Here is a 232,561-nt window from a genome sequence, read left to right as displayed (position 1 = left end):
TGTGATGTGGCTGTCAGACAGGTCTCGGGACAGGTTGTGCTGTGGCACGTTGAAGGGTGGGCGGTAACACTGGAGGAGTTGTCACCAACCTTTCAGGGTCATGACATCTTAAAACGAAGCTTGCAAACCGTTTGCTCCATATATGTAAGAGTTAGGAGAAATTTCACAAAAAAATCTCAACTGATTGTTTCATTTTAGTAGGCCAATTGGTGAAAGGCCTGAAAATGTCAAACTATTTGGTAGTACAAAAGAAAAAAAGAAAAAATAGAAAAAGTGAATATAATGCAGTGGAACTGAGGACATTTTTATTTTGATAGTCATCTCTCAACCTCTCCAACTTATCTTTTAACCGATTGCAACCCCTGATGTGATAAACGTGGGGAGGAAGAAGCAGATAAAGGAGAGTGAAAAGGGAGAGGGCTAAGGTCTTGTTCTTAGTATTTTTTCTGAAAATATCTGGATTTTGGTAACCTTTAACTAAAGTAGGCTTAATTTAAATACAAGATTTCTGATTAATTATGTCTGATTTAATATGCCATCCTGAAGACGTGCTTTGTTCCTACAGTTCATAGTATGACCGAATGAGACATTTAAAGTGGTCTTTCAGTGTTTGACATGTGTGTTCTCAGCTCTTCGTGCTCTAAAAGTCATGACACTGTAACAGCAGTGTTGTGAAGCCACAGAGGCTAAAGGGGAGTGACTCATGCAACAAGAATGTTTTCAGCTTTTCTCATGGCTACTGCACGTATCTCTTCTCCCTCATACTGTAACATCACAAGGTTTTGAGGTGAGTTCGTGTGTTGCATATTCAAGCCTTCCTGTCTGCCGCTGAGCTGCCCTGAAAAAGCTCTCTGGCTGCAGCTCAGTGAATCTTTTTTTTAAAGTTTGAACCTTTACGGTTTCCTTGGGATTAATCTGTCATGGGCAGTACATTAGAGCAGATCTATTACCTGTCTTTGCCAATTACCAAATCGTCACATTGTCCCAAGTAAGCATTTAATAATACACCAGGGCCATTTTGGTGCTTAATGAATGTGCAGGAAATTACGGTGCCAGAGATTCTTTTCAATGTGTCCCGTTTGAGTCGTTGACACCACTCTCTCTGAGTGAGTGTACTGCATTTATTTTCAGTGTGAGTCCACCACCAGCTCTATTTAAAACCAAATCATGAGCCTATTGTGTTTAACTTCACGACTTCAACAAAGACTCTGAAGATGTGGTTAGCCTTACATTCAAGTGATTATCCAACCGACGTGACAGCTGCCTCCCACGTACTGGATGGCACTGTGTGTTCATATGTGTATGTTTGTGTGTTGGCGTGACACCTCCTCCATGATTTATATCCTCTGACAGTGCCTTATTTCTGCAGGCCATCACAGTACACTGGGAATCACATGTGTGGGTTTCATTGTCTTCAGCAGAGTCTCACACGCATACAGGGCTCATCAAAGAATCTTATCTCTGGAGTTCTGATGGTGTTCAAGGTTTATCGGTGGCTGCACATGTACAGGAAGCGCCTTCAGCTTCAATGCTCTTTCGGGTGGCGTCATACAAGTGATGAACTCTATGCATATGGATATTCTTTAAGAATAGAAAGCCTCCAGTGGTTTGATGGCGATTGGTTCCCATAAAGAGGAAGGGCACAATTGGTTGTGTTTCTCCATGCGTTAGCAATAGTGTGTATGGAGAATAGTTCCTGACTGGCAGCCTTGCAGATATTTTCTTTCTCAACAGGTCTTTATTTATTTACAATGTGCTTTCAGACAGTGAGCGGTTGTTGCTAAGTCTTTTCAATGAAAGTCAGCAACCAATCATGATGTCACCCATTGGTTTGTCAACTGGCTCTTTGGGTGAGCTGGGGAGGAGCAACAGGTGGATCTGAGCGAGATCAATCAATCATGTAAATCAAACCAGGCACACCCCCAAACATGCCTGTCTTTAAGGCGTAATGTGTAATTAATGATGGAATTATTTTCTGAAGGATAACCAGAACTCTGCAAAGAGGGAGTGCATTTAGTTTATGACACCATAACGACTCGTGGTAAAAATGTACTAACTTTGCATTTCTTGAGAGAAGTTAGCACTTTTTAAATAAGAGTCTATTAGATCCTGTGGGTTTTTAGAGCATTTTTGGTGGCCCTCAGTGGTATTGCACTTTAGGTCATTTCCCCACAGGCTTCTCTTTTCAGACCAAGAGACTTCGTCTATTCTTATAGCCAGTCTATGGTTCTCTGTTTTGGCACAATGCTGCCATAACTCACAGCTACCTCCAATTATACCTGCTATCTACTGTCCACCTTGTACAATGTCATCTTGGAGCCAAATAGAGTCCATTGTAGTTTAAAATAGAGGAAATGGTCAGCAATATGACCAAATTAATATAGAAAGTTTTAGCAAACTAGTATCATAAACACTGATGCTCTAATACAGATACTCTTGCTGGTGAAGAGGTGTGTCAGTACCTGTACAATCACCTTCTGTATCATCTCTCCCTGCAGTTTCTGTGGTTGAAATGGTCACACAGCGAGCCCAAAAGATGAACCATCACCATCAACCTGCACGGGGCTCCTGGCACTGCACACAGACTCCTTGCAGGGCAAAACTCAGATTCTTTACACAAACAACAAAAGACATAACACATACTGTAAGAGATAGATTAATAACACTTTGGTCATAAAGTCATATCGACATCATGTTTATACTTTCTGTTTTTTCATTCATAGATGTGTTTTTGCCGTTGTTTTGTGCACAGCATATGATGTGCCTGGATAAAACAGGTTTTTAAGTGCCATACGTGTCATTATAAATGTTAAAGCCACAGAGCGTACTTGTATTTATTGTTACTATTATTAACAGCAGTAGCAATAATAGTAGTGAACTCTTTCAAGTGAAATGTTCAAAAAGTTTTCCTTGAAATATGATGTAATTATAAGATAAGATAATAGAATGAGGAAACGTATAAAAACGTTTGACTAAACTTAAAAGTTATTTTTATCATCAACATTCCCTAGAGACAGTTTTGGTTCATAAAACACAGTTGCAACAATCATCTGACCCATGCAATTCCTCAGTGAACTACCAAGTTCAGTGTTCTAATATATTTTAAGGATTAGTTGTTTTTTTTGTCAACAAATCCCACCGTAACTAACAACAAATGAATGCTTCTAACCACTGTTGTGTGTATGGCTAATATCTGACATTAAAAACACACAGATAAGCCAAATCAGTGCCCTGATTACAATGAATATGTGCACTGTAGTTCGTTTATTCCAAATATAAAGTCCTAATGCTCTAAAGAGTGCTAGTGTGCTAATTACTCCTGCTTCAGTAATGTTTGCTTAAAAACTAGTTCCTTGCTGTTTTAGTCAATTATTTAGTCTTTTTTTTAATTATTTAAATGCAACTATATATATTCATAATTGTGACCCTTATTTAACATTTATATCTTCAGTAGGAGACAACGGTCTCGGAGCTGAGAGTCACAGACAGGGGGAGGGAAGTCAGAATGAATTTGTCAACAGTAATAAAATGCAGAGTATATCCAGCCTTATCCTTTATTCTTACTATAACGAGTTTTATGTATGCAGTGAGGCTTTTTCATGAAACAAGACTTTTTAATCTGATCTATAAGCACATCAGACACGACAGCCCCCTGCAGCCTCCAAGGAACTCTCCCTTCCCTCCTCCACTCGTTTTATTTCACTGAATGCCACAGAGCTCTGAGCAAAGCACGGCTAATACTTCTAACTCGATCTTCCAAATGCGTACCAATAAGTGAGTAGGATGAGGCGCAAAATGAAAAAGAAAGACAAAGGGGGTGGTTTGCAGAGGGAATGAGCAAAGAGCTGAGGGATAAAAGGAAGAGGGAGGGCGACAGAGGAAGGGAGGAGGAGGAGGCGGCAAGTGCGAGGGTTGACTGGAGGGGGAAGAGACGGTGGAGGACAAGGACAGTTGAATATTCATTATTAGGGCCGCTGGGGAGAAATCTACAGCCCTGTTGCTGCTGTGTGTGGGATTGCTGCTGACACTCACACCCAGAAACACTTCTACATCCACACACACACACACACACACACACACACACACACACACACTCTCTGTTTAAGACACACACCTGAAGGCTGGGGTCAAGGAGTGAGCTACAGCGCACTAAACAATGTTGGAGCTGTTTACGGTGGTTTGAGAGCAACAGTACCACCCCTGATCTGCTCCTATCACCGCACAGCAGTGGCCTCACCAGCAGGCACACCGAATCAGACAGCAGGGGCTGAAGCTGTGACTTCCCCACTCCAGTATCCAGACAAATTATGTCAATATTACATGATGCTGCTCCTCAAAAGACATTGCCAATTGCTCCATATGTAGTGAGATGGAATTTTGTGAAAGTGCCCAATCACCAAACTATTTTTTACCATTACTGGTTGTGTTTTCTGTTCAGTGCTTTTCTTTTTTTTACATGAGTCCTTGAAAATGTTGTTGGACTCAAAAATGATCAAGATCAATGCAGCAGAATCAGAGAAATCCTGTTTTTTGTTTTGTTTTGTTTTTTACTTCAGCCAGTCTTTGTCCTTGTCGTTCTATGTTACCCATGATGCAATTTGACCGCCAACAGTTGGGTCACTGATTCATGTGCTGAGAGCTGCTAATGTAGCGGCAAGCTGCGAGACTCAAACAGGCACGAGGACGGAGCTGCAAAGGTCTGGTCCGCTCCCCTCAAGTCTTTTTTCATTTTCAAACTTTCTGCAGAGCTTGTGTGTATCAATAATTCGCTAACATCGATTTTTTTTTTTTCCATTCATGATTTTATTTAGATCCATGAAATCAGTTAGTCAGCATTTTATTAAACACAGCAGACGAGTTACGTAACATTTAGAGGTCATTTAGAGTATCAGCTACTGAATCTTAGTTGGATAATCACTGCTGCAGGGACTGGACATTTTGTCCGAGGTCTTTCAAAGACAAAGGAGTGTTTTTGAGCAGAAGTGAATCTGTATAACCCCGAAGAACCGAAGAACAAGGTGACATTTGGCAAAAACAACCCTGTGGGTGTCGTTGTGTGATCCTTAAAGGGCCTTCTCCGATGAATAAGAGATGAGACAAGGAGAGGTCACCGTAGGCCTGCACTTCCACATGTACGCACTCGATCTCTATCTGTATTAATCACATTATTCACGAATACAGGCATACATGCGGAGTGACACACACGCTGCTCCCTGCACAGTCCAGCAACGGCCCACAGACGCCCTGCTGCCGTTTGGCCGCAGGACAGCGAGTGAGTCAGCTTGCTCAGCCAGCCGCGCAGCCTCGTCTGCTTTGTCTATCAGGCTGCCTGTCTATCTGACGGCCTTCAGGATTTGATTGTGGATCTATCTTGACTATCTGACCGGCGTGGTTTCCTGCAGATCTGTATTTTTTGTTTGTTTTCATTTCTCTTGCCTGCTCATTTCCTCCTGGTTAAGGTGTCAGTATGCTCTAAATGAAGCCCTCGTCAGATCATCGCACAGCATCTGAGACTCTGTACGCAAACGAATGTCTGATGTTGGAACTTGCTGTCTCCGCTAATTTGTGCAACTTCCTAAAACTGGCGATATAACAAGAGTGTCGATGTCCTGCAGGGAATGTTAAGGTGAACGTATGCAGGGTGTAAACTGCTCTCTAAAGCTCTAGATCCTCACTATTCACACAACTGTTTCACCTCCTGCATGTATCCATATATATTTGCATATGAAACCAATTGTAGCATCATGACTACCGTTTGTAAAGATACTATCTCCTGACTGAGTGACATTATATGATTTGATCAAATCTCTGTTTTCAATGGCAAGCTTTTGGTCAACCTTTGAGTGTGGTCATTCATAAGAGCTATTAAAATGTAGACAACACTCCCGAGATCATCTGAAGCATCCTGAGCCTTTCAGTCCAATCATTGTTGCTAGAAGGGACATTTAGAATAAGGTGGTCCTCTGCAGGCGTGACCCCACCTTCTTGAAGAGGGCTTTTAATTTACATAATTTGCAGTGCTTAACCTTCATCCTTCCTTTCCTGCCAGCATCCTCTCCACCAGCGCCCTCCTGCCCATCCAGGCCCAGCCAGGGGCTCCACACGCCTCCATGAAGCTCCGGGTCAGCCATGGGATCATCTGCTGGATTTTTAGCCATCACAGCTGTCTGATTGTACTCTGCCAGCCGTCTCAGCAGATGTTTCACGACCTCTGGACGAGCTTCTGCCAGGTCGAACCTCTCGTAGGGGTCCAAGCTGATATTAAACAGCCACACCGACTTCCCCAGCTCGTTGCGTCGCTTCTCCAGTTTCTGCCACCGCTCTGGACGGTCGGGAAGAGCCTGCGGTGGTATCCAGTCTCCGTCACCCACATTTCCTGTCAATAGCTTCCAGTCACCGGCCCTTAACGCTGCCCTAACGGCTGTGTCCCAGATCCCAAAGCCGTTGACTACCAACGCCTTGTCATATGGCTCCCCAGGTTTCCTGGAGACTGGGTCAATGTTGAAAAGGATTTCAGTGCGAGGACAGGGTTGGCCCTCGCTGATGCTCCCCCACACATCGTGACCATCAAGGCCACGGAGGGAGTGTAGGGCCCCGGCAAGCCCCAGTAATGTGGGATACCAATCGGAGACATGGATCAGTGATCTGCTTACTACACCCTTCCTCTTCAGGAGGGGACTATGCACAAAACCCACAGCCCGAACACCCCCTTCCCAGTAGGTGCCTTTGCCGCCTCTCAGAGGCCAGTTGCTCCCCCCAGAGAGCGGCTGCCCTCCGTTATCAGATGAGTAGACCAGCACTGAGTTTTGATAGAGCCCACTAGTCTTCAGCTCCTGGACTACTTGTGCCACCCCGTCGTCCAGGCAGCTCAGCATTGCTGCATAGTGACGCCTGACACGATTGCTCTGGGAATTATAGTGGTGCAGGAAATGGTCTGGTACCTGTAAGGGAGTATGGGCGGCCTGAAGGGACAGGTAGAGGAAGAGTGGTGTATGGGAGTCGTGGCTTCTCAGGATCTGCTTCACTCTGGTTGGACAAATAGAAGATTGTAAGTTTTAAAGGTATTTTAATTCAGTGTCTCTGTATGTATGTATTTGTTGGATTTGATGCTCACCTCTCTATGTAGAGCAGAGTGGAGTAGTTTCCGGTCATCTCCCAGGCAGGTCTGTCTCCGTCATGCAGGTCAAATCCACAAGCTTCAGCCCCATCACAGCTCTGATAGGTGAAGTGGTCTCCACTGCCGGTCAATGTGCCCAGGAAACTCTGAAAGCCACGACCTGTGGGGAGGCAGCTCGGCCTGCAGAAGCCCAGGTGCCATTTACCCACCATGTGTGTCACGTATCCAGCTCCAGCCAGCCGCTCTGGTAGGGTGGGAAGGTCTGGGGGCAGGCAGAGGGGCTGACGGGGTCGGATGATGGAATGCTGGAGTCCAGTGTGAATTTGGTAGCTGGGATGGGAAAGTTCACAGACAGTTGAACATTGTATTATTGAATATTATTAAATTCTTACACACTATGAAGTCAAGGTTTTCATGTATTTTAAAGGTTTTTGTTTTTTTTGTCATATGGAGCTGTAATTGTACATTTTTATTGTACACAGTTTGTGTCAACCAGCAAGAGTTCAAACAGATAACAGTTTCATATGCACTGGGAATATGTCAGTGTCAGGTCACTTTGTCTCCATTTGGAGTTATAGCTAGCTATAGTTATCCACAGTGGTAGTAAATAGTCAGCTTCAAACTATAGAATAGACTCAGAATTTTTTTTTTACAGTTTTTTGGGGAATTTACCCTTTTGACATTTGTAGATGATCAGTTTTGATATTGTTGTGATGTGAGACTGTCTGTGGCACAGTACCATACAGTACACACTGAAGACAGAAAGCCATTCAACAAATCATTTCCGCTTTTGTCGCCAATATCATGAACAATCAAATGTTCTTTTTTCAAACTAGGATTTTATTCCAGTGAAATGGGATTTAGAGGAAAAATTATATTTTCTCTTCTTTATATACTGTATATGCAGGTGGTACTACGTCCTAATTTTCTTCTTCTCGTCTTGTACTCTATGTATTGTAACTTGCCCCATAAATATACCACAAGATAAAAAGCCTAATAGTGCTATACTTAATTACATCAGATTAGAAGAGATGCTGTAACTGAATAATTATACCATTTCAATAATGACGTACTGAGGAAACTCACCTCCCTGTCATGAGTTGACTGCGAGAGGGTGAGCAGATAGGCTGGACATAATAATTTTCAAGTTTGACCCCCTCTGCTGCGAGTTGGTCCAACACAGGAGTGCGGATGTCTGAGCCATGGTAGCCAATGTCTCCGTAACCCTGGTCGTCCACCATGATGAAGATAAGGTGAGGCTGCCTGGGCTTTTCCACCTCCACCGTGCCCACGCTGCCATTCATAGACTTGTTTTCACCCAGGCAGCCAGGGCCACTGAGCAAGGTCACACCAGTCACCAGGAAAAACACGGAGCAGATTGCTCCCCTCATGTCCAGCAATGCTCTGTAACTAATATCCACTAAAGTTTGATTTTGTCTGTATTTTCTGTTCTACTGAGTCAGCAGTCAATAAATCTCAAGCCGGATCGCGGTTTGCAGGAAAATGGGCAGATCTGTGGGTCCGAAGAGCTCGTCCAAAAGTCTTATCAGTCCATTAGGTATGAGTTGTCGTCTTTTTCTGAGGCTTATGTTTGGTTTTGTGAGATGGAGCTGAGTTGGTGCCAGTTGCTGCGGTGGGAGGAGAAAAACTGCTGTCTCTAAGAGGGGCAAGAAGTTGTGTTGGAAAAAGAGAGGTTTTCCTTTTTGCAGTACCTTGCTACATTCCTCTGAACTTTCAGGCGCCTCATGGCTGGAAAGACCTGGGAAACTGAAGGAGTTGGCGAAAGCATGTACTGTATACTGTGCTATTGACGGATATTGTGATCAAATCTTCTGCAAATCATGTTATGAACAGGACAAATGTAAGATCATAAAGGTAGAAAACACAAACTTGAGCTGTTTTCATTGAAAACATCACAGTGAACTCACTGGGGTAAAAATCAACAACTTTAAATTAAATAAAAAGAACAAGAGTTTTGGAAAATGTTGTGCATAAAAGAATAAACATACAAAACAATGCCTTAGAGGAACAGTACAACATTTGGGCTCGACCCCTTTCTTGCTGAGTGTGTGTCATTGCTGCTATTCTCTACAGACTGCCACTCCTATTAAAGTGCTACTACAACTGCAACAGTTAGTTTTTCCACTGTAATGCAGCCAGTATTTCAAATTATATTATAAATCTGTAATAAAAAATAATCAAATAATCCCTGACATTTTTCTTTCTTTCTTGATGCTTCTCAATTAATAGAGTCACCCGATGACAATTACCGCCCGTGCCGGGGCTTTGAAACCAATCCCGACAACGGAGAAACATCCGGCGTTTTGATGAGAATGTGTATCGACCGCGGGGGCTCTTAGCGTTCACCGCACTGCCATCTCCTACCCACAGTGCCGAGAGGAAATCAATGCCTCAGATACAAGTCCATTTCCTACGTCGTAGAAGCAAACTCATGTTGCCTCACCCAGTGGGAAATTTGACAGGCTTTTTGCCCACGGTGGGAGCGAAGCGCATGCTGGAGAGATTTGGGGAAAAGATGATGCTGAGGTAAGAACGAGGCTGGCGAAGATGAAAGAATTGGTGGGAGATGTGAACATAAGAAAAGGAATACAGAACATTAAATTAAATAACAAGAGGGCTGCTGGAAAGAGGAGAAAAAGGGATAATGGGTAACGGAGCTTCTCTAAGATGAGAGAGGAGAACATAAACAAAGTGGCATAGAAGGAGCAGTCACTTTGTCTTGTTGTGTATGTACATCTGGGTCTCTGGGTGTAGCCATCAGTTTGCCTCAGGGAAATGCAGAGCGACATGAACTCTGCTTTACCGCTGCGAAGGGAGGACAGGGAGGCTGGCTGTAAAAATGGAAAGTGACAAATGTCTTCTTGAGGAGTAGAGAGAGCAAGGGATTGTGCTCTTTCCTTAACTGTCTGAGGGGATACAAACGGACGGTGCGAGCAATAACTCATGTTACAGATTCTCTTTTATGTACTGTGTGGTCTGCAGAGGTGAGTTTTAAAGGCCCACAATGAAGTAAGCGTATGGCCAAAAATAAACTAAACATTAAAAAATAACCTAAAGAGGACTCCGTCCTTAAGTTCAACTTTTTTTTTTGCAACATTTTCGGGGCATAAAGTGCAGTGCTACACACTCAATAATAATGCCAAACTGTGGAAAATACACTTTCTGCGTGACAACAAAAGGGATATTGGTGTAAAAGGGACACAGAATGTAACCCCATACTGTGTGTGTGTGTGTGTGTGTGTGTGTGTGTGTGTGTGTGTGTGTGTGTGTGTGTGTGCGTGTGTGTGTGTGTGTGCGTGTGCGTGTTTGGAAAAGCCAGTGGTGCAGAGTCAAAAGGAGTAGCAGTGGGTGTGATTTATTTATGACGACGAATAAATGACTCACTCGATGTAGAGCCACTCTGTTGAGCTGGAGCTAAGGTAGGGGAGTGTGTGTGTGTGTGTGTGTGTGTGTGTGTGTGTGTGTGTGTGTGTGTGTGTGTGTGTGTGTGTGTGTGTGTGTGAAACTGCATCTGAAAGTTACTTTCACTTTTTAGACATCATTTAACATTAAGAGCCCTAATAAAAGTTTCCCACCTGAGACTTTTTTTTTTAGCATTGCAAATCCAAAATTCATTTTACAGTATGCATTGATTTATGGTACAGTATGTGTGGGTCAGTCCTACCAAAGGGAATATGACTGTTACAGAGAACTGGCTTTCCAAAATCTTCTGAAAAAAGATGCATTTAAAGCTACACATGTCAACGTTGTATTTTGACAGCTCTGAATGAAAGCGACAGGTTTTTTTTAATTTATAAAACATTAAACTCAGAAATCAACCAGCAAGGGTGCAGCATAACATGGAAGTGAAAATGTCCATGCCATTAAGTTGTATTGTGGACCAACACTGTGGTTCCAGTAAGTATCATCCCACTGTCCTCTATAGTACAAACGAGAGGAAGGACCATGACCTATATGAAAGTATTACTACTGCACTGCACTGTGTATGAGTAGTACAATCTGTACAATCACGACTAAGACTTGGAATACTTGACAGCCTATGTTGAATTTAACATTATTTTGTTACAGATGAACATATTATCATTGGTAGACTGCAGAAAACTGAAATTGCACCTTAAAAGATGCAGCTTTCTGCAGGAGAAATGAAATTAAGAAACAAAACATCAAGAGCTGCAACCAGGCTCAATCAAGCTGTGAAATTATCACAGGAATGTGGCGCATCCAGATAGCATCAAAATTCCATTTTACTTGCTCACACGCGCTCTTGCTCTTTCACAACTGCTGAAATTGTGCCCACAATTATACTAATATCTGAAACAAAGTAGGTTTTAGCCAGTAGTAAGCTATGAGTTAACATTGGCTAGCTCCATGTTAGCAAGATAACACATTTCTAATGCATAAGTTAGCATTGCAAAATAATGCTAATTTGGCTTTAATTTGGCAAATAATCTTTGTCTTTTTGATATTTACTTACTCAGGAGTTAGTCGAGACAAATCTAGAGTTCAAAGATGGGTGAATATTGGACTAAAATAGACCACGTGGCCAGACACGACATGAAACACGTTACCATTGTTGTTTTCGTAAACTGGTAACTGTTCTCTTGATCATCATATCAAATTTAAGATGATGATATATCAGCATTATGTTTGCAACTTTTTTGTATGCTGCTGTAGCGAAAAAAATTTCCCCTCGGGGATTAATAAAGTAAATACCTACCTACCTAAATGGGAGAGCGATTTGCAGGGTTGTAAATTGGATTCCCATTTTCTCCTGGTCGTTGGCCAACACATTGAACCCGATGGCCCGGCCAGCCCTTCGCGTGGTAGCTCGCTGCCATCGGTGAATGTGTTGGTCATAAAGCAAAGTGCTGAACAGTTACAAATTTATCCCAGATGATTAAACTTGAATAAGTCAGCTGCATCAAAGTTTTTTCAATTTATCCTGATGGAAAAACGGATGTCTGTAATGAAATTCATGTTGACTTCATGTAATTATAAATAACTTTCTATCAAAACAAAAACCACCAATAAAGACAAGAATCCGGCATTCATTCAAAGCATATTTAGAACACAGCGTCATACATATTTATGCTTGTTAATTTTGATTGTTAATTTGACTCTACAAATTACTGAAACTATACACTACAGACACACACATATTTACACAATATAAGCCTAGGCTGTCCAGAGTTACATTTGTCTGGCAGACGTGGGCTCGGAGACGTCACATAAACATCGTCACTTTGACCGGCCCTGAAGGTGACACTGACGGAGCCCCCCTGGTCTGCAGCTCCTGAAATACTCGAGGATCATCTTCCAGCCGGCAGAAACTCAATCCACTCTCTATTCTCCTCACCTCGCTCGGTGATGGATTGACAAGATGAGGCTGAGGGGGTGGCGGACCACTCAGTCTCATCACGTCAAACAAACCACCCACACAGAGAGCGCTGGTGGCCTTATGGCAAATTCACAAACTTTGGGTCAACTTTTCTCTCCGCCTCCCCCTCCTCCTAACAGCACCTCCTCGGCCGGGCCCTTCCATCCTATCAGATATTTCCCCCGAGGTGAGTGAGTGCTGGCTTTGACTCATCAAAAATGACAGGGATTACGCAAGCTCAAAGTGTGTATACCGTGCGTGTGTGAACTGTTGTGATACAGTCAGTGGAGAGTGCCACCGTGAGGATTAAAGGAATAATGCAGGCAGACTGACAGCAAAGACGACAGAAGAAGAAGAAGAATAAAGGACCCCAAAAATGCCACGCAGACCAACAAGTATGCAGATTTTCTTTCAATCCAAACACCAGATATGTACAGGTTTTGGTTATGTATTTAAGTTTTCAATTAGGTAAAAAATAACTCACATTTTTTGTAATTTTGTAAGGGAAACCAACAAATCAAGGTCTTAGCCAGGAAAAAAATCCATGTGAAAAAAGAGCAGGCTATATAACTCATCATCAGTAAACTGTTTGTATTATGTGATCTCAATGTTTGTAGCCAAAATGTTTTCTTATACAAAAATGTAGAGCTTCAGGACTACATCTAATTTTCCCTTTCAGTACTTGAACCCCACTATCAGCAGGGCTCCATGGACAACAGTGTCAGTCCACCACTTTGGTCCAGACCTTCCTGCAGGGTCAACATTTTGTACATGCTAAACGAAGATGTTGAACCCGGCAAACATCAGCATGCTGGCATTGCCATTGTAAGCACTTTACATGTAGCAGACTGACATTAGCCTTTAGTTCAGCATCCCACAGCTACTAAAGCAGTGGGTTGTCAGCTTTGTTTAACCTTCACTTAACCATCCACCGCAGCTAAAACCATCAGGTCACTGAAGCGGCCCAGAACAACCGCAGTCTGATTTGTTGGCCGCCGTACAGTGCAAGCGAAGCAGGAAAAATGGTGCCAAAAAAAGACACAATCTATCCCAGAAAAGACTTTCAGGAAAATGCATTGCACATTATTAATGTACTAGTGAGTGACGGAATCTCAAATACCCAAAATGGCATTTGTTATCATGAATATGGGGCTACCAACTGAAACCCAGTCAAGGACCATGTTATGAACAGCATAGCAACCATTGAAGAGCTCTATCAGTCTGGTTTTGTCTTTGACCAATCAGGTAAGAGATACCTGTTGTATAACATATTTTTTAGACAGATGGTCTGCACCATTGTTTTGTGTGAGTTTAGAGGTGTGTGTGTGTGTGTGTGTGTGTGTGTGTGTGTGTGTGTGTGTGTGTGTGTGTGTGTGTGTGTGTGTGTGTGCGCGCGCGGGTGACTCACTGGTGACAGCAGGTTATGAGGTGCCACCTGCTGCAACGACGCATCTGTGTCATGAAGCAGATGACACAGGACTCATCTTTCCCCGGACAGCGGGAGTCCTGAGAGAGGTGCAGCGCAGTCTGTCCCAAACTGGGGTCAGGAGTTCAGCATCTGAAGGGGAAACAGGCTGGAGGCACAGAACGAAAGAGTCCGTCAGTGGGAAGGTAAGAAATAAGAGCTGTTAGTTTTTATTGACACATATCCATTAGATTAAAATATGTCCACTAACTTGGATGTGACATAAAGAACATAAATCATGTAATCACAAGCAGAATACTATTTAAATATTCCATAAGTATATAAATATATCCAAAAATGTAAAAAAAATTAATAATTATATATATATATATATATATATGCAATTTTTTTCATATATATATATATTTATAAGACATAACGATAAATCACAATTAACATAAAATAAACACATTTAATTAGTCTCACATCCTTAAGCATGACGTTAGCCCTGTTTCTACAGACAGAAGTTGCATCATGGGACCGAAATCTGAGCAAAAGTCTGCTTAAAGAATCTAATAAATTCCAAGAAAATAAGATAAATTACGAAAAAGGTTTTACAATATATTACAAAATGTCAGAACTCCACCTCCTTCAAAGGGAGAACCAACCTTTTTAACTTGACATTTTAAAAATGTGAGGCTCTCCGGGGTCAGAAGAAACGTGTTTCCCAAAAGGGTACGGCATTATGTAGAGTACAATCTGCTCTTCTAAGCCACTCTGTGAAAACTAACTTCTTCCGCAAATAGATTTTTTTTTTATATGCACATTATATGAGTATATATACTATTTCTAAAAGTAAAAGGTTTGATAAGTTTATAGATTCCTTTTGTTTTTCATTCACTTCTATAAAACACACACTATCTCCTTCAATGTTTCATGTGCAGAGTGTAAATATATGAAAAGAGACTGATGTCAAATCACCAATCTCAATCTCTGAATGTGTTTTCATTTTGATTAAATAAATAATAGTATTCACTTTGCCTTTACTGAAGGCTCAGTTTACATCTTGTTTATTAGTATGGCAGTCTCATTTTCATCTCATCTGAGGGGGGGGGGGGGGGGGGGGGGGGGGCAGGGCTGGCAGGGCTGGTTGGCAGTGTCTGCCATCCTGGCACAGATGCCACAATTAAAGGGCACCAAGTCTGTGCCTGCTGCCACTCAACAAATCTGTATGTCAAAGTCTTCCCGGGGAAGCGAGTTGGCCAACCGACAAGTCATTAAGTATAAGAACGATAGCAAGAGAACAGAGAAAATGTCTAAAGCTCCTTCACATTAAAATGTCTGAAAAAGGAGGAGAAAATAAGACAAACCATGGAACAGTGGAAGAGAAAACCTTGAAAGGAGAGATGGGCACACACAAACTAATTAAGAAGGGGAACATGAGAGGGACAAAGCTTTTGCTTCACTTAACAGTTCTCCCATGTCCACAGGAAAAAACACTGCGCTTCCTCTGTTTCCTGAGTTAAAGCAACAACACCCATATGTTTGCTGCACTGCTACGCACCACTTTAATTCATTCTGCTGCCACGCCACAATGTAAAGCATACAGAATAAAAAACATATGGAGCATATGGATTCTGACCTTTTTACTGTTCTTGAAAGACAACCACCTTCTGTCCTGTCCAGAGTGACTGAGCAGACCTCTTCATGACTTGTTGTGGGCCTTTCTGGCTGAAGCTGCAACTATCTGCATTGCAGTTTTTGTTTAGTGTGACAGGGACACAGTCAGCAAACAGCATATTTTATTGGTTCAACTGAAAACAATCTGTTAAAGAACATGACTAATTTATTTTTCTACTCATGTATTTATTACTCGTATTACTGAGATGAGTTCACAAAGTTATATTGGGAAAATCTTCAGGTTTTTGTTTTTTTAGACTCGTATGGGTGTGAGAATTTGCCAACAAGGGTAAAAGAAATATCTCTGTAACAAACTTGACTAGTGATTTTTTTTTTTTAAGTATAGCTAAAAGCAGTTGCAGATTGTTTTTAATATCCTAAAATATTTTAGGCAAATATGAACTGTACATGACTAGTATAGGTGCACCTGAAAACTGTTTGTAATATATCATAAAATGTAGTGTGAAGGGATCTAATTTTTTTAAATTTTTAACCACAAAAGAGACAGAAACCACTAAAATAATAAAATTACTGAGAATTAAATAGATAAGTTCCAGGAGACCAACAGCCGACCTGGTTTTAACCACTAGGGGGAGTAAACAGCACAACTGAACTCCAACTCTTAAACTTCATGTTTGTTCAGATATCCATCCAAGACCTCACTTTCCCTGTGTGAATACACATTGTATAAAAACCGGCTCTGTTGTATCTGTGTGTTGTTGAGGACTTGCTTATACTGTGGTGTTCTGTTAGATGTGAAACAGCCCACAAGAAGAGAGGATGACATTTTTTCTGAGCGTCTGACCCAGGACTGATCTTGGTTTCTATCCTGAGGTCTGGAGACAGCTGCAGAGCAGAACTGCCAAAGGGAGCAGCTATCATTGGTAACCTCCCGCAGCACTGATAGTAGCAGCGTTGCCTTTCTACCAAGGGAATCATTCAGCCTCTATCAACAGGTTTAAAGGTCTGTCGATGCCCCAAAGGAAAATACAACATTATCTAAGCAAGTTCAGATCCACTGAGACTTTCCTTGTGTTTCTCAGATAGTTTATTTTCAGTAGTTTAATTACATTCAGATTAGAAGGAATTTTATGAGTTTAACTTGAGACCAGGAGGGAAGAAGAGACGAGAAATGAAAAATGGAAACGGTGAAAATTGAATCAAAATCACATTGGACCTAAAATACCTAAGAATGCCTAAAAATGTATAACCCTTCCAAAAATAACAACAGTCCCATCAGCCTCAGTTGTATTTTGCAGTCTTTGCTCATTTACAGATGTATGCTCACGCACTAAACTAAGATGGTGAACAAGATGGACATTGCACCTGCCTAACGTCAGTTAGCATACCAACAGTAGCATTTAGCACAAAGCATCACTGTGCTCAAGTGCAGCTTCACGGAGCTGTTAGCACAGCTGCAGACTCTTAGTTTGGTTAAATGTCTTTGTTCAGACTCTGCATAGCTGTCAACACATCCAGTTTGGTTGGGTGTGAGAATGTGGGGATCCGCTTGTGACAGATGTCTTTGCAAAAATGTAAAAGTATGGTGGGCTTCATGTCTGTCTACAAAAAAAGATATTCCGTTATCTCTGTAATTTTTTTCAACAAAATGAAAGTGTCCCCCCCTCAAAAGGTCAAGTAAAGACTTGGTTTTGAGTATTTGTCCTTTCAATGTCAAACGTTTAATGTAGTTATGCAGACTATTCATCCAGAGCTTGCATTAGTATTTATCCCTAAAGACTTCATGATGACAGCCAGGAATGTCTCCAGATCCAGAGGAGATGGCAGGATACACAGAAGCCTCAGCAGTTACCGACTATCAAGCACCAAAGTTGGTCTGCTCATTGTCTACGTTGCTGATTTTCATCAGCTCCTCTCCGTGAAAATTAAAGGCTGTCTGAATTTAATTAATGAGGAGTAATGTGTCTTATAATGGCACGTCTCATCCATGAGATTTGAGAGTCTGGCTGTGACTCACTAAAGGTTACTGATGACCTCAGTACCAGATCTGAAATGCTGCCATTTGGATGTTCTGAATGTTAACTTTGCCTCGGTCTGCAGAGGAGCGGGCAGAGGAGCGGGCAGAGGAGCGGGCAAAGCAGCGATGGTGGTGGTGGTGTCCTATTTTTGGAGGGGCTATCAGCACCCTGGTGGCATAGGTCTGAGTGACAGGACAAGTGTTGAGCTGGACCCTCCCCTTGCTCATTTGGGGCAGGCATTCCTCAGTGTAAGCAGACACAGACCCCCCCCCCCCCCCTCCCGTCATATTTCTCTCTCCCTCTCTCTTTCCTTTGGCTATGATGGTTGGCCCTGGATATGGGTGGGCACATGGAAGTGTGTGTGTGTGTGTGTGTGTGTGTGTGTGTGTGTGTGTGTGTGTGTGTGTTCAGGTGTGAGTGTCGGCCTTGGAGCTCAGAGAGAAGTCGGCGTCCGGACAGTGTGGCAGGCGAAGAGCAGGTCAGAGCTCTATGAGGGGGCCCTGACTGCTGACCATGGGGCCAATGCACTGAGGGGGGCCCCCAGATGAAACATAAAGAGGAACGGAAAATAACCGATAAAAAGAAGAAAAGCTAAAACAAAGACAGAGAACAGAACAGAACAATGGTTGCAGAGGAAGTGATAATTACATTGTCCGGTGGAGCACCGTGGGGGTTTCGTCTCCAGGGAGGCGTGGAACATCAGAGACCGCTCCAGGTGGCTAAGGTAAGGCCGGATGGCCAGAAGCCAGCATTTCACAGTGTGCTGAGTGAACTGTGAAAAGAAGAAAACTGCGTTAGATTCAACAGCCTCACTAAACAGAAGTGAAACATCAGCTGAGATCTATCAGACGATAAAATGGAATATTAGCTGCCATGCAGGTTGGCTTGGGTCCTGAATATGAGTCATAATCATGCAGAGGTGTACTGAACTTTAAACTTCAAATAGAGCTAGCTGGGAATGTAACCCTGCTGCATATCTTCCACTGAGCAATATACTAAAACTAGAGTGATACTGAACCAAAAATTGGAATTTGTCTCCGTTGGGTTCTGGTTACTGACCCTGTTTTTTTAGAGGTTTTTTGAGCATTGAAATGTGCACATTGTACTCGATGTTTTTTGTACACTAAGGTTGTTGTTTTCTAAGCTGTTAATTTGTTTATTGTGAAGAGTTTATGGGTACAACACACCATTCACCCGTGACCACAGTTTGATTTGCACCATTGAACTACATTATCAGTTTGGACCCTGCTTGGTCAGTTTACCTGTGATTTAGGTGTAAACATTGTGACACTGAAAACCACACAGGTAAGAAACAAATCTCTTTTAGAGTTTTAGTTCGGCAAGTGTCAAGTCACATTGGTATCTGTGATATAAAACAAAAACGTTATATGGCACTATGATATTAATATCTATATCTTCTTGAGATGTTCACTGAAAGTAAAGGAAATGTTTAACCTTAGGATTACCACATGGAGCTACTCAGCTCATTTTACTCCCCAAGAGCCAATTCTTTATAAGCAAGAATTTGGAGCCCACATTTGGCACAACTGAAGCAGTCCATATTTCAGTCTTGATTTTCATTTGAGAAAGCAAAGTTTGACACGATACCTGAAGTGGAATCTATACTGGATATAAGGATTAATTAGGTTTCAAGCAGAAAAAGATAGTTGCTCAAAAAGATCAGGCTTAAAACTGTTACTGACCTCCTGATGAATGTTGTTTGCTGTTTGTAGTAAATCAGTTCATGTCATCTTGATCTGAGTCATACAATCATGAGACACAGTCGTAGCTCTTTTATGTGCTTCTTCTGGTTAAAGAAACGTGAGCTAACTTTTTTGTTCCTCTGACATTTTTAAATAGAGAAATCTTATTTCTGAATATATTTGTTCATGTCATAGTACACTTAAACAGACATGATGCATGCATACATTTACACAGATATCACACACGCATTCACACAAACTTTTAATATATTGTTGACTGAGCAAAGTACTTTTCCAAGAGGCTATTTATAGTCGAGAAGCAGCAGGTCTTGGGGTCAGCCAAGGTGTGCGTTTCAGCTCAGTACTAAAAAATTAGCCTCATACACTATTTTGGAACAAGCGTCAATCAGTTTCTTGCTGCCGAAGGGAAAAACGTACAACTCTTTCATGCACGTTCACATGGAAAGGAAATCCTGATTGTTAGCACTCTTTTGTACTCCATATTGTTTCTAATCAGGTACTGAATGAGCTCTGTATTAATGATAAGGGGAGAGAAACCAACTCATAAATCCTCCATGGCATGATTTAAAAAGTTAGTATTTTACTTTTATCCACACGGCATGACAAACTCACATGCAGTATATTTTTATTTTTATGTATTTAAAGTGTCTTAAAATGTTCTCTTCAATAAAATAAAAATGTTTGCGGGTTTGTCCAAATTACAGTTTGACAATGTCACTCCAGTTGGCCAATGGGATTAAAGATGCTTGTTCAACAGAGAACTATGCACTGGATCATGCACCTTTATTCATATACAGTAGCTTGTCATCTCCCTTATCATACATATCATAAACATGTAAGACGAACAATGTATTTTCCATAATTTCCCTCGTTATCATACACAAATATGTTCAAATAATTGCATTGGGACAACAGTTTTCATTGGGTAAAGAAAATGTTTCTGTTTGAAGACCGCATAAATCCCTCATGGATTTCCTTTTGTCGAACAAAGGAAAACCTTTATTAGTTTTTATGAAAAGAAATGTGCTATGTACATCCAGATTATTTTACTGAGACATTTGTCATATGAATAAATAAATTAATAAAACAACCACTTCTTCGAGACGGTAGACAGCATCTAAAGATAGTTAACCGTATCAACAACAATCCTACACTGTTGGCTCATGCAGACTTATATGTGCACAAGTGGGCCAAAGCACACTAAGTCACCTTTACAGTGGAGGACAGCTGTGTCTGTCTGAACATCCAAAACAGCGTGTTCCTTCACCCCTGAGAGCAGGAAGGTGTAAGTTTGTCAGGTCTCGTGCTATATTGTCTGTAACAGGTGGAGCAGTGTGGGTCTTCACTGAAAGAGCCGCTGTGTCAGTGCTGGGTTTGTGCCTGTGTGTGCGTGTTTGTGTGTTTATTTATATGACTTTAGGTGTATTTTTGTTCCAATCTATGTGGTTTATGTGTGCGGGCATGTAAGGGAATTATAACTGTTATGACTTGCAACCACGAGGTGACTGACTGAATGAATAACTGACATCCTGTGCCACCGGCAGGCACAGACCACTTTGAAAGGCTTAGCTAAATGGGGACATGGGATTTCGTTACATGCAAACCAGAATAGCGGGAAAGCAAACTAATTAGGGCAATCAAAGCCACACTTCCTTATCTCTGAACTCTAACATACAATACTCATTCAACACATGCCTTCATGGGGTACAATCAACACTCAGTCACTGTCTTTGGAAATTAAAACATTTACAAACATCTGCTTTGAATTTACGTGTTGACATGGCTTGCACAGAACTGAGGCTATTTAGTCTGGGCAAAACGCCACGGTCCTGACAGACCTCGGGCACAAATAGCAAAGCACCAAATGAAGATGGCTGCTGGCTGGCATTTCCCTGTTAAAGTGTGTATGAGTGCTCCACTTGAGCTGTAATATGTGGCATAGGTCCGCAGCAAGATCGAGCTGTCAGGACAAAATCTGCTCACTGTCTGTGTCCGTCACTATCACAAGCCAAGACAAGACAGAAGCACAGCACTGACATTTTTTTAAATTTTCTATTCCCGTCATTACAAAAGCTGAACAGGCAACAGGAAACTACTTTTACTTGAGCAAGGAAAGAAAGACAGAAATGTTGCACTGCATTCAGAACATCACAGCTCTTCAAACCCAAGCTGAGACTTGTCCTTAAGTTAGAAGCCTATATTTGACGTGATGAAACCCTGGAACAATAAATGGGACATTAGCATGCAGGCTATGCACAGGATTGTACAGTGAAGGGATTTTGTCTTGGCAGCATGAAACACAAAACAAAGAAATGCACATATGACCTTTCATTTCACTGTCAGCACTGAGAGATGAAAGACCTCCTGGACTTACCCACACAGCCTTGAGACAGAGATAGAGACCTGTCTTGGAAGCACTTTTTGATATAACTCATCAAAGGTCAACATCTGTGTAACTTTTTGTTGTCTGTGTGTGTCTGAAATTGTACTTTTCTTTTCTTGTGCAGGTGCGTAAACGCAGCAAGGCATGCAGGGCTGGGCTGCAGGAGGCTGATGAGCTCGTGACCATCAACGAACAGCCATGTGGCACGCTCTCCCATGCCCAGGCCATGAACCTCATCGACAGCTCCCCTGGGATATTACATATCCGGGTCAAAAGGTCAGAGGAACAAAAAAATTACACTCTTGCATATGAAGCACCTTCAATCCATTGTAAGAAATCATACACAGGTTACACCCTTGATAATGCTGCGTATTATAATAATCCAAAAAACATCAGGACAAACAAACGGTTCTGCTGCTTGGGCAAAGGACAGTTCGAATGTAGATTTAGGAGATTAAACTCTAATATCACATTCAATGATGATTTAAAACTCTTAACTTGTTTGCAGGGCACCTGCTGGTTTTCAGTCTGTGGTGCTGGTGACCCGTGCCCCATCTCCACGTATAGACAAAGAATACCGCGCTGCTCTGCGAGCCATGTCCCCCACCAACCCCCACCACGCACCTGTCCGTGAGGTCCACCGCAGCCGCTCTTCTCTAGCCAGTGGCTTAACATCTCCACCTGGCAGTGAGGCTTATTACGGTGAGACTGACAGTGATGCAGACGTGGCGGGCTACGAGAGGCAGCGCCGGCAGAAACGGCGCAGCCCCAGCAACTCCAACCCTGGGAAACCAACAGGACGAACCTCTCCTGAGGGTGGGGAGACATCGGAGATGAGTGGCTACGACAGCGCTCCGGATGCACATGTTTACCCCCGTTTGTTGGATGGATGTGGGGGAAGTGGAGATGGAGGAGGGGGCCTAACGGGGGTGGCGAGAAGGGAGGTGATTTACCAGCCTCCAGGTCCAGGAATGTGGTCCTCCCAGACATCCACTGAGACTTCCTCCATCATCTCCTCAGCAGACGATCAGGGGCTACGGGATGGCGGGCAAGAGGAGGATAGTGGCTTTCTGGAGACAACCAAAGTGCCACTGGTGTCCCCTGAGAGGGCAAAGGAGGCTCTGATGCTGGGCTCCCGCAGCCAGCTTGTGCCCATGGTGGGTCCTCTGAATAAACCCATTGATGAGGAGCTTACAACAACCTACATGGAAAAGGCCAAACAAGCCAGTAAGTACATCTGAGGCAGACCACTGGCATGGGCTGCGCTTCACAGTTCTATACACATTCCTGATCAAGGCCACTGGTTGGTTAAAGAGTCAAATAAATATAAGCTAAGTTGTCTCAGTAGATAGAGATTCCTCATATTTTTTCTGAAGGATGCTCTTTTTGCTACTGTTCTTTGCATCATGTTTACTTATTTCATGATGTCATTATTCATAATATTTTCAATACATCATTTGTATGTGCCATCTGTGTTGCAGCACAGAAATAATCACTGAAGCAAAGATGAGCTGATCTACTCCGTTCCTGTACCCAGAAAGATATATGATCATTGTAAAAAATATGGCTTTATAAGCCAGTGTGGAAAGTCTAGATATTTGCAGAAGGTTTATTTGTAAGTTTAAGTCTTATAATACCGCCATCTACACTCGGTTCTTTCTTCAAATTTCATCTCTAAAAAAAACCTCCACAAGAGTCAGCTGTTAGTTTAAAACAGCACTTAAGGCAGTTTAAACAGATCGATAGTCAGAGTCAAGTTTTAAAGCTGTTCATTTCCTTTTTTTGCCCACTGATGCCTAAGACATTAAACTGATACCAATATTTATGATACAGTAAAGTACCAGCAGTAATAATGTTTGAGTATTGTGTCTTAATCTTGATAAAAATCTTAATCAAGAACTCCACTGTGTCCAAATCATGTAATCTGACATTCAACCACCAAGACTAACCAGATATCTGTAGGTTTTCATTAAGGTTAGTAGATCAGTGTGAGTAGGTTTCAACCTAAGTCTGTTAAACAGAGCATGCCAGTATGGTTTACTATATTTACCTCGAGTTATGAGTGTAAAAACCTCAGCAATCAATCTGTGAGCACTGAAAAGCATCTGCAGCTGCTTTTAGGTATCAAGTAGCAAAGCAGGGACACTAATTTTCCCTCCTCCTCTATCTCAGTCGTTCCACTCTAAATATTTCTCTAGCATTTAGAGCTTTATGACAAGTGTGGTGTATTTTGTAACACTTTCTCTGGCATATGTTTTTTTTGCGAAAATAACAGATGCGCTTTCACAGTGTTTGTTATAATGAAAAAAGGTTAAAAAAATGTATAATAGCGACTTAACAAATGATAGAGTGCACGGACACTGACCAAGCATTCTTTCCTACAACTTGTCCTCCTGTCCATCAGCCATAATAAGCCCAGGAAAAGGACAGAGTTGAGCTATTTAAGATCATTGAGCTGTTTAAAGAACTTAAATAAATGTACTCTTAGATATCCCCTTGCCACCACCCAGTGCAGGTTTAACATTCTAATGTCCTACTTAGGAACCCTGTCCTAGACAAATTAAGAACTCTCTTCACATGGCACTTCATATTAGGGTAACAGAATTAGGTTGCCTATGATAATCTGCTTAATACCATAACAAGTTAAAGGATATGTTATGGCTGCCCTTTGAAGTTCTTCTTCCAGTCACCTACAACAAGCAACTTTCCAACAGCTTGCAAATATTTTCATGCAAGTCAAATGTCAGAGTACATAAGCCTAATAATGTGCAAATGTATCCTTCACCCCAGCTAATGTGGGAAGCTGAAGGTTTGCCTGGAATTTTCCCGGAAGTGCTCCGTTGGCAAGTTAGGAGATGGATGTCTGCGGAAGGCATGGCGGTCAGGACAGGTTTAGACACTCATGTCAGAGTCACTTCTTGGGTTAAAGGTTCTTTTAATTTGGAAATCTCTGACCATAGGACTTATGTTACAGTACTGTCCAATAATTCCTAATCGCTACGACTTTCATATCCTGCAGAACTGAACCGAGGGGATACACTGCAAGACAAGCATGTAAAGGAAGCCAAAACCAAGTGTCGAACAATTGCATCCCTACTGACAGATGCTCCCAACCCTCACTCTAAGGGGGTGTTGATGTTCAAGAAGAGAAGACAGCGCTCCAAGAAGTACACTCTCACAAGCTTTGGTAGCGTTGATGAAGACAGATGTCACGATTCACAAGAGGAGGATGGGGTTTTCCCAGGTAGTGAATCTGAATTTGATGAGGATGGTTTCTCTGCAGTTCCTGACCCAACTTGGGATAGTGACTACCTGGATATGCTGGAGAAGAGAGCAACTGCAGGCACTGAAGGTCGTGGGGATGGAGCAGAGGATGGTCCAAGTCCAGGTTTGAGTAACACGGCAGGAAAAGGCGCCCAGTTGTTTGAGCAGCAGAGGAAGAGGGCTGCTGAGCATGCCAAGAAGGTAGAGGCAGCACAACCCCAGGCTCCACTTCAATCTCAAGTCCAGGATCAGTCTCAGATGTATCAGTACCATCCGGAAGTACAGCCACAAATGCAACCAAACCTCCAGCCACAGCAGATGATACCACCTGGCCCTACGTCAACACAGCCATTACTATCTCAAGCTCCAGGCTCAGTAGCTGTTGCAGCCCATGGAATGTCTAACGGGAACCTATCCTACTCTGCAGTTAGCTCAGCTAGCATTGTGATGTCACCTCCACCTGTGGCACCCAAACCAGCTACTGCCTCAGTGACTGTTCTGACCAGTCCTGCACCACCAGCTGAAACACCATTACCAGAACTACCTGCAAGTAACGTTCTCAACAGAACGGCGCGCCCTTTCACCCCTGGCTTCATCAGTGTTAGATCTGCGACTGTCCCTGTAGCGTTTCGACCAGCTGTTACAAAGACGGCCCAACGTCCTGCCTCAGCGGCTGTTGTGCCACCTCCATTTTCCACTGCCACTGATCTAGCCATGAATTCTTCATTAATAAGTTCCCAGCAACCCCCTGGTCCCCCATCAATGCTCTTCCCACCATCCTCCATACCGCAAGTTCCCATGGCCCTGACACCAGAAGCTCCTGCTACCTTTCACCCTCCAGCCCTGTCTACCTCTGCACAGACAATGCAGTTTTCACCACCAATAACTACTGTTCATCAGGCACCATTTGCAACTGTGAATTCAATGACTTTGCCTTCAATCCCGCCAGCCCCACAAGCACCAGTGGTTCCAGCCCCTGTTCCTCCTGTATGCCAAATTCCTGCCACGGTTGACTCAGTTGCCATAGTGCATCCACATCAAAGGCCAGTTGCTCAGCCACCACCGCCGCAATTTTCCATGGCGCCTGTAGCTCAAGTGTCAGTGGTCTCACAGCCCGAAGCTGTAGCTCCAACCCCTGTTCCTGGTCCAGGAGGTCGCACAGGAATCCTACTCGAAGCTCGACGACGTAGTGGAAAACCAAAACCTATGTTCAATGTGCCAGATGTCAAAAAGAACTCCCCCAATCCTGATCTGTTGTGTATGGTGCAGAACCTGGATGACAGGTCCACCCGATACAATTATGGCCAACAACCAGCTGAAGTTATCTATGATGGTGACGAGGAAGAGAGAAGTGCTGAGGCTGGTATGGAGAGGGTGCCACCCCCTGTGGCACCCAAGCCTCGGGTCATCCATGAGGTCCCACAGATTCTTCAAGCAGGGGGTAAAGGGGCCCAACTGTTTGCTCGAAGACAGAGCCGCATGGGTATGTATGTAGTGGACACCCCACCCGAGACCCCTTACCAGCAGGAAGTGGCCTTGCATGGTGCAGCCCAACCCCTTGACTCTTCCAACCCTTCCCTTTCCTCTCAATGGAAATACTCCCCAAATGTGCGTGCACCTCCACCTATTGGATACAACCCACTCTTGGCACCCTCTATCCCTACAGGGCCTCAGAGGGATACAAACAGGGTTAGAGGAGGTCCCCAAAAAGAAGGCATCAAGGCTTTGGATTTCATTAGAAGGCAGCCCTATCAGCTCAACTCTGCCATGTTCAACTATGGGGGAAGTGCTGCTAATGTATCAGCTATGCCTTCCTACCAGGCCCAGCAGGGTAACTATACAGCAACAATGGTGGGCAGCTCATTGACCTCACCTCGGCAGATCCCCCTCAAAACAGCTCGTGTCTATGAGATCAAGCGATTCTCCACACCCACACCCATGTCAGCTCCTACTCTTGCTCCAAAGGTCATCGCACCTCGTTCAGCCACTACCCTTGGAGAACGATTGACTCATGCTGGCATGACCTCCCCACTTCCTGCTCCTTTCACTCTAACTCCAGCCCCAGTCAGTGCACCTCCCTTCCAACCAGCCGGACTGCCCACCCTCCCAAGATTCTCCGCTACCCCTTTTCCAAACCCTGTGCCACCTTCAGTCCCAACACCATACACTCCAGTATCGTACACCACTGGGCTCCAGACGGCCAAGCAGTTCCAGAGTGCTCCTGAGCTCAGTATCCTTGCCTCTTTGCCTCCACTCAAGTCCAACCCAGTTCAGGCTCCCAAACCACGTTTTGTTGCCACCAAGGGAGGCGTCCAGCCCCGTGTCTGGAGGCCTGGGGCAATCTGAACACCAATTAGTCAGTCAATACCACACTGGGACATCTTCATGCACTATTGACTTCGCGCTGAATCACTGGTCGAGTATGGACAGAAAATTTATCAATGACAATTTGGTTAATTGGTTCATTGTTTAAGTCAAGCAAAACTGCCAATAGTTTCAGTTCTTCATATTTAATGATTTTATGCTTCTCTCGTTACATCATTTCAATGGGAATATATTGTGGTTTTAGACGGTTGATTAAAAAAAAGCATTGATATGATATTATCTTGAGCTGAGATGTCAACTCAGTTGAAATCCTGAAACCATGTTTTCTAATATGTTAGAACTTGAATATGGGTAATGTATCATAAAACACATACTTATTAATTAAATATCATAAACACCTTCTTACCTGCATATTTATTTAGCTGCCAACTCATTTCACTGAGGGACAATAATAATAGAGTATATTACAGTATACTGTATGCTGTATAGTCCACATTAGGCCTGTCCTGGGGGAGGTTTGTGTAAGGCTTCTGGAGATCTCTTCTACTAACTTAGCAGAAAAAAAAAACATCAAAACAGAGCCTGTACTGAATTATTCTTTGAAACTTGAAATGTCTAAAAAATTAATCGCTGCAGTTCTGTCCATAGGAATAAATCACTGAAGATGTATGTTGTGTGATGTTGACAGGAGGAAGTGGATAAAGGCTTTTATCTTTGAACATGTAACTCTCAGTGCCCGCCCTACGTAATGATGTGCACAGTGTTTTTTTTTTTACCCACTCTGTCTGTAGCATTATCAAGGAGAAACCATGGTGATCTAGTCTTCTTGTCCAGAGGTTCGAATGATGCATGACCAGTTGAAAAATGTAAACTGTTTTTAGACACCTCAGCTCACTGTAGAGCTGTATTTGAAGACAAGGTTTTCTCTTGCAAAGTATTAGTGAGGTTGTGCCAAATATCTCTGCTCACTATAGCCAGAGAGAAACGCTATCTTTTTTAGCACAGGTCACATTCAACAAGTGCCCCGGCTGTCACTGGATGTACACTTGTCACTGGATATCACAGCTTCCTATTGCCACTTTGGCACACCAAAGTCTCCTTAGTATTCAGTGTGATCTTTGCAGATATATGTACATTTTTAACTTTTATTAAACAAATAACGCAGATGAAGGAATGTGTATTTTGTTTTGCTTAATTGTGATTTAATCTGAAGGCATGCAAAGGGAAGTTGATGGAGGGAGATGGAGAGGCACCAGCATTTGTAAAAGGGTTCAAGGAATGAGAGTGGCTGTGGAGGGAGGATATGGGTAATATGCATGTAAAACAGATTACCAAAAAGGGGTCTGAGTTAAGTCGCTATTTCCCAGAAATGGTCATGATCAAATGTAATAAAACTGTGACTTCCGATTTGTTATATATGGTTTGAAGTCCAACAGCCTCTAGAAATTGAAGGATGGGGAGGTTTGAGCCATGATGGGAAAGTTAAAGAAGCTCATGGAAAAAAGTACAGAAGTTTCGCTGGTGTCTTTCAGTTCACATTGTTTGCTATTTAAAAGTAAGGATAAATATATTTAATGGCTTCTTGGCTATGTACTTTGAAAGATTGGTTACGTTAATGGGAAGAAGAAACAAAACAATGACTGTTGTGTTTAGTTGTGGAATTCTTAGGAGCTACTTTTGTTATTTTTTATTCTTTATTTATTTAAGCATTTATTTTTCTTGTTTTCATAAAATTATGGTGACAAAAAAAAAACTAGGTTGTTGGTATATTTATGTTGAGGTTTCAAATATGATATGTATGTTTCTGAATGTAGTTGGATCAAATAATAAGTGTGAAAATGTTTGTTATTAATGCTGAGTAGAAGTTTATACTAACAAGGGGACAAGACATTTTGAGAGGAATAAAATTAGAATTGAAAGATCTCCAGGTGTGTGACATGTCTGATTTTACACTGCCCCCTGTTGTCCAGTGTGTGATCCTGCTCTTTTCTTTTCAGGCACCTTACACACATGCATGCTAGTAATAATGATAATAAAGTGCTGTAACGGTAACTAAATATTAATAATAATTTTTAAAAAAAATACAAGTTTAACTGTACAGATCAGGTTTCAAATAGAATAAAACACAAAATGTAACAGAATGATTAAACACTATTTAATCATAAGGATGTTTTTTTTGTCAAATAACAAAGACAGGTCGGATTCTTCACTCACTGTTGTTTTACACCAGAGGAAGTCCATCTACAGACATCTTCTTCACATTAGCACCCCATCTGCTTCTTTGTGAACATATTTTGTTGAGTTGAGTTGAGAAAAGGCAGTTTCAGGAGTTTTACACACAGCTAATTTAAGAGTTTCAGCACATCAGAAAGATCACCAATTAAACTTGGTTTTATCCACACAGTCACAGGGTGGTGACGTAGTTAGTGACTCTTCTGTTAACTGACAGAGCTCATTATTTATCCATGGCCTAATGAGAATAAGCAACAACACTAAATGTTTGCATTTTCATCTTTTGGAAATGTTTCTGCATAACACCTACAGCAAAGTACTTAAAGAATGAGGTAATGCATAAGTAAAATACCATTTATTAATATCTTGTATCCTGTATAGCCAGTAGGCCTTCAGTTGTATGTAAAAGCACCTTGGCAAATTGCATATTTTGTTGATATTTGAAGTGAAAAGAGGTGAATAAAAGCCATGCAGGAAATGTACAATAAAAATGTGTCTACACATGTTAATTTACAGTTACTTCTAAAGCATAGAAAAAGTACTTGTGGCATGTTCAAAAGTGTGGGCACCCTACTGAGTCAGCACTAAGTAGCCCAGATTGTCAGTCTCCCCACAGATTTTGAGTGGTTCAAATCAAGAGTCTGTGAGGGCCAATCCAAAACCTTCAGCTCACCTCTACAGGACGCAAGTAAGATGAATTATACGAATTTTACAAGTGCAGTAGTACCTAAACTTTTGCACATGCCTTGATTACTGTTTATTTTTTTCAGTTGTTAAATTAAAAGTAAAAGTGCATATGTAAAGTAACATCCGAGGGAAGGCTAATTGTTTAATTTCGTAATCTTTAAAGTCTTGTGAATCAAAGTACGTTTGGCTTTATGTTGAAATAAAGTGTAAAAAGTCACATTTCAATTCTCTAAATTTTGTGGGCTTAAAGCAAGAATTATTTAGTTAATCTTCCTGTCAACGTGAACATTTGCCACTGCATGGTGCTGTGGTGTGCTGGACTTTTCTTTGAGCAGTCAGAAGGGCATTTTGTTGTCTCCAACCTCCACACTCACAGGAAGCCTATATATAGGGTTGTTAATATAACAGAGACTATTTATGTATCATGAAAGTGACATTTTCCCAGGTCACGACTGTAATTAAGAATTAGTTCTTAATTTAACTGCTAAAAAAAGATCACATGAAAAAAAAAAAATTGGCTTCTAGTTTATGGAAAGTTTCTATTTCAAGATGTAATCTTTCAAGACTGCAATCATCATGTACAGTAGTTTCCATGGGACGGATGTTCAAGTAACAGAAACAGAACAGTAGTGTGTCTTCATGTCTTCTCTTTACTCTAATATTTGCTCGGCAAGCCATTTAACGTCAAAATAATTGCACTAGAGATCTTTTAGAGGACGGTTTCCAACTAAACTTCAGTAAAACTTGCCAAGCTGCTCTGATCAAGTAAATATGCTTGCACAGCTTTGCATAGTCTACAGTTATGTTATTCTATATTTTCACATCTACTTGCACTACAAGATGTTATTTATGTTTAAAACTGTGAATTATAATAAAATGTACAAATCCAGATGCTGCAATATGACATTTGAGCAGTATACAGTAAGATATGAGATGATTTTTAAGCCCTGATGAAAGACTACTTATGCATACGTTTTTGATCGTTATTTTGCATTTATTTATATTTAACAATAAAGATACATACACAGAAAGTTGCAGTTACTTCAGTATGGCAGAAAACAGAGCTAACGCTGAGGAAACTAAGGACATGTTCTTGGTCTTGTTTGGGGGCTTTACTGACCAGAAGAGCTCACATTCAACAGCTGCAGTAAATGTAAATTACCTGTGGGGAGTTCTTAGTCAAGGTCACACTGGCAATGTTGGTTTGCGTGTCTGTCCGTCGGTGGGTCCACCACTTCCATCACTTAAATATCTTGACAAGTATGGTATGAATTGTAATGGAAAGGAATGCATGAACCCCAGAGTATGAATTCTAAAGAGTTCCTGTGACATTCCCTCTCAAGCTACCGGCAGGTCAAAGGTTTTAGTTTTCTGGGTTGGCCAAATATTTGCCGCAGAAATTCACAGTGTGGTGATCCCGACTGTTTCTCTAGCAATACTACAAGCCCTGCATTTGAGGAGGGATAGGTTTCGACTGGGTTTGGTGTGGACTCATGGAATCAGTATTTCCAGACTTTGTCCTATGGGTGTGCATCTCAGAGAAAATCTCTTTCAAATAATTCCACTTTAAAGTCACTGTTATGACCCTGAGTCACAGGTTTCTTTAATAATGTGTGATATTTGTGTGATTTTTTTTTTTGGAGCACTGTTCTCCCTTCATACCTGAGAGTGGTGCTGTCCACTTTGTTTTGTGTCACCAGTGTGTTCAGCAACAGATTGGACATGCGATGATGGCGCTGCCTTTTAAAGGATACCTACACTGATGCTGGTTACTCGTCTTTTTCATGGATTCCAGTCCGATCGACCGTGCATCTAGTCAAACTCTGAGATGTCCTTGTCTCCATGTTGTAAACATTGTAAATAGTATAAAAAGATCAGTCCAGATAACTCTTTAATGGTGAGAAAACGTTTTTGTTGAATTGTTTATTTTGATTTAACTTTAAATAAGTTGCCAGTATTTTATTTTACTTTTCTTTCATCACAGGTAAGTCAGTGTAAACTTATTGAGCTGGTTTTGTTCGTTTTTTTGGGGTGTTTGCATCCTCTCCACTACTTTTAGATGTGTTTACTTGAGTATCTGACAGCTTTGTTACCACGTGTTAATCATGTCTAGTCACGTGTTGCTTGAGAGAAACTGAAAATGTGACAATCTAGTGTCAGGTTAGAGTACAGCGGGGAGTAACCGAGCCGACCGTCGCACTGAAACACAAACACACATATACTTAACCTTCAACTTGCACTGAGCACTTGTGCGTACTCTACTTTCCCAGCCTCTCTGCGTACCCCAAACACACCTCTGAGTCCTCTGAGGTTATCTTATAGCTGACTTCTGTTCCCCTCATTCTGTGCTACTAAATATAGGCTTCTGAGCCATCTGCGAGAATGATTTTGTTCCCTTAATATCACCATCAGCACATTTAGCTGGCCAACAGAGACTTGTCCCCCACATCTTAACGCCCCCCTCCCCAATCACTATTCATATTCCTAACCTGAACCTCCTCCTCCTCCCGTCTTCACACCAACACTGCTGCCACCCACACCCCCAGCCCTCTGGAAGATCTGCCATCTGAGTGTTGGGTGGGTTTTGCACTTCCCACGACTGGGGTCCAGCCATACCTGGGGTCGGAGTCACTGAGGGATTTGTAAACTTGTGATCAGGATCACCAACTGTGAGCCCTGGGTCTCTTCTTCACTGATTGGTATTTATAGGTTTGTCTCCCCTCCCAGGATTACAACAAAAACGCGGTGAGTGGACCTACATCCCATCACTATGCTTTGTTCTGCTCATTGAACAGCTTCTGGATAAAACAAAACTGGGAAGATGTGCATTTTGTTCCCAAACATCATGTCTGCTGGTCACGCAGCTGATCTTAGGGGAAAATAATGGAAGACGACCTCAACAGTTCTGCAAATATTACCTTGAAGTTTGATTTCATGAAAGAATTTAAAAAGATTTAGAGAAGTAAACTGACTCTGGAAGTTGCTTTGCTGCTTAAAATGTTTTCCGTACGTCATAAAATGCCTAAAGGAATGGGTGAATGTGCTGACCATCCCTCTCTGAGAGTGTTGCAGAGATTTTATATGGTGTTACCAAATCCTCAGAGGGGGGTGGTAAATCTGGACGCAGACTTCCCTGCTTGTAATTATTTAAGGGAATTGAAAGGGTGTCAAAAATCCTCCTCGTTAACATCCATTACTGACTCCAGTTCTCGCTCCTTTTATAAGAGAAGGCGAAACGCACAGAGAATTGTTTTCTGGAGGTGTGTATTGTGTTCTTAAGAGCTGCGTCGAGCTCATTTGATAGTCGAATGACGTCATTACACGTCGGTAAAATGTCTTGGCCTGACATGGCTTTTAAAAATAGCTGCAGCGGCTTGAGTTACAGCCCGTAGATGCGATGCGATGTTTTGCCACTTGACTGGGCCTTGAAGAAACTGTTGAGAGCTGAAGGTGCAGATATCTGTGCAGGAGCACAAAACAACTGTGTAACAGAAACACATAACTTCATGTAAGAGCCAGATGCATAGGTTGTAAAAATGTTGTTTGTTAATGTTAATATATTTCAACAGTAAGTGATATTTCAACACAAGAAAGAGAGAGAAGTGTCACTCCCACTTTGCCCACCTACATGTTACCATGGAGAAGATTGGGGAATATGATATGAATAATGCCGACGCGGCTTTATGATTCCGAGGCCTTCACCGCAACTGCAGCAGACCATCACCGAAAGGAATTCAACTTCTGCCTAAACAACAGCATGCTTCTGTTTATGTTGACTCACTCTGTGTACAGATCTCGTGTCCCCAAACAAACCTTGAAAAATGAGAGGCCCCGTGGTGACAGGCTGTCTGAAATGCTCAGGGCCTGTGAGTTCCCTGTCAGGGGTTGTTGGTGGCTGTAGGTGTTGATGGTGAAGGGTGAGCTTGAGAAGTTAGTGTGAATCAATTTGAAAATTGAAATGCAAACACGTCCTCGGTGTAGTTGAACATTTAGAGTCAAATTACTGTCAGATCATTTCTTTGAATGATGCATTTTCACACTATTTCACACTTCAGTGTGAAATATAATATCATAACTCGTGAAATTAAACATCCTTTTATTTTTCTTTTGACTTCTCTTTTTGCTTTCAGTTTTATTTTATAGCAAACATTCAACAATGTGCAATGTTTTTAATGTTGAATTTGACTTTGTGCTTTTGTCTCATGGGAGAAAGACCTTCACTTTTATGACCGCTTTGTTTCTTCAAAAGATTTTCAAATGAAGGGATTTTATTTAGTTTTTCTGTAATCAGGATTAATGTTCTATGTTCTTTCCTGGCACCTCCAGTCATGCCTCTGGGAACACCTGCCCCCTTAAACAAGCGGAAAAAACCCTCCAAGATCATAACCGACCTATCACATATCGCTCAGAATGGTAAGGCTGACATGAAATGACATGGATATGAAACCACACTACCATTTCTCTGTATGACTCTTCCATATAAACACTATACAGAAATAGAAGGATGTTAGGTTGTCAGTACTGTGGGTGGAGTACTAATCTTTAAGATAAGCATGGATATTACATGCCAAACAATTACATAATAAGCATAAAATAGTAACTCAGAACAGATTGAAAAACTTCCCTAAACATAAGTCTAACAACAATATATATAACTCTAGGTTGAGTTTTTTAGTTCATGTAATCAGTGTTTTTTTCTCTGAACAGGTTTCAAAGGAAACGTGTCTCTCTGGCACAAGAATTTCGTTTGGGATTAATTAAGTTCTATTTTATCCCATACGTAGAAATGCATAGGGAGAAGAATGAGGAAATGTTATAGGCATACTTAAACAAGCAGTTTTAAATGTATTTTATTCTTGAATGCATGTTGTGATTGTGTCGATGTCGTAACAAACTGTAATCAGATAGGACTGATGGCTGACTGTTTTAAGTTTTTTGTGATTTTTCTTCTAGTTTTTCACATTGGCACGTTACTACAGGTTATCATAAGTGCTACAAGTTACCTTTCTTAAATTTTCAAATGCTGTGGCCACTGATGGGATGTCCCTTACCTAGAGTATGAATCGGAGCCGGAGGCATCTGAGTTTGACCTGGGAACAAAGATTCGGACTCCCAGAGACATCATGCTGGAGGAGCTTTCCCTGATGAAGAACCGGGGCTCCAAGATGTTCAAGATGAGACAGAAGAGGGTGGAGAAGTTCATCTACGAGAACAGCCCTGACGTCTTCAGCAATGAGTCCATGGTGAGAACCTAGACTACAGTGAAAACAAAACCCAGTTACTTTTCTGTCATTTCAAAGGAAATTATCTCAGACATTATTGATACCGGGTGAAGAGTACAATGATAAACACCACGGAGGAAACTTGATATACCTCCGAATTTAATGGAGAATTTTGGTCATGTTTGAAGAAATGTAATTATTCCTATACAATCTTGTTTTACTTATTATGACCATTTGAAAGAAACCTAATATTATTATGGCTCGATCATTTAAACCTTAAACCTTTTATCCTTCGCTCATTACTAACCAATCACACCAGCTACTTAGCAGTTTTTTGAATTGTCTGGAAGCAAGTAAGGACTCCTGGAGGACAATCACAGCTCTAAGCGCTCAGTAATGTTTTTTTCAGGTGGAACTTCTTATTTCAGAGGTAATACAAATCGATGTGCTGTGTCGCATTTTGTTGATAATATTGATCATATTTCTTTCAGGACAACCTCCAGAAGTTTGTTCCCGGTCTAGGAGGTCATATCAGGGTTCAGAAGATAAACATTGGTGGGCATCGTGTGAGCAACGAGTCTGGACATCTGTATCTAGGAGGGGTACATGGAGCAGGAGGGGCCCCAGTGCCTCCCCCGAAGCCCGGAAGCAGAGGTGCAGGAGCAGGAGGAGCAGGAGGAGCAGGAGGAGCAGGAGGAGCAGGAGGACTGGGTGGGGACGATAAAGGTGGAGATGGAACCAGCGAGTGGTCTCCACTAAAAGGTTGGTATGATGAAAACGCAATCACGAAAAAACACATCTCCTGAGATGGATTTAAAAACAAAAGAGAGGTAACTTTATCATGCAAAGTGCATAGGTAGATAATAAAATAAACAAACACGCATAAGATATAAATATATAATGTACACCGTCTTATCCAACCATTCTTAGACTTAACTATTCCATATATTAATGCAGAGTGTTTGTTGAAGTATCAGTTTCATGTTTGTACAGTAAACATGAACCAAGTCATCAGCAGCTGGTTAGTTTGGCTTAAATACCAGAAACAGAGGAAACATCTCTGTCTGAGAGTAACAAAATCTGACAACCACCACCACATCTATCACTCATTGAAATAATATATTTTTTTAAACCAGGGGGTCACTGCGTCTGATTAAAAAGCCTATATAGGCCCAAAAGCCCCAGAATTCATATAAAAACACCAGAATATGTAGTTTTTACATTTTGGTCTTTGTATGAATTACGCTTAGCTAAACTAAGCTAAGCTAAGCTAACTATCTTTATTTAGAGTACAAACATGAGAGTGGCATCGATCTGTTTAATTAACTCTACGCAAACGTTCAAGGTATATTTCCCAAACTATGAAACATTTTTATCTGCATAAATGACCCACAAACATCACATGCTGTCACGCTGGATGTTTTTCCTCACAGGAGGTGGAAAAGATGGCACAACTAAGAAGATGATGTTTGGGAAGACGTACATGTCGCCATGGGAGAAGGCCATGAAGGGTGATGAGGTTCTGGTAGCCACTCTGAAAACCACAATGGCTGCTCCCATTGACCGAAAGGAACTGCGCTTTTACAAGTGTTTCAACAGGTAGGTTCCTCGAAGGTCCGACTTTGTGGTTTCTTTGCAACAAACGGGAGCTTTAATTCACCTCTCTCCCTGCTTGGCTAGGAGCGCCATGCCCTTCGGTGGCTTTGAAAAGGCCAACCAGTTCATGAAATTCCAGCTGCCAGAAGCTGAGGCGACCAAACAGGAGCAAGAGCCTGTAGTGGTGTACCAACAAGACATTGGCTGCCGGCCGTCCTTCAACCGCACTCCTATTGGCTGGATGAGCAGCAACGAGCCCGGCAGCATTCACATGGAGGCCGACGCTGTGCCTTTCGACGGAGAGACCGACGAGCTGTGAAAACACATTCATACTGCGATTACACTCATTGTGCACATACACACAGCATGAATGCATGCATACACAATAGCATGCGCACGCACGCACGCGCACACACACACACACACACACACACACACACACACTAGATGAGCTTACAATTAACTGTTATCCCGATGAGTTTAATATCTCATTGTGAATAACTGAAAGCGTATATCTGTAATGTGGTCAGTGTTCATATCTTGCGCTGTATTTGGTTGTAAAGTCAAAGAAACAGGCAGCGGATGTTATGGGAAATGAAACATCAAACGTTTATTTGTTAAGATCATAAGGTTGGTATAAAAACTCCTTTAATTTGTCAGAAAAGTTGCAGAGTTTGTCAAAAAGGAAAGAATGAATAACGTATGAAGGATATATTTATGCTATGTTACTGTTGTGCATGCTGTGTTAATGTCCACTTGTTACCATATGTGTTATTTCCCATTGCCTTTTTTGCTCTTAAGATTCTCTGATTATTTGTTGAGCTATAAAAGACCCTGTCTGATTCAGGATGCATGCATAGAGTCTGCTGCTGATCCCTTAACCTACTGATCCAACACAGTTTCTCCATAACAAACTGTAACTCTCCTATTGTCGAGTGATTAAAATGTGAAGAAAAAACATTTTGTGTATCTAATAATTCTTCAATTAAATTTCCAATGAAATCCATATAAATATCTACCACGTATAATACAAATGTCTGCAACATTGCTTTGAGGTTGCCTGAGAGGAAAGCCTCAGTTGAAATCTGAAACTATTTTAGTGCACTATCAATTACTCATCAGCTATTTGCAGCTCAGCATGTGGCATAATAACTGACCTTTTAAATGATAGAGATGTCTTGCTAGTAATTGTAGATTCTGAAAGGAATCAGCTCAAAATGAAAAAAAAGTATAAGTATCAATGATTACATATCATTTTTCATTTATTAGGGTATCAAATTATCCAGCAGCAGTAGATGTTTATTACGTAAAAGTAATACTACCATACTAAAGAGTATTCATAATGTTTTCATTATAGTATATGGAAGACTTAAATGCACACGTTTGGTGAGGGCTTTAGGGATCCTTCCCCCCCCCCCCCCCAAAAAAAAAAATGTCTCATAAAAAAAAAATATGAACAACAAAAAGACAGACACAAAAACTAATTTACAATATGCACCTGATATTGATAAAAGTATGCAGAAACAGGTACAATTCTCAATATTAAGTTTAACCAATGAATGCCACATATATTATTATATATATAATATATATAGATATACACTGTACTGTATATACTGTGCATTTTATATTTATTTATTTATTTATTTTTTTACTGCTATTTTATTGCTTTTTATTATTCTATTATTATCTTATTGCTTCCTGTATGCTGCTGTAGCGAAGAAAAAAAAAATTCCCCTTGGGGATTAATAAAGTAACTACCTAACCTAACCTATCCCATAATTCAAGCATGTTTTGTTCAAGAGATCTTGATCTTCATAACACCAGAGCTACACGACTTTCATTACAGCGCTATCCACATCTGGCTGAGCCATTCCCGCACAGCTGGCGGCGATCATGCTCTAAAAAGTTTGTTTGCTACACTGGAAAAAAAAAAAAAAAAAAAGAAAAACGAAGAAGAAGAAATCCGTACCTTTGAATTTTGGATGCCGGGATGTACGGTCCAAGCCCGGTCACACAGTGCAGTTCTGCAGTTTAAAGCAACGCAATGGACACCAGCCAAGAAGTATGAGGTAACGCTGCAACCTGCTCGAATCCTTAGCTGGCTCGGCTAACGTTAGCCGACGGTCATTTTGAGTAGGGACAGCTGGAGGGAGTTTCTTGTTTACTTTAGCAATGGGGGAAATAAACAAAAACAACTGGTTAAATTCAGCACGAAAACCCGAACACGGGCACCGAGATGGTTTCGTCATACTTTTAAGATACGAAGACGATGCCGTCTTAAGCCTGTTTGGTCACGGGAGACGGGATACTTTACTCCTGGTTCAAATGGACGCGTTGCGTCATATCCAGCTACCTGAGGGCAGCGTTACCTAGCAACGGCAGTGCCTGGCAACGTTTTGACATCTCGTCAAGCGTTATTTCAATCAGTAAGATAAAAAAAAATAATAATAATAATACGTGATGTTAAGCTTCAAGAGATTTCTATCTTGTTTCAGATGAGGTAAAAGATGCATTAAAACTTTTTTTTTCTTTTTTTTTTCCTATAAATGTGAATACGTTTTTAAAAGTTGTTTGCTGAGGGGGGGGGGAGATGACATACACTGACGTCACAGAGCTGTTTGTTCTAAAAGTAAATTAGTTATTTAGTTCTGATTTTACGCTAATATATGAGAAGCACAAACTTCAAGTCACCAAACTATGTGAGGATTTGGGGTAATCACGGTCAGTATCTCCACTTGCTGGTATCTGTTTCTGTAACAGTTTACAGCTTCTTTTATGTGCAGTATAATAATATGCGTAAATTTGGAGTATGAGAAACTGAACAGCCCACCAGCAGGTTGGAGCCCACATCCCGCGTGCTGTAAAGCGACAAAAAGCTAGAAATCCTTTTTTGTTGTTTCTTAATTTATTTGTGGAATTGCATGATTTGCTTTTTTCACATCAATGTGACACCTTCTATGCTGCGCATAATATTAGTGCTTATGGATCAGGTTAATTGATTAAGCCCGTGTGTGTGTGTGTGTGTGTGTGTGTGTGTGTGTGTGTGTGTGTGTGTGTGTGTGTGTGTGTGACTTATTCTGTTTTAGGTGCACTACAGCGCAGTGATTTTGCCTGATGACATCTAAATCAAAGGCCCAGTTGGCAACTCTGCCACAGACAGAGATCCTTGCGTACTGGGTGCTGTCCTTTGGCTCTCATCTGTACTCTTTCTACCAGCTGCACAGGTTCTCCAAAGGTAAGGTAGATAGACCAATATCAGTGTGTTAGATGGATGAAACGAGAGGAACGGGTCAATAAAAATGAAGCTGCCATTTCCTGCTTTGTCCCACAGAGCATGAATCAGGATTAGAGAGAGAGTCGCAGTTGGAAAATGGCCTTCTTCAGGGTTTTAAAAGGGTAAGTTCAATGCTGAATATGCTGATTTAAAGCCCAGTCTAAACCAACATTAGGGTACGTCTCACTGAGTTTCTTTTAAGCCTGTAGAGTAGTCTTAATTCTTGTTTTTGTCAGGATCCATCAGACTTTGAGTGGAATTTCTGGACTGAATGGGCCAAGAAGTCTTTACTGTGGACTCTTATTGGTCATGGAGTAATATCAAGATTGACTAGCATCTTTTACCCCAAGGTAGGAAGCAGCTGCTACAGTACTGGTAAATAGCTATTAGGTGGAAGACATTTTAATCCAACGTAGTGTTTGTTTTTTGTTTTTTATATTTCTCCTACAGTTTAGAATACCTGCACTTGCTCTATACGGCCTCTTAGCAGCCTGCAGTGTGCTGGGGGTTAAAGGTGTGAGCGTGCTGCTGGTACATCTGGGCCTGTCCTTTTCAGTGGCCCAGCTGCGAAAGCCCGCCCTGTCATGGGCATGTAACCTGCTGCTCCTCTCCACACTTCACATCCAGACACTTCAAGACATCCAGGTGGGTTGTATTGCCTGGATTTTACTATAGCATGTTTTTATATTGCATTCAAATCACAAAACCTTTTACTTCTTAAAAAAAAAAAAAAAAGCAAGTACAGAGTTACCAAACCTTATTAAGATTTAGAGTGAAAGAGGGTCTATATGTTGGCTTAAAATCTTGTCTGAGGTCAATGTGATCAATAAGGGTGCACCTTTCCTTTACACCAGGTGAATATGTGAATGTGGTTCTAAAACTGATCAATTCACTGCATCAATCAGGCAAATTTCTGTAACAACTTATTGTATTTATACACTGATAAAATCATCTTGAGTTAGAGGGAAGGACCATACAGCACATGAACAGAAAAACACTTAATACTTCATTACGATATTTGCCATAATTCTGATTTGTTCAACATCTGTATCGCTCACACAGTTAATAGAAAAACTCTTAAAATGATAAAAACAGCACTTTAAACTATAACAAAACTGGACTTATATTTAGCTGTACATGCAATTTGTACAAGAACAAAGACCCTTAATCTCCCACAGAAAGCAAAAACATGAAAGAAAAGTACTCGTCTCTCCCCATTAACGGAGCACAGCCATTTGGTTTCCTCACCTGCTTCCTAACAAGCTAAATAGGATTAAGTAAACTATACTACTCAAAAACATTGTTTGTGTTTATACCAACACTGTAGGAATTTAACATTTCTTATATGTTCTAAAGAATTTCTTTCAGTGTTTCACAAATTGTGATTGTTACCAAATGTCGTATTTGAAAAGAACACAAGAGGGCGCAAGATACTAAGGAGATGTACGGCCATGTGACCGTTCAGCTCCCTTATTCTGTATCCATACCACTCGATACAAGCAGAGTGAATTCATAGGAAAGTATGTGTTTCAAGCAGGTTAGTTACGGTATTTCCTGAGGATTAGTCGAAGGGGAAAACAATCTCGGTTTCCACCTACATGTATTTGAAAAAAGCTATGAAACGCAATTAACACCGTGATGAACATAACAAAAATACAGACCAAAGAATATTTCAAATCAGTTCTTAATGCGATTTTAGGATCTCAATTACATTTAACGATTCAGATATTTAACTTCTAACTTTCTCTGCTTATAAAACAATCTCTAAAAACACTTTGAACTGCACAATATCTGAGGTACCAAGCCCTTAAACTGTGAGGCAACTAAGCTTCAGTTATAATAGTTATAATATTTGTATTAAGTAAAGTGAAACTGACTTAAATCTGCCTCAAATCTTCCTACATGTAATGATATTTCAGTTGCTGCTAAGCAGATCACTTCAAAAATAGTCCTTTTTTTTTTTTTTTTTTTTTATCAATATCTGGTAAGAATATTGCCAGATTTTCTTGTGTAAATATGATGTAACATTACTATGAATACCAGGATTCCCCAGGAAGGTGTTGGAAATAATTGGCCTTCCCTCTGTATTACACAGAGAGGCTGGTATAAGACTGAGGAGGAGTACTATCTGCTGCTCTTCAGCATTGCTGTCTGCGGTCTGCGCTTCATCAGCTTCAGCCTTGATCATTGCTGGAGCCCTTCAGACCTTGGCCGAGTTGTGCACCTCTATTGGTTGTTTTCATACACCTTCTATCATCCTTTTTTCTACAATGGACCCATTATCACGTACAAAGACTACACCGAGCAGGTAAGACCCAGCACGGGCGACTCCTGAATTCAACTGCGATTTCATGTCTCTCTCCTGTTTTTATCTGGAGGAGGCTGAGACTGATTGCTGCTTCTAAATACAGGTCTCTTTAAAAAAAAAAAAAGTAAAAAAAAAAAAAGTAAACAAGACATCAGTAGTGAGGTATTTACAGTACATGGGGGCTGAGGCTGGAATTAAAACCATTTATTTGGTCTGACATCGTCTTCAACATCACCTCTGTCAAATTTATACTTGTTTATTTTCATTGTAGATTTATAAATATTTAAACGGCATGTTATTTGATTTTTTTTTTGGTTGTAAAGATTCAACCAGTAACTCTTAACAAAGTGCCCTCTGCTCGGCTCACAGATGCGGAGGCCTGCTGAGGAGAGCGACGGGAAAGAATCTGCTCTCAGTTACTTGGTGCTCAGATCAGGACGGATCATACTGTGGTGGTGCATCGCAGAATACATGATCCACGTTATGTACATGCACTCCATCCAGTCTAATGAGACCTACATTGAAATTCTCCCTCCTTGGGCTTTGGGTAAGTCTTCAAACTGTCTCTATTTTGGGAGTCTCAGCTTTAATGTCTCCCTGACACTTCAGACAGGCGCCGAACATGTTTTTGAGATGAAGAACTTAAAAACAAGTTTCCCCCACAGGATTTTGTGATTTCTTAAACTCCATCAGATATGTTGATTCCTGACTTACTCATACATAAATCACACTTGATCTACATGCACAGAACCTCTTAAACAAGTCCAATGTAGTTCAAAGTTATTGAAAAGCAATTGACCAAGTGAAGGATGTTAAACATGCACTAAAGACGAATGCAGACCAAAACAATCAAAACCTTGAATGATCAACAACAAAGTATAGATACTAAAACCATAGAATACTACATAAAAAGCCGGATATTATTATTAAAGATATCAATATTTTCAGGCTGTTTCAGCGGCTTGGAGCATAATCCATAACTCATACTCTGATCAGTGTTGTGTTTTTGTTTGTAGTTGATGTATTAATTTATTTGCTTTTGCATTTATTTTCACAAGTTAAATGTGAGATAAATTTAAGTTAGCCAGGCCCTCTGCCCTCTGACAGCCCCTTTACGTCTTTGTAAGACACATGGAGGTGTATTTATCTACACAGGTAAGCTACTGTGTTGCGTACTGCACATTCTCTGCATACCCAGCTTCATGCTGCTAAATCTTTAAACATAAAGCACCTCTGGGATCATGAAGTCATTCATTCTAACTCTTGGATGTCCTGCCTGCCCCCCTAGTTACCATAAACAGGTGGGAAAATGTCCATAGATCATAAAAAGGCAGATTTATAACCATTTATTCAGCATTTCTTTAATAGCAGCAGTGAATCGTGTTGGCCAAGTTCTAACAGCATCTATTGATCCCTCCTCTGTTGCTCCTCTGAACTTTGGCCATCAAAATAAAATTACATCGACTTAACTGAGGAAGATCGCCTTTTAAATTTATAGAACCTTTCTTAATCATTACAATAAGAATGATTAGTTATAAGATGTCCTCTCCCCCCTCTCACAGGCGGTCTGGCCCTGGCCCTCGTCCAGTTCTTCTACGTGAAGTATCTGGTACTTTTTGGCCTTCCATCCATGCTCGCTACTTTGGATAAACTGGTCCCCCCAAATCTTCCTCGCTGCGTCAGCATCATGTACAGTTTCACGGGGATGTGGAGGTAAGAGCAGACAGTGGAAACAACTTCACTGATATAAATACAGTATAACACTGGTCTCACAGCATTCCTGAACACTTCCATGACTGGAAAAGCTAGCATCCCTGGTTACCTTGAGGAAAAGGTCAATTTAATGTGTAGTGCTTTAAAGTACTCACTGTGCTTTAGCAATCAGATTCAGACTGAGCACAGAAAATTGTTTCTTCTTGTGTCATTACTGGCAATCAGAACAATTGGTCACCGCCACACCAAGAGCATTATATAATTCTTTAAACGGTTTGTGCACTGCGACCGATTCTGTATTTTCTGGCCAAAGATGAGTTTGCTTTTCTCTCTGTAAACTTGACGCAACAAATTAAATCATGACACAAAATCTGATAAAGTCAAAAAGTTATAGATGGTTAATCACAACTATGTGTCCGTTTTATTTCCAGTATGAGTATTATACATGTTCCAAGATGCTTTCATCTTTCAGGTTCATTTCAGATTTCAGGTTCGGTGATGGTTTATTAAGGGTTTGTATGCACACAAACACCTCATGTTGAGTTATTTCTGTCACACCCACCTCCACAAAACAGTGGAATCAAGCTTGTTTACGACACAAAGTACTGTCTCCAAAAAGATTATGCCCATTTTTTGCTGAAGGGGTCACAATTGCTCAAGTTAATGAACGCTCAGTGCAGTGCTGGCTACACAGGCATACAAATACATATTCAAATATAAAAAGGAAAAAAGTTTTTAGTGCTTTGGAACATTCAGGTAAACATTTTGTGTCACTCTGCTATTCATTTTTGATCACTTACCACCTCATAAAAAGACTTGAAGTGTTGTTGATATACTGCAAAATATAGACACTCATTTAATTCCATTAAATAATAAAGAAAATCGAGTTAATGTAAAGGTGCAACTGTTTGTATGAAATGTATTACACTGACAGGTGTTTCTACCGTTCTGTCCATCACATTTATATGAGTGAGGGCGGGCTAAATAATAGAAACACCTCTATATAATGCACTGCAGTTCAAAAGCATCACAAACTACATCCTCCAAAGTACTAATAATCATCATAAAGTTGAATAACACCTCACTAAAACCTTCATGAAAGGACTCTTTACTGCACGGCTGTTTTAGCTTAGTGCACCTAATAAATTAACAACTGAGTGTACAGACATTCAAACAGAAAACACCTGCAATTAAATGCAAATCTTTGTAATATACAATTTAAAAAAAAAACGTGTTGGGATCTGGCAGAAAAGGAGCGTAATACTGTAAATTTACCAGGCGGCGCATAGTATCCCGGCTGTTTATTTCACTTTTTAATAGCACAATTATTCCTGTTTCCAAATGTATTTAGCAATGAGAAATGCACCCTTAATTTAGACCACATAAAGTTTCAAATGGAGAGCTACATGTTTGGTTTTGCAGCAAAAAAAATAAATAAATAACAACAGAAAAAAACATTTCTTCAGCTGTGGGCTCAACCAACCAATATGCTGACATTGATGCACTCCAATCCCGGCCTGCGTGTGCTGAGCTGGCCAATGTTGACAACATTGATGGATTGCATAAAGCTGTCCACTGACATCACTGGAAAAACAGCTCCAGTTTATAGACAGTGCCAAATCTAATCTTCTTAATGACAAAGAGACATACACACACATGCATCATGGGTGCTGCTCAGTTTATACCAGAGGCCCAGTGCTCAGGTGTTTCTTACTCAATGCTATATTATTATGTAAATTTGTCATTCAAATGTCAATTTTGTCACTCTCAGGCACTTTGATGAGGGGCTGTACCGATGGCTCATCAGGTAAGAGGCCCTTCATGAGCAGTGGACTGACTAATTCAGATGTTGGTGCTTACAAAAAAAAATGTGTAATGTCATCTAAATCAAATCAATCACTGTCCTATCTATCTATCTGTCTGTCTGTCTGTCTGTCTGTCTGTCTGTCTGTCTGTCCATTCTATTATTCTATCTATTCCCTCATACTTGGAATAATTGCATACTCTATTTGTTATTTATTGCCCACTTAAAGGACTCATTTCCTGTGGGGCACTGAACTTGCCAACTGAATAACCTTAAAAAAAAAAAAAAAAAAAAAAAAGGTGCCATTCTCTGGCTGCCGGTCCACATGTTTCATCATAATGGACGAGGATGCCGCATTTGCATGGAGGCTTTCTTATGATTATGAGGTTGCATGTTGTAGCTGAATAGTTCCTCTGTTGCGTTACTGCTCGTGTACCCTGGAGAAATGCCTCCTTGTTTAATATGTGCATATGTAATGGGAGCATTATGTGTTCGCTCACTTGTACTTTGGACAACGCACATTATTAGTTTGTTTGCTTTTTAATGATGCACACTCGGCTGAATGCGGCCTGTCGGGAGTTTATGGTCTGCTTGGTAGACGCAGGTTGCTACATCACGGCAACACTACAGTCGCACGGTTGTCAGAGAACACACTGTGGTATTCTGAGAAAGTGTTCCCTGTCTTCGTTATTATTTTGCTAATTAGTGTTTGGGTTGGCAGGTTTTATTTCTCCACTACTCTGACACGTACAATATGACGTGTACGTGTGCATCTGCTTCTTTTTTTTTTTATCTCGTGAAACAAATGCATATCAAAGAGTTAAAGTGGCTCCAATTTATTTGCTAAAGATCCCAGAATTTAAATTGCAAATGCAGGTTTCCATTTTAATCCGTGTCCATTGGAAATGGTTTTTCTGCTGCTTAATGGCATCACTTGCAATTATCCTGCTGCACATGCAAAATGATACCCGTGACACAATGCCCCTACGTTCCTTCTTTCAAAAGTGCTTTTAAAGAGGTTTTAATGCAGTTCTGAAATTCTGTGGAAATTGTCTGAAGAGCGCTAGATGAGAGCGTAGGTGTTAAATGATGTGCTCCACATGACTCACTGACACCCCGTCTCCCTGGGCAGCTAAGTGGCTCATTCTTCGCCATTCCATTACGCCTTGCTTGCCTGTGTGCCGCCGCGTCTCAGGTTCTGTTTCACTCGCATTCAGTTATCGGCCAACAAAAGAGCTCTTACTGGGCGATTGATTGAGTTATTGCCGCTACATATGAGAAGGAGAGTTTGATCCCATGTCTGGGGGAATATTAGCTGTAAATGTTTAAGTTGGGGCATAGGTTGGGATTGTTGGGAGGTCAGCATTTAACTTTGGCTTCGATTGCATTTAAAGCAAAACAGATACTCTGTGTGTCGCTATGAGCACACAGGAAACAAAATATTTCCTATTGACAGTTTTTAAAGCCTGTCAGCATGTTGGTTGCACCATCTGCTTGAAGAAATCGGGTGTTACATAATTCATTGATTATTCAGGTATTAATGTATATCTCAAAATGATCATATCTTGATTAACATCTGTTTCAAATACATCTACATCTAAATAAATTAAATGGAAGAAGAGATGCTCGGTAAGTTCAGGTGCTCACTTTGCTTTGGCTCTAAAGCTCTGGTATCTCTCCATCTGTTCTCGCACCCACTTTCATCCGCCAATACGGCTGAGCCGGCCACTCTATTTAAGGCTCAGAAAATGCTGGCTCATCTTTCAGGAACATTGATTAGCCACAGGGTGGCTGAAATAATTAGTTCCCAGCTCAGCAACACAACACACAATGAGATGTTTGTTAAGTGTGTTAGACTGATGTAGCATGTTCAGACGCTTTCGGTGCCTCTGGGACAGGCGAGGTTCTCACAGTATCTGGGGCCATTTCTCTTCGCGACAGGCGCCACATTTGTTAGTGATTTGGGGGACATTATTCACATCAAGTGGGCCATCACGTGCAGCTTCTATTTGTGTACCGCAAACAATGCAATCTCATTTATACCACTGCACAATGACATATACTGCATATTTACTGTTTGATAAATTACCTCATGACAGATATGTCTACTTCATGTAACTGTGTGTTAGGTTCGGTTAGGTTAGGTAGTTACTTTATTAATCCCCGAGGGGACATTTTTTTGCAGTTTTTATCAGTTTATTAACCAAAATGCCGAAATCAGACCGAAACAAAATAACAAGGGCGAGCCTGCTGAAAAGTTAAGGGTGTCAAGGGTTTGGTGGGAATCATAGAAAACACTTTGGAGCGATTAACCCAGTTGCAGTTGTTAAAAACTTGGCACGATTGACATTCCCTGGAGTGCCTCTATTTTCTAAAGTGGACAGCTGAGCCATGTTTATTTGATTTAAAACGATTCAATGAACATGATCATTTCTGTGTCAGGTGGTCTTTGCAATTCACCGGTGCATTGTGGTGCCATTTTTAACCATCTTTTGTGTTACATGTACACCATTTCCTGTCCTGTCCTATGACTGTTGTTCAGTTTTAACACTGTATTCATCCTACTGGATTGTTGAATTGAATTGCTTATTGTTTCCATGTTATGTACTCGTGTTTCAGATACATCTACGTGCCGCTGGGAGGTTCACAGCACGGTCTTCTTTACAAAATGTTCTCCACTGGCCTTGCGTTCGGATTCGTCTGCCTCTGGCACGGTGGTCACGATTACTTACAGTACTGGGCCCTGATGAACTGGGCTGGAGTTCTGGTGGAAAACGGACTGAAGTCTCTCTTGGCTTCTTCTGTTGTTCGCTCCATAGTCGTAAGTTTCCGGCCTCTGGTAGTCTAAAAACATTAGAATACAAAATATTCCCTGGTTAGATTGGATGTTCAGTCAGACATAATTAAATCTTTCCTGTAGCAAGAAAAAAAAAAAGGGTCATAGAATCTGATTTAATAAGAGATAACACCTAAAGAGGCTACGGTAACTACAGTCAGGCAAAAACTGGTTGGATCCTGTCATATCTAATAGCCACATACAGATAATATCCATGTGAGTGAAAGTCTGTTTGCAATACTTTACCACAACAGAGATGCTCAGGCTGCTTCTTGGGCCTGTAGCCTTGGGAGACGGTTCATGTTCTCAAAATAGTACAAGACTCTGATGGCACACTGTGTAATCCTCTGAGTTTATGGTCACACAGTTCATTAGCGCCAGGTGCTCCTGTGTTCTTTCTAACATTTACAAGGGAAATTTCTTGTGCTTCTCCTTTTGCCTATTTATTTATTGATTTCCCAGGAGCGGAGTTTCTCCACGGGGATGAAAAGGCGTTGCATTGCCCTTCTCTCTGCCTTCTCCACTTCCATGCTCATCCTCTCTAATCTGGTGTTCCTTGGGGGCATACATGTGGGGAGAATCTTCTGGAAGCGTGTCTTCTTTCAAGGTAAAAATTGCTTTCCACAAAACTCACTCGACGGGGATGTGCACGTGTGCCTTTATTTTAGAGGATTGTTAGTATCCGACTTTTAATATGGCAGTTTAGTTGTATAGTACATCACTTTTTCCCTTTAGGTAGTGGCAGCAGCTAAGGTTAGTATGTTTAAAGTGTGTTAGAGGGAGGCCAGCTTACATCGAGAAGAAAATAAAATCATAGATAAGATATAATAAATGATTAAAATTATTCTGTTCAGTTGGTCTGTATATCAAGCAGTATTAGATAACAAGGCTATTTTATGCATCTGCACGGGCAAACTCTCCCAAATAGAGAGACATCTGCTTCATGGTTGTGCCAGTCTCTGTTTTGCTCTCTGTGTCTTTATTTGGCTCATTTGGTACCTAAAGCAAGATGGCAGGCCCTCCTGAAGCCTGCCTACTTATGATAAGCAGTCTGAGCTGCACTCGCCGCTGGGCTGACTGCAGAGTCAGGGCTGGCAGCTCACTGGCAATACATCGTCATATAATCTATTAACTAAAACTGTTTATTAATGCTGAATTGAAATACATAGTTTACACATATTTTAAAGTGGCATTAACATATTTGTTTGGGGCAGTGGAAGAAGCTGGAAACAAATAATGACATGTTATTACCTTGTTGAGTTGATACAAGTGATACACATTAGGAAACAGTCACCTATTTATCTCTCTCATCGTTGCTCTCTTTGTCTCCACCACCTCCTGAGGGAAATATGTAGCTCTTTAGCTGCTACTGTGTTCCACAGTTAATCGCTAACAGTGTCAGTCTGCTGGAAATAAGGTTCATGAAGATCATTAGAGTGAACCCAAACATTAAATTCTGGGGCCCTAAAACTCAAACAATGAGCTAAAAGATGCTACAATGTTACACAGAGCATTATACAAGCTTGTTTTTTTTGACCCATTGTTAATATAAAGATATTGATGTGCACCTTTAGTTTAGAATAACAGTATATAGCTGGTATTGATGTGAAGGGTTTGCTGTGATCAGGGTTAAAGGTCAAGTAATGTGAACTGTTACCGCTTTTTGAGGCCTAATATCTAATTAATGTTGAGATTATTTTCAGATGAACTGCCAGAAAACTCAAAAGAACAAATGACTTTAGCAAATGACACCAGCTACAGAGACAAAAACAGTTTTTTGTACCAGGCTGTAAAGATGTTTATATCTGCTGTAATTGGGCATTTTAACATGGCGGTCAATGGGGATTGACTCACTTTTAGAGGCAGCCTCAAGTGACCATTTGAGGAACTGCGGTTTTTGGCTCTTCCGCACTGACTTAATTTTTCAGCCCCGGAGGTTGCCCTTTGTGTAAAACCTGAATGATGTGCGACACTAAAGGCAGCTCTGTGATGACTTCCTCTGCAGCGGAAAACAACGGGCTCAGATTTCGCAACATTTACAAAACTTTGGACTCCTGCACAATCTTTGTTTTCCCTCTTCTTTATTGCCATCTATTACTTCATCACCTCTAATTATGTCACACAGTCTGCGGGCCTCTTAAAGTTGAGCCGAAGCAGCCTCACAAAGGTCATATTCCAGTCAATTGTTAAGCTTTATTGTGACAGTAAAAATTTGTTGGAAGCCTGGCATGCCCAAAGCAAATGATGCGTAACATTATGCTTCTTTCAGTCCACCCTTCTCTTTCACACACACACACACACACACACACACACACACACACACACACACACACACACACACACACACACACACACACACACACACACACACACACACACACACACACAAACAATGGGCTCAGATTTCGCAACATTTACAAAACTTTGGACTCCTGCACAATCTTTGTTTTCCCTCTTCTTTATTGCCATTTATTACTTCATCACCTCCAATTATGTCAAGCAGTCTGCAGGCACACACACACACACACACACACACACACACACACACACACACACACACACACACACACACACACAAAAAATACTGTAGACTCAGTGTAAATAAGTGAAGAGAAACCTAAAAATAAGAGCAGGCCGTTTGGAAAAAACTATTCTTTCGTGAATTATTCAGAGCAAGAGCTGGAAACCAAACTAAGAATCTCAGTTTGCTTTTATGGTGATTTAGTAAGATTTTTTTTAAATAGTAAAAATAAAGACTAAAAAAATTTGGAATAGATGATTTAAAAACAATATTTATCAATCGTTCTGCATTTGCTGATTTCACTGTGTTTGTTGTACTCTAAATTGAGATATAATGAATCCAGCAGAAATGCCTGAGCCAGTTTCTTGTGTCTGAATAACAAATCATCGAGGGTGAGCTGTGCTTTCATTTACATGAGATCAATGCTTTTAAATCAGCCTGTCTGAGATTTTTAGTGGTGCAGGCAGTAGCATAATTGCTCTCTGACCTCTCTGGTGACATGCACAGAACACAAATTCCTAATCCCGCTCTTATCTTGTTCTACTTCAATTCTGAATGGAAATGACAGTTTCCACTACAAAAGGTCTCAGGTTAAGGTGAGTGTGACAACAACAGCCAATTTGCTGTTCACACCTTGTCAACTGAGGAGCAGCTTTGTTTGTGTTTATACCTGCAGATGGGCCTCCTTGATGATTCATTCACAACCATCGGTCATCACATAATGTACTGGTTAATTGAAAGTGTCTTTTTAGTCTTTGAAATATTACGTCCTAAAACGTTTCCTGTGAAGTAAATCACTAATTCAGAGCTTCACTGTGTTGGGCTTGGGAGGATGTATTGGCAGAAAAACAATACTATTTTTATAATTATATTTTCATTCGCATGTAATTTACATAGGGAGCTGGTCCTCCTTCACGGAGCCCGCCATGCCATGTTTCTACAGTAGCCCAGAAGGGACAAACCAAACACTGGCTCTCGAGAGGGCCCTTCGCTTTTTCTTTTTTCTCGTTTACCGGCCTTACTGTACGTTTAGTTTGTTAGTTGCCTCTAAGTGGCTTCTTCCTCCTCAGTTAAACTCAAAGCACGTTGTTAATCAAGTGGTAAATGAAACTACGGTGTAATCACAGCATTGGTTGATTGAAGCTATAGTAACATGCAGCTGAAGGAAAACCAGTTATTCATTTATTTTTGTTTCCTCTCTCTGTCTCCTTGCCAGTAAGTCGGCTACGCTCCAAAATTGCAAGGAGAGCCAACTAATTTCTGAGTTTTGGCCAAATGTTTCTCATATTTGGCTCGTGGTGTTTGCCTCCTTTATCTTTGACTTTTCACTCTGAGAGTTTTAGTTTCAGTAACAGCAAAGGTTGGACGCCTGGCTGGAGAATGGATTTCACACTGAGGGCGTTAATGAAATGTACATACCTGCGAAGACTGAACACTGGGATGTCTTGGCTCATGATGCATGCAGGGCCCCGGGCTTAAAGGCTTTGGATGATAAATATATATGTCAGAAATGAATAATATCATAATACTTTCAATGAAAATGGTTCAAATTGTGTCTAATGTGATTAAACCTACATTAATAATTGGCTGGCATTTACATAAGAGCCCTTAAGGGGAAATTTTCAGAATTACATAAAATGTAATTACCAAAATATGGCTTTGCTAACCGTAGCTCATGTAACCTTTCTCTTCTGCTGACAGGAAACTGACAATACAGCTGTGCATAAAGCAGCCAGTGCGTACGTGAATTAGATTTTGACATGAATAGAAAAGAATAGAGCAGTGAAAAGCATTGTGGGTGCAGGTGCAGGCTCCTGAGATGATCTGGAGGCAGGCCAGTCGAGGAGGAGGTGCAGACAGCTGTCCTTACCTGCCTGCTTGACCCTCGAAGAAGCTGCTATGAATAGAAAAAAGAGAAAAACTGTAACACAACACAGTACGGCAGTGAAATGACCAAAACAGTTTAAATCAATTTTATCACTATTTGTAAAGGAATCCAGATTATTATTTTTTTTTTTTTTTTTTGTCGAAATATTTCCCACAGATTAAAACTGATGAGTATGTCGGTTTTCTTTTCATTTCAGGCTGGTGCACCATGTTCCCACCGATGCTAGCTTTCCTCTACTGCTTTGCTCAGATTGGACTTGAGCGGACTTCTAACCCACCACGAGTCACCTTGACTTTGTCTCGGAGTGAGAATCCCTGCCACCGGACAACCAGAACAACCTGCTGACTCCAGCGCCTCGTCCCTCACCAGCTCAGAGCCTCTGTGGTGAACCTGGCCGACGGCCACGGAAGCTGTCCGAACCTGGCTGAGGTGCAGCTGAGCAGCCACTTTCCTCAGCCTGCAGGACCACACAAAACCTCTCTATAAGCCAACGGAGAGAAATGTCTGTACTTTGTTTAAAATACAAGTTCACACAAGCTTTAATAAAATGTTGTACATTCAGGAAGTCTCTAATGGAAGTCTTGAGGTGTGTTTTCTACCCAGTAAGCTACACCAAATCACTGTTATTCTAAGAAACTGTAAAAGAAAATGTGGACCCGGAATCTGTCGTGGTTATACGACTCTGATAAGGTATTGCTCAGTGGTGCGGTAAACTGGACACATTTTATATTTACTGTCCTCCTCTAGCCAGCCACAAAAAGCAGTTTGTTCATTCAGAGGTAAACCAAAGGCAAAGAAGACTGAACAGAGCAGCTGGGACCTGATCAATGGCTTTGTTTTATCCTACGGAAATATTTTGGGTGAAGCCGAATGACCCTAATATCAGTGGAAGTAGTGCTAAAAAGCTTTAGAGTGCCTACGCACCAACTTTGAATTCAAAACAGAATAAAATGTTTGACATTTAACTGCTGTGATGGAGCGGAAAAAAGTTTTTGGGCAAATGTGTAACAGAGCCCATCAGCTTGTAGCTCTAAAAAGTTTAATTTTTCAGTGCCACAACCAAACAGCTGCATTGCTTATTCTACTGAACACTGAAAGGGCCTAGACATGGCATCAAAATTGGAAACGCCTACGAAAACAAACATTTACTTACCCAAAAAAATGGATATCAGAATCCTTTGAGGACACGTTAAATGAACGTCTGTTACATTCAAGCTCTCGCCAAATGAGTTCTGCCAATGCTGATTAACTGCTTGATATAGCTCTGTATTTCACAGTATACAGAGTTTTTAAATCTGGTGTCTGGTGAGACATTCCCGCTCTGGATGAATGCGAACTATCACACGTGAGTGGCATCGATCCTCTCATAAGACGTCCGTCGGGTGACCCGCCTAACCTCCGGTTTAGCCCTTAAAGATATTTGTCAAAAGTATTGGAAAGCATCAAGTGACAATCACCAAACTATGGAGAGTTTAATGGGAAGGTTCAATCAAGGTCAATGATGTCTTCACATGACTATAGGTTCATTATTATGCAATCATTTTGATAACTGATTCATCTTTTCACTACTTTATATTATTATAAATAATACGAAGGGTTAATTTTTTTGTATTCTCGTTTGCCAGACAGGTGATGGATTAACCTGGAAAATAATCTGCAGATTAGTCTGTAATGAATCATGTGCGGCTGTCTATTGAAGCGGGTTTAGATGACCTGTTAAAAGCTTTTACCTTTAAAAACCAACAAGCAGACATGTGACCCATCTTGAAAGCATGCGGCTCGTTACTTCTAAACTGTGTTTAATAGAAAACTGCTGCCATACACTTATCTATGCTTTTTTTTGTACCTTGGGAGTTTAGTAGTTTAGCAAAGTAGCAAAAACAATCTGATCCTCTTGCTATTCATGGCACACAATAAGTGAAGCAAACAGCTTCAGGGTGTGTATTCAGGAAGATTAGCTTGAGAATTAGTGAATTTTAAAACAGAGGTGTCATCGCTGAAGTTCCTCATTAAAATAAAACTATCGCTTCGCCTCTGGTCTGCCGTTTTTTTTGTTTTTTTTGTTTTTTCATTATCATACCTCAGCGTTCAGTTTTTCACCTGCATAAGTTTGCAATTTATTGAATAAACAGTTTTAAAAATGAGCTTTTCTCTCAGTGAGTATAATGATCTGGACTCTGTTGTTCTGGTGAGCCTCCAGTGTTCCCATTAGTTTGATTCTGTCTTTGGGATTATCACATCTGTGGCACTAAGTAGGATCAGTGTGAGCGGGGGGAAAGGGGGGGTGTTGTCAGCGAGGAAGCCTCTTAAATGAGCACAAAACTGTGAGGTTTATCTGACATAAGAAGATCAGCGGGAGAATAAACCTGCTGAGTTACACCTTCTTAGAGATGCGTCCTCACCGCCGGCAGAGAACGACATGCGTTCCCAGAAGAGAACAGACAGGGTCCTGCAAGTATAAAATATTTATTATGAATAGCACAGTATGTCACAGTTCATAACAAAGAGTTTGTGCTTGAAATAGTTACATTTCTCATTATATGACGTGTGAACATAGAGGCATGTGCATATTACATAAACCATACACCGAATTCAAACTTGGGTCTTTTCAGGAATCTAAACATTGCAGTATAACTTGTGCATATATATATATATATATATATATATATTTGTATCCATGTGTGGGGTTTTATAACGAGGCAGCTTTCTAGGGCTGACCACAAAAATAGATCTGTGCTCGAAACGTTTCAAAGGAGCAACAGGAGTTTGGATATTTAACACTGCCTTTCTCCCTGCAGGGCTGGAAACAGAGCATATAGGGCAAAATCACAAAGGCACAGTGTTTGCATGCTTTTTAGTAGCAATCAAAGGTAATGACTTTATTAATATCGGGGTTAATGTGATCAAGTGGTAGTGCAGTAATCTAATAACCTGGTCGCTTAAGGTTTTCCATATTTCTGTCCCTGTTTGGTTTGTTTATAAATGTCACTGCGCAGAACTAGATATTGCTTTCGAGGATTCTGTCTCTGAGTTTTAGAGTGCGCCTACATCCCATTTTAGTAACGTATATTTCTGGCTTCACACAGGCGTAGGTGAAAGTACCCTCCGCATGCTATATCTTTGTTGTTCAAATAGCGACACAAAACCAGATTTTTCTCCGGAACTGATTTGTTCTTTTCACAGATTTTATTTTAAAATTAAGCAGATCTGGATCTCTTCCTGTTGGACACTGACATATAAAGAAACTTGAAAAGAAAATAGTAAATTTACAGTGTAAATATAACCAATCACATCACGAGAGAATAAAGACTGAGCTCATTAAAGTCATCGGTTGGGTTCAAAATAGAAGCTTTAAATATGATTAAAAAATTGTGTGAGTTCTGTCATTCATCTGTGTCATTGGTGAAGTGAAACAGCAGCTTATTGTGGCTTCAATGGAAATATTCCACCTTAAGTAACTTCAAAGAAAACAATTTACATTTTTCATAAAAATGTGAAGAAAAAAATAATATATATATGACAGTCAGCACCTTAAAGTCCATTTGGGGGGGAGGTTCATTTGTTTTCATTCAATTTAAAACTGCTGCCTGACATTCAAAGATTTACAGTAAGTTTAAAAGCCTCAACTGGCTTTCTACAATTTATTCTCTGAGAAAATTATTTTTAAACTCACTTACTTGTTAAAGAAAGTCTTAACATAATCATTTAAGGGAAGAGTTTTTGAGAGTTCAATGAAAAGATCCATGGCACTCTCTTGGATGAATTATACAGACATAATGCTGGAAGTCAACTAGCTTAATTTAGCATCATGACTGGAAGCTGGCGGAAACAACTAGCCTTGCTGTATCCAGGGTCCTCCCTAGTGAGTGTTGCATTATGGGTTGCTTTTAACATTTTGTAAGATGTTTTATTGAAAGTACTAAAAAAAAAAAAAAAAAAAAAAAAAAAAAAAAAAAGTCCCGGCCCGGGACTGTCTTGTAATACCACTTTGTGCCACAAGATGGTGCAGTGAATAACCGCAGCGTAAAGTCAGCACCTAAAAGGCTTTCGCAATGTGTTTTGCTGAAGCGTTGGAAATAAATTAATGACTAGTGAAAACAAGCTCATCGAGTCTCCCGACGTCTTTACTGCTAAAATGAATCGAGGAGAAAATTTAAATAGAACAAACAGCCATGAATGACAGCCATCACAAACGATGAGCTAAAAAGAGAAAGTCTGGAGAACGCTGTCAGATTAGAGCGACTCAGAATGGACCCGGTGGAGTAACTCAGTCAGCTGGCTGATGGTTACACCTGCTGAGAAAGCGAGCTGCCTGCAGACGTCCAACCGAGCAGAAAATTTAGTAACCAGCAAAATGCTGTCTCTGTCAAACGGCTGCAGGAGACTGAGAACAGCTTCCAGTTAAAAAAAAAAACAAAAAAAACATCCCTGTAAAACTTAAAGTTGTTGGTTTTACATTTCAGATTTGGTACAAATAAAACAAGCAATATGTTGTGCTAACTGGTGGACTTTGGATTGGCTGCTGCAGATTTCAAGCTTTTGAGAAGAGCCAAGCCAGTTGTTTCCCCGCTGCGAAGCTTAAGAACCACACGGTTAGGGATAGGGAAAGGTTGATTAATATAAAACCATATCGTTTTCTCCCAAAAAAGTTCTTGGTTTGATAGAACTTAAGACCGTTTACTTTGTCACTTCATTTTTTGTATCATCTCATAATGGACTGGCCGGTGTATTACACACTTAGGTGTGATGCCGGTCCGAACAGACACAAAGTAGTAATCCTCTCATAAACCTGCAGCTCTGTGTGTTTTGTATTTTTTACATACAGTTGTTTTCTGACGCTGCTACACAGCGCACTTCAGTTACCGTTTCGCAGTTTTTAACACGTTGTGGGAAATATTTTTGCACGACAATGACGAGACTGATCGACATTTCAGTCCTGCATCTGCACTTGGAGCGACCTTGTGGAGCAGAGTAGTGAACGACTTGGCTTCGTTTTTTATAGGCATTAAAATAAGCCTAACCTCGGCTCTCGCCTGGTTGTTGTTGGATCATTTACATAAAGCTGAGCTTGAATCTTTGTAGCTCAGCAGTCGGCACCGGGGAGCCCGTCGCTTCTGCAGCTTTTAGAGTCTGTTTGAACGAGCCATAAATCTGCAGTTAATGTGGAGAGATGAGAGGTATCAATCTTCCCTGGAAAGAAACAAATAAACCTACTTTCCAAATATGTCAAACTATTCCTTGAAATTGTTCTAAAAACTGATGCCAACTGGTACTTAAAATGTAACAGATTCAGGCTTGACTGATTTGACCAATAGAAGTTGTTTTTTTTGTCCAGACAATAATATACAGTTTACTGCAATACTATAACTTATTTTTATTTGATAAAGGACAGCACCTCCTGTTTTGTGGTTATCCAAGGCTTTTGGATACGTTATAAGTCATCATTTTAACATCTGTGACTTTTAGACAGATGAATAATTTGAAGAAGTTGCAGGTTAATGAACTGAAAGTCGGTAGTTATCCCTCACTTTGTACTGAACTCTGCCAGTTTCAGTTATTATAACTCGGGAAGAGGTCATGCAATAATAATGTGTAATAACTTTTCACCGAATTTGTAGTCTTAAAACTTTCAAAACATTTGAAGATTGATTTTTACTGCTAAGATAACTTTGTGACATTACATTATTTTTTTTAGATCCTTTCTTTCAGAGGAGTGACTAAATTCCTCCGCGACGCCGTCTGACCTCTTTTTCTCTCCCTTTGATTTGTGAACTCTTTTCGCTCAGGAGCAGCAACTTTGTGAATTATCTGCAGTGATGAGGCACAGCAAGGCGATTTTTAGTGCTTTCTCTGTTCTGAACTCAAAATTCTTTGCGAATGCAGACCCATAAAGACACAAACACTGGCTCTAAACCAAATGAGTTCTCACTTCTGTGATGACATGCCCATTTATTTTTAGCAAGTTGAATTTTTGATGGAAATGGAGGCCACGGAGAGTGTTAAGAGTAAAAACCCCAGCGTCTATTTTTCCTCTCAACTGCGTCCGTCTCCGCTTGTCTTTTGCCTTGATCAGAGAGAAGGCATGCAGGAAACATAAATTATCCATATGAATAATAAATAATATAGAGTAATGTTGTTGTTTTTTTGTCCCGTAAAGGAATACTGTGACTGTATACTGTAAAGCTCCAGCTTCTACCAGAGGTAAACCCAACATCACTTTTGAGCTCTGGTCTATTATCACGTTTTAAAAATACACTTCATTATTAGTGCTATAAATACAATATTTTTGCTGATTGCAATCAATCTATTCTGGACTTCTTCACCTGCAATCTGCAAAAACAGACAGATTTTTTTTAAAAATTAGTCACATTCACTGAATATTATTAAACTCGCCTGCATTATTTGTGGTGTATTGAAATGCGTCATTCAATGTTTTAGAAAGTTGTACTTAAACAGTTAAAAGTGCCTTTATATTGCTTTATACCAGAAGTCATTGCTCTGCTTTACTTGATGTTCAATGCATATTTTTCTGTGGACCTCCATAAAGAATGAATGAGCAATTGCAAGTGCCTGTCCTCCACACTGATGTCTATTTTCTTATATATTTCCAGCACAATACAAATAAAGTGCATCTATTTACACAGATTTACTTTGGATAACAGTAGTTTTATTTGGAGATAATTTTTAGTGTGACAGCTGAAACAATCCTCATTACAATGAAGAGAATTTAAATGAGTTTGTTTTTGCTGAAACTGAAATTGCGTTAAAATGCACAACAAAATTTAAAGTCATAATATTTTAAAACACTTTGCTCGTTCTTGAACAATGTTATTTATTTTGTATGACTTACTCTGCCTGACGCTGCTGTTCAATTCCTTTTTAGAACAAATTCATAATATTTTGCGAACTTAAAAATACAACAAATTTGATTAACCCCTTTCTGCAGCGCCCCCTGGTGTGTGGAGGCCGGTATGTACCATTTGTGTACATGACTGTAAAACAAGTTGGTAATTAACATAAATTAAAGGCCTGTATCATATAAATGCAGGTGTTAAATTGTTTAGCCCCTGCAAGTTACAAATATGTCAAATTATGTTTCTGAATGCAAATGCCATTTTTATTATTTTATAGACATTAGAAAATGTTCCCCCAAAAAATGCTTTAGTAGTGATGGATTAGTTCACTGTAAAAACATTTTTTTTTTAAGAATTAAGTGTGACTTTTTCTGCCAAGAATTTTTTTTTATTTAATGTCCTATAGTTTCATATAAACTAAATAATGCTTTTGCATTCACTGGTGCAAGGGTCTACTTCAGCCATGTCCTATGGTTCTGTGATGAGAAATTTAAGCATTAAACAGAAGTATGTAAATAAATGTAATGTAATGTAAAAATGCAACATCAGTGGAAGGAGGTTCAAAACGGGCACCGCTGAAAGGGGTTCATTTTGTGTATTAAATATAATAGAAGTACATGTAAATGTCTAACTCAGAGGGTTTTTACTTTTTTCTGATAATAATTTCATTCATAATTTCAAACATTTTGATCATCTACTGTGTCCGCAGTCAATGTCTCCCGGTCGTCTCCCAGTTTGAACGTGTGTTTAAGGATCATGTGTGTGTCAGAAGCAGTTTGATATTTTCTCCAAATATTGACCTAAAATAAAAGTAATAATCCCTGGAAGAGATCATCTGCATTTCAAACACTCAACCTGACTATGTGCACCAAAAGGATGTTCACATTTGTGATCTTTGCCTCTTTTATAGTAAACTCATGTCTGATGTCACGGGGTGATCTTTTTTTTTTTTCTTTTTTTTTTTAGAGTGAAAGTGAAGACAGACAGAGACATTAAATCATGCAGGGTTAAAATTGTAAACATGTATGTCAGGGACTGTTAAAGGCAAAAACCATCACTATAAACAGTTCCATGACTCAGTCCACTTTGCGAAAGCCTGTTTTATTTTACATAAATAAATTTGATTTCAGAAATATTATGTAAAAGGTCATTCCTTACTATGTTCATGACAGTTTCAAAATAAAGTAAGGGGCACAGCCATAATCCATACTATCTATAACGTCATTAATGTATGCATGATTGAAGCTAAAACTGTATCGTGTGTGGCTGTAGTCTTCATATGAGAATAGCGAATACTAGACGTTAGGAAAGATGGATAACTTGCTCGCTGCTACCTCACTATTTTGCATTTTATTCAATTTTTCATCAAGCACATCTATCTATGGTTTATGGAAATTAGAAGATCTGCTCAAACGTGTTTTTGAAAGTTAGATTGCCTGGCCGCAGTTATCTATTGTATAATTCATAATGATCCTGGCGGCTGATATAATAAGAGAATTGTTTGAGGAAATTACTCAAGAGATTGTTTCAACATCTGCAAAGATGGTCCTCTTTCACTGTCACCGTGGAATAATGCAAATGACTCCCCGTGCAGCCTCAATTAATCAAATATCTGCAATTTGAGGCACACGTCTAGTTTATGTGACATGCAAAGAATCGCATACAAATGATTCAGGAACAAACCAGAAGGTCATGCTGGTTCCATTGGAGCCTCCCAACACAGATACATACACTGTAAGTTCTTCTGCTGAGACTCGAAATCGGAACAGATTTTGGATAAAATCGAAGCGCTCAAACTATTTTTCCATCATAGTGCAGTGGAAAAATAAATCAAACCTATGTACAAACGTAGAGCTGTCAGTTTCTATGTAACCTTGGAACGTTCAGTGTTAAAACTGCAAAAATCTGAGCTACGACCTCGGCACGCCAACACGACGTTCCCTTCTTAAGCAGCAGGTACACCCCCTCGATGAAGGCCAGTGCGTCTCACAAACCACACTGAAGGCGAGTCTAAATGGTGCGCCCAGTGCGGCCTCACCTATCCGAGTAAATCTGGATATTACTGGATTTCAGCCGAATTTGCGGTTCACTGATTCTTCCATCCTTCAAGAGAAGATGTCCTCTTTGTCCACTTCTGGCGAAGCAGGTCTAGAAATGTCAAAAAGAGGAGAGCCAGCGCTGGATTTCCTGGCTTTGAGGAGCTGAAGCGCTTCTGTTAGCTGCTCCTCCAGGCCGGACATTCGAACGCTCAGGTTCTTAAGGTCGTCCTTCAGCTCCAGCTTGAGCTCCTGAAGCGAGGCCTGAAGCGTTTGCTCTGGGATGGGGTAGAAGGCGTGCCTGGCATCTGGAGGCTGGGCGGGACTGCGGTCCTGAGGTGTCATGCGGAAATCGCCCACTTTGTCCAGGCGCAGGTCACTTTTGGTGATACCGCTGTCACACGAGTCCGTCTTCTTTAGAGACGTCTGTGATTCGTGCGCCTTCGTCCGTTCAGCTAAAGTCTCCATGGACTCAGCTTTAGACACTTTGTTCCAGTTGTCGGGTTTGGTCATGGACTCCTTGAAACGACCCCAGCCTTTGACTTTGACCGGTTCAGCCGCCCGGCCTCCGACCAAAGAAATAGGCGTCGGCACCTGCAGCTTCGCCTTGTCTGTCGGGGTGCAGTTGGGAGATGTTGAAGACGATGGCGTTGAGGACGAAGGCGTTGCTGGGCTTTCTGTTACCGTGACGACGCTGGTAGCTGTGATGGCCGCTTTGGCCGATGGGACGTCCACATAGACCGGACCCTTTTCGATATCTAGCTCATCCAGTTCCGGTTTATCGGGCACCAAGCGGGCTTCCTTCTGCTGCCGAAAGCGCTGGAAGAGCTTTCGCACCGGGTGATCCGGTGGTAAGTTTAGAGGGGCTTCATTTTTACGTCTCTGTCGCTCCTCCTCCTCCCGTTTGACATCACTGATCTTTCGGAAGACAATCTACAAGAGAATTTAAAGTTCTTATGACTAACAACACCATCATAACAACCATCAGGTAGATTTTAAAGATCAGAAATATCAGTGTTTGACAGCACACAAGCAAAATGATACCGCGAGGCGTCTTCTCGAAGTCAGTTCAGACTCTTAAAGTGAAGAAATACTAGTTTAAACCCAGATCAATATCATTTTGTGTCTCTGTGTCTTACAGATGGTACAGTTTGTGCGAAGAGGAGTGTCAATTTCAGAAAGTGTGTTCTTTGTAAATGTCACCTTAAAGAGGCTATTCCCACGACACAGAGGGAAAGTTCATATGGAGCTTCTGGCTTCAGTGGGTGAAGACATACTGTTAGCTTACCACCCGGCTGCTGCTAATGGGCAACTGTTTTCGGCAGATTGTAGTTTATGTCTTTTACCGTGTTCGTAAGAAGAGTAGAAAGTCCAGGTGTTGTGTTTATTTTGGGAGTTTTTATCATTTACTCTCTCCCTCATCGCTGGTCCTGACGGTGAATCTCACTTTTGAAAAGGTAAGACAACGTCAGTATTTCTTCTGTTTCGTAGCAACACTGTGCTCATAACGTCAAGCACTTAAACGCACATCATCTGCAGTCAAAAACACAATATCACGCGGTCCATTCGAAGGCAGCGTTTCCTCCCTTATTCATCTCTGGATTTCCCTGCTGCATACGTTCAGGAAGTACGGGACCCTGGTAATAGTGACTTTAATGCAGCGGATGAGATTGCCTCTTCATATGCAGGCAATTCAATCCTACTTGCACTCTCCTGGGCCGGCTAACCTTATTATGAATGAGGTAATGATCGGTAGCTACACTTGTGTTGTTGATCACAGCTGCTCATTTCTGAATGGAGGATGTGAGAGTGGTTTCAATATGTGGTGACTGGTTGATAGAACTGTGTTTTTTTTGTTGTTGTATGAAGTGGGCTACATGTTATTTAGCATGTAACATGGATGATCTCTGGCTGCACAGGTTCCCGCCTGGCCTTTATTTTGTAAAGGAATTCTGGGTGTGAAGTTTCTGGGAGTATTAACAGCAGCTGGGAATGAAAAGAAGGGTAATAAAAGGGCATTTTGGAAAATGTGTTTATTGGCCTTCCTACTGAGAGTTACTGGTGAAGATTGACACCCCTCTCATATCCGCTTGGTAGATATGAAACTACAAACAGGATTTAGCTTGTTTTATCAGTTTATTTATAGATTTTGGGGGATATTTATCCACAATTAATAAGGGAACAAGAATTAAAACAAAACAGATATATACTGTATATACACATAACGAAATATTAAGAGAAAAAACGTCATGAGTTCACACACATTTAATTTCCTTTGGCAGAAAGTACCGAGATGGTTCAGTAGCCTGGTTTTCAAGTAATGCCAAAAGCCTTCTATTTTTCTAAACATATTTTCTGCTTTTGCCTGTTTTCAGTCGTTGTGCTGTGCTAACCTGACTTGTATTTTCATATTTAGCTGACAGTGGTTATCAATCGTCTCCCGTGACTCTCAGCACAGACGCATCTAAATGTCAAACGATTCCCTTTAATATGATGAACAACAGCCTGAGTAACCGGGTTGATCTCTGGGAGGTGCAGCCTTTATTAACATCTCTGGGATGTTCAAACTCTCACCCAGTCTTACCCATATTTCAAGATGCAGACAAACAATGTGGAAAAACTTCTGTTTCATTTTTTTTATTCAAAGTCTTTGGTTTTGTTGATGTAAAATGAGCCCAAATCCTGCTTAAATTATTAATGGTGTAACGTTTTTTTTTTCACCAGTAGTGACATCCCATTGTATTTACATTCAGTTGTAAGTGTTCATTGTTAGCAGTGGAGTTTCCCATTTACCCGTTAAATTCAAATTACCTTAACACATGAGGGATTTAAAAGAAAACGATGCCTGCACGTAATCCAGGGTCACAGTCTGTAGCCCATTCTCATTGATTATCACTCTGCTAATTAAGTTACAGCTAATGTAAAATCAACATTTAATGCTGCTGCTTGAAAGTAAAATCTTTCAGCTGGTGATGATTGTGAAGAAGCTACAGGACATAGCGATGGCAATTTGTAAATAATTACATATATTTTTGTATTTAGTGTTAAATACCAAATGAGAGTTAAAACGGTTTCAAAAAAACTTTGATTTAAAGAGCTTTTTATACATGTACACAGCTGTTATGTGAAGTCTTTGGACATAAAAACTACTGTGTGAAGCCGAGAGTTGAATGTATGTTGTTCTTTTTCGGTGCTTTCCGACGAGTCACTCACCCTCTTTCGCAGGTTGTAGGTGAGCAGCAGGTTTCTGGAGAAGTGGTTGGAGAACGCTGTGTAGAACTCCAGCACCTTCTGCAGAGCGTCACGCTTAATGACGTGGAGGTCGCAGTAGGTCAGGGCTCGGACGTTGGCGCAGGCCTGAGCCAAAGTCACCTCTTTCCAGAAAACATCCCCGAACACGTCTCCCTTACCTGCAGAGAGAGGACACAGCTTAAGCCGCTCACTCCTCCACAACATCTGCTCTTCAAGGTAAACAAACAGACAAATAAACAACTCTTCAATTCTGCATCACCTTCAAATAAAGCATCTCTAATAAAACACATTTTGGGTTGCCAGGTTGGGAAGGTCTCTTTCTGAGATGGGGTCAGAGGGTATTCTTGGGAGTTAGTATTTTCTGCATCTTTTTTGCAAGTAGTGTGTTTTTAGGGCTTTTTTTTTATTATTTAAAAAGTCCCATATTTGACCCTTTTGTGATCAACGTACTTGCATTAACATTTTAATTAAATATTTTTAAGTAGCCTTTTGAGATGATTTAAAGCTATAAAAGACAAAGAAGGTGTCACACTGGAAGAGGATTTCCCCCACAACCTGAAAGTTGTTCCAGTTAACAACTAATCACTAAAGCATCAGTACGTCAGTCGTTTATTAAAAATGAATAAATCTATGCATTACAGCTTTGAAAGGTTCAATCTAATGTCTGAGTATAGTCCTCAGCACATTTGATCAACATCAGGTATTTATAAACGCTCAATATAATGTCATTAGTGACTCGTGCAGCAGTATTTAAAGTTTGAAATGCTTGATGTGGCCATAAAAAAAACTGCTAATCATGAGGCAGCATGACTCAGTGTAACTAACATTTAAATCAACAACTTCTCACAAAGACTGACAACAGAAAAGATTCACAGATGTGGTTTTACATGACTTAAAACACCAGATGACATCTTGAACAGCGAGCTGTCTGGTAGGAAAAAATAAACCCTTCATGCTGCTAGAGCACTAATCAAACCATCACTGGTATCAAGATGAGCCACTGTACAGCAGCTATTTGTGGAGTGGAAGTAGATAAGACAAGATGCTCTGCCTTGTTTGCAGACGTACTTCATATGTTGTTTCTGCTCTACAGTGCCATTAAGCTAATGAGAATCTGATTCATAGCAGCAACTTATTTTTCACTTCAGGCTCCATTACAGTCTCCGTCCTGGTCAATGGAATCACCCGGACAGTGTATTGATTTACGCAAAGAGGAACCGATACCAGGTTATCGACACAAAAAAAAACCCAGCCAAGATGTTGTCTCCAGACCTGACAGTCCAGCCCATCCATTATTTATTCACTGAATCCATCATTCGGCCAAGTAAAGCACAAACTTTTAAAAAGACAGCACCGTGCTGGGATTTAACCAGGCAAACAGAGCCAAAGCAAAAGGTTTGTCTTTCTACATTTGCATAAATAAGAACATGTGTAACTGCAATGGAAGAAGAACCGAGTTCACAAACACTAAAAGTGTCAAAGTAGTTGGTGATTGCTTCAGTCATCAATATTCATTAGGCATGGATCACTACAGTTGGCTGGACAGGGTCCATACTGCGCTTATTAGGCTGAGTAGGGTCTCAGTTACTGTCACAGGTCTGCAGTCAATTTATCTACATATCTGAATGGATCTACGTCATAACCACCGAGGGAGGAAATATTTTAGGAAATCAGTACAAACCAAAAAATACATATAACTAAAGGATGATCACTTTTTGTAATTTGAGTGAGAGTCTGCACTGAGAGGTCAGTTTAAATAAACTATGAAATTAACATTGACATACTGTCAAGTTGATAGATTGAGCTTGTTAACCAACAGTTTCCTATTTACACACTCAGCAATTACAGGGCAACATAATAATGTATTTTATGGCCAACTGAATATATGTTAAGTCCAATATTCACCCTCTTTTAGCTCTGGTTTTCGTCTCCTCCTCAAAATATGAAGCTCTTTCACAGCTAAACGCTCCACTATGTTCACCTGATAGTTAGTAGCGGTGTTCTTCTGCGGTTTGGTGCCAAAACAAAACGGTAAAGTCATTGCCAGACTGCAAAACATTGAGCTGAAACATTGGCTGTGACGCTCTGTGAAGCGAAGCGGGGCCGCACATTCAGGTGATCAATTCACCACAGGCCCATCACAACAATCAAACCATTTCACACTGTTGCACTGATAATACAGCTGATGTAAAGTAGGCTACACATCAACCTCAGTCAATATCAGGGCATCAAATGTATGAGGTCACATTTTCAATGGCTTTTCCACATTAACCACCATTTAATTTATCATTCACTGTTTCTACATTCATTTGTGTTTTACACTAGCTTAACCATGCTTTTTTTAAATAGTTTTTTATTGCTTATTTCCTCTTATGATTAAGTATATCAGGCTGTTTTAATTATATTTAATTGTGTGCAGCACATTGATCAAGCTCTGTTGTGTTTAAATGTGCTTCTTAAATAAATCTGTCTGGACTTGACTTGACAAAAATAAAGAATTTTGCCACCTAAAATTTTTAAGAATCTAAAAAGAGAAGATCACCATGGCCTGTTTCTAGCCTGGTTAGCTACAGAATGTTTTATTTTTGGTCTTAAATATATTAACATAAAAGCCTTATTACAAATATTTGTTTTTCAAATTAGTTTCCATAACTTAATCCTGGGTACATTATCATCATATTACAAGTCATTTGAACCGCAGATGGTTGGTTTTTCTTTATTAGAATCCGCTCAGAGCCTCAAAGATCCTCTATTTGACAGATTTTAGTTAACCAACAGCAAATAGGTGAGGAAAACAAAATAAAAATCTATGAAAACTGGACCAGAGCCACAGTCATATGTTCTGAACATGTCCCTGTCAACTGTGCGTGGCACAGATATTGATCTTAACTCTTTGAGGACTTAGAGATCACAGCTGTGGTTGTGGCTTCTGCTCACTCACATGGAAAATTGAATGTCATAAGTTGATGTACTTGATATTAATACATCGACCACAGCTCCAAAATAAGTGAGCTTACTGAAAAGGATTCAGATAAGGCTGAAAATATCAGACTCTATTCACATTGTCACTGAGGGGATTGTGTATCTGTGACAAATATATTCTTGTCCAAATCCTGAATCCATCGCTCAGCAGAAAATGATCCCCAAACAGCTCAGCTTTCACTGCAGTCAAAAACAGTTTGTAAAGTGCTGCTACACAGAAAGACAAAAAGGAGGATTTTAAGTAAGTCTTCCAAAAGAAAAAGAAAAAAATGATGCTGTTGCTGTGATGCAAAAACCTTTCATTTTTTAACCTTTCTTCTGTTGTCAATGCCTGTGTTTTGGTGTTGATCTGCCTCGAGGATAATAAACTCGTAGCTGAGCATCAGCATCTTAAAACCTTTGTTTCTGTGTCACAGCTCAAGGCATCCAGAACTTTAAATTATGAGACACTTGAGCAGATCTGGGGCAGGTCCTTGGACATTTGGGTGAGCAGGAAGCCTTGACTGCATATTTCATTAAATAAACATACTGTAAGTGGTGAATTCTGTCATTAACTATGTATTATACCCAGAATCATTTGGAGACAAAACAAATCAGTAATTTTCAAATATCTTTAAAACGTCTGAAAAGTTTGTATTTGTCTGTATTCATCAATTTGCTAAACAGTGAACGTTTGAATTTAGGTGAAAGTAAAACTCCTTCATTAATGTATTTCAAAATGAAATCTCTTTATCAAGAGATACTAAGAATCATATGAAAGAAATTAACTGTAAGTAGAGGATAAATGTGTCTTATTCTTCAGAGTCAGTAAAGAACTTGTTTGCCTTTGAGCTCAGTCTTTAAAGCAAAAACTCAATTCTCATGAATTGATAAATACTGTGCCCAGTTTCATAAAAATAACTAAAACTATATAAAGAAAAAAATTGATTACTGTTTAAACTAGCGCAGAAATTTGTTTGGGTCAAAATGATTTGAAAAAGAACAATAATTAAATTAAGTTCTAATCAAAGCATACTTTCTGAGTTCCACATTTAAACAATACTGTTTTCACCTTTCAGGATATTTAAATAAAACTCACCTAAAATGGCCACCACCTCGTCATCCTGAATGACCTCCAGCGATCCCGACACCACGAAACAGAGGCTGTCCACGCTTTCACCAGCGTGGTAGATCAGGTCGCCGGGGGCGCAGTGGATGGTCTGAAACTCCATGGCCAGCGCTCGGAGACACCCATCGCTGGCCAGCCGAAAAGCTGGGTGCTCTTTAAAAACCTTGCGGTTGAGATGAACACAAATATCTGCTCTCATGTCCTTCGGACAAATCTGCAACACCTGGAAAAAAGCCAGAGAAGAGCTGGGTATTAAAGAAGGCTGAAGGATTTTAGATGTTAGACAGTGAACAGCCTCTACAGTACTTCGATTTTTGAAGATGGTTATTCTGTCACATTATGAGGTCACAAGGAACCCGTTTTCCACTACTGGTAACGGCTCGACTGGACTTCTTTTTGTTTTTTTATTGGGCAAAAGTTGTGGATAGTACTGGGAACTTTTTTTTTTTGGTATCACCTGTATCAAGGTTCCAAACGAGCTGAGTTGACACCAAAAACACTCCAGACCACTGATTGGTCACAAACCCGCCATTGTGGCAATGACGCCACATTGAGAGGGTACAATCTGCAGTGGAAAAATAAATCCAGAAAAGATTCTTTGCTTCTGTAATGAGGTAAAGAAGAGAGAAACTTACTGAGAGTTTAAAAAATATGCTTAAGTTGGCACAAAATAAATATACAAAAATGTTTGTAATCTTCACTGAACATTTTTACAGTGATAAAGAGGAAATCAGTAAATATATTGAAGCTGTTATGCGTGCAAATAATGTTAACACGTTTTTTTTTTTTAAAACAACTTAATACTTTTTAAAATTATCAGTATCTTTTCAAGGTGAAATCCAGCCCGAACGTAAACACTCAGCAGGTAGTTGTTATGACGTGTATGACTGTGAAAGTTAATTTAACAATTCCACTGTAAAGTCTCCGGTTCATTTCTGAAGTATTCACTTCAAAGTTTTTCAGAAGTTCATGTTTTTGTTCAGAAAATATTAATTAACTGTTCCTGAAAAAAAATCAACTTATTTTTTTACAAAGCAGATAAAAAAAAGTACTTCTTTCTTTGAGAATTACATCACAGAGTCAAATTATCAGTCGAACAGGACTGAAATTGTCCAACATGATTGAAGCCTGTTTTATTTTCACAAGAGGACAACATGGAAGGTGCAACCAGCTGAGTCCAGCAGGGTCTCTGTTGAGTGTCACTGAGTGACAGCATGTTGTTCGAGTAGACCTAATCAACAGGATGCCAGGCCGTCACAGGGCCCTTCCTTTAAAACAAATCTCTTTGAAGATGAATGTCAAGCGGAGAGGGATTATGTGCCATTTTTAGACCCTTTAGTGTTGCCAAGAGCCAGACAAATAAATGATACATAAATGCGGTGCAAGCTCAACATAGAAAGAGGACACAGTAAACATGAACTTATGTTTTGGTTATAGATTAACCATTAACATTTTCCTGGTAATAATTATGCTTCTAATTTGAAGAGAAATAATACAAGTTTTTCAGTGACTGGGTTTTGGACAGGTGGATGTAAATGGGATGCAGTGATAGGAATGTTTCCTGGCTTCAAATCAGTCATAGTGGCACCAGTTCAGTATCTGCTTCCAGGTTTAAATGGTTATTTTCCACACACTCAGATCATTTTAGAGTCATCTGAATTCAGGGGGATGACTGGTGGTGACTGTTGATAACTGGGCCATGAACACCACCCACCACTTTCTCTTTTTGATAGCGAGCTGCTAAATTAGAGTAGACTGACCGTTTTTAGTAAAACTATATTTTATGCATAATGTTGTTTAGGTAGCATCAACAGCATCCATGGTTTATATGTTCTTCTAAAAATAACCCCAAACAAATTATGCAAATGCAGTTGTAAAACTGACACAGTTTTATGAGTTGTTCTTTTCCCCACTCTAAATGATCGCATCAACTCAGAGCTCATCTCCTGTAGCTTGTGGTAGTTTAACAGTAAGAGGAAGCTGTTTATAGAGATTAGTGTAATTATAGCGAATTTCTATTGGAAATGACAAAAAAGACCAAGACAGCAAGGAAACAGCCAGTAATCACAAGCTGATGTACCTTTTCAGTGTCTATACCCCGCGACATGGACCAGGTGGAGGCGATGTAGTCCATTACTCTTTCACTCAAGCCTTTGGGCACCTGGTAGAGCTTGAGGAAGTCCCGGACGCTGTTCAGCATCTCATGGTAACGATTCGTGTTTGCGTACATTTGCTGGAAGATCGTTGTCACGTTACCAAAGATGGTGGCGTAAAGCAGAGCTGGAGAAATGAAGAAAAGATGTGAAAAGAGAAGTTAAGAGAAAATCTGAGGCATAGTTGACGATTATTTATGGGACTTGAAAATGATTCAGAAAATGTTCTTGCTGTTTGCTGCTGAAGCTGATATTACATATACTGTAAATATTACGTTTTCTGGTGCTTATATTGGTTATGACCTTATCAGAAAAGGCAAACTATACGATGAAAGAGTTAACATCTGTGAACTGTGTGATCTGTGATCAAACCCTGGTTTACAAGGACATGAACATCTCCAAACCCTGGTTTACATAAAAATGTAAACTGGTTTCAGGAGGGTATTAAGATCTCCAAAGCTTGACTCTTGGTGAGTCTTAAAAAGCTGGTGCCTTCACAAGGACAAAACAATCTCGTAAACCTGGTTAATAAGGACTTAAAAAGAGGGTTTAAAAAGATATAACATAAATGTCCAAGATGTGCATTCAAAAGGACAGACTGTAAATCCGCAAATAAGGTTCACAAGGACACAAAATGTTCCCCTACTGGACATAGAAGGTTTCCTACTGACACTGTTGGTTTCAATATTAATACACTACATCACATGATGCATCAGAGAAACTGTGCCTTAAGACCTAACATTGTTTGGTGTTTTGAACAGTTTTAATCAATCACGTGGGAAATGAACAATTACTACCCGTCATTGCCTCCAAATATAATCAACAAAACTCGCGCCAAAAGGGGAAAACTATAATTACAGCATTATTTTGAGCGTGTGTAACCATCCATCTGCATGCAGCTACATCCAACTAAATGAGGATGTTTCTCTCTGAACGTGTCTTGTAATAGAAGAATTAAAGAAAAGGGATAGGAAGAGAAGAGCAGAGCATCTCTGAGGTGGTTGAACTGGTGCAACAGCTGGCGTGTGTGTGTGGATCAAAGCCATCAGATGTCTGCTCTGTGTGTGCAGTGTTCTCCTGGCAATGGAGCCCTAATTAGCCCTGCTAGAAGGGACAGAGAGGAAACATGCCAGCCACACATTTCAATTATCCTCAGATGATGACAGTAACCTGTGCATGCGTTTGTGTGTGTTTGTTTATTTCGCGGCGCACAATCAAAGTGTTGAAAAACTGCACAGGGAATAATACTAATTAAGAAGCACTCAAAACTCCTCAAGGGCGAGGATAACCGCAATTTTCATCCTTTCATCACCATCGCTCAGTTGTTCAGCTATGTTTTCAAGCGTTGCAGTGTAGTAAGAGATTCCTTATCGCCTTAGCACAAAGAAAAGGTTTTTCTTCGTCACATATTCTCGGTGTCGTAACATTTGAAGCATCAAAATCAGCAGAGTTAACGGATAAACCAAAAAGACGTCTGAGCCTATTAAATCTGCAAAAAAGATGATTTGACAACCGTCTCCATTTGAAGTTGCCAAAGTTTTGGGATGACTGCTACCTCGAGGTTGGGTGCAGATGGCAATGCTCACTCCTCTGATAAGCAGAAAATGCTGTAACAAAGGAAACTCAATCGGTCCCTGCAGAGCCGAGCTTCCTCCAGTCCACAACGCCGCTCTTTACATGCTGACGTACGCAACTTCATCGCACGTTGCTCGCCATCCAACAGCTGGCTTGTTTGAAGGTAGTTAAAAGACAGTTCTCAGAAACTCAAGCCCCAGGCCAGCAGTTGCTATAGAAACAGGACATATGTATAATGCCCCCCCCCCCCCCCACCTGCTTCCCCATGCCACCCCGCAATCCCTCGTCACACTGTGATCTTCTACTGCCAGCACTGATCCAGTGCTGCTGGTAAAAATAGAACAGTATCAGGGCATCCATATTTCATAGAGAACAGCCATGAACACTAGATTGCATCTACAACCAAATCCTCCCGAGGCTGTCTGGTTTTTAGATATTTACGCTTTAAAGATGATTTGTATCTCACAATGAACATTTTTTACAAAGACAAGTCTGCAGATGAGTTTTTTGCCAGTTCCCCCGAGACTGTATTCATATATCTGAACAGCCAAAAGGTAAAAAGAGAGAGCGAGCGAGGAGGGCACGATTGCCCTCTCGTATCAGGGTTTGAGATTGTGGCTGAAAAAAGTACAACAGAGGTGAGCAGTGATTGCAGAGGGATCGGAGGGAGCGCTGTGCTAAATTGATCTGGCAGTGTCAGTTATTGCTGCAAGGTGTTGCTCCCCACGTGCAGTCACACATAATGGCATCATGCTGTTTGCCGTTTTCATGAGCAACACAAGCAGGAGTTACCTTATAAATATTGAAATGCGGAAAGAAGGGCATTCTGTAAAAATCTGCCTCCTTCCTCTGCAGATTAAATGCTTTATTAAATGATTCTACTAAATTTTAATCCAGTCATTGTTACTTGTTTGGAAAAAAAACTGGCTGAGTAAACCATAAAAGGTGACATAAACAGTCATTGTTGAAACTGTTACTATTAATGTGTTTTCAGTGTAACAACATATATTTATTTATAGGTCTAAAAATCACCAGTAAGACACAAAATACACCCCAGAAGATCTCTATAATCAGCACAATATCACACAGCAGACCGAAGTGAAGAGTCTAGTGTGGACAAAAATAACACTGTACTGTATATGTCACTGTATTGAATTGCACTGACTGGAGCTGACAGCAGTGCTGATGAGTTCTAAAAATAACAATTTGAAACTCATTGGAGCTTTCTTATTTTACATAATAATGGACTGTATCAATGCATTTTTTTTTCAGTTTTACTTCCACAAGAAGCTGTTATGTAACACCAGTTACAACAGGGATGCAGTAGCCTGTTTCAAACCTGCCCACATCTCTGATTTTATTTCCCAGCAATTCACTGCGACAGAGTTTTGAAGGATTGAGGAAAAGCCCCAGGGAGCAGTGCTGAAGTGTGCGCCGAGTTTGGTGTCGTGGACAAACCTTGTTAGTACAACTTTCATTTTCGTAACGCGTTGCACACCACACACACACACACACACACACACACACACACACACACACAGTGGTAGGAAAAGAGGCTGTAAAATGGTGAGTACATTTTTTTGTGAGTGGCAAAATGGCTCTTTATATAATCGTAATTTGATCCATTCAGCTAAATAATGGGTGAAAATGTGTCTAAAAGGGTTTCTATAATCATCGTATTTTATCCCATTTATGTGTGCAGACAGCCAACATGACGTCAGCCACCTCAAACAGCTCTCTACCGGCTGGACGGAGAATGCGCCATGTGCATACAGTATGTACATTCGTTTCAGTCTGTAGACATAAAATTTTGAAATGAAATAATACGTTCATACTGTATATCATTACAGGAGAAATTTCTACTCCTAAATGGAAGTTTAAAAGTACCTAAAACAGTAAAAGTGGCTGTGGTTTGAGAATGACTCCAGGTTTTTAGATGTTAAACCAATATACTGCACAGTAGGGATCAGACAGTAAAAGCACCACTGAGGACACAGGTTTATGTTAATGTAAATTCAAAAAAAGATTACAGTCGGGAGTTCTGGAAGTAAAAAATATTCAACCTGAGCAGCATACTCTCGGTTACGGTTACAGGAGAGTTAGAAATATTGCTCAGCTAATCATCTGTAAAGTTCTATTTTCGGAACTTCGATGGCTTTATTCAAAATTCATTTATTCACCTAACTCAGTGGATTGTAGTTTAAAGAGCATAGCTGAACATCTCATGTATCATGTATCCGTGACATTAAAGAGAAGATAAATCGCCCCCACTCACATCCAATCATCATCATGGCCACGGCAAAGATTTTCTCCCCGTCTGTCGTCGGGGCGATGTTCCCGAAGCCGATGCTCGTCAGGCTGGTCATGGTGAAGTACAAGGAAGTGATGTAGACGGAGTCCTTGTTGGGCCCTCCCTCCCACTTCCCTGAGCCGCTGGCGTTGAAGCGGTACGGCCTGCCCACCGTCTCGGCCAGGATGTAAAGCCAGCTGTCCATTCGCACGATGTTGGTTTCCTCGTCGATAACCTCATAATCACCGATGCTGTACCTGAGGTGAAAATAATCAGGCACCGATTAAACATTGCGTTTCACACTTTATGATTGATTATTAGACTGCAGGGGTGAACAGTTGCAGTGAAGAACTGAAAATTAAATCAAGTCGAAATCAACATTAAATCCAATTGACATAAAAAGCCTCTTTTTGACATTCAGTGGTGAAATCTGTTCCTGAGAAGGCAGCGACCTCTGAATGTGACATATATCTACATTGAATTGACACAGCAGCTCAAGTTCATGTCATACATGGAGAGAGTTCTCGGTGTCAGCACATTATGTCCTTATAAACAGACTCTACTGGTCTTTAAAACCTGTCAGCTATCGCTACATGTAACAAGCCAGCCGGTTAGGTCAGTCATCATCCGGTGATTATCACCACACTCGAGCTGGGAAGGACGCGACCCGCAGCGAGAAGGAGTGGATAATATGTGCCGTGGTAGATTGTAGAGCTGAAGCAGGGTTGTTCTCTGCCTCACTGGTGACCGTTTAACACGGTAAGAGAAATGGCTGCACCTGAACTATTTTATGGGCAAGCTGAGGCAAGAGGAGCGAACAATACTTTTAAACCTGACTAGTTTTACTGGAATATGTGTAACGCCTAGTCCATTCATGAACAATGACTATTATAAATGAATAGAAGTCATACATTTATGATTATTGAACATGAATAATTGACATAGACACAACTATCATGTTATATCAACATTTCTTTTTAGCTTTGATGAGGCTCTGCCAACTCTGAGCACACATCACTGGATTTCTATCAAACATATCAGTCCGCTTTGGGCCTATTTTTTGATTCTCTGGTGTACAAGTGAAGAGAAATCCCCACTGACAGCTGCTTAAAGTTCACAGAACTCCTGCTGTTTACATGTTGTGAACTATTTAATGGTGTCTGTAATGATTCATCAGGCTCCCTTGTGTCACTGAGCGGTTTCTGGCTCCAAAAATCCACACAAAAAAAAATAAAATCATTGAATCCATATATAAAAAATATCGCAGATATATTCCCGCTGAGCCAACATGAAAACTATTTTCATCCAGTAAGATATCCAGCTGTTTGACTTTCCCAATGACAATGCTAACATGATGAAGGCCGTCTCAATTCGAGTACTTACACTTTGCTTTTTTGAGTGTACAAGTGCGTTCATACCGATAAGTAGGGAAACATGTCATGCACTACATGAGTACCTGGACAACAGAAAAAAAAAAATGTTGTTTGAAGCACTGCTAAATGGTCTCTATGTTGGCTACGCAGCAGGAGGGGAGGACGACCGGCCGATTCAAACTGCTGAACTTGGCGGCAGACGAAGCTTCAGCTGCACCGCACTATAACTACAAGTGTTTATTTTGAAACCAAGTATGTGAATGTTTACTGTGTACGTGTGCGACTGTCGAAGTTCACGCAATACACAAGTAAGTGTACCGACATGTGAGTGTACTGGAAATCTGTGAATTGAGACGCAGCCGACGTCGAGCGGGTATAATGTTCACCATGTTAACTTACCAGGCGAGGTTGATAAGAATGTCGAGTGTGTAGGGTCCACGGATCACCAAATATATTACAATTCATGATAGATTTTACATTTTTAAATTTAATTTGTTCTGTCCAATTGTTTAGCAATTTTCTCTTAAACTCAAAATTGACAACTTCATGGCGCAACAAGAAAACTCAAAAGAACAATGACAGTAATTGTCGAGACATTTTACAGGATAAGTGGAGAAAAAGTCACCTGACTGAGTTTGGTATTTACATGTAAAACCTTTGAGATACCTGGATGCTTGCAGAAAGCCTCAAAGATGAAACAAAATCTTCAGAATATAAATTAGATGAATCTGGTGATGCAACAAAAACTGTTTACTTTCCTTGTTGTTTTCAATCCTCATTTCTGTTTTGGCTTTCCTTCATTACAGGATGCATGTCTCTAAGCTGTAAGCATGTTTTCCCTCACCCCACTGTATCATTTGAATAATTCATATACAGCCCAGAGGACGTTAAACTCACCAACATTTTGATTGTACACCAGGTTGATGATTTTCTGCGGTTCATACGGTGCTGCAACCTCCTCTGTTTGTTTTTGTGTGAAAAAAAAAACAACCAAAAAACCAGACAGCTGCAAGGAGAAAGGGAGGCTGCTGCTGCTGTTGCTGCTGTTGCTGCTGCTGCTGCCATCCGAGTTGATGATGGTTTAACTTTTGTCAAGCCAACGACGCGGCTCGACGTGTGACCATGGCAACCACAGAAACCACACTGAGGGGAACGATACAGGAGCTATTTTTACTGGTATCGCAGTCTGGTTTTTGGAGCAACACCAGTTTCTTTCATTCAAGTTTGACCGCTGTCCAGACCAGTAGACAATATTTATGACGTTTGTTAGTCTCCCTTTAAAATCTTGTACATTAATATATGTAATTATAAATCCTGTAGTTGGACATAATAATAAAGTTTATGTTTTCTTTTAATTATGGATATCGGAAAAAGACTGAACTGGGTGTGTGCATGGAAATGTATAAATATTTATATACTGTAAGTGATAATTTTGGATTGCTGAAAAAATACTATAAACATAAAAGGAAACCTGCACATGAAAAATTTGTGTTCATCATCAACTATCAACCTTAATCTCTCTGTTTTTATATGTATGAAGGACTTCCAACTTGTCATGCCATCAGCATCAGTATCTCTGTGTGTGTGTGTGTGTGTGTGTGTGTGTGTGTGTGTGTGTGTGTGTGTGTGCGTGTGCGTGTGTGTGTGCGTGTGCGTGTGTAGGCAGTCTCATAAACATGATAAATCAAGCACAACACATGATGGAAACTTAATGCTTCCACCACACTTGCCCCCTGTAGAGTAGATGATCTGATTCGACTTTGGAGGCCCTTTGCTCCATAAATTTGCATATTAATGAGAGAAAAACTAATTCTCTCATTAATACTATAACTCTTTCTGGCTTTAAGATACGAAAAACATACCGATTTAATGCATGAAAACAAGCGTGTTGACAAAAAAAAAAGAAACTACTAATTAACACACTAATTAGCTTAATCAATGACCTCATTTATATTAATTGACTGTGCTATTAATGCATCACACTGATGGCTGAATATAGCAGTCGATCAGAGTGTGTTATGTAATTTATATGCGCAAGTACAGTAACTCCGGGTCTATCTAATTTTATTCCCTGCTTGTCATTTGCATGGATGTTAATTAAATCCTGATTGGAGTGCAGAGTACTCTGTGGAAGAGAAAAGTTTGGGGAATAGGTGGAGACTGTTCAGTGCTATCTGGTGACGTGAACGTACCAAATACAGGCCAGCCAGTGAGCGGCCAGCCCAAAAACACACACCAGCAGCACCAGCACAGCCGCCCCGTACTCGATGTAGTGATCCAGTTTACGGGCGACCCGACCCAGACGGAGGAGCCGGACCACCTTCAGAGAGCTGAACAGACTGCTGATCCCCTAAAACCGGATGAAAGAGGAGAGACGTAGAAGGAGAGGCAAGAGATTAGAAACATTATTTAATGGGGGTAAAAAGTAGCACTCATAAAGTTGAAATTAAGTTTCGCTTTTGTGAATGCTACACCGAACACCTGAAAGTGTATTTATAACACCAAAAAATGTGCTGCTCTAATACATAGTCTACCTTTTTTAACATTTAATACACATTATTACATTACATTGTACTTGTGTGCAGCTATAAGGACATTTAGGTGTTTATGAATGTGCAGTATTTGTCCGCAATAATAACTACCAATGTTTTAAGAGCTAATTTATATCATCATACCGACAATATTGTCATTCATTTTGTGTTAATAATGCAGTTATAGTTTCTGAAAAATAAATGAATAATCACTTATATCGGCTAACAACTGCATATTGTACTACAATCCATTCATTACATGTTTATATATTGCTTATAAATGCTGTTTATACATATTACTGTGCTATTGTTATATATATGTATATATATATATATATATATATATGTATATATATATATATATATATATATATATATATATATATATATATATATATATATATATATATATATATATATATATATATTTAAAGTATGATTCTAGTTTTTTGTTTTAGTTCAGTTGCTGGTAAAAAAAATTATTTTATTATTTTATTTTCCTATCCACCTCTGTGTGTTTTTACACTTTGTGATTCATGAGTGATGTGGCGTCAGTAAAGCTGCAGTTTGGGAGTAACAAAGTGCTCGCTGGGTAAAATAGCTTTTCATGTCAGAAAACAAACCTCAGTAACAATAATCTTCCCCTAAAAAAATCTTTAACTCTTTACTTATCTTACCTAATATATAAAAGTAGCAGTGAAATTTACTGTGAACATAATACTAATAAATAAACTCGGACATCCAGATAAGACATTAAAAAAAACTGTGAAACATTATTTCAGAGCACTGGGAGAAAAAAAAGCATTTTAAAGAATCAATATGAACGTGTACGAACCACAACATAACAGCAAACACAGAATACAGAAAGACGACGAGAAAAATGTATAGATTCTTAAACACGATCCTGAACAGCCTGATGAAAGTTTACAACTTTTATCAGTTGCATAACCAGCAGCTAAATGTCTACTCAGCTCAATTGTACACTGAAACACCCACTCTGATTCAAACAGACAACTGCAATCCCATCAGTCTGCTTTGCAGTTGCAATGCTGGTGGTATTCTGTGTGTGTGCGCTTGTGTGAGTGTGTGCGTGCGAGTGTGTGCTGGCAGGGGTATTGATTTTGCTAATGTGCTGTGGTCTGCAATGCGAGTACAACTGCAGCGCTCGCTGCCACTTGATCTGATCTAGCTGCCTGCCAGACACCTCAGATTCAGCTTCTCTGAAATCCCTTTACAGCTCTCTGAGCTCCGACACAATTCAATTATCAGGGCAATCTTGCTGTTGAGGTCTGCAGCAAACTCTGCAAACACAAGTTTGAAGAAAAGTTCACCAGTGAATGGGTGTAAAAGAGGTTTAAATAAAAGAATGGTTGGGAGTTGACAGTATGGTGCTTTTACCTTTTTGCCAAGATGCCGTTATGGGACTCACGTTTGTGCACTAAATTAGCTTAGCTCAGCATAAAGAAAGGTGGAAACAGTTACAGAATATACGTAGCAGCTCTTTAAAAGTTCATCAATTAAAACAGCGTGTCTTGTTTGTTGTTGGGGGCTGTACTGTTAATGAAGATGAGACAGCTGCTTGTGTTTTTGATGGAGCTGACTTTTATTGAGACTGAAGACAACATGATGGAATAACTCTCAGCAGTCGTCTCCTTTTCACTAACAAAGGCTCAGTGAATAAAGAAGATAGAGCTCATACTTGTTAAATATTTTACAAAGGAATATGTTAAAGATATCGTTTTTAAAGTTCCTCTTCTGGCGTTGATTAAAACCCTAAAACTCATCTCAGTTCATCAACATTATATATTTAAAAGATCTTTCCAAGAAAAAAAAAAATCCCTTAATGCCTTGAAGTGGCCGAGTTGTGACTGTACATCTTTGCCTTCATTAAATATGCACAACTCTATGAATATGCCATCTCCACCCGCCCCTCCACTACTCACCTGCGGTTTGAGCTGCCTGCTCGATGATATGGAAAGCCCAGATTTGTAACATCTAAAACCCTGACTGTCTGAATCTGTGTTTTGAGGCTGTCAGTGGTACACTGCAGATGCAAAGTGGATGTGGACAGACTGCTTTTTTTGAACAGGAGCAATGACCGTGTTAAAATTTTTATTTATATTAGACAGTGGTCTTTAAAACTTCCTGAAAAATAAATTCTATCTCTCCTGGGAAGCAAAGTTTGAACAGCAGTTGCTCTATTATGTATTACTAGCAACCATTTATCATTTATGGTTTCATTTTTTATTATCCCTTTGCGCTGTATTTACAAAGTTTAGGTCATCAGACCTTCATCAGGTAGGTCACTAATGAATTCTGCCCAACGAGGGTCTGTATTTGAATCAAAAACACTGTAAATAAAATCAATGCAAGATATCAAAGGTGTTCACAGTAAGATGCAGCTGGCAGCAATGATTACAACTCCAAAATTATGATGAAAATCTCAGCCTGTGACACCCAAAAAGGTTCAATTAGCTAAATAAGAAAACCAAGAATACATGGTTAAAGATGGCCAATAAAAAGAAGAGATTCTTACAATACACGGCACATTATGTTCAAAACTCCCATATTAGAGCACATTTTCAAAGCCAGGACGACTTATATTTGGAAATTTCAGCTGTAATCAGTCCTAAATGTCACATTAGTTCTGATGTGAGGACTGAATCCTCTCTCATGATGCTTTAAAGATGCTGATGTTCATTTCCAAAATATTGTAGGAGGCGATCCCGGCGATAAAAAGCTGTGGCAGGAAAAACAACAAGCAACTCATATCTCAGCTTGTTTTCTCTGACATCTATTTCATGCGTTGATGCGCCTGCTGTCGTACTCTCATCGAGCACTACAGCTGAAATGTTTGTGTGAGGGGTGAATGTCACGGGAAATGTGGAGAGCGAGCGACTGTTATTATTGTTGAAGCCTGATGTAGTTTATGTAACGTGTTTGTCAAGTGTGCATGTGCGTCTACAGGTAAAATAAATAAAACACAAATTCATTATCATATTCTAATCAAACTGAAGCCTACTTGAGTGACAGCTCGGTGGTTCCAATTCTTCCCATCGCGTCCCATGCATGAATACAGGCAGAAGAGGAAGAAGGGCGTGAGGGGGGGAGGAGGGCCATGCAAACAGAATGGAGGGATGGAAAAAAAACAAAAACAAAAATGAAGCACAAGTAAGAGAAAAGACACTTGATCATTAGTAAGCGATGGAAAAAAAAACAACACATGGCAAAATCAATATTCAATAATCAAACAAAATGAAACATAAAAGAACATCTCGTCTTTGTTGTAAAGTGAGTGCGTAGTGGCTAAAGCGTGCACTGAAAGCTTTATCACTCTGAAGCACGACGGGCTTCATGTATTGTGGGTTATCAGTCATTGAAATCATCAGACTCAAGGTGACATACGGCGCTTTTAGGCTGCCAAGAATAACTTTGACAGCCGCTCCCTGTTAATGATCCTCCCTTCCCTATTTGGAAATCTGTTTGGGAAAACAGCCATCAAAGTTATTCATGTCAGTCGTTAAGGTCTGTAGCAGCGGCAAGACGTTTCGGCGCCGGCTTAATAACGCAGGCAATTGTTTACTCGCTCTCATTTACCCCTGCAACGGATGGCCTCAAAGCAATCTGGAACAAATTGGAGTCGCTGAATTGTTGCAGAGGCACGGCGGAAGACGATCCTGGAAGTGTGGTCACAGCTCTGATGTCCATTTACAGCCTCCATAACCATATCACATTCGATCCTCACTGTACATGAAGCCAAAGCATAATGCTGCACCATCAAGCAAACAGCTGCAACTAAAAATTACTGTCATGAGTGTAGAGGCGTTTTGCTTTTTTGTTTTTTCAGTGAACTGATCACTGTTAAGTCTGTAACAGAGAAGAGGAAAGCACACCAGTGTTGAAGAGGTGCTGACTACGACGAAAACAGTTATGACGGGACAGTCCTCTTCAGAGTACGCAGTGATAAAAACACAGAAGACGACTCATTGTGAAACGTCAGTTTTTGAATATTTTTGCGACATGGCTGCAAGTGTACAGTGATATTTCCTTCAATTCTTTGTTGTTAAATTCATAAAATATGTGTAGAAAATTGTGAGAAATGTTCATCACAATTTCCCAAAAGACCAAAGGGACACCTGTCCTGGCTCCACCCGACTATTGCACACAGCCAGCTACTCTAAATGACGGACCAATCAGTGACTAGTGGGTGTGGCTAAGTGTGTGATGACCTTAATGTAGTTCCACAGCAGCGTTTCAGGGCAGAAAAAAGTGATATATGGTGGTCAATGCTGATTGGTTAAAGGCTCCAATAGTTTTAAAATTAAGCCAAGGTCTAGGCCCATTAGGATGCAACAAGAGGAAACAGTCCCCACTGAAGCTTGGCCAGACCCACTGATTCACGCAGTGAATTTGGGTATGGTAACAACAGGCTGGATGATAAGCTGCAAAAGGACAAAACTATGATATCGTTTTTATGTCACATGTCCTGAGTGCAACAAACTAACATGGTGATACCAGACCCAAATTGACTGCACAAATAAATGACCAAAACCTCGAGTTAAGTTTGAAACGATGGGCGCAGCCGGTCAGCACTAAACACCATATGTGCCGAAACTCTACTGCAAATACATTTAGAAAAAGACGCTTGACTATAATGTCATCACACTAAACCACCGACACTGGTGGCTGATTGGTCCTCCCCTAAGAGTGGCTGAGGGAACATTAATGCAAACAAGTGTTCCAGACTATAATCACGTAATCAGGTTACAACAAATTATATTGTTTCAGGTGCAGAGATATTACCTGCCACTTGCGCAACACGAGTCTTTACACACATGTTCAACAACCGAGAGTTGTACAGGCAGCTGCTCGAAAGAAACAAAACAAAGGAAGAGGCACAGAATGGCACCTGCAAGTACGCAGCCAAGCAGCGAGCGCACAAAGCAGCCACCACGTGACCAGAGAGAAAGTTTCTGCTTGGTGAGCGCTGGACGGGAAACACACTCTCTCAGGTTAACTCTGATCTCAAAGTTGAGTTCTGCTCGTACAAATCGACCTGACTTTTGACAAATTGGGGGCGGAAACTGATAGTGTAGGAGGCATAGCACATATTTCTGCTAATGTTGTACCTCAAGGAAACACATAATGTGCGAATGAATGTAAACATAATGTAAACATAACCTGGCTGTTTACAAAAATCTCCAACGCGCACCTGTAATCAACAAATCAACGGGGGACTCTGCTGAAGATCGTGTAGCAGGTGCCCTAACCACTCAGGTATGGGGACGCGCATCGTGAGGTCCGATGGACATCTTTAAATTTATCATTTTGTCCATCTAACAGTCCAAAATGCAAAAGATTTTCAGTTTACTATCAAACATTAGAAAGGAAACCAGCAAAAATTAACATTTTGAAGGTGGAACCAGAGAACTGGCGACATAATTGCTTAAAAAATGAGAGTCAATTATGGAAATTGTTGCCAATTTGATGACTAATTTCAGATTTCAAACAGCCTGTGTTCATCATAGTGAAAAAAAAAAAGGTCTCCAAAAGGGAACAGTGCTGCTCTTTAATGTGTTTTTAACAGGTTTTCTCAGACAACAAACACAAGCTATTCAGAGAGTTTGGTTCTGTTTTGTTTTTCTTCCTGATACTGCTCACAAGTTCGACACGAGCTCCACCCTTTAAACCACATAAGGCTGTTGTTTTTCCCTCCTGCTGACCTCTGACTGCTTCTGCTCTGGCCTCTTGAACTTGTCAGCGTTTAGGATGCTGAAGCATTGAAAGACTAGAAAGGGCCAAAACGCTGGACCTGCAAATACGACTCCGAGCTCGCTGTCCACCGACGAGCTTTACCACTGCATTTCATATTACTGTGTACTGCGTGTGCTGCCCGACGGTTCCCTAGAGCCGACATGCACTGGGCTGCTCGCTGCGTGACACGCTGCGCTGTTAAGTGCTATCACAGCATTTTACACACCAACGTTGCCGCATACACACACACACACACACACACACACACACACACACACACACACACAGACACACACACACACACACACACACACATCATGAGACATGACACATTAAACCACGCGCAGCCACACACAATGATGCATTGACATAATGAAAACCGGCAAATGCAGAAGCCCGTGGCTCCATTTAATCAATGTGTATGACTGTGTCTGCTGGAAAAAAACAACAGTGATCTCCAGGAACTGGACCAGATTCAGAAGCTGTGGTCACGACCATGAAGATAATTTAAATCACAGCCAGAGGACTGACCAAAGACAGACAGACTATCAGGAAACCTTCATTCACCACCATATACCCGAATTTATTCACATACATACCACATGAAAAGATGTTAAATCTGCAATACATCCAGTTACATCTCTAAACACTTGTCTGGTAAAATATTAAGTAAGCCTTTGTTCAAACCACATGTTTCCCCTGATTCAGGCCCTTTTGTCAGCTGTCATAAGGTGTTAATGGTTTTAGGGCATCATTCGCACAGCAGAGCACTGGAGAAGTGCCCCAGTTTAACAACATAACGCTCTTTCCCCAATTAAAATGTGCCAATTATCTCAAGATCCTGTGATGGCTCTCCAGCAAACACTCATCACACTGGAAGAACATTTATAAATTCACAAACAAGCATGTTATTATGCCATTCGTTCAAACTTGTTTTTTCACTGTTGCTGCCCAAAATAACAACCAATGACAACTTGATCAACAGCGGTTATTAAATGTGGTGCCTGGAAACCTAACAACCTGTCAGTCACCTTAGAAAACATAATTTTTATAACTTTGCTCCAATTTAGAGGCAAAAAACAGCCACTATTTGCTATTGACTTCCTGCTGATTGATTTGTTTGTACAGTTTCCATTTTATGTCCGGCTGTTATTGTTCACACCAGTGAATGTGGCTGTCTGATTATCCTGAATATAATTTGGAATAATGAGCTTGTTGTGTCAAGTGAACAACTTCACAATGCACTTACCACCTCTACTTGCCAAATTTAACTTGCCTGTGACTTCTTTCTGTTTCTTAACAATTTGACACAAAACTTGATGTGTGCTCTCTGCCCAGGTTTCCGGTCCAGTCATCACAAAACCTTTTCCTCATTAAAGACAAACAGCAACTGGTCACATTTGAGCAGCGGGAACGAGCAGACGTTTTTGCATTTTGGCATTGAAGTTTGAAGATTACCAAAACCAAATCTGAAGAATTTCCTTTTGCTCAACTGTCTTATTAATCAACTAATCATTTCAGCTCTATTTACAATGTCACACTTACCTCATCGACATTCTCGAAGGCGTTGATGACGTCGTATGGCAGGCAGGACAGCAGGTCGATAACAAACCAGGTCTTCAGGTAGTTCATTCGAATGAGTTTGGGATCCGAGATGACCTCGCCAGCGGGTCCCACGAACGTGGTGTGGAAGTTCAAAACGATGTCCACCAGGAAGATGACGTCCACGATGCTGTCCACCACCAGCCACGTCACGTTGTTCTGCTTCATCTTGAAGGAGACGTTGTAGGGCACCATGATGGCGGTGTAGAAGGTGAGGATGAGGATGACCCAGTCCCACGTGGTCTTGAAGAGGCAGTAGTGCAGGATGATGTGAGGAGGGGTTTTGGGGGTCTCCTGCTTGTACTGAGGTAAGATATCTGAGCCGAGCTGCAGTACCTGCCAAAACAAAGTGTGTCATGACAAAACACAAAGATACAGCTGGAGGCCAAAAATACTGCAGCTTGGGATTTAAATTACGTCATCCTGATGGTGACTAGAGCTCAGCCTCTCATAAAAAGTGGTGTAAGTCTTTTTTGTTGGCCTGAAATAAAAAAAAAATTCCCCTGTTCACAATTTCTCTGTGTCTAAACTTTGTACACAGCATTCAAGTTTTTTATTAAACTTCAGCTTTCCCAACGTTTAACGTTTAACGTTGCACCCTAAGCAAAGTATAGCAAAGCAAAGTGATAGTTTCTATAATTAACATGATAATTTCTTCCGAATGTACCACTGTTTAATCTATTTTAGCTGAACAAAATCCGATATGAAAATCACATGAATAACCATTACCTCAGCCAGGCGGGAGTGCTTGTGGACATTCTCTCCTTTGTGAACCGTGGGCTGCAGCTGTTGTAAGACTCCTCTGCTGCTTGTTAGAGCTCGAGTGAGTCGAGCAAACTTTCCCCAGCCTGAGGATTACGTACACATACAGTATGCGCAATCTTTAAAATGATCATGTTTCCTGGTACTGTATAATTCCTGGGGCTACAGCAAGTTTTCCCAGCATGTAAGTATCAGGGTCTAAAAATGCCTTTTTCAGGATTAAATAATTGCTAATTATGCTCATCAAACCTCGATTATTGTAGATCATGCAGGGTATCATCGGCCTAAACAAGCCCCAGGTTTGTATTTTGATGTGTTTGCAATATCTGACTGATTTTATCTGGAAGATTTGGTCATGTAGAGCTGAAAAAGATCAATTTCAGAAACACATTTTCAAGGTCTCTGACACAAATTGGCCAGCAGATTCGTGTGAGCCAAATAAGCCTTTAGCAAGGACGTGTTTTGTCTGGGTTTAAAAAAATAATAATAATTTTGTCTTTTTAACTAAAGCAAACTGAAGAACTTTTAACTGTCTGGTACTGATTCACAAACAGCTGTAAAATATATTATCTAACCACGAAATAAAAAATTACTGAATCAATTTGGCATTGTGCTCCTAAAAAAAACTGTCCGAATCATGATAGACAGGATCAAAAGCAGATATCATCAAAACCTGGGACACACATCAAAACTTAATCACAGACAGTTCGGTTACAGATGTGTGTGTGCTGAACTAGTAGTAATTTTTACCAGGAACCAGACATCATTTGAGTTGGAGGAGACCAAAAACAGAGCTGCAAGGAGAGTCAGCATTGGACTTATGTTCACCCGGTGGATAAAAAAACATGACTCCAAAAGAATGACAATGCTGTTCTGTCTTTGCTGGAAGTGCAAACAGGCAAGTATTTGCTAATAATTGTTTAAAAAGGTGGTAATAGGTCAATGTTGTGTTAACAGCCTGTTTCTGCTGACCCCATGTGGTCAAAAAATCATGTAAATTTAAACTATTGTCAAGATTAAACAGTGATTGTGGTGATGGTTGAAATAAACAAAACTGTTGCTGGTGTGCATTGAGGTGCATCGATCCATCACGACCTCCTCCTTAACTGCTGTAGTAGTCCATCGTATCACTTTTAATTTGCCACTGAATACTGTACAAATGTGCCCTATGGTCTAGTGCATTTTTTGTGAAAGTCCAGTCTACACTCTACTCAGACAGCAGAAACCTCTGCTTGTTACTGTTGCCTGTCTCAAGTCTTCATTAAAGTCCTACTTGTTGCTGCTCATGCCTGGAGTAAAATCTGTTTCATTATAATTGAACATCCCTGTTTTTATCTCTATTGCTCGTATGTAGTTGCCCTCCTGCACTAATTCATGCTCTATTTTGGCTGTCTTCAACAGTTATACAGTCCAATTTTTTTCATTTTTGTGTTGTGTGCAGATAACCATCATGACGGGGTGCGTATTTGACTGACTGGGTGCTGTCCGGAGCAAATGCACAATGGATAGGGTTGAATGGTGATGGCTGGCAGACTAATTTTACCTCTATCTCGGGGTGAAAAGTTGTAGATCACACATGCCTGTCACGCATTGTGAAAAAAACAAATTAACGTGGTTTTACTGGGCCATTTGACACCCAAGTACGGATGTAAATTAATTTTTCTTCTTCTAGTATCTCTGATGTAGGCATCCTGTTTGATAAAAGGCATGAAGTTGAACAAATCAAATTTGTGGACTCTAACCTTTTGAAGAGTCATCTTCAATGGGCTGTTTAAAGGCTGTGATGTCGCTGAATGTGCAAAGAAACAGGACCACTTTCTCTTGTTCGTTTCGAATGGGAGCAATCTTCACAAAAAACCAAACGGGCGTCCCTGGAAGTACAAAAAGAACAACACATATTTAGCTGCTTCACCTTATTTTTAGAGGAAATGACTCAGAGTGTGCATACTGTATGGCAGGAATTTCGATTGCATAATGTAAACTGAGATGTTCTGGACTTTGTTTTCCTGCACAGGTGCAAGCACAGCAAGGTTACACCTGCAAGTCCAAACAAACACAACACCACATTTTCTTTTTAGGAGGATTTTTCTGGTCTGTCTCTCAACCAATTAGCACATTTGTAGAGAGGTAGAAATGTTCTGCCTTTGAACTATGCTGTATGTTACACTGGCTCTGAATACATTTGCATGACAAGAGAAGAGAAGTTCACTTTTTTCTCTTTCCTCACATGTGGCGCCGCGACTTACTGTTCTTCTTGTACATCAGTATTTCAAACGAATTCATCTCATAATTTTCGAATGTTAGTCGCACTTTTTCCATCGTGTCCTTGACCGTGAGCTCCCCGTACATGAAGCTGGAAAACACAAAGGGAAATGACAATTTGAATATTTAATGGACAGCACTACATTGAGCAAGCATGCTCATTCTTGCACTAAAGAGAGGTGAGGGAAGGCTTGAATGTGTGAGTATCTTAATGTGTATTCCCTGGCGAAAATAGATTATAGGATTTCGTGCTGTTTGTTCAGTCAGACATTAATTTGGCACCTTTTTAATACCATTGCACTCGTCAGTGTTTTCCAGTAATGCAACTGTATAATATTAAAACTTAAGAGTAAAAAACATTTATCAAGAGTTACACCTAAATTGTGCAGACCAGGGTGTATCAAATATAGAGTACAAGTTGATTAAAACGATGATGAGCCCGAAAGCATAAACAAAGACAGGTCTCTAATTGGCCAAATGTAAAGTACCTCTCAAAAACAAATTATACCTGAAGATGGGTCAAGCAACCATGAACACTTTTAACGACGCTGCAGAGACATTCATCTCACTTTACTTATTACTGCCACCCTCAGTAGCAGCCTACTCCAGCATGATCTAAATATAACTCCGTTTGTTATGAAATACAAAAGGAAGGCTAAATTTAATGAGACTACATTCTGATGCTGCAGAGACTTTTCAGACCAGTGCTTGATGAAATATCACTGATTAATGTCCTCTCTTAGCCGAGAGGAGTCTGACTTGCTTCAAAGAACAATATCTCAAATTACTTTCTCGTCATGCATGAAAATTCCCACAGGTTTGCCGCTGTATGTTTATCCAGTGTGGAAAAATATCATATGCATAATTGAAGGTACACAGAAAGAACAGTTAGGATGTAAATAACATCTTTGAACGGCACACGTCTATGGCAAACAAATGTATTAGGACTGTGAGGAAGTGAGTATGCATTTTATGTCTGAGTCATCCTCAAAAAGATCAAACATCCACTCTGTGTGAATGTTTTATGGCCTCATTAAGATGTTTTTTGTTAGAACATTTTTTTAAAAGCTGAAAGACCATGATGGTTGAAGGTATAACTAAATGTCTAAAGAGTAACGAAATTGGTAGTGACACTTAACGGAAAACTAGAATCAACAAATGCAATTTTTTTTAAATGGCACATTAAAAAAAAAAAAATCTTTATCTGAAAAGGGATTTCAAAATAGAGAAGGTCAATATGATGCGAGAGAAATGTGCAAGATTAAATAACGAAGAGTGAGGACTAAAAGATGCTGTATTTAAAAGGGTTGATACTGATAGTGAAGCGTATTTTGTTGATGTTTCAGAAGAGCAACATCAAATTTATATCATGTTGGGAAAACATAATGTGACAGTGATGGATATTAATCAGCCAAAACGCTGTAACATGGAATTCTATTTCGGTTATTTTGTCACATTTTTTTTTTTAGCCTAATTTAGAGGCAAAACTAAAACACCATTTCAATTTTAGTATTAAAACTGTTTGAAATTATTCTGAGTTTCTGTCTTTCTTTCCATTTAATTTTTTATAGTATCACTGTTCGCCCACTGGCAAAGATAGACAGTATAAAAAAGTGGACGTAGCTTACGGGTCTGAAAAATGGGGCCATTGCAGAAGTGCCATGAACTGCAATACCACAGATAGCCACTAGGGGATGGCTTCAAATAGGCTCTGGCTCCATAGACTCCCATTTAACTTCTCTCATGAAATACAAAGTCAATAAATATTTTCTACATGTGATTATGGTGTTGTGAGCTAAAGCCCCTCCTTCTTATTAGGGGGCGTGTCTGTTTGATTGACAGGCCTGTGGTGCAGTCAGGTTTCCACTATAGGTGGGGGTGTGTGGCATCATCGGAGATCGAGTCAGATCCAACATTTGCTCCTCCCCAGCTCGTCCAAATAGACTACATAGCAAGATGGTGAGCCTCAAGTTCAGATTTTGGTCGTTGCCATCTTGCTATAGTTCGGAGTGGTTTTGAGCCACGAATGACCATATTTGGACGATCTGGGGAGGAGCAAGCAGTAGATCAGACTCAGTCTGATTGGAAACCCAAGCGCAGTACGCTCAGCCCACCAATAATGGAAACCTGACTACATCACAGGCCTGTCAATCAAACAGGAAGCCCAGCAAACCATGACCTTTTGAGGCATATTTTCAAATGAATGATACAAGTAATTTCGGATGGACTGCCAGAAAAGTAATATGGAGAGACTTTGGCTAACAACACCGTGATAACTTGTGGAGAAATGTATTGACTTAGTATTTCATGATAGAATTTGAATGGGAGTCTATGGAGCCGGGGAATTTTTGGAGCCAACTTCAAGTGGCACTTTGTGGTACTGCAGTCTAAGGTACTTCCACATCTGCCTCATTTTACAGGCCCGGAAGCTATCCACTTTTATATAGGCTACAGTCTATGGTTGCCGCTTGGCAGAGAGACAAGGGGAAGTGTCCACCAATGGTTGACCCATTTGGTCCATAGACTGGAGAAGTGCACCTATGAGATGGCACTCAAGTTTATTTTTGCAGGGCCATTATGCACCAAGTGTTTATTTTTGGCCCAAAACATTGAAGTTGTTCTAAATACAGCAAGTGTTGCTAGAGTTTTAACCGCTTATTGATTCCTTTTCTTCTCCGTGCAGCTTGGCAGGAGGTGAAGTTGTGCCAGGACTCCCTATCTTGCTTCTACAGAAACTTGTTAGTACTTATCATGATGTGTCACTTTACACTAAAAGAGCAGCTAATGATGAAGTAATTATAATGAAAACAGTATCTCCCAGTCTGTTCTCTAGTCCCTCAATCGTTTTGTGTGCTGTATCATAAAGTGTTAGCAAAGTGCTTTCTGTCGGCTCTCAAATACAGTCGGGAGGTTTTAGGTTTGTTTTCCTTCCACTTACAGACAAGATTTCATTCTGTCTAGCAACCTGTAAATAAACCTAAAACAAATCATCACACTCTCTCTTCAGTATTTGTATTGGCAAGAGTTGTGAAGCTTATGTTTGGGGACCCAAGGGTCTAAATCAGTAATACCCGGAGTGCTGGCTGTGTCAAACACCATCTCCCACAACAGATGAAATCTCCCACAGTTTTCAAATCTGGCAGCACTAACTGTTTCACAGTGATCCTATTATTATGGTGGTTACTGACATGCCTATAACGGGCACAATAAACACAAGCCCACAAAGTGTTCACTCAAATAGGCATCCTATTCATTTGAACAACTTTTTATTCCTCTATGAGTACAGTTTTGGAGAAAGCATCCAGAGGACACCACACTCACAGTGATGTGGAAGCAGTTTCAGCTCTTACAACCTGATTACATCACAGATTTGTTTACTCAGTTATCTGGTTTCTGGCTCTGTAAGAGAAAGACAATGTCTTTAACTATGGGAATATCATATCAAATTCTAACTAAGCAGTATTCTTATTCACTTCAGTACAGCAGAATATATAGTGATTTTTACTTCCTATGCAGAAATGCTCTGCCGGAGGGAATATGGAGTTGTCGATCCAGGTTCCCCTCCCAGATCTAGTATAAGAGCATATCCAAACTTTCATCTTTGAGTTCATGACCCCGAGCTAACGATTGTATTTGGGGTATTGAAATAACGACCTGTACATTAAAAGCTTCCTCATACATATCTCAGCCTTTTAGCCATTGCTATCGGCTTGGCTCAACGGATGGCAGTGTCGTTCAGTTGTTCTAGTCCACCACTACTGGAAGTTTAAATTTGGCATAGACCTTCATGCTCCCCAGAGGATGAATCATGATAACTTTTGTGATCCCATTACTTTTCCTCTTCTGGAACAACCTGAAAAACCCTTTTGTTTTTGAGCAAAATGTCTTCACAACCATCGGATCACCCTGGTAATCCCTTAACTTTTCGTCGAGCATGCTAACTAAACTGGTTAACATCAACTGCTTCCATTAGCATTTAGCTCAAAGCACCACTGTGTCTAAATACAGCTTCACAAAGCCGCTAGCGTTGCTGTAAATTCGTAGTCTTTTTCTTAACCTCAACAGACCCCGTTAGACCAGTCATCGCACCAACTCAGAAGCAAAACTCACAATCTGAACAAACAGTGGCAGCTAAACTGTTTTTGTTGTACTGCTAATGCCTTAAATCCTCCTCTCATCCTGCTAATTAATAAAAAAAACTATGCCAAGAAATCAAACCTGAAAACACTGCCTATAGGCAGTTGTGACATGTAGGAACTATAATCAGCATAATATATTGTTCTCTTTTCACTTAAAACAAGTCCAAATCTTCATAGAAGGTATAAAACCACATACGAACATCTCCGTCAAAATGCCTGAATACATTACTCATCTTAAATATGTTTTAAAGTTGACAACAGAAGCATGCTCTGCTTGGTGGTAGGAGGTGCAAATACAGATGTACAGATTCATAGATCAAAAAATAGCTCCTAGTGCAACACAACTACAAAGTAAATTGATTGTATTTTCAGATAAAACAAGGCCAGCTCATTACAAACCTTCTGCCATAGTCACTGTGAGAAATGCCGTATATGATGCAAACATCTAAGCGAGAGCGCCACACAACGTTTTACTCCATTTAAACTGGCTTGATTAAAACAAATCTTGCAGATAAATGCATTCTTTCTATTTTAGTGGTACAACAGCAGCAGTGTGATTATTTTAGCATAGTTTAAAATGGAGCTCATCCAGATTAGTGAAACAGCTGCAGTCTTAATAGTTTTTTTTTACACTGGCTAATCTTGTTTATCTAAAACTGCAAAATACGTCAAAAACTTTAAAGTGGGCAGACGATAAAATAACTACTAATTATATACAGTTATATCTTCTAAACTACTTTGTAATCTGGTGGAGGTAAACAAAAAAAACGTTAGCATTTGATACATTCTTGAACTTCTATTGATAAATTTCAATTGGTGAAGTTTCCGCCTTTTGCATTTTAACATTGTAACACAGCTCTTCTTGCCTACCTGCAGGTGCTGCTTTTCTGCATCACCTCTGCTCTGTGGTACCCCGACAGCTTGCAGAAACCATCGTTGCTGTAGACGATGGGCCAGTCGACTATCTGAGCGTTTCCCAGGACGAAGTTGGTATCTGTTTCAGAGGAAATAAAAGGACATAAAAGGGGCAAATAATTTGCAGGGGACACTATTTTGTGAAAACAGCATATGTACATGTACTTAAACTATAGCTTGGGTTGGGAAAAGGTTGATGCCTATCAGTCAGACGAACTGCTGAAATATTTTCAGAAGAAGTAAGAGTTACTGAAAGAAAGACACAACTGCAAACAATACAGCAAAAGCATCTGTAGAATGTAACTTTTAAGCATCTAACTATGAACAAGTATTTGCATTCAGAGATATAAACGCAAAAACGTCATAAATTATCACCTCTAATTTGACAAGTTTAACTGTTTTGGGCAGGCTATCTAAATATCAGGTAGCAATCTGACTACTTTAGGGATAAAATTATGTAATTTATCCCCTCACATTGCATTATTAAAATGTCCTTTGAAACTAATTTCTCATTTGAAATTTGTGTTTATCTTGTAATGTTACCCCTATCATTAAGAAGATGGAGTATTTCTGCCTTTAAGGGCTAGAACGAGCTCTTCATTAGTGTCCATGATGGTCTACGGCCCATTACACACTCCACACAGGGCAGCCCAAACACACTCTCTAATTACACAAAAAACATCCACATATTTGTTTCCTAGACTTTTTTCTTTTTAGTTGCTTGTTAGTAGAAACAGCTTCTGTTGCCTTTCTGTGTTGTTAACATGGAGTTTGTGACAGGCCTATTTAGCTGTTTCACAGGTGTTTGGGAGGGAAACAGTGAGTAGTGTTGTCATTAATTTAAAAGATTATTATGAGAAGGTATTCCTTATTGTCAAATACAGTCTACAAATTCTAACATCTAACTTTTATGGAAAATAGACCACATTAATTCACAAATTTTGCATATTCAAATGTTAGCAAGGCCTCAGAGCAAAATTTATTGGTTCACCAAAATGTTATTAAACCTGAATAATCAGAGTTGCATGTACATTTTAATGACCTATTTTGCTTCCATCCTATTTTTCATACCTGTCGGGGGTTATTTAATTCACATGCTGTTACTCAGTGTCATTACTCAAACTCATGTCATAACGCATTAAAAGATAATAGTAATGTTTTTATTTTTAACAGCTGGCTTTTAAACTAAAATTGATAAGTACATGATGGGACTGTGTTGGAAAACTATGAAAAGTTCAAACAAAATGCAGAATGTTTGTTTTAAATTCCTGACCAAATCATATTAAAAGTAAGAAAAATAAATGATGGCTGTTGAGAGGATTGTGAATATGAACAAGCCATTAAATTTTTACTTTGATTTGAAGTGTCATACGATCATTTTACTTTGTGGAAAAATTAAGGAGTTGCAGCTGTGATTTAACATTTAAAATTGAAAAAAAAAAAAAAAAAATTCAAAAACTGTTCGCCAGCTGGATGGAAATGACAAAAACAGCAGCAAAAGAAAAACTTTGTCTCATAGCACGAATCAAAAACAATACTCCAATCAACAATTCAGTCTACAGTGGGTTTTTTCTAGATTACTTTTTGACATAATATTAAAAATATATTAAAAAGTAAAGCAATCTCAAATCTATCTGTAGCCTATAATTTTGATAAAAGGCAAAAAGGGGTAAATGTATTGGTTACAGGAGAAGCCATGATAACTGAAGATCAAACCTCAAAAAATAAACATAAACAAAACACTCCGCTATACACACAGACTACAACCATCTGATGACACAGCTGTGAAGGAGCAGGAGAAAGAATTGAAAGCACCGCACCATTAGACACAGACAGAAAAGTTAATATGAACACACACACACACACACACACAGAGAAAAACATTTCTTTGATCACATCAAAATAAAACATGAAAACTGAAAGCATGAGAACACCGACAGAATGTGACGCACAAGACGTTCCATGCCAACGTGTTATTTTACAATGATCACACGAATGTTAATCTTGTGAAAAAGGATCGGCATAAAGTCCATCTGTTAATTTAAGCAAATATTTCAGAAACATTATGAAAATCTCAAATGCTTTGTAAATTAACATCATTTGGTATAGAACATTTAGTGGTCCACTACAAAGAGAGAGATACCGTAAAGAAAACATAAGCAGCACGCCAAATTAAACTTCATAGTACCTGTCTGTCTATGCGACAGTGTCCAAACTGAAATTATTGAAAAGAAAAGAGGGTTAAGAAAACACAGTGAGAAACATTCGCTGAATGCCAGACAAAAGGTGTCTCGCATCAACCAAGAGAGACACAGCTCTAATCTGAAGGATTGTTACCGGCTAAAAACATCTGGTTTGCACACAATTGTCTGAAACATATGTTATTTAACTAAATTACAGGAATATGTTTTACCCTCACTTTCTAGTTATGCTAACTAAAAATGTGTCAATAGATTTTTGTCCACAAAGGGGCAGATCAACTTAGAAACAAGCTTAGAAACACACAGCTCGACATATTTGTTCTGGCGACTAACGAAATGTAGCATATTGTGAGCATACACTTACCTACACATCCGGCGCTCTTAAATAATCCTGGTTTTGGTCATCGAAATGAATAGATGTCCAACATTCACTTTACATTTAGCTTTGTTTTAGTCTCTACCAGCTTCTGAGAGAAATGTTTTGGAGCAGTTATCAGTTTAAGACGAGTCAAGACCAAAACCAGAGCTAAAAAAAGGAGGCATATTGGACAACAGGTGGCCATAACTGCTGGATGTCAAATTCATCAACTATTTGCGAACAAGTTCACTGAATCAACTTAAAAAGTGACATGTTAACATTGTGTTCACAGCTCGTTTCTGCTCCTCACAAAGGGTTCAAAAAAGCATCAGCAACTGCAGGTTGAAAGTCTTCAAATGAGCTGAAGCTGCAGCAGAGAAGCAGGATTGCAGAGGCTGATGCACAAACATATCCGGCCTCAATCTGATATTCATGCCAGCAGCTGCTTCACCAGCAAGAGCCTCAGTTGCCTCCTCATTCTCTGCAGGTACTTTTGCTTCTACAATATACAGTAACTAGCTTATTTTTCTGAGATGCATTAAAAAGTTTTGAGGATTATGGGAGGGTTAATTAAGTGGACCAAAACACCCTCATTTCACACACTGGCCACATTTAATTAGCTCGTTCCAAGTCCCTGGTTTTCTTCGTGTTTACTTCCTGGCATCATTTACTGACACATGGAAGAAAGCCATCAATAATGTTGTTGTCTGCACCTGCCCAAGTGAAAATGTCGGTTATATTATCAGCAGACTTCTGCATGTTATTTCTTATAATTAGAGTCAAATGTAGGTGGCAAACCACTGGGCACGAACATGGAAATCAAAAAGTGAGCACTATAATCTTGAACACTGTCATCCAAGTGTAGCGCAGAGCTGGTTCAACTATGAATGACTGGTACATAAATGGAATATTTCATTGTTTGTGAATGCCCACCCACCATTGTGTCTCGGTGGCATCCCGCAGATTATAGTCTTGGCTCTTTTGTGTCAAGCTTGGGAGAGATTTACTGCTCACTAATCCATGGACCGCCCAAGGTCATGAGAAAACATATACATGTGCATTTCTTTCTCTTTTCCTGACATAATCTACATCTCAAACATATCCAGATATCCCACCGTAAAGAAAGCCTCACTCTGGAGAGATGAAGTTACCATTTCTGAGCAGGCTGTTCCCTTTTTGTCATAACACACTTTACTGTAGAAATGTGCAGCAGAGGCAGGCTGACAGTCCAACATGTGCACAGACACATGTTGGTTTGGCAGAGCTGGAGGCACTGATTACAAACTATTGAACTAACTTTCACCAAATCCCATTTAAATAAACAAGTCATTATAGCTAATAAATGCGGCTCATGACAAACACATACACAAACGCTGCAGGTTCTGTTTCTCAGCTCGCTGTCTAGTGTCATAACTCTCCAGTCCGTCCTGTCACTTCCTATCGGATCTAATAACACAGTAAGGCCAAAGCATTACTGACACCAATGTCCAAAAATACAGTAATACTTTGATCAGGGCTTTTTAAATGTGGTTAAATGTCTTCACATCAGAACATCAATACTGTACTCGAATTGGCTATATGAAGCTCATTTAACCCAGTAATAGTTTAATTTTGTGAAGAAAAGTTGACATGTAAGAAGATAAAGGAAATGTCCATATTTTAGAGATCACTGCTGGTAATCTTTCTGACTGTAATATCAAACGTGTTTTGATTGAGAGGGCTGGAATGTGTGTCTGGAAACAGGATTAGATTAAAGCTGTGGTACACACATGAAAAGGAATCATTGATTTCAATCGATTTTTATCAAGATACAAGATTGGTCGTGCTCATGCAGTCCGCACTTTCAATCAGACAATGGTGAGACATTTTTAGGGGCTTCCAGGAAAAAAAAATAATAATAATAACAACAACAATACATGGACGTAGAAGTCTTAATTGGAGTTTTGGTTTAGCAAAAAGGTTTTGCTGGTTAATATTAGACATTGAATGTTCTTTAAAGCTTCAGACATTTGCAACAAAAGCGTAATAGTTCATATTTGAAACCAATCTGTAGTTTGAATTACGGTAAATAATAGCAAAAGCATAAGAGTCTGTTTTCTGCACCGTATATCGATCTGAGCTGCACCTTTACGTTCTTTTAGATATCGTTATATTTAAGCTTGAAAACACTGGAAACTGTAGAAACAATTAGCCCCTATAAACATTTCTGGTCCGTATCATTTTTCAGTTGAGACCTCCAGTGGTCTTAATCAATAGCAATCTGCTGTCTTTTCTGATCTCCATACAGCGAAAGGCATCAAATGGGAACTGGAGGATTAGAAATCCAATCAGGCATTCAATCATTAAATTAATGGGATCGAGCCAACACAAATCGTGAGATCTGTAAACCCAGTGTTTAACACTAGTAGTTTTTTTATTTATTTGTATTTTATCTTATGCACGGCGGCTCCCTAAAAATGAACTTTTTAACGCACAAAAAGGTGAAGGTTCACAAATTAGCCTCATTCGTTTTTATTTCCTGAATTAGTTGATCGGCTGTCGGACAATTTAGGTGCCTTTTCTAGGACCGACTAGATTTCCTTACCGTTCGACCGTCTGACAATATTCTCCAAAAAAGTATTCTGAGGGGCCACAAGTCCCCTCCGACCACCCGCCATCCTGCCGCTTCGCTCAGTCGTCCGCAGGTGAATCTTTACTCCTCCATCTGTCTGTCTTCATGGTGTCCCCGGCTCTGAGACGCTGCGTGGATTTTTTTTTTAATTATTTTTTTTTTGGGACTGTGGCTGGCTGCCTGTCTGGTCGGCTCATCAGCTACCTTCTCAGTCCGGTGCGCTACGTTGGCGCCTCTTTACGCACCTCATCTCATCATCCAGGAGGGGGAAACAACGCCGGGGCTCAGCGCACAGGAGGGGCCGCGCTCCGCTCCTCCACTGTCATCAATAACAGGACCTGGAGCGCCATCTGCTGGACAACACTATGCGACAGTTCAGAGTGGTTTCTGCCTTCAACTAACTCCAGTGGTGGAGGGAAGTGCATGTACTCGAGTCATTGGGGGGATTAGGCTACTGAACAGGCCAAACAAGCACAGGCCCAGGGGCTAGAGGGTATAGGAGGCCCCGAAAATAAAGTTAATCAAATTACCACAAAGTGACATTAAAGAGCACAAAAAGATACAAACCAACCACAGAGAGCAGCAACCACCGACCAAGACACGCAAAATGACCGAAACAAAACAATGACAAAGAAACTAAAAACGACCACAAACGGACAAATAAACAACCACAAAGAGATGAAAGAGAAATGAACACGAAGGGACACAATAATCCCTGCAAAGTCCTAAAACCTAGAGATGAACGACAAATAAAGACGGACAAAATGACTGCAAAGAGTAACTGCAGACTCAAAACAATTGGAAAAAGACTCTAAACAACTATGAAGACCTGCAAATTTGCCAGAAAGAGAACAAAAACTAAAAAAAAATGAACCCAAGAAACGTCCACGAACAGACAAAATGAGTGCAAAGACACACGAAGATGTTAAACAATCTTAAAGAGATGCAAATAAATGGGAAAAAGAACCGTCTTTGTTGATGCAATATGAACACGTAGATGGAAAACCACTGCAGACGCAGACATATCTATAAAGACAAAAATCAAACATCACTAAGAGACTTGATTTAAAAACACACGACGACACAAACCACATGTTTTTTTTTTCTTCTCAAAGACAGGGACGGATTAATCTGTCGGGAGCTACTGAAAACCACTTCTTTAATGAATATGTACCGTTTCCCTCTTTAAAACAAAAAGACCCGTGCAGCAGAAATCTCCCGTGAATCATCTGACGGCCCTTCAGACTGATCTTGTGACTCTTTTGAGTCTTGTGACTCCTCAGTGTGGGAACCACCAGATGAAACTATACAACTGGAGCTGAAAGAACACGAGATCATCTCAGCAACACCTGCTGTCGTAGTAATAACATGACATCCAGACAATTTCCCCGCAGAACAAGTCCTTTTGCTTTTTATGACAGTAATAGAAATAATACATAAACAAGTACAGTAATAGTAAAGTACATTTTGCTGAAAACATTTCTCGTATTATTAGACGGTGGCCTATGACTTCATTTTTCGTCCTGTTAATAATTAACTGTCCCTGTCATCAAAGCCATCTCTACTATCAAGGTGGTAATATTTAGCCAATCAAAAGCGGTGAGCCGAGTTTAACGGCCGCTACCAAATAAAGAAAAATGGCAGGTGGAAAGCTTCCTGGGGTTTTACCCAGGAGGATCCTGGTTAGCTAGTTTTTCAAAGTAATACTGAACCACGTGGATTTTCTCTTTCCCTGCAGGAGAACTGGCTTTTTCAAAGACAACATTTCCCCACCGGCTCATTAATCCCGTTTCATTATTTTGGACCCTGCGGAGCCCAAAACTCAGACCGAGCTCCAAAAAAAAAAAAACCCCGCTGCTGCTCCTGCTGCTGCCAACATTTCCAACAAAATTAAACGATTGAAAACCGGTCGCGGTGCGAACAAAGAAATGTCACAGAAGGTCTCCTCACACCTGCGAGCCCAGAGGACAGCGGGTTGTCTGTCCTCGCAGTTTTGGGTGCACCTGTTGTTGCAGGTATAAATCAGACTGGATGGTTACTATGGAAACCGGCAGGGGTGCTGCGGAGAGCATCGCCGTTTCATGCTTAATCAACGAAAAGGGTTGAAAACAGCCGAGCCAAGCCGAGCCGTGGTATTTCCACTCCGGAGTGGTGCGCACACTTGTTTTATAAATAATTGTTGGTTGCACTTTGCTTTAACCCCTCGTCTCGCATTTACAGGCGGCGTACAGCATTATCAAAATAAAAGTGCTGATGCGCACAATGATGTACTTTGATAAACACTCCTCGTCGCATGTGTGACTTCACCGTTTCTAAATAGCAAACTGGGCGATGACGTAAAGCGTTATCAAATAAAGACAAATTAGTTTGTGGCTCAATGATTTCTGCCTCAGCGTTTTACGGCGCACAACTTCCTTCGGTCTTTCCTTAAAAGGATATCAGGTCACATGTTGGCCCTTCCTGTAGATATGAATTAGTGCTGTAATCACAAAAGCCCGTGTAATGGCAATAAATGTTATCAGGCACGTCACGGGCGCCCTACGCTACACCACTATGAACTTTGTCAACTATTACTTTGTGTGGGCTGAATAATTTGGCCCAAACCTCTCCAGACAGTTTCGATAATTCCTCCAACGTTTCCCTCACGGAATAAACCTCAGCAGTTCAAATAATTATACAGATTTTTAGAACCAGTGGGGAAAACGGGTTTTACTAACTTAAAAGTGTATTTTGTTAAATGAGCTCTATTAAAAAAAATTAAAAAAAAGACCCACAAATCAGGTGTAGCATGTTGAGCTGATTTTATCTAAAAGAGGCTGCGATGAACGTCCCGTTGCCGAGTGGATTTCTGTGACCGAGAACCACAAACACTTTACAGTTTCACCGCACGTCGCGGGCCGAAGGAGTCGGTTAACAGTCTGTAACGGATGTTTTATGGAGGCTTTCCAGCTGTCGAGCGAAGGCCGCTTTGCATTAACAATCAAACAGAACTTTTTTTGTTGTTTTTTTTTGCACACTTTAACATGTTGTTCAGTTAAATTATATAGACGGTCTTCGCATGTCATTCCACGTTAACTTCACCACGTCTTGGTGATTCTCAGATGATTCAGGTGATCCGCGATGAGCTTGTGTTCGGGAAAATTAGCGAATTTGGCCTGCTTGATGTTGAGCCAGCTCTGGGCCCTGCGCTCGGCGGCGTGGCCGTGCTCCTCCTCCATCGTCATGTACGGCCGGCTGATCCAGTATTCGTTCTCGGCCTCGCGCTCCAGGTGCTTCAGCGTGTTGCGTTTCATCTGCCACGTGATCGCCCGCGGACGTCGATACTTCCCGATCCACTGCTTCCCGGGGATCCCTTTCCGCAGCAGGGTGAGGGTGAGGAACATGGCTGCGAATTCTCTCTGGAAAGGTCAAAATAAAAAAAAAATTAAAAAAAAGTTCAAATGAATTCAGGTCGACCGGTGTCACCGGGTACAGTCAGGTGGTCATGGTGAAGCGCACGCGGTGGACGACAAACCAAAACAACTCACAACTTTTGAGGAGAACAAACACGACAAGTCGTTTTCGTGCTTAAAACTGCAGAAAGCACAAAAGTCGCGAGTAGAAAATGTTCATTATCCCGTCAGCTCCCGAGTCCATTAATGCCTGGTCAGAGCCATTTAACGGCGGCGGATGGTTTCCCACTGACACCACGATAGTAAACACCCGTTTGCTCCGGTACAGAGATACCCCTCGCAAGGTAACCAACGTTTACCGTGCACTAATTAAAGTGTGGTCAAAGTGGCAATGACATTTACACAACTTATGTGGGCATAAGTCTTTAAACTACAGCCAAAGAGTAATTTGACCTTTCGGTCCCGTTAATCTGTGCGTCATAAAATGCAGGTACTCCTTCAAGCTCCCGTTGTGGAAACTATGTTGGCAAAAAAAAAAAAAAAAAAGTCACATTAGGTCAAACACAAACCTAAAGGATTGAAATGGACTCTTCTCGGGGCGCATGTCGGACGACTCTGTTGTGAGGTTGCAAATTACATCCCCGTCATTCATTAGTTTGCCAACCTTGAACCCGGAGCACTTACACCGACGAGTCATGGATGAATAACAGATGATATCACATCCACGACTTTAATCTCCGCTGGGTTTTCTGGGTAATTGAGGGGGAAAAAAGGGCAGAAGTTTATCAGTCATGTGGTGAAAAACGCTGCTGCAACCGACTGTTTTATTTTTAAGGCTGCTTTCTTTTTTATTTATTTATTTTTTTTAATGGTTAGTACATTAAGTTGTGATGAAATATGACCATTTTTACTCAAATAATTGAGTGTTTCCATTTTTTTTTTTTTTTTTTTTTGCAGTTTTATATTATTACATCACAGAAAAAAAATATTGCACTTTTTTTTTTTTTTTTTTTTACAACATTTGTCTGGCAGCTTTAGTTTGGAGTAACTTTTTAAGATTATAATTTGTTTTATACCCTTCATTACCAGCGAATCTCCAATTTTTTTTTATTTTTTTTTATTTTTTATTTTTTTTTAATTGGATTTTTGCAAATAAAAGTGTATGATTAGATGTTCCTATATAGGATTGATGGAGTCCTCTGAAGCTGAATTAAACGATTTAAAACTATGACACCGGAAGGACAAAACAAACTGTGCGTGCAGAAGGCTAATTTACGGGCTAGCGTGAAGCTAGTTTTAACCGCAGCGTGACCGAGGGCAGCTTCACGAGGCTCATTTGATACCCGCGGCAGAAATAATAAAAAATCACATCAATGCTTTTGAACTCACCTTCTAAATGCAGTAAACTTTCCGACGACGCGATGAAAACACGCTCCGAAAAGTCGTTTAAATAGACAAGAACGGCGGAAACGTGAGAGACAGTTTTAGCGAGCAACAGCGGTCCCGTCGGTTTTTATTTCCGGGTTACAATCTACGGAGCGGGAGAAGGCTCATACGCGCTTAAAACTATTCGCGTAAAAAATAAGTAAATAAAAAAAAATTAAAACTGCGCGTAGGATACAAAATGTAACATCAAGAAGCACACTCATATGCACTTGTTTGTTGTTTATTGCAAGGTGAAAAATTTGCTCATATTATGTTGTTTTTGTTGTTGTTGTTGTTTTCCCCAAGAGGATCTCCTTGGTGAGAAAAGAGAGATTAGTAGCGGAGACGATGGATAAAGTGTGGTCTCTTTAAAGACATCAAAAACACGTAGCAAAAGTTAAAAAAAAAAAATAAAAAAAAAAAAAAAGTAGACGTAATCACCAGCGGTCTCTGATCCTCTGTGTATTACATAAACAACTCCTCCTACTAAGGCTTTAAGACCACTTGTTCTCCAGCGCACTTCCTCGTTTCTCATGTTGTCTGGTTCTGTGTCGAAGAGAAGTCAAAATGTTCTTCGTCATGTTTTCTGCAACCACCTGGGCTCTGCTGGCTCTCTGTTTCACTCTGTTATTGCTGTGAGTATTCAGCACCTTGTTTCTCCTATAATAATTGTGTATTGCTATGTTGTAGTAATATTGATTTATTTATTTTTTTATTATTTTTTTATTTTTTTAACTCTTACGTTTTGCTATCACAGGTATGGAATTTGGCCATACAAGCATTTTAAAAAGCTGGGGATACCTGGACCAAGGCCTCTGCCTTTTATTGGTACTATGCTGGGCGCGAGAAAGGTATTGACAAACAAACAAACAAACAAAGCTTAGAGACTACTATTTGAAGAATTGGTTGGTCTGATTATTGAGAATTATACATGATGGTGTTCATAAAGTTCTTATTATGTGTATATTCAAAGACAGTGCAAGTCTTTTTTCTTTTTTAACCTAAATCATAATTGATAAGTCTCAGTAACCTGCTATCTATACAGTCTGAGAGTGCCTGTTCGTATCTTATTTTTCTGTCATTTCTTGTAGGGAATACTTGCTTTTGACCGTGAGTGCCAGGCCAAGTTTGGGGATTTCTGGGGGTGAGTTGTTGCTTGAAAAACTAGCCCGCAGAAAACCTTTAACATATCAGTACTTCATGCCCATGCATGGTGAAATGGACATAAATATGATCAGCAAAATCCAAGTAGTGTATTAAAGATAGAAGCATTTTGCAGATTACTGATGCATCAGTGTGCAAACAGTATTTACTCTTGTAGCTCATCGTGGCAAAGACAGTTTACATTTTTATTGTATATGTCCCTAAGGTTAAAAAGATGAATCTGAGCAGGTGATTATTGGAACAGGAAAGGAGAATAAATACAATTTATCAGTGCAAATCTCTATTGTTATCACAATTGTTACTTTATTTCTATAAAATACAGGATAATTGTTCCTCTTTTTGGGACTTGAAATCTGATCTGAGACATTAAAAGGGCAAATATCTCTTATGATGGAAAGATTACAAGTCTAATATGGCACTTTTAAAAAAATTAACAGGGATCTCAAGTCAAAATAATACGTAATTTAAATGTTAACATTGTATCATATTTTAAATAAAATATTATCTTGACATGCAGGATACAAAGATGAAGAAATTACCTTTGAAAACATGACTTTATGTATTTTTACTGCCTGTAAACCATTTATTAGAGCAAGCATCAATATGTAACAACACAAATTATTAGCAGTGTTTATTGTTAAAATATATGCTGATAAAAATAATAATAATAATAATAAAAAAAAAACAATAGAAATGTCACCCCTTGTATGAATTGGCTAAAATTTAAATCAGCAAATTTTTAAGTCTGACTTCACGTTGACATGGATGCTTTAAAAAATATTGGACAATTGCTCAGACTTATTGCTGTGATGTTTTTTTTTTATGGAGGTTGTTTGATGCACGCCTGCCAGCGTTATTTGTGTCAGATCCTGAAGTTATTAAAGCTGTGATGGTGAAGGAGTGCTACTCAGCATTTACCAATCGCAGGGTAAGAGACTCATCTTTTTGCACGTCATTTTACACCATCAGAGTATGAAAATGCATCACATTATGTTCAATGATACGGTAACATTTGCAATCGGGTTTCTCCTAAGTTTCATCATTCGTTAAATTACACAACCCTGGGAAGTCTTGTGCAACACTTCACAGTGAAGGCAGAACAATTGTCTGCAATGACGAAATATTAGTTTTATTGGAAAGATACAACTACTTACCGTATATTACCATATGTTCTTGGGCTTGAAATCCACAGGAACCTACCAAAGTCACATCTCAAACTTTTATTTGCTTAAATACATGTGAAGAAAAGTTCAAGTCGGGTAGTTTGGATTTGTAGCCGTGTCCTGTTTGACTCGCACATTTAAGGTCATGAATCACACCGGGTCACACACAACCGGGAAAAAAAAAAAAAAAGTTTCTTCACTGCAAGCAAAACACAAACCGGAGAAGTAAGGCATGTCTTTTTGTTTTAGTGGAAATATAAATCCACTGTGACTCTGCTGAAACAGACACGTCCTGTCTTGTGTTGTGTATTTATGAAATGCTTCTCTTCAGACTCATGTTGTGCCCGTACAGCTCAAGGTAAACAATGAGTGACAATTAATTTGATTGGCCCTCATTTGAAGGCAGGAATAGTTTGAATTTGTTTTCTTCTTGCTGGAGAGTGAGTTAGATTAGAAGATTCACAACACAAACTCCCGTTATGTTACTGCCAACAGCTGGCAAACTGACCTCAATAGAAAAAACGGAAACAGGGAAACTCTCTCAAAGTCTAATCATCAAACATCAAACATGGTTGGCGGAAGGCAACAGGTTATGAATGCATTTTTACGTGAGCCTCTCCAAACTGTTTGTGTAGTATTTTTGTGTACTGATGTGGATATTTATTGGTTTTGTGTCGATATTTATTAGATTTACTCTATAATTTTTTATTTTTTTTGTCACGTCTTGAGTCACTTTGTTGGAAATTTGTATATATGAACATATTATTCCTTGGATTAGTGTGTAATAATCCACCTGTAGTAAAAATCAGTATGCATTTGCACAGTTTGATGAGTCCCCTGTGAGCAAGGAAATGTAATAAGAAGTGTTAGTGGTGTAAGAAGTTACATTATTGGCCTCGGGCTTCATTAGTTGTGTCATCTGAGACTGAGAAATGCCGGAGGAATTTTAACTGTATAATGTCTGTGTTATAATGTTTTTTCCACTGTTCACAGGAAGCGGTTGCAATGACAGGTCCTTTGGATGATGCAATCACAACAGTTAAAGATGAAAAGTGGAAACGAATTAGGAGCACATTATCTCCGTGCTTCACCAGTGGGAGACTGAAAAAGGTAGGTGTTATATCGGAGTTCAATGACCACTTCTGCAATTTGTCAGGGCAAAAAGTAACTACACCATTGGCATCAGAGTGTTGCCCCCTTTAAGCATAAAAATCTTGTAGGAGTTTTCCAAAGTTGTCTGGCATCGACTTGCTGGAATTTTCTTCCCATGCAAAATTCCTCCAGTAGCAAGATGTTTGAGGGTTTTTGTGCGAGTACTACCTGTTTCGAATCCCCTCACATTTCATCGGTACTTAAATCTGGGCTTTGACTCGGCTGCTCCGTAACCATTTCTTCTTTATGAGACATTCCTTGGTGGATTTGCTCAAGTGTTTAGGCTCATTATTCTACTGAAGTGAAAGGTCCACTTCCGGTTAAACTTTAACTTTCTGACTGATGGCCTCACATCATCTTTAAGCACTCTGGTGCACACAATGTGTACCTTTCTCCTTTTAAATAGGCTGAATCACTGAGTACAAGACTGACGAAAGCTTGTGATGCTAACTGAAGACAATAGTCTGCTTGAAATATGAAAACAACCCACTTATTTATCGCTACTTCCAAGAGGTAGCAGTCCTGCGCATTTCAGAAGATCTTTGTAGGATAGGCAAGAAATCCACTATTTTTTACAGCGGCTTTGTTTTATTCTGAGGCAAACCAAAGACATGCCGACACTTGAAAACAATTTTCAGGAAAAATGGAGGGTTGTTTCATTGAGCTTCGAGTGTGCCAACGAGAATAACCACGTCCGAACATGTTTATGGTGAGTCTACATGTTTTTGCTGACTATACCTATTGACCATTTTACCATAAATGTCTCTTTTCTTTTCTCCCAACTTTTTCAAGGTTTTTCCTATGGTGGCTCGCTACGCAGACAGACTTGTTGAAAAACTTGGAAAAAATAATTTGGATGAACCCATCAATGTTAAAAAGTATGTGGTTAATCTGCTATATTCTAGCTTTGCATTGTTTGTTGTAAAATAAATCAATTTGGTAGCACTTATAACCTAACCCACCTTTCTTTTTCCTCTTCTCACAGATTTGTGGCACCTTACAGCTTGGATGTCACAACCAGTGCATCTTTCAGTGTTGACACAGACTCCATAAACAATCCAGAGGACCCCGTTAATGTTCACATGCAGAAGATTCTTAACTTCAGATTATGGCCTTTTATTTTAACAAGTACATTTTCCTTTTGACTAATTCAGACACAAGATCATTTGACCACACAGTATCAGCAGCATGCACATTTCATGTTGACACCTCTTTGTCTCCTTTTAGTGATATTTCCCTTTGCTGGTTTTCTGATCAAACTCCTCAATATTGAAGTGATGCCCAGACCCAGCTTGGATTTTTTCTACAACATCATCAAGAGATTTAAAGACCAGCATATTGAAGACGAATCTGTAAGTGTTTAATCTGCTCCAAGTGAGAAATAAAGTTGCAGCAAATTAAAGGAAGAGCTCAACATATTTGGAATTGTACCTTTTTCTCGTACTTGGTGAAACATTTGGTGAGAAGATCCATATATCACTGATGTTTCTTAGGCCTATTTTTAATGCTTTGGCCAGTAGTTGATTAGTTTAGCTTAGCTTAGCATTAAAACAGGAAAGGAGCTAGACTGGCTCTATCCACAAATTAAAGTCCTAACTTGTTTGTTCAATTCAAACAAAACATGTAGAGTAAAAATGAGAGATTGCGTTTTTTCTTTGTCAGGTCACAGAAATATGTTGCAGAATTTGGTATAACATAGACTGAACCTCTAATGAAACCATTTGTAAGTTTTACACTTTATGCACTCTAAACAAACTGTCAATACAGTGATAATCAGTAGAGTTGCTGGTAGGTGGATTTTCTGGGGGGCGGAGCCAGGCTAGCTGTTTCCCTCTACTTCCAGTCTTTACACTAAACTCAAATAAGATAAGCTGATCTAACCGCTTGCTCCTACTTTTATATTTGGCGGAAAGCTACACGAGAGTGGTGCCAATCTTTTCTTCTGAACCCCTCTCAAGAAAAGGAATAGGTGCATTACCCAAAATGTCTGACTAGTCTTTTAACTGACCCTCACATACAATGGGCTTGAAAAGGGGCATATTACAAATATTACAAATTACAGACTTGCCAACATGCTTCTGTTCCCTCTTTTTCAAGTAATACAATTTTAAAGGAATGGGCAGTTTTCTGCCGTTTCTCCTAAAGCTGAATGATCTCTGTGCCGATCTAGAGTCGAGCAGATTTCCTGCAGGTGATGATTCAGAACGAGATACCAGAAACGGAGACAAAGAACCCAGAGGAACAGCCAAGTAAAGGTATGTTTTCACCACAGTAGTGATGAGTGAAAGTTGAGGCAACACAAAGAATCAAAGGCTCTGCGTCTAAAAGTCATCATCACTCCGTTTTCAGTTTACATTCAAAGTGTTTTTCACTTCAGTCAAGTCATTCATGATACATTTATGAAGTGATACTTCTTTGTTGGACAATAACTCAACTGGTCGTTAGTTTCAGCTCCTCTGGTCATTCTGAGATGAGCTGAAATCAATAGCCACTAATTACACCAGCAGTACTTTGAATACTGAACACCAACTAGATCTTTTAAATGGGTGATGTTTGGCTTTATTTTGTTTTGTAGGTTTGACTGAACACGAGATCCTTTCCCAGGCCGTCATCTTCATCTTTGGTGGCTATGAGACCACCTCAACCACACTTTCCTACATCCTGCACAATCTGGCCACAAACCCGGACGCGATGCAGACCTTGCACGAAGAGATCGATGCCAGGCTGCAGAAAGATGTACAGTAATTCTGCACTTGACTTGTTACCATTTATGATCCATTTTCTGGCACCAATCTTATCGTTTTATTTTTGTGTTTACCTTTGACTGAATTTTCCCTCCAGGACCCCATTTCGTACGACGATTTGAACGATCTACAGTACCTGGACCAGGTTATTTGTGAGTCAATGCGTTTGACCCCCACTGCGCCTCGACTTGAAAGGACATGCAAAAAAACAGTTCAGGTCCACGGCCTCACCATCCTTGAGGGAACCTTGGTCTCAATTCCTGTGCACTTGTTACACATGGACCCACGCTTTTGGAGCTCACCTGAGTTTTTCAGACCAGAGAGGTAAATATACGCAATTCTAATGTCATTCTTTACATTAACGCCAATCCAGTATCACACCAAAGCATGTAATATACCCGTCAGTCCATTACGGGATACCGTGTCAGTGGCACGTTTTGACTCACCTAGGCGTGAAAGGTACACTCCTGTTATTTACGCACCAAAAACCACCTGGTTAGGGTTAGAAAAAGATCTATGTTTGAGTTAAAATAAATAATTTTACATTAGCAATGTCACGCAAGACACTTGACGTACGTTACATAATGAACATAAGCTCGCATTAGAAAAGAGGTCATGAACTTAAAGATACATCTATCACATGAAAGGCTTCTGATTATTCCGTCCTACCACCCCTGACCTAATCCTCACATGGACTGTCAGTATTTGTTCTTGGTCACATAACCTCTGTTACGTGACCTCATTCTTTACCCTGCTCATGCATGTGTGTATTTTTCATACCATGGCAAGACAAAAGGACACACTGACACGAAGTACTCTGGTGGGCTGGTGGGTGTATTACCTGGCTGTTCATGCACCTATGAGAGAGAACCTTCTCTTCCTCCACAATTAACTAAATTTGGCAAATTGCTACTTGGTCTTAATGTGCAGGTTCAGTAAAGACAGCGGGGAGGAGATAAACCCATACGCCTACATGCCATTTGGCACCGGCCCTCGTAACTGCATTGGAATGCGCTATGCTGTCCTCGTCATGAAGGTGGTTCTGGTCCGTCTCCTGCAGAATTACACTTTGGAAACTTGCAAAGAGACAATGGTAAGAGTTTCACTTCACTGTGTGCAGGCTGTCACACCGCTCTCCTGTCGTTACCCTGATTTTACACAAATTTATTTTCCTCAGATTCCGCTGCAGTTTGACTGGAAGTTTCAGCCGCTTAAGCCTATAATACTCAAGTTTGTTCCCAGACGACCGTAATTGAAGAAGGAAGAATGTGTTGCTTCTGCATTCCTATCGTTCGGAGTATTTTGTAGTCGTCGTTATAACGTGTGGAAGCTGCTGGCAGGATATTTAGCGCTTTAAAATTTTTCACTAATGAAACTAAAAACTCAATAACTCAATACACCTTGATTCACCTGTTGATGAATTTAATGTATTCTACTTACATTTGGTCTGAATGTGTAATTTGAGTGTCTTATGGTTTAAAAATCAGTTATCTTTTAATGGTGGTTTTGTGACTGCCAAAAAATACAAACATCCATATTTTCTTTGTCATTTTAAAATTAGAGTTGCCTTTTCTTTTTTTTAAGTGTCTTATTTTTTCTAACGTGTAATTTTTTTGGTATTTTGGTGCCAAAGTCTATCTACTTACATATTTAACCATCTGAGCTTCATGATCTAATAAATACAATCACAACTTGCAAGTCTTGTCATGATCTCACGTCAGATGATGTCATGTCAAGTCAGTTCTTTTAAGCCAAATAAGTGACTGAATGACTCATATGTCTTAACCCCAACAAATTTCTCATGCAGTTATAAAAAAGGAGGTTTCATTAGTCATTTTCTAGAAGTAAATGAAGCATGACCAATAAACTAAGACATCACAACAGTCATGACACTGAAGAGAAGTCACAGATTGTATACTTTCTTTAATAACTTGCCAACATGGTACAAATGTATTCGGCTCTTCTGAAGTCTCTGAAAGTTCACTGTGAAACAGTGAGTCAGTATTTTTTCTGGGGTTTGAGGTTTCCCGGTCTGCAGTCATAGCACATTTACAAGTGGTGCAAGCTTCTCACAAATAATAATTTTATAGGATGTTTACGATTAAAATGAAATAAATGGACACAAAGAATGAAAAAGTGATGATGATTCAAAGACTGCTGACAAAAACAAAAGGGGAAAGTGTGGTGAAGTTAAAGCTATCTTTGGTCATTTAAATGTTTTAAATCTTAAACGTGGTGCTATGATTATGAAGTAACAATTAAGCTGGTGGATAATTGGGATTTGATGAGATACTGTGTGTTCGTCAGTGGACTGAAATGATTGTGTAACAGCAGAACACCACCTGAAGCTATGAAGGTTACAGGAAACCTCAGTAACAGTACTAATAACAGCCAGCAGGGGGCGACGTCATCAGTGGTACCAGTGTGTGTGTCAGTCTGTGCATTAAACATAAAAGCTCAGTCACTGAAACCTGAAAAGTAACATTAAGCTGACAATAAACTGAGTTAAATCCTTTCACTCCAAATCAGACAAATATGCTGGTTCGAGAGGAATCAATACATTTCACCATTTCCTGTAGCACTGATCCCGTTTTATTCATTTGAAAATAACGTCCTGAAAATAACTTTATGATCATAAATAGTTGCCACGGTGCCAAATTACTAAAGACGTCCCAGAACTAGCATGAGGACACAAAGAAGACGTCAAATCTCGTAAAGATGTGGCAATATCTTGAGAAATATGCCAAGAAATTAAGAAAAAAATAGTGGTTGTCCTTTTCGCAGAATATGGTTGTGGTTGTGTGTGTGTGTGTGTGTGTGTGTGTGCGTGTGTGTGTGTGTGTGTGTGCGTGTGTGTGTGTGTGTGTGTGTGTCTTGTAGGGAACTTTGGCCCAGTTGACAGCTCATTGATACTAAATCTTCTACATTACAAGTGTGCACTCATACTCACACATTCATGCACATACAACAGGATAACAAAGAGCAGCACAGGCTCACAAACAAACAGGTTGTAAACAAAAGCTCTGGGCATTTTGTTTTGTTTTTTTCTTATCAAAGAGAAGAGTATAAAAGTGTACCGCCACAGTGCGCTGTTGAAAAGCTCTATGGAGTGACTACTGCATTAGAAAAAGCAACGACGACGCAAACGTAAGGTTGTGGGGTAAAAAAGTTTTAAGGATTATATTACAAAGCCTTTTAGAGTCCTGAGTTTATCGAACATAAACAAAACAGACAAAAAAGGCCAGAGTCTTTATATCATAGAAATACAATAAGGATTTTTTTTTTTTCTTAAGAAAAAAAGAAAAACAAGATTTGTCAGATTTCACTGTCCATTCACTTCCATCATAATAAGTTTTCTGCTTCCATGGCTCTTGTTTGGGACAATACACTTTATGCAGCATTTGTGTTGTTGTTAACAGCATCTGTAGAGTTTCAAACGAGGTGCTCATCATTTTGGAAAAGCAGCATCTTTGTGAAAAGTGTAAAATTGTACTTAGAAGAAAAGACTTGTCTGAGGAAATTATGAGTTTCGTCCTCACATAAAATGAAATGTTTCGATGCTCGCTGTCAACAAACTCCTGGCAGCTGTCCATTGCTGCCCACTGGAACACATGTGGGTGAAGTGCCTTGCTCAAAGGCACCTTGGCAGCTGCTCACTGAGAAAGAAGAGTCTAATCTCTACAAAACTGCCTGCACTAATTCTCAAATTATTTATAACGTTTTTCTAAACAATATTGATGGAAGAAATAATTGTGGCTACTTCATGATTATGAGATTACAGGCTGATAAATTCACTTTATTGGTTTCCATCTGATCAAATCATGCACGGTTACTCCGGGATGTGACTGAGGACTTGAAGAGCTGCTACAGGTTTGACATCAAAGAACAAAGACGGGGACCTGGGAAGTAAAGACAACCCCCAGCTGAACCCGTCCAAGGATCCTTAGAAAACTAAAACTGGTCGTATTGTAGTTCCAGTTTGAGCTGCTCACAAACTTCCAGCCTGCTTTGATAGAAATATATAAAAAAAAAAATTTTTTTAAAAAAGGCTGAGGTCCTGATGCACACACAGCATTTTGAGGCAAAGTGTAGAGATTTAAAACTTCAACCTGCTACTTTCAGGATTTTAGCAGCCAAACGTTCAGGACATTTACCAGCCACAGATCAAGTTGGACCGGCGCTCGGCTTGTGCACATTTAACACCCACGATAACAGTCAAAAGTTCCAGCCTGGAAAGGTTTCTTCTGCTTCCGTTAAGGATTCACTGTCTTGACCGGGACAGTAGTGCTTTAACGTTGATTGCATTCTCCAAAAACAATAAAAAAAATAAAAATAAAACCCCTACATTTATGTGAATGTTAAATGTGAAAAGACACTTATAGCAGTAAATAAGGTTTACTTGGGACCCCTCATTATTTAAATTGTGACAAAAATTTCCTCAATTTCTTCCTTCCAAGTGGGTTTAATTTGAAAGGATTTTAGAGGTCGAAAGAAATAAAAAGTCACAAATAAAAATTAGGATTTTATGTAACAGAACATTTTTCTTTCTTGTCTCTTTGAGCATGTGGTAATCTTTCAGATCGATCAACAGCTTCAGAAATCACCTCCTGCTGCACTTTTTAAACGTCAGTATTGAATCCTAAAATGTTCCAACTTTACAAAACGGACAACTCATCGCTCACAACCTAATCACGCAGTGGCTGACCAGCTGTGCAGAGGCGAAGAAGGAGCAGGAATTTTAACTTCTGAACTCTTCTGCTTGTTTTTTTTGTTTTGTTTCTAAATCATCACACAACTATTTCTGCCACTTTTTTTTGAAAAATTTAGTATTTAAAGTTCGTCACATCTCGCTCTATGACGCTTGACTTTTCACCCTTTGCCTGCCTGCCTTCAAGTCTCTCTACAAAATGAATGCAGCATTGTTCAGAGGACGTTCTGAGGTGTGTCTTGATGGTGTCTCTGAGACATGATAACTGGCAGGTCTCTCAGGCCATTAAAATCAGCTGTGGCGGCTTTTCATAGGCCCTGAATCAGCTCTATGTGGCTGATGAGTTTGATTAATCACCTCCAAACAACTGAGAAATTAACAATGAGCGGTAAAGTGAAACCAGTCAGAGGTTGATGTAAACACAGTCACAAGAAGAAACCAGAGACAAACCTTGATTTCTTGCCAAATCAGCGTTTAGAAGGTCAGACTTTCAGCACCAGTTCGTGGTTATAAAACCGACGCAAACCTGTGTTTCGTTATCAGTATCCGCTCTCACTGGTTACAACGAGGTGGGTATCAGCACCATTCACTAACTAAACGCTGGTAAACTCTGGTCGTGGCTCGTAAATCCTGAAACACTCTGGTTGGGTAAACACGCAGCAATTTGGCAGGTAAAATAATGAAAGAGACCCGAGGGGAACTCGTCTGGATTTCGAACAGGGTGGGAGAGATGAAAGTGAGTTTCCTGCCTTTGTGAGCAGCGTGAGCGCCTTTCCTCTGCGAAGGAGAACCCCCCCTTCCAGTGCTCTGGATGGCTGTAGAGGTTTGGCTGACATTCTCACCCAGAGCAGGCGGCGGCTCCGCGGCTCAGCGCCTCGCTCGAGGACAACGCCGACGTGACTTTTGGCTGCAGCTGGACCGTGTCAGCTGCTGCAGGTGTTCCGTTACCCTGACTGTCTCTGTGACCCCGAGTCCAGCCCATAGTTTCCCAGCAAGACCTCTACCGCCGGGGCTGGTGGCGAGAGTGACGAGGCAAAGAGGAGGAGGGGCTGGAGGAGGATGAAGGTGAGCAGGGCGACATGGAGGCCAGGGAGGCCGTGGCCGCGGCGTCCTCCGCCTCCTCCAGCTCTCCCCCGGCGTGGAGCTCCTGGCTCACGCTGGACTGTAAGGCAGCCGGGGTCAGCCACTCTTTGGGCAGGCAGCTCTGGAGAAATGGCACGCAGGAGCTGAAGTAGGCCAGGCGGTTGACCCAGCGAGGGATCTCCCTGCCGCACAGGATCTGAGGAGAGAGGGAGAAAGGAAGAGGGAAAACAAAGACAGAAAGAGGGGTTCATTAACACGGCTTTAAATGGTGGGAACAAATGGATGAACAAAAATCCAACTTCCACCAAGTAAATCATCACTTTATAGCTCTCGGATGCAATGTTTCAGAGAGTAAGACGACATTAGAAATAATTTCATACATACGTAAACATATTACGTGTTTATAAAGTCAGAAGTATGCCCGTATGGCTGAGCTCGTTGTGGAAGAAATAAATCTGAAACAATAAATGCATAACCAGAAAATATATCCTGCCCTTCCCTGGAATTTCCTGACTTTCTCCGTTTTAAAGAAACTGGTGCTTTATCCAACTGTACATGAGCAGGTCCGGTTGGACCTTTTGAAAGGTCTGCTGGATATTTCTCTCGCCTCTTAACATACCAGCATGCCGGCACAGGCAGCAACTCCGTCTGCATGAAGGATAATTATCATCAAGTGGCTTCCAAGAAACTCAAAGTGTTTTCCCAGTCAAAGGGCTTAATTGTGCTTTTATCAGTACATTTACCGAAGCTGCTGACAGGCGGCCTTTTAAGATGCACGACGAGACGGGGGACAGTGGATTTGCTTTTAACTACACTCGCCTTGCAAAGCAGCTGATTCTGCATGTTGTGCACATCAAACGCTGCCAAACAGAAGCTACGAGATTAAACAGTTTGTTTGTGCTGCAGCCACAGGATTCCTCACTTTCTTCAGGAATGTTTTGACAAGAAGAAAATGCAAAACACCAGCGCCTCCTCTGTATTATGACTACATCACTGATGATCTCACAACCTGAGGGAGGAGGAGGAGGAGGCCAACATCCAGCAAAGAGACGAAGCTAATCCATGAAAATCACCTGTTTATTAGTGTTTTGACTGACACAGAAATACTGTAGCAATTCAAACTGTTGTTATGTGCTTGCAGAAATGCTCTCAAAACTAGCTTTCAAATCGCCAACAGGCCTTCCTCATGACAGATAAGCTGCCCTTTATAGCAGGTGGCGAGTGTGATTCCTGATAAAAAAAAAAATAATAATAATAACCAGGAGGCAACAGAGGAGAAAAATAGGAGGCAGGAAAAGGAAACGCAACAGAGGATCTTTGTCAGGCCACCTAAAACCTGCATTCACTCTTTTGGCCACTTTGGAGGCAGTACAACAAGCTGTAAATAGCCCTGACATATATTACCTCCCTCCTGGCGATATTACACTTTACTGCAGCCGTGGTGCTTTTTCTGTGCTTAATCTGTTTTATTCAATTGTAGCCTACGTTTGGTTTATCTTTTTACACAATCCAGTCTCACGTCTTGTCTTTATGCCTTTTATGCCTCATGTAAAGCACTTTTGAATTGTCTTGTCTGAAGCTACACCGAGCACGTTAGCCAACAATGGCTTGTCAACACATCCATCAGATACTCTACTTTTTGCTCAGTTTTCGGCCTCTACCACCTCCCAAGGAAAAATATATGCATTTTAAGCTGTTTGCTGACTTCGTCCGTTTGCAGTTTGTTGCTGGGCAGGTTACAGGTATGATCTGTGAAAGCGGTGTGTATGAGTGAACCAAAGCAGTAAAGTCATGGGATGTAAAACCAAAGCAAGTCGCTCAAAAGATGCTAAAATGTTCTGTAAGGGTTTAAGTTGATGACTTATCATGATTACACATGTCGGTTTATGCACTGTTTAAGTAGAAATAGCTATTAGAGCAGAAGATTGGCAGTTGATGACACGTGACAGCAGGAGAGCGGTATCTAGCCTGAGATCCCTTTGTGATGCTCAATATGTCCACTTTGAATAGCCAAAAGGGGAAAACTGACCCAATGGAGACGCCACTGCAGCAGGTGTACTGATTTTCAATTAAACCGTCCTACATTCAAATGTCCTGGAGTTCCTGGTTTTGGTTTTGTGCCTCCCCGTCCGTCTCTCAGATGAACAACAGTGCACAGATGTCTCCAGATAATGGACTCGCATAATGAGACAGAACCGGAGTGTTGACGGGAGTTCGGTGTGTTGATTCGCTGCTCAGAAAGGGGACTGACGTCAGAGTCGCGCACATCAAACGTGCTCTCTCTGGAGAATTCATTGTTATGCTTGATCTTTCAAAACTGCAACAACCGTCAACGCGTCCAATCGTTTCCTCCTCGCTCTCTCTTTAAGTCATGGTAATGAGGTGACAGTAAACACGAAAATAAAACCCAGAGGGAAAGTCTGCCTCCCGATGGCAACTGTGTGCGCCCACGTGTCACTACCGCATACGTTTAAATTGGTGTCAATGTTATATTGATGTGATGCAGTTTTGTGTGCCTGGTTTCAATATCTGCATTTGAAAGGGCGCATTTATTTAGATGTGTGTTTTATCACTGTATACGTGTGTGTGTGTGTGTGTGTGTGTGTGTGTGTGTGTGTGTGTGTGTGTGTGTGTGTGTGTGTGTGTGTGTGTGTGCGTGTGTTTCCCAGATGGCTCGGCGTGTCTGGGCTTGTATCAGTGTCCTAATCCCCATCTCAGTGCTAGATGCTAACTGTAAGACTTCTGCTCATTAGTCACACCAGGATAAGCCGATTGGAACCACACATCTACACACACACACACACACACACACACACACACATCCCCCCTACCCCCCCCCCACACACACAGAGGACGGAAACTAGAATTATGGCCTCTGTTTTATGCCTCCAGTAAAATTGCAGTTTACATTCATGTCTGTCTGGACTCCTATAATATACGAAGGGAAGACTTTGAAAGAATTTCACCAATAAAGCCGATTCTGATCGAACACAGAGTTTTCCATATGGATGTTTGCTGCCAAGGTGACACAAATTCTACCGACGTGGCTGAGTCACACACATCGTTAACCCGACAACACAGAAGAGCCATAAAAATTTAAAGGTCGACACCCAAGATTAGTGTCACCAATATGGTATCACACCAAATGTGAAATACAGTCACAATCGCTCCTTCTTTTCCTGAGTTATGTATTAAATAATGGCCAGAAGAATGCTTTTGCAGCAAAATTGTAATGTTCCTGTAAAGTTGACCTTTGACCTTTTGGATATTAAATGTCACCACTTCGTCTTTTCATCCCGTTAGACATTTGTGTGAAATGATGTCATAATTAGCTCATGAATTATGGCGTTATGGGCCACAAGCGTGTTTAGTGAGGCCAACACATACCAAAAACATAATTTCTCTAGCGAAGGCTGTCGCTGCTGTGGAGGCATTCAAAAAAATTTTAAAAAAATCAAGATGTACACTTAACTTAACTGAGCCTGTTGGGTTTTTTTGCACCTCATATCAGGTCATCTACATGTACGTGTATGTCCACAAGCTTGTATTATTCGTCACATTGTGGGGACTCTACTTCTTTTCACACAAAGTAAAGGATTACATTTCAGGACTCGGTTGAAGGTGCGGGTGAGGAGAACTAAACAAGTCGCCGTGAGTTCCTCCGCAGCGACGCGAGGGCGTTTACGAAGTACGTACCTCCGACAGTGCTGAGGAGAAGTGGTTGCAATTCTTGTGCATGAGGTGGTAGGCGTTGCCTTTGTACTCCTTCCCCATTTCCTCCACGATCCGCTCCACGTCCTCCTCTGTGAAGTCTGTGCTGCCCAGGACTATGGCTTCTCTACAAAGACGGAGGGAGACGATTATTTATCAAAAAATAACTGCAATTAACAATTTGTCATTTGTGTTTCATTTTATTCTACAGTTAGTATAAGTAAGTATAAGCAAGATGACATCATTTTAAAAAAAAGAAGAAAATGCAGTCAAATCTCAAACAGGGAAAACAGAAATGTGATATTTTTGCTAGTTTTATGGATTCTTTTTGTTATACACATGAATCAAATGTATTCTGATGATTATGCAAAATGATCGCAGTCAGTTCAAATAATTGCAATCCAACGATTATTTAATAATTGTGACGGGCCCAAACAAACATAAAACTTTAATACTCTGCTATTTGGTGTGGAGTGTTTCTGTCCAAGGATTTCCAAGCTGGTCGCCTTACGTGGTAATTTAAGAGGTTTTGATTATCTAATGATAAAACTCTTATCACATGGCATTCAAGTTCAAATGAGAAATTAATGACAAGTTTTTGCATTGTACAGAATTTGGTGAATCTGTCAAGAGTGACACGGAAATAACGGTTGGAGGAGAAAAATACAAAAACATTATGTCTGTACAATAACAAGTCTTGGAAAGGGTTTGTGCCTTTTCACACATGGGATGTTGGCTTCTACTTTACCTGCTAAAGGAAAGGATTTTAGTGAGTCCGACATAAGTAGATATCGTTTAAATGTTAACTAAAGCTCCACTCAGACATGGAAAAAATTGCTGTGGAAAAAGTTATGACAATTCTTCACATCCGCCGTCTCTCTTTCATACTTCAAGAACGGTTAGAGTTGATTAGGATGATCAGAGTTGTTGCTCATTTCCTGCATTACCGACAGGAAAACACATGATTTTAGTCTGACGGTGTTGGATTCTCTTGGCTGGGACACGTCACAGTGGGATAATATGCAGGCATTTGTCCCAGATGATCCATACTTATGGTCTAGTGGCCCGCATGGAGACGGCAAGTGTGTGTGTGTGTGTGTGTGTGTGTGTGTGTGTGTGTGTGTGTGTGTGTGTGTGTGTGTGTGTGTGTGTGTGTGTGAGACGGGCAGAGTCTGTCTAAAGCCACAGGGCAGATCAACTAGAGCAGAAGTAATACTCCGCAGCACAGTAGCTCAGGATAGACAGACTCGCACCAAACATATTGAACCGACTGGTTTCTCTACCGTTTCACCGACTCTACTTCAGCCGCAGTACAAATCTAACAAATCCGGCATTTACGCTGCACTCTTGTGAAACAAAGGTCCCACAATCACGGCGAAAGCTTCTTGTTTTCAGCCCCGACACCTCTGGTTTTTTGAGAGCACACGCTGGGTTTTACACAGTTGGCTTTCGCAGTCCTGATGCTCATGCAGCTTGTTCTTTTCCACCTCATCTAATCGTGTGCAGGATCAAAAAAAATATCACTGAGACTGTACAACACACTGCAGTCCAATATGCAAACACCACATGGTCAGTAGAAAGATGTATTGTACTGCATTATAGGTACAAAGAAATGAAAATTATTCCGCAGCAGTTTCATTCTCAGTTTCCTTCTTTTAACTTGTCCACAACATCCTACGCGCATGATGAGTGAGGACATTTTCTACTTTTTCGCTGCGTAATCTTTCATTTTCTTTCACTTTGTACGCGTCAGCGGCTGTGAACCACGAGGAAAAAGTGTGAAAAGAAAAAAAATGTCTGTCACATGCTGTACTTTCTACCCATGTGTTTCGTGAGTCTGTTCTTCCAGCTGCAGCAGTGAACAGCATTCACTGACAAGGCCTGTAATCTCGTGAACAGATCAATGAGTCATGAACAAAGCGACCGTTGTATGATGTTTATTTGATGGGTGCTTTTTTTTTTTTTTTTTTTTAATTCAGTTGGTAACTTGTGACCCAAACCTGACACAAGCTTACGGTGCCAGCATTAAAGTGCCGAGTGTATCCAGCAGTTCATGACTTGGTAAATAGCTGGCTGACTCGCTAACCTTTACATGCACGAGGTTACTCAGAGAAACCAGGCTACCCATGTAACCGGACAACATAGATTACACTGCAGTAATCTGCTTTAATAATGAATTCAACACGTCTGTTGGATGTCAACAATAGCTCGGTTCCTATTGGTAGAGATGGCAGGTTTCGCAGCGCAGACTTAGCTTTGTGAACACACGATGGGATGCTAACATGACCTTTTTACATGTTGGAAAAGGCTTGTTAAAGTTCATTTCAACAGACCACAACAATTAAGGAGAGTTGTGGTTGCTCATTTTTACTTTTTCAAACATCATGTGTGTGTTTACTTTCTTGTTTTGGCCTGATGCATCTCTCCGATACGATGGGGTGATTGTGCAGGTCGAATACATTTTTCATAAATTAGTCATCCGTTTTTCATTGTTATTGAGGGTTTTGTTTTTTTCCCGAATAAATCACCAGGATCACCACGATATCGCCCCGCCCTAGTGGACTGAGTGACTGACTCTCTTGCTGATTCACACACTATTGAGTGAATTAGCAGACGGTCTGACAGACTCAGGAGTTGCAACCTGACTGAATTACTGACTGTGTGACTGACTCACTGAAGAACTGGATAATGACTGTTTGACTTTCAATAAATCCAGCAAAGTCCCTGACAGCAATGGACACACGCACACGCACACGCACCAAACATCTCATACTTACTTGAACTTAAAGGTGTCGCCGAGTTCAGTTGCATCGCTGGGTGAAATCTCAAAGATCCCTGAGAATGGGTACGGGTGTCCGCCATAGGCAAACTCTTAAACACACACACAAGAAGAAAACACACAATTGAGCCGGTAACGTTATAAAACACATATTTTTAGACAGCGATATTTGGGAGGAAACACAGTGACGTGTGTATTATGTATTGTGAGCTATAAAAACAGCCTCCTCTCTGAAACTGCATCCTCGGGCAGATGAGCTGATGTAGGTGGTGTCATATTTCTGGGTAACCTTACCTCTTCCATAGATCTCAATTCCTGAGTGAAAGACTCCGATGCCCAGAGAGCTGGTGAACTCATTGATCCAGTACTGAGGACGGAAAACAAAGTCACAGAATAAGACACGACTTTCTGTACATTCAGTGCTGCATTTTTAACTGATTTAACAAGCTGTATTTTCAAAATAGACTCACAGCTATTCTAACTAACTCCACTCTGAATAATAATGTGTGTGGCGTCCACAAAATGTCTGTCTGTAATGGGTCGACACCAACAGAAACTTCTGTATATTCAGTACACGTTTTCCTTTAAGAAATTTAGATGTATTTTTTTTAACACATACATTTATTGTTTAGTCTATAAAATGTCAAAATAGTGAAAAACATTTATCACACTTCCCCAGAGGCCAAAATCATGTTGTGAAAATGTGTATTTTGTCGAACTAAGAGGCCCAAATGCAAATATATTACGATATAAAAGAGCCAACAAGCAGAAAATCAGAATATTTAACAAGTCTGAACCAGCAAATATTTAAGCCTTTTTCCTTGATATACAAGTTAAGACTGGGCAGTATTGACAAAATCAAACCCCACAATATTTTAAATGTAATAGCTTGACATCGATATTGCAGCAATTTGGTACTTTCACGAAACGTTTACACAATGAGATTTTTTTTTTTATAAATAACCATCAGCAATGTGGATATAATAACTAAGTGGATGAAGTTCGAGCAGTCTGGTAAATTCAGAAAATTACATCAATTACATCACTTCACTGTGATAGAGCCTTTAAAACCAGGAAATGACAAAACTTATACCATATTCAAAATGCTTGACAATATCGAGTCTCATGTCAAGATTTTAATATAATACCAATATATTTGCCAGACCTACTTAAACAATGACTCTGTAATCAAAAATGTTTACAGTTATAAATGTTTTATCAACTCATCCATTAATTGTACATTAATTATAAATAACTATGAATAATTAAAAACCCCAAAAGAAAAATGTATAAATTACCGCAAGCATCATGTTCTGCAATATGTTCTTTAAAAAAAATAGTCTTCATATACGCCGACACAGATATCTGTGTGAGGTCAATAATACGCCAATAAAATCGTCCAACCGATAAATTGGTCAGTTTCTAAATGTACCCTTCACTCCATTAACACCACAGAGGGCAGCTGAAGAAAAAATATATCCGTACTGCAATGCAAACCGTAGTGTTCAATGAGTCACTGCCTTTTTGTACTTTTTGAACTACATACTGCATATACAGTATAACTGCAGTACATAATTCCGCAGAGGAGAGTCACAAAATGCTGAATCCGAGCATGATACATCAGAAGAATCGCATAAAATACACCTGAAGCAGAGAAATGTATTCAGAAACTGAAGGGGCAGAATTGATAGCCGCTGTCCGACGTCTGAGCCCCTGATGTTTACACGAGATCTCTTTCACACACGGACAATAAGCTGGAGCACACAAAATCAATAACTGCAGCAGCCCAGATCTCTCACATTACTACCCATCTCTTCAATAGTGTCTGTGTGACATCCAGGGGCTACAAGCTGATTGGGCAGGCTGTTGCTAGGCAGAGTTCGTTAGTGTGCGAAAGATGTTTAATCACAGAGGACAGTGCGCAGGGGAAGGGGTGGGAAGCTGACGCGACATCCCCGGCCGCTGAATCTAATGTGTTTATTATCGTCACTGTAGTTGGCAGATTTAGTCACACAAACAATGTTCTACATCACTGGTGTTCAGTCCAGAGTGTATTCTTCCACCAGCTGCAGGCAAATGCAAGGGCTTAACCCTCGTCAAATGTGTATACAACGTTAACAGTGACGTGATTTGACAATCTTGCAAAGATTAATTTGGATTTAAAACAGGTCCGACTGCTCCTTGATGGGAACTGCTATTTCAACACGTAAAAAAAGAAAAAAGGGGGAATAAGAAAACTAACAATTTCCAATACTGTTCCCAAAACCTAAGGTGAGGTTACATAGTCCAAATCTCCAAAGATATTCTTTTAACAATGATATAAAACAGAGGAAACCAGCCAATTCTCACAGTTTCCGAGAATAGATGCGAGGTCACAATGACTTGAACCTTTGACCCCGAAAAACTATTACGTTTATCCTTTATACCAAGAGAATATTTGTGCCAAGTTTGAAGTAAATTTCATCGTTATTGAGATGTCCCATTCACCAGAATAGGACAGACGCATGGACAACCCAAAAACAAGGAGGCATAAAAACAGGCAACACTCTTGATAATTGATTAATCATTTAAACCAAGGGGTGTCAACGTTCGATGCTGTGGACGCCTCTTTTGACAAAATCAAGTGCAAATTGGCATAATGAAAAAGCTTAGTGGCTCTTGCGATGTACTCATGGATGGAAAAAAAAAAAAAAAAATCACTGGAATACTCTGTCAGTAAAGAAAACTAAAAAAGAAAAGCACATTTTTCAATGACTTCCTAATATATTCTTGGATGTTCTTATAACAGAAATCCAAAATGGAAAGTGTAAACCACCCTGAATCTAAAAATATGTGCATCAGCTTCAATCTGTGATTCCTGACGTTGCCACCGGCAGAGTTTTTACCACCAGAGACTTCTCGCATCAGCTGATCGGATACGAAATCCTGTTCGTATCAGTGGTGCAGTTGTTTCTTGGAGTCCAGGAATAACAGCCGTCTGTGTCCACAACAGCTGGTTCTCACAGACTGAGGAGAAACCTTGGCTGCTACAACCTGCTGGTTATAAACGGTCTTTGTGGGAAGTCGGTGTGTCAGGCTTTTTCTTAACTGCTTCGATTCTCTTTCCCGGGCTTTTTGTAAGAGTGGAGAGCTTTATGAAGATCCTGTCCGGAAAAACTGAAGAGTCTTAAAAATCCGCAAATGCGTATGTGCTGAAGAAGAAACCAGCAGCTGTCTGGTACCCCAAAAGCCTCCGCAACTTACTTTATACAAAGAAAAAGCATGAACAGTTTGCACAATAAATCTAAATCCTAATTCCTGAACACTTAACTGCAAAAGCAGCTGCTGCAGAGAGAACTTCCATGTAGGATGAATCTCGATATTTCAAGAAAGCTAATCTGCGAGAAAATTCAAAAATGATTACCTCCCTGTCTATTCACAGGAGTTACAAAAAAAAGATGATCCTGATCCTCCTCCTCCTCCTCCTCCTCGATGGTGAAATAAGACTCTTATCTTGGTTGTCATTACTTCAAAGCTCGTTAAAAGCTGCATCCTGCAGAGCACAGAGAGCAGCCGGAGTGTTTATTAATGAATTAAAGACAGACAACAGGAGGTAGAGAAAGACAGAGGTGGAAGAGGAATGAAGAGAAACTGCAGTTAGATTATTGCTCTAATTTGCTCTGTTTTTAGTCCGAGCGTGTTCATCGCCGCTTCAAAACTATAGCGGCAACGAGCTGACTGAAACCGAGCTGAAAACACACGTTGAGGGAAGGAAACTGGCTGACAGCCACAAAACAAATTCTGAATTTCTGCTGCTTCTACATTAAGAGTGTACTGAGAAGTCACTTCTGCTTTTAGCTGCAAAGATATTCTTAGTCAGCCCTGTTTTTAATATGTAAATCAAGAAGACATGCCTGACTGAAGTGTTACAGCAGTCACACAGACTTCCTGAAAGTAGGCTCAAAAAGTGGAAATGATGTGGAACGAATCCGAAAATGTTAGATGGACCTGATCATACTGGTTTGGATCATATTTAGGATATGACATTTAGGCTATGTGGTAGCATGGTAAGATAAATATTACTATCACAGTCACTGACTAGTCTGTGATGTTTATGAACACCAATTCTGAAATGGTTAATCTGACATTCCTGTAACCCTTGACATTAAATGAATTGAACTTCTTCCACTGTACGTGTTGGGAAACCAGCACCCTCCGACTTGAATTGATAAGCATTTAAATACTTTCTCCTTTTCTAAACTAAATTTCAAAGCATATTTAACTTATTTACTTCATTACAGAAGAGCTAAATTGAATTTTTCCATCGATTTGAAAGTCAGTGTTGTTGCCGTCGCTTGGCTGAACGGCTCCTGCTCAGACAGTCAAAAACCCAGGTAAGTTACTTCTGGTTTCTCAAAGGCTCTCTACAATCACTATAAGCTGCTCACACACATAAACATAAAAATCAAGATACCTCAAAATACCCAGTGTCCACGTTTGTTTGATGGCATTTCAGGGGCATGAAGGAAAAAAGCCTTAATTCCCTTTGGTCGTCAAACATTTGGCTGCCAGTCCAAGTTATGGTCAGGCAGGTTTAACTTTTCCACTTTGGATCCAATTTTAGATTGTTTCCATACATATCCCACAGTTTTGGTTGCCAACTAAAACAAGGAAATGTTACAAACACACTGCAACTCTTATCACACCTCCACTGAACAACTGACGGTCGTTTGACCGAACTTACAGTACATTCCGGTAAGAAAGTAAAATCCCCAGTTTGGCCTGATTGTTGTTGGCTAATTGGTGAACGAAAGCACTAAAAACTAACTGATTAATACAAAAGTCCTGCTCACTGACCTCAGCATAACCTCGGCATAAGCAGCACCGACAAATATCTGAAAGTTGTCAAATATTTTGGGCTATTTTGCAGCACTGCAGCCGTGTATTCTCCCGACTCCTTCCTTTTGTCTGGGCCCACGTTAGCCTGTGAACTAGACGGTACAAAAAAGAAGAAGGAAGGAAGGAATCGTGTCGGCCGTATGACGCTAATTGATCCACAGCAGCATCCACAGCAAGACGCTGCAGCCAACACAGAGTAACACAACCTGCTCTGCTGAATATCCGGCTACATGACACTGTTGAAACTAATATCCTCACACCTTCCATCGCACTCGCAGATAAAGCAGCGCGCGGTGCTGGCTGGCAGGCAGACAGGTGGTGTGCAGATAATGCCGTCTCATTAGAGCGGCGTACTAAAGCACTCAGAGCTGGCCGGGAAATCCACTTAGCCGAGATGGGAGTAGGACGGCGGGGAGGCCATGACAGAAAGGGAATTGTGGAAGAAGAAAGGGGAGGCGGGTGGAGGATTGGGGGTGGGGGTGGGGGCGCCTGGACTTGTGTCTGCACATATATTCCTGAACGTCACATGACAATATTGATCCTCAAATGGAGAGGGGACTTTTCACCAGTCCTGTTTGAGTGGATGCTCGGAGTCTTTCAGAGAGGTGCACAAGATGGCAGAGAGATTCACGCGACTCCCGTGGTGGCAATCGCTGCCGCCGCAACGGCCTGGACACCTGGCGGTGATCCTGCAGAGCGAGATGCCACCGTCTTCACTTCTGCCATTTTCTGACCTTTAAAGCTCCGACTTCCACTCGTGCAAATAGACAGTCACCTTACCAGTCACTTAACATGCCAACAAAGAAAGGCCCTGTTCAAGGCAAAACACAAAGACTTCCTGACTCCAGCTATTGGAACTGTGAGAATTTATTCTTTTCTTTAACCCGTGTGAGAATAAACTGAATACCTGCAATCTTGGACTGTTTTTAAGACGAGCTAACGTATTGTTTTGTTTGACCGATGGTCCAAAACCCAAAGATATCCCCTTTCCTGTAATAGCAAGACAAGAAATCAACACATTTCCCCCATTTCAGAAGTTGGAGCCATCAAATAACTGTTGATATGACTTTTTTTTTTTTTTTTTAATCGACTCATCAATGAATCAACTAACTGTTGCAACTCTATAAAAGCATTTACTTTCTTGCCAGGAGTTACATGAGAAGATCAATACCACTCCTGACTCAGCGAGCAAAGTATGAAGCTACATCAGGGAGATTATTAGCTTAGTTTAGCAGAGAGAGTGGAAGTAGAGGGAAACGTCAGCTTGGCTTGCTCCCAAATTCCTAAATATCCCCATCTAAAGCTTCCCAAGCGTCATTTCTCCTGATGTACTCGGGTCTGAGCAGACGAATTAAAAGACAGAAGACGCCTTTAAAAAGTGCCGGGATGAATGAATGGATCGCAGCCACACTGTGATTCTTTACTGCTGCAGACGAGCCAAAATCATGTTCCCACAGTAGCACCCAAATAAATACAGACACCAAATGTACGCATGGGTGTGTGAGTTGATCTGCATGCACAAGCACAAACCACAAAATTCCTTCAATGAATGAAGTGTGCACACTGCTTCTGTCTCCCACAAGTATATTAAAAAAAAAAAGAGTGTGCGTGCGTGTTAGATATGTATGAGTAGCTTCTGTGAACTTTTGCATGTCAGAGTGTGACGAAGACCCCGCAGCCGTTCACATGAATGGAAGCGAGACGGAGATGAAAAGCTCTCCCAAGACTTTACCGAGAAGAAACTAATGTGGTTGACGAGTCGAGTGAAAAAAAAAAGAGGAAGTGAAAGAGAGGGGGAGGACAGAAGAAAGGGGAAATAATGAGGGATAGACTGAAGGAGAGGTGAAAATAAGGAGGGAAGGAAGTAAGAAAGAGAGGGATTCAACGAATGGAGGGGGGGTGAAGATGGAGAGATTAAAAGGATTAAACAATTTCACACAGTGTAGGTAATGTTCACTGCACTAATTTACTCTACAAGAAAATCATCTTTGTACAGATTCTCCAAGGTCCTGCTTAATGACTTTATCGCTCTCAGTGTTAATCCATTCACACACGTGACCTCAGGTCTCGTATGATATATTGACTATCAGCTAAAAGGGGACAGCGATAAACAGAAGAAAAGCAGGAGCATGGAGAACACAAACAGGGGATGGAAAAGGAGATTTACAACAACAACAAAAAACACCATTGGGTGTACAGAGAGGAACGAAGGCCTGTGAACATATGCAGGAAGTTGTGGTTTTCAAGCCAGTAGGTCATTCACGTTGTCCCAAAAATCACTTTCCCCCCCATCTGTTTTATAACAGGGCAATTCCCATTTTAAGTGGAGTCTGTCCGCCTCAGGGAGTCCATATCAATCAATGATTCATCATCAAGTCAATTTCAGGCCTCCCTCCCCTCTGACTCACCCCTGAGTGGTGACAACATTGTGACTCAAATTCAGCCTCATTCTGCAACAAACATGCTTCCTTTCCAGTGTAAATTGTCACATACACTTGTAGTTTACCTTCACTTCAGTGGGAATCCCGGAGTTTTCTTCCATCTACTTTTCTTTAAAAATATGCTGCCTTTACAACGTGAAGAAAGAATGACTCCTGATTTCACTTGTGTCTTTATTGTGATGGAGCAACAGTAGCTTAAAAAAAAAAGCCCACGTAAGACCATTTTTGCTCCAGCCCTAATATGGAAATAAAATGTTATCAGAGCAAGGGAGCATTAAATGTGAGTCAGCTTTGGCTTTCAAGTACTCAAAACTTTTCCACAGTGCTTCAAATGGGCCCATGTGAAAATGCAGGTGTATTATAACTGCACTGAGTACACTTACAAAGCTCTGGGTTAAAAAAAAAAATAATATATATATATATATATATATATACACATATAGCTGAAAGGCCTTTCTAACGGCACTGTATGTCAAGTAAACTTTCAGCAGTTGATTCAGCCTCATGTTCCATTGTGTATTTTGGAAGAAAGGAAGTGAGGAGAAACAGGTGAACAATTTACCAAAAGGGGGGAATTTGTATTAAAATTAGCTAAGCTTGTTGTTGTAAAGATATGCCGAATTGAAGACTTGTTCCTAAACATGTGAAAAAAGTCCTAAGTATTTTTACTTTGATCATTATATATTTTCTGATAACTAAGGCAACATTAAAAAGCCCTTTTCAGAATATAGTTTGGCGTGGCGTCCTGGCTATGTTGACATGGCAAAACAACACTCTCAAAGCCACAGTTTGTAGACAAAATAGCAGCAAATGAATAAGAAAAAAAACCCAGCGTTTCCTTTTCTACTTACCATATCATAGACGTTTAGGATGATCGGCTCGTTTGCCATCGCTGGCATTCGGAGATTTTCTCCCCCCCCCCCCCTGCGTCCCTTCTTCTCTGCGGGTCTTCCTCCTCCTTCCACCCCGGTGCGAGATCAAAAACTCTTCGCCCTCCCCAGAAACAGACCTCCCCTCTTTCGTTACTGGCACTTTCACGACGGATGATCAGCTCGATAGTTCGATTTCGAGACCCGGAGTGAAAACCCAAGAGTTCCGAGGGTGTTTTTTACCGTCCAACATCTGACTGGCTTTGTCCAAACCTCCCCGGCTTGACGGAGCGACGACGGCGGCGGCGGACAGATGAGCCTCTCGCTTGTCAAAACGAACCCGGATCGGCTATCGAGGTCGAAGTGGAGAAAAAAAAAAAAAAAAAAAAAAGCTGACTTTACACAGGAAAATGCGTCTTCCAGGAGGCGTGTTGGTATTGGTAGGAAAAAAAAAAAAAAATCTAATTCATTTTCCCCAAAAAGAACTAGTCAGTGAAATGACATAATGTTGAGATACGAAGACGCAATTTCCTCTGAAAAAAAAAAAATTTAATAAAAAAAAATGACTCGCTACTCCCTTATTGGCTAGCTAACGGTAGTTGGCTGGATGCGACTGCTGCTGTGAGAAAAATTGCACGGTGAGAGTGGGCGAGTGGAGCGGTACGATGAGTCCGCACTCGATTAATAAACCTCAGCGCTCTGGGCATTGTGGGTAATGTAGTTCGTGAACTGAACGTTGCCAAACAAACCGTTTAACTTATTTGAGCTTGAAACTAAACAAACAACAAAAAAATTAGGACACATTTATGAAACCATAGTTACGAAATAGTTACGAAAATTAACCTGCAGTAATTTAACAATCAATTTAATTTGGTGAGTCATTTTTAAAACAAAACAAAAAAATGCTAAAGATTTGACTGGTTCCAGTTTGTTTAATGTGAATATCTGCTGGATTTATTTGTTGTTTTTTTTAATGATAGTAAATTTGAATGTGATACAAATGGCTGGATTTCAGAGATATAATGAAAGAATGTTGATTTAATTATGATTTTTAGATGGGAACATGTGGGTTTGAGAAATCATTATCAAGTGGTGATGTAAATAGATATATACTTTTCTGGTTCCGCAAGCAAAAATGTTGTATTACATCAGCATTAAAATAAAAAGGCAAAAAAAAAAGCTAAATAAAGTGCATAACATCAGAGTAGCAGCAGAAATATTTTAGTAACTGAGAGTGACTGCTGTTGAATAAATGTGGCCTGAATCTAACTCTCTTCACTAATGAGTCATCAAAACAAAAGACTTTGTGATCACTCCATTCTTCAGTCTTTTTATTGGCCACTTCTGTGTGTGTGCTAACATTCCTTATCATCTCTTTCCGTGTGTATTGAAATAAAAATAAAAAATGCGTTGACTCCGGATGAGCAGAAGTATCAAGGCTAGTCGTCCTTGTCGTCCATCATGGTGTTTTTCCTCAAAGTTTTCTCTGCACAATTTAAGGCAGAGCAGGAACGACCAACGTTACAGAGTTTATCACTTCGCTAAAACACGTGGCGAGAAGTTTCATGGTCGAACTCGTCGCGAGGCCTCCCGGCTGCTCTCTTCCAGCAGCTCCACGAGCGTCTCCTGGTTGGAGAACTCCTGCAGCGAGCAGTTCATCTCGTCCAGCAGCTCCTCCCCCAGCAGGAAGCTCTTCACGTCGTGCACCGTCATGCCGATGCGATGGTCTGTGATGCGGTCCTGGGCGAAGTTGTAAGTTCGGATCTTCTCCGATCTGCCTTTGGTGCCGATCTAAGGAGAAAAAGAAAGCTCTTATTTTCCCAGCATCCTTTTTCCCTCCCCTTTCTTCATTTTTCACCTCTTTTTAGCCAACAACATTTTATTTTTTTTGACTGGTTAATTGCACCCACTTGAATCCAACATCTCTCTCACCTGTACTTTACGCTGGTTGTAGCGTTTGCTGGTCTCCTCCTCCAGCTTCATGCTGTACAGTTTTGCCCTCAGAGCCTTCATGGCTTTCTCCCTGTTCTTCAGCTGAGACCGCTCCTGCTGACACTCTGCGACCACGCCTGACAAACACACAGAGGCGTTAGAGAACGACTTTAATGAGGACTTCCCACTGACTGGTGCTCATTTCATAACTACTCTTATGTAAAAGTCAGACCTCAGACAATTTTTTTGTTTTGCTGAAAGTGACCCAGATGTAGGCAACGTCAAGCATCGGGCTCAGTTTAGACATGGCCTCTGACCAGTCTGCTGGAACAGAAAGGATTTATGTTCGTATACACAAATCTTTCTGTATCTATTTTCTAAGAATATAAATACAAAAATGTTGCTATGTAAAGCGTAAAACTTCAGGAAATGTCATGGGGGAAGGAGGAAGTCGTCTTTCCAGGGTTGGAGATATTTAAAATTATAAATCCAGAGTACAAATGGCCTGACACTTGTTTTCTGTTGTGTTAAATGACAGTTTTTCCCACATATTTCTGATCTGCTGCTTCATTATGAGCCATCCAGGCATCTCAGGTCATCTGGGACAAATCTGCTTAACAATTCACAGTGACAAGTAAATATAGAGAAGCATTCAGGTTTTATGAACCAAATATCTGGAACAAACTACCAGAAAAAACTCTCCTTTCTCTAGAATCAAGGGTCGATAGTTTTTGTTTCGTTTGCTGTTGCCTATAATTAAATCAAATTTGTGTTAATTCCTTCATATCTTACACTGCACTGGTGTTTCTATTCTCATGTTTAATCTGTCTTATTCTTACTTATTACTTTTACTCAGAAGATAGATGAAGGGCAATTTGTCACTTTTTTGTAAACACAGCAGAGACAAGTCCAACAAAGGCTGAGTTTAGCTTCTATTTGAGGACGGACTAAAAGCAGCCCTGCAGCCCACGATGACTCACGTTCTACTGTTTATTCAGCTAAACTGTGAAGTTTGTTTATTCTCCAGCAGCAGGTGTTGTTGTTTTTTTTTTTTTACCTGTTGGAAGATGAACTATTCTGACTGCGCTGTCAGTGGTGTTCACATGTTGACCTCCAGCTCCACTCGCTCTCTTCGTGTCTATCCTCAGGTCCTTTGGGTTTATTGTGAAGGAGATCTGACGAGAACACACAAACGCTCTGTCATCATGTACATTTAGATCAATATTAGAAGAACAAAACTACTTAATGAAAAAAATTGACAACGCAGGTGTTAACATTTTAAGATTTTATCTAAACCTCTATTGGGTCAAGCCAATTTTTTTTTTTTTTATATTTCGGCAGTTCATCTCTGATTTTCATAATTTTTTCCCTCCAACATCCCATTTCAAGAGCACGTACAACATATTAACGAAACAACATGATCTCCAAATCTTTCTTTTACTTGATCTGCACTGTTTCTTGTGGGGAAACTGGGTTGTTTTGACAGCAAGACTGAGCACAACCCAGATTAGCAGGTTGTTCGTGTTTGTGCCGTCCATCTCGCTCGTGCAGCCGTACCTCAGTGGGTTGCGGCAGCACAGCCACAGTCATGGTGCTGGTGTGCATTCGGCCCTGCTTTTCAGTCTTGGGAACCCTTTGAACTCGATGAACTCCGGCCTCAAACTTCATCCTCTTGTAGCTCTGCGGGCCGCTGATGCTGGCCGAGGCGTGACGTAGTCCACCTGGTCAGAAGGGAGCAGTAAGTATCAGCACTCAGTAGTGAGTGATTTATAAAGCGGGTGATTTTCACAGTGTCAGTGTAAAATGGTGTGGTGAAATACTGTTATTGAAAAAGTTTATGTCAAAGACCAGATGTTTAATTTCTTGAATTCACTTTATATAAATATTCTATTGTCTTGAAAGGTCAGTTTACTTGAAGTTAAAAAGACACGGTTCAGTTTTATGATACCACTATAACGTTGTCACCACAATAAAACAGAGATGGCAATAATTTGTGTTTAATTCATGATTTTGCTTTATTCATTTTTTGTGGATGAACAATGAAAACCTTTCTCAAACATTTCTTCTGTTTCTCTTCCTGGCAGTATTTGAGGGCACTGACCATTCTCCATGTCTGTGGCTGACCACAGACTCCCCCTTGTGTTTGTTACTTGTTATTGCAATATATGCAGTAATGTAACAAAGTAGAAACAGCAGGACTTTGTGTTTTATCACTGAGTTATGAAGCTGTATTAACTTTCCTTCCACGCTCTATGTTACAGTCACGAGCTGAAACACAATTACTCAACATCCTTCTCATATGAAAACACCCCACGATAATGTATTCACTCTGTTTCTGGCAGAACTGATGCTTTAATGTGGCTGTAATCAAAGCGTCCACTGACCTATCTCACTGGTCATGTGCTCCAGGACGTCGAAGGACCAGCCGTAGTGCTGAGCGAAGCCCTGGTACATGTCAAACACCTTCAGAGGAGGCGAAACCGCACAGCAGCATGTAAATATACAGAAAATATTACTGATTTTTTTTTTTTTTTTTTTTTTTTGGTGTGTGTCTCACCTGGTAATAAATGTAATCATTTATTAAAAAAAGAATAGTTTAAAATAAATAGTAAATATAAGTACGTTCCAACCTCAGCAGTGAACAGCATTGCCTCCTGACCTCCAACACCGGCCGTGACCTCCAGGACGAGGTCACTCAGATCAGCTTCCTCCTCGGGGACCAACAGATCGAGGACCTGATTGGTTGAACACAGAGATGTAATGTGATATCAGTCGTGCAATTAAGTACAGCAACAAAAACAGATCATTAGGGTAATGCTGCAGGATCTTGTAGTGAAAATATAACGTGACAATTTACCTTTTGTCTAAGATCTTGAATATCTTGCAAAAAGCCTTCTCTCTCCAGCTCTGCCAGCTCTCGCAGGGCTAGGTCTTCATCTTGGAGGAAGAACAGACCATCTTTATACTGTGTTGTCTTTCCTTTAATATTTCTGAGCCTGTGCACACCTGGCATTATTTGGTCACCGACACACAGGATATTGCCAGGCGTAAACTGCCCACATCTATTGAAACTTCAGTGTTTGAATCCAATCTACCAACTCCATCATTGCTTCTGTATTTCTAAACTAACTCAAAGATCTGAGAGTAATTTTCTTGCTGTCTCACAAAATAAGTGTGACTTAGTGATTAGAGCTATTTCTCCATTTACCTTCACTCGAAAACTACTTATTGTCTCACCTTTCAGGAGCATCTCGGTCTCTGCCATCTCTTTCTGTTTGGTGTCCAGCTCTCTGATGCTCTGGATGAGAGGAGCCAGCAGGGCCACTTCGGTCCTCTTGGCCCTCAGCTCGTCCTCGCTGCACTGCTCCTCCGGCTCGCTGCCGCTGACTGCTCGTAAACATTCGCTGTACTCCGCCTCCATCTTCTTCAGGTGCTCCCGCAGAGACCTCCGGGCAAACAGCTCGTCCACCGACAGCAGCTTCACCATCAGAGGTGCACTGGTGTGAAGAGTTCTTTTGGCTCTGACGTAGTGCTTACTGGCATGAAATCTAAGAGTGTGGCTGACGACATGTTGTGTTTGTTGAAAACGAGGTATCCACAGACACTCCCGTCCTCTTGGAAGAAGGTTTACGAGTCTTCTGTAGGCCATTGCACACTCAGCTTTGGTTGGAAGAGTCACTTTGTAGCCCTGTAGCGAACAGATCCTGAAAAGACTTGGCTTTGGCACATGCCCCTCTCTAAGTCTAGGAATGTTCGAGCCAAACTTCATTCAAAAGTTATATGATTTTACATGTTTTCATTTCCTTACAAAAAAGACAAGGCGTGCAAATGCCATATGATGACAGGATCTCCACACAATATAGGCGTTGTTGAATTCGGCGTGTGTATCACACGACAGGCAGATGTTTATATCGATGAAACTTTAAATTTTGTAAAAACGTTCACGTCGTCAGCAGCTACCATCCGCCGTGTTTACCATGTCGGAAGTTGAGACTACTACAAAATTTGACGTTGTAATTTAAAAAAGCATGTGACTGCTTTGGCGCGTTGTTACAATTAGGGCTCACCCTACAAAACATAAGAATATTTGAGAAAGTAAACAACCTCTGAGGGCTTAACAGCGAGCTAACAAGTCATCTTAGAATCAAATAATACCTATTTTAGTTTTTTCCCCGCTATCGGAAACATCCACGTGTCTACAACGAAAACGGTTTCACTCATGAACTGTTTAAAAAACGGTCTAGGAACTGACTATTCGTGTGTGTTATAAAAAAAAATATTGTTCCTTTACCACCTTGCTGTTGGGGCGCAGACATGTTGAACGTCTTCTTCTCTTCTAGAGTTTTCCGGTAGTTTGCATCCTTTTAGTCACATTACTGCCCCCTTTAGGTTCCACTTGTCTACTACTGATCAAATTCTGTTACAGTTTGGTCCAGTCGATTTCAAAAACCTAAATAAACGTCTTTTTTTTTTTTTTTCTTTTGTGGAATATATATATATATATGAAATATAATATGACTGGTAATAGCATGGCGTAAATATCATATATCATTGCTAGTAATGTGCTCTACTAGAAAGACAGGCTCCCACCTGCTAAGAGACCGCTTGTCTTAGAAACTGTGAGAAAGGAGAGTTCAAGGCCGTTGTGATATCAACTGCAGAATGATCGAAAACAGCCTGTTCTTTGTGCAAAACGACTCAGTGGGAAAATACTGAGTTGTACAGACAGTGGAAAAGTACTAAGACCAGCGGTTATCTTGAATGGGTGGGCCTAGCTCGGGTATAAGGATCTGAACGCAGACAGCGTGTTCAGATCTCACTAGGCGTTTGGCTGTAACAGATATACTCTGTGGTGTGATCTCCAAAGATCTTTGCTTGAATAAAGAAGTGTTGAACTTATTCCTGTTCCAGTATGGTTTCTCTCGCATCAACAAACTCGGGGAAGTCAAGGTAGACTTCAACACTTTCCACCTTGTCTCTACATTCAAACCAATCTTTAGCTTTGGCCTCCAAACGTCCTTACCCCTGCAAACCCGCAACTAGTCTTCCTCCTCCTTATACTTCCTGCATGAAATCAGGACGTGCTCTGTTTCCACAATGTCCACTTGGATGCTTATCTATAATACAGGAATTCTCAAGTGGTTGTGACTAACTGTTGTACTTCACAGACAACCTGTTAAACCAGCAAATACATGAGAAAAGTAAGAAAACTTTAGTATCGCACAATAGTATCACAGATAAAGAAAAGAATTCAAATTAAAGGAGAGGATATATCAACAAAGAATTGCATTGGTACAACCACATTTGATTTATTCTTTGTGAGACCAAATGAATGAGGCAGAATTGGAAAGCTTTGGCATTTCAGTTGACGTTTTGTTTTACAAACCAAAAGACATGCAGCAAGCTTGTATCTGTGAGACTTTTTACAATTGAAATGATCTTGTGGTCTTGTAAACTGGATTTTGCATTTAAAAACAGGATTGATGCTGAGATCATTTAATTAGCAAATATGCAAAGATCCCCCCCACCACCACCACCACCTCACACGAAATGACCCACAAATAGCTGCACAGTTTCTGTGACCTCTTCTGAATTTCTTTCTCGGTTGTTCTACATTGCCCTTGTTTCACAGCATTTAATAAAGTTTGGTTATGACTTGGGAGAGGATTTTTTTTTTTCAATTACGTACAATTAAGGGGAAAAGGGGTAATATAAAACAACTGAGATAGGCTGTAGAATATAGACTAAAACTCAACGACATCCCCCAACAGTCTGGTTTCAATGAAAAAGCCACTTCACACATTCCAGACAGAGGTGTGAACTCAGTCCTGAGAGTCTATTTTAGATATTTTTTTCAAACAGAGGGTCTCAGGACACAACTGAGAGAGAATTTAACCCCTCCTAGTCTCCCAATGTGTGTTTGCTGTACAAAAGCTGGCAACAGTTGTTGTGTTTTTTTTCTTTTTTTTTTTATTATCAGGCTAAATATCATGTTTCCTTCTGGCTTTGAAGCAGAATGCAACCTGAAAAAAAAAGTATTTGTCAAAGAGGTGGTGTTTATAGTCTCTCTCTATCTAACGGTTATCTAAAGGTTGCTAAAGCGTATAACAATAATTAATGTACGTGTACCACGAAGTCCCTTAGTGGTATTGACCTTTAGAAATATTATTTCGATTGTTGTAATTTTTACAACACCTCATCCATGCTAAGGCATTACCGTGCCTTGCATGAGAATAAGGAGGAAACTGGAGCTTCACCCAGCCAAGGTAAGTCATTACAATATTACAAATGCACCATCACAATTTTTCCCTGTTCACTTTTGTTTATTGTGCAAATAAAGACAGGTAACAGACACTGTATTTATTCTCTTTTAACCAGAAAACAAGAGCTGGATGAAGCCCTCGTCTCCATGATAGTGAAGGACACACAGCCCTTCAGTATTGTGGATGATGTTGGATTCAGGGCATTTGTGTCCAAACTGGATCCTAATTATGTTCTCCCTACAAGGCAGGTATGTATGGGTGCATGCATGAAACAAATGAGTACTTTATTGTGTCTCACAGTTCAGCACTATGTATTTTTTCCTTTCGGCTCTGAAGGCCATTGTGGAGGCCAAGTATGAGTCAGCTAAGGAGAAGGCTGAGGCTAAAGTGGAAAAGGTGGCTGCTGTTAGCCTTACTTCTGACATGCAGACATCCACAAAACCAAAAACTGTTGAGAAACTGTTATTTCTGAATAAAAATGAATAAAATGTCCGCTGTCCTGTACATCATTGTCCAAGTTACACAAGCATATTCAGTCCCCTCTTCCTAGTTCCACAAGCACTTCCACTGTCCTCTGCCTGCTTAAGCCCATGCCATTTTCCTAAAGTGACAGAAAAACACGATTACACAACCTGCCATATCATATGATACTACCATTTTGGGAAAATTTACACACACAGAATACATTCAAAAAATATTTTATTATGCACATATGTGATCATTTATGTACAGAAATTATTTGGTCATACATTTTTGTAATTCAGTCATTCCCAACAGCCATAACAGACACAAAAATTCAATGCATCACATTATGTGCTTCAGATACAGCTGCCTGTGATTATACACTCACAGTAAGGTGGTTTCGTGTGCACATGAAGCTTCGAGAAATGAACGCTTCCTCGAAACAATTGGCGGAAGTGGTTCGATGCCTCATGAGGCTATTACTCATCATAACCTTAAATAATTAACATTACATTTTTTAGGAAAACTAAACATCCTGAAACATCCTGGATGTTCAACGTTGACGACACACTTAGTGGGACCACGTCGGCTGCGAGCTGACGTCACTAAGCCTAAACCCATCTCCCATTGGTTGATGGTTTAAAGGGAACCCCACCCGCTCGGTTGCGATTGGTTTGCGCCTTTTATGCACGGATTTCAAATGAGAGCGAAGAACTGGCGGATTTTCAGTTGAGAGTATTTAATTCAGGCATAGCGGCTAAACGGACGGACGGACGGACGCGAGAGTCTTTTTTTGTTGTTGTTTTGGATAACGATATCACAAACGTAAGGTAAAAGCTTTCACTTAACACTCCTAACCACAATTTGTTTTTTTTAAATCTTATTGCCCTGTATTATTTCCGTTGATCAACAACGTTAGCTCGCGAGGGGTACCAGCTGGATTAATCTGTCAACTAACACTATGAGGTGTGACTTGTAAATTTAAACCAGTATTTTAAGGTTGAGCTCTGCGTGTAGATTCACAATAGCTGTCAAACATCTTAAGTTACAAGCCACTTCCCTCCCACTCCCAACTGTACGCGCGTAAATGCAGATTCGTGATATAAAGTCGGCTTTATTTAACACCCAACACGCACCTGTTAAAGTACAGCAGACCTTATCCCGGAGGAGTTTTATCCTACAACACTAACTTAACGTTTGTACGTGAGGAATACGAAACCGCTATCTTCACGTCATCTCTTACCTTTCCGCCAAATGAGTCGCGCCAAAATTAGGCAGTTTTGTTTCGCAAAATGTTTGACGGAGGAGTTTCCAAGTACGTTCAAGGTTTGTGTTAACGGTCGAAAAGCGACGTAGTCGTGTGTTGTGTGTTTTATTTCACGTCAGGCAACTTACACGTTTACTATGAAGTTTGATGTAGCTGCGTTAGCCTGCGGGAGAGCAGCCATGCTGCTCGGCAGCCATCGTTCAGTGTATATTCAAACCTAATATAACTCCTCGTCTGTCTCCTTTACGCAGAAATCTACACACTGCGCAGTGCTTATGTTTCGCTGCAAGAGATATATCATGAAATGCCCTCGTATTGAGACCGCCAGGGCCAGCAATATGGAGAAAAGCTCTGCTGCCGCAGAGGCCAAGATGCTTCACGTCAAAACTTCCCCAGTGAAAAACCCCACTCCCATCAAACCTCAGTGTCCCCCTGCAGAAGTCACCACAGCGTTGTTCTCTGTCAAGAACGACACCAGTGCAGTCCACAACAAGGAAAACAACAGCAGCAAGGAGGAGGACGGGACTCTGCACGAAGGCTTTGAGGACAGTGGCTATCTGTCTCTGCAGAACAGTCAGATTGAGTATCAGCATGGAGAAGAAGAGGAAGACCACATCCAGGGGAAATCCACAGCAATTCCGCCTTCTGCTGCCTCTACACGTCAAGAAAAGACCGCATCGCCTGATAATTCTCCCTCCAAATGTCAAAGGAGGACCAACCTTCGTTGTCCGGTGTCTCTGCTGGCAGTTTCCACCCCTGTGGATCGTCCCAGGAGGACAACAGCGGAATACTCGCAATCATCTACCCCCTCCGACCAAGACGGCGACCCCAACCTGCCCATACTGAAGTTCCAGCGGGCCGTGTGTAAAGAACTTGCTAAAAGCTATCGGAAGAATAAGAGGTAAGATTACTTTTTTTTTTTGTAGTGTGAAACGAAGACCCTTTCTTCAAATGATCTCTTAACTAAGAAATGTACTTATTGTAAGTCGCTCTGGATAAAAGCGTCAGCTAAATGAAATGTGATGCAATGTGATGTAATCTCTTCCTGTGGGATCAATTACCAAAACTAAGTTGTTACAGAAATGGGACTTTGTTGTTTGGAATGTATTTCTGTTCCATTCAGTGAATCTATATCACATTTGAAGACGGAGAACTTCCACTATCGCCCTCGCAGAGACTCCACAAATCCTACCAGATTTTGACACTGGCAAACGTGTACATGAAAGGAATTTGGGGTGCTTGTTTCACTGGGTCACACTTTGGGTCCAATTCAGACTTGCGTGACATAAAATGTTTAGTAAATTGGTGAAATACAATTGTTTTCCTGTTTTTAGGTATGATTGGAGCATCGTCTCGAAGGTAGCAGACAATCATCTTTTGGATCGGGTGATCGGAGGTCATATGGGCCTGGAGTACATCGACATCTTTACATCTCTCCTGTCCAGGAACATGAGACACATCCTGACCAACGTCCTGGCACTGCTGGGAGACATGGACCTCATCAGGTAAACGGCAAATCTCGGATGACGGGTTGATTTTAGTAGCAACAACTGTGAACAGAACTTATTTCTATCTGAGAACATGAGCATTAATATTAGGTTACATAAGGAGTACCTGCTATTGTTTATTCTTTACTATCATATCTGTTGTAATGGCAGGTGGTTTTTGTGTATGTTCTTTGGATTAAGACCTACTATGAATGGAAATAAAACGTTATAGGGAAATTCAACTTAAATGATTATCAGGATTTTGGCTATATCTTCAAAGTTGCTGGGTTTTTTTTTTTTCTTCCTGTCTTCATCGTATGTTCATGTTTCTCACTTCACAGCTGTAAGAAAGTGAGCAGGACGTGGAAGAAGATCATCTGTGAGGATACAGCCGCTCTGAAAAGGTGTCAGCGAGCTGAGCGAGCACTCAAGGTGAGGAGACTCACAAACACACACACACACACACACACACACACACACACACACACACACACACACACACACACACACACACACACACACACGTGTGTACTTAGAATATGACATTTTGGTCATCAAATGATTTAGATTGTAGTAAGGAGCAGAACCTACAATATAAATATACTTCTTTTTACATGTCTAATATGTGATACCTGAAAGCAGACATTTCAAGAGAATATACGAATCTATCACAGCTTTTAAGTTTCAAAATGCTAAATGTCTGTCTGGAACATATTCTTTGCTGCTTCTTTTGTTTCAAATTCTAATAAGTTTCCTTTTTATTCTTTTATTGTAGGAGTCAAGAAGCTCTCTGAGACAGAGGGGTTGTGGTCTGACAAGAGATGTGGCTACGTCCAGGATGGTGCTCTCCTGCATGCAGACCCTGGCCTCCACAAAAACGCCATCTTCATCCTCCTCTTCCTCGTCCACCCCAAGCTGCAGGAGCAACAGGAAAGCTTCTTCTCAGAAGGGCTCCACGCCCAACTCGCAACGCACGCGCTTCAAGGACTACGTGCAGGTAAAAAGAGCTGGAGTTTGTCGATTTCAACTGTGGAAAATGCATTTGTGTGCATTTTATTCTTTAGTTTTAACAAATGTGTGTGTTTTGTTCTTCCAGGCCGCCAGCAGTCTGAAGCAGCACGAGTCTTTGCGTTCATGCAAACGCTGCGGTTCTCCAGCGACCCATTCAGCCGAGAGTCAGAGGGCCCGATGCACTCGCCTCGATTGCCTCTTTGACTTCTGCACCCTCTGTCAGGAGTCTTTCCACAACTCCACGCCCTGCCGGACGGTGCAGCCCAGATCTCACTTCCCCACCTCCAAGGCGACCCCCGTCATACCGAGGAGCGCTCGCAGCAGGGGGAGCATCCGGCGCCTGTGACGGAGGATCAGTGGGGTTTTAGTTACTGATTGTTTTATCTGCAGTGTCAGCATTTCCAGAAGCTCCTTCCAAATCTCGGTCAGTTTTTACACAAGCTCAGCCTGGAAAAGACTTTAATATATGCACTTTTGCAAAAACAGTGTTACATGCTTAACTCCGAGTCAGCTGACTCGGATGTCATCTGGCTGAAACTTCTGTAAGCAACAAAACATCTGATGCCAAAAAAAATGACTGAATCTCTTTGAAATTGTACACTTTTATTATTTTTTTAAGAATGAAATGGATGTAAACATATTTTATTGTCACTTTTAAAATAGTTTGTATATGTTCTTTTTAAATAAATGTTTATCGAGAGGATTTCTTTAAATGTTCAAATGTACTGCATTTATATTTCCTGTAAATAGACTTCTCATAAAACTAACTCGTGTGTTTGCGTTTTTTTGATTTTTAATGCGACATTTATCACAGGGCTCAGTTTGACAGGAAATAGTTTCAGTTGACTCACTTGTCACATGAAAAGAAGTTCAATTTGACCATAAGCAGTGACACATCTTTAGTAATTTATCATTGTCTATTTGAATTACTGTAAATGTTCATATGCAGGCTACACATTTTGGTTATTCATTGAATAACTGCTTTAGACCTGACAGCCGGTCAAAGAGAAAAAGCTTCTTTTTTTTTTTTTTAGAAAATTGGCAACACACTGCTTTGCTTTATCTGTAACATTCGGGCAGGTGCATTGTGTTTGCACTCAAGGACTTATAGAATATATTGAACATAAGCTTAAAATAAACCCCAAAATTGGTCTAGTTTAGATTCTGTGTGATTTTAAACACGGACCTCCTTTGTGTTTCACATGCTCACCACCTCCCAGCTTCTAACATGACAACTATAACACCAGGTATCACATTTAAAACTGATATGGAAGTACAGATTTAAAGGTTTCTCCTTGAACTTCTGGAAAGTTCAGGCTAAAGCTGTGCTTCTTTTCCTTTGCAAGCATAGGAAATCTAAGATCATCAGAAATCATCTATGTGAATTCATTCCACCAGAGGGCAGCATTGTTTCCTCTCCAGCTCCTCATCTCCAGATTAATTTACTCATCTGGAGTCTGTCAGTGCTCAGGTTCACACATCTCTTGTTCACGTTTAATAAAAGAGCTAAAAGTAAGGTTTGTAAGTCACGGACTGTGACAACCAGTAATGAAAAATAGGTCAAATCACAGTGACAGCAGGGAAAATTTCACATTCAATATTGATAAATAAATAAACATGTTTCTATTTGTATTCTCTCTATTGAACAGATCTCAAATATTAATAGTGTCACAAAACAGCTCAGTGCTTGTGACAAAAAAAAGACCAGTCAGGTTGAAGTATTTTATTTGAAATAAACCAAAAGCGTGAGGTGTGGAGGTGAACTGCATCAGTGGTGAGTGAAATGTGTGGATGAGTGAGGAATGTGTATGTTTCTGTTGAATGCAGGAAAACAAGTCAACCAAACCAGGACAAGTGGAGCCGTGATGGAGGTCTGCGCATGTACCACCACTTCAACCAGAATGATCCTCCCTGATTCAATCTAGCAGCAGCCCTGCAGCCAGAGGCCAGTCGAGCCCCTGCAGGCAGGGAGGGAAGTGTCGAAACAAAACAGGGAATTCTTTCTGTAGCTGAGCGGACAGCAGTTTGAAATTGCACGTGCACGTGCACTCAAGCGTGATCCACCTTTTCCAATCAAATCTCTGATCCTTGATTCCCTAAACCTTCTTGCTGTGAGGCGGCAGCGCTAACCACTGCACCACCATGCCGTCAACTTCATCACAATACAACTGACATAATCAGAATTATTTGTGATTTAATGCACACACGTCTCCCTGATGATGCAGTCTGGAAGTCACCTTCTCTGGAGACCTGAAGCTCTGTTGTTCAAATCCACTAGTGGACAAGTTCAAATTGTCAACAATGATATAACGTGTGCATGTGGTTTACTTTTATGTGTTTCTTGGCTTCTACTTCTTGCAATTTGCTTGGACCCTGGTCATTCCTGCTTGCCCCTTCTTTTTGAAATATTTTTATAAGCTGTAGGTGGTAATGTTACACTGATTAAGAATAATGGTCATACTTACTGGCTGTAAAACACGTGTTAGATTGTGTTCTTTGTGAATTTAGAGTTTTAATATGCCCCTAAAAACTGTCAGGTCATTATTAGCTTTGGCAGGATAACGTCTAATCGGACCGGGAGCTCTAGAAAAATACCTTTAAAAAAACTCCTCCCAGGATAAAAAAAAAAAAATAGCTATCTGCAGTTTCCCTTTAAAAAAACAGAAGTCTGCTGTAATCGTCCATCACATGTTGTAGAAGAGTTAAGAAGCTGCAAATAGCATGGCTGACATGAGATGTTTACCTCTGACATTTACAGGATAACCTATTTGTCTCTCGTCCATCTCCTGCTGTGTGTTTTACTGTGGTGACGCATATAAACGTCAGTCAGCTTTCATCCACCTAATGATTTCTGTTCAATGGGATGTCCTGTGACGTGGAAAACTCTGCTGGTTCTCAGAAAGCACTCGAACGGCAGCAGGTTTTGTAGTTGTTTGCACAATGTTGTGATGTCTTTTTAGAGCTCGCCACAAAATACAAAATGCTGTACACTGGCTCTTTAAATGACACCGGTTAGGATTTGTACTTTCATTTCCAGCTTATTTTCTTTCAGTTTCAGGTGTTCAAAATATTTCTTGCATTCTCGGTACAAGAGGTTTAATCAGAGATCAATAGGCTATATGGATTTTTTTTTTTAAATTTTTTTTATAACTATTCAAGGCTTGTTTGATTTTTATACATGTAAATGTTTTCTTCAAATTTTGTAACTCATTCTTGGTCTGATATTAGTGAGTCTACATCTGCGAATGCATTTTCTTTAGCCATAATAATCAGGCTATCATACGTCATTTCCTTTTCTTTTTTTTTAATGCTGCATTATATTTTCAAATACAACATCATTATATACCTTCTAATTATCAGATATCAAATATTGAAACGATTCCCAAAAGGATCTGGTGGGCATATCTTGTTTTAATTTTGATTACAACGTGACAAAAAAATATTTTCCTAAATCCAACCAAGCGGTTTTGTTGCCTATAATTCAAATTAAAATGCGACCGTTTCACACGTTAACATTTATTACTGTTAACCGTGATGACGAAGGTAGCTGGTGGTGTCTTTTAGGTGTTAAGACGTGTTGGTCCCACAGAGGGCGCTAAAAGCTCTCAGCATGTCGGTTTGGGATTCAGTGGAAATCAACAGTCGTAATTGGATGCAAAACTATCGGGATACTCTCTGGTCTTGGTCATGATCTCCATAACTTCAACACTAATGTGTTACATGTGTGTTATTTGCTTGATTTATGTAAAAACTGAAGAGTAAACCCCGATATATTGTGGTTTTACAGGATGTTATGTGCTGGACTATTTCTTGGCCGGGGCTGTTTGTCTGGGAACCGATCAGTTTTAACAAGAACTGACTTATACAGCATATGTATTATTATACACTAGTAAATATTTATATATATATATAGATTAGATTAGATTTGACTTTATTAATCCCACAGTGGGGAAATTCGGTATACTGTATATAGTACAGAGAAAAAAAAACAAAAATATGAGTGAAGTATTTTGAGCTTTGAGACAATGCTGCATAGTTAAATAACTTGTATAGGGGCAATAAAACATTTCTGAGACTGTTCCTGTTGTGCATGAAAAGAGCACAGTTACAACGTCACATCACTCGATCAACATCGGCACCTGAGTTGCACATGTTTTTGTGACCACTGGTCCGGGCGCATTTGCGATTTCACCACGGACGTAAAACTTGAGAGACTTGACACAGATGTTTGGGAAGTCGCATCCGATGAGTAGGAATGGTGGGGAGCAACGATTGTGTTGAAACTTGTGTGTGTTTTCAGTGAGCGTGTCCGTTGTCATGTTGCAGAAACAAAGTGCCGTCGAGCCACAGATGTGTTGCTATAAGAGAGAGGAGAGCCGTGATGTCACGATGATGGAACTAAATGGCCCATTTTGTGAAACGTCCGAGCTGCTGATGGAGCTGCGGTTGCGGCTGCCGCTGATTAATCTGCGCTGTGGCCTTTCGTTCCCTCGGCGTCTCAGGATCATTTATCTGGCAGATTTATTGATCGGCTCCTGCACCGTGACACATCCTCCACCCAATCAGGCCCGCTGCTAATTGTAAAAGTCATTAGAGCCCAGCTGTCACATCTGTGTGTTAATAAACAGGTGTTTTCCAGGCATCGCAGTGACTTGAACACAACATGCAGGTTTGGAGCTGAAGCCTCCTGATGGCAGATTTTCTATTTGTGGCGTTTTATCTGCGCCTCCATTGAAGTTCACTCCTTTTCTGCTTTTCTTTTTTTCCCCCACATAAATAGCTCATTTCAGCCCGAGGACAGAGAAAGCGGGGGTTGTTGTATGACAAGGCAACATCCGGAACGTGTGAGCTGTGTGTTTTGTCAGGTTGATGATCTTGATGTGCAGTGACTTCAGCAAGTCAATTGGCCGTATGTCACCAAAGTTGAACTGTAAAAGCCCCGAAATGAAGCTGTCACTCCAGCACCTCCAGTAAAACGAGAATGAAGCAGGACGTGAATCAAGAATAGGGCACAACAATCATGTTAAGTTCACTGCTGGGCTGTGAGCAGGCTTGTAGTTTGTGGTGCCTCAAGTGTTTATACCCTTTTATATTTCTGGACATTTTCCGCTCTCCTTTTGCTCCCTCTTCATTCATGCCAGAGGGAATTTTTTTTCCCACATATACACAGTAAACAATTAGCTTAGTGTAGCTCAGATATTGGATTTCAGTTTTAATTATTCATTTAAAAACCCCAAACCTTTCATCATTTCATCACACAACAATAAAATGTTGTCTGTTGTCTGTTTTTCTTGGTTGTTTAAGTATAAACAAAAAACAAAAAACTTTGCACTATTGTTTAGTTAGTTTTAATTTAATTATTCTATTTTATTGTTAAAAAAATTAACCCTGTGGTGAGATTGTTCTACCAATAGTTGATTCCAAGGTCAAGAGTCACACCTGAACTTCAACTTTTCAGCAAACACGGATGAGCGTTTCATGAAGTGATGAGAAAACAAAGTAAAGTTGAACAACGAATCAGTCGCAACGGGGCAAACTCCATCTCGAAAGCTCTACAACAGCTACTAGATGGAGCTTAAACCAATAAAGACTTATTTCTGTGTGATTTGTCACAAACTGATTCGGGTACAGCTTTGCAACATATTGTTTTGTTATGAGTGATAATTGATGCAGAAAGACATGAAAATAAGATCTTATGAGTGACTTGATTTGTGAGTTTGAAGATGCATGTCAATCTTCAGCAGAGGTACTTGAGTTTTTCAGCGTGGAAGGAAGAGCTCAGTTTAAGCGAACACAGTCACACTCACACTCACACTCACACTCACACACACACACACACACACACACACACACACACACACACACACTCACACTCTCACACTCACACTCACACTCACACACTCACACTCACACTCACACACACAGTGCTCGGTGTTAAAAGGCTGCCGCCCTTTCTCTCTGTCTATTTTTACTCTGTTTGGTCCATTAAGATACGCAGTGATGATAGTTAATGAGTGAAGCCTATCCACAAAGCAGGCAGTAATCACAAATGTCCTGAAGAGTGGACATATGTGCGCGCACACACACACACACACACACACACACACACACACACACACACACACACACACACACACACACACACACATACAAACACACACACAGACACATAGACATGTACAAAAACATAACCACACGCTATTAATGTGCAGGCTATTTGATGTGATTAAAACATGTAAAAGTAAATTTTATTTTCGCAAAAGAAAAAAATCTTCTACTACTTACTAAATACTCCTTTTGCAACCATTGTGTTGTAAGCACACTGTTGGTCCCCAGTTTCCACCAAAAGAGGCGACTGCGGACATTGTGTGCCTGCACAAAAGTCATGGAGAGAGCAACGGAGGGTCAAGGGCGGAGTCCACCCCACCGACCTGAAAGGCATGCGCATGCTTGCATGTGCATTTGAAGTGTGTACTGACCTGTATTTTCAAATCCTATCTATCTTTATTTTCCTTTTTCAAAAACTGTACTCCAGCTTCGAGTCTGCCATTTACACTTTGGCTTCTGATTATAAAATCATCATACGTGTTTCCGGCCCTGCAGAACATTGCTTATGACATTTATGAGTCAAATATCTGCTGCCATTTTGACACTTGTAAACAAAATGAGTCACAACGGGGATTAAGCAACTGCATTTTTATTAAACACGAGAATTTAGTCTTTTGGAGGAAACCCGTTCTCCAATTTATTTTGGGACTTGCTTGAGGACACAAAAAATGCTAATGATCATAAAAAATAGCATTACCTATGTGAGATGTAAAGGTGTTGCAGAGGCTGTTACTTTCCTTGCCAGTAGATGGCAACAACAATTTACATATGCAAGTCTAAATTGATGCTATTTTCTGTAGATGGCATGATGTCCAAATTGCCGAAGTACTCCATCTTTGGAAAATTTGTAGCCCACAAAACAAGAACTTTGTGACAAAAACCATGAAGTGTATCACATCCAAAAAAATAATTTACAGGGCAAACTTTCTTTTCTGCAGAACAGGAATGTCACAGACGATGACCTTAACTTTGCTATTAAGAATGTGGGGTCCAAAAATGTGAAATCATCAGCTTTGTAGTCAGAAAGTTGTTGAAGAGAGAACTTTATTCTTGAACTTCCTACATCCTGTCTCTGGTAAACTTTTCGTCCTGCAGTAGGGGCCATTAATGAGCAGAGCTGTGGAAAGTCACAGTTGCATGAGTGAGAAGTCTGCTAATGGTTTGAAGCATGAAAACATGAGTGAAAGCACGGCCACTTTTACACCTTGAGACATGACACAAACTGGCCTGCAGTCCATTATCGACTGCAACCTACTTTCACTAAAACTGTGAAGTCTGGCTGAATAGGAAGTAAAGGTGTAATATTACATTCATTCTGAGGCTGCAGTTTGATTATGTCAGTAAACTGTTGATCCGTGTTGTTAAACAAAGCTGCACTTTGGAGAAAGGTAGTAGCTTAAAGACTATTTTGGTCAGTTGCCTTATGCCACATTTCTTTTAGAGAGTGACATACCATGTGTTTCTCAGCTCTTAATCTTTTGGAGTGAGAAAAACTGTGTAACCAGTGGAAATGACAACCTAAAGAAATACACAGAGAAATAGTTTGAGACATATACAGTGAGAAACAAATCTGCTGACTCTCCTTTTCATCTTTGTACCAGCAAACTGAGGTAATGCCCAAGTGACGCTGTCCATGGTGCTGAAGCTCATTTTGTCTTACTCGAGGCTTGAGGAGCAACCAGGCAGGCAAAGTTGGCAACCTGGGTTCTTGATAATATTTTATCTACATAATTCATTTTATTTTGGGGGGAAATTGGCACCACTCAAGGAGAATATTAGGTTTGCCAGGTTCTCCATCCTCCTTCTTGTGACCTGATGAAGGACAAAATATAGTTTTAGGATCTTTATTTTATTTTATAGTGACTGCACTTTGTTTTATCAAATAGCTTTTCTGTGTTTCAAGTAATGAATACAAAGAAAACCTCTGAGGCAAGGTAGTAATCCAAAAATACGGTGAGGCTGCAACCAACCATTTTAAGTGTGTAAATATCAGGAAATATTGAAGACCAAATGAACCTATTCAAATGTCAACACCCCACAGAAAACGGTGAAAGCTGGTTGCTCTGTGGGTACCTGGGGGAATAATTAAACTGAAACTGACCATTGCAAAGATCAGTTGGGGCAAATTTCAACCCTGAGGCCTTCCAGGAGGTTAATCCGGCCATAACCTTACTGTTATGCATCTCCTCTTACAGACTATTTTAGAGGAAGTGAGGAAAAATGAATACAGCCATTTTTTTAAATTTATGTTTCAAAATACTTCCTGACAGGTTCCTCAGACAATGCTCCCAGGGAAAACTAAAACATGCCTCTGTAAATACAGGAGATTTTTGAGGCAAAAGAAATGCACTCAGTTTGGTTTCAGGGTTTTCGTGTCAGTGTCACCGAGCCTTTATGTCAATCAGCTGACACTGACGGGGAAAATGTAAAGGCCACTTGCTGTTTTGTACTCATGTATGTCGACATGTTGTCATGTGCACTATATCCTTTTTCATTAAGAAAGTCTGATTAGTTGACCTTGTTTTACACCAATTATACCAGCTGAATTTAAAAAAATAGTCAAAAACAATACTTATATATACATAAAATATAGGCATTTTCCTTTTGAAAGGTTGCTGAACATTTAAAGATTTTAATGTGTCAAGATTTCGGTCTCATCTTGGTCTTTATGCTACTTCTTACCTAAAAACCTGTGACATGTTGTTGAAAACACGCAATACTATAGATTTTACAAGTAAAACTGTCAAAACAGAGAATAGCCGCAGCTTAAATAGCAAAGATTTTACCTTAAAAAAAGCCAAACTGATAAAACGAATGTGTCCTAAAACTTTGGATCTTATATTTGCAAAAGACACTGATTACAGATCTCTTTAATCATCAAACAATCAGCCAGACAAAACGACTCAGCTTTGAAAAATAAACCAACATCTTTTATTTGGTGAGTGGTGTACATCACTATATGAGCTAAAGGCAGGTCTATCCACAGTTATAACTTATTTGCTCTACATGTTAAATAGTATAAAGTGATTATATGCATCTGTCCATTCAAAATGTGTTCCTCTTCCCCATGAATCTCCTTTTTCTCATCAAAAGACCACGTATGGATTCTCTGAAACAACTCGGTCCGCACTCAGATCATGATTGCCACATTGAAAATGAATGGGACAACTGTCTCATTTTAATTTAACAGAAGTTCATTTATTTTCCCAACTAAACAACTATACAACTATTGTTCTATTCATGGTGAACGGGGCAATAGAATATTTATGATTCTGTGATTTCACTGAACGCCAATGGTGCTATAATTAACAAAAATAAGTCAGACAGATGGTCCATTTAAAGTTAATCCAGCCAATGTTACTCTGAAAGATAAAGGGATGAAAAAATTTTAACAAAATACTTAAAAATGAATGCTGTTCCATTGCTGTTCCAACAGGTTGAATGTTTAACCGTTTAATCAAATTGAATGCAATAGTTGTACCATTAAACATTAGTATGAGAAATCCACTGAAAATTCATAGAACAACACTTATCTTGAAACAAAATGTAATAAATGTTGTATTGACATTTTCATCAAGTAGTAATTTCACTGAAACCTCATAGTATTTGTTCCATTGAAGATCAATTGTACAACGCTCCACTGAAGGTAAATGGAAATTGAACTAAAACAAGTCAGATTTTAATCACACAGATGCTTCTCTTTAGAAAGTTAATTTGACAAGCATTTGGAAATAAAGTACATGGGATTCAGTGGGAAAGTTACTCTGTTGACAGTAAATGTTCTTCCATTGACAGTCAGTGTTTAAAATGAAAGTTGATTGGACATTTTGAAACAAAATGTGACAAATATTCAGTTAAATTCAAAATCATATAAGTAATAAAAGTGAATGGGGCCATGACTTCGTAGTATTTAAAAGTACAATTTGTGCCATTTAAATTTCTACAAAGTGAAAATTCTAAGGCAAGCTTATGGATATAGCTTTCCATTGAAAATTTGTTGGACATGTTTTCCACTGAAAGATAATGGAAATTTTGTGAGGGTAAATCCGTGAATTTTATCGGACTTATCCTAAGTTACATGTTGCTTAATAAAGCTTAAATTATCTACAGAAACTCAATGGGTAAGGCTAAAAAACTGTTCTGCTGATGGTTCCATTGAAAGTTAATGAAACTTCAGCGATGTTTTTTTTGGTTTTTTTAAGTAAATGTGGTCCTTATGTTTATGTTTATCGGTTGCCAGTTGCCGTCTTCAAATGCTAATCAAACAAAACTGCACATGGACACGCAAGTTGCTCAGTGCGGCCGAAAGAGTCTTTAGTGATAAGTATCGTGTGCATATATACGGTATATATACAGTGTAAACATGTACTGGGTGGACAGACAGATAGATAACCACATTGGAGAACACATCATCGTTGGTTGATCTGACTTTCGAATGTCCTTTGGATTAATAGTTTTTTTTTTTTGGAATGAGCGGTTTCATGAGGATGACTTGAGGTATTGACTTGAGCACGGGCACCTCCTCAGAGTGGCTGCAGAAATCAAAAACAGGAGAGAAAATGGACAGAGAAGAAGGATGTTATTGATGTAGAAAAACTGGAAATGGAGTATTAATATAGTAATATATTCCCACCTCATTTCCCTACATTCGCTCAGTTACAGTTTTGTTGTAAAAGTTGTGTATCATTAAGGTTTCACAGAGGTCTTAATGGCAGCTTTCCTTTAAACCTTTTCTTATCAAATGTTTGTATTCTGATGTGTGATGCAGTGCTTGTTTTTTTGTAGGTTCTTGTACTTGTGCTTGCTTTTTGTCGTTAGAAAGTATAACATTTTCGAGGCAGATTTTGTTTTGGTGGTGTGCCATCTTTTCTCACTCTTTGAGCTGTGTGGATGTTACATCAGAAATATTGGTCCATTGTCACCATGTCATTGTGTTCTCTTGAACTTTTATCTTTTGCAGGGATCATTTTGAGTGTTTGACCCACAGTTACAGGACATGTTGGTCGTCAGGGTTAAAATGCAAATTAAGTTTGGTTGTTTTAGAGTATTGATTGGGGTCAGGCGTAGAGTTGGGAAGGTTAAGATTAGGTTAGGTTGTGTAAGAAATGCATTATGTTTGATAGGGCCACCGGGTTCATGTCTGTACCTACCAGTTGAAAGTTGTTTAAGAGGTGGTCTACGTTGATGTCGTCGTAGCTCTCCTGGAAGGTGTTGGGTTCATCCCTGGACTCTTCTGGGTCGCTGTTTCCAGGATCTTCTAGGCTGTGTTTTTATTTGACATGACAGGGGGGAAGAGTATAAGGAGGCTTAGCGAGGGGTGAATTGATTTTTGCTTCACCCATTGTCCATCAAAATTGCTTTATGAGTATATCCAGGGGGAAAAGTGGGCAGTGCAGTTGTTGAATCGCGCTTTGTTTTAGATCTAAACTGTTGCCAAAAAACTGTCCACTACATTCTCAATTTTATCATTTAAACTGCTCCTTAAACTAAAACTATTGGTTAGTCTAATTTCCAGCCACCACGCTAACCTGATTAACAAATAGAAGCAATACCCACCAACTTGGAGTTGTAAAGTTAGTGTGAACATTCTTTTATCTGCTGCTTCTTCTCATCCATAAAAAATGTTTTAACATCTTGCAAACGACCAAACTTGTTTTGTTCAAACAAATTTAGCGACGCCAGTGAGCACCAAGCTGGCAGCGAGAGTGTAACTCCAAAGCAAAGGGATTTAGACATCTTAAACTAAAACTATTGAAGCACAGACACTGTGTTGCCATGAAAGCCAAATAATATCTGTTTTCTGCATGAAGGCACTGTCACTGAGTTACACAGTTATTTGCCTGTACAGCCAATGTAAAGGAGAGCGCGAAACATGTAAATGGACAGGTGAATGTAAGGAGGACAGATTCCTACCTTCTCTTTCCTGTTAAGACTGAGTTCAGGTACTTCTTGACAGCCATCTGTTTGCGGAAGCGGCTGTAGTTGTCTGTAAAGATGGCGTCTGTGTGGCGCTTCACTGGCTCCTCCATCAGCTCATCACTGGACAGAAGAAACAACAAAGAGTGATGCCACAATTAAGAGAGCAGCAGGTTTCAATGCAAAGTCATTAAGGATCTGTGATTCATGTTAATCTGCTCTTTGTGTGTGTGTGTGTGTGTGTGTGTGTGTGTGTGTGTGTGTGTGTGTGTGTGTAAGTCGCTCCTGGCTGTATCACAATAATGTGATGGAGCAGAAATGGCCAATTACAAAATGCATCATCAAGCAGGTCGGCTCTTTTTTATTGTAAATGTCAGTAGATCTTCTGGTGTTAAAATAGTAAAAACATGATGTATTTTTACTCTTTGCATGTGTTAATTTAAAAAAAGGGAAATATTACAGTTTATTGAAGCTTTAATGTAATTTATTTCACTTGATTCTATGACTTAAGGAATTTTTCAATGAAATAAAATCAACTTTTTTTTTTTTATCAAGACTGTAATTAACACATTTTCAAGCTAATTTATAAGTGGTGATTTGATAAGAAAAGAAGCAAACTAACATGTAGAATTCAAAATCCTACTAAAAAAACAGAGGATTAGGTGTTTTTTTTCCTTTATAGGTCAACCAAAAGTTAGAAAAAAATGTTTGCGAGTGAATAAGAACAAGTGATGACACATTAGACTTCTACATTTTTGGCACTTATTTTTCCCTTCTTTACTGTCAACTTTTTAACTGCTCCAATCAAAAAGGTCCTGCATTCACTGTTGCTTAGACCTTGGACAATAGAGACAGGTTGGGCTCATATTTCCTTGTTTTCATGTGCAAATTGTGCAATATGCCAGATAAAGATGAGGATACAGTTGGGTTTAACCTTTTAAAAGAAAGACTTCAGATTTTAAATGCCTCCTAATTTTTCTTCTAGTCTGGATTTGACAGATCTATACAGCATTTTCTTTTCTTTTTTTTTTTATCCTATCAATGGACAGTCTCAAAAAAAAAAATGGAGAAGTCTTTTCTGTTTCCCAGACCTCAAGTGCTTATAAGTTTCGGATATCACGATGTGGTTTTGAGAAATAATCAATACGTTCTCTAAAGCGTCATTCAGCCTCGTTCTGAGCCTGTCTGCGGGACTCTCCGGACGGAGTGGTCACCTACCTGACCCGCTTTCCGATCAGAGACTCCAGGTACCTCCGCGCTGAAAGCTGTCCCAGGAGTTTGCTGTATCCGCTGGTGAACAGACCGTCTGCGTGTCTCGTCGGTCTGCACGGGATCATAGGGAGCTCGTAAGGCAAACAGACGCGCAATACAGCCTCAGTTCTACTGATGTATTGTTTATAATAATCATAATTTTTAAGCTGGAAGCGCGACGGTTTTCTTTACAGGAACAATACAGTTGCTATATTTGCCACAAAATGTTTTCTGATTTCACCATTAAATTGACCAACATTCGTTAAATTATGCAAGAGTTCTAAATTTGCTGTTATTGTGAAATGCAAATATCTTGTCACAGCATGAGTAAGCCCTGTGAGAGGGCTGGTAATGAAGATCAAATACTGATGACTGATCTTAAATTATCACCTCCTTTGAAGTTAAATTTTCTCTCTTTCTGTTGCACATTTATGTGATCTGTGATCAACTAATCCGGAGCACGGTGACAATAATTTAAATAATTCTGACATCAGTCAGATAACACGCGTAAAAGTCAAGAATTCTTCGTCTCCTCGATGAATGAAATTGAGCAGGAGTCCAAAGTAAAACCTGCTTAAATGCCTCCCTATATGTCTAATCATACTTCGCTGGTAGCTTTTCCTGTCCCTCTTTACAGCTTTTGCTGGAAAGAACAAAGGATTCCTCTCACCTCATGGATGTGTATGGCAGACTCAGAGTCTGGGAGTACAACACACTGCACAGGGCTATTAGGAGAAGCAGGTGGGGACCGGTCCGTTGCAACATCGCTTTACACCTGAGGATGGAAATGGTGACGGGTTATTCTCGTTCTAACCGGAACTCAATGAGCACTTGATCGTAGTGACAAATGGAAGAAATAGAGGAGCAGTTAAACTCCACAGAACAATTTGGATATTGAGCCATAACAACCTCCCACTGCATGTTGATTTTTGACAGCGAGAAGACAAGAACGCGGAGGAATCCAATGCGTAATTGCGCATGGTGCCGGTCCTGGAGAGGACTAAATATTTGACTACACTTAGGCGCTGCAGCTCTGTTGGCACTATAAACCACAAAACCAATTTTACGTGTCCAGCGGCTTGAAGAAAAGTAAGTCCGAGTAAATTTTGGAAATGTAAAAATCTCCTCCGTGTTTTCCCAGATCCTCCATTGTTTGATTTTTTTGTTTTTGTTTTTACCAATTTACTCCTCACTTCCCCGGAGCATCGACAGAAAACAAACTAATCAGATGGGTGTTTTCCCTAAGAACGACTGCCAGAATATTGATCTTTGTCAAACGTCTCAGTTAACGGTGAATTTTAACATTGCAAAGACAGATAAAAAGCCCAATCCAATGCGTGATTAAGCAGAGCGCAGACAGTAGCGAGTATAAGAAGCTGTTGTTTTACCGAGGAGAAGCTGCAATTCACACAACGAGCGCTTTATTCGACGTAAAACTTAACATTAATCGATTGGTTAATTAGAGAAACCCCCCCCCCCCCCCCAAAAAAAAAAAAAAAAATCCCTGAAACTAGAATAATCTCAAAAACAATAGTTACTAAATACAATGGTAAATAGAAAATCTTACACGTGTTCTAAAGTTGTCGACTTTGGCTGTTTCCGTTGCGCTGTCCAGAGTCCTGATCTTGAGCCGTAGCTGTATGTCCACACTCCGGATCCGATGCTTCCTAATTCTGTTTCTCTTTCTGTCTTTCTGCTTGCCTTCAGCTCTGCGCCCGTTTTATACACCTGGATGTTTCTCATGGAGCAGGAGGGGACATCAGATTCATCGGCGGTCTGAGACGTCAGTAAGTCGTTGCTTCCGTCACTGGTCTTGCTCACGGTCGGAAGCAAAGAGGCCTATGGTGAAATTAGTTTGGAGTTTCATTCTATTTCTTCTAATTAGTCGCAGGAATAACTTACTTATTTGCCAGAGTTGATGCCGTTGACTCATCTGATCATTTCCCTCGTGGCTCCTCAAGGTGCAACCTGTTCCATGGAACAAGCTGGAAGATGGACAGGAAACAACATTTTTTAAAAGCACCCAGACTGGAACTCAGAACTTTTAGCAGATCTGTTACACAAGATAGAGGAAGAAGAATGAAAAAATATAGGAGAAGAGGGTGCATTTTTGATTCCTTGATAATTATAGGGACTTGATGGACATTAAAAAGGCAACATTTTTAAATCAGTGAATATATTTTTTATATATCTTAGATATGTTTTTTATGAATGTAAAGTTTGTGATATTTTGTTGTTTTTTGTATTTTATTGTACAGAACAGTAACCATTTTCATCTGGAAATTATGACCTCTGCAGGACTCAGAAAAATGGCAGTCTATACTCAACAGGTAAAGGCCTCAACAATAACTGTTGATATCAAGAATCGTTGGCATATAATTGCCTATGATGCTGATTGTTACACAATAAAATAGTCCAGCTTTAGTATATAAATTACCTACTGAGGAATCAAGATGTCAAATCTGTCTGCAGTTGTCATCATGACTTTGATGGACATTTGTGACAATAGGTGGAGATTTGTTCACAATTGAACCTGTTTTGCAGTCTTCACTCATCTAAAATGATCAGACACAGGAATATGTGCCAGAATGTTCTTTTCTTTAACATATACATGATATAACAGGATATTTGTGATCATGTTTTTTTCTTTGGTTTTATAAGGCCTATAAAAGGTTATCAGCGGCCTACTTTAGTGTGTGGACCCCACCTTGAATCGACCTCATTATTTAGAATTTTGCGGCAATGTATGGGCTTGAATAGGATGTGCCCCCAAGCAATAAACATTTCCTTTTTTTTTTTATCTCGTGCATTGTCCTGTCATGACACAAATACTTAATTCCACAACAATGTTATCAAAATCCCTCTGCTGCCATTTATAGCCATTCCTTCATAACCACAAAGTGAGCGCTGAACACACGGATCTTGCAGATTACCACCTTAAATACATAACATTGTACAGAGTGTTTGCAAGACATTGATTCTTGTTTTCTATTTCAGGTTGTGTTGGGCTTTTTACAAAAGAGCATTGCACAGGACTGAAGTGTCTCTGAATCCACCCACAGTGTCCCTGATGAGTCTGATTTGCTCTGCTGGAATAGCACAGTGAAAGAGCTGTGACGTTGGCTGGCGCCTCATCCATCCATCCATCCATCCATCCATCCATCCATCCATCCATCCATCCATCCATCCATCCATCCAAATGAGTGTGGACCATTTAGCCAATATCACTGGAGAGCAAAGGAGATGATTGGCTTAGACATGAGAGCCACAGAGAGACTGCATGACCTCTTTCTGTGGCAGTTGAGAAAAAAAACAAAAGAGGAGGTAGTGGAGTTAAATTAAAGAGATAAACAGTTATTGACTTTGATTTGCGTTGAGCAAACATGTTAAAGTTGCCATGACGTCGTGTAAACATAATGCCTCTGGGGTTATACAACCCCGTTTCCAAAAAAGTTCGGACGCTGTGTAAAATGTAAATAAAAACGGAATGTGATGATTTGCAAATCATGTAAACCTATGTTTAATATATTTCCATGTTTTTTTGGAAAATATTGAATCGTTTTGAATTTGATGCCAGCAACACGTGCCAGAAAAGTGTTTTGCAGGACATTATGATTTCACAGTAAAGTTGACCTTTTGGATATAAACTGTTATCACCTTATTATTTTATCATATTAGACATTCGTGTAAAACTTTGTCATAATTAGCAGATTCATTCTTGAGTGATGGCCACAAATGTGCCTTGTGTGGTCACAGTGACCTTTGACCTTTGACCACTGAAATGTAACCAGTTCATCCTCGAGTCCAAGTGAAGGTTTGTGCCACATTTTAAGAAATTCCATCAGTGTTCCTGAGATATCTGAGATGTTCACGAGAATTTAACAACTTCAGGTCACAGTTACTTTGACCTTTGACCCCAAAATTGATTTTGGAGATCCTTGAGTCCAAGTGAGCGTTTGTGACAAATTTGAAGAAATGCCTTCAAGGCATTCCTAAGAGTTACAATCCTGAGACAGACGAGCAACCTGAAAACTTGATTCCTTTGGCAACATATATTACAAAATGGTTTTAATGCTGGGAGCAAGAATCTATTGAAAAATATAGATTTTTTTATACCTGATAATAATCACAAATTTCAAAACTTTGCATGATGACAGCCGTGAGTCTGGCCTTCCCCGGTATGATTTCTCCTCTCAGTCAGCAGATGACCCCCCCACTCTCCTCATCCTCCCTCCTCTCAGCCATGATGGCACTATGTGAACCTTAATGTGATCAGTCCAGAGAAAAAGCAGATTACGCAGAAGTCCATGGGAGAAGGAGCTGGTCTAATTGACAGCAGTGATTGGAGACAGATCCCTGCAGGAAGAGGAAGCTGATGGAGGAAATATCAGCGTTATTATGTTGATGTTGATGGAATGTGCGGAAGGAAACGTTCCTGTAGACGAGTAACAGGCTGCCTCACCTCTGTACGCGGGGTGACACAGAGAACTGAAGACAACGGAAATCTAATGTTGTCTTATTGTACTTATTGGTACTTTATCAGAACCATTACCAGTGATACCCATTGGTAATGGTGAGGCTACCTGGACCAACTGGAGCAACTACTACTGCCATTGTTAGTTTTAATATCACGCCGACTTCTACTACAGCTGCTACTAAAAATAATTTCTGAGTGGAGTGCAATGCTGAATAACTGGTTCTTCTAATTTCAGTTGATATTTTTATACGATACCATACGATATAATTTAATGTCCCCATTGGGAAATATTTATTGGGCAAGTGTTGCTGCATTTGATAGAATTCTGCATTTTGAACATGATATAACGTGCATCCTAAGAAACATACATTTATGGGCCATAAATAACGAGAATTAAGTGAAAAGAGTCATTAAATCACAAATTTGCACTTAGGCAAACTAAATGGACACACTGAAGTGGGCCTACTGGACATGGGTCCCACGGGCCCATTCAAAGGAGCGACTCAAAACAACTACAAAGAGATGCAACATGACCACAAAGAGTCACAAAACGAATGAGAAATCAATTGTAAAAAAAAAAATAAAAAAAATTCTAACTGACCACTGAAAGACACAAACCAAGGAAAAAGAAATGCAAAATAAAAACAAAAATTAAATCACTGCAAAGGGAGACAAAATGCAAGCTGCAACCAGACAACAAAGAGACAGAACTGGACAGACCACTGGGAGATGCAAGCAGGTAAAAAAATAGAGCCATTGAAAAATAAGTGCAAAACTTAAACAAATAGATGCGAAAAGATGCAAAACGAACAGACAGAAATGCAAATGGTCGACAAAGAAAATGAAATGTAGACTCTAATACATCCTCATCCTTTGCAGTGATTTTGTGTCTCATCAGTCTGGGTGTCTAAACTACATCAGTAGCTACCTGTGATGCTACTGCTTCCACTACATGGCCTGAATTACAGTAATTCTATCATTAGCCACTGTTACTACTATTACTACTGTCATACCAACTGCTACTGCTGATCTATATTAAGGTCGCTAAAGACATTTTTTAAAGTTTTCTTTATTAATAAAAAGTACATATGTGGTGAAGATCACTGATGGAATCCATATTTATATCTATTCAATGAGAGACTTTGCATCATGACTCTTCCTCCCAGCCGGTGTGATGAGGGGAATCCCCTGGCTTGCTGAGTGCCTCCTCTGCACCACATTATCCAATTAGCAGGCCAGCGAGTGACGACTCTGATGTCAGATTACTGCTGGCAGCCTGACGGGACTCACTGGGGTCTCTGTGCCACTCTGGCTCATCTCTCTCCCTCCTCTGAGTGTACGTGGCAGGTGGAGCGGTGGAATAAAGATACCGAGATAAGACAAAGACAGATGATGAGAGAGACAGTGTGCAAGGGAAAGTGTAGACAGAGGTAGAGACAAGATTAACAGAAAGGTGAGAAAGGTGGAAGAAAAAAAATACTAGAATATGGTTTGAAACTAATTTAGAAAGAAAATGTTTGCTGCACTAAAAGCTAATCTGACTTTTTTTTCAGGTCAAGCTTGCTTATGCAAAGAGCGCACCAAAGTTTTGAGCTGCAAAATATGAAAACTGTCCAAATGACTTTGAAAACAAAGTTAGTAGACTTTTGTCTCGGTTTTTCTTTTCACTAGTTTAATGTTTTAATTAGAATGAAAGTTAAAAACGTTGCTTAACCCACCGAATGTGTTCATTCGGTTAAGAATAATCTCCTTTTCTGTGTTGGGAAATACACGTTCTCCAACTCTATATACTGTTTGGGCTTTGTCAGAGTTTCTTCAGATACTTTTGTGAAAATGAATACAAATTTGTAAAAATATAATTAAAAATTTTGGAACGGCTTTTTCTGAAATAAACATGGTTGTAGTCATTCACTTAGAGTCTCTTGAGAGATCATCTACGCTGAAGATCACTGTTTCACTTACAAAAATGCATACAGTGTCACACAATTAATATTGTAATAAAGATCATAGCTCAAAACGGGACTATGCCTTAAATTGCCATAGTCCTCAAAATTTTATTTGCAGAACAATGTCATTGAATATTCAAACGGGATCAAGTTCTGTGTTATAATACACACTGACAGACAGTAGTATTTTTATATTATTTAAAGAAAAATGTGATGACATATTTAAAGTGGATCTCCATCTGTATCATGATGCACAGTGACAGACAGTCATATGATTCATGTATGTGCCCGAGTTCATGAGAAAAAAGTGAAAGTGTTTAGACCTTTAAAAAATAGGACTAAAAACATCATGAACTTGGTAGAAGAAAAACACGTTTGTAAAAGTTAACTGAAAGTCTCGGGTTTGGTGCAAGTGATGCGGATAAATTCATGCTAACGGGAAAAAGATAAGAAAGAGACAAATATGTATTCCAGTAACTCCTATTCCCACTGGTGGTTCATCATACCAACCACCTGTGTTTGTGTGGAGATGATAAGACATCCCTCCACAGACGAACGATGGGCCTTTACACTCATCTGAAATGTCGTCATAGGTGCCTGTGTCAAACTGATTATTGTCTCCCATGTGGGGAGACTCCTCTCTTCCTGGTTCACCAAGGACCTAGTTGGGTTTGGTGATGGATTGCCGTCCGCAACAAGAGGAGATTACTCTGATGAATTACAGCCGAGCTCCCCTGACGGTTAAACCTGGTTTACTGCAGCAGGACTCAGGCTGCGTTCAGAGCTGAAAATGAAGACAGTTGGTCAACACTGCCGGATGAAATTCGGGAAATGAGCTGCAATAATGCGGTAACGCAAATGACGTGCTTATGACACAAAACGTCCTACCTTGTGAACCGGACAATACCATTGAGGGGACATAGAGGCCATTTTTGTTGGCTTAAACATAGACAACTAAAAGTTTGGTGATTTTGCTTTGAAGATGATTGACATTAATTTCTTGGCATGATAAACACAGCTGAAGCTCTGACTAAGATTAGCCTAGTTTAGCATAACAACAAGTCCTCCAACCTGAATAATGTGTAGATCATTTGTCATGACCTTCTGAAATCAACCTGTCAAGTGTAAGGTAGTACAGACATGTTTTATTTCTTTTGGCACAAAAAAAATAAGTTGGTAAGTTTTACCAAACGTTTACGGTTTAAGTTCCAATAGATGATCTTGATAGTCATGGTTGCAAAAATTACTGCAAAATTACAATTCAGTTAAAAGAGTCATTGACAAGCAGCAGCTTCCTGTGGTAAAATCAATGTTTGTCATCTGCTATTTATGCCCACATTCATGAACGTTTTTAGATTTTCGGTTTCTGGATGAACATACTGTATGTATCTTTGATTGATCTGCATTTCGGTGCTCACAAACACAACAGAGATTCATCTTTTTTTGCCAGCTTCCATTTATTTTCCCTCTCTGCTCTCACACAGAGACACGAAATGCAAGCACTCATCAAAACCCAAGTCCCTGAAGGTTCCTTTAATGGAGGCCATGTTTTTGGTGTGGGGCCTGTACAGATCAATTAGACCACCAGAGCTCTTCATTGCATCCTAAATTAACTAAATACATAAATGCATTTGGCCTGGATTCAGCCCCGTGGCAGACATTACATGCAGCGATGTCATCCTGAGACTTTAATTGTTGCAACACACACTCGTACGCTTACACACACAGACACACACTCACATTTCCATCATTAGCTCTCATTAACCAGCAAACTTTACCCACGATGCACTCGGGTCTGGCTCTCATGGGGGAGGACCAATCAGATTATGTGGCTTTGCCAGTAAACAGTGAAATGTGGCATTAGATCATATGCCACATATATCTATGTAGATCTATCTATCTATCTATCTATCTATCTATCTATCTATCTATCTATCTATCTATCTATCTATCTATCTATCTATCTATCTATCTATCTATCTATCTATCTATCTATCTATCTATCTATCTATCTATCTATCTATCTACCTACTTACCCACTTACCCACTTATCCATCCATCCATCCATCCATCCATCCATCCATCCATCCATCCATCCATCCATCCATCTGAAAGCGTCTTACAGGAAGTTGAAGTGTAATTTTCCTGTTATTGTCAATGCTGGGTCACCAGCTCACCTGACTGTAACAGAGACATCCATAATCATTATTTGCAGCTGGGCCTTTCTGCTATGACATGTCAAAATGTGCTGAGAGAGGTCATATATGGGGCCATAAACTACTGATCGCATGAAGAAGGTTTTTCTTGAGTCCATGAAGACAATCGTAACAAATACAGTTCAATTCCCTTTTTGAACCAACGACTGATGATGTTTCCAATGCTGTCTTGTGAAGCTGAAGCTGAGGTTTTGTTTGATGACACTGTGTGGTCATTCTTAGACAGTTGATGTTTTTTGTATTATTATTATTTCATGAAAAGACCTCCTCACTTGACTTTTACCTACTTGTGACCTTTCTCATACATATTGCACTAAAAAAATACAGTCAGCAGTGATTTTGCATGTACTGTATGATTTATTTTTTTTACTGTGTGATTGCTACAGTTTTTCAATACCTAACTCTTACCAGTGATCTTATCTTTGGACTACAACTTTACATAATATGAGTATGTACGTGTTCATCATTTATTTTGTATACACAATTATTTTTTTCTTCCCTGTTGATGTTTTAATTGTACAATTACTTAAAGTAATATTGAATTGTGTAATAACATTGAATCAGAATATTGAACTTTCAAAGTAAAGGGGGTTAAATAAAATATTAGCAGCAAGTTTAAAATAACACTCACAAATTATGACTGACTTGAAAATGACCACAAAGTTGAATGAACATCTTTCTGATGCAGCGTCAACGAAACCTAAAAAAAAAAGAAGATGAGATTTGCACAGGTAATTGAATTACATTAGATTACAGAGGTGCATCTTATTCGTTTATAAGCTGTATTTTTCACGCAGTGCCTGAGCAAGACCTGTGATGGACTGAAATATTGCACAACACCAATTTGTGCAATATGTTCTTCCTTAGATGCTCACTTGGAGAATTTAAGCCATTTCTCTAGAAACACGACCACCAGAGTGCGACTCTTGTCCCTATGCAGTCGTCTTCGGTGTGTCACGGATGCTTTAGCAGCCCTGCCGTAATGAAATCTGAGCACCTGTCATGGCAGGATGACCTCACCGCAAACAGTCAACATGTTGCAGCTAAATGAATATAATGAGGTGTGTTGTGGTTGTAAGGATGTTAGCTGCTGAGTTACGGACTACCAACTATAGAGTTTGCAGGCCAGTTTCACCCAACATAATAATAATTATTATTTCTCTGGATTTGCTGTTTTAAACTGTGCAACTTTTCTGAAGTTTCCAGCTCAGTAGAATTGACCTGTTTTCACAACTTATATTGTTTAAGTAGTTTTTTCCACAGCCAAACAAGACACATATCAAGAGAGCACTCTTTATTTGTAACCCAAAGAAATGTATTTTGTGAGACTGACATTTCCTTTTACTAAGTTAGCAAGAAAGCATTTGGTCGTATTATTTAAGACCTCAACACAACATACGACTGCTCAGTGATCTGGACATCACGACGATCAAAAACCCAGGAAAACAATGCTTTTAACAGTAATGCTGAGATCACAAAATATGGAAAATAAACTGGTTTCCTCACCTGTTTCAACTTAAACTAACACACATAACAGACTTGTTTAAAGGTAACAGCTTTTTTTTTTCCCCCAAGCTCTTTTCTGATATAATTTTCTAATTTCTAATTTGTGCAGCTGTCTATCTTTTCCCTTAAATTTTTTTTTTGAATTTGATCGATAAAGCATTTTCTCACTTTATTTATCTCTCTTTCCCTCGCGGACACGCATACACACCATCCAGGGAACTGCACTGAAATTGTCTGGGAGAGTTAACTCAGTCAGATTGCACCTTGTTGTTGTGCAGCATCAATCACATCCATGAGCAGCCGAGCCCCACAGACTCCTGATTTCCTGCATCGATGTAATTTCTCATGAGCACCTTGTGCTGAATTGATTTATCTGATGCAGATGGAGTTACATGATACAGTACAGTAGCAGTCTGTCTGTCAACAACATAACATTTTACTCTGACCTGATTATATTTTATAGAACTTTGTTGTATATAGGATCAATATACATTTTAAACAATTAGATTAAATTCACGTGAATACATTTCCTAATTAATTATTGTACTTAATAATTACAGTAATGTTTATCGTATTTAAAAAAAAAATATTCTTCATATGATGTATTACTCAGTTTTAAAAAAAAACCCATTAAAACGAATGAAAGATCTAAAGAAGTGAAGCAAAATAATAAAAAAAACATCCTCAAAATAGAATGTATGAGTTGGTGTGACTTTAAACAGAGGCCGGTAATTACTCATCACTTCCCCATGTAAATATCAGCCTATTTATTCTTAATTGGGGTGACAGTTATCCTCTGTGCTACATTTATTAATATCCTCGGTATTTAACGACATTATCAAGTCCGAAAGTCAAATAAACGTCACTGCTTGAAATGCACACTGTCAGACTAAGTGTTTAATTCATATTTACTTCATCAATGTAATTTTTTTCAATTTAATTTTATTTCAATTTATTCTGCATACAGGTTTACAAAAAGTTCGCTCAACTGGTGAGAAAAAAAAATCTGTTATAGTTCTTTGGGATGAAGATACTATCTTTATCAAATCCACAGTCCTGCATCTGCTGATCTTGTCCACTGACTTTTATCCTGGAAGACAATAAGATTACTGACAGTTGGAGCCCTGATATATATATATATATTTTTTTTATTACATATTACAAGTGACTTACTTTGGCTCATCCTGACAGATTTAAATCAATGAGACCCAAATAGACCTCATGTCAAAGAGAAGCATCATTTGTAATCTTGGGCTCATTCTTGACCTTTTGAATTATGGTGACTTCATTTATTCTGAGTCTCGTTCTCCTTCTCTACTTTTTTAGGACTTTGACACAGTAGCGCATCGGTTTCTATTTAAGGATAAATGTATTAACATGATCTGCAACAAACAAATGAATCTCTATTTATTTATTTATTTTTTTTACTCATCACCCAGTAAAAACACAGTCTTCGTCAAAGTTCGTAGCCAGCCAATCAGCGCGGAGGTCCTCCCGTCCTCTCTCCTGATTGGCGGACTGGTGAAGGAAGAGGATGTCGGGACAGTAAAGATGTCCGCGCTCGTTTGAAAACCTACCGCAGTTCGCGTCCGATGTTTGGCAACTGGTCCAAGTTTGTTTCTATGTTGGTACGGGTGACGGCGTTGCGCTCGAGAAAGGAAAGGCAAGGACTCCGCGACAAGAGCCGGACTATTCCTTATTATCAGGTCAGCGGCGAAACGTGTACCAACAAATTCAAAGCTCGCTGAAGCTAAAGCTAGCCAGCGTGCTAATCGAGCCTTAGAAAGCAACGGCGGTCTGCGGCTGTTAGCGTTAGCATGCTACTGCCGGAGAGTACTTTAAACAGCCAGCCCCTGAATCACAGCTCACTGTCAACACGTTTATTTATATAAACCTGCAGCCTCTTACTGGCTGTAAAACAGTGAGTTTGTTCTGGGGGTGTTAATGAGTTGAAAACGTCCTAGTTAGCTTTTAGCCTCTTGTCAATTAGCAGGAGCAGGTAAAGGAATATAAATATTATTAATATATATATGTTATGATGGTTATTTAGTCATCAGTAACGTCAAACTTGAAAATGTTTTCGACCCTGGTTAAATTAAACTGAAATATATTTGTTTATCTTGAAGTACAGCTTGAAAAAGCAACAGCCATCATTTTAAAACGGTCTTAACATTTATTTATTCCTGTGGAATAAAGTTACTTTGTTTATGGATTTGAATATTTTGAGCAATGTATATGGCTTGGTATATCTGTGGATCTGGATTTATTTGATGGACTGGGAAGTCCGCTGTCTTTTGTCTCTCCGGTGGGCTGTCAGACTCGTAAATGAAGAAACGTTGCTTCCATATTTGTAAAGGCTTTTCTTGTATTTCTCATCCCCGTCTCCTTCCTAGAAATAATGCTGATATCTGGAACTCATGTCGGAAGTCGTGTATGAAGAGACAGCCACGATGATTGCCGCAGGGGAATTGCAGTCGTTTGTCCCGTTTGGCCGCGAGCACTGCAGGAACCATCCAAATGCCTTCAACCTGCAGCTCAGAGAGCTCCAGCCCGCCTCCGAGCTCTGGTCATCAGACGGTGCCGCCGGCTTGGTGGGGTCCCTGCAGGAAGTCAGTCTGCAGGAGAGAGAGAGGGTGAGATTGTTTGGCATCACATGCCTTTTACGTAATGCTTCGAAGACATGAAACTTGTATTTGAGTGCTTTGAATGTCAATGCTTTAAAACGCGTTTCTTGCATTCCATTGACATTCGTTTCTACACATAATATAGTGGATGGAATAGTTAGTGTCACCAATTTTGGAAAAGTAATGTTGCACCACTTGATTTAGTCCTTGCGTTGGTCTAACGGATGTGTTTTGATCGGCAGGAATGCTGGCAGCTTAAGAAGGGCTGCATTGGAGTCAGAGAGGAGGATGTGGAGTTTGAAGAGGAGCTCTATGCAGCAGGAAATGTGGTTGTCTGGAGCCAGGGCAGTCGGAGACAAGCCTCCAGCGTATACAAAGCCTTCACCGTCGACAGCCCAGTGCAGCAGGTCTATGATTGAATACTGTTTGTAGTCAAGTGTGATGCCATTCTTCTATCTTTTTCATCACTATTTTACGAGAGTTACTGGACAATTTAGGTGTCATGTTTCAGTCATCTTCTGAAGTAACTCAGAAGTCTTTAAAACAACTAAATTGAGGAGTATAAGTTTGTCATTGAGGTTAAGGGATTTTTCTTTTGTCAAGATGGCTTTTTGTGTGGATGGACTTTTCTCAGCACTGTACAATTGTGGTGATTGTCAAAAAAAAATAATTTCTCAAGCGAAGTTGACACTGTCTTTTATTTTTTATTTTTTTGCAGGCTTTATGGTGTAACTTTGCTGTTCCTCACAACAAGAAAGACGGTACGGTACCTTTAAAGACCCTTTTGTTGTTTTGAGGCAATCTTTATTTCAAGTTATCGTTTCATTTATGTTGCAGTGTTTTTTAATTTCATGAAGAAAATACCCCATCATTAATGTTGTTTTGCAGAGAAAGAAGTGGAGCACACGGTGTGTATCATCCAGAGTAGCTGTGTCAACGTTCACACTGTGAGCGGGAAGGATTTCATCTCACCGCTACCCTTCCAGGTGAGAGAAAGAGAGACAATGGTGGGAAATCCTTACGTCCATAGGAGGAGACACATCAGCCATTTGCCAACCTTTGATCACAGACCAGACACTTAGTCATACCCTCTGGTTGACGCGCACATGTTCTTGATGGTCCATTTTGGAAAGGCAGCATTTTATATTCTTTTTTGGGGCAACATGCAGATGTTTTAGGTGTAACAACAGTGTCCCCAGCTGTATTTTTTTTCTCTGTAAATACAGGATTTTTCTTGTGTTTGAACATTAGTCAGATTATTGATTTTCCCGGTGGCTGAATCGTTGTCTGGCTAACCAATAATAATGTCAATTTCAGTAGATCCTTGACAGTATGAACAAATCTTATTTTTATCACAGGCACGTGTTTAATGTGCGTGTGAGAAATCCCGGCTTAGGTTTGCATCCATACTGAATTTGAATGAGTGTGTGTCGTGTGCGTGTGCGGGTAGGTGGGTGGATGCTTTTCTCTTCCACATTTATTGCTGATGTTTACAATGTCTGTCATGTCTGTCCCGTCGTCTCTCCTCCAGGTGTCGCGCGTCTGGGCGACCAAGTTTGGACTTTTACTGGAACGGAAAAACACAGCGAATGACGCACAGCTCAGCCCCCCCGGGTACGCACCAACTCTGCACACTCACGCGCACGTGCACGCGTAAGCTCAAGGCAAAGAGCAACACGTGTTTGGATTTACACAAACCCCCGTGTAAAGTGATGCAGTCACAAAACATCAAACCATTGTGTTGTTCTCTCTTCACAGGGAGCCTCTGCCCACAGTGTTCAGCATGCTGCATCCTCTAGACGAGATTGCACCTGTTGTATATAAACCCGCAGGTACCACACACATGTACACTTTTCCTCTGTCTGTTTTGTCTCACTTTAGTTGCCGTATTTTTACCTTAATCTATGCTTGTGTGTGTGTGTTTTTCCAGGCCTGTTTGAAAGCGCCCGTGTGCAGTATGTGTCTGACTCCACCATGAAGATAGTGTTCACCTGCTGCCAGCCTTCTATAATTGTGTCATATGACACCGTGCAGGGAATACACTCTGTCTGGGCCCTGCGCAAAGTCACACATGATGTGAGTGATCACACAGACACACACACACACACACACACACACAACTGTGTCTTTAACCGCGAGCCTATTGCCTCCATCAGGAGCGCTCGACAGTCCTGCGGTGTCCGGCAGAGCCAGTTGGCACACCGTTGGGTCTGATGGCTTCGGGCTTCTTGACCTCTCACCTGCGTAATATCTCCCGCCTTGACTCTTCTGTCGGCAGTGGGGCAAGTGGGCTCGGTCCTGGAACTGCAACGAGGTAAAGGAAGTGAAGTGAAAGTGCTGCATGCACATAGAGCTTCAATAACTAGTTGATACATTGACTGGTAAAGAGATGGAAAATGATTTGACAACTTATCGCCAAACAGATAACTTGGAAATAAATAAGAAAAGGCTGAAATTCTTCAAATTTTGCATGATGTCAAATGTTTCCTCCGAGTCCATGACATTAGTTGAACTTTAAAGTGCCTCTGATCCCTTGTTGTTGTCATCGGTTCTCTTCCTGTAGTTGTGCTGTTGGTACCGGCTCTCCTCTCCACTACAGCGCTCTGCACAGTCACCAGAGCAGGATCATGACATCCTCACCAGGAATACACTCCCGAGTTCATTCCCCCAGTATATCCAACATGGCCGCCCTCAGGTGAATGGGACTTCATATTGAAGAGACTCGCAATGTTTTCTGAAAGAAACTATTCATGCACGCGACCTATCTGCAACATGACTCCTTTCTCCTCGTCCATCCTTCTCTCCCAGCCGAGCCCACTCTCCAGGCATGGCGGCTCCGTCCTTTCCAGGTGCGTCTCGTTTCAACACGTCTTTCAACAGCGCACCCCCCAGGGGGCACCACGGCTTGTTGCCCTCACCTAACAGCACGGTCAACGAGACCATGCTGGTGCCGGAGATGGAGCCCATCATCCCGGACCTTTGCATGGAGCAGCTGTGGAGTGAGACGGTCACTGCTGCCTGTCACCGGTAATCACCAACACCGACTGAAAACAGATGCAGGCCCAGGATTCATTCACAGCAATGACAGACAGTTATTGAGAGTGAATTACTGAGTTTAATTTTACTTGAATTTCAATTTTGTCTTCTTGACATTGAGTGACTTTTTTGGGCTCCTGTGCTTACTTAGCTAACAGATCCAGAAATGTATTACCTTGATTCCTTTATGTCAGATCAGTTTCATGGAAAAAGAGAGGCAGAGTTTAAATAGTTTATGTTTTAATGTCATTATACATTTTGTCTCTTGATTTTTTTGTTTTTAGTTTTGTTTGTGAAAATTTATTTTTAAGATATACATTTTGAATGTGTTGTTTATTTTATGCTTGTTATTTTTGGTGCACTTCGCCATTCTAGTTTAGGAACTGCTGTAGTTTCACGTGAATCTTTCTTTTCATTTGCAGGGAGATGAGCAGCCAGGCGTCTAAAGTATTCCTGACCTCTGACCTCTGTGAGAACCACTACCTCTGTTTCCTGGTGGAGTCTCACCAACAGCTCAGGTCAACAGACACACACACACACACACCATACATTAGCATACACATACGCTCTATAAAAGTTCTGCAGAGCAACGTGACTGCAACGCAACAGTATTGATCGCTCATATTTTTTTGACAAACTGCTCAAAAATAGTTGAAATCTAACTTTCTCTGTGACTTTTATTTCCTGCTTCTTCATCACTCTTTCCACCTGCTTTATGGGTAACATGTCCATTTATAAGTTAACATCTTTTTTTTTTTTTATTGTTTCCACAGATGTGTGAAGTTTATTGAGAGCAACGATACGGCTCAACTAATCTTCCCCTCTGTCACAACCATCCCCGCCAAAGACGCAGAGCCTCTGCAGGTACATTACAGTTTTCATATTTCATAAGAGAACAGGCGAAGATTAGTGACCTTTGAATAAGTAAGCTAATTATCCTGATAGTTTCCAGATCAGGAATTAAAAAGTCGCCGACTGTTCAGCACGTCCAAAATTTTAAACATACATCTCGTATGTAACCATCACATCAGATTCATCGTCACAGATATTTTCATCGACATCAAAAGTATTTTTCAAGTGGGGAAAAAAAAAAGGAAAGATAGTAATAGGCATATTTGGAATGTTGCTCGGACAAAATAAACAATTTAAACCTGTGAACTCTGGGTTGTCGTGACATGTTATTGACCAAACATTTTACTGGTTAATTGGCAAAATAAAGATGAATTGATAATAAAAATAATGGTTGTTTGTGACAGCGAGTCTTTCTGACTGAAATGTCCCCCCCTAGAATATAGATGCCATGCTGGTTCTGGAGGCCTGCGGCAGTCTGGTCCTCTACACGGGAATCACCCGGGTAAGTTCGGATTAGATCCACCAAGACTTCTGATTAGTTCAGTGATTCACAAAACTGTGGAGGCTCCACTTGGTGAGAGAGAGAGAGAGAGTAGATATCAATTAACTGATATTTCTGCTTATTGGATCATTATAATTGGAGGGTGAAGTCACAAGACCTTTGTTGTTGCTGCAGGTCAGTAAGGTGTTTGTCCCTGGCCTGTTGTCGCCGACCTTCAGCCTGACCAACCACCTGCCTCACCTCAGCACGCCGGTGGAGAACGTTAGCACACCGGCTAACGCTGGCACGAGACACCTCCAGAGACTGGACGAGGTACCACCATGTGTTGTAGATGGATTCTTCTTTATGTGTATCAGTTTTTCCTGCTTGCTGACGTTCATTTTTGTTCCGTCTTAGAAACAATTTCCTCTCTGCGAGGTAGTCTTGTCACAGTAAACACGGAGGCTTGATTTAATTTCCTGTTTTCTATTCATTTTCATTTTTCTACAGGAAAAACAGAAAATAATCTCAAAAACATTACCCTCTACAGATTGTATTCCTATTTCTTTTTAAATTAAATTTTCACATTGCATTTTGACGACTCATTTTACCTCCCTATGTTTTACCACTGGTGTCTCTTTGGCTTCACCTCTCTACTCCAACGCCTCTCCTTCAGGACATCATGCCTTCGCCAGTAATAGAGCTGCGGGGTCCAAACATTAAACACCACGAAGGTTCATTTTTGGACGATTACACCTTCCAACAGGCCACGCCCTACATCCATGCTCTGCGGGATCCCGTCTGCAACCGGGTCACTCTGGTAGGTTTGTGAGACCTTTTGGTTACCTCAATGTTGAACCATGTTTCCCAGGTTTTTATTGTATTTTTTATTTTTTTCAGCAACAGAAGTTACAGGGTCTGATTCACAGTTGAGAATTGACTTCTCTCTGGGTGGATTTTAGCGGTTTATGACTAAACCAAGAAAAACACGATGTGGTTTTGGAAAATGTTGTGCACCAACATAATACCTGAAAAACTGAGCAATAACCTAAAAGGAAAATACGGGGTGCACGCAACGAATCAGTGCACACACCAATTTATTTTTCAGTTAAGACCGATTGTTGTTTCTCTGGAGATATTTCATCGTCTAACAGAAGCCATTAAGCCGTGTTCAGATCGAACGCGAAGCAAATTACTCCCGCAGAGCGATTACATACAAAGTAAATTCAAAGACGCGAACGTTTGCGAAATAATGCGGTGCGACGCGAATCTGCATCTGCACTCGCACGAGTAACGTGAGGAGAACATTCGCTTTGCGTTTGCTCTGAACTCCACATTAGACCTCTTCACAGGAGACCATTTTACATGTCACAGAAGGACAGTTGTAGATCAATAAATTGAAGATTAATTCTATTTATTGGCTCCGGTTTCATGTTGTCTTGCTATCATTGCTTAAATTTTTAACCAAAATGATTACAGCTGCATTGCACTGGTTCTAAACTGAACTGAAAGTGTACAGTCTGAATATGTGTCAAATCTTTCCCCTTCTCCAGGAACTGAGCACTGGGACAATGCTGAGGATCTCTGTCCCAGAGATTGCTACTTCAGAACTGGGTGAGACACACGCGCACATGCACACACACGCACATAGACACGATATAAAAGTGAAAAAAACAACAACATAATAATACAAAATAATATTGTGTGCATACATACATTTCAGAAAAAGGCTTCGTTGTTGGTCAATCATGTTGTCTGTTGTTAAAATGCAAACCTTTTAAGCGAGAACGCGCACGCACACACACACGCACACACACACACACACACACGCACACACACACTCAGATGGCTGAGTCAGAGCAGTTAAGTCCCTGAAATTAGGTTTGAGAGCCGCTCTACATTGTTACATGATGACGTATAATCTTGATGTACTGAGGATGCCATTACAAGGCAGACACACACACACACGCGCACCGCTTCCCACCAATGATTAATCCACTACATCATGTGAAGTTTCTTTGTGTAGTTCCTGTTGAAAAATCAGACGCACACGTTTCCAGACGCCTTTTGTTAAATATGTCATTAGACTTTCTTTTTTTTCTTATTTATTGTATTCTTTATCTTTATTTTGAATTAACCCTTTAACAGTTAATTACAGTGAGTGGTTGCGCGTATGTGTGTATGTGTGCGTGTGTGATGCCACCTCCCTTCGCTCGACTCTGCTCCTTCCTCATTCCAACTTTTCTGCTTTGTCTTTACTGAAGTCTGTCGGTTGCCATTCCTAAGATATAATTAACAGATTTGCAGAGCCCTTAAAACAAAATTTGTGAATCTCCTGTAAACATGCCTTGTTGGATGATTATTCAGTTTCCTTATTTGTTTATTTTCTCAGCTTTCTTTGAACATAGTTTCCTTTACATGGTGTGTAAAACAATTTCCAGTCATTTTTTACTTCAGACTATGGCTGTGTAAAGTTAAAACTAGCTGATATTCAAGTACTTTGGAGTAATTAGTATGAATTACAAGATGACAAATTTGATTTTCTTTCCAATTAAAATGGAGGTCACCTGGTTTATTGTCTCTGTTGTTTCCCACTGCTTGGTATCTGGGTCTGTTCTGCTCTTTTGACCATGAATCATCAAGTTTCTTAATCTCCTTTAGCTTTTGTTGAACCTTGTTTTTTGTTTTTTTTAAGCCTTCGCCGTCATTAAGGTGTGTGTATGACTCTATGTGGCCACCTTTGTGTCTTGTCTATGCGTTGCTCCCCATTATTTAATAATCAATCCCACAGACGAGGCTTTCTTCCTCTAATGAAATGGCATTTATCCACATCTTCCTTGACCTTTCCCACTCTGAATGTCCAATTAAGATCGCCTAGTGAGGTTGATTAGGAATCTGATTGGTCAGAGTTGTTAGGAGACACAGTAGCGCTAATTATTGTTGTGGTGGTGGTGGTTATGGTTTAATTTCCTTTTTTGTGTTTTGATGTTGAGAAGAGGCTAAAAATTATCCCTACAGGATGGGGGTTTGATTTTCAAAGTTGTATTCATCTAAGGTTGGTGGTCGAAACACAACATTTCATTAAGAGCTGTTTTGGTGCAGAATTCAGGCTTTTGTTGGAAAAAAAACCTGAAGTCTTTTTCAAACCATTTTCGGTGTTTCCACAGTCGGTCCAGACATTCAAATCAGCAACATTCTGACCAGACACCCGGTTCTTTAGCCGTCCCTCTTCGTTTGAGGAGATTTGAGATCAGTTGAATTAGAAACAATGTTGGAAGCTGCAATGTTTTAAGCTTGTAACTTTCAGTTTAAATGTCGGTCAAGCTGTGTTACTCTTAATTCCAGTTTTATAACGATGAACTGTAGCAGTAGCCATGAGAGTCATGAGGCTGGGCGAAGGCATTTTTCTTTTAGTACAGACAATATTCTTCTGTTTGTGAACATACAGGCACAGGTAGTTAAAATCCTGGGTTCATTAAGGTATCTGTCACAGGAAACTTCTGGTAAATACTGGGATCTTCATTGCAGGTATTCAACTGAGGCCAAATTGAATGAATTTCAAACATATTTTACTTTTAAAACAGATATATTTTATATATTAGTCTACTCAAAAACAAACTGCTATAAGTGTCTTTCATGCAGTTACTGAAAACGTCCCAAACGGGGAACATTTACCGACATGCAATAAAGAGTCAATATGTCATTTATTAACTCCTAAAAAACTGTTATGCTAAGAATCGTCTAGTTGTTTTTTTTTTTTTTTTTTTTTTACAAAAGATAGGGAAATAAATACTTTTTATGAAATGTCTGCTTCCTAAATTGACTACAGGGGTCATAGATTGTACTCTTAGCTGCAGTGAATTTCCCACTTCTCAGAATTACATCTTAAATCCGTTTTTTTCCTCTCAATTCATCTTCCCTTTTCCCTTTGATGTATTTCAGTGAGAAAGTGCCTTCAGGCGATTCGTTTCATTCTGCCAAAGGAAGCTGCCATTAAGGTTTGTGGAAGTGACGATGACTAATTTGACTCAATTCTTGAAAGACACTACAAAAACAGACCTCATCAGGCTGTGTTACATCTTTACACAACTCAGAGACTTACCATGGCATTGTGGTATTTATTAGTCATTTACACTGTGCCATTTTCCAGGTGATTTATGGAATATGTGAATATATGCCAACAGAGAGCCGTTGTTGCAACGTAACCAGATGTTCTGTCTTCCATATTTAATTTTGTTATTCTCCTTGTTTTATTTAAAGCCCTTGAAATACTGGTTTTATATCTCAAGTATGTCTCTTGAACATTAAGTATTCATGACTAAATAAACAACAATCATATTTCTAATACATCCCAGCAGTATTATTATTTAGGAGTTGAACACGAAACTGCTTCATCAGGACCGTCTGGATCGACTTATTGTTGTTTTCTTTGGAAAATAAAACAGCAAAACCCTTATCACCTTGTTCGTCAACCCTGATTGGTGAAAACTGTACAAACTGTTGAAGCTTTGGCAGAAAATTGAGAAAAAGCTGAATGAGAAAATATGTTTTAAGGGCATTTAAAATTATATAAATCTAAGTCGATAAAAAACCTTTTCCTTTGTGGGCATAACGTCTTTTTTTTTTTTAAATGGAGAAACTTTATTTACGCTGGCTAATTTCTGAAAAACGAGCAGGTGTTGGTGAAGTGGTACAACATCTACAACGCCCCTGGTGGTCCCAGTGCGCACGCAGAGTGGAACCTGTTTGTCACATGTTTCATGACACTGATGGGCTACAACACTGAGCGCCTGACCTGGACACGAAACGTGAGTCAGCTGTTGTTTTATGTAGCGAAGAAATACATATTTGATCCCAGTAGATTACAGAATTGAGCATATCTGTTATTCGTTCCATAATAAAAAGATGGAAATTTATCTACGCAGGTTTTTCAATTCAAAATCCTTATCTTCACAGCCTGCTGTTGATGTGTTTTCTATTCTTGACCTTTCAAACATTATTTTGACTTTGAACAATGGTCTGATGTGTCGTGACTTTGCCCTCTGTCCTTCCCTCTTTACCCAGCTGCATTTTGAAGTGCCTCTCTCTCCTGTGATTGCAGCCAAGAAGGCTCGTCCCTCAGACGGAGGCTCTGATGAGGTGTGTGGTTAAACTGGGATCTGATGGGATGTTTGGGGCAGTCTAATCATAAAGTATGTGTTGAATTACATGAGGTTTATACAGCTTCATGTAATTCATGAGGCGCTCCATCTCACGCGCACACACACTGGCAGCTTGTCACTGTTATTTCCAGTCTTATGATCAAATCATTGAGTTTCTCTTTGCTAATGACTGTCAGTGATTAGGCCATCATCTACATTTGGTTTCTGATATGATTATGTAGTGCACACATGTGATGGCAGAGCTTCCTTTTGTATTTTTGCCTCCCTGTGTATTTTTTAGTAAAACAACCACAAAATCAAAGAAATTTAGCGCAACAAAAATGCTGCAAAATCCTGGAGGGACCGAATATTAATGTCAACAGCATGTGTTGTAATTGTGGCATCCGGTCATTCATGTTTGTACTTGTGTGAATTGAAGGTCTTCTTAAAATACTCCCAATTTAAGGTTGGGGGGGGTCTTAAGTAATCTGTGCTGTGTGCTCTCATTAGAGCAAAACATGACAGCCAAATGTCAATCACCTTGAGGCGGTGTGTGTGTGTGTGTGTGTGTGTGTGTGTGTGTGTGTGTGTGTGTGTGTGAGAGAGAGAGAGAGAGAGAAAATGAGGAACTACATGAGTCAGATTAAACTGAAGCATGCTGCAGACGGGGTCGGTTTGTTACCGTCTCTGAGATGGTTCAACATTTATATTCATGCTGCTCAGATGCTTTGGTGTTTTTGCAGCCACACTTAATACACAAAACACAAAATCCACAATTATACAGATATAAGATTCATTGAATTCTCAATTTTTTTTCCCATCCCGTGAACAGTGATGCAACGCTCAGGATGTTTCCGTTCTTGCCCCTCATTCAGACTGCAAGATACCAGCATGAAAATAGCCTTGAGAGACATTGTGCTTTGGGACTGAAATTATTGTTGGGCCTGTTGGATGTCTCATAATGTCCTAATAAAAACACTCAGGTGCTGGAATACACCTTTTTCTTACTTGTCTTAGCAGGAAAAGCACAGTTGTATTAACAATAGCTGCATTTCAATTAGAAAAGCCCCTGATCTTGTGCATCCCTGTTCACTGAGACAATTAACGGAACTGAATAATCATGAATGTTATCAGTTTCTCGTGTGTCAAAATGTCTGCCATGGAAAACACATTTTTTTCTACTATCTACAACCTTTCTTTGCGCTTGACCAATAGTAGGACATTGCGCTGGTAAAGGTAAAGACAACTCGTACTGTCCACTGGCTTCAACCCACAGACCAGTCCACACTATTTAAATTTTTTTTTTAAATCTTTTCTCAGCTCAATGGCAGTCCCTGGTTAGGTTAGGTTAGGTAGTTACTTTATTAATCCCCAAGGGAATTTTTTTTCGCTACAGCAGCATACAGAAGCAATAAGATAATAATAGAATAATAGAAAAGCAATAAAATAGCAGTAAATAGCAGTATAAAATATAAAATGCACAGTATATACAGTACAGTATATATCTATATATATTATATACAATGGTACCTCTTTTCCCAGTCACATAACAGGTTGTGAACCAACGTGTGGTCTGTCTTGGCCAGGTCACCCTTGCTTCATAGTGTCTGATCGGAGAAGTCACCTTATTACTTCCTTTTCTCTTTGTCTCCTCTCTGCGTAGGACTGGGACTACCTGTTGGGGTCTCATTACCACCGTCAGATGAATTCCCAGCCTGTGTGTGGTCCAGTGGACTCCAGCGGCACCACAGAAACTGAGGGCCTGTCCACTGTATGTAACCCACTCTGGGGGGAATCCATACCGTTTATTGCATGTTGCTTGATTTTTGTTTGGATTACACCATGATGGTTATGATGCACTTTGTTTGAATAAGACTTAATGTTGCATATATCTTCATGTACCTCGCCACCCTCCCCATCAACACTGTTTTCGTCTTTGGAAATAACACATTTGGAACATGACAGATGGAGTTGATGAATTGATGCTGGAGCTTATTTAAGTTGTGGACATAATTCAGACAAAATAGATGGTGTCCACTGGTCTGAATGATAAACATAAACATGAATACATTTGTTAGTTGTAATATTATTGATTTTGTTGTTTGTGCACATGGTCAGTTCAGCACAAACTAAACAGTGCATCATCATATAATGACAACATCTCCCCGGTTACACTGCTCCTTGCCTTGCTATTTTAGCCTCTATTTTATTTTGTCTTTTCTTTGTCCCAGATGTCTTCTCCTTCCAGTCCATCTCTGAAGTTGGACAGTTCAGCTCCGCTCTTCCCGCACATTCCCGCCCTTTTCTACGTTCTCCATCTGCTCTATCAGGAGCTGCAGCTGGATGAGCTGCAGAGAGCGAGAGCCTCATCGCTGGTCTGTCTGCTGCAACAACTGGCCAGGTAACTACTACTGTACCTGTGTATCTGTGTGTTTTTTTTGTTTCCGTTTGCTGCTCCAAGGATAAATATGTCTAATATAGGGAGTAAGGAAATGCTCATAGAGATCTGAATGAATGTAAATTGGCAGAAAACAAAAAGAACGGTTCCTTTTATAAAACCCAGATGAGACTTGTGACATTTATTCCAACAAACAGACCCTCGTCTAATTTGCCGGCAACTTCACTGAACTCTCACCGTGAGAAGAAAAGAGCAACACACCTCGTTGTTTCTAGTGAAGGCTTGTGTGTAATTAAGGCTCTTTAGTGATGTGTACTGAGAAATAAACGTCAACAGGGTGTCAAGTGGCTGCTGTGATTGGTGACAATGACGATAACAGAGCAAGTGGAGTGGGAGAGTGAAGTGCTCTTCAGAGTAATTGGTCTGTGTTGTTAGTATGTGGGTAGTTACACAAGTGTGGGACAAATCTTTACACACTTTTTTTTATTAACTGTTTAATCTTAACTGGTTTAACCAAAAGGATGATCCTTAAAATGTCCGAATTTTACTATTTGGTTTTCCCATGTCGTGGAAAAGTCATATAAAGATGTACAGGTTAATTTTGTCCTTTGATAGTTGTATCAGATCACTTTTTATTCAATTAAATGCAACTTTATTTATAACTGTAAGGGCACTTGTATTCAGCAGCTTGATACGCTTGATCAGATACACACAATACCACCTTTAATCACTTTAAGGTATTAATAAACCGATAAATACGAACTCTAAAATGATGCAAAGGCAATGAGGTAGTAAAGCATAAGGGAATAAAAAAATAAATGATAGAGTTGAAGTTGGAAACTGTACTGGCATTAACCAGTGTATAGTGCACACACACGCATGCACGCACGCACGCACACACACACACACACACACACACACACACACACACACACACACACACACACACACACACACACACACACACACACACGGAGAGCTGGTAAATTGTGTGGGAGTCAGGGCTTCTAACCAGGATTAAAAACTATTGATTATCTGATGTTAAGGTAATGCCAATGTTTCATGAATGTTAATTACTTTTGCCGTGTGTTTAATTACTGCCCCAAACAAGTTAAATGTCACAGAAGGTATTTGAGAGTGTAGAGCCATTTAGATTGGTCTCAATGACCGGCAGCAGTTTAGTGTGCAGCTGAGCAGAGATAGACATTATGAAAGACCTGGCAGAAAGTCGAGCAAATAATCAAGTGATGCAACGTTGAAAACTTTTGTCAGTGCGAGTGGAAATGTTCCTTTTCTTCACAATGGTGGAGTTAAACAAAGACAAAAATCCAACTTCTGATGCTGTTATGCTGCGGAAATCTTCAGTATGTGTTCATGTATATGGATACATTGCTATTCAAGTATACTGATAATACATATGTATATTAGTAATATAGTAATAATAAAATATTTAATTGTTTTGTTTTTGTTTGCAGAGACCTACAGTTGGAAGAGTACGTGGATCTGTACTGGAGAGACTACCCTTCATTAATAGGTGGCTTCACTGAGAGCTGCTTCATAGACCAGTGTAAGATCCATTTAATTGTCTATAATGGTATCAAGTCAAGAAACAGACAAGACATCTTATAGTTGAACAGAGAGGGCTGCTGATTAAGGTCAGCTCTGTAGGTCCCTTTGTATGTCTTGCATTTCTTGTCTTATGACTCTCAATTAGAGAATATATTCGAGGTTTGGATAGAATTAAAGGAGCGGTACCAATAGAAAATATTTTTGCCTTTCAGTCACTGCATGGAAAGTTTCACATGTAATCATCATTAGTTGTTTGACAGGTGTCTTAAAAACTGTTTCTATTACTTTGTCCACATTTGTATTTGATATTCAACATTGTCAATGGATGAATTTACTTAAACATGACACCTTCCATACTGACGGTCGTCTTCCCTTCCTTCCTCTCCCCTCCTCAGCTCTGATTGGTCAGATGCAGCATCCGTCCTTCCTGAGGGCAGAGCCTCCCTGTGTGTTTAGCTGGCTGAGTAGCTGCTTGAGAGGGGAGGAGAACCTGCCGTTCCCCTACCTGCCCGGCATTTGCCAGAGGACCAGGCTGCTGGTTCTGGTACGACCAAAACTCTTCTGTGTTTTATAAGATGAAATGCTCAAAGTATTGTCAGTGTAGGATTTTAATTATGCATTTCATGGAAAAATATAGGAAAATGCGAATCCCAAAATGGAACTTTGTCATCATACATATTTACGTACTGTATATCTGTAATTTGTTACACATTACAGGAAGTGAAGAATTAAAGCTGTAAGATGATGAAATGGTTAAGTAGAAATTCACAGTGCAACATGACTAGTTATGATTTGTCAAAAATTATACAGTATTTAGAGGGTTGTCATGTGTCTACAATGTATTTTGTCCATTGACTTTGATGATGCTCTGTCTTTTTAAACATGATTGTCCACCTGCTCTCAGCAGAGTGTGTGTGTCTGTGTGTATGTGTGTGAGAGAGAGAGGGCAAAGAGTTCACCATGTGAAACACAGTCAGATATTCTGTTTGTGCAGCACGTGTGTGATTGTTTTTCCGAACATAAAGAGCACTTGCGCCACGGTATGGATCGAGACGTGTACATGTGCACGTGTGTGGTGACGATGGATTCAACCTTCATTTGTTAAAGGAAGGAGAGGCACAAGACTTATGTCTAGTCGTCATTATCTGTCTATTGGATGACGTAGGTAATGACGACTGAGACAGAGACTGAGGGACACATTAGAGAAACAGACATCGGCAGATAAGAGTATCTAGTACAAATCAGAATATGAAAATGCCCAAAAAAATCTTGTGTGTCATATTATTCTAACTGAAGGTGTTACAAGTTCTTGAAATGCAGACAAGAAATATCTGCAGTGACAAATCTGTTCAGTGAGGCAGACTGACATTGTCATGGGTCTGCATTTGTTGTCTTAACAGCCTAAAAATGATTCAGACTTTATTGCCGTTTTGTTTCACTTCATTAGGTACATTAATTTAATTGTTTTAGTTTTTTGGTGCTGCTGGTCAGCAGGTGTCACTTAAAGGAGCAGTGTGTTTGATTGAGTGGCATCTAGTGGTGAGGTTGCAGATTGCACCCAGCTGAACACCCCTTGCCTCACTCTCTTGTTCCAAGTGTGTAGGAGAATCTACGATGGCCGCAAAAAACGCTAAAGTCCCTCTCGAGAGCCAGCGTTTGGTTTGTCCCTTCTGAGCTACTGTAGAAATAAGGCAGTGCAACATAGTGGGCTTTGTAAAAGAGTACCCGTTACCCATGTAGACTTGAAGGACTCATTTTAAAGTCATGAAAACACAACAATTCTTAGTTTCAGGTGATTACACAACATTAAAACATAATTATGAATATTATGTCCCATTTCTGGCACCTCTTCACCGACATATCATTCAAATGGCTTCTGAGTTAAATATTTCTTTCACTCCAACTGTGTCTGATAGAAATATGATTCATCATCCACTATAATGTCAGACAGATGGTTGTTCAGATCCGCTTCCTCTGTCAGATACCTTGTATATCTTTATATATAAAAATATAAATATCCTTCACTGGAAACTTTAATGTTGGTTGTATTTATGTAGCTAATTTCTACCAGGTTTAGACTGTTCTGTACAAATGATTCCTGCTTTTTATATCTCGGCTCCTTCTCTCTGTTGCTGTTTTTATTTTTTCAGAGTTATGCTCTCTACATCATCGGAAATGAAAATGCCACTTCCACAGATGTATCAAAGTACCTGGTCAAGCTCTCCACAAGTATGTTTGCCTCTTGTGACCAAGCAGCCTCAAAGATCACGTTACTTGTTTTTTTATTGCATCCTGGATGGTGTGTGTGTGTTCCTTTGGGTGTTGGTGTGTGTGCATTTATTGACAAGCTGCCAGTCCCATAGGTCCCCGCCTCAGGGCCCAGTAACACGGAAAGAAAGGCGAGTGACGCAGGTTTGTGTGTCACCTGATTTGTTCTGTTTGTTTTTGTTTCGACAAAAACCCAATACAGCGCTGAGGTGACAGCAGTCGCTGCAGGTGTCTGATCAGCCTAATGACACAGAATTGGAAATTTACTTTGTGGGCGACGTGAGAGCATCCAGAGTGACTGTTGCTGTTTTTTTTAACACTGCATTTTTCAGTAACAACAACAGAAACCATCCCACATAACACAATTCTCCAAAACTCATCAGGAACAAAATGTCACCTTCCTTTAACCTGTAATTTTAGTGCCCATTCTTCTTGGTGGCAAATTTTATCATCCGAGAGCAGCGCAGATTCTGTGAGAATTTGTAAAAATGTGACGAGTCTCATTTGAGATCTTACAGATAAGGTAAATTGAAAACCGTTGACCTCCTATTACCCTGTCTCATCCCTTTTTCTCTGTTCTTGTCTTCTTCAGGCCAGAAGTCCTGCACCAGTGAACCATACTTCAGAAGGTAATTTGACCTCCCAGGACTGAGAAGAGCTTCATGATTGTAGTTCCTTGTAATTCTACTGCTGCTTAAAGGACTATATAACGATTTTTCTTTTCAAAATGATAGTAAAAGGGCTGTAAAACATAGCCTTATTTTTTCTTCTTGTTCAGCTTGGAAATTTAAAAAAGATTAAAAAAAAAAAAAAAAATGAATAGCTCAAAGATCAACCTGCAAAACAATAAATTGAGAGCTAATATCCTTGAGCAAGCGTAGTTAATTTTGAAATTGAATTAAGAATATATGTTTTTTAAAAGCTTTCATTTGTTTCCTGTTCTGTATTATTACATTGCTTTCTCTAATTACTAGTTTGGAGCGGTGATCATTTATCTCACCGATATTCATGTGTTGTTTTAGGCAGAGCAGTGTGAAGGTCAAGTTTTCCAGTGAGAGTCTGGCTGAGCAGCTGGTGGTCTGGCTCACCTCACAGGGTGAGTTTTTACCCATACAGAGGAAGGTGTATGGAAGCCACATCCTCTTTTTCAGCACTGCGTCGGTTTATACAAATGCAAATTTTACACATTCCCACCTGTCCAGTGAAACCACAACCTGTGAATTAGCTTTCTCACAGTCAGATCTCGTATCTGCTGTGTTAGTCAAAGACTTTGTTTGTGTCTGGGCGCTTCTCACCTTAAGTTAGGGACACAATAAAACTATGAAAGTTTAAAATATGACAGTGATTCGGAAGAGCTTTTGAAAATATCTGTACCTGTTTTTAATTTCAAAGAAGGCTGTGTTCCAGGACACAGCTTCTCTTGCAGACTGGTTAAAAACACTCATTCCTGTCTTTTCACTGGCTTAGGTTTCACCCTGAAGGACTTGGAGTCGGTCCCCTTTGGCGTGGCTTTGCCCGTCCGAGAGGCCATCTATCGGTGCAGGGAGCAGCCGTGTTCAAATTGGTCAGAGGAGGTCTGTCTGCTGATTGGGCGACAGGATCTGACCAAACAAGCCCACAAGATGACTCTGGCCAAGAGCAAAGCTGTGAGTGTAAAATAAGTTAAATCCCCGGAGCTTTTATTAAATGAAGACATGGCAAATGAGATTTAGGTTTGGTTTTCTTCTGCTTTAAGAAATAATAGGAGGAGAACCTGAGGTTTGGCATCTTGACCTGACTTTTTTGTGGATCTCATTGGGACATTAGTGACACCAGTGGGATAATATTGCATAGCACCACCACTGTAGGTTGGTTGCTGTCAACACCGTGAGAAAAAAGATCAATCTGAAGACTTCTGTTTCTTAATGTAGAGGGTTGTGGGAGTTGTTCAAAAACAGCAAAACCACCAGTAATGGAGACAGTATGAGCAATTTATCAAACACCTGTTGAACAAGCACAAGTTTATGTATTTTACACAATAATATAGAGTCTGTTTAAATTATTTATTGTTGGCTGCTGTCTCTGTGGTTGTATGTAAATATGTGTGTCATTTGGGTGCGTCTCCAGTCGGTAGGTTCAGGACTTTCCTTGGAACCTCCTGCAACCACAGAACCAGATGAGGAGGAAGACGGGATGTCGGACATAATTCAAGAGGTGACAGGATTGCATTATTAATCTGCCTTCACTCGAAAGATCATCCTTTCTAACTTTTCTTGTTACAAGCACATTTAGGTAAAGTCCCTTTCTCAAGGCTACCTCAGCAGGGTTCCTGTCCCGAGAGAAGACCTTGGTATTCATGCCCTCTCTCTCCTCACCAGGTCACAGGGCTGATCTGGAGTCAGGATCTGAGGGTCCAGGAGGTCAGGAGACTGCTGCAGAGCTCCAGGCCTGTCCGGGTCAGTGTTGTCCAGCTGCCAGAGGTTTCTGACCACGAGTACATAGAGGAGAAAGAGAACAAGTGAGTATGATGTATGTGTGTGTTGTGATTGCATTTGGTATTGTAACATACTGTAGATGTTCACCGACAGCAACGCAGCAGTTTCAGAAGGCATGTGCAGTGTTTCTTTGTACTTTGGTGCCTTTCTTCTTATTGCCTCATGCTCTGTGCTCTCCTTATATTGTTGTATGTTACTTGGAGTTTGCGTTTTCCGATGTTTTTATTCCTGCTCTCTTTTTGTCCATGCCTTTGCGTCTTTCTCAGACTCCTACAGTTGTGTCAGAGGACCATGGCCCTCCCTGTTGGCAGAGGCCTCTTCACTCTCTTCTCCTATCACCCTGTACCAACTGAACCATTACCCGTCCCAAAACTCAACCTCACAGGTAATTTTGAAATGCTGGAACATTAATATTCTTTTTTCCTTACAATGTCTTTCCCTCAGTGAAATTCAAGGAATTTATGGAATACTTTTGGAGTTTTAAAAAGTGTGCAGGGAGACTGAGAAAATTCAGTAAATCCTCTGGCGAAAGTTGAGAACAATCAGGAAATTTAAGATGGATTTAACATCAGTTTGTGCAAAAATAGAGTATACTTTAGCCTTTCTCTAGAGGTAATAAGAGGGGAAAATGCAACTCTTGATGCCTGGATACATCTGGACACTCACCCAGGCGTTCTTTATTTGTATATTCTATGTAATTATGTTTCTTAAATCAGAAAATAACTTTATTCTTTGTGTTTCTATTCTTCTTTTACAGGCCGCGCCCCTCCCAGGAATACTATGGTAGATCTGAACAGCGGGAACATTGATGTTCCTCCCAACATGACCAGCTGGCCCAGTTTCCACAACGGAGTAGCTGCCGGTCTTAAAATAGCCCCTGCTTCACAGGTCAGTCTGAAACTAGAGCTCAACCACCTCTTCACATGTTCCTTTGTACATACCTGCAAAGAAACCAGGAGATTTTTAATTTACCTGTTCCTCTGTTTGGTTATTCACTCGATTGTGCAGTCTGCCCTGTCAAACTTCATCAAAGAAATAACTGAATATAGAGACATCCTTCAAGTTTTGTTGACCTTTGTTGTAGCGTCACCATCAGGCTTAAAAGTCCATAAATATTACAGTCTAATGGAGATATTGTAAGGAAATATATGAACAGAGTATCTGCAGGCATTGATTCAAAGCAAGAAAGGACCTTTAAACGTAAAATAAATCAGACATTTTATTGAAAAAGGTCTTTTCTTCTATGCTGACATACGCTGTAACGTTACTCATAAAATGTTTTTCAATGTGATTATAACAATAACTGGATGACTTGTTCCAGACCTCTAATGTCTAATGTCAACAAACTTTTCCTTTTGTTTTATTTAAGGTGGACTCTGCCTGGATCGCCTACAACAAGCCAAAGAGCCCGGAGCTGGCCAATGAGTATGCAGGTTTCCTTATGGCCCTGGGGCTCAACGGACACCTCACCAAGCTGGCCACGCTCAACATACATGACTACCTCACCAAGGTGCACGCATGTCCACGCTATAAAACATACATGTGCAGAAACTATTTCAGCCTTTGTTTCACGCTTTCAAGTCAACATGAGTCTTTGCTTATAAATCTGTAAATGTTCATAAACGATATATTCTGGGGTTAATGAACTCTTTTGTATTTGAACACTCAGTTTACAGCAGATGATGCTCTAAATTACTGTTCTTAAAGTCATTTGGAGCACACTAAAAGGAAAGGAGGAAAATTAAATATGAACTTAAATACAGATCATACAAAGATACACCCATGTACTGTCCTTGCACACACACATGCATGCACGCTTTTCTCGAGATGAGTATAAAAGAGAGATGTAAACTTGCATCAGAGCCAGGCCGGGAGTCAGAGTGAAACTCTGCCTTCTGAGAACTTTGAAACGAGACGAGTCCTTCCCACTTTCGGGTGAGAAAAACAACAGGATGCTGCGAGCTAAATCTTATATTTTCTCAATTAAAACATCACCGTAAAGACATGATGAAGACAAAGAGGAGCCACTGCAGCAAATGCGCGTGAAATCATTATCAGTTTCCATTTAGATTCAGAACGAACCTGTTGATAATGATCAGGGTGCTTTCCCTGAGTCATTTCCGTATAAATACAATGTAAGAATGTTCTCATAAAGATTTGAAACCACTTGAAATTTGGCGAAAAATACACGTTGACCGCCCTTTCACACCAAAGCGATTGTTGCAACACGTTTTCAAAGACATTTTACATTTCTTTTGAGGTGTGAGGTTTGAGTTTGAACGTTTTTTATTTTTTATTTTCTGCCCTGCAAGACTCATAGGGGGTTTATTTGGTAACGTTTCTGATCATAAAGGTTATTATAGGCATTTAATGTTAAAATTTGTATGTTTGTCAATATGCCTTTTTGCACAATGCTAAACCTTGGGACTAATTGCCCTGGTGTGTTGACTGACACATCAAAACTGATTTCATCTTTTATGTTACGAATTCCATCAATGTATATTTCAGTTTAAATTATAAGCTATAAAATAAGTATATTCACAATCCCCTAATTGTTCCAGTACATTAAATGCACAGATATCAGCAGAGTTTGTAACTTAACAGCTTCCAAAGTGAATGAAACCTGTGAACGTGGCTGACAGCGAAGCCTGTTTGTAGCTGGTGGTTTACTGTTGGTTTCTGTTCTCGCTGTAAAAGAGAAATTACACTGACACACTTTGGATCAGTTCATCAGAATCGTGTGGGTCTGTGGTTTTAAAGAGAGTGTGTGTGTGTGTGTGTGTGTGTGTGTGTGTGTGTGTGTGTGTGTGTGTGTGTGTGTGTGTGTGTGTGTCACTCACTTTGTAATCATTCCAGTTTGTTCGCCCTGTCTCTGCAGCGTTTTACAAACACAACCTGATTAAGTATCATTTATTCGTTTATTAATTTTCATTGTGGCTTTAAAATACCTGCACTTAGTTGAACCGTCTATGTCGTTCTGTTTTATCTACTTTATTTGTAGTTCGTTAGTCTAGGCCACTGATTCCCAACTTCGTGGATGAGTACCTTCAAAGGACCACAAGAGAAATCTGTAGAGCTGTTAAACGATTTTGTAACTGAAACTGTTATTTAAAGACGAAAGATGTGCCTTCGTTTGAAACTGCTAACAACTCATTGACATCGGAAATATGATAAGAACCCAACTCCTTTTGTGGTAACTTGTAACTACAGCTGTCAGATAAAGGTTCGTGCAGGAAATACTACACTGGTTCTCTCTGAAATGTAACTCGGGTGAAGTAAAACTACCTAAAAAAAAATGCACTTAAGTATAACACTTGAGTAAATGTACTGTGTTACTTTACATGAAAAATTACCAGTCAAGTTTATATGTTAAGAAATGGCTACAGTGGTTAATGATTGGATCTTTTAACTTTACCATAGAGCAAAAATGTCCAACTTTGACTTCATGCTCTGAATTTTAACATTGTCAAAACATGTTGGTGGCCTGCGTCTGTGGTTATTATTAAACACACACTTGTAGGGGTCTAATGAAAGCTGTCAGTCATGGTGAGCTGGTGTGGAAGCTGATGGGATTCCTCTGATACCAGAGTCACCGTTAGAGCCAATTACACTGGGGGTCATATATTCTGCTGCAGCAGGTGTTTAGTACACAGGGACACACTTCACCCTACAGGGTCTGACGTAAATAGATTTCTACATTTTGCGAAGATTGACCATTATTTGAAGAAAATATGGTTTCTAAATAAATCTCTCAATCCTCAAATTACACAGTACATCAGAAATAATATAAAGTTATTATCAACTTTTTGACATTACAAACCCACTGCTGTTTCTATTGTGACATTTACCATCTGTGTGTGTCTGTCTCTGTCTCTGTCAGGGCCATGAGATGACCAGTATTGGGCTCCTACTGGGTGTGTCTTCAGCCAAACTGGGCACCATGGACATGTCAATTACCCGCCTGCTTAGTATACACATCCCTGCCCTTCTCCCACCCACCTCCACTGAGCTGGACGTGCCACACAATGTTCAGGTTGGTTGTAATGTCCAATGTTTATTAAGATCTGCAAGCTGTTATAGCTAAAGTACATGTATAATATGTACAAAAGCATACACATGTTTACACAAATGCACAAAAATTAAGCAGTAAGTAGTCGGTTCTCTCTCATTTTCTGCAGGTTGCGGCTGTAATTGGCATCGGGCTGGTGTACCAGGGAACAGGACACAGACACAACGCTGAAGTCTTGCTGTCTGAGATAGGTGTGTGTATATGCTGGGAAATATATAAATGTATACCAAGCAGTTTTCCCTCATTCATAGTTCAATCAATTGATAATGAAAACAGGAGTTGGCAAAGTTGGCAGAAACACATATCTATCCTGATATTTTCTGCTGTCTTTGCATTGTAAAGTGTCTTTAACTGTTGCATAAATTGCATGTCACATGTTGTACAGGTGTCAGCATTACTAAGACCGTGGTTTGGTAAAATTGTGTCTCTGTGTCTCTCTGTGTGTGTGTGTGTGTGTGTGTGTGTGTGTGTGTGTGTGTGTGTGTGTGTGTGTGTGTGTGTGTGTGTGTGTCTGTGTCTGTGTGTGTCTTGTCAGGTCGACCCCCTGGTCCTGAGATGGAGTACTGTACAGACAGAGAGTCCTACTCACTGGCTGCTGGACTCGCCCTGGGCATGGTCTGTCTGGGGGTAAGTCACACACAAAAAAACACATGATTATGTTACATTATGATTCTAATATCTTAGAGGTACTTTTTTCCTCTGGACTTTTCATGTATATTTTGTCATCACCATTTATCATTGGTGTTTAATGGAAAGCAAGAGAGCAGTAGCTGCTGTCTCACAAAACCTGATATTTTCTTTTCTGCCATTAAAAGTAAAAAGAAAAAACTACCTCATGCTTTTCTCTCTCCATAAATTGTGTTTCCTTCTGCACCTCTCTCCTCACCGCTAATCTCGAAACACCTGCTTTACTCCTTCCTTTCACTGGTGCCTCAATCTGTCTGCTTCCTCACCTTCCCGTTTTCTTTGTCTTCCTCTTTTTTGTCTTTGTCTCTTGATTTTCCTTTTCCTATCCCCTTTCATTTCCCGTTCTTCATCCCCTTCGGTCATCATCCTCCCTCCTTCCTGGCCTCCCCTCTCTCTTCCCTCCAGCATGGCAGCAACTTGATCGGGATGACAGACCTGAATGTGCCTGAGCAGTTGTATCAGTACATGGTTGGGGGCCACCGCAGAGCTCAAGCCGGGGCCAACCGGGAGAGACACAAGTCCCCCAGCTATCAAATCAAGGTAGATGGACAAATCCCTCTTTTTCTTTTTTTGCTCTCAGATTAGATTAAACATGTTGCAAGAAGTGATGATTGTAAGCTTACTTGGTATTTTGGTGAGCTCATGAACCCTATCAATGGTCCTTTCAGGAGGGCGACACTATAAATGTAGATGTGACGTGTCCAGGGGCCACGCTGGCCCTCGCCATGATCTACCTCAAGACCAACAACAGGTGAGAAAAACAACTGGTAGAACCACAAATCTTTTTAAGAAGGGAAACAAACATGAAGGTTTTGCACCGTACAGTCTGCCACCTGTATGATTTATCTCCTTCCTACTCATCTGTTGTCACAAACTAACAAATATGGACAGTGGAAACTGGAATACATTATAGGTGTGACTGTGCCGAAGCTATCTGAACAGGGATTCTCTACTTACAAATGCTCTGTTTTTTTTTTTTTTTTTTTAAAAAGAACAAAAAACATGCAAATGATCCAAAGACAATAGTTATGCTATAAAATAGCATTTGGTACCTTGGAGCCAGTATTGTACACTTATGAGTAGCAAACTGTACAACAGGTACAGAATCTGTCCACCATAACTGCTTCAACACTGACGCCGAGTCTCTTAAATACGGCCAAAAGGCTGTTTTCTACTTCTCAACTATTTCTTGTCCGTGTGACGTTGATCAGAGCATCATAACCTGCCTGTTAAAAAAATTGTCACATTACGCTACAGAAGAACAAAACTCCTCCAGCTCCCGACTGCCTCTTGGTCAAGAGGCTCCTGTCTTCTTCATCCCGCGTTGGTTGAGAAGGTGTTGAAGGAAAGTATTAACACCTGGTTCTCTCATCCCGGTTCTGCCCACTAGGTCGATTGCTGATTGGCTGAAACCTCCAGATACGTGGTTCCTCCTGGACTTCATTAAGCCAGAGTTTCTGCTGCTGAGGGTTAGTGTGCCATCAGAGCTGCGTGTGTGTTTGTACACGTGTGTGTGTGTGTGTGTGTGTGTGTGTGTGTGTGTGAGAGATAATTTATTCCCACTTTATCTTAATCTGGTCCACCTGCCTCTCCTCTTCCTCCTGCTCTACACCTGCAGACTCTTGCTCGGTGTATTATCATGTGGGATGAAATCCTCCCGAACACCGAGTGGGTCAAGAGTAACATACCCCAGGTGAGAAAATACACGCATATATAGACACACACACACACACACACACACACACACACACACACACACACACACATACATCATTACTGAGCGGCCATATTTGGATTGGTGATGCAGCAGACCTGGGAAGAAGTCACTATGACTTGTACACTTTTTTAATTGAGTAATTTAGCCAATTCTGCAGGCTGATTGTGCCAAAAGGTGCACCGATTTAGTTGTAACAGATTAATTACTCCAGCTTTCCTGTTGCTGTCATGTAGCTGTTTCCTCATTCACCCAAACAACGACTGAATGAGCAGAAATAGGCTCGCTGGATAAACAGGAAAAGTGCTACTTCTCAGGCAGACCGTGAACCTCGCACTGCTTCAATTACTCTTCTCTAAATATCGTTGTGTCTCATTGGTCTGAAAAGGCGGTGGTTAAAAATAATAATGTCCATCTGTTGATAAAGTTTAAAAATGAGTGAAGCCGGTGTGCCGTACATATTTTTTCCCCTCAGGGAACATTAGAGTTTCTTGGAGAACTACGTGATATTATGGGGTAATGTAATGGCCTTTGGATGTAAATGTATCAACGTTTTTCTTTATATATATTTTTTTCTTGGTTTGCTTCTTCCACTAGTAATCACAACCTCAGTACATCCCATTCAAAATTAATCTAAAAGAGAATATATACTTTTTTCCACTTTATTCCACATTTTCTACAAAACTCAGTTTTTTTAGTTTAGCCTGTTGTTACCTGCACTAGTGAAATCATTTCATTTTTGGTTATTGCATGTTTGTTACTGCAACTTGTTCTTTTTTTATATACAGTGACTTGTATTTACAATAAATCCTTTACAGTAAATAAACCATTTGTTTTCAGTACAGCAGTTTATTGTTTTTCATATTTCAACTTCAAGACCGAGTTTAAAATAGTCGTTTTTGTATTTTGTTTTCTACCTTTGTTTTGTTTTCAGATCATGAGAGGGACTTTTGACCCTTCAGAAGACATTAACATGGAGACGATGGCGTGAGTATTTCAGCCAAGAACTTTAATTCAATTTAAATAATATAAATTCTGGATTAACCTTTAGATATTGAAGTGTTTTTTTTATACCACCAGCTTCTGTAGTCGTGGTGGTGATGCTCTCCACAGTGTACCTCCACCATGACCGATCACGTGATGTTATTTGTTTCTCTCAGTCAAGCCCAAGACTACATTACAGCTGGGGCCTGTATGGCACTGGGTTTACGCTTCGCCGGCTCTGCCAACTCGGATGCCTTTGACTGTCTCTACGAGTTCGCCAGGAGCTTCATGAAGATCATGTCCTTTGCTGGTACAGCTGCTGTGGTAAGTGTTTATGTCTAGCATCCTCTTTGATCCTTTTAAAAAGGAACTTGCAAGGTTTTCATGATTATGAACAGTGCTGCGTTGCCCCGCCGACTTCTATGTTAAGATAATGATTTCTTATATTTCCTCTTTGCTGTCTCTTTCTCTGTCCTGTCACATGTGTGCTGGTCCTCGCAGCAGACGGGATATTACAACCTGCAGACGGGTCTGTCAATGATTCTGCTGGCGATGTCCATGGTGATGTCCGGCACGGGGAACCTGAAGGTCCTGCAGCTCTGTCGCTTCTTCCATAAGCGAACCGGCGGCGAGATGAACTACGGCTTCCACATGGCTCATCACATGGCGCTGGGTCTGCTCTTCCTGGGAGGGGGCAGGTGAGACACACAAACACCACAGGTATAACTGGATGGACCTTCTTTTTCAAGCATCAATTTAAACACCACATTCAGGGTCAAAACACTAAAGTGAGGTTGACCAGATTCAGTGACGAACAGTTAGTCAAGCAATATTATTAAATATATTAATTATGAAAAATAATATAAATTATTATAAAATAGAATGATTTTCTAGGTTCTATTTGTAAAAAAAAACTCCCGACAAACTGTTACAAAATTGTGCAAAGTACATAACCAGGAAACTCACTTAATATTTTTTAGTTCACAGATAACAAAACAGGTTGAAGCCACTCTACATATCCATCTAATTATTCCAACATCTTTGAAATATTTATTTAGGGCATAAGCAGGTAACGTTATCTGACCTTTAACCTTCATCATTCTGCCACCCACTCTGCTCATGTCCAGCGTTATTGACATAAAGAACAGGTTGAATTTGAGAACACACTTACCTGTTTTCACCATCTTCGGCACTCAGTGAAGTAACACGTTTTCTCACTTATACATACTCTTCTAGTAGTCAACACATCCCATGTAATCCCTGAACAACCATGTTTTAGACTTAGAGTAACTTGTGCTGTGACACTCAACTCTGAGCCCGTTGTTTCCAACTGATGGGATAAATCGTTGTTCACAAATAGTTTCTTTTTTTAAAAGTGGGTCTGTTTTTTATCAGTTACTAAAAAATAAATAGTCTGTTTTCAGCTCCAGATGAACACAAATTTAGTTCTTTAATGATGATTTGTGTGTGTGTGTGTGTGTGTGTGTGTGTGTGTGTGTGTGTGTGTGTGTCGCCTCAAAAATAAACTACAGCTCGCTCAACACAATGCACCAGTGTGGCTCACTCAAGTGTTTGTCAACATCTTTAAACAACAATGAAACTTGTTGGCACTGAGGAATACAATTTCTCAGACTCTGGATACACAGGCAGTATTCATTCGCAGAATCAATTCATGTTGGTTCGGTCTTTTCATGGCATGACAAGGGAAAAAAAGATTGTCATTGTTTTCAAACCTCTACAATTAGCTGAGGCGCCCTTGACCAAGACACTGGGCAATAAGTTGTGTTGCAAAAAAACATCATTCAAACATTGCCGGAATTAGTAAAAATAAACAAAAAAACACAATCACACACACACACTTTGGATTTTGGCTCATAATACTTTGATGAGGACACTGAGGTTATTTATATTCTACATGTAGTCTGTCATATGATACCTGAATTGCTGGATGGCAACAGTTGTACACACACATGCACATTCATACAAAAACACACCCACTCAGCAGTTTCTGGGAAGTACCAGGTACGCACACAGCGTGGGTTAGCCACACAAGTACGCACAAGTACACACAAGTCTGCATTCAGTGCTGTGTTGGGCATAATGAATGATATTTATACACACACACACAAACCAGGTTCCTCTAACCACTGACCTTGGCTATAGCTGTAATCAGATGGACCTTTTGATTTTATTTTAGACCTGCCAGCTGACAGGTTTGAATGTCATGCACCAAAGTGTGTGTTATCACGAGTGTATTTGCTGCGGGTCTGCGGAGGTCACAGCTTTTTACATTGAAAGTTTCTATTCACATTTGTTTTCCGCACATTTCAACGTTATCTCTATAATAAAAACACATTCATTCAGGTTTTTTTCCTCATTCACTTTCTCATTTCTGTTTTTCCTCTAATGCCTCATCTATGTCATGTGGTTATTTGCTTTTTGACCTTTTTCTCTCTCTCTTTCTGTCTTGTCAGTTAGTTTCTCTTCCCATTTATTACGTTTTTAGCAGAAAAGTGAAGTGGAAGTTACTTTTTTTTAGTTTTTTTTTTTAATCCACATGGCGTCGAGGCTGATGGTTGCTACAGCATACTGTCGGTCTGTAACAGCCTGAACTGAAGGCTGACTGAGACATTTCTTTGTAAAGTTTTCAAATTCTTTCTGCATTTGCATGGACTTCTTTGAGTGCTCAGGTTTCCTCCCAAACCAAACTTGAACATGTGAGGTATTATGAATAACTCTTGCCATTTCCCTTGACCTGGATGCCTGGATGCTGCCCATTCCTAAAATATTTAGCATGGGTCACATTTAGAGGACGGATTTCCCCACAAAGACTAATAAAGTATAACTTTTTATTCATAGTATTTGGTAGAGTAAAATAGTAAAACAGTTTTAGTCTTATTTTTTTTTCTGCACACGTCCATTCATTTCAGCAGAAGTGGAAAGTGTTGAGCCCAGCATAAAAGGTATGGAACCACTGGACTAGAGGAATGAAAACCTTCAGTGAATCACACGACTTATAGTTCAAGTTCTCCTTCTTCAATGTTGACAGTACTTCTTTTAGTAGGTTATTAGTGGTTGGACTTATGTGACCACTGATTGGTTCTGTTTTTCAGTTAAATACAAATAATTGCATTACATTTTTCAATCAAATATCATTTGCTCCCCTATGATTTGTAAGTTCAAAGGTCAGTTTGATGCTGGTTTCAGAAATGTAGTCAGGTAAATTAAAACAATAGCAAATACAATTCTCAAAAAGTTTTGAATACCAGTACGTTAAAAGAGCAAAGATGGCAGCAGTGTCCATAGTACTTCATTTTCATCCAGTTTGTGTTCAATTTGTCCGTCAATGCTATTAATTACCCAACGAATCAATGATTTTTGCCCAGGTTTTCCCGAGAAGTCTGCCTGTTTTTCCATCACCTTTACATTCAGGGAATCTATTTTTAGGTCTTTTGAATTGTAAACTTGTGGTAAAACAACTAAATGTTGAGTGACGTTTTGTTTCTTAAACTTGACACAATCTGCCGGTAAATGAAGAGGAGCCCTTTATCTCAGCTAAACGTTAATAAGTACTCCCATCACCACCTCGGCCCAGGCAGCCTGTATTGTCTGACCCAACATTATTATAATGACCCTATCTGTCAAAGTACACACTTAACTGCCTGCTATTATGTTGAAGAGGCTGTGTGAAGGCCTGTGATGGTGTTAACTAGATTACAACACACATGGTTTAACTAACAGGGCGGAGTGTTTATAAAAAAAAAAGTGTTTCATTTGGAGCACAGCGTCGTGCTTTGTGATGTGTTGTATGCACCACTTGAATAAGACATTCCTATATTTATTGCCATCGTGAAGTCTGTAATTTTGTTTCTATTGTCGTTTATGTGTGAATGTTTGTTGTTTTGTCTTGATTACATATTTGAATGCGCACGTTACTGTAAATTCTGGCAGATGGTGAGAGTTACAGCGAAGTGTGGGTGCGAGAGAGAGACAGAGAGGAATGTATTTTAACTATTTGTAATATCGTCTTCTATCAGGTACACGCTGAGCACCTCCAATTCAGCCATCGCTGCTCTGCTGTGCGCCCTGTACCCACACTTTCCTGCTCACAGCACCGACAACCGGTGAGACAAACACACACGTAACACGACAAGACGCTGGTCAAATAATGCAAAGAGTATCAGAAGGTGAAAAAATATGAGTGACGATGTGGACTTGCTGCTGCACCATGCAAGTTAAAGCAAATCTCTGAAATTATTTGTAACTAATAACTTATTGCTGCTTGTAAATGCACACGAAGCCCATGTGTACATGGTGCTAAATATAAAACATCACGTCCGGCAGCAGAAACCTGTCGTGGGATTCATGTCTTTGGAAACATTTGCATTCGATTCACTGATGGTATTTTGTGCTAATGTTGATTTTTTTTTTTTTTTTTTTTGTATAATTTAAATGCCTTTTAAACAGCCTTTACATAAATAAAATACCTCAAAGTAGATCATGGCTTCTTTACTACAGGGTGACACAAATGACCTATGAATGGGGAAGGGAAATTGTTGATTACATTATGCTTGTGTGCAATTAACAAAAGACAATTTTGAATAAAAATCACTTAATGAAACAAATAATGTAAATAAAATAATTTATGAATTCTTCAGGTTTTTATGTAGGTTTGGTAGAAAGAAAAAAAAAAAGAGCTTCCATTAATTTCTGCTATCAATATGGTTGGTTTTCTATATCCATTTTGTTAATGGGCAATATGTCCCATATGGTCTAGCGGTTAGGATTCCTGGTTTTCACCTAGGCGGCCCGGGGTCAACTCCCAGTATGGGAACAAAGATTTGGCTCCTAAATGGTGGAATAAGCTCCTCAACAACAGTGGGAAATCTGTACATCTTCTGCCACAAACTAAAAACACACCTCTTCCAACTTTACCTTGAATAGGAGAACTTTAGTAGCGCTTAAAATGGCACTTAGTTTTAGCACTTTGTAGTTTGGCTTTCTTGAAGAAATTGTATTTTCTTAATTCTTGTTGTTCTGGGTTTTGTACCCTCATGGTTGAAATACACTTATTGTAAGTCGCTTTGGATAAAAGCGTCAGCTAAATGAAATGTAATGTAATAACTGCACATTCTACTGTAGTAAAAAAAACAGCGCGTTAATGTTGCTTTTGCTGCTGCAGCTACCACCTGCAGGCCCTGCGGCACCTGGCTGTGCTGGCTGCAGAGCCACGGCTGCTGGTTCCCGTGGACGTGGACTCCCTGAAGCCCTGCTATGCCCTCTTAGAGGTCACCTACAAGGTCGGTTCGCGTGACGCATGCAGCCGACATCCTGTGTTCTCGTTTCACTGTCCAAAAGTCCGATAACCGTAAAACCAACCATCCCCCACCTCCGGTTCTCTCTGTCATAGCTATTGTAAAATTGTCTGTCATTGAACTTCCGCTCGACAAATTGTCACACAAAGTGTAATGTACAATGTGTGCTGGTTTCTGTTTGAGGCACTAAAAAAACCCACACCTCACCAGCAAACCGCCGCGTTCTGCTTTTCGTCAGCTGGACGGCTTCCTCTTCCTCACAGATTGGACATTATCTCTTTGCTTGGTGGCAGATACATAATTTCACGCTTGATTACAATGAATTACAAAATAAATTTTGTAAAAACTCATGCAACTTCCTTTCACTGTAACAACTACACCACTGGTAGCATCTCATTCATATTTTTTGCTTGACAACTGCACAATTCTAGAGCTGCTGTACTAGGTTTTATTGATAATTAGTAATTGGTTTTTCATAATTGTTTTCTTTGCTTTTAGTTCCTACAGTTGTGTGTCCATCTGTACACTAAAATACATTCATATAGACATTAACAATCATAGTAGACAAAAGAATGAAATAAACAAAAAACTTAAAGGTGGTTTGTGACCCAGAAAGTTCCATATGATGGGATTTGGTTTGTATTTTGTCACAGCCAATGCAATATGGTGTAATTTAGCTCTTGAATTATAGCAGCAGTCATGTTCTAAGTCTGTGTGAGGTTTAGTTTCCGCTCTGCATTGATGTGCCAGTTTAAAATAGTATCTTGAAGTAAAGCAAATGAGCTGCATCTCAGGTTCCTGGAAAAACTTCAGCACCACCAGCCAGTTTCCATTTGTCTATGAGGAACTAAAAACGTCAAGAATGCCTAGCAGAACTTTGGTTTATAAACCTTTCAATAATTTAATTGAGAGGTTTCCAGTATTAAGGGCACCACCCGAGTGTAAAAACACATCACCCATTGTTTTCTGTCGCCCAGTGGACTGTCAGCATCTTCTCGTGTGTCATCTTGATAGGATACACCACTGACCTGTTTCCCAGCATTTCTGTGCGTGTCAACTATGCGGTGAAACAACTATTTTAACATACTTGCGGCCCATTTTGGCTCATTGAAACTACAAACTCAACCATTTCTTCTGTCTGGATGATGTGTCTGTGTAATGTGTAATGCCCTTCAGAGAGAAAGAGTGTGGATGCAACAACGGTAACAGGAATCGAACCGGAGTGATTGTAGTTTTATGGTTGGTATCTATATGGAATGACCAAAAAAAATAAATAAATAATAGTAATATTTTTTTATTTTAATCATTTTTATTAAACTTTTATAAGAAAAAAAAAACATAATCAATCATTGTGTCACTCCTCTTGTGAGAGAAATGCAAAAACGTATATACATTTGATGTTTTCAGAGGCATTTAAGAAGAATTCAGATATGTAAGAAAGGCTACTTAGTCTCAGAGACAGTTCACTTTCAAACACATTTGAATTCATGAATTTGGGAATTGGCAACCCTCAGGAGTCTGTTTTTGGCATTCTGCTGTTCTCTATTGTGACTTCTTGGTAACATAATGTTTAAGTACAGTACACAGGACTCCTCATATTGATACTCAATACTGAGAATCATTTCACTTTGATGCAGCTTTAAGTTGTGTACAGTTCAACTTTAAGAGCTTGAAACTGTGCATATATAACTATTTGTTTTTGTGAGTTGTAATGATTTAATTTCCTCTTGTTTCAGGAGACCAAGTGGTACGAGGAGACGACGGTAGAATTGATGGCTCCCACGATGCTTCCTGAGCTGCACCTTCTCAAACGGGTAAATTCTCAAAACAACAGTTTGCAACCTTCGTATCAGCAGTATCGATTCCTCGAGCTGCCCACACTTACTTCAGATAAATTAAGCATAGCTTCAACTTCTTATTGTTTTTTTTTCTAATTTGTGTAAATATATTTCCTTAAGGTGAAGGTGAAGGGGCCTCGTTACTGGGAACTGTCAGTAGACCTGAGCAAAGAAACGCAGCATCTTAAGTGAGTACAAAGGGAACTCAAAGAAAATGGCATGTGTTTACAATTTAAAGCGGTTTAGGGGTGCAAATGAAACCAATAAAAAGTGTGACAGTCATTAGGGACCACCTTCATTTCTTTTGTGCTGGATACGGATTAGTGGACTCCAAAGGGAAATCTGATGTAATGTATTAATTTGGTTTATGGATTTAAATGATATTGTGTCTCCCCCTCAGGTCCATCCTGTCCAGAGACGGGGTGTTGTATGTAAAACTGCGGGCCGGCCAGCTGCCCTACAAAGACGACCCTCAGGGCTGGAAGAGCCTCCTGGCCACCACCGTCAACCACCGCAACTCTGGAGTCAGAGCCTTCAAGGTAAACACTCAAAGATGTCGCATCTACACAAAACCAACAGCTTCCATCATTAGAAGTCTATTTATTCTCTGTGGAGCTGGCTGATCTGGGGGACATGGCCATTCCTGAGGTTACGCACAGACAATTCAAATTTCTGTTTGTGCTTTTGTGCTCAGGTTTCCTACAAACAGCCAAGGCACCAGAGCATTTTCTGCAGTCTACTTAATTCATGTGAAAGAATAAGAAATGTAGCAGATTAATGAAAAGTTTACCACATTTTGTGTCTTTTCAGCAGACGGTTTTCAAAATTTTTCCAGGACAGTTTTGTTATATGCTTCTTCATTATTGACCTGTTCCTATAATACAAGTAGACGAGCAAACAGAGGTGTCAAAAATATCCTCGTCTTGCTCACGACTCTTTCTTTAGTGTGACCACTTGGTCTCAATTACACAAAACCAGAACGTTTTTGGTCACATCTTGCAGACACATCCTGACCTCAAATTGTGTCACAAACCCTCATCAAGTTGAGTCACTTTGCATTTTTTCATTGAGTTTGTCTGCAAACCAGCTGCCTCTAACATGCGCCCAGTGCTTCGTCTGAACAGTTTACAGAAGCCAAATGAAAGCTCAGGGGTTCCGGAGCTACCCGGATTCTGTCGCTCCAGATGCAGCAGTTTTTATGCATTTATCATGCTGATTCATGCAGTTATTTAGGGAAGTATTACTAACTTCCTCACAATATTTTGCTCCTAGGAATTGAGTTGACCTTCTTCCCAGTAAGCGGTTGTGTCCGGTCATGGCAGGTTGTTACTACAGGTTCAGCAGGCAGCGGTGGAGCTGTCAGAATATTACTGGTTTCCTGATGGCCTCAGTGTACGCTGTCAATATACTTGCAGATCCAGAGGGGGAAACAACGCACATTGTTTATTCCACTCGTCCTCACTGTGCTTCCTCCCCTTTCATCTTTTTCTTCGCCTGCATTCCTTTTCCCTTTCTGTCTTTCTTCCATAAACCCATTTCCTCCATTCATCCCTTCTGAATCTATATTGTCTAAAATCTTTCCTTCTTACATTTTCTTGATTGCCTTTTGTGTCCTTTTTTTCTTTATACCTCTTCTGTGTTGCTCCATCTAAATATTTTTAAAATGCCCTTGTGTTTCTCTGCAGCCCGAAGCCATCTCCACGTTCACCTCTGAGCCTGCTCTGGTCTCCTTTGCAGAGTTCTTCTGTAAATCATCAGAAGGAATGAAACACGTGAGTTTTACTCCCAGAAATAGATGTGGGTATACTCTGAAGCTAAGTTTACTCCTTAATTTCAACTCCTTGCAGCCATGTTGCTGTTGTGTACACGAGATGTGCTGTGGCTGGTTTAACCAATCACAAGTAACATCAAACAGTCATCCACTGTACTAGACTCAACCAACGTACTACACTGTATAATTTTCAGAATTGCAGCGGATGTTAACCATAGCGTCTTGATGTGAGAAATTGGTGCTTGAAGGTTTGCACCACGTAGCTCTCCCCTCAAGACTTGATCGATCTTTTCAAGAATTGTTTATATTTCTGCATAAATATGACCTAAAACATCCTCAGAATTTCACACAAGTCATAAAAGTAGATACAATTTTAACCACATTACCAAACACACAAGTTGTTCTTCCAAAGAATGAAGAATGAATGTTTTTGAATGGCCAAGTCAAAGTCCTGACCTTAAACTAATAGGCATGTTGTGGACAGACCCTCAAGTCAATGTGCAGGACTGATCAACAGTTACTGGGAAGTTGAAACTATTCACTGTCACACCAGATACTCAAAGTAACTCACAGATATGCAACACTGGATAAATAAATGACCAACTGACATTTTTGTGTCATTTTTTAAAATTAGGTTCTCTATATCGACTTTTACAATTTATGTGAAAATCTGATGATGTTTGAGGTTATATTTCTGCAGGATTAAAGAAAATTCTAGCACCTATTTTGTAACCAGGTTTACACACTCAACATGTTTCTTCTCGTGATTTTTCTTTTGAAACAATATTGTTTTTGTTCGTGTTATTGTTCCCAGACAACAGGGGGGGAGTTTGGTGGGGAAATTTCCGGGGAACTTCAGTGGTTTCAGTCAAACTGTATTGGTCACAAAACTGTTAGAATAACATCAGCAAACAGGGAGGCAATGAGGTCCCTAGTGGTGCTTTCAATTAAATAATGGAAAGTCAAAACAGGGTAATTGAATGTGTTATCAGATATCATGGAAACTGAGCACTAATTCACACATTGAGCAGCATGACTATAGTTCTGGTTTTGTGTGTGGCCGCGATCACTATCGCTGCTTTGCTAAAACTGCTCCAAACGTTTTCCTTCCAGGCTGCAGGGAAAATACCCAGACATGGCTGTTTTTCCCCAAAACCAAAATCAACACATTTACAGACACACTGGATTCCTGCTAATACTCTGTATTCTGATTCAGGTTTTCTTCAGGATAGAGTCTTATACCTCGTCACAAACATGTGAAAAAGTACTTTGAATATATGTTAATTATTCTTTCTATATATCTTTTTTCAATATTAGGCAAAAGAACTGATGAAATGGACAGGACAAACAATAATCACCACGTGGATGCCTCGTGATCTGGCTAAAATCCTCATATACTACAAGAATAATAGTCATCTGTTAATATGCGGTGGCCCTAAATGAGATGCTTTGCTCTTCTGAACATTTAAACAATGAGTATGCATGTAAATATACAGGACTAGATGTGTTTTAGGAAACAGAAATGATGTGGCACTAAGAAGTGACACTCATTCTACATACAACCATGTCAGGCTTTCAGTAGAGAAGGAAAAGCAAATAGGGATTGTTGACCAGAGTCTCTGTCTGTGTTTTTATAAGCTCAGTGAGCCGATACCTTAAATCACGTGTCGTGTCTGAATCAGGAAGAAACGAACACTCAACAGTTGGGAAGGATGATGATCAAGTCTCCATAAACAATTTTGAAAAAAATGTGTGCGGTTTTGTGAGGTTTTACTTTGACACTAAGGTCAGGATACTAACACTCACGTTTAATGTTTAGTATGTTCATCATCCGATTAGCATGCTAACATTTGTCTATTAGCACTAAACACAACGTGCAGCTGAGGCTGACGAAAGCCTGAAGTTTGGAGCGTTTTTAATACTTGGAAAATACTTAATAAAGCTCAGGGATCACACTTTTATTACCCTCTATTCACTCTGCAGCGCACATGCTGATTGTCTGCAACAAATTAAATTAAAAGCGGGAAAGTCAGGAGGTTACAAAAGTCTTTAGGACTGATTATGTGGAAAATCCATGCCAGAGTTGTTGGGATATTTCAGTCTCCCAAAACAAAATATATTTATGGACGAGATTCACGGAAAACAATTGGGAAAACCAGCACAAGCTTTAAGTTTCTGCGTTGTAACTTGGCAGATCTGCTTTGGTTGAAAAATAAAGCAGCTTGACATTTATAGTACATGTCGTGCAAGAGGCAATTTAAGCATTTAAAATAGATTGTATAGATTGTCATGACCACTGCTTAATCTGCTTATTAATCACTTCACTCCCATTTTCGGAGTAAAGAGGCTACTTCATCACTGCATCAGGTTAATTGGGTAGATTGCGCAGAGGTCACTGGTTTCAGCTTCTACAGTAAAATGGCAGAAAATGTATCATTTTGTAGCGTGACCTTCTGTAATTGAATTTAACAAGAACAAGACGTCTCTTCAATTTTCTTTATCAGAAAAATCACATCAACTCTGCCCCTGCCTCTTCTACCTCTCCACGTAAACCAGATCTTTGTATTTAAATTGAGGATGTCGTGTTTTCCGTCAGATAATCGGCACATTTGACGCAGTCTGGTTTTTTTTAACGTAGCGTGAAATAGCTCTTTGTCTCGAACTAAATGTACACATAATGTCCGACTCCATATTTCTCCTTGTGCTTAAAGGTTTGTGAAATGAATAGATGGCCTTAAAAGTATTGAAATGAGTTTTTAATTAGTGTGCAGTTTATGAATAAACCAGTGTAGTTGGTCAGATTGAGGAGGAAAACCCTGTGAAGCCTGTGTGCCATTTTGAAATAAGTCAGATTGAAAAGACAACGAATAATAAACAAGGCCCTCTACAAAGTACCATTACCATGTTTGACTTTTTCACTGTTTGAACCTCATCTATGGACATTTTAAGCCCTTAAGTTTCATCACAAGATCTTCCAAGTCATTATTTGTGTCTAAGCACCCTCTTTAGAAGAATAAACTTAAATGTGCTCACTCGTTTGTGCACAAACAAGGTGTGTTGACACAAGGTAAATGCCAAAAACTACATGAAATAAGAGCTCCCACACATAAAGAGGCAATACAAATATGCAAATGAAGGTCTGCGTCGGACTTAACTCAATGATTTGTGCCTCAAATGGAAAAGTGCCAAATATTTCAAGGTGCCAATCACATCATTGCAAAACAGATATGAATCTCGAAAAGGACAACTGATCGTAACCAAGTATGGACAAGTCTTAAATAAAGCACCAGAAGAACTACATATTGTATCTGCTAAATAAACCTAAATGAACATGTTAAGACAAAAGTTTTTAAACGTTCGGTTCCATGTTTACATGTCAGAATGTTCAACTTGTGTTGTTTGCACCAGCCTTGCTGAGTTAACCCACACGGGCTCTGTTGTGTTGTTGCAGAGGGAGGACACTCTGGTGTTGTTCTCGGCAATGCTGTATGAATGTGTGACGCAGGAATGTCCGGAGATGCTGCCCACGTATATCGCTATCGAGCAGGTAACACGCACACACGCACACACACACACACACACACACACACGCACGCACACACATGCACACACTGAGTTGTGTGGTAACTGCTGAATCCTCCTGACTATCACTTGTCAATATTTTGGCATGTGCAGAGCAATAAAGGATCAATAATACAGATGTTCCAATAAATAAAATGCAGTGAAATGAGTGTCGGAGGTTAGTTTAAAGTCTCCAAGTTGATTTCATTCTCAGGTGAGGTCAACTAAATCGGTTATTGAGAGGTTTGGAAATGAATTCTCAAGCTGTGACTAAAATACGTCTTGGAGTACGATGAACAAAAATGTAAACCTTGGAAGAAAACAGGATTTAATTGTTCGTCATAGATATCAGATAAGTTCGTGTGTTACAGTGTAAACCAGAAGAGAGTTCCTGGCTTCTGTTTTGTATTACATGCTCTCATCTGTGATTATAATGTTGTCTTTGTTGAGGAACACTTAGCATTACAGAGTTGTGAACACGGTGTTTGCTTTTTCTGTCCTCCTCTGTGTCTCTCAGGCGGTCGGAGCTCTGCGTCGGGGCGACCTGCTGCAGACCTTCCCCCTCTGGCAGTTGCGTCTGGTGGTGGAGTTGTGGGACAGCAGGATGCTGCGAGGTCCCGCCAACCGCCACGACACCCTGCTCACCTCCGAGTTCCTGCCCGTCATGAAGAACGCGGTGGACGTGGCACTGGACAGCTGGCTCAGAGGTGAGGAGGGCAGAGAGGTGTGATGGAGGGATGAGTGGAGGACAGTGTTAGTGAATGAGAAGGCCGGTCAGCTGTTTTCATAAATACTGTACATGGTGTTCAAATAACAGTATTTGGAGTTTTATTACTCTTGATCTGCGGCTGCGCAAATGCACTTATTTTTTCTTGAATTGTGAGCGGATGTTAATCAAAGGGATGATGATTCAGGGCAAGGAAGGAGGTTACTATTTAGAAACCGTTACAGTAGAGTGCACAGTGCACGAGCTGAAACTACAAGATTAGTCAGGTCATACAATCAACAATTGACTCTAATTTAAAAAGTGGTTCAATGTTGGCAGAATGAGAAACAACGAACCTGTTAGTTGAAATTAGCTTGGACTTTAGGAAATGATGCTGGATATGTTTGTTTATTTAATTCATTCGTAGACCAAATAAAAAAAAATCAAGAAAATGATCACTAGATTAATCAGTAAAGAAAATAATCACTATACGCAGCTCTGTATTGAACAAAAGAGAATTCAGCTCAGTCCAGAGCAGCCGGGCGTACAATGTAAAGTCTGGCTTATTGGGCATCGTAAATGTTTTGAACACTGCGTCCCACTAAAATGCTTCATATTTGCTGCTTATTGACTTTTAGATGCCTTTTTGAATACGGGTTGTTGTTGTTGTTTTTTGCCCACTTTAGCTTTGAACATAGAACAATGTCAGGAAAATCCCTGTGAAAAAACACAAACATCTGTCATGTCAGGGTGGAAAAGAGTTCACATCTGTAACTCATTCTTCATTCCAAGGAACTAATGAACATGGTTCCTTCAGAAGGCTACGAACGTTTTAATCCGAGCTATGCTTCGTTGGGCTCATGGATTTATACTTTTGCGTTGCTTCTTTTTTTGTACCTCATCTGTAAACAGATGTAAAGCCACGCCGCGTGTGTGTGCACAAGCGAACATATGCAGCGTGGGCTGCTTGGATTCGCGTCTACTGATGTGGGTAGCTATTGATCGAGATGAAGACGACATGAAGGATGCTGAACAAAGGCTCGGATTTATCTTCCCGTCGTCAGCAACACGCGTGCAGCGAACTGCAAACCCTCTGCTCACCGTGACCTCTGCTCTCACCGCAGTGAATAAAACAACGTGGTACAGTGCAGCCCGGTCGCATATGATACACCTGTTTATGGCTGCGGTTGTGATCGACAGGTCAAACCTCACTCTCAAAATTTAGATTGGAGTGCAAAAGTATCGACTCCAGGACTCCTGTGAAGCCAGCAGGTGTAAATCCGGTTTAAAGACGGTGTGAGGAGTTGGTTTGGAGACAATCCGCTGTGAACCGTATGACAGGTGTCACCTCAGCTCCACTCTTTCAACATGCCCTGCGAAGACATTTCCGTGTATAAGTGTAGTAAGTTGATATGCAGATACCAACAAACAAAAAAGATGAAACTAACCATTCGATTCATTTCTATTCTTTTTTTCCTTTACTACATGCGACAAAAAGTCCATTTTAACTGTTGAGCAGCCGTGTCACCGGCTGAGTATTTCACAGGCTGGATGTGTCTCAGCTTGTTTTCCTGCGTAGGGTGTAGCAGACTAATGTCATAGTTTAGAAGTTAAACAGACTGCGTATACACTCAAAGACAAATTCCATTGCTGAACACACTTACAGGAATAAAAGCACACCAAGAGGCGTGGGAAACAGGTGGGGTAGTTGGACCAGACTGTGGTCACGTAAACACCTTAGGCATGTCTTCACTTTCATGTCTCATTGAGCCTCTTGGCTCTGATAGAAAATAAACTCAAATTAACTTGAACTCAAGCATCAGGAATGTTTCTCTGGAACTCGCCCATGAAGGAAATATGTATGAGGACCTTGTTGTTTTATGATTCTTATTTTTTCTCTGTCTCACAAGGAAATGCAGCAGTGAACATTGACATGAAGTCGCACAAACTTCCCAACAATGATGGAATTTCATGGATTTTTACACAGAGATAATTATCGAATGGAAGTTTTGATGAATTTATATTTTGCAAATTAACCACATTACAGAAATGTAGCAACATGTACATTAAAACTTTCTGTAAATCCCTTGTTTCAGCCTCCTGCTCATGAAGAGGTACATGTTCATGAGATTTCATCATCAACATAATCAGAATGATAAACGCCCCAACAATTACAGCGAAAGTGGGGTTTACAGTTGCGTGTGCAGCCTGAAGGCAGAACACAAGTTTACACAGCATGGTTTTAAGTGTATATATATATATATATATATATATATATCATGTCATATCGACTGCTTAGAAATAAAGTAGGTTGTGATTATTATTTTTTTTTTTTTAATGCTACACGCATTCTAATCCGAATATCCGGAAAAAAAAAAATTAAAAAAAAATATTCATGTTAATCTCTTAATAGGTTCGGAGTCATTCTGGGTCCTTTTTCTCACAAATGACATCACGCTGAAACCCGTCTGTACACCAACATGTTCAGCCCTGTGAGCAAGTTTCATTCACAAAAATGTTACCCAAAATGAAAAATAAAAGTTTGAGTTTCAGCAAATGAAGACGGATACAGCAGTCGTATTAAAGAACCCAGAACAGTTATAAAAATACTAAAAGTCCAGTTCCCAGCTATGTGTCAGAGAGCAGAGCTGCACTGTGTTTGAAGTAAATGACTCAGCGTGAAGTCAGATGCTAAAAACACGTGATTGTAAAACAAAGCAGTCCATGACTACAACCAGGTGGACATGACAGTCACAAAGAGATATCGAATGACAATTCAATGTATCCCGTTTCACTAAAATACCCCACTGAAAACACAAAAATACATTTATGCCTTGTGCGTCTGCTCTTCTAGACAACAGCTCGGTGCTGAGTTCCTACACGAGGGGCGAGGGCCTGTCGAGGGACACCCAGTCCATCCTGTTGGCCTGCTTCCTGGTGTACCGCTCCATCCCCTGCCTCAAGAACACACACACACAGCTGGAGGGTAAGAGACACACACATGCTCCCAGGAAACTGGATCGCGTCACTTGTGTACACTTACATTTGCATGTAAACTCTCAACACATGGTTCTCAGCAGCAGGAGTTTCACTCTGTCCATCCCGTGTCTGTGTTTGCCAGATGTTTAAACTAGCTAAATGGATGTCTCACCTTGTTGCAGCTGCATCTTCCTCTTCAGGATCTCTTGTCTGGTCATAAAGTCCCTGACTTTTCCGCTATAAAGTTTTTTTGACCTATGGACCAAACCATTTTTACTATTATAGAGGGAGGGAAAGTAAAACCGTTTTCAACCACTAATGTCAAGTAAAAGTCAGAAGATAAAATAACAAGAAGCTCACAGATACTTCAATACATGAAGTTTTCATAAATATGCATTTTTTTATAGATTATCCGAGTCGATCATTTAAAGACTCGAGCGATCCTTTGGGCCCTGCTTTTACCCAGGACCTGCCACAACTGACCTGATGTTTCCATGATGTCAGCAGCCCTGATTCATCTCGTAATTTCTCAGTTATAAAGTTACTGAATACTGTTGTTGGTGCAGTTCTGAGGTAGTTCACTGGAACATCCATTTCCTCCCACTTTATACCTCACTTTATTTCAGAGGGAAACACTCAACCTCTCACGGCAATTGTAGTTACAACCTGCAGCTGCAGGTACTGGTTACTTATAGTTTGAGAGTTTATCTAATGCTTTATTGAAGATTTGACAACTTAAAGTTTAGTGAGTTACAGACGTCTACGAGTTCTTAACTTTCCAACGAAGACACATTTGTTATCTAAACTCTCGAAAGTGAAACAAGTTCTTTTATGTTTGTTACTTTCGGTACATATTGCTGAAAATGCTTCTCTGCTTTCATTTAAGGATTTGAAATGCAGGACTTTTACTTTCTAATGGAGTGTTTTTGTGTTTGTTGTACTACCAAGTTAACTTAAGTAACTTATTTGAGTCGTTCTACCACCACCGGACTCGGCAGAGTCCCATCCCAGCGTCCTGCTACAGAAAAGGATCCCGGGACGTTGAACTCGTCTCAGTCTCTATTCTCTCTCTCTCCCCTGCAGGCTGCAGCTCCCTCGGTGATTTATTGTCGCAGAGCAGCCAGCTGGGAATTCCTCTCAGAGACCTTCTGAGGCTGGTACCTGTCCTGTTGGGTTCTGCATCTGGACCACAGACAGTGCTGGGCTTCCCCCTGCAAGCCTTTTGATCCTGATATTTAGAGCGAATCATCGGGCTGCTATCCTCTCAGAGGTTCAAAGCCTCACGCTGCGAGCGTAGGTGGGGTCGAGTCTTCCTGCATCACCGGAGCACGGCTGCTCCGCTCCTGAGAAGAACTGAATACAGACTTTGTTTCCTTCTCAGCCACTAAAATGGAACAACTAACATTTGAGCTTTGTAATATAATATTTGTATTTAGTTTTTTTTTTTTTTTTTTTTTTTTTTTTTACAGCATAAAGAAAGTTTAGGCTGCAGTAATCATGCAGTACATGTGCCATTTTTGTGACACAACCGACCCAAAGTGAAGATTTTTTTTGGACGGGTTGTTCGAAAGTCCCAACTTTTCTTCAAACAACTGAACAAACAAAAACAGAACGGACTGATCGTTAAAAACACAAGTGGAGTCGACTGAAGTTGTTCCGATGTCCATGCTGCCTGCGAGGCCTCTGTCGAGTTCAGGCCGAGTGTTGAGAGGACATGAAGACCAACGCAAGACAATGAAATAGAAAAGTTACCTGCACACTCCGCAAATACTCTGGTTTATCGTGTGTTTTCATATTTACCCACGAAGCTTAGTCCGAGTCAGGACATCAGCTGCCTTACATTGTTTTGTTTTTTTCCCCATCTTTGTATGTACACCACTTTGAAGAATATCTTTCAGAAGACGCTCCTAAATTTTCAGAATGTTATTTTACGACCAGTTGAGTTTTTGCTGCTCATTAAACCCCTGAAAGAACCGCATTCAATCTTTTGCTGTGGTGATGTCGGCGTTGCCGTCACGTCTTGTTTCATTGGCACAAATCTCGTTGTGTTTTTCCGGCGTTGCATCGCTGTGGTCAAAATAAAGAACCTTTGAAGTGAGTCGAGGATGAAAGCGGGCTGTGTTGTGTTGTTTTGGGTGGGTCCCCACGTAAAAGGAGTGTCCCTAATCTTTCTGTGGTACATTTGGAGTGAAGTGATGTCCTCCACAGGTGAGTTGACTTTTAGCGTTTCTCTCGCAGTCAAGTAAACCAAATTCTTTTCCTCTGAATAGTTCAGTGAACCTCTTGACAACTCTCAAAGTGCGACACGACCGGTGAACAGGCTGACGGCTTCTTATCCGCAATTTCATTTAGGCTTTTTGCTAAAACATTCAATGAACAACATACAAAAACGTAGATTTACGTGAATGATATTCAACACAATGAACATCTAACTTTATTTTGCCTTAAATTAGAACAAACAGCAGGTGACACAGAATATCAGTAGCTGAGTCCCAAATGCAATACTTTCCTGTTAGCCCAGTTTTTTTTTCCTCGCATACAGATATAAGAGCAGATATTATGCAGATGTTGGAACAGGAGTGCTAATTTAAGACCAGATTGCATAAAATCAGCACACTAATGACCACAAAGACAATCAAAAGAAGTTATTTGAATGGTCAAAGAAAAAGAAAGACGGCAGACGAACACGCAGCTAGCTGGAACGTAAACCGACACGATGAAACAAGAAATCATGCACAGCGTCAGGGTGTTTTCGTCAACACGTTCATACAGTTTTGCGATGATGTGGGATTTTCTCACGGCCACATGTGAATGTGAATGTTTGGTCAACAACTCTGAAACGCAGGATTGTGGGACTTTCTTTCCAGTGCATGACGGCTCCAGTGGATGGAAATCCCTGAAATCGAATTGAACCTCTCTTGAGCTTTGATCAGATACAATCCTCGTGGGAGCTCTTCCTGTACCGGGGAAAGAAGACACAAACAGCAGTGAGGTTACTGCAGCCATAGACAGAAATAAATAAGAACATAAACAACTCGATCAAAAGGACGGATGACTAATGAGGCTGCAGAAAATATTTGATTACAGATGTAAAACAAAGTCTCGGTCAAAACACAAGAAACTGAGACACAGCTTGGAAAAACGATAAAATGTTATAATGACAATATGAACCATGTGTTATTTATTAAGTTAATTGTGGCATATTTTTCATTTTGGGACTAGCTTTAGTTAATTGGTTTGGCCCACTTAAACACAGTAATGACTGACACAGGTCATGGAGGAAATTAAGTTACAGCTACATTAAAGCAACTGCCAAAAACGAGTGTCATTGATCATCCTCATAACTTTGTGAGGATATAATTAGCACTGAATTCATCACAAAAAATTCACTCATTATTCAGTCTTCTCTTTATGACTTTTTTTTTTTTTTGCATCTGGGATTTTTACAGCCTTTCTGATTTGACTCGCACACATCAGTATCAGTCGGTCTCTGCTTTTAATGCTACCAGTTAAATATAGTTACAAATTGTAAGACAAACACATGCCGAAAGATGTGGAGCTCAAGCTGCAGCCCACAACTAACTCACACAATCCTTAGAAACATCGTACTTCCTGTTTACAACTGCCAAATAATTATGGGAGCTGTAGTTCCACAACTTAAAGAACACCTCAAATAATTAACACCAGCTTTTTTTCTTTTTTTAAATGTTTTTCTATTCGTACTTTTTGACATTACTGAGGCCCTGTAAGTCACCTTTTAGAGCCCCTGAAACGTTTCGTAGTTTGACATCCATCTGTGTGTGGAAACCCTGATGTCTTGCAGTTTGTGTGTGGGCGGATGTACAGTGTGTGTTCGGATCATCTCTAACCAACAGCTCTGAGAGCATTCCAGAGCAAATGGAAAACATCCGAACAAACAAGCCGTCCACACCCTCCTCACAGAGCTGCAGCACACAGAGCAGCTCCTCACACTCACATCAAACTCTTCAGATGGTAAAATGTGTTTGGAGTTCTTTCGTTTTTAGTGAAATTCATGTTTTCTAATTGCTCATGCATCTGGCTGGAGGAAACATGCCAACAAATTGCAATTCATTTCCCTTTGAACCTTTTCTTAATGTAGTCAGTCACTAGCTGCATTAAAAGTCAGGTTATAATTATGGACCAGCAAGTGTCCTTTCTATCTGTTGTAAGTCTAGCCATCTTAATTCCTTAAGACTAAACGCAGCATTCGAAGCATCTGTTAAGAGCTCAATCGGTTGATACGCCCACATTTAAACACCAAGACTTTTCTCTGAAGGGTTTTCTCAGAGTTTTAATAAAAAAAAGAAAATTCCCCAAAACAGCAGCCAGACGTGACGCACTCACTTTTTTTTATGGGAGAAACTTTCAGGCCCACGACTGCGTGGACGTGGAGTTTTAATTTGTGGTTATTTCTGTTTTGTCTTTTTCCCATATTTCCTGGCTGTAATCATCATCATCAGGGTTGTTCGGGTGGATTCTCGACACAGTTCTTGAGTCCCCTTAAACACCGCTGCTCCATTTCCTCATCACTGTGAGGCCTCGTGCTCTGAAGAGACGCACCAGAATAACAACTGACCGAATCATTTCAAAGCACGTACAATCTGCTTTGACAGTCAGCGTCCCTGTCTGTGTTACCTCTGACAGGGTATCCACACACTGTAAACTGAAGCATAACCGGATGTTGAGTGTTTTGTTGCATGTTGAGCTGCCTCATAATGTGCATGTGGTTTCTTTTTGACACGTGCTGCTTGAGTCAACACGTCTTAACAAACATTCCCGAGAAATGTCACATGACATTGGTCAGTTAACTGAACGTCCTGGGCCAACAGGAACTGGGACGGCCCGTGGGTGTTTCTCAGATGATCAAAGTCTGGTGGTTTTAATAGACCTGGATTCTCCACTGACGGTCCTTTATACCTATGTACTTCTTTCTTGAACTTGTATCAAGAAACTTGTATCTTGCTCCTTGTATCCCTGTTGTTGGGAAGCCTTAGGGCCGCATGTGTTCTCCGTAAACGGCAGAAAAAGAAGGATCACACATTTTTCAGCTAAGTAATGCCTCATGCCGACAAGGGGAGACTTAGTCTTAAGTAAAACAACATGCAGATTGTTTGTCGGTACACATGCTTCTCCAGAAAATGTGTGTTCAGGTCTCTCCTCTCAAACCACACACACACAATCTTCCTGTTTGGATACCTGGTTCAAAATTAAAGTGATCCAAAGTATGAGAGAGCAGAAGTGAAACTAAACTCAAGTCTACTTTATCTGCTCTTTATTCTGTTGTGGTTGGTTTCTTAATTAAAAATACCAGCAGATAACACTCAAATAGAAATGTTTCTGTCTGAGTCAGCTCAGCAGGGCTACTGCTCTCGGAAACAGAGGTTGACTTTCTTACAAAGGCCGTGAGGGAATATCGAATGAGATTTCAAGACTTCAAGCTATCTGGAATCTGACTCAAACCAGTCCAGAAAATATGCATAAGTTCAGCTGGCAGCAAGAGTTCCACAAAATGAAGAGACGTTTTTGAGTTTGCACAGTTTAGCCCAAGACGTGCCGATGACATCCAATCGATGCCAGTAATGTTTGTCTGACAGTCTTGTTTGGATTGTTGTGACATTTTGCAACTTCCTGTGTTGTATGACTGCAAATAAAAATAAAAAAAATACCCCAACATTTTTAATGATCTCTGGACTTTTCCTCTTGTGGCACAAGCAGCTGAGGACTTCCACTCACCATAGCCAAGTCATGGACCTTCTGGCTTATTGTGTTTTTTACGGTTTTATCTTTTTGCTCATCTCCCAAATACATAGACTCTAAAATCACATTCTTGCGAGGATACAGTTCATTCAATTTGTAATTGGGGCAACAGCGTTCTTGCTGAAAGATACACGAATCCTGCTTCTGTGTATTTGCATTTATACACATCATAATTTCTGTTTTGGCGAGTTCTGAGACATTAGAATTACTGAGATAAGACTCTTCTGAATGGGGCTGACCTTCGGAGGATCTTGGGACTCTGGCCTGCTAACTACAGCTAGCTTCCTTTGCTAGTGGGCCCTTGAAGTCTGGGAAATTCTTTTGTTCTGGCCCGACACACTGAGACTTCCTCTGATTCCCTGATGACAGTGGAGTAAAGGTCTCCATGAGGACACCCTTATCTTATGAACTGGCTGTAAAACATCGGTGTTGATTATGCTCAGACTGGAAACAGCATTGCTGACTCCCAGTTTGTCAGAATCACTCCAGGGACACATTCACATCCTTATCTGGAAGAATGTTTTCCTTTATAACTGAGCCTTTGTGAGAGTTTAGGAGAGGTTTAACAACGGTCGCCGATCTCTCTCCTCGTTTAAGCTGCTGCCGATAAACATCACTGCGTCGTGAGCTGGGAAAGACTCCTTTGATTTCTTCACTCCAACTCCACGATTTCCGTCACAATATTTATTGATATGTTTTCTGCATATTTAACATTGAAACGATTATTTTCACTCTGAAACAAAGTCTGCAAGCTTACGTAATTTGATGACGCAATGGCTCACGACTTTAATCATCGTTGCTGCCGACCGTTATGTTGACATACTGTTTGTAAAACGTATGCTTGGATTCTTGTGTGCCCCAAAATTGCATCTCAAGCAGATCAGATGATACAATCACTTCTGGACATTAGGCCCATTACTTGACGTGTGCTTTGTTCTTGTTTCTTGGACTGAGAACACAAGTTACACAAGAACACACCTGAAGAAAGATTCAAATTATGATACAAGTGGAACATTTCTTTGGTTGGAACAATGTGAGATTGTGTAACAATGTGGGAGTTGTGCTTTGTCCCCGACTACACTGAAACATGTGTTGGAAAACAGACGGTCTTGACTGTCTATTGCGCTTGTGGGAAAAGGAGCGCTGCCTTCAGGATAAAAAAACAACAACCCCTATTGTGTTTGTTTCCACAATAAGCCAATCTAAGTGTGTCACGGTGAACACGCCCTCCAAACTCTGGCTTTTGTTTCACGTCTTAACTGTACACACAGCAGCTCAGGATGGAAGTACATTTTGTTTTAACTGTTAGACAAACAGTTCTTTCAAGGCCTGTGATCCTCCTTGAAAACCCGCAGCCCGACTGTGGACCACCGTGGAGACAAAACACATACAAATGAGTCAGTTATCCTTTTACATTAACAGACATGTGTTCTTGTTCCCAACGTTCCCAGGTATGAGTGCTTTACGTTGAGGCAACCAGAACTGGAGATACTCCTGATTTATGCTCATCCATCTCACTGATCCTCAACCTTTTTGGCCTGTTATCCCCCCCCCCCCCCCCCCCGACAAAATACAGTACTTTACCATTTTTGCCCAAAGTTAGAAAAGAAGATGTCTGTTGAATATGAAGGGCCATTGCATGTTAGCTTAGCTTAGCCTAATGAAAGCAGGGAGAAACTGCTCGCTTGGCTCTGTCCAAAACCAACAAAATTCCCCCTCAAGCGACACACAAGTTCATTAAATAACAGCTCTTTGCTTAATTCGCACAAAAACCAAAGAGTTTAAACAACCTGTAGTGGTTCCATGGGGGTGTTTGTGCTGTAACTACACTCATGATTGGCTGGTCAGATAATTGCATCAATAGGCAGGTACAAGTGTTCCTAAAAAAAAGTGCTCAGCCAGTATTTCATGGCAGAAGTGCCAAAACTTGTTCGGTTATCAGTCAAAATATGTACGTGTGCACGGTTTTCTTGCTGATTCAGTGGTTAAGTTGTGAGAACACCATCGTAGGCATGGCCTCCACCATTTGTAAAATCGTCAGCAAACATGTCACAACTCTTGAACTCAGAGGCCCAAATAATAAAAAAAAAAAAAACCACAAGAAAGATCGTTTATGTGGACTCGTCTCGTGAACATGACCCCATTTGAAGGGCGCGAGTGATCACACATGATTACCAGTTCTTACGAAATGAAGAGGTTATGGGTGGAGTTCCTGACATGAACCCACATCTGTACTTCCCTCTCCCCTAACGTCCAACGGGGCGACACCACAAGTAGGTGGCTGTTACATCAGATCAAGAACTCCCAACTGAGTCTGTACTTAAAGAGAAGTTACGTAACTCCAAACAGGAAATGATCTCTCTTGGCGTTTATGCAGAAACTGGGCAGAGTTAGTTCTCGGTTCATTTCGTTAAGTGCAGAAGTGCGTCCACTTGAGGAAGTTATCATATTCATCCCATTTGGGGCTTCAGCGAGAACGACCATTACCAAACATTGTAAAGCAGCGACATGGACACCCTCAGCGATCTATTGATAGCCCGTGTCTACTTTTGAGCAAGGCATCAAGAGCAAAATGAAACAAGGTGCAGGGAAGTCACCCCAGTGTTTGCCACAACTTATGCTTTTACTTCCTCTGTGTGTGTGCGTTCATGAAAATGTGCTGAAATTCCCAGTCATATGCATGACCACATTTAATATATCTGCATATTATCCTGTGATATGAAGCACGGGAGACAAAAAAGTGTCGGACACGAGGTGTTCCTTTTAAACCCAACTTCAATTTTAATTTGATTTTGTTATGACATTGTTTGAATGCTTCCTCTATTGCTAGTTGTGTTTTTTTCCCCCAACATTTTTGGATGAATAAATTGAACTGCTGAGATTTGCAGGAAGCAAATCCTCCTTCTCCTCTGGAGAAGACAATATCAGACGGTCGACCCAATTTGGTGAAGACATCTAAAGGTTCACGTTCGTGGTTCTGAGTAAAATATCTTGACAACCATCGGATGGTTTGACATAAAATTTGATGCTCGTGTACATGTCCTCCCATGTTAACCATCATCAGTCGAACTGCAACTTTGTCCAGCAGTTTGGTTTATGACCAACATGCAAAATTAATAACATTCCCATCAGCCCGTAGAGTATTTTGTATTAAAGGTTCAGTGTGCAGGATTTAGGTGGACCTCTTGGCAGAAATGGGATCAAATATTGATAATTCGTTTTTAAAAGTGTATGATCACCTGCAGCGAAGAGTCGTGTTTGTGTTACCTCAGAACGAGTCCTTCATACCTGAAGCAGAAGCGGGTCGTCTTTTCCACGGAAACCGCCATGTTGCCATGTTTCCATGTTTCCATGTTTCCACAGTAGCCCAGAAGACAAAAACCAAACACTGGTTCTATAACGGGCCTGTCCATTTTTTTTTTTGTTGCCAGCGTAGATTCTCCGACATGCTTTGAGGGGGAAGGCGGACCAGGTGAGTTCACTTGGTTGCAATCTGCACCCTCACCACTAGGTGCTGCTAAATCCCACCGACTGCTAGCAAGTGTTAGCATGCTAATATGCAAAACAAAGATGGTGAACAGGGTTAACATTAAACCTGCTAAACATCCGCAGGTAAGAAATGTTATTGTGCACATGTTAGCACACTCAGAGCATTTAACCTCAAAGCACCTTAGTTCCAAAGTAGGCTGCAGCCTGCAGAGCTACCGGGCGTGGCCTCCTTCCGGTTGAAATGGAGCCTCAGCTCAAAGAAAGTTATGTTCCCATGAATAAAGTGAACTGTGTATTAAAATGTTTTTATATTTCCTCCCTTTTTAACATTTTTTTTTTTTATGCACACCACCATGGAAATTCAAGGACGACTATGGAAATTTGTCTTGGACTTTGTGACTGCAAGAGAGAAGGAAACACTGCCACGAAGGCCATCATACTGAACACATCAAGCAGCAGGTAAGTTTTCCTTCCAAAACTGATTTCATTTTTCCACCTCATATTGCTATGTTGCCATAGCAGCGGGGAACTCGGGGGCCGTGGGTTCACCTGGACCCATTATTCATACAGGTCACAGGTCGCGGTGTGTTTGTGCCTTCAGCCAGTGTTACTTGCCTCACCCAGTATGTTTCCGTGCGTCTTTGTCGGTGCCTGTGTTCCAGTTTACAACTGACGACCAGAGAGCTCCATTCATGATGAGTGCAGCAGAGAGGGGAGGACTGACAGCAGGTGGGTGTGACCAAAAGCACTAAAATGTATTACTCTGCATGTCCCATAGCCGCCCTTAGTAATGAATGGTGGAGCTGCAGCGGACGAGTCTGGTGCAGCAATTAAGAAACTTAGTGAGAGGAGACAGCAAGAGAGACAGCGCGCACATGGTTTGCTGTGAGTTCAGGATGATTTTTATTCCACACTGCAGAAGTTTGAAAGTGAAAGAAAGTCTTATTGGTGCCAAATGCGCGCCACAAAAATGTTGGCTGAGTTGAGAAAGAAGAAGAAAAAGACGTACAACGCTTGCGCCTGGCCGCCGGTGATGTGGGGGGGTAAGTCTGTCAGTTCATTTTATATTTTTTGAATTAAACACATAAAGCTCAGAGAAGTTCTCCACTTCACAGCTGCGCTCCTTTCAAAACCCCAAATGAGGAAGCAGCTTGTGATTTTGATGAAACTCCGCATCCACTAAAGTTGAATTTTTGCAGCTTCAGCGCGGTAATTCAAAGGTTTTGGCTCTGAACGAGACGCAGCAGAGATGTTTTAAGAAGTTCAGAGACGTTTGCAGCGCTTACTCATGCGTAATGGGCGGTTTGTAAAAATATAAAAGGAAGTATGAGGCGTCAGACAGATAGTAACCCGGCCTTCCTCTTCCTTTTGTATTTAAAAAAAAAAAAAAGAAAAGAAAAAAAAAAAAAAAAAGACTTATTGAATGACTTGACCTGAAATTGTTTTCTTTGACTTGTTTGCACCCTGTCTGCATTATTCCCTTTGAATTCCTGTAGCCAAGCGTCACACGAGCTGCATCCGGTTATTATTATTATTATTATTATTATTACATGTAGGAAAATACTCTTGTGCCTTTACTGATCTTTTGTAGCTAGATCTTATCAGTGTGTGAAATTTGGTTGACTAGCGTCACCTCCTGGAATAAGTCTAATCAGAATGCAGTGGGCGTCTCTCAAATAACTTTATGAACCCAAACTGGAAGACGCTGGGAGATGTTGCGTTCATGTGCTGTCGGAAAAAAAAAATTAAACTGGCTTCATGTGTTCATGCCTGAGAATTAAGACTCCAAACACAGATCTAAATGTGCTTTTCTTACAATGGTTGAGCTATTTAGAATAAACCAGTAGCACAAGACGAGTGCAAATTAATTGACAAAATCTCTAAAGTCAGTTTAGTAGCTTTTTCTTGGACCCTTGACTGCTTCACATGATCTTCCTCAGCAGTGGGGAGTCAGTTTTCATGTCATAGACAGTTTAAAGTTCTCGGAATGACAGACTTATCATCAATGTTGGTGTAGTTAACACTCACAACTCAAGGTTACCTATCTCTGGATCTTTCAGCTGCATCCTACATTCTTCATTACCGGATGATGACAATATCAGTCCAAATTTATCTGCTAATGAAGAGCGTGAGATGCAGTTAGACCTGAAAACAGCTCATGGGGTTTGTGTAGTCATCAGATCCACTGATGAAGACCTTGCGGTATGGTTAAAAATCAGTCAAAATCTAGTAAGATGACCTTGAGGTTGTTTTTGTTTCTTGGTAAAATTAGTCTAATTTCTTCTTGGGCTGTTTGCGTGCTCCCCTGGACGTTCGATTTCTCACTTACAACCGAAATTAGGACCACCTAACAGTAATTTGTTGGTGGAAATTTCATCCTTCTCCTCTGTTGTGCTTTGCTGTGGCATTGTTCTAATATTTCAAACAGTATATGAACTCATCACCACACTGAAATGAATATCTTCCCTCTTTTTTTTTCTTTAATAATGACACAACCGGTCAGTTATTTTCCCTTTCTAAGGAAAGTTTGGTTTTCTCTAATGCGTAACTTTTGTTTTAAAGACACATTGTGAGATAATGACACTTAACTTTCTATTAACTTTCCTTTTTATATTTTCTTGTATCTGTTGTCACGTCACCACCAACATTTCTTATTTGGACTCAGTAAGCGTAAAGATGTAGATTAAGTCTGCATGCCTGCTGTAAAGTGTGCGAGTTTCATAATGAGTGACATGGGGTTTCCCTGTCCCTGTTTCCTTCATTCATGTGGCTCGAGTCTGAGAAATATAGAGCTGAATATTGATTGAGGGAGAGAGAGGAAGAGAAACTGTACATAGTCGATGTGGGAGTGAGCAAGACTGCGTGGGTGGGTGCGTGGGTGTGTGTTTGAGTTTGAGTTTGAGTTTGAGTTTGAGTTTAACTGAGAGACAATAGGCGGGAGTGTGTTTGCACATTTTATTTATATAACCTTTATTCAAAGAGGCTCCTTTTTTGAGATCATGTATTGAGATCTCTGTTTGTTTTCATGCGTTATAAAGACAGTCCCTCATGCATGTCCTTCTTGTGTTGCTCAGTGACCTCTGCAGCACAAACTTCCTTTTGTCACCTGCAACATTTTGCATCCTCGGTAAGTAAATTGGATGCCTAGCAAGAGGAAGTGGCAAGGCACAAACTTGTCGGCTGTACTTTGTCCAATGGTGATATCACAGGATGTATTTCTGTTGACGAAAAGATGACAGATTACATGTGAAATACTTTCAAGCTGGAAAGACATGTCCCAGTCACACAGTTGTGAATTATTGGTTGATATCGTAGACACTAAACTTTAGGTAAACTTTGCATCGTATCAACCTCAGATGAAGAATGTCATACAAAAACGTTGATTAAACAACACAAAAACTTTACTGATACACCTGCACTGGTGTTTTAATTAATCTTATCTAATTAGACTGCTTTTCAGGTGTCAGGTTTACAGATTGCAGACATTTTGACTTGTCATAGTGGGAGGAAAAGCTCCAGTGCTACTAAAAAAAACCCCACTACTTGACTTTATTCTGTTCAAGTGTCCCGGTAAGTCATGACAGCGAACTAGCAAACACAACGACTCCTGATACTGAAGCAGCTAAATGGAATTCAGCCATTAAATAGTTTAATATTCACACGTGGCTTTTTCTGTGACAGTGTTGGCATAATCTTTTTAGTACAATTTGAAGTAAAAGTGTCAAGATTTTGTCTGTGACTGCAGTTTAAAGCCATGAGCCCCCAGAGAGAGTCACATACTTGTTCTCAGTAAAGAATGCCCTCTCCAGTTTAAGCTGAGATATTCAGCTTCTGTGTTATGTGTTTGGTAAGCATGGAAATGAAGTCAAAGCAGGAACTGACTGATTACAGGTTGTTATGTGTGCTGTGCCTCCGTGCAGACAAATTAGGGGAAATGTACACGAGAGGTGTTGCTATAGAAACGCAGCCGGAACTAGAGAAACACCAGAGACAAATTTGTGAAGGTCATTTCAAGTTCAGCGTCATCCTGTCAGAGCCCATTGAAAGACATGTTGAATAGAGACATATTCAATCTCCTACTAGTAAACTTAAGTTAATGTTAGCAGGCCAAACCTCCGTCCTCCACTCCGATGCTCAGTGAGGCCTGGGGAAATTTAAACTCAAAGGCTAAAGAATCTGAAGAATTCAGCACCAAGTTGATTTAAAAAGTTGGAAATGAGACTAGAAAGTATGTCACTAATATCACACAACGGAAAACAAAAGTTGAACCAAACCAGATGTTCTGCCTCTTAGATTTGGGCGTTCTCGTCTAGCTACTTCCAGCCAAGGAATTTCTTCAAGACCTTTTTAATATGCTTTTTTTGTTTTGTTTCATGAATTTATGCCTTTGACCTGCATTTTTTTTTTACTTAGGCACTTCGTGGCAGCAGAAACAAGCTGACATATAATTTCAAGTGAATGCAGCAAATCGTTTAGCAAACGAACTCATCTGGCAGATACAGAGCAACATTATCTGCAGTTGTGGATTAAATTGAAGTCAGCGATTCACGCCTCTTTTAGCTTTTTTTTTTGCTTTCTACCAACTACGGAGAGAAATCGGTGTTTCATTAGCTGCTAAATGCTGCACTACGCTCATTGGCTCGTCGCTAACCGTGTTTGTCTGCTCTTCAGTGCTGGACAGGTGGTCTACAGTTGATTTTTTTATAAAAGTGTTTTTGCTGCCAACTTCTGCCTATCGTGGCTGAAAATCAACTTTTAGGTGAGCGGTGTGAATACAACACCCAAAAATGTGCTGAAAGGTGCTAAAATGGTCTGTGGAGTCGAGAGGAACTCTACAGTCAGGTGGGAATTCTCAATGAGTTGGCCACCGAAACTGATTTTATGTACGTGTAGCCCATTTGATGCATTGTTACAAATTCATATTGATCGGCTTATGCAGATTACACATCGGGGCATACGAGCAAAACAATCTGGGAAACGTCGTAGGCCAAGTCGCTGCCAACGAGACGACTGAGCTTGCAGCTACCGCCAAGTCCGTTGCAGAAGACGTTGCAATGCTTCAACTGTTGCCTCCTCTGACTGCACTACAGTTGAAGTAGCCGGCTTGCTTCACTTTCCTGAGCATGAAGTCAGCAGACGTCTTCAAAGGCTACTTCTGCTTTACGTTGTAGGGAGAGAGAAATGCAAAACCACAGATAGCTCAACCAAATGAAAGTAAACCTTTTGTCTATTTGTGCACCGGCAAAAAAAAACAACAAATGAGTGGGCAGCTTTTACATCACACACACCGCACACCTCCTGACATTTCACCTGAGTCATGGTGTCTACTCTTATTCAGCCGGGGGTCATGCCATCTCATTTTTTTGATTTGAAATGTGTCAGAGCTTGACTTGACAGTGTGAGTGTGATTAAACTTTCATTATGTGGACAAATAACACTTGGTGTGGAAGAGCCTTAACATGCAACTATTTTGTAAAAGCTAAGTTTTATTTAGACTTTAAACCAGACTGTAAATATCAGCGCCATTTAAAAACAACTCGCAGCTGCCGCTCCATTTTTATGTTCTCACTTCAATCAGAGTATTACCTCGTTCCTTTGCGTGTTTCTGCTCTTTTGCCTACTTTGGTCTTTTGAAACCTCTCCGAACCACAGCTGATAAGGTCACGGATACAAAGCGGGTCTTTTTTTTTTACATCGTGTGTTTCATTTCTAGCTGTAGTACTTTCAGTGGAGAGATTTAGGGTCACAAAATGGTCTGAATGAAACTCTTGACATTTTGAGAAGTTCACTTATCAAAATCTTGCTGAGATTTCTGTGCTTCATGACAATTAGCTTACCTTAGCTTAAAGACTGGCAGACGAGAAGCAGCTACCCTGGTGCTGCCAATATTAAGTTACTGTGATGTTTCCAGAGTGTAAAGGTTCATTTGTGAGCGTTGGAGGTGCCGGCAGCTTTGTTTGAAAACTTTAGTCAGCTTCAGTCTTTACGCTAAACTAATCTAATCTCATCTCCTTCCAGCTCTGGCTTCATATTCATTGTACAGACGTGAGCGATAAAGATATTCTCGTTTAAAGTCTCGGCAACACTCGCTGAGTGAATAAATGCGGGACCCAAAATGCACGTGACTCGTCGTTTCTTTTCTGGGATGTTTTCTCACCCTGATAAGAACTGTCCACACAAGGAGAGTCCGAACACTAAAATCACTTTCTAATACTTTGTTCAACCTGTTTGGCAAAATGGAAGGGAGCTTAAATTTGAAATTTGACCTGATGTCCTGAGTGTCTTTCCCATGAAGGTTTTGTGGATATACACACACAACTATAATAATAGCTTTTTAACATGAAGCAGTGTCTTGTAGACACTGAACACCAGCACAGAACTGTTGGTGTATTTTTAAAATGTCTCTGATCCTGTTTGGGACCAGCAGGAATCTACAGTGTCATAGGTGTGGCCTTTGTTATGGTTTTTGAGTTGACTTTAAAAAGTGTGCAGTGCAATAGACTGCAGTTAGTATACAGTGTCTATCTCACCACAGTGCCTGTTAATGCAAACACATTCTTCACTCCTAGCACAGGGACAGTAGCACTTCCTCTTCTGTCACTGTCAAGTCTTTATTTTGACATAACACCCTCTAGCAGGCAAAAAAACCCAACAACTTCTAATCATCAACATATCAGCTTTTCAGGAACTAATAACAGCAGCCTTGTTTGTAGCTTGACAGGCGGTATGTTGCATCTTTCAGATCAGCCAATGGGCTTCGAGCCTGAGGCCTGATGGGAAAATGGTATCTTTCATCTGAGGATAAAACAGGAAAACCACAAAAATGTGTTTCACGAGACTGTCACATGACAAGATCAGTGATTCGGAGAGCATTTTCACAAGAATTTAGATTCTTGTGTCGATGTTCATCGATTTATGTATGAAAATGTTCAGGCTCGTGTGTGTGTGTGTGTGTGTGTGTTATGCGCACTGTATGAGTGAGTGAGTGCAGCATGTGTGTGCTTACCCGCTGCTCTGTGGCCAGCTGTAACCTTTTATCCTTCTGTAGGTGAAAGGGAAAGTACAGTTGGTTCAGAGGAAAACTGATGAGCCTAACATACAATCCTATCTTATCCTATCTCAGTCTTATCAGCTGATAACTTGCAGAACATCTGGTTTACTCTAGTATCCGTCTCATCACTGGTGTATGTTATTCTAGCTTCACCATGATTAGTGGGAGAAAGGTTTTCATTCCTGTCTGTTCCCAGAAAGATATTTTCAGTTTCAGAATTGTCTGCACAAGAAATCAGCTCAAGATTTGGTCAGTAATTGACAACTAGGATGGCTGTTTTTTTTTGTTTGTTTTTGTTTGTTTTTTTAAAGGCTTGTGCCGTCTATATGTACGAGTGTCCTGCAAATCACTGGGAGCCAAAATCATTCTGGGTTTTTGTGTCAGAATGGTCAAAGTTTAGCCTAAGCTGTGCTGAGATCATGTTTTTGAGGAATAACAATGGCAACAATGCAAGAACGTGACTTTGCGATAAGAACATTTCAAATTTCTTTTTGGAAGCGTGACTTGAAAAGCTGCCGTTGAGACATGCACTATGTGTGCATTTGGACACTGATGAAATCTTGAATCTTGAGGCCTCGCGGACAGAACTAGAAATAAATGTAAACTATTCAAAGGCTGCACTTTTGCCCTTTGCAGAGCTGCAGCCCTGTACAGCGTATATCTGGACCACCATAACTGGTCTCTTTTGCAGTGACTTCAACAAAAGTAACAGAATTGATGTTCATATCTTGACAGGAAGCAGTCCAATTTCTGATATCATTACCTGAACTTTGAAACAAATCTACTTCCTGAGCTGACAGAGAATTTCTCTTGTCAGAATTGCGGTAATAATGGTTTAGTCACACCCATAGTAAAGTTGTTGTGGGCAGGTATTACTGGTTTACAGTTAAAAGTCACTGGTTTCCAATAAGACGGAGGTTGTGGGAGAGCTCTGCTGTCTACGCCACTCAGGGGGTTAACTGTCTCGCTGTGCAACTTGTACTGGCAACTAACGGCTGCCAGAAGCACACCATACACTGTGACTTTGCTGTTTTTAGTCAGAGCTACTGGTTTCCAGTAAAGACCTGCACCCAGTGGCTTCAGGGCAGAGGAAGTGGTGGTGGTGGAGCCTGAAACTCTGTGCAGAAAAAAAAAAAGTGTTAATTACTTATCTTTTCATGCAAAACAGAGTTTTTTTTTGCTTCATATTTGCTTTTTATTTCATTAAGCTGATGCTTCAGCAACTTCCTGTGAGAAGAGAAGGAAAGAAAAGGTTAAAAGGTGAAAAAAAATAAAGAAGACATGCTTGTTTAATGTTATTTCACCTATTATTTTTCCTTCTTAAAAACAGAGCTGGCACTATATTTTTGTGGGAAAGTAATGTAATCTCAAGTTGTTTCTGTATAGTATTAGTACACCACATTTTACTTTATGAATGGAGGTGGAGCTCATGTTACGACCGATGTCATCCAGTACATAGGGCTATATCGTCCCCTAGTGGAAAATCTGAAGCATTACATTCAAAGTAAAAATACACATCGACTTAACACGTGTCTGCACTATGAAATTTGTTGCTGCAGCAGAGTTCTTGCTTTTTCCATATATAAAAAACAAAAAAAACAAGCAAAAAAACACTGTTGGTTAATATGGTTATTATTAATAAAATAAAGTTTATAAAGCAGCATTGAGAACAGCAATATTCCCATCAGACTGTTTTAAGGCTGAAAAGAGCATACCTGTAGAGGTGATTAATTACCCACACAGACTTAAAAGAACAGAAAATGAATTAGTAAGTAATCGCAGAATCTAGTAATGGTTTAATTTTCAAGCAAAAATGCCAAAATGGTCCCACATTCAAGCTTCAGTGGTGAGGGTTCATGGTATATGGTCCTACACCAAATATTTTTGGACCGTTCAATGAACAGATGATGTGTGTGAATTAGATAGGGGAAAAAAAGATGAATTAATTAAAGCCCTCCCCTCCACTGGTAGGCTTTCTGAGCCAATTTAGGATAAACCAGATGTTCAGCCTCAGACCTTCAGCGCTCTGCCTCCACCTGCTGTCTGACTTTGAAAGCTGCTATCACTTCAGTCACTCCTTCAAACTGAGCTGTCATTGTTATCCACACTTTGTATTTCTCCAGCTCCGTTTGATCTAATTTTACATACCAGATTTTACTTTTCTTTTACTCGACCATATGACCAGAAAGTCATTTTTTTTTTTTAATTTATTCATGTATTTAACAGGGAACATAAAATATTCTTCATAAGAAGCAATGTAACAGCTGTAATGGATATAGGGCATCTAGTAGAAGCTAATTTACAGCTGCTGTCCCTGGTTAGGCTTTAAATAAAGGTTAAAGCGCAGACATATTGGTGAAAATAATTCTTACCGGACCAGAGACAAAAATGACCTTTGTCCTCGGTGTAGTTCTTAATATTCACCAGCAGAGGGTGGTGTTTTACACATCATCTCCATCAGCTAAGCAACTGTGTGCTGGACTTCAGGCTCAGTGTGTTTGTGACCTCCAGCACACCATCAGTGGATCCTTTGAACCTCTGGCATTGCCAGAGGGTGAACAGTTGAAGCCCCGCCCTCTGGGAAATGAGAGCTATTGATTGGTTGGATGGTGTCGGCTGTATTGATTGACATACTTAAAGACAACACTTAGGCAGATCAGTGAGAAGCAGCCAGGTTTTAGTTCACACAGTGGATCAGTGAAGGCAGCCGTGGCAATACAATGAGGTGTGTGTGTGTGTGTGTGTGTGTGTGTGTGTGTGTGTGTGTGTGTGTGTGTGTGTCCCTTTTAGTGAATATTGATTATTTAAAGTTATCCAGTGCTGAGGCAACTGTGCATGTTTAGTCCTTTATTCAGGGTCTTCATATACCTACTGTAAAGGGATATTTCACCTAAAAATGTGTCAAACTCTCTTCCCCCCCGCAGGCTTGTAATGTAGCTTAAAAAGCTGCTTCCTGCTTTTGTGTTGTGCTGCTGCTGTTCTCGACTTCCACTAATATTAGTATCATGAAGCAGCTTGAAGTTCAGATAAAAGGGAGACCATAGGAAACTAAGGATGAATATAGAATAAATTAGTTTGCTTTAATATTTGTGCATGCATGTTGGCAAGTGTGATGTCAGCAAAGTTTTAAGTAATAACCCAATCAACGTTTTTCATGTTCTCTGTAGTCGGCTTTACAAACAAGTGAGTTAAAGAGCGGGCCTCCTGTGTTAGCTCCGCCTCGCCGCTCCGGTGGTACAACCAGTGTGATTAAAAACTTGTCACTATTATTATTTTCAAGGGGATGTCGTCACTTCCAGATCAATCAGTTCATAGTACCGCAAATGTAAGTGCTTTCAACAGCGGGCCAAAGGGCTTACTCACCATTATTGTTCCCTCATTTGGTGACAGATAGTGACTTGGTAAGCATGTACAGTATTTATGGATTGACAGTCTTCAAAATTATTACTGTGATGTAACTTATGCATTGATTAGTCCCAGTCAGGAAGATGACAGTTGATGTGAATCGCTGCTCTGATTTTCATTTTAACTTCCATCACTGCAGCAGGCAGAACAGTCCGTTTTATGTTTGCCTTTTTCTTTGACTGGGCTGTGACTGTGAGCCGCTGCCGGGCTGAAGGTTTTATTTTGGAGAGAAAGATGACAGTCAGACACAGAGTGACCTGGAAACTTTGACGGTGGAGCTCAGACGCCTCCTCCATCCTCGTCTGGATGGTTGAACTGATTAATATAACTGTGAGCAGAAACAGGCTTATTGTCAGCTACCGTTGACACTTTACAAAAAGTTGCTTTCTTCTGGTTCACATTAATGGGCTGCCTTCATGCTTTTAAGCGCCTAGGTGAAGTAAATGAGTGAGATCTTCAGCAAAATTCATTCTAAGAGGATGATGAATGTAAAACCACGTATTAGAAATGAAGTAAAATGAGACTAGAACCTACAATCACCGTAGATTGACCCAATAATTACACTTGCTGATGACACTTTTTCTTCCCCAATACAGTTCCAATACCTTAACCATAAACTGTATATAAAAGTGGACGTAGCTTCCGGGTCTGAAAAATGAGGCCGACGTAGAAGTGCCTTAAGCTGCAATACCACCGCTTGATTGACATGTCTGTGGTGCAGTCAGCTTATGGCCATCAGTGGGCGGGACGTAGTATCGTGGGGTTTCCAATCAGCTTGAGTCAGATCCAGCGCTTGCTCCCCCCCCCTTCCCCCTCCAGCTCGCCCAAATATGGTCATTTCCGGCTCCAAACCGCTCGGCAGTAGGAAGATGGCGCCGACCAAATTACGAACTCGAGGTTTCA

At 40.3% G+C, this 232,561-nt stretch overlaps 12 protein-coding genes and 1 long non-coding RNA gene across 16 annotated transcripts in view; 7 read left to right on the top strand and 6 right to left on the bottom strand.

The window, feature by feature from the left end:
- Positions 1–4,821: 4,821 nt before the first annotated feature.
- Positions 4,822–15,637, bottom strand: LOC138195175 (arylsulfatase I). 2 transcript variants are annotated; one of them, XM_069144313.1, is made up of 4 exons: positions 15,563–15,637; positions 13,924–14,089; positions 7,115–7,447; positions 4,822–7,026 (listed from the first exon to the last, which is right to left on the bottom strand). In XM_069144313.1, exons 2-4 carry the CDS (start codon positions 13,974–13,976, stop codon positions 5,946–5,948), a joined length of 1,467 nt encoding a protein of 488 aa, XP_069000414.1. In that variant the 5' UTR covers positions 13,977–14,089; positions 15,563–15,637; the 3' UTR covers positions 4,822–5,945. The 2 variants fall into 2 exon arrangements, with proteins under 2 accessions (XP_069000414.1, XP_069000413.1); XM_069144312.1 differs by lacking the exons at positions 13,924–14,089; positions 15,563–15,637 and adding an exon at positions 8,204–9,089.
- A 2,336-nt stretch (positions 15,638–17,973) lies between these two features.
- synpo2la (synaptopodin 2-like a) lies at positions 17,974–29,198 on the top strand. The gene is made up of 4 exons (XM_069144311.1): positions 17,974–18,303; positions 21,811–21,962; positions 22,195–22,913; positions 24,706–29,198. Exons 1-4 carry the CDS (start codon positions 18,202–18,204, stop codon positions 27,294–27,296), a joined length of 3,564 nt encoding a protein of 1,187 aa, XP_069000412.1. The 5' UTR covers positions 17,974–18,201; the 3' UTR covers positions 27,297–29,198.
- Positions 29,199–32,697: 3,499 nt separating this feature from the next.
- myoz1a (myozenin 1a) lies at positions 32,698–37,972 on the top strand. The gene is made up of 6 exons (XM_069144310.1): positions 32,698–32,939; positions 34,521–34,607; positions 35,250–35,437; positions 35,908–36,178; positions 36,850–37,015; positions 37,097–37,972. Exons 2-6 carry the CDS (start codon positions 34,523–34,525, stop codon positions 37,329–37,331), a joined length of 945 nt encoding a protein of 314 aa, XP_069000411.1. The 5' UTR covers positions 32,698–32,939; positions 34,521–34,522; the 3' UTR covers positions 37,332–37,972.
- A 994-nt stretch (positions 37,973–38,966) lies between these two features.
- hhat (hedgehog acyltransferase) lies at positions 38,967–53,932 on the top strand. Its single transcript, XM_069144309.1, has 12 exons — positions 38,967–39,084; positions 40,102–40,250; positions 40,347–40,411; positions 40,526–40,639; positions 40,740–40,934; positions 42,385–42,597; positions 42,967–43,144; positions 44,160–44,310; positions 46,082–46,117; positions 48,734–48,935; positions 49,413–49,557; positions 53,556–53,932. Exons 2-12 carry the CDS (start codon positions 40,130–40,132, stop codon positions 53,702–53,704), a joined length of 1,569 nt encoding a protein of 522 aa, XP_069000410.1. The 5' UTR covers positions 38,967–39,084; positions 40,102–40,129; the 3' UTR covers positions 53,705–53,932.
- A 3,391-nt stretch (positions 53,933–57,323) lies between these two features.
- Positions 57,324–102,989, bottom strand: kcnh1a (potassium voltage-gated channel, subfamily H (eag-related), member 1a). 2 transcript variants are annotated; one of them, XM_069144301.1, is made up of 13 exons: positions 100,091–102,989; positions 97,136–97,162; positions 94,903–95,026; positions 89,878–89,984; positions 89,374–89,502; positions 87,599–87,717; positions 86,813–87,205; positions 79,175–79,332; positions 75,595–75,866; positions 71,672–71,871; positions 69,562–69,814; positions 65,463–65,659; positions 57,324–63,182 (listed from the first exon to the last, which is right to left on the bottom strand). In XM_069144301.1, the coding sequence occupies exons 1-13, from the start codon at positions 100,161–100,163 to the stop codon at positions 62,319–62,321; spliced, it is 2,916 nt and encodes a 971-aa protein (XP_069000402.1). In that variant the 5' UTR covers positions 100,164–102,989; the 3' UTR covers positions 57,324–62,318. The 2 variants fall into 2 exon arrangements, with proteins under 2 accessions (XP_069000402.1, XP_069000403.1); XM_069144302.1 differs by lacking the exon at positions 97,136–97,162.
- Positions 102,990–103,084: 95 nt separating this feature from the next.
- On the bottom strand, positions 103,085–105,020 carry mrpl57 (mitochondrial ribosomal protein L57). 2 transcript variants are annotated; one of them, XM_069144306.1, is made up of 2 exons: positions 104,899–105,020; positions 103,085–103,515 (listed from the first exon to the last, which is right to left on the bottom strand). In XM_069144306.1, the coding sequence occupies exon 2, from the start codon at positions 103,498–103,500 to the stop codon at positions 103,195–103,197; it is 306 nt and encodes a 101-aa protein (XP_069000407.1). In that variant the 5' UTR covers positions 103,501–103,515; positions 104,899–105,020; the 3' UTR covers positions 103,085–103,194. The 2 variants fall into 2 exon arrangements, with proteins under 2 accessions (XP_069000407.1, XP_069000408.1); XM_069144307.1 differs by lacking the exon at positions 104,899–105,020 and adding an exon at positions 104,079–104,491.
- Positions 105,021–105,345: 325 nt separating this feature from the next.
- On the top strand, positions 105,346–112,855 carry LOC138195168 (cytochrome P450 3A40-like). Its single transcript, XM_069144303.1, has 13 exons — positions 105,346–105,569; positions 105,692–105,785; positions 106,026–106,078; positions 106,927–107,026; positions 108,255–108,371; positions 109,206–109,291; positions 109,399–109,541; positions 109,641–109,765; positions 110,584–110,668; positions 110,989–111,149; positions 111,255–111,481; positions 112,088–112,250; positions 112,335–112,855. The coding sequence occupies exons 1-13, from the start codon at positions 105,502–105,504 to the stop codon at positions 112,407–112,409; spliced, it is 1,497 nt and encodes a 498-aa protein (XP_069000404.1). The 5' UTR covers positions 105,346–105,501; the 3' UTR covers positions 112,410–112,855.
- Positions 112,856–113,063: 208 nt separating this feature from the next.
- On the bottom strand, positions 113,064–132,234 carry LOC138195170 (deubiquitinase DESI2). Its single transcript, XM_069144305.1, has 5 exons — positions 131,609–132,234; positions 123,733–123,805; positions 123,437–123,530; positions 120,645–120,786; positions 113,064–117,144 (listed from the first exon to the last, which is right to left on the bottom strand). The coding sequence occupies exons 1-5, from the start codon at positions 131,654–131,656 to the stop codon at positions 116,866–116,868; spliced, it is 636 nt and encodes a 211-aa protein (XP_069000406.1). The 5' UTR covers positions 131,657–132,234; the 3' UTR covers positions 113,064–116,865.
- A 412-nt stretch (positions 132,235–132,646) lies between these two features.
- mtrf1l (mitochondrial translational release factor 1-like) lies at positions 132,647–137,892 on the bottom strand. Its single transcript, XM_069144304.1, has 8 exons — positions 136,796–137,892; positions 136,416–136,495; positions 136,189–136,293; positions 135,943–136,021; positions 135,116–135,279; positions 134,616–134,733; positions 133,559–133,695; positions 132,647–133,417 (listed from the first exon to the last, which is right to left on the bottom strand). The coding sequence occupies exons 1-8, from the start codon at positions 137,325–137,327 to the stop codon at positions 133,190–133,192; spliced, it is 1,443 nt and encodes a 480-aa protein (XP_069000405.1). The 5' UTR covers positions 137,328–137,892; the 3' UTR covers positions 132,647–133,189.
- A 3,957-nt stretch (positions 137,893–141,849) lies between these two features.
- On the top strand, positions 141,850–144,719 carry fbxo5 (F-box protein 5). Its single transcript, XM_069144024.1, has 5 exons — positions 141,850–142,451; positions 142,885–143,055; positions 143,379–143,469; positions 143,813–144,034; positions 144,134–144,719. Exons 1-5 carry the CDS (start codon positions 141,850–141,852, stop codon positions 144,392–144,394), a joined length of 1,347 nt encoding a protein of 448 aa, XP_069000125.1. The 3' UTR covers positions 144,395–144,719.
- Positions 144,720–153,091: 8,372 nt separating this feature from the next.
- On the bottom strand, positions 153,092–158,999 carry vip (vasoactive intestinal peptide). The gene is made up of 6 exons (XM_069144023.1): positions 158,891–158,999; positions 157,994–158,098; positions 157,291–157,395; positions 156,070–156,195; positions 155,307–155,418; positions 153,092–154,688 (listed from the first exon to the last, which is right to left on the bottom strand). The coding sequence occupies exons 2-6, from the start codon at positions 158,086–158,088 to the stop codon at positions 154,680–154,682; spliced, it is 447 nt and encodes a 148-aa protein (XP_069000124.1). The 5' UTR covers positions 158,089–158,098; positions 158,891–158,999; the 3' UTR covers positions 153,092–154,679.
- Positions 159,000–169,028: 10,029 nt separating this feature from the next.
- anapc1 (anaphase promoting complex subunit 1) lies at positions 169,029–214,046 on the top strand. Its single transcript, XM_069144300.1, has 53 exons — positions 169,029–169,174; positions 169,862–170,101; positions 170,335–170,499; positions 170,811–170,853; positions 170,981–171,078; positions 171,624–171,706; positions 171,851–171,924; positions 172,023–172,168; positions 172,249–172,406; positions 172,656–172,787; positions 172,901–173,119; positions 173,551–173,646; positions 173,902–173,992; positions 174,417–174,482; positions 174,657–174,794; positions 175,138–175,281; positions 176,015–176,075; positions 178,404–178,459; positions 179,138–179,269; positions 179,526–179,600; positions 181,266–181,373; positions 181,834–182,003; positions 183,476–183,567; positions 183,965–184,113; positions 185,720–185,798; positions 186,430–186,466; positions 186,860–186,933; positions 187,305–187,483; positions 187,944–188,030; positions 188,195–188,334; positions 188,578–188,696; positions 189,069–189,199; positions 189,681–189,821; positions 192,192–192,344; positions 192,490–192,571; positions 192,916–193,007; positions 193,473–193,607; positions 193,736–193,818; positions 194,458–194,536; positions 194,686–194,760; positions 195,716–195,768; positions 195,942–196,089; positions 196,267–196,463; positions 199,803–199,889; positions 200,948–201,065; positions 202,817–202,894; positions 203,039–203,106; positions 203,319–203,457; positions 204,604–204,690; positions 208,141–208,236; positions 208,768–208,957; positions 211,811–211,942; positions 213,019–214,046. The coding sequence occupies exons 2-53, from the start codon at positions 169,886–169,888 to the stop codon at positions 213,159–213,161; spliced, it is 5,934 nt and encodes a 1,977-aa protein (XP_069000401.1). The 5' UTR covers positions 169,029–169,174; positions 169,862–169,885; the 3' UTR covers positions 213,162–214,046.
- A 7,933-nt stretch (positions 214,047–221,979) lies between these two features.
- LOC138195165 (uncharacterized) overlaps positions 221,980–232,561 on the top strand; it is a 102,191-nt gene continuing 91,609 nt past the window's right edge. The window contains exon 1 of the long non-coding RNA XR_011177993.1: positions 221,980–222,245. This is a non-coding gene — a long non-coding RNA (uncharacterized lncRNA). The remainder of the gene's footprint in view (positions 222,246–232,561) is intronic.

This window comes from Embiotoca jacksoni, unplaced genomic scaffold, assembly GCF_022577435.1.
Source record: "Embiotoca jacksoni isolate LCO1_2020_lvr unplaced genomic scaffold, fEmbJac1.0.p SCAF_12, whole genome shotgun sequence".
NCBI lineage: Eukaryota > Metazoa > Chordata > Actinopteri > Embiotocidae > Embiotoca > Embiotoca jacksoni.
This window is presented reverse-complemented; position numbering and strand designations above follow the sequence as displayed.

What these genes read in the sequence shown, in the direction of transcription:
- LOC138195175 (XM_069144312.1), bottom strand. Translation starts at nt 8,508, where the DNA reads ATGAGGGGAGCAATCTGCTCCGTGTTTTTCCTGGTGACTGGTGTGACC. An exon ending in AGTCAACTCATGACAGGGAG is followed by an intron (nt 7,448 to 8,203) that starts GTGAGTTTCCTC and finishes TTCCCATCCCAG; the next exon opens with CTACCAAATTCACACTGGAC. An exon ending in ACTCTGCTCTACATAGAGAG is followed by an intron (nt 7,027 to 7,114) that starts GTGAGCATCAAA and finishes TTGTCCAACCAG; the next exon opens with AGTGAAGCAGATCCTGAGAA.
- synpo2la (XM_069144311.1), top strand. Translation starts at nt 18,202, where the DNA reads ATGGTTGCAGAGGAAGTGATAATTACATTGTCCGGTGGAGCACCGTGG. An exon ending in GACCGCTCCAGGTGGCTAAG is followed by an intron (nt 18,304 to 21,810) that starts GTAAGGCCGGAT and finishes TTTCTTGTGCAG; the next exon opens with GTGCGTAAACGCAGCAAGGC. An exon ending in TTACATATCCGGGTCAAAAG is followed by an intron (nt 21,963 to 22,194) that starts GTCAGAGGAACA and finishes ACTTGTTTGCAG; the next exon opens with GGCACCTGCTGGTTTTCAGT.
- myoz1a (XM_069144310.1), top strand. Translation starts at nt 34,523, where the DNA reads ATGCCTCTGGGAACACCTGCCCCCTTAAACAAGCGGAAAAAACCCTCC. An exon ending in TCTTCAGCAATGAGTCCATG is followed by an intron (nt 35,438 to 35,907) that starts GTGAGAACCTAG and finishes TATTTCTTTCAG; the next exon opens with GACAACCTCCAGAAGTTTGT. An exon ending in TTTTACAAGTGTTTCAACAG is followed by an intron (nt 37,016 to 37,096) that starts GTAGGTTCCTCG and finishes CTGCTTGGCTAG; the next exon opens with GAGCGCCATGCCCTTCGGTG.
- hhat (XM_069144309.1), top strand. Translation starts at nt 40,130, where the DNA reads ATGACATCTAAATCAAAGGCCCAGTTGGCAACTCTGCCACAGACAGAG. An exon ending in TTCTTCAGGGTTTTAAAAGG is followed by an intron (nt 40,412 to 40,525) that starts GTAAGTTCAATG and finishes TGTTTTTGTCAG; the next exon opens with GATCCATCAGACTTTGAGTG. An exon ending in GAAGCGTGTCTTCTTTCAAG is followed by an intron (nt 49,558 to 53,555) that starts GTAAAAATTGCT and finishes TTTTCATTTCAG; the next exon opens with GCTGGTGCACCATGTTCCCA.
- kcnh1a (XM_069144301.1), bottom strand. Translation starts at nt 100,163, where the DNA reads ATGGCGGGTGGTCGGAGGGGACTTGTGGCCCCTCAGAATACTTTTTTG. An exon ending in CAGAAAAGCAGCACCTGCAG is followed by an intron (nt 89,985 to 94,902) that starts GTAGGCAAGAAG and finishes TGTGTTTTCCAG; the next exon opens with CTTCATGTACGGGGAGCTCA. An exon ending in CCTACAACCTGCGAAAGAGG is followed by an intron (nt 63,183 to 65,462) that starts GTGAGTGACTCG and finishes ATTCTCTTGTAG; the next exon opens with ATTGTCTTCCGAAAGATCAG.
- mrpl57 (XM_069144306.1), bottom strand. Translation starts at nt 103,500, where the DNA reads ATGTTCCTCACCCTCACCCTGCTGCGGAAAGGGATCCCCGGGAAGCAG.
- LOC138195168 (XM_069144303.1), top strand. Translation starts at nt 105,502, where the DNA reads ATGTTCTTCGTCATGTTTTCTGCAACCACCTGGGCTCTGCTGGCTCTC. An exon ending in AAGTTTGGGGATTTCTGGGG is followed by an intron (nt 106,079 to 106,926) that starts GTGAGTTGTTGC and finishes TTTTTTATGGAG; the next exon opens with GTTGTTTGATGCACGCCTGC. An exon ending in ATGCCAGGCTGCAGAAAGAT is followed by an intron (nt 111,150 to 111,254) that starts GTACAGTAATTC and finishes TTTTCCCTCCAG; the next exon opens with GACCCCATTTCGTACGACGA.
- LOC138195170 (XM_069144305.1), bottom strand. Translation starts at nt 131,656, where the DNA reads ATGCCAGCGATGGCAAACGAGCCGATCATCCTAAACGTCTATGATATG. An exon ending in AATTGAGATCTATGGAAGAG is followed by an intron (nt 123,531 to 123,732) that starts GTAAGGTTACCC and finishes TGTGTGTTTAAG; the next exon opens with AGTTTGCCTATGGCGGACAC. An exon ending in GGCGACACCTTTAAGTTCAA is followed by an intron (nt 120,787 to 123,436) that starts GTAAGTATGAGA and finishes CCGTCTTTGTAG; the next exon opens with AGAAGCCATAGTCCTGGGCA.
- mtrf1l (XM_069144304.1), bottom strand. Translation starts at nt 137,327, where the DNA reads ATGAAGTTTGGCTCGAACATTCCTAGACTTAGAGAGGGGCATGTGCCA. An exon ending in TTCAAGATCTTAGACAAAAG is followed by an intron (nt 136,294 to 136,415) that starts GTAAATTGTCAC and finishes TCAACCAATCAG; the next exon opens with GTCCTCGATCTGTTGGTCCC. An exon ending in ACAACCAGCGTAAAGTACAG is followed by an intron (nt 133,418 to 133,558) that starts GTGAGAGAGATG and finishes TTTTCTCCTTAG; the next exon opens with ATCGGCACCAAAGGCAGATC.
- fbxo5 (XM_069144024.1), top strand. Translation starts at nt 141,850, where the DNA reads ATGAAATGCCCTCGTATTGAGACCGCCAGGGCCAGCAATATGGAGAAA. An exon ending in AGCTATCGGAAGAATAAGAG is followed by an intron (nt 142,452 to 142,884) that starts GTAAGATTACTT and finishes TCCTGTTTTTAG; the next exon opens with GTATGATTGGAGCATCGTCT. An exon ending in GGAGACATGGACCTCATCAG is followed by an intron (nt 143,056 to 143,378) that starts GTAAACGGCAAA and finishes CTCACTTCACAG; the next exon opens with CTGTAAGAAAGTGAGCAGGA.
- vip (XM_069144023.1), bottom strand. Translation starts at nt 158,088, where the DNA reads ATGTTGCAACGGACCGGTCCCCACCTGCTTCTCCTAATAGCCCTGTGC. An exon ending in CTGCCATACACATCCATGAG is followed by an intron (nt 157,396 to 157,993) that starts GTGAGAGGAATC and finishes GATCCCGTGCAG; the next exon opens with ACCGACGAGACACGCAGACG. An exon ending in GTCTTAACAGGAAAGAGAAG is followed by an intron (nt 155,419 to 156,069) that starts GTAGGAATCTGT and finishes ATAAAAACACAG; the next exon opens with CCTAGAAGATCCTGGAAACA.
- anapc1 (XM_069144300.1), top strand. Translation starts at nt 169,886, where the DNA reads ATGTCGGAAGTCGTGTATGAAGAGACAGCCACGATGATTGCCGCAGGG. An exon ending in TGCGCAAAGTCACACATGAT is followed by an intron (nt 172,169 to 172,248) that starts GTGAGTGATCAC and finishes TGCCTCCATCAG; the next exon opens with GAGCGCTCGACAGTCCTGCG. An exon ending in AAATAGCCCCTGCTTCACAG is followed by an intron (nt 189,200 to 189,680) that starts GTCAGTCTGAAA and finishes GTTTTATTTAAG; the next exon opens with GTGGACTCTGCCTGGATCGC.